The sequence below is a fragment of the Leptonotus elevatus genome, chromosome 9 (genome assembly GCF_054856555.1).
Source record: "Leptonotus elevatus isolate MCC_2025b chromosome 9, RoL_Lele_1.0, whole genome shotgun sequence".
NCBI lineage: Eukaryota > Metazoa > Chordata > Actinopteri > Syngnathiformes > Syngnathidae > Leptonotus > Leptonotus elevatus.
Window position 1 is genome coordinate 23,017,307 of NC_141247.1, and position 275,825 is coordinate 23,293,131.

The 275,825-nt window shown below is 41.2% G+C and overlaps 3 protein-coding genes across 10 annotated transcripts; 1 reads left to right on the forward strand and 2 right to left on the reverse strand.

Annotated features, from left to right (window-relative positions):
- Positions 1-827: 827 nt before the first annotated feature.
- Positions 828-5,989, reverse strand: LOC147168852 (uncharacterized). Of its 3 annotated transcripts, none has more exons than XM_086085077.1 (7): positions 5,939-5,989; positions 5,368-5,457; positions 5,007-5,108; positions 3,210-4,919; positions 2,993-3,135; positions 1,451-1,560; positions 828-1,255 (listed from the first exon to the last, which is right to left on the reverse strand). In XM_086085077.1, exons 2-7 carry the CDS (start codon positions 5,438-5,440, stop codon positions 1,120-1,122), a joined length of 2,274 nt encoding a protein of 757 aa, XP_085941203.1. In that variant the 5' UTR covers positions 5,441-5,457; positions 5,939-5,989; the 3' UTR covers positions 828-1,119. The 3 variants fall into 3 exon arrangements, with proteins under 3 accessions (XP_085941203.1, XP_085941200.1, XP_085941201.1); XM_086085074.1 differs by having other exon boundaries at positions 828-1,258; XM_086085075.1 differs by having other exon boundaries at positions 828-1,258; positions 5,882-5,941.
- A 13,755-nt stretch (positions 5,990-19,744) lies between these two features.
- Positions 19,745-127,483, forward strand: fat4 (FAT atypical cadherin 4). 2 transcript variants are annotated; one of them, XM_086085014.1, is made up of 17 exons: positions 19,745-25,193; positions 75,475-75,606; positions 83,796-84,057; positions 85,481-85,831; positions 89,673-90,595; positions 92,352-92,526; positions 105,525-105,705; positions 107,292-107,542; positions 107,965-112,314; positions 113,693-113,797; positions 113,945-114,252; positions 117,219-117,304; positions 118,761-118,940; positions 119,275-119,399; positions 121,755-121,972; positions 123,055-123,316; positions 124,544-127,483. In XM_086085014.1, exons 1-17 carry the CDS (start codon positions 20,109-20,111, stop codon positions 126,445-126,447), a joined length of 14,898 nt encoding a protein of 4,965 aa, XP_085941140.1. In that variant the 5' UTR covers positions 19,745-20,108; the 3' UTR covers positions 126,448-127,483. The 2 variants fall into 2 exon arrangements, with proteins under 2 accessions (XP_085941140.1, XP_085941141.1); XM_086085015.1 differs by lacking the exon at positions 113,693-113,797.
- Positions 127,484-163,681: 36,198 nt separating this feature from the next.
- LOC147168854 (uncharacterized) lies at positions 163,682-259,806 on the reverse strand. 5 transcript variants are annotated; one of them, XM_086085018.1, is made up of 5 exons: positions 257,965-258,092; positions 242,498-242,606; positions 218,456-218,572; positions 212,198-212,299; positions 210,102-210,178 (listed from the first exon to the last, which is right to left on the reverse strand). In XM_086085018.1, exons 2-5 carry the CDS (start codon positions 242,569-242,571, stop codon positions 210,172-210,174), a joined length of 300 nt encoding a protein of 99 aa, XP_085941144.1. In that variant the 5' UTR covers positions 242,572-242,606; positions 257,965-258,092; the 3' UTR covers positions 210,102-210,171. The 5 variants fall into 5 exon arrangements, 3 of the variants coding, with proteins under 3 accessions (XP_085941144.1, XP_085941143.1, XP_085941142.1); XM_086085017.1 differs by lacking the exons at positions 210,102-210,178; positions 212,198-212,299; positions 257,965-258,092 and adding exons at positions 215,059-215,556; positions 259,773-259,806; XM_086085016.1 differs by lacking the exons at positions 210,102-210,178; positions 212,198-212,299 and adding an exon at positions 215,059-215,556.
- Between the last annotated feature and the right edge of the window lie 16,019 nt (positions 259,807-275,825).

Sequence of the window (275,825 nt, forward strand, 5' to 3'; positions counted from 1 at the left end):
GCCCGCTTGCCCAGTAGCTTGGGATTGATGGCGGACAGAGGTCAGCATATAATCACCACTGATGAATATGGAGGAGCCTTTTTTTGCGCTTTGCACGGAGCGGTGCCAAAAAAAGAAAAGCAAAGACGAGTTGACAGATAAGGAGCCCTCTGCTGTGTCCTCGGGGGACCCACTGGCTCTCATCTCAAGGTTGGAGATAGAAGGCGGTTGTTGGGGGTGTGACGCTTAGGACTGCACTTAATGAAAAGGCTCAGTCCAATTATTGGTTGACAGCCACCACACCCGAAATGACCCTCATGGGAGAACATTTTGAACGGATCCAACCACAGTTAGAGCCCTGGTGGTGCTCAAGCAACTGCCCTTTTTGTCCTGGAAAAGAAAACTCCCCTTTCTGCTGAAGCCCATTTTTTCTTTATTAGTCAGTGTTTAAAAAAATTAATATAAATCAATAGTGTAATAAGAAGTCACCTAGTTATTATGAACAACATAAATTTTCAGCCCCCAAACTTAATATTCTAAACTAAATATTCCCACCGCCATGTTTGACAATTGCGATCTTTGGGTCTTTCTCATATATATATTTTTTCGACCTCCTAACACAGCATGTCGAGTTGATGCCAAAGAGCTCAACTTTGGTTTCATCCGACTGCAGCCTTTGACAAAGCCTTTTCTGATGTTTGCGTTTACATGTTCACTTATGCACTTAAGGTGCACCTGTACATATAGAATACAGGCTCCAACTCTAATGTTTAGGATTATTTTATAAACGATAGTATCTATGAATCAAAACTCCAATTAAAAGTAAATCATCAAAATCCAACCCTTGATTTCGTAGACTTTGTATACATTTATTTACATGCACGGTAAACAGAGTACGGTTTGCAAAGGTCAGCAAAAGCCTCTAGCGAGGGTGATTTGCGCAAACAAATCAGGTTTTAATTTTCACATAAAAAATCATTAAAATAGAACTGGGATGGGGCGGGGTGGGGGTTCAGGTCTAAGAAAGTTTCATCATTTTGCATTCAATCTGAAGGAATTCAACACAAATAGAAGATGTACCGCGTCAGCAGCTTTCCATTAAGACTAATGGGTTAGGTGGTGTAAAGCCACAAATCATCGTCAGTTCTCACAAATCCAGCGTTGTTTCATGGAACAGCTGTCGTCATTCCAGATGCCGAATGAGAGAAAGGATTTGCCCTGGATCTCACCGCAGTCCTGGTTCCGGAAGTTGTTAGGCTGCCCATTCTGCCAGTACCTGCTTCACAGAACAAACGCTCACATTTTGGCATAAACACGTACCCAGCATGAACATGTTGCATCACATTGCACTGGAGGGGATTTTTTTTTTCTTTTTACTTCTCCATCCTTCCTTCAAACTAAGTGAAGTAAAACTTGGAAGTGAGAGGACTTGTTGACTGTTCAAAAAAAGTACAAACTGTGCACGACTTACCTTGTAGTGAGAGGGGTCCCATCCACCCAAGTCCACTTTCCCTCCTCGATATGATCGCTCAGACCAATCCACGCGTGCACGCCATGCCCCAATAATCCGTTAAGGAATACCTGTTTGTGAAGACCAGAATTGAGAATGCCATTTGCCAAAATGCATATTAATAAGCCACAAAGCAGCACATTGTCATGATGGAATGTGAGTGGATGAGGGATGGTGGGTGGACCCAAATGCTGGGAAACAGGAATCAAGTGCGATGCGTGGTACTTTTATTAACCATAGGGAGAAAGGTGAGCAGACATCCATGACTGGACGTGACGTGAGTAGACTGGTCGTCATGACTGGACGGGATGTAAGTAGACTGGTCGCCTTGACTAGACGGGACGTGAGTAGACTGGTCGCCATGACCGGACGTGGCGTGAGTAGACTGGTCGCCATGACTGGACTGGCCGTCATGACTGGGCGGGACGTAAGTAGACTGGTCACCTTGACTAGACGGGACGTGAGTAGACTGGTCACCATGACCGGACATGATGTGAGTAGACTGGTCGCCATGACTGGACTGGCCGTCATGACTGGGCGGGACGTAAGTAGACTGGTCGCCATGACTGGACGGGATGTAAGTAGACTGGTCGCCTTGACTAGGCGGGACGTGAGTAGACTGGTCGCCATGACTGGACGGGACGTAAGTAGACTGGTCGCCTTGACTAGACGGGACGTGAGTAGACTGGTCGCCATGACCGGACGTGACGTGAGTAGACTGGTCGCCATGACTGGACTGGCCGTCATGACTGGACGGGACGTAAGTAGACTGGTCGCCTTGACTAGGCGGGACGTGAGTAGACTGGTCGCCATGACTGGACATGACGTGAGTAGACTGGTCGCCATGACTGGACTGGCCGTCATGACTGGGCGGGACGTAAGTAGACTGGTCGCCTTGACTAGATGGGATGTGAGTAGACTGGTCGCCATGACCGGACGTGACGCGAGTAGACTGGTCGCCATGACTGGACTGGCCGTCATGACTGGACGGGACGTAAGTAAACTGGTCGCCTTGACTAGACGGGACGTGAGTAGACTGGTCACCATGACTGGATAGGACGTGAGTAGACTGGTCGCCATTGACTGGAACGAGCGTGACAGGACCTGATTTGACTTGACTTGTTTTGACTTGGCTGTGGCGGTGACTTGGCTGTGGTAATGGCTTTGGCTGTGGCAAGGACTCGACACACGAACTTCCACACATCACATAGACAATGCACCCACACCGACTGGACAAACACAGGTGGACGTGGTTAGGCATGACGAGACAAGGGAAGAAACACAAGACAAAAGACGCCAACCATGACACTCATTTTTACTCTTGAGATTGAATTGTGCCCTGCACAGATTCATGACAACTTGTGACAGATGTAGTAAAACAGCCCCAGAACATAACCAAGCCACTTTTGTGTAACCCATGCGAGTAAAGCCCAAAACTCTGTAAAGCAGAAGATCATAGCTAGCCATTCGAACGCCTCATTTATGTTAGTCAGTCGGTCTCACCTGTTCCTCCCTGCTGTTTATGACAACCAGATCGGCTCCTCTGCTGATGCAGTCGAGTCTGCTTTCTGCCCAGGTCTTACTCAAGCTCGACAGGAAGTAGCAATTGGTGTCAAACTTCTTCCAGCCGACCCCGCAGATCATGCCTACAGAATGTCAACACAATTGAGGGATTAATAAGATCATCGTGTCACTGGGCCAGCGTCGAAAGTGGTCTTACTGCGCATCTTGAGGGTCATCTTGTCCATGGTCTTTTGCAACGTGTACATTTCTATTTCCAGGCTGCTTTGATTTCTGCGTAGTTGCTCGTGTTCGAGCCTCAGAGTGTTGCAGTTGTCATTCGAGCGGCTTTTTTGTATTTGCAGCCGATTGTACCTGTTCTGCCACATATTATTACTTATGCTTAACACTGTGCAATTTATTTCCAGCTGGTCCCTGTCAGCCTGCAGCAAGGTATAATTTTTCTGTAAATGGTCTGTGTCATTTTTCATATTGTTGTAAAGGGACTTAATCACATCTCTCTCAGCAGCCACTCTGGTCTCATTGGCTTTGAGTAGCTCTTTCTCTTGAACGAGGGATGCATAACGGCTCTGTAACTGATCTTTGTCGGTTCTCAATGAATAATAACTGTTCTGTAACTGGTCTTTCTCAGTCTTCAGATTGTTAAAGCTGGACCTCAACTGATCTCTTTCAGCCGACAAAGTAGTCTCGCTTGCCAGGAGAAGCTGCTTCTCTTGACCGAGGGAATCGTAACTAGTCTGTAACTCCTGCTTCTCCTTCACGAGGGACTTGTAGCTGGCCTGTAACTGGTCATTCTGGCTTCTCGCTGAATCGTAGTCCCCTTGTAACTGATCGTTCTCATTTTTCAGACTGTTGGAGCGGGACCTCAACCGATCCCTTTCAGCAGACAGGGTGGTTCCATTGGTCTGAAGGTGTTCTTTCTCTTCAACGAGGGAGTCATAACTGACCTGTAACAGGTCTTTGTCCTGCCTCAGTGAAGAGTAATCGCGTTGCAACTGGTCTTTCTCAGTTTTCAGACTGTTGAAGCGTGTGTTAAACTCATCCCTTTCAGCAGTAACAGAAATTCTACTGGTTAGCAGGCGTTCTTGCTCTTTAATGAGGGAATTGTAGCTGGCCTGTAACTTGCTTATATCTTTAACAAGAGACTTGTAACTTGTTTGTAACTGTTCTTTCCTGATTCTCAGTGAAGAGTAGTTGCGTTGCAATTGGTCTTTCTCAATTTTCCCACTGTTGAAGCGGGACTTAAACTCGGCGGCCGCAGTGGTTTGATTGGTTAGAAGGTGTTCTTTCTCTTTCAAGAGGGAATCGTAGCTGGTCTGTTGGTTGTCTTTCTCTTTAACAAGAGACTCGTAACTGGCCTGTAACTGGTCTTTCTCACTTTCCAGATCGTTGAGACGGGTCTTGAGCTCATCCCTCTCAGCAGCCACAGTAGTTTTACTGATTTGAAGGCGTTCTTGCTCTTTAACGAGAGAATCATAGCTAGTCTGTAACTGGTCTTTCTCTTTAACGAGGGACTCGTAACGAGCCCGTAACTGGTCTTTGTCCGTCCCCAGTGCACTATTCAGGGTTTGTAGCACATCATTCTCCCAATTTAGGAGACTGTAATTGGCCTGCAAATTGTCATTCTGCTGCTTCACACTCTGAAAGTTGGCCCTTAGCTCGTCTCTTTCGGCAGTCAAAGCCTTTTCACTGGTGAGAAGTCGATCTCTGTTCTTCACCAGAGATTCGTAGTTGGTCTGCAACTGGTCTTTGTCCCTTGTCAGGTTAGTCAACATGAACTCGAGCTGGTTTCTTTCCATGTGGTCTGTGTCTGTGCGAAAGCTGCCATTGAGGAGGTGGTGGTCTGTCTCTTGAGTCTGATGGTCGGATTTAGCCTGGTTCTCCGTTGAAAAACCGGGCAATAGCTTATCTGTGAAAATGGATTCAATGTGTTGAAATTAGTGGAAAAAAACAAAGTCCCTTCAATTCATATTTGCACATTTTGAGAGTGACGTACAGTAGACGAATTGTCCAATGTTACCGGCCAGTAGGATAGCGCACAGCAAACCGAGACAAACAGTGACACATCTGGGTGACTTTTTTCTTTGTTGAAAGTTAACTGAAATAATTAAAAGGAAAATATTGTCAGTTGACAACAATAACATGAAACCGTCATTTTTGGGGAGGGCAATTGTTGCCTCTCTAATTTAACATTATTAATTAAATAAATAATGTGAAATACTGAAATGGATTATGTATACACATTTGACATTTAAAACTTTGTATTGGTTAATGCAATAATGGTATCATTTAGCATCAACATGTTAATTCCGTCCTGTGACCTTGAGCTTAATTTGTTGATTATTATTACACATTACCTTCGGTGACGAGCCCTTGCATCGTTAAGTTTTTTTGTATATAGCCACAGTCATCAAGTTCCATGGAATCCATATTTATCTTTTTTTTCCCTAGTTTGGAAAGGAGAAATTCTTAGATTGCCTCAAAACAAAAGCAAAAAGAATGTAGTCAGTTGTAACAGTTTTCAATCTTCAGTTGGATTTTGTGATACTGCCAATTATAACATGATAGTCACATTCCGTGATTGTTCACTTTATGGCTATTGTTGAAAAAAAAAAAGGTTCCTAAACGTTAAAAAAATAAATACAAATGTTTTCATCAATTACAGTAAACACAGACAGTGACTGATGTAACAAACAATAGCAAAATCTTGGATACTCAATTTGAAAATGTGCGACATGAATATCCTCCCAAAAACTACTTTTGAAAACGTTTTTTTTTTTTAAATTAACTAATGGATTAATTTGATCTCCAATATAACTTAACAATCAAACATGATCCAACTATCCCACAAAATAAGACAACATTTCTTACATTTCTTTTCATTTTGCCTATAATAACTCCACTTTTAAAGTCGTGAAATGTCCTTACCCTGGATCCGTGACGATGGAAAACTAAAAAGTTTGAGGTGTTCCGCTTTCATATTAAATCCCCAATACATTACCCCCCCCCCCCCCCCCCTAAATACAGGAAACAGGAAGTCATCTGGGCTCTGATTGGTTGGAAATAAACACATCTATATTAACAGTTAATGATGATCCATGCAACTGCAGTTCATTGACTTCCGGTCATCATTTTTGGGGAAGCGCTTGAGTTTCTTTTTCCTTTCTTGGCTCAGTGAAGTCTTCTCCGTGCTTTCTCTTCCCCTTTTGCCTCATTTCAAATCCTCGCTCAGGTCAAGGGAGAAAAGTTCCAAAAGTCAGAAGTGCTAGCTCATTCCCACAGAAAGTGAAGGTTTTTGGTTTATCATCCGTAACCTTTTACTTATGTACATTTTTACTCTCCTTTTTTATTTATTATTTATTTATGACTGCTTTGACTGTGATTCAAGCGAGCAACTGTAGTTAGCGTTAGTAGTCAAAGTGTGCTGAGCAATCCTCGAGTAAGTAAGCAAGCAGCGAAATATGGCAGAAACTGGCATTTGAATATTTCACATCAAGTCTGTGGAAAGTCTATAGCCTATGTCAAGATATAGTGATAAAAGATGCATGCTAGTATAAAACAAAACAAAACAAGGTGCTTCTAAACAGATTTGTTACACAGTGTAAGTTCTCTAAAGCGTTTTCACAATTTGGACTTCAATTCAAGTGGCTATCTAATGCTAACCACGTGCTAGCTAATTATCTACACATTTGGCATTCTCTTCAGAAGCATTATTACATATTTGACTGAAATCCAGATGCTATCTGAAGCCTATGTACTAGCATGCTACCGTTGTGAGCAAAGTGATGAAAAAGTTACTGCGTGACTTTTGTTTCGTTCAGCCACAAATGAACTCTCAAATAGCAACGGTTAAAAAAATGATAATCAAATGAAGTAAGCTTCAAAGTAAGATTTTAATATTCCACATTAAGTTAGCAAAAGACTTAGCGCTTAAGGCTCCAAGCTAGTAAGAACTCCAATCACGAGCCACCGTGTTCATAAAATGAAGCGAGAGTGTGAAGACAAATGGAGTGCAATAAGCTTTTGGCCGTGTGGATCCTGGCAAAAAGACAAATAGGATTAATGTGCCTTAAAGTCGCAGTTCATTATCAAGCAGGGGAGGAAGCGGAATGTTTTGAACGCGGCGGGATGAGCCTCGCTCCAACAGAGTAAATCAAATGGGGATCAAGGAGGAAACGGGCGTCGCGTTCCGACACATGCTTCAATCATCCCTCGACTGGGAACAGCCAACGAGATGATTTAGTTGTCTTTTCAGGCCACAATTAGACGCACGCTCGGAGGAATATTAAGGTCTGAAGAAGGAAGGCTGACATTTAAATGTTGATTTTGTCACTGGTTTTATGCTGTTTTTATCATTATAAGAAATCATTGTGTTGATGGAGTCCACCAGGGAGTCTCCTCGTGGCCCTTATTGTGTTAATGTGCACATTTTACCCCAAAATTTGACATGTTGTATTATGGTCTTTTAAAAGTTGAATATACAGTACTTAAAATATATTTTTTATGTTCTGTTTTCAGAACTCAAAAGTAACTCTCTCTTTTTTTTTGGGGGGGGGGGGGGGGGGCGCTGATTTGTGTTTTTCTTCAGCTTTTGAGTTTTACAGTACTCTGGAAAAGATCATGTCTTAGTTTGGGTTCATTTCGATGATTGAACTACGGACACCAACGTGACAGTTCCAAAACTAAATTTCAAATGAACTAAACAAAATAAGGCTCAAGTAGATGAGGACCCGGGGGTTGGGGGGGGGGGGGGGGGGCGCTGTTACCGACTCACAAAGGCTCCGTGTGTCTTGTGATGATCATGCGACGATCATGTGACTCATGTGCCGTTAGCCCCTACACACGGAGCGGGACCACACAGGCCTTGTTTACTGCATTCCTCCACTTTGATTGGCACCTGTGGTCAGCGAGTCACGGGTACGGGCCTGGTCTTAACACCTGCAGCCTCCAACACCCCCGCTCAGATGGCGTCACAAAGAGGTTGTGACAGCTAACGATGTAGCATTATTAAGTCAGTGAATCACATCTGCTATCTAAGTCTAAGTCCGATTCAACTGAAACGTTTGCGTCAACGGTGAGTCTGCTAACTTAAGTCGGTGCACGAAACCATCTGAGTCCGCAGTGTAAGCCTTGAATCAGCCACCCGATTCAACTGGATCATTCAAATCGACTGGGTTTCCTGTGAGTGTGATTACTTGAGTCTGTCTCCTGATCGAAGTGAACCGTTTGAGTCATCCATTTTTCTGGCGTATTCGCTAAATCGATTCAGTGGATGAAATGTTCTGAGTCGTCACTGTTTCTGGTTTTCTAGCTCAAGCCAGTCTCCCGAGTCAACTGAATCATATGAGTCAGTGGTGTTACCACCGAGGCTAACTCGGGTCAGTCACATGATTCAGCTGAATCATCTGAGCCGGGCAGTGTTTACGGTGAGTCAGTTTTCTTGAATCAGTCATCCAAATCAACTCAATTTATTTGTGTATTTTGGAGTTTAAATGGGTTTCCACTAAGTTAAGTCAGTCTTCTGATTCAACTGAATCATCTTAGTCAGCAGAATTTCCTGTGAGTCCCATCAACTCTAGTCAATCACACAATTGAAGTGAATATCTGAGTTAGACTGGGTTTCAAATGACTTTGCTTACTCGGGTCAGTGAACCACGTTGGAGTCCGCCAACTTGCCTTGTGTCTCATCAAGACGGTGACTGTTTGAAGTCCATGGATTTACCTCAGGTACCAAAGGAGTCTGGTCTCTGTCTAAGGTAACTGGTTAACCAGAATTCTAAAAACTTGAATCCTGGATATAAATCTTTGAAATGCCGATCCCTTTTTTTTGATTCATGCACTTTATTACCCGCACATGCTTTGCCCAGACGTTTGTCAGCTTGGATGCCGCTGCCAAGGTAAGTGGACCAGATTTCCTCACTCCCACGCCTGGGAGAAGTACCCAGAAATGTTGATCGGACTCGGACTTGTGCGGTCCAAAACTTTGGGATTTCCAAGACAGGTCCAACAACCAGGGCATCCGTTGACTCCGCAAATACAACGGCATCATCTGTAGAAATCGGATTTGCGATGGCGAAAGTTAAAATGATCATGAGGTGCACCGACAAACTCGTCAGGAGATGGACGAGCCTGGGGGGCCCTGAGGTGTTGCGCTTGCTCTGTTCCGGCGGGGGTCGTCGGCTCCCCTCTTTGGTGGAGATTTTCATGCATGCCAGATCCACCACACCAGCATCTACCGAAACTCAGACACAATCTGTTTCCTCCTCAGGTTATTGAATCGGTGGAGGCTGGTGTCTCGGATCTCACGCGGCTTCGTCTGTCCTTCCTTCCTTTTCTCGGTCTCTCCTTTGGTCTCTTGAGGCCTCCCTGATTTTATGTTTTTTGGATTTGTTGGGGTCTGGATGTTTCTTGGGCTGGGGAGGAGTTCTGGTGGGGGGTGTCTGGTCGGTGCTGGATTTCGCCTTCCTTGGTTTTCTTCGGTCCCCTCGGGTCTCCTGGTGTTCGGTTTAGGTGAACGGTATGAGATTTTTTCTAATAGGTTTTCTGGTGAGCTAACAAATACACGCACGCACGCACGCACGCACATACACATACTCACCCACACACACACACACACACCAAAAAAAAAAAGTGTATATGTATATATGTATATATATATATATATATGTATATATATATATGTATATATATATACATATATATATATATGTATATATATATATATATATATATATTTAAAAAAAAAAAAAAAAAGAGCAATGATGATGACATTTCCGAATGAACAATACTGAGCTCTTAAGAAAAAGAAGAAAAAAAAAAAAAAAAAAAAAAAGGAGATGGACGATCCAGTTGGTCGAGTGAGACGACAGGTTGCGATGGCGGTGGGTGGCAACAGTAACCGGGGGGGGGGGGGGGGGGGCAGTCTTGCATCTCAAAGTTGCCCCACCAAGCGCTCCATCTGACGCATGATGAGAAGGCCCGGAGGAGATCAAACGCTAATCTCTCGCTCATCACGGCCGCCGTTTTCCCCCCCCCCGACTATGCGATCATGTTTTGGCCTAAACGGCCCTCCCAAAACCTCTCCTTTAATTATCCCAAAACACTCTGACAGTTACAACAGCGCATATTTCTCCGCGAGTCGTTTCATAGAGCGGCCACCGACTGTTGTTGGCTGCCGGCCTCAAGGCTTCTTTCAACGGCGGCCCTGAACTGGACTGACGCAGGAATCACGTTGCCGGTCGAGAACACGCGTTCATACACCCGTCAAGGTCGTTATTTTAGAGCTAAATAGCTTGCGGTGTATGTCCTTTGTGATGAGTGGGAGTGGAAAGGCTTGATTAGATGAAAATTGCGTGACTCATTATTGCCAGAGATTGTTGAGAAGCCAAGTTCTTCGTCGAAAGCTTTTTTTATTAATCGGTTTTCGTATGCAGTGGACGGTAGTCCCCAATTTTGTGGTACAAGCAAACCGTTGATTCTTTATTTTTTCTTTTGCTTTGTGTTGAGCTTCAGATTCTGATAATGAGGGCCAGTCACGGATGCACTTCATTTATTTAGCAGGAAAAAAGATCAAAACACAAATTCAAGTAAAAGTTAAATCAGAAATTTTACTTGATCGGAGTCTATTTTTGCACAAATATCTCTTTCTTTTAAGATGGCGTATTAGGGCCATGTTTGAATATAGATTTTTTGGAGGGTGGGGGCAACGGTCTGAGAAAAAAACTTGTAGATTTAGGTTTCCAGAATTATTTACGCATTCATACTTTTTTTTTTTTTTTTTTGTACAAGTAGCTAAATTGATCGAATGTCGGATCTGCTGTTCTCTCCGTCGTTCTCTTGCATTTACCTAAAGTATGCTAGCTTCTGATTGGTTAGTGTTTAGTCAGCTGATCGGGGATCAGGAAGTGTTGTCGCTCTTGCTGCCGTGTATGAACGAGTAAAGTTTAAATTAAGAATGAATCCGTCTCCATCCTGCCTTTTGATTTTATCAACAGTGTCGAATTAACCACCAACAAATCCTCACATTAGACCATAATAGCTACGCTACGTGTATTATTTAGTTTATAGTCGCAAATTTGAACGTTTTTTTCTCACAAATTCTCAAGAGCATTCAAACTTTGCCACCGCTGGCTGTCTTATAACACAAAGAACCATTTATTCCGAACACTCCGACCACGGGAGCACCTGCTCCATGATTGTAAAAAATCTCTGTAGCACGTCCTCGGGATGCACGTCACGTTTCTGAGGCGGCGGCGGCGGCGGCGGCGCCGGGTTATTACGAGCGTGTGAAAGTGCTGACAGCGCGCTTCCTGCGTCAGCCGAGCGTGGCGCACCAATCGGGGAAACGGTGGAAAACAAAAGATGAAACGCGATCGCGCCGTCCCGATGGCGCAGATACTGTCTGAGCAAATGCTGCGAAGGAGAGGGACACCTAATACCTCACGCTGCTCGGCAGAGGGGGACGTTCATCCCTGGGAACGCGAGAGTGATAAAAGTAGATTTATGGGGCCGTTATGGACGCTGCGGGCACACAGTGTTGAAACTTGATTTGCTTGTCATTGTTAATACATGCAATAGGTTGTCCTGTGCTTTTCTACTTTTACACACTCTACTTTTTGCGCAAGGGAGGAACTTAATCTTTACCTTAGCCATTAAGGGCACGTAATGACAGTTGCGCAACTTCATGTGTGTCATTTTTGCGGGACGACCTATAGTTACATGTGTTACAGGCCAAGCCTGACCCTTTTAAAGAGTGGGTATTATGGAGTGTAGAGTGTTGCGGTGCCGCGCTTTGGCACAGGGGGCAGTGTTGGCCCAAGGGAGTAAATGAGAATAATAATAATAATAATAATGCTTCGGATGTAATGGTGGCGCTTGCGCTGAGCAGTAACTGTACGTTGGTGAAAAAGCAGAAATAAAGTTTGTGCGAAAGCAACGGAAAGAGAACATGCCTGCTCAGTCTCTGTACCACGGTTAAGAGTTCACTGGGCAGGGGAAGTGGATTTAACACATCATCTTAATTTGAGTTTATAACAAATTTACCAACCTCATATTTTTGTGGCACCTGATCTACTAAATGATGGCAATCTTTTCCATTCATCTTGCCTCTCTTTAAAGTAACTGTGTTAAGAATTCTTCAAGTTGTTTTGTTTGCAACGTTTACTTATGTCTTATTTTGAAACGTATGCTTTTAATTTGAAAGGCCACGCCATATTTCCATTTCCTGTTTTCAGTCCTCCGCTCGTCTTTCAGCTTGTAGCGGGCAGTAAATGACGAAGTGAGTGTCCATTCTGATTCGTCCCTATTCTAATGGGCTGGGCCACGGAGGAGGAGGCGGGACTTCCGACTTCCGGGTTTTCACACATCAGCTTTGTTTCCGTCCGGTTTGCGACGAGTGGACCACGTCCCAGTACTTGCGCTTCCGCTTTTGTGCACCTCGGTTGCGCGTTCCCGTCGACGGGTGCGAGTGTGTAAGTGTGTCTGTCTAAGTTGTTTGAAGCATTTTCAGAGAGCTGAGCTCCAGCCCGATTGGCCGGACGGAGCGCGCGGTTGGGGGGCACGAGTGGTGGGGGTGCGAGTGTTGGAACGCAGTCAGCAGTCACCGGAAACGGCGCTGATGTGTGAAACTCGGAAGTCCGTTTGACTAATGGAAGTTCTTGCCACAGCGGGAAGGAAAATGGCAGAGGTGGGTGCGTCAGCGAAATTTGAGCGTCCGCCATTCGTCAAACGTTAACAAAGGTTAAAGGTTGTTTGTTATTGACGGAATGTCACCTCTGGAAAATGATACAGTTCTGTTCATTCATTCAAACACAAAAAACTCATGTTATCATTTTCTGTCATTAATTGAAGTCGGTTAGTTTGTCCGTCCCTCTCGTCTGTCTGTCTGTCTGTAGAACCGTCCAACTCTCGTCTGTCTCTATCGACGCATTGGTCAGGTGGTTGGTCGGTCACTTTGTCAGTACTGTCTGTTAGTGGGTTGTCTGTCTGTCTTTCTATCCATCTGTGTGTGGACATCCTAGTGAAGACGAGACAAAGGACGTGCAAGAGAATTTCAACATATTGTTTGGTCTACAAAGAGATGAACTGCGCAGGCCTTAAAATTCCGTGTTAAGTGTTCTTGGTGGTTTTGTCACCAAGCCGGAAAACACAAAAGGGGAACAAGTAAGGCAGCAAAGTCTCCTTAGGATTCCGTGTCGAATTAAAGACTCACAAGGATAACACGAGCTACTACGACGCTTCCAGAGTGGAAATCTCACCGCACAGCATGCATCATAGATTAGTTCAGGCTCGGAAACTGCACAATTCGCGACCTCAGCGGAATGACTTTTTTTTTTTTTTTTTTTTTCAACAATCTCCATTGCACGCTACCCAAATGGACCTGAGTGTGGAGGTTCTGTCAGAGCTTATAAGGAGATGGACGTTTTGCTTCAAAGCGAGTGTCGCCGGTAGAAGGCTTTTTTTCTAAACACAGCTCGAGGCCCGAGTCTTGAGCGCAGCTTCTGATTTATGCTTCCTTCGGGCGCTTCGCAGTCAAGGAGGGATTCGATAGCGTGAACGCAACCGATGCGGAGTTTGACTTAACGCGTGCCTCGGGGATCCCCCGGCACCTCGACTTACCGTTCGTGGCACGCGATCGCTACATTTTGCGAAAGGTCCAGTCGCGAGGTTGAAGCGTTGCCCCCGAGTCAAGAGATTTTTCTTTTACGCGTATATTTGATGGCACGGCGGTTGCACTTTCGCAGCGATTATCTTGACAAACCTGACATGGATCCCCGCGTAATTGCAGCGCCGGAGGAGCTCTTTCAAAAGTGATGGCTCAATGTAAAGAAATGATTTACACGCTTTCAAGACGGGATTTTATTCTCACCGATGCATGTTTGTGTTTCTGCCAAGTGTCCTCCCCTGAGGATCCTTGACTAGAATCTCTTAAACCTTTGAGGATTATTGTCTTGTTTCAAAGCAAGCACCCTCATGCGGGTTTATGAGCTGCACGTCCCGTCTCTGTTTGTCAATTTGTCTGACTTTTTGTACATATAGCTGCCTTTCTGTCTGTCATTTCCATTTAGCTGTCTTTCCATCAGTGAGGCTTTTATGATCATGAATCTGTCTTTCCATTGTTTGTCCATCCATTGATCTGTCTTGTCTATTGATCTATTTGTCAGTCAGTTGGTCTGTCCCACTATTTATTTCTGTCCATCCATCTGTCCATCCATCCTGTCTGCCTGACTTCCTGTTTTGATGTATCCGACCAAAGGTTGGGCTGTTCTGTCCTTTTTCGTCCATCTAACTGTTTCTAGATGTTCGTCAGTTAGTCTGTCTGTCCATCCGTCAAATACAGGCAAGTATGTTCATCCATCAATTTTTATTCGAATTTTTAAGAAACGAGAAAATAAACCTGAATGCTACGTTAGAAATTCGAAAAAGGGCCCAAAATTCGCAACAACGTTTTTACGCTTAGAGGGGGTGGATTTTGAAGCGTATCGAAAAAAGAAAAATGCAAATTTTGGCTATGGAGACGGGTGTTGCGAATAACCGCTGGCAAGACCGAATACACGTCACACGTTTTGACCGGATATTACATCACACGTACGTTTGTAATAAAACAATGTCGGACGCTAAACTAAGGTATGTTTGGGGGGGGGGGGACGAAACGGAATACTTTTTGGAATTTATGAAAGAAGCGAATATTATTGCTATTTTAGATGGAAAACAGCAAAGAAACGCTATAGTTGATCAAACGGTCCGTTTTGCGCATTTTCATTAAATTTGCTTAAACATTCTGAAACAATTAAATGGAAACTTGACTATTGAAATAAGATAAACCACACTTTGAAATCTGGTGGAGATGAATGACAATAAAGTGCCAATCGGCCGTCACCTCCTCAAAGTCAGTGTTTATTGACTCGCCTGATTGGTGAACATAATCCTCTGTGTAAGCTCCCACCATTGTTCCGCAAGCATTCAAGTCCGCTGCTAAAATCAGTTTTTATTTATTTTTTATTTATTTTTTTCTCTTTTTATAAAGAGCTCAGTATTGTTCATTCGGAAATGTCATCATCATTGCTCTTTATTTATTTATTTATTTTATATATATATATATATATATATATATATTTTTTTTTTTTTTTTTTTTTGTTTGTTTGTTTTGTTTTTTGTATGTGTATGTGCGTGCGTGCGTGCGTGCGTGCGTGCGTGTATGTATTTGTTAGCTCACCAAAAGCCTATTAGAAAAAATCCCATACCGTTCACCTAAACCGAACACCGCCGTCAGGAGACCCGAGGGGACCAAAGAAAATCAAGGAAGGTGAAATCCAGCACCGCTGCTAAAATCTTAATGCTATAAATTAGCTTCGATTAATTCAACAATAACCCACACACACACGCACAGTCCTGTGAGCGCAATCCCTGGAGGAAAACACGCTACATGATCTCTAAAGCAGACAAGATGCATTGATTTTGCTTTGAGAAGACAGGAGAGGACACTCGCTTACCAAAACGTGACTCCAACACTTTCGAGGAAAACTGAACTTTTTAAAGATAATTTCAATACTACCCAGTCACTACATTCGTTTTTTTTTATTTATTTTTTTTTATTAGTAGGGACAGTCTAAAATGCTTAACCTAAGTGTGAAAAGTTTAAGGGCGCTTCATGTCAGAAAACTACTATCAATAGTCACCATCATTTGCATAAACATGTCTACTTGCCCACTTCAACCTCTAAAAACATCTGAACAATCGCCCCAATATAATTATTTTTTATGGGCACAAAAAGCGTTTTCGTCATTAAGCTGTAATAAGCACCTATGGAGAGGAAAACATTCATGTCCATAAAATTATTTTAAAAAATTTGTTATTTTTAGAATATTTGCAGCGGTTGAAGCTGTAGATGTCTACATAATTCTGATAAAAAGATTTATCACAGTTTTCTGACAAAAAATGACATTGAGTTTTTTTGCATTCATCGTTTTAGATTGCCCATTATTACAATAACATTCAACGAATGTGCTTCTGCTGACTTCCAATTGTGCAAAGACCTTGCAAACAATCACGTGAACGATGACACTGCAAGCAGGGACGTTTAAAACAAAGCAACAGTGACACCTGTTGATCGTTGTTGGGATTACATTTTCCTTAATTGTAAAAACAAAAGAACAACTTGAAAGTCTGCACAAGTCGGATATGATTTGCTTGTAAGGAATGAATGAATTAAATGTTATATTTTAAAAACTAAAATGAATAGGTTAGATAATTACATTTAGAAATGCCACAAGAGACCACTAAATAATGAAAGTAAACAGTCTTAAATTTAGAAAATCATACATGTGAAATTATATATATATATATATATATATATGGGATGGGTAATTTTTTTTAAAGTCATGACAACTGATACGACTTTTTTAAATGGAAAAAAAAGAAAAAAATATATATAATGATGAATAATAAATATCTTTATAAAAATTTAAAAAGTTTTGAAAGTCAAACAAAAAATGTAAAAAACAAACAAACAAATATATGGGCTGGGTAAAAAAATACATTTAGAAAAATTACTAAATAAAAAAATCAAACAGTAAATAAATTGCTTAGAGGCAAATATGTTATAAAAATGAACCGTGAGAAAAAACTGAAATATGTAAAACAAGAATATAAATAGGATTTTATCTAAGAGAAAACCGACTAGTAAGGTCTGCACTCGTGTCTGGAAAAGAACTTTACAGACGGTATTTACGGACCTCGTTTGACTTCCTGGTTTGTGGTTAAAGAAAAAAAAAACATAATTAAGAGAATACACTTGTGCTAAACTCATTTTTGTTTTTAGTAGACTGAGAGGCAGGAATTGAGGGCAGCTGTGAATCAAAACGATGAGCGAGGACCCGCAGCCCATCTGAGCGCTTCGGGATTGGACCTTGGCCAACGTCCTTCAGCAAAGTCCTAAACGGTTCCCAATGTGTTGTAATGCTATCAACCACCTGGCAAGAATAGCAAAATCCAAATACAGAGAAGACCATAAAGCGTCGTAAGCATGCATCTAGCATGTACACAAATCACGAACCTATGTTATATATACGCAAAACGCATGCTAGCACATAGTGATGTGACACATAGGCAAGCAAATATGCGCACTTGCATGTTGCACTCGCAGTATAAATTGTAACATCACCAAAATTCCACCAGAGGGCGCCACAGTTATTCAGTGAAGGTCAGGTTCATTTCATCAAGGAAAGGGAACCATTTTTGATTGCTATTCCTCTTCCATCTGTTTTGGATCTGTGTTCCTGTTCCTGGGTCAACCCATTAGTGGCCTTTGTTCCAATCCATTTCTAACCTTGTTCTTTCCTGTTCCATCCATTTGAAGCTTTGCTCGTATTCATGTTCCTGTGCCATCCAAATGGATATTTGTTCCTGTTCTATCCATTTGGATATTTATTCCTGTTGCCCTTTTTCGGATCTTTGCTCCTGTTCTTGGATTACCCATTTGAATATTTGATTTTGTTTGTGGACGTCAATTTAGATATTTGTTTCTTTTCCTCCTCCTGCTCCATCCCTTTTGAATTTTTGTTACTGTTCCTGGTCTGTCCAATTGGATCTTTCTTCTGGCTCTTGGTCCATCTATGTGTATCTTTATTCCTGTTCCTAGTCCACCTATGGGATCTATGTACCTGAACTATCCATTTTGCATCTTTGTTCCTGTTCCTGATGCATACATTTTGATCATTGTTCCAGTTCATGGACCAGCTAATTGCATCACCCTTCCTGTCCCTGGATCAGCTATTTGCATATCTGGTCCTGTTCCAACTGTTTGTATCATTGATCCTGTTCCAGGTCTGTCCAATTGGATCTTTCTTCTGGCTCGTGGTCCATCCATGTGTATCCTTGTTCCTGTTCCTAGTCCGGCTATGGGTTCTATGTCCCCTGAACTATTCATTTTGCATCTTTGTTCCTGTTCACGATGCATACATTTTGATCATTGTTCCACTTAATGGCCCAGCCAGTTGCATCACCGTTCCTGTCTCTGGATCAGCTGTTTGGATATCTAGTACTGTTCCAACAGTTTGTATCATTGATCCTGTTCCTGGACCATCTATTTTTCCTGCTTCTTGATATCTATTTGGATTTTTGTTTCTGTTACAGGCCCATCAATGTGGTTGTTATTCACGTTCCTACGCCCAGCATTTTAAACTTTACACATGGTCCTGTTCCTGGACATTCCATTTGTCTTTTTTTTCCTTGTTCCTCAACTGTCCATTTGGTTCTATGGTTGGTTGGCATGTAGATGAAGGAAGGCTGTTTTATTTGTGTTGGTTGTCCTTCAGCGATGCTTATCCCCAACAAAGCAAGCGCAGTGGCTCCATCAAAAGTGTCCTGCCTGCCTGTGAGCTGGCCAGCTTAGCGTCCCGCGGGACATAATCTGTCTTGACGCTCTCTCGCCTTGTGCCAGTCCCTTCCTTAATTCAATTACTGAAATTGATTTGTGTCCTACTTTGCATCCAGACAGAAAGTGAGCTGTCTCATTGCGGCATTAACAACATCGCTAAGTAACAGCACTAACGTTTTAGTAACTTGAGGAAGGTTGTAACTGCAGTAAGTCATTTGTAATCGTTGTGATATTATATACTGTAACATAATTATGTCACATTGATCGTTGTGTCTTCAACAACGTAACGAAGAGGCAAACTCGACGGCACTCAACTAAGGCAAATCACAGACAACAGTCAAGACATATTACTCCGCACATGCACGCAGTGACGCGGTATTTGAGGAGCGAATAACAGCGCTTTGAAAAGTAGATCCATACGACATTTGTAATACTTATTCCATTTAGATTGTTGATCCTGTTCCTGGACCATCCATTTTTATCTTATTTTCCATTTAGATATCTCTTCCTGTTGTTTTGGATGATTGCACTTGCACTTTGAGGGTCAACTTTAGTAGCAATGTGGCATGAAGTTAAATGAAAAGGTCAATTCAAATTTTTAGTTATTTTTAGTTAGAAAATAATATTTTTATATTTTGGTCACTAATAAAAAAAAAAATGTTTTCACCTACATATACAACATTTTATACTGTACATTTTTCTGTGACTTGCTGTAACACCTTTTGGTCGCTAGATGGTGCTACTTACCCATCTTTAAATGTGTCCCACCACCACGTCAATTGAAACTCTGGTGTTTAATATGGATACAAGTATGGAAAATGTATTTTATAAGAAAAAAATAACTTTGACAAAGAAACAACGTTTTTTAATCAAATTTTCACTCTGAATGTATTGTATTTTCTAGCTGTTATATTAAATCATCCAACAAATCATGTTACAAATTGTAATTATAGAAAAAAAAAACATATTTTCTTACTGTATATGATTGAATATGTGATTATTACATTTTGGCGAATGTTTTTGTATTTTAATCTTTTTAAAAGTCATTGCTTTGATATTTTGGGAGTTTCACTTTACACTCACTGTGATTTACAGGCGTAATAATGACTTGTATGAGGGGTATAATTACCTGCTTTTGCAACATGATTGACAGCTCCCGTAGTAGTGGGAACAGCGTGTGTGTGTGTGTGTGTCTCTGTGTGTGTGCGCGCGCGCGCGCGCGTAACAATGGAAAGTGACGGAGGCGGTGCGAGCGCGCTCAGCCCCATCCAATGGGATCGCCGCTGGGAGGGAGCTTGCCCCGACTCCAGCTTTGTTCCAACTTTTTTGTAGTGAGACTTTGCCGAGTAGCGGGGCAAATGTTGAGCGCAAGCGCGAGTGGACCGTTATTCGTATTCCTCCGAGCCTGCGCGCCCATCCTCGCTCCTCGGACCCACTTTTACGCACGGATACTTTGAGTGACATTTCCACGCGCCTTTTTTTTGGGGAGGAGGAAAACGTGAGAGGTAAGGGGGGAAAGTTTCTTGTATGCTGCAGGAATGCTTTTCACCTTCCCGTGGATGTTGCGTTGATGAGGTTGCGCACGTCACTGCTGGAGTTAAGAGCGCGAAAGAACGCCACCGTTGCAAATTTTAAGTTTTGTCACGTCCGCCGAGTTTGGATTATAATGCGCTAGCGTGGATGCATCGAGCTGCACCGGGGGCCGGCTGACCTGACCTGACCATGGCGCGGCTTCTCTCGCTCCTGCTGCTGCTGTGGACCCTGTCGCGCTACTCCGCGTCCGCGCAAGTCCGCCAAGAGTTCCGAGTGCCGGAGGAGCAGCCCGCGGGCACGTACGTGGGTCAGATAGAGACCCGCGATGGCTTCACGTACCGCTTCAGCGAGAGCCACAGACTTTTCGCCATCAACGGCAGCACGGGGGTGATCTCCACCTCGTCGGTGCTGGACAGGGAGCTGCTGCAGAGTGACGTCATCAACGTGGTGGTGCTGTCCAGTCAGCCCACCTACCCCACCGAAGTCAGGATCCTGGTGCTGGATATTAACGACAACGCGCCCGCGTTCCCGGACGCGTCCATCGTGGTGTCGTTCAAGGAGGACGCCAGCAGCGGCCGGCAGGTCATCCTGGACACGGCCACCGACTCCGACATCGGGAGTAACGGCGTGGACCACACCACCTACAGAATCGTGAGGGGCGACCAGCAGAGGAAATTCCGCTTGGATATCACCGTCAACCCCAGCGGCGAGGGCGCATTCCTGCACCTGGTGTCGACGGGAGGCCTGGACCGGGAGCTCGCGCCCTTCTACCAGCTCCTGATCGAAGTGGAGGACAAGGGGGACCCTAAAAAGTTTGGCTACCTGCAGGTGAACGTCACCATCCAGGACATCAACGACAACCCGCCGGCGTTTGAGCGTGAACAGTACCAGGCGAGCGTGTTTGAGGACGCCGCGGTGGGCTCCAGCGTCCTGCGGATCACGGCCACCGATCGGGACGATGGGACCAACGCGGAGATCAGGTATTTCCTAGACGAGGGCACCCCCTTCCAAATCGACCCCAAAGACGGCACCGTTATCATCAAACAAAGTTTGGATTATGAAAGCAAGAAGGAGTATTCGTTGACAGTCCACGCGGCGGACAACGGGGCGCCGTCGTTGTCCGGGAGGACGGAGGCAACCGTCAAATTGTCGGACGTGAATGACAATGACCCCGTGGTGAAGTTCAGGTATTTCCCCACCACGTCCAAGTTTGCGTCTGTCGACGAAAATGCACAAATCGGCACGGTGGTAGCGCTGCTCACGGTGTCCGATTCCGACTCCGCCTCCGCCAATGGTAACATCTCAGTGTCCATCTTGGGCGGCAACGAGCAAAGACACTTCGAGGTGCACGCGTCCCCCGTGCCCAATTTAAGTTTGATCAAAGTGGCCAGCGTGTTGGACAGGGAGCGAATTTCCTCGTACAACTTAACAGTGTCGGTGTCAGACAACGGCAAGCCGGCGGCGCGCTCGTCTTTTGCCAGTCTTGTCATATTCGTCAATGACATCAATGACCACCCGCCGATTTTCCAGCAGGCGCTCTACAGGGTCGATATCGGCGAAGACGTCCCCAAAGGCAGCTACATAAAAGGCGTCTCTGCAACAGATGGCGACTCCGGGCAGAACGCCAACCTGCGCTACTCGCTGGTGTCTGGAAACGCTTTGGGCTGGTTCTCCATCAGCGAAAACAGCGGCCTGGTTACCAGCGCCGCTTTGTTGGATAGGGAGGTCGCGTCCCAGGTCGTGCTTAACATCAGCGCCAAAGACCAGGGCCTGCAGCCCAAGATGTCGTACACCAAACTCATCGTCAGCATCACTGACGTGAACGACCAAGCGCCCGCGTTCACGCAGAGCACTTATCATGTTTCCCTGTTGGAGCACGCCGCCGCCGGCACCGAGCTGCTCGTGCTCTCCGCCTCCGATGGCGACCTGGGCGAGAACGGGACGGTGCGTTTCTCATTTGAGCCCGAAACGGCGGCCGGCATTCGCAAGCTGTTTCGCCTGGACGCCGCGTCGGGCCGTTTGAGCTCAGCCGGGGAGCTCGACAGGGAGGATCGGGCCTCCTACTTGCTCCACGTCCGGGCGGCGGACGCGGGCACGCCGCCGCTGCACTCCGTTGGGAAAGTCAACATCACCCTGAGGGATATCAATGACAACAGGCCCGTCTTTTACCCCGTGCAGTATTTTGCAAACGTGAAAGAGAACGAGCCGCCGGGCACTTTTGCCACCGCCGTTTCCGCCACGGATCCCGACTCGGGTCGCAACGGCACCGTCAAATACATCGTTACGGCGGGCGACACCTCCAAATTTCACATCGACGGCGACACGGGTAAAATCACCACGCTGGCGCCGTTGGACAGAGAAGTGAAAACCGCTTATCAGCTGCAAGTGACAGCCGCAGATGGCGGCGGGCTGCGCTCGCGCACCCACGCCGTCGTCACCGTGACTGTAATAGACACGCAAGATAATCCGCCCGTCTTTAGCCAGAGAGTTTACAGCTTTGTCATGTTTGAGAACGTGGGCGCGGGAACTGTCATAGGGACGGTGTCGGCCACCACGGTCGATCTGAACTCTAATATTTCCTATCTGATCACCGCGGGGGACCAGAGAGGGTTTTTTACTGTAAACGCGGCCGGTCAAATCACGGCGTCCAATCAGATCGACCGAGAAGAGCGGAGCTTCTATCGTCTGAAGGTTGTGGCCAGAGCGGGCGAAATCACAGGCGAGGCTTTTGTCAACATCACGGTGAAGGACTTGAACGATAACGCCCCCCGCTTTATTCACGCGGTGGAGCACGTGAGCGCCGTGGAGAACTGGAGCACGGGTCACGTCATCTTCCAAGCCAAGGCGTCCGATCCCGACGAGGGCGCCAACGGCGCGGTGGTCTACAGCCTCGAGCAAAACCCCCGAGGTCTGTTCCACGTTCACGAGAAGCACGGCCTCATCACGCTGACCGGGCCGCTGGAGGTCACCGCCGCCTCCTACGAGGTCGAGGTCTCGGCGTCGGACACGGGGGTCCCCCGGCGCACCTCCGGCATGGTCCTCGTGGTCAGCGTTTACGACGTCAACGACAACTCGCCCGTGTTCGGCCAGTTTTCCTACGAGGTCGCCATCCCCGAGTCGGAGCCTGTCAACAGCCGCTTCTTCACGGTGGAGGCCGCCGACAAAGACTCGGGGCTCAACGGCGAGATCGTGTACGGCATCGGCGGCGGCAACACGGGGGACGTCTTTGGAATCTTCCCAGATGGACAACTGTACATTAAAGCAGAGCTGGACCGGGAGCTGCAGGACAGATACGACTTAGTGGTGGTGGCTACGGACCGCGCCGTGGAACCGCTAAGTGCCGCCGTCAACGTCAGCGTGATCCTCGACGACGTCAACGACAACCGTCCCCTGTTCAACAGCACCAATTATGTCTTCCACTTCGAGGAGGAGCAGACGAGGGGCTCGCCGGTGGGCTTCATCCGCGCCGAGGATAAGGACTTCGGGCCGAACGGCGACGTCAGATACGCCTTTGAGACTCAGCAGCCCAACTTCGAGCTGAACGCCGTCACGGGGGAGTTGACGAGCACGCTGCGATTGGACCGCGAGTCGCTGGTGAGACAAAGAGGCGCCGCCGCCTTCAGTTTCGTCGTCATCTCGGCCGACCGGGGTCTCCCAAGACCCCTCAGAGACCAGGCCAAAGTGCAGGTTTACATACGAGACATCAATGACAACGCGCCCAAGTTCACCAAAGACGTTTACCAGGCCTCCATCTGCGAGTCAGCGCAGAACGGGACGCAGCTGCTGCGCGTCTCCGCCTCCGACGTCGACGAGAACAACAATGGACTGGTCCATTATCGCATCGCTGAGGGCAACGAGGAGGGACAGTTCGCCATCGACAGTAGCTCAGGACAAGTCACGTTAGTCGGCAAGATGGATTACGAATCGACGGCCGCGTATTCTCTGAAAATAATCGCCGTGGACGCGGGTGCCGCGCTGTCCTTGTCCTCCTCGTGCATGCTTAGCGTTAGCGTGCTGGACGAGAACGACAACTCGCCGTCCTTCCCCAAATCTTCACTTTCCGTCGACGTGCAGGAAAACATGAGGATCGGCGAGCTGGTGGCCTCGGTGACGGCGAGCGATGCCGACTCGGGCCCGAACGCCGACATAACGTACAGCATCACCGCCACGAACAACCACGGGACGTTCGGCATCAGTCCCAACACGGGCAGCGTCTTCCTGTTCAAAAAGCTGGACTACGAAACGCAGTCGTTTTACAAGCTCAACGTCACGGCGAGGGACGACGGCCGTCCCCAGCGATCCTCTTCTATTCCTGTGATCATACACGTGAGGGATTTCAACGACAACCCCCCCGTCTTCACCTCCGGGGACATCTTCAAGTCCATCCCGGAGAATCTGCCCGTCTCGGCCTCGGTCATGACCATCACGGCGCGTGACACGGACGCAGACATCAACGGGCAGCTGGAGTACGCCATTGTTCAGCAGGTCCCCAGAGGACGCCACTTCAGCATCGAACCCAGCTCCGGTCTCATCTACACCGCCAAGGAGGTGGACAGGGAGTTTTCCAACCTGTTTGAGTTGACGGTGAAGGCCACCGACCAGGCCGTGCCCTTCGAATTCCGACGTTTTGCCCTTAAGAACGTCACCATTTGGGTCACGGACGTGAACGACAACATCCCCACTTTCGTGTCCCAGAATGCGCTTGTGGCCGAGCCTAACATCGTCATCGGCTCCATCCTGACCACGGTGGTGGCTTTCGACCCCGACGAGGGGGAAAACGGGGAAGTGGAGTACGAGCTGGTGGAGGGCGACTCGGACACGTTCATCATGGACCGCTACAGCGGCGACATCCGCCTCGCCTCGCGGCTGGTGCCGTCCCGCCTCGTGTACACGCTCACGGTGTCGGCCACCGACCACGGCAGCGAGCGCAAGACCTCCAGGACGGACATGACCATCATCCTCCAGGGCCTGGACGGCCCCGTCTTCGCACAGCCCAAGTACATCACCATCCTCAAGGAGGGCCAGCCGCCGGGCACCAACGTCATCTCGCTGGACGCTTCCAGTCCGCGAGGCTCCGGCGGGAAAGTGGAGTACTACATCGTGGCGGTGCGCAGCAGCGGAAAGGCCGCCGGACGTCTCTTCACCATTGGACGCCACACGGGCGTCATACAGACGGCGGCGGAGCTCGACAGGGAGAAGGGTTCCGACCTCTACCTGGTGGACGTGTACGCCATCGAGACGGACGCCAGCCAGCCCAGGACGCAGCGTGCTGAGGTGAGTGCATGGCAAGCTTTTTTTATCCCGGGGAGACCATTTTTTTTATTGGCTGTTTGTTTTGGGAGTTCATGAACTCACGCGTCGGCATTTGTCGAAGATATTAATGAGATCAAGATCCAGGCTGGAATTGGACGAGGGTGACACACACAGTCCAAGTCACACACACAATAGAGCCACTTAATGCATTTGTCCGCTCATTAATTCACTTTTTAAGCACAGCTCTGTGGTTTATTAAACCTTCATTTGGTTGGATGCAGAGAAAGATGGCGTCTAATATGAAATTATTACTTGCAGTATTGTCTTAAGACTCTTATCTCCAAATATGAACATACACTTTATAAGATACATGTCTTCATTTGATTGTTTATTTATAAATAATTGAATTACAAATGAAGTTCGATTAATTAATTAATTATTTAATAAGAATATAAAATACATAAAAATAAAAATATTTTTTACATTTTACTTATATTTAAAATCATTATTTACAAATAAAGAATTTATCATTTGTTAAATGAAATTAATATATATATATATATATATATATATATATATAATTAATGTAATTATAACAAATTTAAGTATAATCAACTAACCCAAAATTAAGTACAATATTTGACATTTTAAAAAAATATTTTTTTTAAACATTATTTTAATTAAGACGAGATAAATGTTTTAATTGTATTATTTATGTTAACTGAAATAAATGAAATATAATAACCAACTATTTAATCAAATAAAAAAATAAAGCAACATTTTTAATCTTTTTGTAAAATTGTAATATTTCAATTTTTTTTCATTTAATAAATAAATTAACCAGTTTTTTTTTTTTTATGACATGAGTAATGCAAACGTATCCAGAATTCTTATTTATGTATTGTAAATGCTCGGTGGGCAAGATTTGGCCCCTGGCCCGCATGTTGCCCACAACTGCTTTTGAAAGTTCATTACTCTTGATGGCTTTACGAAGTGTCTAAGAGGGAGTTATTGAAAAAGGTATGCGCCATATTTGTGTGCTTTGTGCGTGCCAGTTCTAGTTTTGAGCCCGGGGGCTGTTTTGCCACCGGGGGTGGTCCCGGCCGCTTCCATGACATGACTGAGAAGTTCTCCACAGGCAATAAGTGACCATTAAAATTGGCCGACCTCTTAAGACGATGCTGAGGGCAGAGAGGGTGAAATCGAAACGTTGGCCCCCTTGTTTTTGTTGATGACGCACCTTTTTGAGGCCATTCTTTCTCCTCCCCTCAAATGAATAGCAAATGTGTGCCCAAAACGAGGCACACCTGCGTGATGGAATGAGAGACGATATGCAAATTGTCACTTTCCTGTTGTTGCAATGCTCTGTTTTGAATCGTTGCTGATCAATCTGACAATATGTTTATTATTGCGGTTGTCGTGTGACAGCTGGTTCTAATATTTACTGTATTTAGCGATATGAGGGAGGTCAAAGTATTCGAAACAGCTGTTGGTATAATGCAGACTTACTGTCAAAACAGAACAGCTCGCTGGTAGACGAGCCCAGTGTCCCTCACCGGGCACCCGAACAGTTGTATGATGGATCTCCCATTAATATCAACTCATTCCCTCTCAGCCATCTTCACCGAAGCAACCTCCTTCGCTCCCGGCTGTTTTACTGGATTTTGACAGATTTTGCAAGGCCCACAGAATATTGTGTTCTATTGCTATAAAAAGAAAGGATAGAGTCCATTCTTTCATCAGGAAAAAAAGTATGTTTCTATCTGTTTCCGATTTGCAGCAATTAGCATTAGAATAAAGCTAAGTGTCATCATTATTAACAGTGGGGAAAAGAGCTTGTTGCAACATGGTTGATCTCTTATACTCTGCTGCCACCTGCTGGCCGTTTTTGTAATAACTACCATTGCTTCAAGCATTCTCTTCAGTTCAGAGGCTGCATCAAAGCCTTCTGTATGCTATAGCATTAAAAAAAACGTAGAATTACGTCTTTGGGAGCATGGTAATATATATTTTTAATAAAAGTATAATATAAAAGATATAAAATTTGAACTTATTTTTACGTTTTTGGGAGCAAATTAGTTAAGGAGGAATATAAATATAATATAAATTTGTGATAATAAGATATAGCTACATATACATAGGGATGGGTGTCAGGCCGATATCGGCCTTATTTTAATCCATTTGGTCCCAAAAACATATAAAAACATTCTATTTTAAATATTGCCATGGTCCCCAAAACATCTTTATACGTTTCTTATATTTTTTTATGCTAGATCATACAGAAGACTTTGATGCAGCCTCTTACCTGAAGAGGTCGCTTAAAAGCAATGGCAGTTATTACATAAATGGCCAGCAGGTGGCAGCAGAGTATAAGAGATCAACCAGGGCCATGTTGCAACAACCTCTTTTTTGACACTGTTTTCAACAGGAATGTGAATATTGATGAAATTTAGCTATATTCTAATGCTAATTGCTACAAAACGGAAACAGATACAAATATATATTTAATAAGTCTTTTTTTTTTGGGTAGTTTCCATATTTTTACAGCAATAGAACACAACATTCTGTGTGTCTTGCAAAACCAGTCAAATTCCAGTAAAACAGCCGGGAGCGAAGGGGGTTGCTTCAGTGAAAATAGCTATGAGTGAATGAGTTAATAGGTATAACTTCAAACTTATTTTGCTGAATATTTTGTTTTTCGGCCATTTTGGAATCTCAACTTTTTCTTTTTGCCTTCCCGCTTTGCACACCTAATGAGACACGTCATTCCCAGACTTTCAAACTGGAGATGCTTGAACTTCGTCACCCCCGCCCGCCGCGCCGAGTCAAGCCGAGATGACTTTACCTTACCTCGGCTCATCTGGCCGCATTACGAGAAGCGTGAGATCCAATAAAAAGTCCGAGCGGTTCACATGTGGAAATGCGCTCCGGATTTATTTTTTATTTTTTTATCGCAGTTTTTTCGCAGCGTAAACCGTCGGACTTAGACTAATGTTTTTCCAGCAGAGTGTTTACACGGCCGATACCTGGTTGCGACTAGAGAGGGCGGTGGTAGTGAGAGAGTGTGGGGGGGTCATGACCCCCGTCACATTTCCGCCCATGAGGGGAAGTTGGCTGCGCGTAAACCTGCTGTAAGAGCTTTTGTTTTCATATTGTGTGTGTGCGTTAGCGTATGTGCTTGCGGATCATGACGTCCTTTAGAGATTGAAAGAAAGTTGGACGTAATAAGCACTTGATTTACTCGCCGCATTTTTCCAAAGAATGGAAATTCCGTGTTGAATCTGAGTGTTTGTGCTGCTTCCTGGCAGGGCTGATGCCTTTTTTTGGCTGTACACGCATCCATTGTTGTGGAATGCATTGTCATACTCTTACGGTGGATGTTTTTTTTTTTTTTTTTTTTTTTTCTCTCGCTTCGATCCAAGTTGACATCCATCACATCCTGAAATGCGGTGGAAGGAATCTTGTCCTTTTCGTTTGTTTGGATATCGAAACACGTTTCCCCATAAGAAGGAATGGAAATCATCCATTGACACTCGTCATCTTTAAAACCATCAATTCACTGCACAGGCGATATTTTAAAGGGCACATAGAGTATTGTGGTAAATGGACTTTTTAATGGCTTGTAAACAATTAGATGCCCCCCCCCCCCCCCCAGAGTGCCTTTCCATCCATCAAGTGTGCAATGAAACAAGCAAATACATCTTTTGTATGCTGCCAATATCTGAAAACGATTTGATATTAGCCAGTGGTCGAGTTGTGCGAGTGCCGTTCATTTGCAGTCAGGACGTGGAGGGGCGAGCCTGTCAGAATCGACATCAGTCTCCAATGGAGTTACTTTGCAAAAAGTAAAAAAAAAAAAAAAAAAAAAAAATACATTTAAATAAATAATAGTCGATAAATAAATAAATGAATTTAGCTAAAAAGTGATTATCATTAATCGTGTCAAGTTCACTGAACTGAGATCTCGTGTGATGTCATGCATGACTTTTTGTGACGCTTTCACATTTTGATTTTTACCTTCTTCAAAAAGCAAAGCACCCAGATTGAAGTCTCACACGATGTCAAACTTTTTTTCTGCAACTTTATAGGCAACATTAATCGCCAGAATTCCAGATTCGGACTCTTGTGAAGTCGGGACGAATTCAATTTCGTTTGCTGGTATGACGTCATGAATCACCGTCGTGCAACTATTTCATGCAACTTTCGAGGTGCATGTTTTTCCCCTAAAGAAGAAGAAACTTTATTTAAAATCCGGGTTATAAAAAGAAGAAAGTAACCATAATTTGCTATTCTAAACAAAATTTGGCAAAAAAAAAGGCCTAAAAGGTCGCTTGAAAAATTTGCACAAATTTTGTGCATAAAGTCAAACGAGAACTCAATTCAGTGAGGAATTATGAATTAGGGTTATTCAATTTCCTTCTTCTTTTCCTTTCGTCTTATAAAAATAATTGAAGAAATTCTACAAAAATCTGGAGGAATTCAAATTTAAGTCCTGCAAAAAGCCAAAGAAAAAGCAATTGGTGATCTGCTCTCAATGTTTAAAATGACCTTTAAAAACTGGCGACAATGTGACTTTTCCAGGGTTCTGTGGACTTTCATATTTTGCGTTCAGGCTTTCTTTCCTGACTGCACTGCTACTGTTTTCCTTTTTTTTTTCTCCCCCAAACTGAATCCCAATCAAGTGGCACATCAGGTCGTGTCCTGCTGTTCTGCAAGTCATTGTTCGCCTCCAAAGTAAACACAGCCAGGCCTTCCTTTTTTCTTTTCTTTTTTTTTTTTTTGCGCTGCCTCTGTACATAAACAATCCAGCAGCAGCATTTTTTTTTTTTTTTTTTTTTTTTTTGCGTTTGTTATGTTTTGGTCCGTGCCAGCAGCGTCTTGACTTGGCAGATTTACGAGTAAAAAGAACATAGAGGAGATGGACGTGAACCTTTTGAATGGACGCTCGGGCCCGGGCTGGAGCTGTGAGATTGAAGAGGCAAAGAACAGACTGCTGGAGTTGTGGGTATAAAGGGGAAAGGGCGGGGGTGGGGGGGTGGGGGGGGGGGTCAGGGAGGGGCATGGAAACATTTTAGTGCCAGATGCAGGCTGTGCATCAAGAAATGATGGGAAAAAAGGTAGCTTGCCCTTTTTGTAACTTTCTGCTCATTTTAATGCCTCTTGCCTTAAGCTTTGATGCTAAAAGTGCCTTTAAAAAGTGAAACTAAATATGTCTTGAATTTGACAGGCCGCAGAGAAGATTTTTGTTAACAACCTTGCCAAATTTGAGTGATTGTAAAAAATGGCAAATGTATGAAATGTGTCTTCAAAATGTCGAAAATTGCTGTGGACGTGAACGCACTGAAAGCATGCCCCGCTGAAATGGCAGCTGTCAATCAAAAAAAACTATATTATGACCTGAAAAATTAATTTGTCCAGCCATGAAAAGATATCGCCTTAAAACAACCACTGGATGGAAGATACGATATCTGTGTGTTAGCCACAAGCTAGCTCGCTAACTAACTGGCTTGGGCACAATAACTAAGCACCTCACAGTTGCTGGAAAACCGCAGATGTGCTGAAGTTGTCATATAATGAGGGACAGTATTTTTGAGGACAGCGCAACAGCAAATGCCAGCTTATCCTGATTTCTGTGTAAGCGTAATGCGCAGGTGCCAATTTGCTCGATTGGTCTTCGTAAAGGTTGGTGGGCCGATGCAGGGCCAGGGAAGGAGCCGCTTTGAATAGCCGTGGTTTCACTCCCACCGCGGTTGCTTGCGAAATTACCAACATCAGATCTAACCTGCCTCTGGGCAGTCATGCCAAGCGCTGCACATGATTTAATCCGGTTATGAAAATACTACAGCCCTTTCTCCACATTTGAGTACTAAATAGTTTTTAGTCTTGGTTTTCAGTAATTATTACTAAGCACGTGTTGAGGTGTCAAAATGAGTGTGTTAATTTTGAGTTAATTTAAAGGAACGCCACAAATGTTTTTTTATGCACTATAAATGACCGCCACTTACTTAGTCTCTAGTCAAAATTGAGCAGCAATAAATTTGATAATAATGCATATATTTGTGGAGACTGGGGTCAAGTTGTATTTTACAATTGTAAAAATGTGTTACTTCATGTTAAAGGTTAGATAACTCTTAATATGAAAATAAAAATGCACTGAGCTGTCACCAACGGCTTGAAAAGGCAATAATGCCATCTGGTGGCAGAAAAATGACCTCAACACAAATCAATATCACACCTTTTTTTTTTTTTTACAGTACAGAACATCTTTTTCATTTTAACTCAATTTCATGAATTATTATGAAATAACTATCAATGACTAAAAGATGCAGCCATATTTCTATTAGTTTAACATTTTTCCCCACTTTATGTTAACAAGAGTATGAAAACTTAGAAAACACATTTTTTGTACATTTTATTTTACATTTAGAACAGATTTAAAAAAAAAATTGCGATTAATGTTGAGTTAACTATTGAAGTCATGCGATTAATTACGATTAAAAAATGTCATCGCCTGACACCCCCTATGTAATGAAATTGACTTTTACAAAGTCTGTTCAAGTTAATATGAACACAAACTGAAGTGCAAACAAATATACAATGCTGTACGCTAGAGGAAGCCCGAATAACACGAGTGCCACTTTCAAAATGACGGACGTAGGCAATTATGGCTCACAAATGATACAGAAACATAACAGCAACGTTTTCCTATAATGTCGGACTTTAGAAAACGGATGTCGTCATACTCGGGCAATGATTTATCCAAAATCCTACCTGCGCGTTCCTGTTCCCGACTTCTCTTAATCAAGCCGGCCGCGCTCGAGTGAAAGCGAAGCTCGGAAAACTTTAGATCACTCTTCTCGTTCTGATTGCACACATGAAAAAAAAATCTTTTCCCCTGTTTTTTTTATTATTATTATTTTTTTATCAGAGTGCAGACCGCAAGAGAAAAAGAAAGGAAAAAAAAACAAGGAACTCCCAGCGGAGATGAATTCTGTTTGCAAGAGGCAGGAACTTGCAGACTCTTTTACAGCCACTAAACGACGCGTGACAATCAAAAGTCACACAGGGAGAAAAATGCAGTGGCGAGCGTGCACGTGTGTTATTTTAACCGCCGCTTACCTCGTGTTGACTTTGCATGAGGAGCGGAAAGGCAACGAACGAACGAACGAGCGCAACGTCGCCTCGACCTCCACTGAGGGTTGCCAGCCGTGGGGAGCATTAGCTTAGCATCGGTTAGCGCAGCCAAACTTAACAGTTATGTAATGTTGCTGGAAATCTTTTTTTAATTTATTTAAAAAAAAGGGTTAAAAGGAAAGGAAAATATTTTGTAGTTTAGATTTTTGCGTAATTTTTTTTCTGTTTCATACATACAAGTATTTTTATTTTCCAATTTATAATAATCCAAATCAATTATTTTAGTCTTTTTTCTTTTTTGTAATCACGAATAGCTTGCACCTGTGACCGTTATACATAAATGTTTAATTTTACATTTGGTGGGTGGGGAGCCAACTATTTGAATAGTTGTTGTAGTTGTTGTTGTTGTCGTTTTCCCCCTCAAAATCCATATTGTGCCTCTCTCATCTCGGAGCATGGACGAGGGCCTGTTTTTCCCCTCCCCCTTCGTTATGCTTTTCTTTTTCATCTCGAAGGCCCAGCAAAGTGTCGCGGCCTTTAAAAAAGATCTAAAGACATACTTATTTCAGATGGCCTTTTACATTTCACGTGTTTCTATTTTGTTGACGGTGTTGATGGTGATACACTTTTTTTTTGCACTTTTTACTAGTATTTTTATTTATTTATTTGTATTTATTTTATTTTTATTTTGTACCTGACACTGTAGCACGTTGAGATTTCTGTGGAAATGTAAAGCGCATTACAAATACAATTTATTATTATTACTTTTATCTAAGAAAATCAGGGCGCACTCTGGCAACCCATCAGGCTTCCTGTTTTTTTTGTGTTTTTATGTCTCTTGCGACATGCGCGATGACAATTACATGTGATGAAATTCCATTCCAAGCCATTAAAAAGTCGCGTTTGCGAAATCGCTCCCTCATAATAACATGAAGTCATGTCGTCGTTTTTTTGCACAAGTTCAGCCTGTGGTCAAACGTGAGTGTCTTTTTGGCAATAGACGAGCGCGCGTGTTTATCCACATTTTACAGCCATTGTCTCATAAAAATGGACGACCAGCGCCACTCCCCTTTACCGCGTTCATCCAACGCGACCACCTAGCGGGACGCCACATGCTGCGCCTCGGCTGGGGGCGACATCCGCGTCCAGATTAACGCGTGAATTACACTCGCGCGCGAGGCACACGCTCCCAATGCTGCAATTAGACCGTGAATTACAGCGCAGTTTGTTCTGCATCAGTCCTCCTCCAGTTCGTCTTATACGAGTCTTCTGAGGGACACCGTGTTTAAATTTAAACTGCACTTCCATTGGACGAGGAACACAAAAAAACGCTCCACTTAGTTTGCCATCAGCACTTTCCTCGGAGAGGAGGTCAAAGAGTCATTCGTGAAGCTCGTAAAAAAAAAAGAAGTTATCCACAAACTCATCATCTCTGCGTCTTCAATAACTTGACTGGCTTTTTATTGGCCGCCCACAAGAGACAACGTTGGATGATTGACACCATTGCAATATTTAATCCAAAGAAATGCACCCAAAAAAGTAATAATCAATGTACAGGCACGACAATAACGTGGTCATCGGAAATCGCCATGTCCCGCCTCAAAGCGTTTTGGTCAAACTCCAAAATGTCGATTAAGTCCGCGATGCTGGTTGAAAAGTTTTGATTTTTTTTTTCTTGAAAATGTCAACTTTATTCTTGTAAAATCGAACTTTTTACTCTTTATATGATCAAAATTCATGTAAAAGTCTAATCCTTCTCTTGAAATGTTAAGTTTATTCTTGTAAAATACAAATATTGTAAAACTTTTTTCTCTGAAAATTCTAAAACATAAAAAAAGAAGTTTTTCCTCTATGAAAGCCTTACTTCTTGAAAACTTTGTTCAAACTTTTTAACTCCCCCAAAATATTTTTATAAGGAATTGTAACTTTTTCTTAAAACAAAAATAAAAATGTTATTGTAGTAAAATTGCAATTAAAAAAAATATATAGCAAGAAATAAAGCCTTATTTCCAGAACATGATAATAATAAAAAAAAAAAAGATGCATTGTACAAAACTAAAACTTTCTTCTCATAACACTACATCTTGTTTTTGTTACTTTTTTCCTCAAAGCCTCAAACTAGCAATGTTTTAATATTCAATGTTTTAATATTCCTGAAAAAGGAAAAGTCTTCAATGTAGTATTTTATAATATTTCCATATTTTGATCTAATTTTAAGATTCACATCGTTCATCTCCTCAGCCGGTGAAGGGATGATGGTGGGGGGGGGGGGGGGGGGGATTATTTAGCAGCCATTTGGGAGCTGGAAGGCCACATCGCACTAGTGAAGTTCGACTGGCACCACAAGAGTAAGAGTCCATGTTATTGTATCACCCGTTCTCCCTCCCTTGCTCTTATTTTATGAGTTTTCCAGAAGGAGCGCCCCCCAGCCCAGTCAGCCCCCCCCCCCCCCACCCCCACCCCGCCTGCTAGTACTACACACTCTATTATGATTTGCACACGTAACTTGTGCTTTGTTTTCTCCTGTGTTGTTGTCATGGTTTTACTTTTCTTCTTCTACCAGCTGTTTTCAATTGAAAATATGGGGAATACGCTATATGGGCAAAATTATTCGGACACTTAGCTACAACTAGCAAAGAAGTAGATACTCTACAATGGAAGCAAAATGTATATTATCGGACCATAAGACATTTTTCACACGCTTGGGAAATTTTGTTATGTTTTGATGAAAGTTTAAGGCTATAATTTGACTCTTCATCGTCGAGCTACCTTGTTATATGTCTGTCTGTCTGTCTGTCTGTCTGTGTGTCTGTCTGTCTGTCTGTCTGTCTCTGTCTATCTCTATCGCTCTATGCAAGGAACACAGCGAGCTAGCTAGCTTATGTAGCAAGCCTTTTTATTTGTAAGAAAATGAAATGTCTCTGAAAAAATGAAATGCGAAGTCTCATATTTGGAATACTGCAAAGAGAATTTGTAGCCGAAGCGTCTTAAATGTCACAGTCTGCTTCTTGTGCTGTCGGCACTTTGGATTGGGACGATATCGCGGCATGTTAGCGTGAGCCGGCCACTGTGGAAACTGTAGAACCATTCAAGCAGAAATCATGCCATATCAAATACACTCTTCTTTTATTGTATTATTATTATTTTTTTTTAAAACGTTGCTTCCAAGCCAGCGCGCATTGAGATCACTCAGTCCAATCAAGACATGTGTGAAACTCAAGATTCCCCTTTTTGAACCTTTCCACGCGACGCCCGCCGTCCACTTTGCACGAGGCGGCGGCCACGATGAGCCTCGGGCTTCAGCCGTGCCAGCTGTGCTCATATGGAACCAGTTTGGTCCCCCCCTCCCCCCCCTCCCCACGTCTGTCAAAACGTCCCGCAAGGCCCCCGGCACTGCGCTATCTTGCGGTCTCGCAGCACACTCGGGATCGGCGATCTCCCTGCTCGTTGCCCCCTTGAGGCGCGGGTGATTAAGGGGGCAAGCGTTGAAATATGAAGTGGGGCTGACGCTCCTCAATCGGCCACGCACATCTGCAAATGTTTGGTGGCTTCGGTGCAACAATCCCAAGAATTTTTATGCAATTGTTGACACTGTTGGAAATGCTTGCAACGTGCTCCTCTTCTCGGGGCCGGGGGAAACGGTAGCCCCTTTCACACTGCCTGTCAAGGATTTTTTGACTTGAAATGAAAGAGAAAAGTTACACTACAAAATTGAGAGGTCGTATTTGTTTTGGTATAAACTTTTAAACAAGAAAAAACTTTTACATGAACTAATTTGCTCCAAAAAACGTATAAATACGTTCTATTTTAAATATTACCATGCTCTCAAAGACTTATTTATACGTTTTGTATGTGTGTGTTTTTTTAATGCTAGAGCATATACAGAAGGCTTTGATGCAGCCTCTTAACTGAAGAGAACGCTTGAAGCAATGGTAGTCTTTACAAAAACGGCCAGCAGGTGGCAGCAGAGTATAAGAGATCAACCAGGGCCATGTTGCAATAAACTGCTTTCCCCACTGTTTTAAACAGATTAGTGAATGATGATGAAAACTTAGCTATATGCTAATTGCTGCAAAACGGAAAAAGACAGTGAAAATGGCTGCGAGTGATGTTATGAGTCAAATATTTTCTAGATAAAAATGAGTGACAATTTGACTTTGAAAAGTCATCTTGGAGAAAAAAATCACAATATTGCTAACCAATTTTCAATAAACTACTTCCAGAATTATCGTGTATTTTTTTTCATGAGGAAAAAAGTCACATTTTCACATTTCTTCTTACATGATAAAAGTTTTTGAGAATAAATAATAAAATTTGATTTTTTCATAAAGATAATTTGCTTTTATTTTTTTTCCCAAAAATGATATTCTTGAAAAAGTTTTTTGTTAAATGTGACACAAAAGGTTTCATATCTTTTCTCAAATTGTGTTTTTGCCATAAAGTGATTATATAATTACATTTTTGAAAAATTATTCAACTAGGTTTCACACAAAAAAGAGCATCTTTGAAAAAAAAAAAATGAATAAAAAAAAAACTTTAGATAAAAATGTGTATTATTATTATTTTGGGGTATATTGTTTTTTGGCTGCTTTATTTCAAAGACAGTTCAATGGGAAACTAGTACAAGAAAATCCAAGAAATATAAATATATATAAATATATATATATTTTTCTTCCCCTCATTAAAGTTGCTTATTTGGCTAAATCAGATTCATAATCATTCATTAGGCCGTTTTGGATTTTGTTGTTTGTTGTTGCTTTGCATTTCTTAATCGGAGTCGTCTTTGATTCATTCTCACAGCCAAATTAGCGGATTGGACAATTCCCTTGATGCCTCATTTGGGATGTATATGATTAGGACCCGCCTGGAAGATCAGAGGCGGCGTAGACCACCCCCTCCTGCACCCGTTACCCAACCTCATTTGCCCTCCCCCCTCAGCCCCATCCTATCATTTTTGACTGTTATTATTTCCGACCCCCCCCCCCCCCCCCCCTCGTGGACTTTGTGGAAATGAGGTCTCTCCACGTCTTTGGGGACGGATGGAGCAGAGGGAGGTGTTTGAGACCCCCACCCCCTCTCGCCAGGACTTTAGCAGAGATTACAACGTCGGTGGGTTGGCGGCTGTAAAATGTGCCGCAGAGGACTCTAAAGGGGTCTTTTCAAACCTCGCCATTGTGTGCCAGGGATTATTCTTTAGGTTGTTATCCCATTATGCCGGAATGGTGGCGATTTTCTGCTGGCGACTGCATGCCAGAAAGATTTGGAAAGGCTAGTTAATTAGCGGGATGCTAAAATAGCCATCTACGGCTTCACTCGTTTTTTCGGCTTTTTGTTTAACGACACAAACAGAGGTTGATGACTCAAATGTACAGTTAGTTAGCCAAAATTAATCCCTGGTCAATACCGACAATAAAACTTATTGTTCCAAAAGTTACTACCACATTCAGTATACTTGCTCTTCAGCACCACTTTGAAAAGCTTTAATACCATTGCATTGCTCCAACATATCGTAAAATTTACACTTCTTACACACGTAAGTTTCTTGACTAACTACACAGTCGAATCCCTGCTACTACCATCACTTTGTTTTTTGTTTTTTGAGAAAAAAAGTTATGTTTTGTAGAAAACAAAATAAAAAAATCTGCCAGAATAATGACATATTTTGAGAATAACATTGTACATTTTTAAGATAAAAAAAACGGAGATTTTCAAGAAATTTTTTTTGTATATATTTTTAAATAAACAGGTAAATATTTGAGAAAGTACATTTTCAAGAAAAAAAGAAAAAATTCACATTTTCAATTAAAAAAAACCTGTTTATTATTAATACACCTGGAAGAAAAAGTTATTTGTTAGTTGAGAACTCATATTTTTGACAGAATAAAAAAAAGAATATTACAAGAATGAAATCTTATATTTTCACACACAAATAGATGTATATATTTTTTGATTAAAAAAAAAATATTCGAGAAAGTTTTTTTCAACAAAAATTCACATTTAAAACTAAAAAAAACGGTTTATTATTCATACAACTGGCATAATAAAGTGACATATTTTCAAGAATAAAATTGTATGTTTTCAAGGAAAAACGTTTTTTAGGTAGAAAAAGTTGCATATTTGTTATTTTTGACATAATGACAAAAAGTCTGAATGTTACAAGGATAAAATCGTATATTTTCACCCAAAAAGTTCTAATCAGAATAAAGGGCTTTTTTTTCTTCCAGTTCTTGGTTCTCGTAATATGCAGGCAGGATCGAAAGCATTACTGTATTACGACACGTTTCCATAAGCACGATGCAGAATTCTTGGAATATTTCTGCTATTAATTTCTTCCCCGACGTCTCGCTCCTTTCTCGTTGTGCAACGGTGGACATCAACAAGGCTTTTCAAAGTAATGCTCTTAACAGGTCATGTCGTGTTTTTTTCTTCACTGCGCATTTTGCCCAAACACTAAGACCTTGTGTCTTTCACTTCTGATTAGTGACACTTTAATAAAGTCGTTTAAAGTTCAGTCGAGTGAATTTTCTACCTTTTCGAGTGTTTCTATGGACACGGGGGGAAACGACCCGCATTCAGGCCTGAGCGCCATCTTTTAAATGCAAATGCTTGAAAAGTAACTGTGTAATTCCGTCTATGGGGGGGGGCTCTCCCGACTTGGCGTGGAGACGGAGTGTTTTCCTTTTTCAATCTAAAAGGCGAGCGCGGCTGTTTTTCTTTTCTTGCCGTCTTGATCTGACAGCGATTGACTGAGGCAGTCCTCGAGGCGTGACAAAAGCTTGGCAAAATCTTTACATTGCCTTTCCCTTTTCCCGGACTTTTTCTTTGGATGGGCCAAGATGGACAAAGCCTGTCTTCTCTTCCACATGATTGGGTCAGAAGGCTGGAGTTAAATGTTTAGTCCCCGCATTCCCAGTGTCACCCCCCCCCCCCGCGCCCCCTCCTCTTCGTGCCGTTCAGGAAAGGCCGGAAAAGCTATGTCGAATTGACCACAATCGAATCATTGGCGATGGAATTTTAGACCAGGATGTGGTGAAATAAGTTCTCCATTACCTTCCTTCCCGTAACTGATGTCATGTCGGAGTTCTCTGAACAGCAAATTGAAACGGAGCCTCTGCTGGCTGCAACCAAGCAGTACGAATCATTTCAATCAATACGGCACAATTGACAACATTCGTAAGGCTTGGTTACCTGATTATTATGACATGCCAGGCAAGATGCCATAAAATTTGGAAGTTAAAAAAAAATCCTTTGTGTTTTTCATAATCTTCATTTAACTCATTCACTCCCAGCCATTTTCACTGAAGCAACCCCCTTCGCTCCTGGCTGTTTTACTGGATTTTGACTGCTTTTGCAAGGCCCTCAGAATATTGTGTTCTATTTTTATTTTATTTTTTAAAAAGGAACCTACCAAAAGAAAGATTAGAGTCTTTCTTTTCATCAGGAAAAAAGTACATTTCTATCTGTTTCCGTTTTGCAGCAATTAGCATTAGAATATAGCAATCCCCTTCACTCCCGGCTGTTTTACTGGATTTTGACTGATTTTGCAAGGCCCACAGATTATTGTGTTCTATTGCTATAGAAATATGGAACCTACCAAAAGAAAGATTAGTCTTTCCTTATCAGGAAAACAAAGTATATTTCTGTTTCCGTTTTGCAGCAATTAGCATTAGAAAATGGCTTAGTTTCATCATTATTCACTAATCTGTTTAAAACTGTAGGCAAAAGAGCTTTTTGCAACATGGCCCTGGTTGCTCTCTTATACTCTGCTGCCACCTGCTGGACGTTTTTGCAATAACTACCATTGCTTCAACCGTTCTCTTCAGTTCAGAGGCTGCATCAAAGCTCTCGTATTAAAAAAACATAGTATAAATATGTTTTTATACGTTTTTGGGAGCAAATGAGTTAAGTCTTGAATCTCAACCATGCAAGTCTCGAGTTACTGTGGCAAAAATCAAGAAAGGATGTGACCAAACATTTTTCCAAGTTTTAGCTGTCACGCACTTTCCATGTTCGGTGATTTGATGTTCCTGGGAAGGCTGATTGGGCCATTCAGGGTCTTGATAGGTGTTGTATTGACAGGAGGGGAGGAAGGGTGGGCTTTGCAGACCGCCTTCATTGTGCCCTGCAGTGGAAAAACAAGAGCGCTCCTGGGAGACAAAGACGTGAATGGGAACAGTAGCCCCTGTGTCCCCCTCACACCCCGACTTTACAATCACCCTGGCCACTGACTGCCGCTGTTGCTGCCGGGAGGCTTGCGTCCTCCATTGGGGACTCAAGTGCAGTTCCCACCCTCTCAAACACCCCCCGCCGCCTCCCCACAATTCTCTTGCTGCTTTTTCATTCTGTCAAGTGGCGGCGGAGGTGTTGCCGTTTCGTTCTCTGACCCCTCAAACAACCCCCCCCCCCCCCGTCCCATCACCTCTGAGTGTGGCGCTTGTGTTTGTGGTCTTCATTTGGACACGAGAGCTCTTCACTTGTGTGTCAACATCAAGAGACTCGCTAGTGACTGCCGGTGGTGGCTTTTGACTGTTCCACCACGGACAACTTGGAAGGATGTCAGTTAGTTGAGCCACCGAAGATGATCGCAGAAGTTAGCACGGTAGAGGTTTTGGATTGGAATCACAGGTTTATACTTGTGCTTGTGGTTTTCTGTCAGTACTCTGGCTTCCGCTCACATTGCAAAAACTAGAGGTGGCAAATCCAGGTCAAGAAAGTAAAATCCCTGCCATAGTTTGGCCTTAGCCCTTTGTGCTAGCTAGCTAGCTCCCTAGCAGATAAATGAGCATCCGTGGAGCTAGCTAGGAAGCTCGCTAGCTAGCACCTGGGGCTAAAGCCAAACTGTGGCAGGGTTTTTACTTTCTGGACTTGGATTTACCACCTCTGGCAAAAACATGCATGTTAGTTTCAGTGAAGACTTGAACTTGAATGTCAACGTCCAGGGTAAACTCTGCCCCTCACCAAAAGTCAGCTTTTATAGGCTCCGTAAAAACCAGGACCCTCATGAGCACAATCACTGTTTTAAATGGATGGATGGAAAACGTAATCTGGTGGGAAAGATAAAATCCACTGTGCATGTATCCAATGAACAAAACGCTATTCTCGTGCTTTTAGATATCTGTCCTATCCGACATGTCGTCTCTCTCAAAAGGTTATCCAGACACTCTTATCGAGACCTTTTCTTTGATGGGGGGGGGTTCTTGGTTCTGTTTTCCTCTTGATAAATAATTTCATGTGGGCTGCATGTGGGTAGACAAACAGGATGTGGAAGGGGCCCGTTTTTGGTTGTGTGCCATAAGTAGTGACTTATACATTGATAAGGATTGCCAAAAAATACATCCAAACCATGATTCAGCACCTCGAAAAGCAAAAGTGCAGAACAGGCAGTCAGTCAAGCGAATAATCCCAGACTATGAAGTCAATCTATGGTCTTGAGGACAGATTAACTACAAATAGAAATGATTTAGCTGGAAGTTGTGTTGAAACGTAGTCCTTTCAGACACTGTCGGTTTTGTCAGCCAACCTTTTTTTTTTTTTTTCAAATAGCCATAGTCCCTGTAGTAGATGGCAGGATGCTTATGTCCCAATCGTGTGATTCCTTTAGGAAAAAAGTAAACTCGTACCAGGTAATCGCTCCACAATGTTGTACTGCAAGCCAAAACAGCAGCACCTACCGATGCAAGTAAACAGTGTCCCTGCGCAGTAAAAAAAAAAACATCATACATAATGTGTTAGCATTAGCATTCCCATAGACTGTGACATGTGGTCTCTCCACATTGTTGTACGCATCCATGTTAACGGTTCGAGCCGGTCTTTCTCACTTCTTGTCCTTTTATCATTTTCCTTCAAACTCACTTAGAAGACGCGGGGTGGGGGGTTTCAAACTTTGTCGGTTTTACGACCAGCAAAAAGAATTACAACATCAGGGGCTGCACTTTAACCTACAGCGACTTGCCGTCTAACCTTCTGAGAGCACTTTTTTGACCCTTAACCTCTGGGCTCTTCGCTTTAACCCAGGAAATTGCCGCCTCAACTCGTCTCCGCGGCTGAGAGTCTCATAACGAGAACACAATGAGAGTCAAATGCTCTTAAATCAAGGTTGTGAATCCCTTTTAGATGAATTTTTTGGTTTTCAAGGCGCTGGTTAGCATTTAGAGTTTCTTCAAAGAGGTTCGGTTAGCGTCTCTGTTCCCTCTCGCATTCTTTCTCTTGGTGACCGCAGTAAGTTGGCTTACTTTGCAAAGGGACTCCATCTTCAGCCCGCAAACCCCCCCCCACCCCCCCCCACCCCCCCCCCCCCCCACCCCCATCCCGCCTTCCAGTCTAACGCCGCCGCCTTTTGAAGTGTGGATTTTCCGGAGAAGAAGTGCTCCTTAGCCCCTCCCCGGCGGCCCGCACCAAAATCTTCCCATTGAAGTATCAAGGTCCTTCGCTTCCATACCGAGGGGGGGGATGCGGACCCTCGATTTTGGGCCGTGAGCTCTTTTTCGTAATATACTGTATCAGGGAGTGCTTCCCTCCTGGTATGTGGGGATTGAAAGGCATGGTCATGTGCTGAACTGATTAAGAAGTTGGTGGTGACCTGAGGTTAAACCCCAACAGAGAGAGAGAGAGAGAGAGAGAAGCCAAGCGAGGTAGGGGTAAAAATACAAAAGAAAAGTGGTAAAAAATGGGTCACACAAACGTTTCTGAATAAAACCTCCCATCCCAGTTTGAGAAGAGAAAGTTCCCAGCAAGCCAGCCCAAGGATCGAGCTCAGCCGCTCCTGCCAAGGAAAGCGTATGCCCTGAGAAAGTCAAGATAACCCTATTAAAGGGAACCTCCTCTCAATTGTCACCCGGGCTGACTGGAGTGAAGACACTTAACTTTTTATCAAGTTCCATTCATCACGCATGACCTCACGCTTGTCTCCGGACTTCTCTTGTGAGCCAAAGCACTGTTTTTGTAGGCGCTTGATGAAAAACGCAACAGTTGCCTCGCAACCATAGGGGGGGAATCAAAAGTAAGGTAGTGCTTGGTAGATTTACTGTACTTTCTTAAGTAGTGGGTGCCCGCCAAATAAACGCCTACCTTTTCCCATCAGGGAAAAAAAAAAAAAAAAAAAAACAGGGCAGTAAATGTGCTTGTTCTCCACAGAGACACTACAAAAATGTTGGGCCAATTTAAACTCTTTTGCTAACCAAAAAAGTAGCACTTATCAAAGCACATAAATTGTGTGGTCTTACCACATGTTCTAAACCAGTGGTCCTCAACCCTGGTCCTCGGGGACCGGTATCCAGCCTGTTTTCCATGTCTCCTCCAGCCAACACAGGTGGGAATCGTTATCAGGCTTCTCCAGAGCTTGCTAATCAGCTGATGATGTGAATCACCTGTGTTGGCTGCGGGAGACATGGAAAACAGGCTGGACACCGGTACCCGAGGACCAGGGTTGAGGACCACATGTTCTAAACGACGCCCCAAAGATGATCTGACAGTATGTGGAGATAGCGTGATTAGCCTTCCACAATCCTGGTCCTTGCCCCCCCCCCCCCTTTGCTCATAGCCTCCAGCACAGAGCTCTGCGGGAAACTCCTGGCGCGGCGGGTCCGAGATCTTACCCTGTGGAAGGTACACTCGGGAGGCGGTGCGAGCCTCTTGAGGCAAAGGCTAAGGGAGACAACCCTGACAGAAAATCACACAGGCGGAGGAGGGCTAGCAAGCAACTCGCGTGTTTCACTTTTCGCTACACATGCGAAGATGTCTCAATGCCGCCATTGTTTGGTCGCTCTGTCAGTCAGCGCTCCCTGAAAAAAAAAAGTGTGCAAAATTGAACTAAGTCGAATTAATGAGTAAATTCTTACGCCTGGGGCGCTTTCCCCCTTTGTTTGCTAAAGGGAGTGTTTCCAATGGAGCCCTTTTGGCCTGGCACGCGGCTTGCCAAGATCACTTGGGCCCAGCTAGGTAATTCGCGGGCTTTTCCTTTTGTTTGGCTAAGGGCGAAAAAAGTAGAGCCCACCCATTCTACCCATCAACGTATGTTAAAGTCATCAGGCAGTTGGAGAAAAAATAATGGAGGCGGTTGCGTGCAACAGTCAAGTGCAAGTTCGGATTCTCTGTCTATGTTGGTTTTTCACACTTTTTCAGATGAAGTGGTAGACACATGACACCGTGACTGAAGAGTGACATGTTTACCTCCACCCTGGGAGATTTCAAGCTTTATCCCAGGTCCGATGATGTCTTCCTGTCGCGGTCTTGTGATCAGAAACGCGATACGTTAAGTTTTAAGACACGGTTGCTTCTTTGATTCCCACGAAGGGAATCCTAATATCTAGTTCTGGTTTCGGCTTTTGACTGTGTGCTTCTGGAAAACGTATGGTTTCTGACGTTTATTTTAGAGCCTGATAAGACAAATATTTGAAAACGATAGGGGCGCAACAGTACATAAAAATCGAATCTCATAAGAATTGCGATTCTCATTTAGTATGATTGAGAATCGATTTTAAATGTCCCAAAATCGATTTTATTTAAATCATTTTATACCCTTGTCTGTTTGTGTGTGGGAGCACTGTTCATGTTGTACACAATTTGGCCACTTAGGGGCAGAGGTGGCAAATCCAGGTCCAGAAAGTTAAAACCCTGCCACAGTTTGGCTTTAGCCATTGATGCTAGCTCGCTCCCTAGCAGGTAAACAAGCATCATGGGAGCTAACTGAGGAGCTAGCTAACTAGCACATAGGGCTTAAGCCAAACTGTGGCAGGGTTTTTTCTTTCTGGACCTGGATTTGTCAAGGAAAAATTCACGATCAAGTTATGCCAATAAAAGTTGTAATGTTACGATGCTTCTCTCTAAACATTCCTGAAGCGTTTTGTATGAATAGCCGTTGTTTTGAGTGATAAAGTGCCGTGAGTAGCGCGCTAATTAGCATTAGCGAGTCAGACTGGAGTAGATCAGGACTATTCTTTGCACACATTGAAGCAGAAATCATTGTCAATCAAATCATTTTGAGAAAAAAAATCGCTCCGTATCGAAAATTGATTATGAATCGAATTGCAGACCCCAAAAATCGGAATCAAATCGAATAGTAAGGCAGTAAAAGATTCTCACCCCTACTAGCCGTGAGGGTAGCTGTACACCTTATGTACCTTACATAAAATATTCCGCGTGGGAAGTCAGTAGGCCTCCATACCGTGCCGAAAGTTCCCTTCTGATAAATCTGAATCTGAATACATGTGCCATTGCAGCCCGGCTTCATATGAATTCGATATAAGTGTGTTAAGTGTGTGTGAGAGAGGTTTGTCTTTTGTGGGATTTAGTGGGGATCCTCTCTAAAGCCTTGTGTGTCACTGAGTCCAGGCCTTTTGAGGATTTCTCCAGACCCTGAAAGGCAACTGTGATAATTCAGTGGGACGAGGCAACTCCGGTGGTCTCGCCCATTGGCGTCTCGAAATAATTGTATCGGTAATTATCACACAAATTGTCCTCGCTTCAATCAACAAGAAGACATTGTCGTTCCTAATGGGATGTGAGAAGATATTTGCTAAAGCTACATTTGTTAGAGGTGTGGTTCTCAAAATGGGGTCCTCAAACCCGATCTTGGGGGCCATAAAATAATTTGCAAAAAGTTATTTTGTTGTATCGTTTTAACAAATACTTAACTCCACATGGGGATTGACGTACCAATAAAACAAACCTAGCAAACAAATGACTCCCCAGGGTTATTGTAGTTTTGGAATTTTTCATTTTAGTTTGTTTTTATTTCGTTTTGAGTTTTGTTTTTTAAAAGCATTTAAAGGCATTTTTAATTCCTGTGGCATTTAGGGCTACATGTGGAAGTTATGCGTTATTGGCCTTAGGCTTGTGAGAAGTTCTGTGAATTAATTTTTTTTTTTAAGGGATTCCTGGCATCCAAACGTTTTGCGAACCCCTGCACTGAAGCAGATCACCAAGTGGAGATAATGTCACTCGACAATATGACACCACATGTTTATTTTCCTTTTTGTGCGAGATAATAAACTTGCAGCTGGAGTTTGAGGTTTTCAGCTGGACGTTGACGTCTTCAGATACGGCAATTTACATTTCAACACCTCCGGACACGCTGAGTGATGTGATGTGAGGCCCCCGAAATCTGGCCTGGGATTCCGCGGAGCCTCTGCTCAGACGGGGCATTAATGCCATTTTAATTTGGACTAATTCACCGAGAGGTTAACGCGGCTTTGCTTCCGCAATCATAGCAGAGCATCGCACGTGCGCTCGCCTCCGAGCCTCGCTGATCTGTCAGCTTACGTCCTTATTAGGCTACCACGGCGGGCTCCTTTGCACGTCTGGCTTAAAGACCTTATTGAACAAAATACATATTTGTACAATATTGTCTGCGAGACCATAGTTGGACGCTGCGTTTTTTTTTTAACTGAATCTGTGTTTTTTGGAACACCTTCCAACAGTAAAATCTCTGTGTTGTTTGCCACTTTACTGAATTAAGCCTCAAAAGTTGGACAGAGATTCAGATTTGGAACCTGAATTATGTGAAATATCGCAAGACTCAATAATTGTTTTTGTTTTTTTGGGCGGGGGTGATTGACTACAGAAAGGTACGAATAAGGGCACAAAGTAAATGTGCGATGATAACCATAGAACCAAACATGGAAATCAGTTGTCATCTATTCAGCACAATATGATCAATGATTATTGAGTATTTCAATCTAAATTTAGGAACCTTGAGTGAAAAATTATTTTTAATATTTAGGTTATTGACATTTAATAAGTAATATGTTCTGTCCTTTTTATGAAGTATGTAATTTGTAATTTATTCATTTAATCTTTCTTTAATATACCAATTATGAAGCTTAAACAGAAATGTGATTTTTGAATAAATGTATTTATTTATTTATAAATATAAGTCAGAAAATAAATACACTCAAATTTTGAAAAATATTGAATAAAAAATGAAAATAACAAACATAAAATACATTAAATAAATAAAATAGATCATCTAAAGTACAAATCGCTCAAATTAATTATTTTATATTAAATTAATATCTTTTTTAAGTAAGTGATTTTTTTAAATGTAAAAAAAAATTAAACAAAAATTATATAATTACAAAATTATCATTTAAACTAATGCATTAAAAATCAATTATCAATTTAAAAAATCATTTTTTTAGACGTGCCTAATCCATTTGACATTTTACAATAATCTTAATACTTGATGCCTTCAAATGAATTTCTAAATCAAAACCAATCAGGGGTCAACTAGTACATGACGGAAATGCTAATTGAATACAAACCCAGTAGTGCTTTGAGGTATGCACTCGGGTCAATTAGTGAAGCCCAAGTTTTGAAGCTAACATGACGAAGCAGCATTTAGCTGTTATGCTGCATGCAAATAGCATACACAAAGTTATAAATGCGTTTAAATCCAGTCCCCCCTCCCCATTCTTTTGATTAAGGTCTTTCAAGCATTTTTAAAATCTACACGGTTTCTTTCCTTTCCTTTTCAACGCCTTTAAATCTTTTGTTTGTAAATGATGTTCCCGATGTGCCGCCTCCTTCCAGCGTCGAACAAACCCTGCCAACTTAAAAAAAGAAAAAAAAAAGTTTAGGATGTGCATACTGATGCATGAGATGAGCACCCCTCCTTCCCTTCCTATTCTGTTGGTCCCCAATAGGAAACGGGCGTCCATGATGGGGAATGTGTATGGTGGGCAGGAACCAGGGCCGACAAATAAAGGCCGAACCCATGAATGGTGAGGTTCTGCTTCCCGTGGCTCTGTTTGCAGCGCCGACCCCGGAGGCCACAGCCCCTCCGCCCGGGGGGTTGTCAGTTACTGATGGCGCTGTTGTTGTTTGCGGCGCAAAGGGTGAGGGGGGAGGGGGGGGGTGGTGGTGCGGGCGGTCAGAAACGAAGAAGGCCCACCGCAACTTGTTAAATAGCGTGAATTAATGAAGTGGCTGAGCTGGGAACTTCCTTTAAAAAAAAAAAAAAAGATGGCCACTTCCTTTGCATTTATAAGACCCCCCAACCCCAAACTTCTTTTTATCCTGTTGCCATCACCCCTCCCTCTTCGTCACTAGCCTTCAATCCCGCCAGTCGCCCAGACCCTGAAAAAGTCCTTTAATCCTTGGGATTTCGGCCGAGTAGGGAACAGCGACTGATAAACGGCCTGAATAGGCACAGAAGGAAAGTTTGAGATGTAAATGAGAGCAGCAATCACTGCAAATGGAGATGAAAGTGCGTCGGAATGTTTGTGATCTACGTCCAAAGTGCGGTATGGGGGCTCTTTTTATCGGCCTTGGCCACATTCGAAGAATAAAATGAAACAAAAGCTCAACATAACATGAACCATTTGTGTATCAGCATTTGCAAATTCGCCCAATTTGCTGGCCAAAGCAATAAAGTGTTGCTTTGGTGCCAAGGAACTTTGTTGGAGTGAGATGGGGAGCTTTATGTAGTGCTTTATCGCCATCTTGTGGTATCTATAGGTATTTGTGAACTGGGCACACTACGAACAATTCTTTACAATTCTTCATTAGGAACAATTCTTCCAACCTCACAAAATGGCTCCAACGCTTAGGCTCATAGAGTCGTAATTGGTATTAAGGAAGTATATTAACTCATGCTCCCGGCTTTTTTACTGGATTTCGACAGATTTTAAAAGACCCCCAGAATATTGTGTTATATTGCTATAAAAACATGGAACCTACCAAAAGAAAAAAAGTATATTTGTATCTGTTTTCGTTTTGTAGCAATTAGCATTAGAATGTAGCTAAGTTTAATCATTATTCACAAGTCTGTTTAGAACTGTGGGTAAAATGAGCTTTATTGCAACATGGCCCTGTTTGATCTCTTATACTCTGCTGCCACCTGCTGGCCGTTTTTGTAGTTACTACCATTGCTCCACCCATTCTCTGCAGTTCAGAGGCTGCATCAAAGCCATTTAAAACCAAAAAACAAAAAAAACGTATAAATACGTTTTTGATCAAATGAGTTAAAGCGAAAATTTGAGAACCCCTATATTAGCGTAATATTTACATACTGTCCTGGTTTTAGCGTATATTAAATGAACAAAAAGGTGGCAAATATCAAAGCATCCTTCTTTTTTTTCTCGGAAAAACACCACTTAGATCTCCTGTTTCATTGTATATCCTTGTCTTTAAATGTCTTTTCTTTTTTTTTTCTTTTTGTTTGAGTCGACAAAACTGCCTGAGCAGCAGGGCCGCGTCCCCCCACGGTGCGCCAGGCTCCATTTTTACTGCCTCTCCGTATTTATGAAAGCTTCTCAGATTTAGCGGCCGGCTTATTAGTTTTACGTTACTTACGACGTCTTGTCTCTCGGCGCAGCGCTGATTTAGAGACACGGGTGGAAGACGCGCTAACACTTTTATAGAAGCGCAAAGCGGCGCGCTGATGCTGATGGATGGCGGTGGGAGCGCCTTACGTCTGGCGTTGCACGCTGGGGGTCAAACCCGGACCCTCCATCAGCCAGCGAGTTTATCCTCCCTCGGGTGAACTTTAAAAAATGTGCTCTTGCTTGCCTTTTTTTTTTTTGTGTTGGACTTTTTTCTCAAACATTTTGAGACCCCTTGCAGGGAAGACTTCTTTCTAAGTACTTCCTGATAATTGTAACGCTAATTAAACATAACTACCACGTGTAACCCTAAAAGCCATAGTTATAAAGTGACGATAATAAATACAGTATATATTTTTTAGTGAGGTTGTAATGTTATTAAAAAAGTGGGTGTTTTTTTTTTAAATTTTAACAAATAAAGGTAGCTAGCTAGATCAGTAGCTAACTCGCTAGCTAGTTAATTAACTACGTAGGCAGGGAGGTGGATGGATGGATGATAGATAGATAGAAAGATAGATCAGTAGCGAGGTATGTTAGTAGATGGAAAGCTAGATAGTTAGCTAGTTTCCTAGCTAGCTAGCTCGATAGATAGAAAATAAAATAAAAATACAAAAATAACAAAAAAACAAGAGAATTACATTTTATCAGCATAGAAAAGACATCTTTGGTCACTGAAAATGAAGAAGATACTTTAAATGATGCCTTTTGTCATACAAAAAACGGGAATTTATTCTTGTAATTATACACCGTTTCATATATATATTTATTCATGTCAGCATGTCAAAAGATACGTCACAATCTTACCAGAGCTTATTTTAATTGGCCCAAAGCAAAAATGTGTAGTCATTGGTTCGTTATGCCTTTTAAATAATATGACGTTATTGTAAATTATTCATCTTGCAGACCAGGGACCACAGTTTGAGAACCAATTCTCTTTAAGGCCGCATTGGACCCATACTTGTTGATTTAATGCTCGTAAGTGTAGACACCCCCCCACCCCCACCCCTCCTTGTGAGAAGATTCTCATAGGTTCCCTGCTGACACTCCTGCTTTCATTTTGGGGCAAGTACGTCATTTTTATGGAGACGGATTGGCCTTTTAGGCCAGGGGGGGGAGGGGGGGGGGCTCCCTCACCTAGACCTGGCTCGTCTCAAAGACTCACGCCACCTCCCTCCCCGCACCCGCCGCCAATCACTCAGTCGCGGCCGCTTTGCAGATAACGTGGATTTGGCTTTTGAGGTGAAAGTCCCTGACGGTAGTGTGTTTATACTTGACTTTTAATCTGTTGAGAAAAGCACAAGAATTGGGATTGGAAGGAGTAAAGTGAGTGCGCACACACACACTGACGCAGGCCGGCGTTGAGCATTTTTCAACACTTCCAATCAAAGTTAGCAAAGGCTCGATTTTCAGCGATCTCTACTTGATTTCTTATTGGAACATTAAACCTTACTCCTAACAAACCTTAGCCTGAATTCTGAAGCAGATAATCGGGTCTAATTTGAGCTTTGCCTATTTAATTAATTATTAATTATTATTATTATTATTATTTAATTAATCAAAATCAACAAAGACAGACCCGATTATCGGCTCTCTGAAAATATTAACACAAATTTTAAACCTGAACCCTTTCTCAACTCAATTGAACTAACACTAAATTAAAAATACTAAAAGCTAACTCTATTCCGAGCCTGAACATCGGGCCTGATTTGAGTCTGATTGCCTCGTTCTGATCACAGTGAGCAAATACTGTACCTGATAATCGTATATCTTGAAAGATAACCCTTCCTCTACCAATGACAACAAATCATAATTCAAAACCTAAATTCTACCCTATTCCTATAGCAAACCTGAGCTTGAAGTTGAACCCTGAAACACGGCAAAGCTTGAGTCACCCATTTCGATTCTCGTCTCCAAAGATCATAATCAGAATGAAGACGATTAATTCTCTCTATCTTAAGACCATCGATAATTGACTGACCCTAATTCCAACCTGAAACCTTTCTCCACTACAAAGCCCAACTCAAACCTCAACCTTGTTCTAATCCTAAAATGTATCGATCATTTGAGCCCGATTCCTGCCTTCAGATCAGGCCCAATTGTCGGATAAACCTAAAATATCCTGATGGATTATCCAGTGGCGTGAGGCGTGCTCTGCTCGGAAAAAACAGTCATCGCTGACAAGCGTGATTTATTTATTTTTGCCCCTTCAGGGCTGCCGTAGGTCCCCAAGAATGCGAGTGGCTGGGCGCTGTTTGTATTTATGTCTTATGAGCTTTCATGCATGTCATTCCTTTAAGTGATCTTTGAAAACAAACTCTCCCTATTGGTACAGACGGAGCCTCCACCAGCAAATCTTTCATCAGCTTTTGTTCTTTCTATGCCAGTGGGCCGTAATTCATATTTCTTCAATATGAAATGGAAGCTCGCTTGGAATAACATTCGTAATAAAATGCTTTATCCAACACGTGTCCTTCCCAAGTTTCCATGAGAGATTTTTCCATATGGCGCTCCGCTCGGGCGGAGCGCTTCTTCTTCCTTTTGGAGAGGGCGCAAGATGACAATCTCCAACAAATTGAGGATAAAAAAAATAAAAATAAAGGATTTTCTTAAAGCAGAAAGTGTATGTAGAGTACGTTGCCATGCCAATTGTGGCCCTTTTTGTTACCAGCCAGATGAACTATATATTGTTATAACTTTCCTGGCTGGTTGTGCTTGTACGCGATGGAACTCCGAAAGTGGAGAAGTCCATTTCATAAGACATTAACATTTTTTTTTTTTTTTTTTTTTTTTTTTTTTTTTTTTTTTATAAAGAGCTCAGTATTGTTCATTCGGAAATGTCATCATCATTGCTCTTTATTTTTTTATATATATATATATATTTTATATATATATATATATATATATATATATATTTTTTTTTGTGCGTGCGTGCGTGTATTTATTAGCTCACCAAAAAACCTATTAGAAAAAATCTCATACCGTTCACCTAGACACCACCGAGACATTAACATTTGTAATGCCAGCACAGAGTTGTCTTCACTGGTTGAGTAGTTATTTTAGTTGATCCTTATTCGGGTTTGGGGGGAAACTTGGAGACTATCCCACCCAGCTGACATTGCGGCGAGAGAAGCGGGGGTACATCCGGGACTGGCCAATCGCAGGGCCCGTGTAGACAAACAACCACGACAGTGGTCACCCGACTATTCCACGACAGAGCTACTGCACCTTGGTCCGACATCGTAAATGCATTAAAACAGCCCTCCCATGTGCTGTAATCACACTCAAACTTCTTCTTGCAACGCGATAAAATGACATTTGACAGAAAAATCGGAGATATTGCAAATGTAATCATTCCGTCATCATCTGCATTAACATGGCTGCTTTTAAATTGGTGCAGCCAGACATAAAAAGAAATGTCTCCATCAGTTAGCGAGGACGAAAGGAGTCAGCCATACAAAAATGTTCCAAGGCAAGATGGAAACTTCTCTATCAGCTTAAGATCAGAGCTTTTCTTGTTTTCCACTCGGTGGGATCGTGTTTACTGCTCGTCCAAAGAAAAGTGGACCCGGTACGAGCGTGCGATAGTATCGGCTTGGTGCGATGCCGTCGGCCGCTTCCGCTAAACCATCGGCAACATTATCCCAGCAGTATTTAGGCAGATTTAACCGTTGTTTTTTTCCTTTAGGCCGCGGTATGTTCTGTTGTTTGCGAACAAAGCAGACTATGAGATTTTGTACAAATAATATCAGGATTTATCTGTAATGTTATAGTGTAACAAAAAACTACAAGACGCACAATATGGCAGGAAAGAATAGAAAAATAATGGGAACATTTCCACCCACCCATTTTTATTCAAATTTTCAAGAAACGCGAAAATCAAACTGAATGGAAACGTTAGAAATTCGAAAATAAATAAATTTATGCTTAGAGGGGGTGGATTTTGAAGCGTATCAAAAAAAAGGAAAATACAAATTTTAGCTATGGCAAGATACACATTGCACGTTTTGACCGGATATTACGTCACACGTACGTTTGTAGTTCCAAAGCAATGTCGGACGATAAATTAAGGTATGTTTGGTGGGGACGACGAAACTGAAATATTTTTGGAATTAATTAAAGAAGCGAATATTAATGCTGTTTTAGATGGAAAACAGCAAAGAAACGCTACAGTTTATCAAGAATTACAAAAGAAAACTCATACAACGTCATCGCACGCCGCAGTCGCTTCCTTTCTTCTTTTAAATTACTGGTGGAGTCCATCTCTATAGTGTATAGCGCCACCTACAGCGGCGGAGTCCCCTCTCAATATGCGCAAAAGAAGAACAGGGGGAAACGGGCATAAGTCGTTTTGTGCATTTTCAGTACATTTGCTTAAAAATTTTGAAAACATTTGGATGGAAACCTTACTAATGACAGTATTGATATTGGATGTTCACAAATCAATAATCTATTTATTTATATATATATATATATATATATATATATATATATATATATATATATATATATATATATATATATATATATATATTAGTATTCAGGGTTTTCCCAAGAAAACTAAAGCCTGGTGGTCAAAGACCTGACTTGGTTCCGACTGGTTCCTGTTCGAGATGAGAGTCGTGATACGGTCTGACAATATCACAATACGTTGATTGTGATATTACGAAAGTATATTTGTTTGTAAGTGAAGAAGGAAAACTTGATGTTGGATGACCTTCTTAAATCTTGGCAGTGAATTTATGCTGCAGCAAAAAACAACAACTTTTAAAATCAAACTTTTAAGACATCAAATGAGAAGTTTGTGTCACGATATCACTTCAACCTCAGAACGAAAAAAAAAAGGGTGGTAAAAACGACCAGTTCCAAGACCCGAGCCCAATTATCTGGAACAAATATGTGACAACCTGCAGATAGCGATAGCACTCAAGCGAGTCACTTGGAGATTGAGCGAGAGTGCCCGCACTAGCGCCACTTTATGAAATTAAGCAATTAGGGCTGCCAGCCTTGTGAGATAGAGACAAGAAAGAGCCTTCTCTTTTTTCCCTTCCTGTTTTCCATGCAGGCGCACAGTGCCCGCGCTCCCAAAGCCCAGCCTGGATTAATCACGGCGTCTGGCCGAATGAATGGCCGCTTCACATGGCCGAGGCCTGTTAGTCACTATTAACTAGTTAGACAATAAAACTCACGCCGCACAGTCTGCTCGCTCCCCCTCGGCCTGCCCTCGCCGCTTTGTCCTCTGGCTATTCTTGTTCATTGTTTTAGGCATTTCTTAAAGTCATTTTGCCTACTTTTTTACCTTTTGAGTTTGGTCACGAAATATGACACAAACTTGATCCTGTATGCTTCCTTCCTTGGCAACTTTTGTGTTCAAGAATGCTGATTCCGATTTTTTTTTCCACTGCACTGGATCGACGTTGCTTTCTTCAGTCAATTTGAGCCGTGCAATGGAAACTGCGGAGAGAGAAGGTGTCAGTCGGAACGAGACATGATTACTAAAAACAATGATGGGGAACGCTACAGGGGGAAAAGGGGGAAGTTATTCGAGGACTGCTTTCGGGGTAGCCAGCAAAGTAGATACCATGTAGTAGTAGTATCCAGATAAGAAACACTAACCAGGTAATAGGAATAGTACCTTAAAAAAAAACATGCCACATGCAAACTAATTTGCTCCCCCATTTTAAATATTACCATGTTCCCAAAAACGTATTTATACGTTATTTTGGGAATTTTGGGTTTTAAATGGCTTTGATGCAGCCTCTGAACTGAAGAGAACGTTTGAAGCAATGGTTGTTATTACAAAAAAATGCCAGCAGGTAGCAGCAGAGTATAAGAGATCAACCAGGGCCATGTTACAAAAAGCTATTTTCGCCAGATTTATCAATATTCATGAAATTTAGCAATATTCTAATCCTAATTGCTGCAAAACGGAAACAGATAGAAGTAACTTTTTTTTCCTGATTAAATAATAGACTCTAATCTTTATTTTGTTAGGTTCCATGTTTTTATAGCAATAGAACACAATATTCTGATCCAGTAAAACAGCTGGGAGCGGAGGGGGTTGCTTCAGTGAAATGAGTGAATGAGTTAATATGTTTGCATGCTACTGCAGACTCAACTGTCCATAGTATAACTAGCAGAAGGCTATAGTAGTAGAAATAATATCTGGTTCTGTTAATGGCAATGTGTTTTCTATCTTTCTACTTTTCATTGTTGCTATTTGTTTCGTCCACTTGAGCTGCAGAAGCAGATAATGAGCATAAGCAGAAGAAAAGTTTGCGGGTCATTAGAGCCCAATTGCACACTTGTTGTTTTTGGAGCCGCTTGAGTCGAACAGTAAACTCAAATCTGTTGCAGACACGAGAAAGAAAGCGAAAACAGCAACGCTTGTCGATGCCGAGTTGGCGTTTAAGCACATTTTATACCACTTGGTTTTGCTCCTTGGCGGTCTTGGTTCCAGCTAAAATCTGAAGTCGTTTCTATACGCAAATACTTTCTATACGGCCAGGGAAAGAACGTTTGTCTCCGTGGCAACAACATAAACAAAAGATTTAAAGTGATAAAGCTTCACGGCGTACTTTTTCACACCGTCTCTTTTCCAAGAAGGTGCAGCGGAAATAAACTAGTCCAAGTCTTGAACAGCCTTTAAAACACTTAAGCACCAGAACTTGTTATGCTTTTAACACTGTTGTCAAAATAGTTTTACCCCATTGTATCACGAATCAAGAAAATAAATCAACATTTATCACACAAAAAAAACATAGGAAACAATGGAACTAGAACTGACTAGCCATTTTTGGGGGGTGTAAAAACACTGTTCATATTGAATCAAAACAATAAACACCTGTCTAGTGTAAATGTCAAGCACAGCCTCCATGACCATGATGAGTTTAGGGGATTGTAACAAGACGAGCGAGTTCTGCTTTCGGTGGTACTGTGAAGAAAAAGAAGGAAAAAAAAACAAGTATAGACTTCACTGTAAAAATATGGCTTGCATTTTCACTCATGGATGCAGTGCTTCATCAAATTTGTCCATTAGTGTACCACATTAGTGCTGGTATCTAACACAGATCTGTGCATCCGAGAAAATAAATTGCAGCTCTGCTTACCTTACCTTAGAATTCCGAGGCTTATTTTGCCTGAAGTTTCTCCAGTAATTGTATAACCGCTGGAACATTGGACTTGAGCACTTCTGCTTTAAATGAATCTCTGCACAGTCTTTCAGCCTCAGCTGGTCTTTGTCTTTGGCCTGTTGCGCTGTTTATTCTTACTGCGGCAAGCTTTCATACGGTGCCATCCCAGAGGCTCCTCGCTTACACACGTCATGTGTTTTCTCTTTCTCTTCCAAATACTTCCCGCTAAAAGCCGCTCTGCGTCCTTTTAGCGAATATTGTTTGGAAATGGAGAATTTTAAAATCTTTGTTGGCCCCCGCTGGCTCTTGACATCATGCTATGCTGATGAGCGAGCGGCTTAATTTGTCAAGTAAAAACAGTCCTTTGAAAAAAAAAAAAAAAAACAAGCCACATGTCTTTTTCTCGAGAAAAACACTTCAGTTTATCACATTATCCATTTTCCTGGCGATGCTGCGACACTTTTCACTTCTTTCCCCCCCCCCAAAAGCGTTTAGCACAGTTTTAAAATTGGATACTTAGCCAGCTAGGCTAACGAGGCTAGTCCTCTGTTAGATTTGTTTAGATGTATTTCTCTTTTTCCTCTTTTGAATGATTGTAATAGTAGCGCTTTTACAAGTTGCTATTTAGCCAGCTAAGCTAACGAGGCTAATTCCCTTTTACATTTGTTTAGGTCTATTTCTCTTTTTCCACTTTTGAATGATTGTGATAGTAGCACTTTTAATAGTTGCTACTTAGCCTGCTAAGCTAACGAAGCCAGCTCCTGGTTAGAACATTTATTTCGGATGATTGCTTTTTCGTCGTTTGAACAACCAACAGTTAACAAAGTGCTTGTCAGCTTTACACCATAGTTAGCTTTTTCTCTGCACTAGCTTCTACGTTAGCATTCTTAGCTAAGTACAATATTCTCCATAAAGCATTGATACACTGGACACATAACCTGTATAAGAGACTATAGTTCCCAGTGTTGGGAAATGTTGACTAGCCTGTAAATCCCGTCAATGCACGGTCGTTAAAGCTGATGACTGCAGTCACTCACTTCTAAATTTGGACACCGTTACAGTTTTAATTAGTGTCAGCGGAGGTTTAATTGTCTCACTCATTCGTTTCACACATACACTGGATGTATTCAGCAAATATCGTAAAAATCGGATCAGTTTTATGCTTTAAGTCAACTTTGGAACCTCTGGTTTAAGATGAAGAATCAGTGGCGATTACTGTGCGTTTGCTTGGGAGGCGAGTAAAATGGGGCTCATTGAACGCCTCCTTTTTTCGCAACAAAGTTACGTGTTAGCTCATAGTTGCTATCGTCTTTAGAATTTGCTGCTGGGCGAATCGCATCATCTCTTCTTTTGCACATTGCGCCTTTCATATGTTCCCCTTCTCACTGACAGCCTCCCTTCATTAACTTCCAATATTTGTCAGCTGTAGCAACAGGACTCGGGAGCGTCCGGATGGTTTCCCCAGCTGTTGATGCATTAATTGCAAGAGGCCTTTCCAGCCATGGTTGATCTCACGTTTGGGGCATTGGATGCTCATAGATTATGGTTAGAAAGAAACATATATCTGCCTTGCTTTGTGATAAATGGCTCCTTTTTCCAAACACAGCTGTACTGCTAAAAGTGGGATTGTCTTTTTTTTGTGTGTGCTTGATGCTGCTATCAGTGTACGACTGCAGAGGCAATCAGTGATTGAGAAGCAAAAAGAAATGAGAAATCCAGCATCATAAAGTGCTTTAATGCAGACTCTTTCAATTTCAAGTCTTTTGACAAGGACAAACGAGCAATTTCAAACTGAATTTATCTCCTCAGAAACACAAGAGAATAGGCCACCCAGCACTATGTAGTGCTTTAATACGAACACTTTCGATTTCACTGAGATCTTGCGGTTTGACCATTTTGAACAGTGATGAGCAAGTTTCAAAGTACAAGCATATTCACCATCATGACTTATGACATACGTCATTAAAACAAACAAAACAAAGTTGGAGAAACCATCCAGCTTCAGGAAGTGCTTTAATGCAAACTCTTTCAATTTTTTTTAAACATTTTACCATTTTTTAACCAAATGAGCTATTTCAAACTGATGACATATAACTTAATACTAAACTAACTAAAATGAGAGTGAAACCATCCGGCATTAAAACTGCTTTATTGCGGACTCCTTCAATTTTCAAGTTTTACCACTTGGAGCGCCGTTGAGCAATTTCAAATTAAAGTCACCTTCAAACATATGACTTAACCCGGTCATGAAAAAAAATAAAAAGAGAGAGAGACCCACTGACTTTCATGCAGATTTTTTCTTTTTTCTATCTTTTTTATTTATTTATTTAGCTCTGGAAGTTTAACTTTTTGAACAGGAAGGAGGAATTTCAATCTAAATTCACCTTCAAATTTAATAATATAAACTACTACAAGAAAAAACCATCCATCTTCATGAAGTGCTTTAATGCAGACTTTGTCAATGTTATTCGAACGTTTTACCTTTTTTTTTCTTTTCTTTTTTAACCAAACGAGCTATTTCAAACTGATGTCATCTTCAAACATATAATACTAAACTAAATTAAATGGGAGTGAAACCATCCGGCATATAAAGTGCTAATTGCTGACTCCTTCAATTGTCAAGTTTTACCATTTGGAACAGCATTGAGCAATTTAAAATTGAAGTCACCTTCAGACATATGACTTACCCTGCCATTGAGAAAAAAAGAGAGAAAGAGAGTAAGAGCCCATCTCGCATCATCAAATGCTTTAATGCAGATTATTTATTATTTCTTTATTTATTTAACTTTTTTGAACAAAAAGGAGGCATTTCAATCTAAAGTCACCTTTAAATTTAAGAATCTAAACTACTGCAAGAGTAAACCATCCATCTTCATGAAGTGCTTTAATGTGCATTATGAATGTATTGTATGAGTCTGCCAGGTGGCTTTCATTGATTCCTGCATCCTGCTCCTCAACAAAATGGATGACAAAATGACTATAATCTGAGAAAGGAGACTTTCGCAAAATGGCTACTGAAGTCGAAATACACAACAAACAGGCCTGAAGAATATGCGCTTGTTCTTTGCAGTCAGCTCCTCATATACTTGAGCTTTACACTTATCAGTTCTCTGTGGTATGCGCTAATAGCGAGAGGAATTCGCCGCAGCTTTTGATGCCATTTGTTTGCGAGACTAATCCACATCAAAAAGCGCCTGGCGTTGGAACTCTCGCAAACCCATGCGTGATTTATGAGCTGAACTACAATAAACCCCGAGTTATTCATGTGTAAATGCTTATTAAAGTGAGTGGGATGCAATATTTTTGCTCTATATGCTATAAATATACAACATCCTATATGCTTTTGTGTTATAGGATAAAATAGCTTGTATTCCTTATTTGTTGTACGGGGATTGTAAAATGCGTATTCACTCTTTTTATGCACTTTATCAGCATTCAGGTGGAGCGAGACGCACCAAAAAAAATGTCCCGCTGTTGCATTGATGCCGTGAACTTAAATGACAAAATCTTTTCTCAGGCAGGATTGTCACCACGGCAACCTATGTACAGATTGTGAATAGGATGGTGTTTTTGGCAGCTTCCTAATCATTACCTTTCTCGTTAAAATTCCCCCCGTGGATCCCAGCCGCCGTTTCCCACACAAACAAACAGTCACAGGCACGTGATTATGACAAAAATTAGGGAGGGACAAAAGTGTCGGCCAAGGCCGGACGCGGAGCATTTGACCGGCCCATTCTGCGCCTGTCTGACCTTAATCTGGATTAGTTGATTTTTTTTTCCCCCCCTGGATTAACAGCTCGCGTTCAATTAAATATCACGCAGAGCAATTGGTTTGAATCGCACCAGTGTTACAAAAAAAAAAAAAAAGTTTTGTGTGTGGAAACTGAGGCCTCAGCGACCATTTCAGTTTAAAACCTTTTGAAAAGGACAATACCAGATGAAAAAAAATATGACGCTAACACCCAAAAAAGGATATACTGCGCTTAACAAATGTATTCAACCAGCTGTCGTCAAAGGAGATGAAGTGCTTTGTGTGTTTTCCCATTTTGAGCAGGAATGATCCATTTCAAACTCAATTCATGGTCAGCCGCTTAGAATGAACGTAGACTCTTTCCATTTCAATTGAGTGCTCTGATTGTTTTAACAGAAATGTGGAATTGTAAACAGAATTCACCTTTGACTATATAACAACCCAAAAAGAATGCTGACTATTTCACTTGCATTGATATCTGTTCATTTTGAGCAGGGCTGAGGAATTTTGAAATTGACAATTAAGCATTGTGAAATGCTTTAATGCAGACTCTTTCATTTTTATTTGTGCTCTTGACCATTTTGAAGGGGAGTGAACAATTTCTGACTATTCAACAATATGACTTATGATTAAAAATCAATGTGACCATTAAGCATAACGGAGAGCTTTAATGCAGACTCTTTCAGCCTCACTTGCGCTCAGGATGTTGTACTATTAATTGTCTAACATGAGCTATAATGTTATAGCTATAATTATACAAATTATAATAATAATATTATAAAAATTAATAAAATACAATAAAAAAATTGAAATTGACCATATTTGGGCAAACAAGGTTTCCATCTGACAGCAATCATTTGTCAAGCACTGTATGTGAAATGATTTGAGTCAGTTCTTGAGTGTTGAATTTGTTTTTCTTTCATACGAGCTCTGAGTCTGCAAAAGAAAAAGTAGCCCTCCGACGCGGTCGAACGGCCGCGAGACAATTTGTCTTCGTTCTCTATTGAGGGAGCCGATTAATTGTCAACTCTCGAATGCCCCACGGAGGCTTCCGTCAACGAGAGGTAGCAACTCTCGGACTTCCCGCTCCCTCCCTTCCGTCTTTCATTCTTTCTTTCTGTCTACAGGCTCATCCATAACACCTCCAAGCTTTCCTCCCTCCAGTGTTTGGAGGGTCAGCTCGTCAGGTCAAAAAGTTTGCATTGTGGGACGCCCGAGGGATGAAAGCCCGTTTAACACAAGGCCGCCGTTTGTTCGCTGACCTCTGCTGGGGCTCGGGCATATATTTTATGGATCATGAGAGGGAAATGAGGGGGGGGGGGGGGGGGGAGGGTAGCAGGGCGGGGGTAGCATTTGCTGACGTCTGCTCTTCATTACGATCACTTCTGCCTCAGAAATACATTTTAAAAAATGGGCAAAAAGAGGGAGGGGCTTTGTGGGCATTCAATAATTTGACAGAAAACAAATTCTTGGAAAGGATTCGTTAGAGAAAAAAGGTTAAAACGGCAATTCCAAGCGCAAAGATAATCCGTTTTAAACAGCGTTATAGCAAGAAATATCAAATGAAATATTTGGTCACAGCATTAGGTACACCTGCGAACCATCAACAAAACATTTCAATTCCCTGCAGCTACTGCAGTGTTTGTTGCTTTAATTAATAATGAAATATTCTAGCAAGGCTTCCTATGGATAGTTTTCAGTAGCAATGCACCAGTGCCCCCCCCCCCCCCCTTTCCCCGGACTGAGTATGAGTGCAATTGCTTTACTTTTTAACGAAATAAAATATTTCAAATTTCACTCCAACATAACACTAAGGAAAATTTTACACTTCAATATTTTACCTTGAAGCATGGGCGTTTCTAGGCCGTTTTTAGGGGCGCTCAAGCACCCCTAAATTGAATCCCAGACACCCTAAAATTTAAGAGATTTGCTTTATTTTCTTATTTTTTTTTCCTTTTTTTAATAGACAGTATGTCATTTTTAAATAAGCTACAGTTGTGTATTAACATGCAGTACTTTTGTTCAAACGGTGGTGATCAGAGACCGTCCTCTGTTGGAACTGTTGTGCGTGCGCATGTGCGTGCGTGTGTGTGTGTTGAAATTAAAGCTAATGTGCTATTGACAGGCTAACTGATTGAATGCCTATGACCAAAAAGCGTCATGCTTCTCATTCATAAAATAATAATGAATAAAGAATAAAATGGCATTAAAATGTACAAAACGGTTGAATTGATCTTGCCTGGCTGGGAGCTCAGCACCCCCAAACCTCTGACCCTCGAATCGCCCCTGCCTTGACTACTCCACCTGTCCAGATGTTATATGCTGTACCTTGTTGTGTGCGCTTTGACCTCCAGGGGGCAGTGTGGTGCATGCATGCAGACAGTTGTGGCTAAACTGCAGTAAATATAACACATTTTTCATTTGCCTTCGAGTATTGTTATATTCTCCCCCTGTTTATGATGCGTTAGCTTTAAGGTAACACATAGTGCGGTGTAATGTGTATTAAACAACGCAGGGCAATATCGTATTGTATATGTTAGACTGCTAACACTGTATCAGCATTGTAGAATGCAAAGTGTTGCAAATGAATAAAAGACTCGCTAAAAGCGCACACACGACTTGCTGGTTATCTTTCAAGTGTCAGAGCGAGCGAGGCCTCATTGTGTCGCGTTCCTGCTCCCACTTCCTGTTTGAACAGGAAACTCATCGCATTGAGGAAGTAATCAGTCCTCCTGTGACCTTCTAAGGAGCACCGGCACTCAAATTCTTGTCAACTGGCTTTTAGTGTGAACGCTTTGCGAAATGTTAGTTTTATGAACTCACTGTCCTTTCTGCGTTTTTTTTTTTTAATTTTCTTTTCAATTCAACCGCCACGAGCACGCCGAGGCTGCCTGCAGGTGCTTTATTTCATCAGTTTGCGGTCAGACTGCGAGCTTAAGTGCTTTTCACCGCGGTGCCTTGGTGTTATTTATTGAGGCGGAGGTGTTCACCGTCTGTTTTCCCAGCCGGGTTGACGCTCAAAACCATGGATTTCACCGCTCAAAAACAATACTGCACGAGCATGTTTTTTTGGTGTTTTTTTTTTAAAAATGTACTGTACTTTATTGGGGGAGAAAATTGCAACCAATAGGATCCTTGAGACCACCTGCGTTAAGTTGTTTATACATCAGTTATTAATGAATAGCACTTTGTTTAGAGACTTGATAAACAGCAACAGGTCATTAGTAACATAGTTATAAACTGTGAATGAACCCCTTGGCATACCTTTGATGGTTCCTAAATGGTTAATACTTAATGAGCTGGCAAGTCATTAGTTAAGTAGAAACGGTTTATAAACACACATTATTTTGTTGATGGTTCAAAAGTGGTTAATATAGTGTTTATTAATCTGTTTTCGAGGCTTAAGAAACTGTAAAGCCTTTAGTTAAGTTATGTTTAGTAAGTAATGTTTTGTAAACCACTTACAACTATAATTTTTAAAATTATTCATAACTTGTTGATACTGTATATGACATAAAGTGACTGATAATGCATTGAACTAATTTGGTCCCAAAAACGTATAAATACGTTCTATTTTAAATATTACCAGTCTCCAGATAACGTATTTATATGTTTTTAATGTTTGTTTTGTGCTAGAGCTTTGATGCAGCCTCTGAACTGCGGGTAAATCAATAGTAGTTATTACAAAAACGGCCAGCAGGTGGCAGCAGAGTATATGAGACCAACCAAGGTCATGTTGCAAACAAGCTGTTTTCCCCACAATTTAAAACTGATTTGTGAATAATGATGAAACTAAGCCATTTTCTAATGCTAATTGCTGCAAAACAGAAACGGAAATATACTTTTTTTTTCCTGATAAAGAAAGACTAATCTTTCTTTTGGTAGGTTCCATGTTTCTATAGCAATAGAACACAATAGTCTGTGGGCCTTGCAAAATCAGTCAAAATCCAGTAAAACAGCCGGGAGTGAAGGGGATTGCTTCAGTGAAAACGGCTGGGAGTGAATGAGGTAACTAAAAACAGCTTCTAAACAGAAGTAGACAATACGTCTATTTTCTTTCTTTTTTTTTATCCGCTAACTCACGGGAGTGAAATCAAAACGTTACCGAACTTGTAGTGGACTGTTACTTAACCTTTCCGCCTCAATTCTGAAGAGATGATACCAAGCCCGACAGTTGACGTCTGAGTCAGGAATCGTAATCGACTCATTTCAGTAGCCGCTGCCACGGCTAGGTTGTAAATCTCCAACAGGCTGCCCCGAATTATGTGGAACCCTAAAGGAATGTCAAGCAAGTAAGCTCTCGCTCCGGTTTGCACCCTTAAAACACAAACTGAGAATGAACAGTGGGAGATAATGAAATGTGTAGGCGACATGGGGAGCCCATTGAATTTCCTTTTTTTTTTTTTTAATCCACTAATGAAGTCTCAGAGGCCTGAGATTGTGTCTTTGGCCACGACGCTCCATCCCATGCGGCCCTGAAGGGCATACAAATGGCCGGTTAATTAAGATGGATGGCCCTTCCAAAAAGGTCCGTCTTCATGATAATGCCCTGCGCTGAACATGCAAAGCCTTGTAAGGCGTCCTTGTCGCGTTGAAGGAAGTGCGTACAAAAAGGATGCATGAGGTTGACGGGGGAGGGGGGGGGGGACGTATGAATGAGCAATGAGTGATTGGTGCACCGCTTTTGATTGATTTGAGAAGAATAACGAACAGAAACTCAATGGGAAGACATTTGATGGGTTGATTTATTCATCGCGTTGAAATTCAACATTTCCTAGTTTTTTTTTTCCATTGACTTCCTTTCAGATTTGTTAAGTTGTTTCGCACTGCAGCTTAAGATGGCAAACACAAAAAGATGTACATGAGGTCCACGAAAAAAGGGATTTTTTTTAAAAAGAAAATGTTTGGAGAAAAAAAAGCATCAGGAGTCAGTTCAGTGGGTACAGAATATTCCCTCTATTCGTGATTAGCAGAAAGTTCTAGTCACTCATTTCGACATACAGTTACATACTTGAGTTAGGTCGTTTCAACTTGACGGCGCCCGTGCCTCGTCCATAGCGCCTTCTTTTACGTTAATTTTTCACGCCATTTTTAAGTTATTTGAAGTTGTGTTGTTGTTACGTACAGCAGCGGACGTCCACAGAGCAGGTTGGCTCGCCATCGGGCGCGTCACATTTCCGTCTTTTAATTTGAATTAGCTCCGCTGAATGTCCATGCGGAAACACGGAATATTGGGTCCGGGTCGCGTAAATATGTTTTTAAAAATTACTTTACAACATTTTTTTGATGTAAATATCGACTTTAACGGTGAAATCAAACATAAGTCGAAAATCGGGTTACGTCGCCACCGTAGGAACGGAAATTGGTCATAACTCGAGGACTCCCATTAGTTTGTTGGTATCAAGATGTCACTAGATGAAGCCAAAGCTAGATTTTAAAAAAAATTCAAGGGGCTTTGGCCTCAGCTCCAAAATAGTGAATAGGTCCGATTTTCAGTGAAAAACAAATGCCAATTTTACGATAATCCAGACAAGTGATTTTGAGTTTACGAACAACGTGCAATAATGCGCAGCGGTGTTGGATGTCACGTAACAGCGGTTCGATCGCTCGATGGATCCAAACTTGGTCAAGAGCAAAGTACACAAATAGTTTTGAATTATTTTTGTCATTCATCTTGACTATCATCTTGAAACCATTCAAGGCATTTGGCCTCCTTCTTTTGTTGAGTAACTTTAACTTTAAAGTTTTTTTTTTTTGTAATAGACTTCATTTCGGTGGTATGATGTGATAATTTTTCTAATATAAAATATGATTCAGTAAAGGTTTAGGAAAAACGGATTTATCAGGTGAGGAATGAGCGGTTCAGAAAATGGATGAATGGACAGTTATGTTTTGTGCAAACCCCCAAAAAACGAACCAAAACAGTCTTATGAGTGTTCTAAGAGTAGACAAACTCATTTTGGTGACGTTTTCTCTCCTTTTTTTTATGGGCTATAAATGGGAGTAATTGCGTATAAAGTGCAGCAATGATAGCCCCTAAAAGACGGCTGACTTCACTCAACAAAGACAGAAGAAAACCCCGTAAGTGTTTTCCTCACATCTCCAACGCATTTTCAAACACAAATTGGCTAATTATATTTGTTGTTTTTACCTTTCATCTCGCAGGACGGAGGAAGTGCTTATTTTCACGTCCCTCTGACCCCGTAATGCAAACGTACGGAATGCGGCACAGTTTCAATGATACTTTTGAATAGTGCTCGAGTTTCAAAATCGTCTCTTGCTTCCATTAGCGCCAACCCCGACGTAGGGTTATTACACATTCCGTCTCCTCACCCACAAAAGTAGTGATAATTGAGAAGTGGAGAGGAGAAATTGAGAATGGATATGGCTGTTTATTGCAAAGGTGCTCAGTTAAAAGATCAAGAGAAGTCTTTAATCGCGTATATAAAATGCCTTGCAATTCAGTTCCAATTATTTTGTCATCTTCAAATATTACAAATAGCTTCTTGTTTCAAACCAAAATGTCCGACTTCCTATTCAGTTTCAGCCTTTTGCGCTTAGCAGGGTTATGATAGACATGTCCACCCAGTTTTGTGTCAGGTGAAAATGGTGTCAGAGGGAAAAATATTTTTTCGGAGGGGGGGTTCATGATTGGGACTGCTTCATCATATCCATTTTCACCAGGATACACGTACGCGCATAAAATGGGTGAATTTTGAGACGGTTCATGCGCACCACACTAGCAATCATTTAAAAAATGAATTTCTTTATAGAATGGTTTCTCCCCGTGCTTGCGTGGGTTTTCTCCGGGTACTCCGGTTTCCTCCCACATTCCAAAAACATGCATGGCAGGTGAATTGGACACTCCAAATTGTCCGTAGGTGTGATTGTGAGTATGGTTGTTCGTGCCCTGCGATTGGCTGGCAACCAGTTCAGGGTGTACCCCGCCTACTGCCCGAAGCCAGCTGGGATAGGCTCCAGCAACCCCCGCGACCCTTGTGAGGACAAGCGGTACAGAAAATGGATGGATGGATGGATGGAATGGTTTCTGGGTCCAGATCAGGGCCACAGTCCACATCTTGAGCTGGTAGCCCAGTTTTGTTTGCATTGAATCCAGAACCTTCTATGAATCAACGTTAATAGTCTACATAACCTAGTGGGTGATTTGTTGTGCCGGATTATGGCTCTGTCTCAAAATGCTCAGTTTGGCACAAGGTTTTTAGAGAGCTCGGAGGGGGGTCCTGCTATGGATAAACAATCTTTTAACAGGTGGTGAAGTGGTCCACAGAGGACAGGGATCCCCTTTATTAGAACCACTTGTCTGACATTGTCTGGACTCCCTTGGACGACCCCCCGCCCCCGCTTCGTCCTTCTCGTTGGTTACATAAGGCCAAGGTGCTTTGTGATCCGGTGCAGACTCTCCTGTTTTGTTTGTCCTTCTCCTGTTTTTTCTGCGGAAAAGTTCAGGGGGACTTGAGGAGAACGCGATCGTATATCTTGGACTTTTTGAGAGTTGCGGTTTGGCCGTCGTCCAGCTTCTCTTCTGCGTGCGCGTTCCCATCTCCGGCGTGCTCAAACCCCCCCCCCCCCCCCCCCTTCCCCCCTCTCGCCGGAGCTTGTGCACTTTAGCCCGAAGGCCCTGATGAGTGCGGTCGGAAGATGAATTACACCGCGGACTTTTGTTTGACAGAGCGAGCCGGTTTGCGATTAAATGCGCCAAAGACGGCCTTACGGAAGAGATCACTTTGACCCGTCTTGGACAATTTGTCACGATGGCACTCTTACCAGGGTATCGGCCCCGTTCTGGAGCCAACGATGAACTCGATTAAATAACATAAATGATGTTAAACGCAGCATGGCACTCTGCGGGTTCTTTGCCATACGGCGTTTAGATTTAGGAACGCAGACACGAGGCCTGGCCTTTGTTCGAGACGACCGCTCGTCTTATTTCCACACTAAAGCGCATGACATATTGTATCAGACAGCAGGGACTTTTTCAGGAAGGAATAGTTCCAACCTAAATTTGTTTTATAAGCCCTGGTAGGTTTGATGTATTGGTGAAGAAGTTGTGGGAATCAGTTTTTCAGAGTCTCTGCTGATGATGTCTGGGCGCGGTTCTTAAACAGTTGATGGTTTACAGTCAGTGGTGAGGATTAGACCAAACTGGAATATGAGAAGGCTTTGTGATATTTCTTCTTGGATCCGTTTTAAGATGACGACATCGGCTTGATTCTCGCGCTAAGGGACCCGGGACTTGTTTTAATCTATGTTGCTTCTAAATGGAGCAGAAAGAGAACTTGGTCGCGCTTCAAAGGAACTTGCAATTTGAATGTAAGAATTCTTCTTTCTGGTGGTTTTGCGTTTTGTTAATTTGTTTAAAGGGAACAATAAAATTGACTTTTTAATAGCTGATATGTAAATAGTTGAGTCTCCGCAGTGCCTGCCCACCCATCAAGTGTGAAATTACACAACCAAGTAAATGTTTGGTGAGCTGTCTCTTCCATGAGATGTTTTGAATTTTTGAATAATTTTTGCCCTGCGATTGGCTGGCAACCAGTTCAGGGTGTACCCCGCCTACTGCCCGAAGCCAGCTGGGATAGGCTCCAGCAACCCCGCGACCCTTGTGAGGACAAGCGGTACAGAAAATGGATGGCTGGATGGATGGAATAATTTGTCATAATACTCGAGAGTACGCAATCAACCACCATCATGTGGAAGCAGAGTGCTGAGCAGAGCTGCAGTGTTGTTTGATGCACAAGAATATTAACCTCGCCAGGCAGATTGATAATTGTGATTCACTCAAGGGAGTTCTTCACATCATCAATCTGGTGTACTTCACTAGGCAGACCCGTTCGGGAAAGGCGGGGCTTGCTGTACAATACTTTGAGCTGATTGGACGATGCAGCATCTTTGCACAGTTTGTTTTCTCTCGTCTTCCGTCTCATCTTGGGGGGTGGGGCGAGGGAGGGGGGGGGGGGGGTGTGTGGCAAGTACATCTTTACCAGATAAAAATGCACGAAACTGAGTAATTCTGCGAGAACATAATTAATTGCATCATCCATCCGTCTGTTAGGTTTGTTTGCCCCCCCCCCCCCCCCTCATCGGCGCTTGTTGGTTTCGCCCTGCCTAAACAACGGCTGATTGGTCCGATCGAAAAAAATATTGGCAGCAAACGTATCAGCAATTGTCCTCAACGGACACGATCATCGAAATTGTGACGGAAAGGGAGTCTGACAGGTTTGGAAGTTGGGAGTGATGAAATAAGACAGCAGGATGTGCAGGATTCCCAGAAGCAGGTGGAGCAGAAGATTTAAGAGCGTTACAGTCCCAGCTTCCTGCTTGATGATGAAGTGTTATGTTTGGAGTTCAATCTGCATTTGAAAGATGAGGTTCCGCCAATGCAAATCGCTGTTTGCAAAGTCAGCCCTTCGATGTCAAGAGGCCAAGTGCCATGAGAACTTCCTTTAAGTCTTGACTTTGACTTGTCAACAGCTTCTTACAAGAACTTTAATCATCCTGAAATCATCCCTGCTTTATCAGAGAACTTTGTTCCCATCAAGATTTCCTTTCAAAGCGTTTTACGTGGAATTGGAATTTCCAAACTTGTCACGTGGGAGATACGCGCCGTTAAAAGTGAAGCGTGTATTGGAATCGCAAACCTCGATTCGTTATGAGAAGCCATCGGGTTTTAATGTGTGGATGTTCTCAAATAAAACAGCTCCTGCTTAGCTGACGGGGGAACCAGATTGGATTTTTATCCACGTTTCGGAGAGGGCCCCGTTCAAACTGGGAATCGTATGAAAGCCTTTTGTAGCTTTGAGTAGGAAAATGACTCCAAGTGACATTTTTTTTTTGCCTCCAGCTGCAGCCAATATTCCCAAAATGTTCCTCTCGCGTGGCAGCGGTAAGACGGAACATTAATTTTGGTATATTCCGTGTTCTGTCGTTTTAAGCTTGGCGGAATGTCGAATGTCAGCATTGGAAACTCCCAACACTTTGGCAACCGAAAGGAACTTTGATTTATTGAGGTAGAAGAGGTCAAAACTCACTATATTACATTATTATTCCATTATTATCCAATTTATTTTCAGCCTTCCTGGCATAACTACCAGTCAAAGCAAGAAAAATCGCAATCTTTATAGATTCGTCGTGGTTTCTTTCTAGTAATGTAAGCAAAAAAAGATGCGTCTCGAATGATCAGGAATGACAAAATGATCTGAATGAAATGCTTACTAGATGTAACAGTTTTTGGGGTAAAATATAAAGTCCAGAGTCCAGTCCATTGTTCAGAGAAGAATGTGACGTTAGCAGACGACATAAGTATGCAAATTAGGCTTTCGTATTGATTTGACATTTCACGCTGGCATACTTCTATTTCCACAAAAATGTGAGACGGCTGGCGTGAATCTTACAGTTCATATTTTCATTCACCGTAATAGGGCACATGCCCTGCTAGCCCTGCTAACCATGAGTAATTGACACCCGCTGAAATTGTTTGTAATTGCTTATATTAACAGTTGAAACCATAAATGTCTCATAAACTCTTAATTCCAGATTTGATTTAGGAAAAAAATGACTTGTACTGCACTAATAATAAACTTTAAAAGATATTCGCGTCTCAGTTGCAGACTTCGTTGACACCAATTCAATTAAGCCAAGATTGGAGCCCTCTTTGTGTGTTTCAAAAAGAGCACAAAAAAACTAGATCAGATGATCTTTCTCAGCAAATATGATAGGTTGTACACAGAATTTTTTGATTTTTTTTTTTTTTTTTTAAATAGTGAACTCAAATCAATTTTATTGTGGGAATGCTGCACATGTAATTGTGATTTTCATTCTCCTCATTTGACATTACTTACAGTATTCACACAATTTAACATTAAATATCAACTTGTCCCCATTCATTTTCAATGGGACTGAAATTAAAAAAAAAATGTAAGTCCCACTTTCCACGCCCACTTCCATACATACAACTTATCATCATTACCGCCTGTCTGATACTGCTTAGTGGCACAGTTAGTAAAGTGCAATGTCCAGTAACTAGGAGGTCGCGGGGTCAAATCCCACCTTTAACTGTACATCGAAAATCCATTATGCTAAGTGATATACATGTACACCAACTGACTATCAGATCAGGAAATAGATGATAACTTCACTGAAATGATTAAATGCATGTTAGCTTTTAGCATCAGATGACACTTTTCAAAATAAATACTTTATTAGCCGTGATTTCAAACAAGTCAAGTTTGCTCAGTGGTTAGAGCAATTGCCTCCTACCACGTACCTGGGTTCAAACACCGCTTGGACAACATTTTAGTACTTTAGTCATTTATATTTCAATTGACTTAATAAGCACATGCATTCAAATCTTAGCATTCAGCGTTTCAGCAGTCCCTTGCAGAAATTGCACTTTGTATAGTTGCACTTTATCAAGTGCTGTGCACAAATAGAAATCAAACATAAAACATAAGACAATTGAACCTAACATCATTACAAAACAAAAATAGCAACTTAAAAAAGGGCTCAAGCATTGCGCTGTGTTGAACACCAAGGAACAAAAAAACGACTTTCCTCTTATGATTCTTATGAGTGCTCAATGTCTAAATGATCACCTTTTTGGAAAATACATAATAACACATGATGGAGAGTGTAAGGGGACCACTTGGCCCGTGAATCATTCATACAAGCGCATCAATAATACAAGTCTGGAGGCGGCATGCAATTTGAAACAGGGCTTGCGTGAAACATAATCATTTAGTGTGTAAACGAATGGCTTTTACCTGCCCTATGCTGTGCTGCTCGACAAGCGACAATGTAACTCCTACCTCTTGACCTTACTTTCTCTCTCAATCAACAAATGCTCCCCCTTAAAGCACTTTGAAATACCCCCCCCCCCCCCCCCCCCATCCACGGGCCACGGCGTGGGTAATGCAAACCGCCCAAAAAAAAAAAAGGCGTAATTATTTCCCAAAAGCGCGCTTCTAACCTAATTAGGATATTCCTCACAAGTGGGCCTTGCATTATTTACACATCAAGGCAAGGGGACACACGCATGGGGTGCTAAATAAATATTCATCGTTTGTTGACTTAGCCCCGTTCCTTCGGCGCGAGTCAAATTGTGAGTCGTCGTCGTCATTGCGGCACGTTTGCGCGACTTGTGAGCCAAGAGGCCTCTCGTTCTTCTGCAATTATCGCCACACGAACCCGTGGACGGCAGCCTTGGCCGGACACGGGCGGGATACATGGTGGGCTTGGTCACCGGTGAATCGCAGTGCACTTAGACAAACACGCTCACGTTAGCACCAGAGTCTTGATGTGTTGGTAGTTTGACTTTAGCCCCAGGTGCTAGCTTAGCTAGCTCCCATGGTTCTAGTTTACCTGCTAGGGTACGAGCTAGCTAGCATCAATGGCTTAAGTCAAACTGTGGCAGGGTTTTTACTGTCTGGACCTGGATTTGCCACCTCTGCAGATGTGCTACTAAGGAGTGCACCTTGCTGCCTAAATGGAGGAAAATGTTACTTCAGATACCGTTTTTACTGCGTAATCTTTCCTGCTCTTTCCCAAAAGGCACACTGTTCGTAATGGTTCTCTCTATTGTTGTTGCACGCGCGCGTCGTAGAATGCAGAACGAATTCCTGGCAAAATGTACAACCACGTCCTTGAAACTCATTGTGTGCTCGCCGCATGCAGCAGGAAACTGTTCATAAAAACAAAACCCATTGTTGACATTTGACGACCTCTCTATTCCCCCCATTTCCCATTTTGTATTCCCACTCCCGCATGTATGTCTTTTTTTGTGGGGAGGTGGGGAGTTGTGAAAGAATCCCCCATAATTATCGTTATCCTCCATATTCATTGAGGCAATTAAACTGGGAACGCCAAGCAAAAATGTCGGTTATGGTTCGAAAGCGTGTTGACTGACTTTGAAATGTGTGTCGGGGTTAGTGGACGAGGCGGCGGCGGGGGGGGGTTCGCAGTTTGAGTTGTGGAAATGTAATACGGCCACAAACAGACAGGGACCATATGAAAACGCAAACGTCTCACTCGTGCCGTCTCCGAGGTTTATTTTTATTATTATTATTTTTTTAGATGTTTGCTAAGCTTGAGTAACAACTCGTCCTTGCAAAACTATCGGCTGTGCTCAGGGTCAAATGGTATGCAAATGAATAAACAACACAGTAGAATAAGCCTTTTATTAATCCCGAAATGGGCAGGATTGTAGTAGCAGCAACACACAAGAATATTGTCATCATAAAATAAAAAAAAAACAAAAAACATAAATATCTATTAACATCATGTGTTTCTATTAGTGAATGTTGTAAACTGTTCGTATCAAATACGATGTATAAAGAAGTGAATGTAAATAGCAGCAATCGTCAGCGTCACTCTATGATGCAAAAACGATACTATCAGCAGTGGATTGACATCTATCATGTGCGTGACCGTCAATCACGATTACAATACATGCTTTATATAAACGTGAATGTAAACAGAAGGTATGACGAACCCGCCCTTTAGCTTAGCGCGGCTAACTGTTACAACAGAACATGTATGAATTCAAGACGACAGGGAGTCCCTTGAGTTACGTCGTTTGGACTTTACGACGCCCGCGCCTCGTCCGTAGCAACCTTCTTTTCCGGTAATTTCCCACAGTTATCGCGCCATTTTAAAGTTGAATTTAAAGTTGTGCAGTTGTTGCCTCGAGTAACGCACGTCCATCGAGCAGGTCAGCTCGCCATCAGGCGCGTCACATTTCTGTGTTTAAGTTTCCAATGTGCCGTCCGGCAGCAATGATTGTCCGTGCGGAAACACAAAATATTGGTTCTAGCGTCTTCTGAATGGCACAAATGTTGTTGTTTTTTTATTATTGTACAAAGTATTTTGATGTAAATGTCAACTACATCGCCAGCGTAGGAATGGAACTCGTTCGTAATTCGAGGTATACCGAAAGCGAAAAAAACAGCTGTTGGCCATTGTTCAGGCAAAGAATTCTGGAGGTTAAAGTAAATTATTTTAAACTAAAATGGAAAACTTTTCCATAGGCTAAGTAAGCACATTGGTGTGCACTTTCAAAAGTGAATATGAGGCTTGGTAATTGCGCTTCGGACAACATGTGGCGTCGATAAAGCAGATGTGAATGTGAACGGAATTTTACGTAGCAAAAAAAGTATCCCATCAGCAGTGCATTTATTACTAAACGTGTTGTATGTAAATAAACAGCATTCCATGCGATGCGTACTAATTGTATACATGGAGATGTAAAAAAAACAAACAAGAGTAGTCGGCAGTGTTGTATGTAGCAAAAACAAATGTAAACAGCGGCAGTAAATTGTACGTGATGAAAGCGTGCAAAGGTGCATTTCATTATATTTGCTGGAGAATGCAATGGCGGGTTTACCAAGCGCAGTCTTGCATGAAATGAGGCGTATGTTACTCTGAATTGCATCATTTCCATAAACAATGAGCAAAGCGGCCATTAAATGCCAATTAGCGCAATAAGTCTCCGCACATGGCCGCGAGTTTATCCAGCCGGGGGGGTCTGCGGTCGCCCGGGATGTGTGTTTATTTTGCTTTCTTAAGCGAAGCAGTTCTTTACTTTGGTAATGGCGTAATGCATGTTTTCTATACAGCCCTGCGGGGGTGCGTGAGGTCGAGCTGGAACCCGCATTGTGGTTCCCTAAGCACCGCTTTGAGACAAGTCGGCTGGGGTATCGTATCAGGAATGGCGCGCGCTCTAATATCGCTTGCGCAGACCGAGCGCGTCGCTCTTCATGTGGCATCAGCGGTGGATTTTCCCGTAACTGGAGGAAACATCGCAACGTTCGCAAATGATCCGCAGCTATACGGCTTTTATTTTCGCTAACCACAAAAAAAAAACTGTGTGCAATGCGTTGACTCATATCTCCTCCGGGTCCATTTTGGCTTGGCTCTAACTGAAACCTTGGTGGTCCTTTTCCCGCCCACAGGTGGAGATCACGCTGCAGGACGTCAACGACAACCCGCCTGTTTTCCCCAACGACATCCTGGACGTAAGCATCGAGGAGAACGTGGGGGACGGCTTCAGGATAATGCAGCTAACAGCCACGGATGCGGACGAGGTAACGGCTCCCCAAGTTTCTGTTGGGCCGCGCAGTGTTTTTGCACCTGTTGCACTGCGCCCCGACGAGCCACCGCGGGAGACATTTGGATTCGGAATGGCCTCTGAATTTTTGTTTCGCACCGTAGAAACAGCAATATACAAGATGCTAACACGGTTTGGAAGCTTTGTGAGTTACGGTGATGTTCTGCTGCGGTATGAGACCATCGTGGATGGGAAGAAATCATGGAAAATAGACTTTTTAATTGCTTGTAAAGGACAAGTTAGATCTCCTTCAGGAGATCTAACTTGTCCTTTACCCCAGCAAATATAAATAAAGCTCTCATTATCTACTGATTTCTTCCCATCCACGATGGATCTCATACCGCAGCTGGAAGGGAGTCTCCAGTCTCCAATAAAACCCTCGAAAGTTGTTAGATTTGTCACTAGTCATCAAGAAGGGTCTGAATACTGACTAAATATAGCAACAGTCGCTAAGTTTGCTTTTAAAGTAGCACTAAAGAACTTTTCAACCTTAATAAAATATTTTCATAACTCTTCTGATGAAACATCAACTTACAACTAGTTGAATAGTACCTTTGGTACCATGGCCTGAGGGTGTCGGCATTATTTTTATTGGCACTAAACAACTTTGAGGAGGATGGTAGGAAGGAACACTGTCACACAAAAAGCTACAAATGTGCTGACTTTTTTATGGCATATGTCACTTCCTTTACCCATTCGTTACAAAGACGGAAGTCAATTTGAATGTTATGAGCTCAAAAATGACGCAATGAGCTTGTCCTCATGAGAAACGGGGTCTTTGCTTCAGGCATAACGTTACCGGCTTTGTCCATATGGCGGCGCCAAAAACAACGTAAACTGAAAGTTCCTTAGTGTTGCTTTAAGGCTTGCTTTGCACAAAGTTTATCGAGATGAGATGCTGTGCGAGTGATTCAAATTTGAAACTGAACTAACCAACAAAGTTTTCTATAATTTTCCAAAAAGCTTTTATTTATACATTATTTACAAAAGGTGTTCATATAGGCTATCAGTAAAAGGGACATAATATGTCAAATTCACTTATTTTTAGAGCTGTCAAAATTAATCGATTAATCGACAAGTATTCAATTACCAAATTATTCGATAACTATATTAATAATTGAGTAATCATTTGGAGCCATTTTTATAATTTAAAATTGTCCAAATCCTCTGATTTAGCACATCAGCAGTAATTGTAATTGATTTCTGTAGTCCTTCTTGAAAGAAGAAATTTGCAAACATCTGTTTTTACTTTAGAAAACAATGACTAAACCAGTAACATAGTAAGTACATCAATGCCCCCCCCCCCCGTTTTTTTTTTTTTAATGACTATACGAATGCGAAGTACAAAATAAACACCAATCAATAGTTAATAAACAGTGATCAGGGGGAAAAAATGCTTTTGTAAAACACTTCAATGAAAAATTTAAATGAATCTGATTAGTAGATTAATCGATTGAATAATCGGTAGATTAATTGATTCTAAAAATATTCGATAGTGATAGGCACTACTTATTTAAATTTCTTAAATGCAAATTGTTGTTTTTTTAGAGTGTCAGGAGGGAAATTACACGACAAAGTAAATCTTTTGTTAGCTTCCCATTTCCGAAAATGTGCCTGAAAGCGAATCGTTCAGATTTTTGCTGGACTGTGATGTCATAAAATGGTTAATGCGCATAATACAGAGTTTCTTTAGGTCTCTGTTTGAGGGATTAAACATTTCTGCTCTGACTGAAGCTTAAGTGTAACAAATGAAACCCGTAAAAGTTGCTCGGTTTGCAAATAGTCGCGTTTTGGAAGAATGCGTACGTGAGTGTGGGTGTTTTGATGAGAATCTGTCACAGAGAGCGGAGAACTGTATTCAATTATGAAGAAAACGGTGCATTACATTAAACAACCATGGCTCTTTGATAAGGAAAGTCGGTCGTGCAAGTCTCACACCAGAAATCTAACAATGTTTTGATTAAACATTTACATTTGTAGTTTTAACGTGACAAAATGTTGAATTTAGCTCTCTCAAACTTTGGCTTGTAAAATCTACTGTAGGCTACTTGTGAAATAACGTTGCGCTTTTGTTAGCTCGTTAGCTAAACTACCAACATGAGAATTATGTCACTTGAACCTGGTGGTGCAAATCCAGCCTTATCGTATCGACATGAGTGGCTTCTTCACACCACCGCAACCCTCTCGTGCCACTCAAGCGACAAAGAGGGATTACCGGCCGTGACAGACGCTAGCTCGGCACGGTTAAAATTAGCCCCTGACTTTTTTTGCACCTGACCGAGGCAGATTAGCAACTCTCGTTTGCTCGAGCATACCAACACGTTGACCCACTCACGCATAATCCCCCAAGACACAGCGTCGACATGTGGACTTGGAAATTGTTCCCATGTCTCGCAGGTTTTTTTAACGTTATCTGAGATGTCCCACAGGAGTGTCCTGCCCTGCCGCTAATCCCCTCGGCATTACATCACTGGCTTTGAAAAAACACTATACTAATAAACTGCTGCTTACTTTTTTCTTCCTCAACATTTAAATGACATTTTAAAAACATGCCATACTAAAAAAAGAAAAGATAATAAAAAATATATATATAATTTTTTTTTTAACTCATTACAGGAAAACTTAGTAAAGTCATATTAATATGAGACCAAAATAATGTCATAAAAACACTACATTAATAAAATGTTGGCATTTTTTTTAACATTTAAAAGTACAATTTTCTTTCAACAGTTAAAGGAAATTTTTTAAAACTGTTATAACATTTTTTTATTTGATCTCATTACAAAGAAACATTTCAGTAAGAGACCAAAATGTCATATAAATACTACATTGATAAATTGGGAGTCTTTACTTTTACATTTAAAAGTAAAAATTAACATATTTTTTTTTTTATCAGATAATTTGCCTTTTGAGACTGAGACCAAAATAATTAATTAGTCTTTGTTAACAAAAATAATTTCCCAGTGCCTGAGGTGATCGTAGCTAAATGAAGTCCTCTAATTCTAATAGTACTCCTTTTGACAATTGTTTAAAACTAATTTACAGGGCCTTTTCAAATCAGATAAATTAAATAATTTGATTCTGGAACCAAAATAATTAGCCTTTGTCAGCAAATGCAGTCCAAACCTCAAAATTATCTTTGCATCTTTAAAAACTAAAAGTTTGTCTTTATATTTCTCAAGATGCGCCTCCCCAGAATACCTTTCAATTAAACTATATATTTTTTTCGAATTTATTGGCTAACTCGCCATTAATGACAATATTTGTGCATTAAAGTCAATCACTTTACTAGCCCTGCTGAAACAATGTCATTTTGACAGCTAATTGAAAACCATTCATGGTGTTTGTGATTTTTTTTCTGGACCAAAAATAATTCCTCAACCTTACTTATATATATATATATATATAAATAAAAAAATAAATCTAATGTCGTTGTTGTTAGCTGAAGATGATTAAAACCAAAATGTTTTTCTTCATTGTTCTCAAGCTGCCGTGGCTCCCCAGAAGGGAATTCCTCACAAGTCAACTTTCAGTGTGAACGCATTGGTTTTGGATGACATCATTGGTCTCCCCCTTCCACGAGCGACACGTTTCCCGTCGTTCGGCTGCTTAGTCACAATATGAACATTAAATCCAGGGGCAAAAGCCGGGCCATCGAGATTACAAAGAGCGAGAATGGTCTCGAGTTGAAATGACGAGGCCACACAACTTTGAATGTGCAGCTGTTGGCCTCGCCCCCGCGTCGTGTGAGGAAAGTCATAAAGACGCACTTATATAGGCTTTTCTTTTTTTTTCTTTTAAATATATATCAACTGTAAATCTCATAGCCTGAGGCCGGTTTGAGAGTTGGTTTGGAATGCTGGATTTTAGGGACATCATTTGGCCTTTCATCTCAGCAGGCATGTGGAATTGAAATTATGCTCACTTTTTCCTTACGCAGATTTAAGTCGGAGCTGTGGCCCACAAACTATTTTTGTCATTAGTGAAAAAAAAAAATCCATTTACTAAGAGATGTATTGAAGAAAAAAACTGGAGATGTTTCTTAAAAAAAAAAAGAAGGTTGCTAAGAAGTAAAAGTTTTGCTCCAGCCAAGTCGGTTGCCCACATCCTCGCACAGGAAACCCAAGTTGCACTGACACCGGCGGGAACAGATCGAAAGATTCCCCTTGGAGGCCAAGCTGTTGACCAGCTGACAGGCTGAACGCAGACATCATATCCCAGAGTCGTAAAATTCTGTCTGGCTGGGCCCGTTTTCACCCCCGAAAGGTTGAATTTAAATCAGTGTTGAAGCCCTTGGAGCATCACAGGTTCAAGCTCTTTTGAAAACCTTTGTCACCTCATTTGACTGACGCTTTTTTTATTAGATTTCTTAACTCCCGTGGAAACGTTCACATGTGCATTTTTAATGAGGACAAATTGCAACAGCAGGTGCTCCAGGAGGGCTTTCTGCAACTGAGCGTTGAAACGAACATCACCTACTGGGAGCTTATGAAGCCGCCTTTGAGCTGACGAGAAAGCATTGAAAAGACCAACAGCTGCTTTGTCCATTTATACTTTTCAAGGCTTTCCTTGACTCGCTGCCCAAGGAAGTGTGCCACAAGTATTATGCAAATGCCAGGTCAGTGCAGATGTGCAGTCAAGGGGCTTTGGTTATGCTCAAACCAACACTCGGAAATGTATGATTTCCGACGAAGGAAAAAAGTCACAATTCCTACGCAAATTGATGTTTTGTACCCCAACTTCACAGAATCGAGCAAATACAGACGTTCCGTTCCGTTCCGTCTTCAATTCCGCTTATCCGGGGTCGGGTCGCGGGGGCAGCAGCTTTAGCAGGGAAGCCCAGACTTCCCTCTCCCTAGCCACTTCAGCCAGCCCCTCCGACGGGATCCCAAGGCGTTCCCAGGCCAGCCGTGAGACGTAGTCTCTCCAGCGTGTCCTGGGTCGTCCCCGGGGCCTCCTGCCGGTAGGACATGCCCGGAACACCTCCCCAGGGAGGCGCCCAGGAGGCATCCGAACCAGATGCCCCAGCCACCTCAACTGGTTCCTCTCAACGTGGAGGAGTAGCGGCTCGACGCTGAGTCCCTCCCGAATGACCGAGCTTCTCACCCTATCTCTAAGGGAGAGCCCGGCTACCCTGCGGAGGAAACTCATTTCGGCCGCTTGTATCCCGGGATCTCGTTCTTTCGGTCACGACCCACAGCTCGTGACCATAGGTGAGGACAGGAACGTAGATCGACCGGTAAATCGAGAGCTTTGCCTTTCGGCTCAGTTCCTTCTTCACCACAACTACACAAATACAGACGCAATCACTTAAAAAACTTAAAAACACTGTGTTATATTCCATTGCTTTCCACATAAACTGGCAGGTCTGTGCAGGAAAGGCGGGACATTCTGTACATCTTGTGTACGTTTGTTTTTGACTAATCACGGCAACGAATGAAAATGTCGTCTTCGGTCTTGCCTTAGGGAGAAAAAAAAAAAAAAAGTACAAACATCTTTATCAGCTAAAAATGCACAACGCGGCCTCTCGCTGTTCAACATTCAGCAAGGAAAGGGTGAGTAATTCTGCGAGGACAGAATTAATTTCAGCATCTGTTCGTCTGTTAGGTTTGTTTGTTTGTTTCCCCTTGCCATTTGGCGCTTCCTGGTTTCGTCCCGCTCGAAACAAGGCCTGATTGGTCCGACCTAAAAAAAGGTCAGCTGCCAACGTTTCAGCGGGAGCGGTACAAGATGTATCCTCGTAGTAAATACCGCAAGAATTCAGCTTGCTGGCAAGGTTACTTTGAATAAACTTTGAGTATAATTTTAGTACCTCAAGGCCGGGCCGAGTGTCCTCTTTTTTGGACATCAAATTAAAGGTATGCCCACCCTAAATATAGGGAATGTTGAATATTTTTCGAGGGGTCGGGGGTTCACTGTACTGTATCCTTCCTCAGTTTTTCTGAACGCATGGTTCCTTTCGCCTTCCTGATACTGTCAACATCACTGCCATCTTGGCTGGATTACGAAAGGCCTGGAAAGCAATTCAAGTCGAAGCTGTGGCTACCTCTTTTTTTCCTGGATGGCCACCGCGTCAAATAGAAACAGGTGACGGGTGTCAGCACATAGTTTTTCAAACGTCTGCCTTGCCCAGTTTGTCCTGAAGCATTCGGTCTGCTAAATGAGTTTCCTTCTGTTCCTACTGGACGGCTGCTGTTTAATTGGTTAACCCCCCCCCCCCCCCCCCCCCGCGCTCTCGCCTCCCCTTCCCAACGATGTGTCTATCGAGGGCCGTAAAGTAGGCTTGAGTCAAGGTCAAGAATAAGAGTGCTGTTAGTGTGTAAGATCTTAATCACATACTTTGCTAAAAAGATTACTTAGAGGAATTGATGCAATTTTTTTTCAGCTTGTTTTGTCAAATCTTTGTGGCCCGCCTGCCACGAATATTAATTGGCAAACCCATGAGCGTTAGTTTCCGGCTTGCAGACCAGGTGGCTGATGGGATTGCCAGAGCGAGAGACACTGATTGATGACAGCGGGGGTTTTAGATGACTACAGCCTCACGCCGGTTTGCCTTCTTACTTTTTTGGTTTTATTGCGCCCGGACCGCAGAAGGGGTCTCTGCTAATGCAATGAGACAAGGTCAAGTATTAGAGAAAAAAGTCAAGATAAGAACTCATCGTGAATTGCGATTGTAGTAACTTTTGAAGACCGGTTGGCATGTTTGACTTTTAGGGTTTATTATTATGTCAAAGGGACATAATAATACGTTGAGAGGAACCAGTTGAGGTGGCTGGGGCATCTGGTTCGGATGCCTCCTGGGCGCCTCCCTGGGGAGGTGTTCCGGGCATGTCCTACCGGCAGGAGGCCCCGGGGACGACCCAGGACACGCTGGAGAGACTACGTCTCACGGCTGGCCTGGGAACGCCTTGGGATCCCATCGGAGGAGCTGGCTGAAGTGGCTAGGGAGAGGGAAGTCTGGGCTTCCCTGCTAAAGCTGCTGCCCCCGCGACCCGACCCCGGATAAGCGGAATTGAAGACGGAACGGAACGGAATTATGTCAAAGGGCAGCAAGATTCTGTCTTCACTTAGTTGGCGCTCCATTTTCTTGCTGCCGTCAGTATCTTCTTGTATAAAATCAACCTGTGCTAAGCTTTCAAAGCACATACTACTGACAACCACTGGTATACGTACCAAAAGAACAAGCCACAGGGCCACCATGTCTTGTGAATACAATTGTCATCAAGCAACAGCCACTAAATATTCTAATAGACTTATCTCCACATAAGCCCTGCTATTGTCCGGGCAGGATCAAAAAGCGCCCCGCAAAACCTACTGAAAGAGAGTCTTCTCGCTTGGCTTTTTAAGCAGCTGTAACCAGACCCCCTTTGCCTCAATCCGCTGAATGGCAGCCGCTTTTTGATGTCGCTTTTTTATTTAACGCATAAGAAAAACCACAAGGCGAGAGACAGTCGTCTGATCTCCTATTGTCGCTGGCACAAACCTGAATGTCAGGCCTCCGTCGTCGGGCGCTTTCACGCGACATATCGCATTCAGGGCCTCCTCTCCGGTTCCAAAAGCCCCATGTCACGCGCTGTGCAGCTTGTACCGGAGGATCTCTCTGCTGCTTTTTAAAAGAGCAACTCGGCGAACCTTCAAACACGGAAAGTTCCTTCTGAAAGGGTGGATTTTGCTGAGGCTTTAATTGTATAAGGCAGCAACATGGAGTTCTCTCGATCATGGGCAGGTACATGAGTCAGTCAACGGTCACACTTTGATCTGGAAGTGGCCCCATGCTAACATGAGTGGCAAAATAATCCGATTTCCTGCGAGATAGAGACACTTTCATCACCAATCAATCAGTGGAAATGTTTAACCTCTCAGTGGACATTTGAAGTCACACTTTGAGACCAAGTTCAGCAAAGTTCAACACTGCGAAAGTCAAGTGACATTTTTTTTTCCATTTGGGTCTTCCTCCTGATTCAAAAAGAAGCACTGAAAAATCACTTTTTTTTTTCTCTCGCCATAAACACAGTTGATTGGCGACCAAATCAGATTGCAGTCTGCCTTTTACGACCACAGTCAATTGAGATAGACTTAAGTTTCTTTGCTGCTCTCGACAGGATAATCGATGAAAATAGACAACTCAAAATTTATCACCTGTTTTTTTTTTCCTCTTTCCCAAAGGGCCCAAACGCTCTCGTGACATACACCATCATCAGCGGTGCAGACGACAGTTTCCGGATTGACCCCGAGTCCGGTGACCTGATCGCCACCAAGAAGCTGGACCGGGAACGCCGCTCCAGTTACTCCCTGCTGGTGCGTGCCGACGACGGGAAGCAGTCGTCCGATATGAGGCTCAACATCACCGTCGAGGACGTCAACGACCACACACCAAAGTTCTCGCGGCCGACGTACTCCTTCGACATCCCCGAAGATACGGCATCAGGTAGGGACTTTTTATGGCATCTGGTACTTGGGGTGGCGGCTGAAGTGCGTCATCAGTAGATGAGTGGTTGGCTCTCAAATGAAAAGTTGCAGGTTAGATCCTTCACACTTCTGAGACAAAGTCTCCTTGAGCAAATACTGTACCAAGTTGCTAGTTGTCTGGCAACTGAGGTCGCAGTCTTGATCTGCAGTACCCGTGATTAAGTATCCTTGATGTAGCAGCATGGTGACCTAGCGTTCAGCAAGTTTATCAGTTCCAAGGCCAGTGGTTTCAATTTCGGCTACTGGAGTTTGTATGGTCTCCCTGTGCTTGTGTGGGCTTTTCCTTGAGGACTCTGGATTCCTCCCTCATCCCTAAAACATGCATGTTAGGTAGGTTCACTGAAAACTCCTCCTTGTGGACGGTAGTTTGTGTATATGTGCCTTGCGATTGACTGGTGGTGACCAATCCAGAGTTTACTCCAAAGAGAGCTGTCATAAATTGGATTTCCATCCACCCTTTTATATTTGAATTTTCAAGAAATGGGAAAATAAAACTGAATGGAAATGCTAGAAATTCGAAAAAGGGCCCAATTTGCAAAAAAAAAACGCTTAGCGTATCGAAAAAAGGAAAATGCGAATTTTGGCTATGAAAACATGTTTCGCAAATAATCGCTGACAAGACCGGTTACATGTCGCACATTTTGACCGGATATTACGTCACACGAACGTTTGTAGTCCCAAAGCAATGGCTGACGATAAAGTAAGGTATGTTTGGGGGGAAGACAAAACAAAAATCATTTTGGAATTAATTAAAGAAGTGAATATTAATAAAATGTTTGATGCAAAACAGCAAAGAAACGCTACGGCTTATTAAGAATTACAAAAGCAAACTCATACGACGTCATGGCATGGCGCAGTTGCTTCCTGTTTTTCTTCTTTTAAATTGCTGGTGGATCACATCTCTCTGCTGTATAGCGCCACCTCCAGCGGCGGAATCCCCTCTCAATATTTGCAAAAGAAGAAAAGATGGAAACGGCAATAAGTCGCATGTCCGTTTTGCGCATTTTCAGTAAATTTGCTTAAAATTTTCTAAACAATTGGATGGAAATCTGTCTGTAGGTTGCAGCACTTCCTATGATAACAAGTTGTTCAGAAAATTTGGAAATGGATGATATTCAGGAAGTGGAAGCCATCTTGATCAAAGTATTCAGCAGCTAGCTTGGTAGCGTACCATGATAAAGACTACATTGTATTTATCAATGTCATGAATGACTGGCAGCCTGCCAGGGCTTTTTATTTGAAAAACTGTCCATTTGTGATTGAGTGAGTGCGTCATATTTACAAAAAAACCTTGCAGTGAAAACTCCCCCGCTGAGTTTTTCATTTAATCGCATTGGCAATTTTTTTTTTTTTTTTTTTTTGTGTCATCGACTGTCTTACAGGCTCCATTGTGGCGGCGATCCTCGCCAGCGACTCTGACTCAGGGGTGAACGGCGAGGTCACGTACTCGCTGGAGGACGAGGACGAGGATGAGACCTTCCTGCTCAATCCGGTCACCGGTGTCTTCAACGTGACGCGGCCGCTGGACTACGAGAATCAGCAGTACTACATCCTGACGGCCAAGGCGCAGGACGGCGGGGGGCAGGCCAGCGCGGTTAGGGTCTACTTCAACATCCTGGACGTGAACGACAACACGCCGACGTTTAACAACACCGTGTACAGCACATCGGTTTTGGAAAGCCTGCCTGCTGGATCCAGCATCGTTGCTGTCAGTGCCAGTGATGCAGATGATGGTATGTACATGGAAGATAATGAACAGATGTACACTACAGAACACACCGTATATACACTTAGTCACTCATCTGAAATACTGAACACAACATTAGGTACTTGCCTTTCTACTTGATTCATTCATTCATTCCCAGCCGTTTTCGCTGAAGCAACCCCCTTCGCGCCCGGCTGTTTTACTGGATTTTGACCAATTTTGCAGGGTCCACAGAATATTCTGTTCTATTGCTATAAAAACATGGAACCTGCCAAAAGAAAGATTAGAGTCTCTTCTTTCATCAGGAAAAAAAAAGTCTATTTGCATCTGTTTCCATTTTGCAACAATTAGCATTATAATATAGCTAAGTTTTATCATTATTCACATTCTTATTGAAAACACTAGCAAAAAGAGCTTGATGCAACATGGCCCTTCCTGAGGACATTTTCTTTTGTAATAACTACCATTGCTTTAAGCAACCTCTTTATGTCAGGAGCTTTGTGTCAAAGCCTTCTGTATGCTCTAGCATAAAAAAAAAAATAAAAAAACTTATAAATACGTTTTGGGAAGTGAAGGGCAAAGTATAAAAAACGTATTTAGACGTTTTTGGGTTTAAATAAGTTACTGGCACAGCATACACACCGATTCATAATATATTATACTGAAAGGAGTTTAACATTTGACAGCATTATGAAACGTCAAAATACATCTAAAGTAATGAAATATAATGAAAATAATGTAAAAATATAATGAAATAAAAGTCAGTGTAGGTTAAATTCCCACGGTGACGGTGTGCATGTGCGTGTGGTGATGCATCCAGAGTTGCCTTTTGCCTGACGACACGGATAGACTACAGTAAAACGCTAGGGACCAAATACAATAAAATACTAAAATGTTTGATATTGGATTTCACAAGTTGTTGTTGGTGTACCATTTGGAATGTCTGGTTAGTATTTTGGTATGAGCCAAATGGCTTTCCCTTCCTTTCTTGATTTCTTTATCTGGCCTGTTCGAAGTTGACCCGCGGTTTGGACCATTTGTCTTATGGAGGGATGACGGGTTGCAGGAATTTCTGTGTTTGCGGTATGTTTAAAAAAAAAATGCCTACTTGGTGCCCAAACAAACACCGCAGCACATCCAGCCACTCTTTGGTAATGGTCAATGTGGTATTCATGACTAATGTACCAAGGAGAAATGGGAAATATGACTGAAATGACAAACATGAACGTGCACAAATCAGATCAACAACGAAGTTCTGGAAACTTTGTCCTGCTTCTACCCTCCCTTTGAAGTCATCTTCTGGCTGTATACAACCTCATATTTCATCTCATGCATGCATGATATATCAAACCTCACGTCACGCATCAAATGACCTCTCAAATACAACATGCTCACCATGTGATTCACAGTGAGATCAGGTAGTGGCTTTTGCCAAGCCCGCAGTAATTACCGCTACACGCGGGCCTTAATGCGTTGGTTGTGACCTACATTCCCAGGGAAAAATACAGCGTCCAGTCCTCCTCGCCGCAATCTCATAAACATATAGCTGCCCGTTCCCACTGTCCAAATAAAACACCGCCATTGTTAGCACTTCCTAAGCCCTGCCCTTTGACCCGGCCCCCCCTTTGTCTGTAGACAGCGCGGTCTGAACTCGGATGGAGCTGGCACTCATGTCTTTGATAAGGGATTACTTGTGTACTGTAAATACGCTCTCCCCGGGTGTGGGAAGGTGCGGATGCTTTCCACATGACTTTCCCGTTGAGTTGAATCACTGATGCTCGATTTAAGATCATTTCAACCCCTCGAGTTCCACTAATGCTTTTGGATCGAACCGGATGTCAAGTTTAGATCAGAACTGTTTGGATCCTTGGAAACCTCCTAATCCTAACTGCAATGCAATGCAACTACCATGTTTAACCCTAAATTCTTTTTTTTTTTTTTTAATTAGTTGGTTCTTTTTCTTTTCTTTTTTTGAAAAAAAGTCACACATTTTTGCCATCAAATGCATCTTTTTAGAGAAAAAAAAAGCTTTTTAATGTGAAAATAGAGAGAAGATATCTATCTATATATATATATATATATATATATATATATATATATATATATATATATATATATATATATATATATATATATATATACAACATAATTTATTGCAAATATATTTGCCAATCCCAAACTATGGCTCACAGAATCAATCCGTTAAAGCTTTGTGTAGCGGCATAACTAATGCGTCTATTGTGAAAAGTGCATTCAGAAGCGCTTTGACATGTTTGTCTTTCGATAGCCGACTGACATGGACCCAAGATTTAATATTCCATTTTACAAAGACAAGAGCGGGGGATTCCAGCTGTTGTGCGTCCACAATTTGTGGAAAAGGATGCCAGATAATGCATTTAAGAACGCTTAGCATATCTAGCAATGTCATCTGGAACAATGGATGCCAAATGTTGGACCTTTCACTATCCTGCACAATGTATTTGTTATCAAGCTAATTTGTCATTTTACTTTTCTTTATGGCGACTGCGAATGTCATCGTTTTTTAGCACTTAATTCACCCAAACAGTTCTAATCAAAATAGAATACGAATGCTCATTCTAATCTTCTTGAATCTGCGTTGCTTTCCTCTAAATGAAATCTCCCGGCCAGGTTTAGTTATTTTTTCCAAATTTAGGCCTGGGAGCTAAGTACAAACTCAATTTAACATAGCAGGCAGTAAGCACTTATGACCAGATGTTACATGTCCATATTCTTTTACATTGGACCATTAGGTCCATTAGGACTGAAGGTCGTGTGTGGTTACAGTTCAACAGGTGGTTTTACAGTCAGAACTTTTATTTTCATGTCGTGTAGTATTACCTATCTTGGCTCATTAAGAAACAGCTGAATGACAAGGGGTTGACCTGAGAGTAGTTGCTGTTGAAAAAGTGAAACTTTTTGTTTGCAAACAGGAAAAAACAGCATGTCAAAAACAACCTTGGCCCATGTCTGGACACCAAAAACAATCGGTGGTTTCCTGGTTTCCGCTATATTTACGGGACGCAGACATCCACTTCCCATTCCAGCCATTGCGAGCTATTTTTTGTCACGTATGCTCTTTGTGTGAGACATGGAAATTGCCATGTCAACACAATTGACTGAAAAATGATCCAACATTAGATCTGCCATAGACAGAAGTAATATTTCTGTGAAATACTTTTAATCAAACTACCCCAAGCATCGGAAAAAAAAATAATCCACCCTATTTTTGACCTCGCTGAATTAACTGCGCTTGGTTCTGCCACCCCTCCAGTTCGGGGCCAACACTGAGTACTGCTTTCAATGCCATGAAAACCGTGGGCAGTCTTAGGGGTTTGTGAATATGCTAGCTGCTACAACTAGCGCAGAAAACAAAACTAATCTCATGCGGGCAGCAAAAGACTCATTTCTATTTCCACTCTTGACGGCGGCACCTTAGCACCCAGCAATGACACTGCATTTCAGAAAGCGTAGTCTGGCCAGCACTTCAAAGAGGTGGTCATTGGCCCGGCAAAGCTGCCAAGTCATGTGCGCCAAATCCTGGTATGAGGGCAGTTTTATGTAAACAGGTAAATCAGAGTAGCGTAAATATTTCTTATTGACATTTTTGGAAATCGACAGGGAACAAAAGATTTACTGGGTTGTCTAATTTCACACTTGATGGGTGGGCAGGCACTTCAGAGAAGAAAAGTAAATTTTCTAAAGTAGCCGCACTATATTTTCATCGTATCCCTGTCAAGACTTGAGGTTAAAGTTTGCATAAAGAATATCGGACAGGAATGATCGATATTAGACCCTTATATGATTACAATCAATATTTTGTCACATCTAATCTTCTGTTTGGTCTACAGGTCCCAATGCCCAACTTCTCTTCAAAATCGCATCAGGGGATCCACAGGACTACTTTGCTATAAACAAAGATGGGGTTTTACAATCCAAGAAAGTCTTGGACAGGGAGACTCAGTCCTTCTACAACCTGGTGATCACAGTTAACGACCTGGCTCCACCTCCGATGACCCGCTTCACCAGCACCGCCCAAGTGTCCATCATCCTCCTGGATGTCAACGACTGCCCACCGACGTTCATCTCCCAAAAGATGACGTACATCCAAGAGAACACGCCAGTGGACACATCAGTGTTCACCGCTCAGGCTATGGACGCCGACAGCGGGCCCAACAGCTATGTCGAGTATTCTCTCAAAGGACCCTTCGGTAACAAGTTCAGCATCGGGACCATAGATGGGGATGTTAGGTTGATTGGAGAACTGGACCGAGAGGAGCTCGCGAACTACACTCTGACGGTGGTCGCCACTGATAAAGGCGAACCACCACTGTCGTCAACCATGGATGTGACCATGTTGGTTCTGGACGTTAATGACAACACGCCGAGCTTCTCCCAAAATATCTACGACATTGAAATCAAGGAGAACACCTTGACCGGGACAGACATCATCCAGGTGTTTGCCACCGACGCAGACGAAGGCACAAACGGGCAAATCCGCTTCTCCATCTCAGAGGGAAATACCAACGGAGACTTCAGGATGGATTCGGTTACAGGGATGGTCTCGGTGGCCAAGCAGCTGGATCGCGAAGTCCAGTCTTCCTATTCGCTGGTTGTCCAAGCGTCTGACCGTGGGAGCAGTCCAAGAGTGGACCGCGCGACGGTCAACATCGTGTTGCTGGATGTCAACGATTGTGCGCCTGTTTTTGAGCTCTCGCCTTACGCCGTCAATGTTCAGGAGAACCTTGAGGAGCTACCGAGAAACATCCTGCAGGTGACTAGATTTACTTTGGTCTTTTGTCAAGCGGTTGACTTATTTAACATGCTGGAAAGTCAATAACATTCACAGACTGAGTGTCTGAGTGAGCAAATTGTATTTTTGAATGACAGAAAAGACTTCAAATGGGATAATAAGGTACCTAAAGTGATTTCTTGTAACTAACTCAATAAGTGCAGGTATTGGGAGTTGTATCGCTAGCACTGGCGTGGTGGCGTTTCTTCAAACCGCATGTCATGAGAAAAACATGAGTGAACCGATGATTTAATGATGGAAGACTACAATTTGTCCCGCGCAATTTAGGCTCCGCAGGATTTCACCAAAATATGCGGCTTGGCTTAAATGCTCCACAGAAGTCATTACGCTCATGACCACCATGGTGATTTAAATGAGGCGCGTAGAAAAATGAAGGAGAAAAACTAATTTCCAGAGTCTGCCTTCTCTCGACTCAGTTGCGAGTATGTTTTTCTCCCCCTTTTTGCTGATTCCCAGAGGAAATCTGATTGGGCAAATTGAATAAGTAATGAACTTCCTGCCCTCAACAATTACCTTCATGGTACCACTGTGATGACATTAACCCTGTGGCGGAAGGTTACTCTCAAGTAGTCAACATGGCACATTGTTGTTCACAGCTAACTATCATTTTAATGCCATCACAAGCTAGGATGGAGTCATTCTCATCCTGAATATGGGTGTATGGCGATATAGAAAATGGATGGATGCATGAATGGGTAATTTAACAAATCCTTTCTGATATTAGAGAACTTTGATCCAAAACAAGTCACAATCACATGTTTTTGGGCCTAGCAGACATTTAGTTGGAAGTTGCAGCAAAATTAGCCCCAGACAAGTCCACAGTGGAGTCTAGAGAACCTTTGATAGCATCCAGTCTTGGCCCGAATTGTGGAAAATGGATAGACTTCTCTAGTAGCAAATAGTGAAGACATTCAAGCACTTTGCAAGATCTTTCTTACTGGTGTTTTATACTTCTATTCAGAGGTGGGCCATTTACAAAATTGTGCTTGTCTGTCATTTGTCAGCGCCCTGCGCACCCTTTCATCATCGTCGGTCTGTTATTTTTCTAAGCTAAATTGTCATCGTCAGTCCGTCATTTTATTTTAACCACATCATCACTTCGTCGCCACTATTTTAGGACTGGCAGACAGAGGTCACTCCGTCAGTCCGTCAATCGTCAACAAAACGGGCGTCCGTCACTGATAGACTGAGAGGTCCGTCGGTACTTGACCGGGTTAGTGACATTTACACTGATGGACGAAAATCCACTTCCATCAGTGCTTATTACAGCATAAAAAAATATATTTTGTATGTTTCTCGTCATTCGTCAGCAAAACAGCCATCCACCAGTGACGGACTGATATCCGTACTGCTGCTATTGTTCTCTGTTGCTATTTTCTATACCCTGTTCTCTCTTCTCAAACCTTGTTCTGTCCAATCTTAACCCAAATAAATATTGACCGGAGGTGGCAAATCCAGGTCCAGAAAGTAAAAACCCTGGTACAGTTTGGCTTTAGCCCCAAGTACTAGTTAGCAAGCTCACTAGCTAGCTCCCCGGGTGCAAGCACAAGGGGCTAAAGCCAAACTGTGGCAGGGTTTTTAAATTTCTGGATCTGGATTTTCCACCTGTGCACAATACAAATAACCAAAGCGAGAGTATATCAAAGTTCTTTGTTGCAGAAAAAAATCTGTTCAGGCATACAGATACAAACGAAAGGTCCTTCTCCGTTTGTTTCAGGTTGTTGCCAGGGACGACGACCAAGGCGCCAACGGTCAACTCAGCTACATGCTGAGCGGAGGCAACGACGAAGGCGCCTTCAGCTTGTCGTCCAGCGGTCAACTGAGTCTGACTCACACTGTGGACCGCGAGGCTCAAGGGAAATACGTCCTGCTGATCACAGCCACCGACTCGGGTAAGGCAGAATTCCGAGGTTCTTAGCTACGAGGGCTGGCGTGAAGGCTGATTTTCTTTTGCTTTTGTGAGATTTTATTTCAGTTCCAGAATAGATTACTCATTTCTGCAATTGTGCCACATTTTTTGATGCGTGATTGGGTTTATTTGGTTCGCGCTGTCCCTAAATGGTCACTGTTGGAGTTGAGTAAACTACTTCCAGATCACCCAAGAAAGAATATAATAAACGTGTGTGCTGTCAACAAATATTTTGATTTCATGGTGTACGCAGCTCTCGTTTTTTTGTGGCCCGATAAGATAAACATTGGAGAGTTTTTAGCTTGAAAACTAGCTGGTGTTTTTTACGATCTGGTCCCTAGAAATCCATTGAGCGGCTTTGACCAAACAGCATCTCGGGTTTATTTGGATACGGCGGTAGGGCTTGTTTTAGTCAGATAAAAGCTTAACGTGTTATTGCTCGGAGACCAGTTAATGTGCAGTTAAATGAGTACATGCGTTGCCTTGTTGCAGCCAAATCACATGGTGTCCCCGCTAAGTATATGTTTCGGCCCCCCCCTTCCCCCAAAGCCACTCTGGCATAGTTGTCATGATCTATGGGTGGTTCTGTATCATTCCTGGACTTGTGCTGTATTTTGGACTGTGCAGAGGCGTCAGTGAGAATTGTTTCAAAGATTTGCATTCAATGGTCCCCGGAGAGTTAAATGAAGGACTGGAGGGGAGTCCTCTCTGTGTTTGGCTCGTGATCAAAGTCTTTGGTATGGCTGTTGATGGACAGTTGCTGGGGTCTAAATTTGAACGACCTTGCCGCGACACTACAAATATAAAAGAACAAAAGATGGAATTGTATTTTTGCTCCTCGAAGTGGCTGTTTTTAATCATGTCTTACTGTTAGCGAAACCCGTTTTATCACATTTATTCTCTCTGTTCGATGCTTCAAATTGGTGACAGGCCATAAATAGAAGATTTTAGCCGAGAAGGGAAATGGATAAAACCTGTTCCAGGATCCAACTGTCGCCATCATAAAACCCTTGTAAAGAGTACAGTCAATGTTTTGAATTAACATTTTAAAGTTATTCATGGCCATACAAGAATCACAACTCTTAATATTAAGATGGAAAAACAATAAAACAGTTCCGTTATCTTTAAAGGAGACATATTATGCTCTCCCCCCTCCCCTAATTTTGAAACAGTTCTTTGGTGTCTTTATAAAAAATATTTGGCATTCCAAGGTCAAAATACACAAAAGCTGAAGAATTATAGTACACTTAACATTTCGCTGGCGTCTGGATGAAAACTTGTAGGTCAAAATTTGGCAAATGTCGTATTTTTTTTCTCTCCAAAAATCTACGACTAGACTAGACTAGACTTTTGGTCAGTCCTTACGTGGGCATAATTTTTTACGAATTATTGAGCAATCTAAAGCTCTCTTTGATAATACAATGTTAATTAATAACATGTCGTTTTGGGGATCTCCTGAAAAGTACCAATTTTGGAGTTACCAGGTTTTGGCCCTACACTGGCAATTTATTATTATTGGGTATGTCTTTCGTTGCCATGTCAACCAGGGGTAGGTGGAGCAAGTTCAAACAGAATCGAAAGAGAAAATTGAGCCACAAGTCACTAAAAGAAGCATTCTAATTTTATTCATTATTGAGCCATTGAAGTAAACTTTGTCAATTAGTGTAGCAAATATTTCTCGAACAAATTTCAACAACTTCGCAAAACTTGTATGTCACTTATAAGAGTTTCTGAATCACAATACTTTTTGGTTTTTGACATGACGTTGCTTTTGTGCATAAAAATGGCAGGTGTTACCCCTCCTAACTTCCAAGTCATTGTTGGAAAAACTCTGGAAAAATACAGACCTGTTTACGTTAACTTGATGCAAGAGTTTTAGTCCGTTTACTTCACTTGATAACTTATTTTATTTAGGCTGGCCCGTCTTTTAGAATACATTATGTAAAAAAAAAAAAAAAAAAAAAAGCAAAACACTATTTAATCCTTCTGGACTGAAGTTTCTTGGTTACCTTTAGAATTGTACGATCCAATAATTCATTAACCAAACGTCGTTCAATGACCATCAACTGGTTCTGCACGCCTGTATAGCTTTTTTCCTTGGCTTTTTGTAGCTGTTATAAACAATGGCAGAAAATCGATTCTAAAATTCCTTAACAAAGCTACATCCCGACAATGCAACAGTGCGAGGAGTTCTGGCCCGGTGCAATCTGATTTATACATTTGTCTATCCATAATTAATATTGTTTCTACACCTTTCTATTAATTTTTCTCTCGTTACATTGACTTAGGTGGACGTCTGTGCCCCAATGGTTTCTTCATGTTATATTTAGAGGTTTGCTCGCTTGAAAATTGTGTTTAGAAGTTTGTGCCACATGGACAGAGCTGCCCGACGAGTGAACATACTAATTTAGTGCTGGATGGCTTTTTTGCACTGTTCACATGGAGTCCATATTTAGAGCCCTTGACAGCACTTCCAAAATATTTTGACAAGGCATTTTCAGTACAATGTTGGTGAGAGGCAGCGAGAGCGACAGAGAGAGAGAGAGAAAGGATTTGGGTTAGAATATCAAAATATCAAAAAACCCATAATCAAGAGCCCAGTCTAAATTATCCAGTAGTGTTTTTCTCACATTTTTGAGGCCTGGGCCCCGAGACGACGGAGGCAAATGCTTCTCCCAGGCACCATTTGGCGCGACGGGCTGAAAAGGTGGATGCTAAAGACGTGTCTCTGCGTCTGCAGTCTAGCGCGGCTCATTCCATGACCGCATTTGACATTTCAAAGGTCGCCTTTATCTTCCTCCGTGGTGCCAGATCTTCGCCCCAAAAAAACAAAACATGCGGTGGAAAGACAAATGAGCCTGTCGGACAAGATATCAGCCCTGAGACTACGATTAGATGGAACTTCCAGGCCAGAGTTGCAAAGTCAAAATCGTCATGGCATATCACAGCTGCAATTGCAGGAAAAGTCAAACCACAGGTGTGTGAAATTTAACACCTGGCAACCACTTCTCCCGCCATTTAACTGTATGATTATGGGATGCCGTGTTGCTGTGTGGAATTGCAAACATTTGCAGTCATTTACCTATACCACTGATTTTGCCAATTATGCGGGATCTCTGCGTAAAAAAGCCAAACGTCATCACTGAGCAACTGAAATGTGGCCTTCACTCAGTCCTGTAAACAGGGTTGCTCACACTTTTAGGTACAGGTATACTTTTACTGCAATTAATTTTGCGGGCCCCCACAGCTACGACTCGTGGACCCCCTGGGGTTTACCGGACGTCAGTTTGAGAACCGCTGGACTTTAGACAAATTACAAGCGTAGCATTTTGCCGCCTTTGTTTACGGGAAAAGCTGTTCGCAGCATTCCTGAGTAAACAACTTCATTTTATTGCCAAGATCTGGCAACATCTGCAGGCAAAATGCAAAAAATACTGGAAAATTAGGAATATACCTGGATCCCACGGCTACAAAAATAACATTACAGTACACAGGGAGTACGTAAAAGCCATAAAAACGTATGGAAAGGAGTTAAATGAGCTGAGTTACTTGTGAGAGTTTTTGTCAAGAGTCTGTGTGTGGTGGTGAGAACGCCTTCAGGGCACACTGACATGCCCCGACCGCATTCGGGCACATTTATTAAAGAGAAGCTTGAGTAAATCTTTAAACCCATGCCCATTATGGTGGATATGGTTGCACAAAAAAGCCCATGTTTTCATATTCTCAGTGTTGGTATACGCGCATTGCATTTTTAAAGTGGTGGCTGAGATACTTGGGCATCTCTCAGAAACAAAGTGCATGTTTTTAAGACATTCCATGATCTTTATTGTGGAATCAATTGTCTTTGAAGAAACAAGTCAATGTTTTACGTCCGTGATAAATGAGAACAAGAAAACACAACCGCAAACTCATTAAGTAGCAAACCAATGACAATGGCATAAATTGTCTCATCGGTCATTATTTGCCTAAATAAATCGGCTACAGTATTAATCAATAATGTCTCGACTGGAAACCACTAATTACAGCTTCCACAAACCACTCAAAGCCATCCAACAATAACTTCATAGGCATTACAATAGTCATTGAAGCGTGTTTGTTTAAAAAAAAAAAAATTTTTTTAACGTCATTCTATTTCTGTCACAAACAATTATTGTCACTTGCTAACAGTTACGCTAGAAAGAAGCTAACTAGCGCGCAGGTCATTTGTAGTCAGATATGCGCTATAGTTACTCCTCTGTATGTGTTGTTTTTATGGAAATAGCTTTGGGCAGTGTACAAAAAAAAAGAAGGTTTAAAAGGTGGTTTGTGTGAATCGGCCTTGGCTAGCTGCACCTTTTACGATGTTTGCTCTCCCGGCTAGCACATCACGTGCTTCCTATGCTAATTTTGTCACAGCTAGTATTTACCGTACGCTTATCCGCAAACGACTTTTGATGGCTATCCAAAAGTTACAAGACACGTTTATTTGTACGGGAATGGGTATTTTGAGCAGTTTAGCTCAAGTGCATGTGATCTTGTGGTGCTGCTGAATATTAAAATGCTAAAAAGGGACTGACTGCATGGCCACTATTTCTACTACTTCTAGATAGTAACGTTGCCTTTGTCAAAAGAACACAAAAGTAAAATCACTTCATTAAACTTTATTGCAAGCCTTAACATTTTGGGACTTTCCTTGCTAGCATCCAAACCACAAAATCTGCGTAGCATATGGAGAAGAAGTTAAAGCAAAGGCAATCACTCAAAAATTAAATACCAGGTCTAATTTTTTATTTAATATTTTTGATTCAATACGTTGCAGAATCGTTTTTCTTTGCTGAGCTTGTGAGAAAACTTAACGATTGTGGTGTTTGGCACCGGGAAGATCTCTCAGCCTGAACCCAGCTGAGGCCATTCACCGGAGGTTGCTGTGGACAGGGTCACATTAAAAGAAGCTTTGTCGCAAGGCAACAGGTTCTCAGAGGCAGAAAAATTTCTATTTTGCCTCGTCCGCGGCCAATGTTCTCCTCTCGACTCATTTTATTTACGCCGGCCCTTAACAGCACAATCGCGCCGCAGTCCATAAAGCGTAATTAACCGTTTAGCCTTAAGCTTCAGTCCACAGATGGGCCATCTCGTAAAATTTACACATACATCCATCTCTCTTCAGTCAGCTTGTTCTCCATTTAATGAATCCGGTTGTTTGAACATCTCAGCCTTCCTGTGTGCGTCTCAGCTTAACTTTTTTTTTTTGTGTGTGTGAAAAACATCAGTGGGCCGCATATTGAAGGCACAGATTATCTCTTGTGCCAGCAGAGACACCCAAACCTCCATCTTAGCGCAGCTTAGGCTGGCCAACTCGGGGCAACTCGCAGCCTTTCCCAGGAGGTGGGAGCCTCCGTTTCTTCCGAATCAACACCCCCGCACACCCCCCCCCCCCCCCCCCTCGTCAACATGCTCGGTCATAGCAGCTGCAGCATCAGAAAACTGATCGCTTAATCAACATTAACGCGTGTATTTGTACCCCCTCCTGTTCACAAAGTATGGCCATGGCACCTTCTTGATGGTTAATGTGATTTGTCCAGTGGAAATGTACACTAATAAGGTGCTTAGACCTTGCCATATGTTTACATAAGACAATGCTTTTTGAGCTGAGAGGCTTACAAGGGGAGGGGGCAGGGGGAGGGGGTCTGTCTGCGTCTCTTTAGGGTGGAAGAGGAAGCAACAGATGGTCACATGGTCTCGTTTAGTCTCATAGCCCTGAAAGCTTGTTATTTTAGACACCAAGTGCTTGAAGTTGCTCTGGGTTTTTCCATATGATGCTGCTCAGATATGGTTTAGCAATTAACGGACCACAAGAAGTTAAACAAACAGCCTAATTGGTTCTGGATTATTGTCAAATATCCAGCAGAGGTTGGAGTTTGGACATCCTTGTCCCTGAAGGTATATCACCAAAAGTTTGGGAAATTGATTGGGAATGTGTCTGAATGGAAAGCGAGGCATTAGTTGATGAAGACATTTCACCTAAAACCCAAAACATCAGTACAAAATAATATTTTTGGAATAAAGGTGTAAATGTCTTGAACAACCAACGACATGAGTTTTTAAGGCCTAAATACACCAATCCGACGCCGGGCCAAATGTGACCGACGCTTACCACCTGTGGCGTCGCGTATAAAAATGACATAAATACACACCGCACCGACCCCCGTCTCTTACGTATCTTATGTATATTTACTAATTACAAACAGTTGCTCTACTTCTCAAGTATCAAATTAAATCCTGCCTGCTATATCCAGTCGCGTCCCCATGTCATGCCATAGTTTGGCTTTCATACCTTTGTCGGCATACCCTTTAACGGTATTATCATACAATGCCGGTCTTTCTTGAACCAAAAGAGACACAATCACCTTCCAGATCTTCTCTCCAGACAAACATTGTACGTTCAAATGCGGAGGGTACAGCAGGGTGACGATGCGCAAAATGAGTGGCGGGAAAAAAATGGTCCAGGCTTTCCATCAGTAGTGTTCATCCGTGTTCGTCACTTCCTCTTCTTGCCCCGTGCGCTGATTCGCTAGCTGACAGCCAATCACGGTGATCAAATGCCCCGACGCCAATTCAAGATGTCGAATTTGCTGAAAACGCCCCCCCCCCCCCCCCCACATATTCCAACTCGATCTGACTTTACGACAGTCATTTAGACACTGATCGGACCGCGCATGCCGTCGGCCTAACGCTGTCCGACTCCCGACGTCGGATTGGTGTATCTAGGCCTTTAAATTCCACTGAGACGAAGCTTTTGATCCTTGAGATCATCAAACTCATGCATCTCATAGCATTTCATCCCCGAGAACTCAGTTACTACGGGGAAAACTACTCATACAAACCTGTCTGTTTAAGGTCTCGGCCATTTTGGTTATGATTGACGGAAGCTACTCGATTTTTTTTTTTTTTTTTTTGTGGATGAAGATGCAGTTGACACATTTGATCTATTCCCTTTGATTAAATTGTGTGATCTAGATCAGTAGTTCTCAACCGTTGTCACTCTGGGACCAACATTTTATTTTCATCACTCATAATTCACGAACCACATTTGTATGAATCTAGAACAAAAAGAAAATGTATTGTTAAAAAAATGGCCTGTTAAAATATTTGTAACTTATTTTAAAGTTACAGACTTAACACAGGAGTCTAGTGATCATGAATCCGCGACCCACTTTTGGGTTCCGACCCACTCGTTGAGAATTTCTGACCGAGATCATTGTTTCCGTGAGTTGTTTGATCATAAGTTTGGGATGATGTCTGTAATCAAAAGAAGTAACCAAATCATGTGCGTTTTCTCATAAACACATTTTTTAATCAAATTTGACTCTTGTCTTCATAAATGGTATTATCGTTTACATTTAGAACTTTCATACTTAACCCTTAAAATCAGAACTGAATAAAAACGTTTGGATTAAATGAGGAAATGTCTGGAAACTTGGTGTGTCTGATGAACAAAAGCGTGTCAGGTCAAAGCAGTTTGCTTTCCTAGAAGACTCCCAGATTAACCCCCGTGAAATAAGATTACGAACAGAGGTGAGGTATTGTGTTGATTGCCTTATCACTTGTGTCCGATGGGCAATCTACAAATTAGTGGATGGATGACGGGAATGCAAACATTCGAGTTTGTCACGCATTTCATACATAATCCTATGATGTTTAATCTGGACTTGCTTTATAAAGGGATTCAATTCAGAGGTCACTTGATACGCTGATGATGATGTCAGTAGTTCGTGAGGATCCAAGGAATGAGGGGATCCAAATCAAAAAGGCGACTTTTGCAACATGAGCAAACGTTGGAACCCTGTTTCCAAACTCTTCTGTTTGTTGTTAGGTGCTCGCAAACCGCAATTTTTCGTTTTCAAACAGCGAGCCGAGAGTGTCATTTCAAGACCACAACAGTAATAACACTTTTAACCCAAAACATGCTCTTTCCCTCAACCCATATCCGCCTGTCTTGCGCCTCTGAACCGAAGCGTTGACATACCCCAAAGACGTCAATCATCGCATCATCATCAAAAAGATGCTTCACATTAATGTAATTGGTGATAAAAAAAAAAAATGACGATAAAACCAGCTTTGTGTTGGGAATGTGATTTGGATTGTCGACAGGCTTGAATTAGCGCACTGAGGCCGTAAAGTGTCAATTGAACGCAACTACTGCACAAAGACGAAGAACAAAAGGCTCGGGGTGGCGGGAATCGCCTACGGAAAAATAGTTTTGCAACCACCGAGACAGCTGGCATTCCTGCTGCCAAATTTCCAACAGCTCTCTTTCCGTGACAAAAAAACATGATGTCATGATGCTTGATGCCGGGACTCGGGCCGCCGAGCTGGCACCTGCCTGGACTGCAGTCTTAACGATCAATGACCCCGACGGTCTTTGGCGGATTCCAGCAAAGACTGGATGTGACGCTGGCTCATTCGACTGCTGTCCAGTCCGTGGCGGAATAAAAAGGAGATGTTTTTTTTTTTTTTTCAAAAGCATCCCAGGATTCTTTTACTTACAATAACAGGGATGGGCAAAGTATGGCTCGCGGGCCACATATTGCCATTCTCCTTTCTTTATGACGGCCCACAGAACATTGATTTATCAGCAGTCCTGTAATTTCCCCCAAAATTTGCTTCATTATCAAATATTTATTAATTTGTATTTAGCGTTAACTGTCACCATATTGCTCGCTGTTTAAGAGCATTTTGACGAATCTTTCAAGACCCGAATAGTAGGGTTCTGTATTAAAAAACAAGATTGTCAAAAAGGGCTTTCGATGGCAAAATAAAAATGTATACACAGATAGACAGATATTTTTTTTAAAATATATACAACTTCCTCTTTATATTTGGTTAATTAATTACTATTGAATGAAGTCTCAATAATACAATCTCTCTTCATCCATTTTTTTGTAGCACCCATAGCTGATTTTGTGGCGGGGTGCACCCTGGACTGGTCACCAGCCGATCACAAAACACATATAGACAAGAGAACCAGTCACTGACCCTTATGAGGACAAGTACTGGTTAATTCAATCTAATTTGCATTTTTATGATCAAGAATTAATGTTGTCCTCCCATATTCCAAATTCACAGAAAATTCATTGAGGACTCAAACGTGTCCATAACTTTGAATGTGAATGTTTGTTTGTTTGTTTGTGTGCCCTGTGATTAACCGGTGACCAATCCAGGCTGTAGTCAGCATCTCGCTCAAACCCTCTGAAGATATAATAGGCTCAAAAAGAAATAGATGATTGGACTTTTTTTTTTTTTATACCTGATGTGGAAACTGTGTTTTTAAAAGTCAAAGGTGGGGCCCCCCCCCACCCACCCACGTGTTTGTTCTTGTGGAGTAATTGAAGAATGGGAAACGGATCATATACTGCTGCTGCGGTGTTGATGTTGATTTATCAAGCATGTTTAGAGCGTCTCACCTTAAACATAACAATCATAATGTCCATTAACACGCATTCGCATACGTGCCAAAGTATCCGGTTCCGAGACGGCTAATTCTGTCGGCCCACGCCATGTAACAGGATCGATGTGAACTATTGCTACGTTGGACAGCAGGCCCGGCGGAGACAGCTGCCAGGCGGTTATGTGATATCGGCGGGCTCCGAGGGGCTAAGACGGCACGTCTCTTGGCTTTGACCCAGCGGCGAGAAGCGATACAGCCGAGAGAGATGTGAGAAATGCTTCCCATCTGATCCTCGCGCCTGTCGACAACGCCGGGGGTCGGCGCGGGGTCATGGCTGATCGGGGGGAGTGTTTGAGTGTGCTTTTAGGCGGGGGCGAGTGCGCGCGCCGCGCTTACCGAGGATTAGCTTCAGCAACGTCCCCGCGCTTGCGGCGGACCAGGCATTTGCGGGGTCAAAGGTGGCGCAAGTGCTTGGCCGAGGAGGCTGACTGTTTTCTCCCCAGTCGGTAAACAGGTTGTGACATCACATCCTGCGCCCGGGGGAGTCGAAAGCATTCAGCGTGTATGCAAACACACACGGCTTGTGTGTGTTTCCGATCTAAATATGGGAACAATGCTATCGAAGGTATTTTGAGGCCTGCGGATTTGATATCCATCATTCTTTTTCTACTCTAGATGATCAAATTCTGGCTTACACGGATATTGTGTTTTAGTAGCGGTGGGAAGTAACAAAATGCAAATACTTTGGTACCGTACATTTTTAAGGTACAGTGGTATATATATGCAGGGACAGGCAGAATATTTAGTGTATAATATCGTTAATAATATGCACCTGTGTATAATATGCCCCTCCAAAATCATCCTTAACTCATTTGCTCCCAAAAACGTATAAAAACGTTCTATTTTGAAGCGGCTATAGTATTTGAAGCATATTGAGTCACTATAAATCAGTGATTCTATTTTATTTTATCATACAGCCTAGGGACTGCTAAAGAAATAAAGTTGTTTTATAAAGTGTAATTACTGTAGTATTTGTGAGTTGGTCACGTGCCTTTAAGGGGCGTGGCCATGTGAGTGACATCAATCATGAGCTCGAGTTGGCCAGCCTATCTGTGAGCGTCTGGGTGTGTGATGTGGCCTACAGCAGCTTCTTGCAAGAGTTCTCATTGTGTATTTACGTGTTTGACTGTTGTGGCTCTCCTTGCCCACATGTGAGGGCATAACACTGCTTTAATTGCTCTATTTTTTTGTCCACGTCATTGGATCTGGAGCTTGCTCAGAACAAACATTTTCTTTCAACCTAAAGCAAATAATCAACCAACCTCATTACTTTTGACTTTTGTCACAAAGTAATCTGAGTACTTTTTCCCACCTTGGTCTTCACGTTTCCAAAAACAAGAAGATTTTTCTGCAGCTGAGCCCTTGTAAGCACTAAACGGCTCATCTTTGATCAACAACAGCCTGACTGACTGCCAAACACACTTTGGCTGCCAGCAGCAGTGCTAAAGTGATACAGACATTGGGATCAATTCAAGAGGATCAGTTCTAATCTGTTGCCAGGGCAACCACAAAAAAAAAAGTAAGACACAAAATAGGCACACTGACTGTGTGGGCAAATGTGCAATAATTTAATAAAGTCATGACTATGCCAAACATTTTTTGCAGCACATTTGTCGGCGGACTTCCCTGTTTAAATCTGCAATCATTTTGGAATTACACGTCTTTCCGTATTCTTCTAAATATTTGTCAAGGTGGCAACAAGCCATCACCTAAAAGTCAACATTGTCCATATTTAGTAAGAAATGGAGATCCTGCAGTGGAACTGCAAGGGACGTGACTCATTTTTTGGTAACGACTCAATAAAAGATGTCTTTCTTTTATGGTTTCAGGGCCGTTTTGGGGAAGCGGGTGAAAAATGTTTACCGTTAGTTTGTATTTTCCCCTCTGGGACTCAGCTCTGTATAGTCTAATTACTGCTTATGTTCTGAGCAGAAAAGCCAGGTAGATTTAAGGATGAATGTCTGTTTATTAAATCAGGTCCAGCGGTGTAGCAATGTTGTCAGCAAAGCAAAGCCCAGTAATGCCCAATAATGTTGCATTTGATTACTTTAATTGGCTTTTAGATTTCAGCATCCGCAACCTAATATCCTTCATTTTGCATTTGAACACTCAGTGGAACCCAACTATTGATAGTTTGCTTGGTTTTTATGATCCATTTTGTTATAACATTGCCAGTCGTCAGCTAATAGTGTTGTTATAATGAACATGTTAAAATAGCAATTTAGCTTTTTCCCCGTAAATAGTGCCTCGGGACAGTAACACAACCGCATTGTGCTGCTGGTACAATTTGTCATGTGAAAGTAAGTCAAATCAAAATGACTATTAGGCAGAAATGTCAAGAAGCAAGGCCGACTGGGGGAGAGCGCTAAGCATCCAAATGACGTTGATGAGGTTGTTTTTAAGAACAATTTTCACATCATTCATCAGAGAATCTGTCTTTTGTGCTTTGGTGCTGCTGTTTTGGCTGGATAATGTCGCGATTATATCCATTATTTTCTTGAGGGAGGCCTTTATTTGAGAAAAAACAGTGTATGTCAAATGAATATCGTAGTTCAGGTCTGTGCTTTTTAGCTCTCGCCAAGAAAAACAAGTTCGGGTCAAAATCAGTCATTCTGTTTATAATCTCAAGAAAATCAGACGGGGACTTGAAAATGAAGAATTGGCACATAATGAAAACAAATAGAGGGAATGAATCAACGAATGCATCGGATGATTTTTAGTTATTTATTTTACCAGTGATCATTGAACATCCTTGCCAAATAAGCCTCCCAGTAAGATTTCTTCTTCTTTTACCTTTTAAAATCCAAACCGTCAGCACATTTGAGTTCTGGGATCTCCACGGACACACAAAATGTCAAGCTCAGAACTGTGAATGCTTTTATTCAACATTCAATGGACTCGTTGGCCTAATTTCCAGTACATTGTTGTGTGCTCAACCTGGCACTGTTATATTTAAATGTGATATCAACAGAATGCAGTCTTACGCCAAGACGAAACTTTTTAACATATGAATTAGTGTACCAGCTTTATCCAGATCCTCCGATTATTATTATTTTTTGTGCATAGTCTAACTAACTGTATGCCTCTTTGCTTTTACACGATACCGTGCCCACAATATCATTTTATTGCATCCGACTGTTGCTCCTTTCCAAGCCGTTTGAAACTGATCTACCGAGTGTTCCATTTCAGGAAGGATTAGAAAGTTCGAGCAACGCAGACGTCGGAATCTTTTCCCCCAAGTTGTTACGGCATTTTTTTGTTGATTTTCATGGGCCCAGACGGGCACTGCTTTCGTCACCCACGCTGTTTCTTTTTTTTCCCCGAAAATAGCTTTTCTCCCATCTCAAATTCCACAGACGACTTAGTCCGTGCCACGCACCTTCACATAAGAGACCCCGTCAAAGACATTGGAAAGATTTGATTTCAAGTTTGAAGTTTTTTTTTTCGTGAGACGCAAATCCAAAACTAATGGCTTTCTCATCTTATATCCTCAGGTTCTCCTTCGCTGAGCGGAACAGGGACAGTGACCGTTTTGGTGGATGACATCAATGACAACGTGCCAGTTTTCTCCTCATCCGCATTCCACACCACCATCATGGAGGACGCACCCACCGGGACCGACGTGCTGCTGGTGAACAGTTCTGACTCAGACGTGGGCCTCAATGGTGTCATAAGGTACTTACCTACTATTAATTTGCCGTGAGAGATCATCAGGTGTATCCAGTACACTGGACTGGTTGCCAGTCAAAGCCAAAACGCCTGAGGAGAAAAAAATGGAAATCAAAGCTAAGATTCGAATTCAGAACTTTAGAACTGTGAGGCAGAAACACAAACCACTTGAGTATACCACTGTTTCATTAGTCTAAAACGCCAACGCAGAGTTTTAGTCAGCCCAAAATCCTTGTTATGGTTTTTGATTGTCAGTTTTTCCACATTCACATCTCTGTCCCTAAGAGCCCCCCTGGCCCACCCCAACCCCCAGTCCCTCAAGCAGGACGTTTACTCAAGTCCGTCCCCTCCTTTCTCTCGCAGAACCCTATTGGGTACCCGCTGGGGGGTACCGCAGTGTGCTCCTGTTTTCCAAAACATTGTAATGAGGATGTTAATTGTCTGTGACAGTACGAGGTGTACCCATCGGGGGGTTCCAGTGGCCTTTAATGGAGACCAGAGCTGGTTACCGTCAGTTATTAGTTGGGATTCTCACAGTCCATTAAGATGGGAGTAAAGGTTTGGGACTTTTAAACATCCTTTGAGCTTCCGTCTTGCTTTTATACTTTCCTGTAGTGTTTTTGGACAGAAGGGTGGGGGGTTGCTTTCTCAAGAAACATTTCAAAGTACGTGACGTCATGTACATTCATGTGCCGGCTTATATTTGTGTCTGGGTCCGGTCTGGGTTTGAGACGGCTGTTGTGACTTGGTGAGGATTTTTTATAAAAAGAAGATGCATCTGCATATGATTCTACCATGTGCTGTAGAACACAATGTAGAAAAATTATCATCTCACTCACTCGAGACATACACACTTTTGCATACGCACACAATTAGGGTGTCAGACAGATTCAACACATCAAATTTACTGTTTACTGTACATTTACAGTCTCATGAATATAAGGGAGCTAATTCACCTCTACATTTAAAATTTGAAATCAATTCACACAAAAAATGATTTGAAAAAAGAGGTAATATATTGGAGGTTAGGGTTGGATATAATTCAACTATGTTTTAATTTACTTGTTTTTATTATTTATTTGTTTGTTTGTTTATTTAGTAGGTGCATTTTAATGTCATTGTTTTAATGATTTTTATTTTTATCAATTCATTAATAAATTCACAATTTATGCAGATATGCAAATTAAGTAGTTTAATGTACTTATTAAATCAATTAAATTCATTAATAATTCATTTTGCAGTTTTAATTTATTGATGTATTTTAACGAATTATTCATGGCTTCATTAATGTATGTACTTCAAACTAACCAAACATAAATATCGATGCGACAATGTTTGGATAGGCCATTGAAAATAAGTTTGTAAATAAAAACAACAAAAGCGCTCAAAGGAAGTCAGATGCTGTTAATTTGAAAATTCTTCATTTTGAATGGTATGTGTCTGAAAAGGTATGTGATAAGTAGAGAAGTGCGGGCCTTTAATAATTTGTTAAATTATGGGATTTACACACACTTTTATTAATGCTCTTATCATGTTCCTCAGTTTGTGCCCAATGTTAATTCCTCCTCAAACGTCTCCCCTTATCCAAACAGCTACAGTTTAACTGGAGGCCACGGACAGTTCTCCATCAACCCGGCTACCGGACAGATTATCACCAGCTCCCTGCTGGACCGAGAGGAGCGAGCCAATTACCAGCTGCTCGTAGTGGCGACAGATGGAGGGCAGCCGCAGGGCCTGTCCAGCTCGGCCACCGTGTCCGTGACGGTGGCTGACATCAATGACAACCCGCCGCGCTTCCACCACCACCCTTACGTCACCCATATTCCCGCCTCCACAGCGGCAGGTAAACATTTAAAACGAGTCTGTCTTTTACTTTTGAGTCAAGTTTTCCCCTTATTATCCCAATGCCAATTCAATTAATAAGCATATGTGCCCATGAAGGTCATAGGATTTAGAAATCTGCATATCTTTTTGTGGAAAAAGAGTTGAAAAAAAAAACATTTTTAGAGGAAAAACTTAATTTGCTAAAAGCTAAGGTACGGCAGAGTAATATGTGTCCGTATGTAGTTGTGTATTTTTAAAATTATATGACATCATCATTTAGTGGGATGGGCTCATTCAACTGTTTAAAGAATTAATCCTTAGAGGAAAGACTCTGAGACTCCAGTCTGAACCAATTCCTACTAACCACAATATCTAATAAATTAGCAAAATTCAATTGAATGTTTCTATCTTGTAATGAGGACTTGCCATCTGTGTGTCCAGGGTCCTTGGTCTTTGCTGTTACTGTCACCGACGAAGACTCTGGATCCAACGCCCAGTTACACTACTCCCTGATGGGACGCAACTCAGACAAATTCAAGATCGACCCCGTCCGAGGTGCCATCACCGCCAACGAGAAGCTGACGGGGACATCGGAGGTTACACTCACGGTTCGGGTCAAAGACGGCGGAGCTAACCCTAAAACTGACACGACCACAGTGACGGTACGCTTCGTCAACGGAGGCAACTTCCCAGTCATCAAGTTGAAGGAGCATGCCTTCACTTTCCCCGAGAGTCAACCGACCAATCACCTCGTCACAACCGTGACAGGGTCATCCAGAAGGGGCGGGCCTTTGTCATACTACATCGCCAGTGGTAACCTGGACAACGCTTTTCACATTGACCAGCTTTCCGGCGACTTAATCATCAGGCATCCGCTGGATTATGAACACATTCAGAAATACGTTCTCTGGATTGAGGCCAGAGATCAAGGCTTTCCACCGTATTCGTCGTATGAAAGAGTGGACATTACTGTGCTGGATGTGAATGACAATCACCCGGCGTTTGACAAGGACCCCTTCCAAGCGGTGATACTAGAGAACTTGTCACCTCAGCGGGTGCTAGTGGTCTCTGCCGTCGATCTGGATAACGGACCCAACGGGCAGCTAGAATATGCCATCATTGACGGCAACAAGGAGAACAGCTTCAGCATCAGTCGAGCCACCGGTGAGATACGAACCACTAGGCCGCTCGACCGCGAGAAGGTGGCCCAGTACCTATTGAAAGTCAAAGCCACGGACCGGGGGTTGCCGTCTAAAAACTCTGCAGTGAAAGTAAAAATCAGTGTGCTGGATGTAAATGACAACGCTCCTCGCTTTTCCAAGATCTTTAGCGCCACTGTGGCTGAGAATGCGCCCGTAGGGTACACGGTCACTAGAGTTACCACCACAGATGAGGACGCTGGAGCTAACGCTATCAGTCGCTATTCTATTACAGACACCAGCCTTCCATTTAGCATTAATCCAAACACAGGGGACATAACAATTAGTAGGCCACTCAACAGGGAGGACACAGACCATTACATTGTCAAAGTTTCTGCCCACGACTCTGGATGGACAGTTAGCACAGATGTCACCATATTCATAACAGATATCAACGACAACGCCCCCAGATTTAGTCGCCCATCGTATTACCTTGACTACCCTGAACTGACTGACGTGGGCTCCTTGGTGACGCAGGTGTCAGCCACCGATCCCGATGAGGGTTTTAATGGCAAAATATTTTATTTTATTCGGTCCCAGTCTGAGTATTTCCGAATTAACGCCAGCTCTGGAGAGATATTTGTGAAGCAACAGTTGAGATATCTGAATTCCACAGGCGCCAGCAGTTTGAACATCAATCGCCACAGTTTCATCGTCACGGCCTCAGATCGTGGTCTTAAACCTTTGATGAGCGAGACGACAGTCATCGTGAATATCGTTGACAGCAACGATAATCCTCCCGAGTTTGATTCACCAAGCTACTTTACTCCTGTTACAAAGAGCGTCAAAGTTGGTACGAGACTAATAAGAATCGTAGCTCATGACAAGAAAGACTTTGGCCTAAACTCTGAAATTCAGTACTTGATTACAGGAGGAAACAGCTCTAGTAAATTCAAATTAGATCAAATGAACGGGTGGGTCACTGTTGCGTCACCCCTCACATCTGACATAAATAAGCTTTTCCTCATGGACGTTACAGCCAGCGACAGAGGAAATCCCCCTTTGTCCACACAAACGGCACTACGAATCGCCGTCACGGAGGAAAACCACCACACACCTGAGTTCTCGCAAAGCCAAATCTCAGCTACAGTGCCCGAAAGCCTTGTTGTGGGAACAGCAATAAGAACTCTGTCAGCGAGAGACAAAGATAAAGAAATGAATGGCCTTATCAAGTATAATATCACATCAGGCAATAATAAAGGATTCTTTGCACTTAATAGTAAAACAGGGGTGTTGTCCCTAGCGCAGCCTCTGGATTTTGAAGAAAACCAACAACTCGAGCTGAGAGTTTCAGCCACAGATGGCGGTTGGATTGCAAAATCCAGCTATGTCACTGTCATAATTCACGTAACGGATGTGAATGACAACCCTCCAGTGTTTGATCCAGACGAGTACTACCCTATTGTACAGGAGAATGTTCCAAGTGGCACCACAGTGGTGAAAATAAATGCCATCGACCTCGATTCAGGAGCTAACGCAGTCATGGCCTTTGTCATACAATCATCAGACAGTGACCTCTTCGTAATTGATCCCAACACAGGCACCATCACCACACAGGGCTTCTTAGATTATGAGGCTAAACAGGTCTACCATTTGACTGTGAAGGCATTCAACGTCCCAGACGAGGAGCGCTGCAGCTTCGCCAATGTCAACATTCAGCTAAAGGGAGCCAATGAATACGTACCCCGGTTTGTCTCCAAAGAGTACTACTTTGAAATCTCTGAAGCTGCTCCAAAAGGCACAGTGGTTGGGGAAGTTTTTGCAAGTGATCGTGACCAAGGTGACGACGGAGTAGTCTACTACCTCATTTTTGGGAAAAGCAGGAGGAAAGGCTTTGGCATCAACAAGAGAACTGGACAGATTTATGTCACAGGTGTGCTGGACCGCGAGAAAGAGGAAAAGATTTCACTTCGAGTGTTGGCCAAAAACGCTGGGGCTATCCGCGGCGCAGATATTGATGAGGTTTTTGTGAACATCACAATACTGGATGCCAATGATCCTCCTGTCTTCTCTCAAGAGTTGTATGATGTGCAAGTTAGTGAAGGTCTCTCACCTGGTGGTCTGGTTACTTTTGTGGGTGCAGAGGACTCGGACTCTGTCCCAAGCTGGAGCCGATTTTCCTATTCCATTGCACCAGAGTTTGATAAAAAGGTTTTCACTATTAACCCCAAAACTGGCCAAGTGTCTGTTGCAGCTGCACTAGACAGAGAAACAACGCCTGCGTATAATCTCACCATTCTCGCTGTGGATACTGGCACACCTCCTTCTACTGGAAGCGCCACGCTGATTGTGAACCTGGAAGATATCAATGATAATGGTCCAAGTCTGACAACCACGTACGCTGAAGCAATGGAGAACCAAAAATCTGGCACTGCGGTCACTGCGTTAACAGCTTCCGACCCAGATTTACCACCCAATCAAGGACCTTACATATACAGTCTTCTCAGCTCTGGCTCCGCCAACAGCTATTTCAATCTAAGTCCAACTGGAATGCTAACCACAAGTCGTGAGATTGACAGAGAACAGATTAGTGACTTTTATCTCTCCATCGTGATCAAGGACTCTGGTGTACCTCAAATGTCGTCCACAGGAACCATACACGTCAAAATAAATGATCAAAATGACAACCCTTCAGAGCCGAGGTCAATGGAAATCTTTGTTCACTACTTCGGAAACATATTTCCTGGAGGTTCTTTGGGAGATGTTAAACCCCAAGACCCTGACATTCAAGACAGGTTCCACTGCTCCCTCATTCCACCTTCCTCCGCGCTGTTTAATATTCCTACTGGAACATGCAACCTAAACTCAAAAGCACGGTCAACAGATGGAAACTTTGAATTAACCATCCGAAGCAGTGATGGTGTCCACGGTCCAGTCAGCAACACAGCGCGGGTCCTTTTCATGGGCTTCACAAATGCCACAGTAGATAACAGCATTCTAATCCGTCTCCAGTCGAACGGAGTCAGAAACTTTCTCACTGACCACTACCTCAGCTTTTTACGCATTGCCAACTCTCAGCTGGCGGGACTAGGCACCGGGGTCCTGCTTTATGGCGTGTTTGAGCTCAACAACCAGACTTTCGTGATGGCAGCTATCAAACGAGGACATGGACAATATGTGAACCCCAGTGGTGTGGCCACATTCTTCCAAAGTATTAAAGACATTCTGAATAGACAGAGTGGCGTGCAAATAGATGCAGTGGACCATGACCCATGCACACGTAACCCGTGCCAGAACGGAGGCAGCTGCAAGAGGCGTCTCACTGTTGGGCCTGATATGAAAACAGTTGAAAGTGTCCCGGTGATCCTCGTATCCAACCACCCCCTGCAGCCTTACGCTTGCAGCTGCAGGCCGGGATACACTGGAGCCGTCTGCGAGACCGACGTCGACGAGTGCCAACCTTCGCCTTGTCACAATGGCGGCACTTGCCACAATCTTGTGGGGGGTTTCTCCTGCACCTGTTCTGAAGGTTTCACTGGCATGGCGTGTGAGAGGGACATCAACGAATGCCATTCCAATCCCTGCAAGAATGGGGCACTATGCCAGAACTTCCCCGGCGGCTTCAACTGCCTCTGCAAATCTGGATTTGCAGGTACTACATACACGCACACACACACACAGCAGTAACATTTTATATCTGACCACTCCTTTACTGAGACTGATACAAGGACAGCCGGGACACAGGATACACTCTCATACAATATTTTACCAGCTGACATCTCTCACTCCCAAAACAATATTTGCTTTTGAGTCTGAGGTGTTGCAGTCAGTTGCCAGAAACACTTTCAGATTGCTGGTTGGGGGGTAGGGGTATCGACTGGATATCAGGCAGCCATGTTTGCTTTAATAAAATGGATGCTGTGAAGCTGACCCTGCTCCAGAGTGTAGGCTTTGAGTCTGTATCACATTGCATCATGTGCCTACACGGCGCTGACCACACACACAGTTGCAATTACCCAACTGTATGATCTACTGATCACAGAATCCGGGCGCTTGACAAATTGGCAGCTTTATACAAGATCCAATCAGGCCTTTATGTTGGGAAATTAATGACCACTCAGACTTGTTAGCTTGGCTAAAAAGTGGAGTTGATTTTAATTGGAGTTACTTAGAACACTCATTTTGATAGGGGTTCATTGTCCAGTCTGAAAACATCTGAAAGACATTTTCAAAGCAAGGCAATTTCCCCCCGTTCAAGTCATTACTGTCCATTTTTATTATGACAATAAAAAATGAGCACGTCTTTAGGTTTCATCAAGACAAACGACCCTCCTGAGGAAATGCACCTATTGACTTACAGTAGTTTACATGCCCGCGCCATGAACTTTTGTCTTCCTGTTTTCTCGGGCTGGTTTTTGGCAGCCGAGTCGCTCTCCGTGAAACACGTTTTGGTCAGGATTTATCGTCGCAACACTTTATCGTCCGCCGTGTGCCTTGCGCCGTTCCTGCATGTGTCTTGTCCATTACCGTGATTATAAATGTCACTTGTCTGAGTCCCATCAATGTCACATTGCTCGTATTTTGATGTTCATTACGCGTTCCCGGCCCGTTTCATTTCAGCAACTCGTGCTCATTTTAGATGTTTGTCTTTCAGCACTGCAGCAAATTCCCTTTGTCCAAGAGTAATTTGATCTTTCATTGGGCCTTACAATATGTTTAGTGAGAAGAGTCTGCCAATTATGTAGACTTTTCCTCCTATGAATATTTCAAGATGCTTTGGACCAAATTGGACCTAAAATGGTGATTTTAAAGGGGGGAAAAAAATATACTTCAGCGGGTAGAATTTCACTTTTCTGTCACATACTGTATATAAAGAGGCTTTTAAGAAATGCAAGATTATTTGTTTGACTCCGAATCAGGCAATGCAAGCTTTGTGCAACTCGGTCCGCAGGGAATGTGTTCCCCATGGTTGTTTTCCAGTATTTTCCATCACTCCATCCGTGTTAATGTGTGTTGTCTTGTGAACCCAGGCAAAACATGTGATTCCATCGTCAATCACTGTGAGTGTAACCCATGTTTTAATGGCGGCTCCTGTCAGAACCGGGTGGATGGATATTACTGTCATTGTCCATTTGGTGAGTAACACTGGAGGCAATTTGCAAATGTAGTGACACCCCCATTCCATTCATAACATTTTTCATAGCTCAAATACAGGATTCTGTTTAGTCAACATGACTTCAAGCCATCCATCATTTTCTTGTTTGTTCTGTTTTTGACCTCAGGGGTCTTCGGTAAACACTGCGAATTGAACAGCTATGGCTTCGAGGAGCTCTCCTATATGGAGTTCCCGTCATTGGACCCAAACAACAACTACATTTACATGAAGTTTGCCACCCTGAAGAACAACGCCTTGCTCATGTACAACCACGATAACCAGACCGGAGACAAGGCAGAGTTCCTGGCCCTGGAGATCTTCGAGGGACGGATGCGCTTCTCCTTCAATTTGGGAAGCGGAACATACAAACTGATGACCATGATAAAAGTGTCCGATGGGCAATTCCACACAGTCATCGCCAGACGGGCTGGGATGGTAAGACTGGCCGCTTTTACGGGACGTGTTTGAGGTTTAAAGCAACAGCTTAATTGCGTAAAAGGAAGAGGGACGCAGAATAGAACACAGTTTATGTCCTGAGGTTTCCTGGCTAAACAGCAGCCAGCTTGTTTGCACCATCAGATAATTGCAGTCTCCCAGACCACTAGTAGCTTGGCTTACAGAATCCACGGTTTGTAATTACAATTCTATTGCTCGTTTGTGATTTACCATACAGGGATCTAAAACGGACTAAAAGATTGAAATTGTGTCTCTTGAATGAGAGACTTCACCCTGCCAGACAAGCAGCGGCAAGGAAAGTGGGAGGGGAATCCTTCCAAGCCATGTCAAAGCTTTTATAAAATAGGTCTGCAAATGTCTCCCACAGAGCATTGGGAATTTCACAGGGGGACCTGTTAGAACGGTTAATTTGTTGGTTTGTCGATAGAGCAGTGTAATAGCTTGTAAAGTAATATAGGAATCGTGGAGGTGGACGGAAAGAATCAGTCTTCAAATCACAAGTGACAAGCGTATGGCAGCGAGCAAGTCGGACATTAGCATGAGAAGCTAACGTACCACTCTACATCCTAACTCAAATATGCGCCACCATTCAAATTCCACAAATTGAAAGAAGGGCCGGAATCCACGTTTGATTTACTTGGGTTCACGTTGCCCGATTTCTCTTAGTCAAAACTGAAAGTGCAATCGAGATCCTGACTTCACATGACTTCCAACGTCAGGACCTCTATTGCAACCATACAAATATTTGGAGAAACATTCAAACAAACAGGTCCGAAATTACTGAATGAAGACCAGTAAAAATGGTCCAAAAATCAGTAGCAACAACAAATCCCTGAGTGAGCAAGTATCTTCAAAAAAGTTTGACAAATTAGCTCTCGGTGTGGTTGATTAGGACCAACAAATCCTCACTGAACTCTTGATTGGTCGAACCATTAGAGCCAGGTTCAAACAAATAAGAAGCAGCACGTAATGCAGCTCCGCCGCAGCGGAGATCGGTTCCACGGGTTCTTCCAAAAACAATGGGCCGCATTGGTGCTCCCCTCATGTTCCCTCAGCCGCACACAAAAGCACTGCGGACGATCTTTCAAAGGCTTTGCGGAAAGAGAAAAAACAAATCTTCCAGACCGCAGCAAGGCTCAGGATAGCGCGCAGCGTTTAGAAGGCTTTACGGCCTTTGATTGCTCGAGCTTCGTAAAATGTTCACGCGGTTCTGACATTTTTTATGGTGCTTCAAAAGGGTCATGTTGTTGTACGTGAGCCTCATGTGTGGCGAGGCGAGAAACACGTTTGGGTCTGCGGATGATTTGTGTTCCGCGATCCCAGGTCCGTGTGGCCCGTGTTTACTCAACATTCAGCAGGGGCACAGCGCCGTCGCCTCCATTTTTCGGTTTTTCGGAACTTTCACACAGTTTTGGGAGCTCACTTTTTAGTAATCATCGAGTGACTTTCTCACCGTAGCACGGAGCCGTGACCGGATCTGTTTGACAGACGAAGAAAGGTTTACTGTAATATAGAGCATTTTAACGACACCCTCCTACACACATTTGCTGGGTAATCACTTAACACAACTGTAAACTCCTCAATAGGTGGCTTCGGAATAAATCGTCAGAAATACACACAGCAAATACATGCATGCATGTTGGCCAGTCAAATGGTTTCTTTGTAAGTTTAACGAGTGTGTGTGTGTGTGTGTTTGAGAGAGAAATAAGAGGATGATGTACTTTGGATCTAACTTTATAACAAGAAAGCACCGAATGTGGTGAAATTTTGAGACTAAATTACAAAGTCACAGAAGGATTATTATGCGGTTTGACTAAGTTTGAATATGTTTCTTTGTGTATAATTTTGTTTAATGGGTGTAAAGGGTATGCCAAAAAATCAGTTTGCTACGTGCCTTTGTTTTAAGGACACAGTTAAATTCACATTGTATACAGTAAGGGAAGAAAATGCCCAAAAAAATTTGTGTGTGTGAACAGGAGCACAATTAGCTCGCAGCGATTCCCCCAATAAGCAATGGATTCTCAAACAAAATAATGTACAATTATTATAACAATTATATTTCTCTATAACTTAAAACAATTATTTTAAAGAAAGTGTCAATGGCATTTGATTGTTTAAAAAAAAACAAAAAAAAAACGTTTGCTTTATTTAAACGCTTAAATATCAGCGTTTAAACTAACAGTGTTAGGTAACTCTGTTTGTTTTTTTTCATAAATGGACTAATCTAACTAATTATTCCCATATTTGCACTGGCAATTTTATATATATATATATATATATATATATATATATGTGTATATATATATATATATATATATATATATATATATATATATATATATATATATATATATATATATATGTTAGGTAACTCTGTTTTTTTTTCCATAAATGGACTAATCTAACTAATTATTCCCATATTTGCACTGGCAATTTTATATATATATATATATATATATATATATATATATATATATATATATATATATATATATATATATATATATATATATATATATATATATATATATATATATATATATATAAAAATAAATAAATACAATGCACCCCTTATTATTGTATGAAACAAAATATTGCGTACCGAAGTTGTTTCAACCTCAAAAAGTCACCTTCATTAGTTGCTTTCCATAAATATTCTTCAATCCAAACTCAAGTTCAACTGAGCTGCATGTGGAATGCGGCGAAAGTGCTGCCTGAGCCTAATTATCGCGAAGTGACAAACCTGCTGACAGCCTGTTTGTACTTTTGACGGAGCAACAACTGCTGCCTGCACACAAGGGCCGATTGTGCGATTTGGATCCTTTGCAACTTCCAAGACTGTTGGCACCTGCACAAAGCGGACACTTTGGTTTATTGGATTTGTATGGGAAAGATCCCTCCCACCTTCCCCCTGCTCACGTGACTCTCGCCGCGTTGCCCCGCAGGCCGCCTCGTTGACCGTGGACCTGTGCGGGGACAACCAGGAACCAGGCTACTGTGCCGTGAGCAACGTGGCCGTTCACACCGACTGGTAAGAAAATCGCAAACACGTGCGAGCAGTTTTTTTTTTTTCTTTCTCCATCTTCTCTCCAGTTCAGCTGTATACACTAAAATTGGCTTGACACATCCAATTCCTAAGGCCTGGAAAAGTCCACAAGTAATTATGGCGGAATCCAAATGTTTGCGTCCACCTGTTATGATGTTTCTTCTGCTGTGTAGCATAGTAACTAACCCAAAAAAAAAAAGAACAAATAATTCAACGCACATTTCCCACCAGCGCATGCTAGCCGAGCATTTGCCAAAGTTTTGTCAGGAGTTGCGTGTCTGCCGCTCGTCACCGTTTAACCAAAAACGTTTTTGGCCTTTATTAGGGGGGCGTAAAATTATCCCACCAATAAAGGTGGGAAAATTGCCGAGTACTTTAAGGAAAGACTTAGCAGTGTAATTTTTGTGCGGTGTTAATGAGTTTTCCTTCATCCCATTGTCTCGCAACTGCTCATAGTCGCCGTGCCGAACGCCACGTTGGGAACAAGTGAGGTAACTGGAGAAGCTGACTTGGCTGACTTGACTGGGGTCGACCATGTCCAAGTTGTCCTCAAATAAAATTAAGACAACTTTTTTTTCTTCTTCTCAACAATATGTTTGTTCCAGTGAGATCATTTTTTTTTCATTCTGAAGGAACCTAACCCCTGAGAAATTTTGGGAGAGACTTTCTTTGTGATGGCAACTTTGATTATAATCACACTTGCCATTTTTTCAAGTAATACAAGTTGTGATTCAATGCAGAAAAACTATCAATGTTTGATTTGCAGCTTGTATTGGATCTTAATAGAGTGTACATGGGGTTTATCAGGGTAAAATTACATATTTCTGAAATGCTAACAAGTAGAGACACACTTTTCCCTTTGAGGAAGACCAAGACTTTGAGGACTTTTCAATCATCGCTCGTTTTCAAAATAAAGCAAATGGGGAAGAAGTGGTTTGAATTAAGGGTGTTAGGCGATTAAAAGTTTTAATCGTAATTAATCGCGTGACTTAAAAGTTAACTCATGATTAATGTCAATTTTTATATGTTTTAAATGTAAAATAAAATGTATAATACATGTTCGTACTCTTGTTAACATCCATCCATCCATTTTCTTCACCGCTTATTTATTTATTTCTTCACATTTTAAAAATTGTAAGATACAACTTGACCCCAGTCTCCTTAAATATATGCATTATTACTAAATTTATTACTGCAAAATTTTGACGTGGATGTGTCTGCTGCGTTGCGACTGGAATTCCCCCAGTACAGGTTTTCCAAGGGAGGGCTGGTCATTAATCGCACGTTAAAAAAATGTGTGCCGTTAAAGGAACTTTAAATTAACTCCAAATTAACACACCAATTTTGACACCCCTCGTCTTCATTTTTGAAGAACAGTTCTGCTGGGTTTTTATTGCACAACATGGCAAAATTTGATTGTGTGTCTCCTTTGTGTGTGCAGGATCCTGGACGTGGAGCCCAACCGGCTCTCAGTGGGGGGCGTCAGGTCAATGGAGTCCGTCCTCCACCGCCGCGGTCAGGTCGCCACCCACGACTTTGTGGGCTGCATCATGGAGTTGGCCGTCAACGGCCGCCCGCTGGAGCCCAGTCAGGCGCTGGCATCGCACGGCATCCTTGACAGGTCGGCAACCCCCGCTCCCCCCCCCCCCCCCTCACCCAAACCCGCTTCCCCGACTCCCTTCAGTCCTAATTTCATCCTCTCGCCATCTTGTCCCGCTCCCATCTGTCTGTCTTCCCTCTCGCTGTGGGACATCTGCTCGGCTTTTGCAGACATTCTTAAAAGCTGAGCGATACCAGAATTCGGTTGTAGACATTTTTTTTGTTGAAGTGATGGCAAATCTTTTAATATGTTAATCGTGCAGTACTTCTTTTCCAGAGAGCCCATCTGCCTCTTTTCCTGGAGATTTTGTTCGGCCTGTCAAACTGACAGATCTGATTGTCCTTTTTTTTCATAGATGCCCTCGACTGGAGGCAGCCTGCACCGCCAGCCCCTGCAGACACGGGGGCACCTGTTTGGACCACTGGTCTTGGCAGCAGTGCCAGTGCGTGGACGGCTTCACTGGCAAATACTGTGAAAAATGTAAGTCCTTGTGCCTTTGAGGTGTCTTCAGAGCACACTTAATTATGCTTTCAAGATTATTAATGATCCCCCCTTCGTGTGAGTCATGGTATTGGTCGTAACGCCAGCTGCCTCAGTCTCAGCTTTGTGTCTTTAATTATCAAAATATTCAGAGTGACGACTTACAATTGCAATGCCAGTGACTTTTTCAAGTGTCAGCTTGGCAATTTTCCGGCTTGGGCTGTCGTAGCAGTGGCGGGACACGGCTGTGACATTGCACACTGGAAACACACTTCTGTATTTTAGGCCATCAAATGCAAAAAAAAAAAAAAGAAATGCATGCAATTTTTAAGGATGATATCTTTATGTGAAAGCAAGAAATTGTTTTAAATGATGGCCTAGATAGACGGGATCATTCATGACATTGCTTTAAACTTTGACTGGCTGTTTCGGGACACTAAAGCACACAAAAAAACACGTGGGGAATGACTAACTCATTGTTGATCCAAAAATAGTCCGTTGTTAGATTAGGTCTCTTAATAATTTGATAAGTGACTTGAGCTAGGCCGTTATCGCTTGTAAAGTTCAGATGGGAACTTTCACCGGTTCTTTTTTCTTGAATGCTCGCTATACTAATAATAAGGAGACTGCATATTCTCAATTGAACTATTTACTGGATGCCAGAAAGATCGAGTACACAGCTGCGGAGTCTTTTCTGATGGATGCGGAAGAAGATCTGATCTATTCAAAATGGTCTCTACTCTTATACTGCCCACACGGGGGGCTCAGTCGAGCTGATATGAAAATGTGTGACCTGATGGTCTTAACTGGTTTCAACTGGATAAGTGCGCCAGAGTGCAGATAGATAGGAAGACGCCAAGTCAGGACAGGTCACAGCGACAACGGCCTTGCTCAAGTCACCTATCAAATCATTAAGAGACCTAATCTAACACCGTTCAACAATACTGTGTCCGATATACGATCAACCCAAACATGTTGCCAAGAGTAAAGTACACGATGCGAGCAAAAATGCCTGCTGTTCCAGAACCAGGAAGTTTCAACTTTTTTTTTTTTTTTTTTTTTTTTTTTTTTTTACAAATTGGGGCTGCAATTACCCGGTGACCAGTTCAGGGTGCACTCTACCTCTCTATCTACAGTAAGTCATCTGGGATAGGCTGCAGCTCAGCAGTGTTTCTAATAGAAAATCGCTAAAGAACATGGATGGATCAACATTTAGAAGATGATGGGATAGTCCACGATCAAGCATTTGTGGATAAACTGGAGATTAGTAGGGTATACAATTTTGATGTATCGGCGGCACCACTACCAAACGCTGCTCAAACTTCAAGGGGCTTCAAAAAGAACCCTGCTGATTTCAAATATTCCTCACACGCAATTCACATCGAGATAACCAAGACGAGGTTTACTGAACAGTGTGTTTGACGGCTGTTTGTCTTACTCTTCCCTTCTTCATAAAAAGACCCGGAAGAAAAATGTGTGGTGCAGCTGTGCATCTCTCAGCGCCTCGAAAAGGCGAAGACAGAGTGATGGTGTTGACGCAGCTGGTGGGAGCGAGCCCGCCTGGCATTGCTGCGTAGACAGCGTTATCGCAGTGTCGTCGGTGTAGATCTTACTGTCGTTGGCAAGGATGGCAGGTTTCACCTCAACCAGTACTTTCGAGTGGAATAGATTGAGGATATTTCTTTCCTTGGAGTCATTACTCTGTTCTAGCTAAAAATGTATATTATGTTAACAGTGTAAACAGAAGTGAAACAAATCAGAGGTGGGAAATCAAGGTCCAGAAAGTAAAAAAAACCCTGCCACAGTTTGGCATTTGTCCCAGGTGCTAGCTAGCGAGTTCCCTAGCTAGCTTCCCGGGTGCTCATTTACTTGCAATGGAGCAGCTAGCTAGCACAAGGGGCTAAAGCCAAATTGAGGCAGGGTTACTTTCTGGACCTGGATTTGCCACCTCTGGAAACAACGTCATGTAAGCTAACTGATAAGTCGTTGATGCAGTGACGATAAAACTTTGAGACAAGTTAAGGATTCAACGTTTACAAATTAAAATTGAAGGTAAATTCCGAATATTACAACATTTCATGTTCCACTCTAGACAAGTGCACTGTTACTAATATTCATCTCAATGACACATGGGACCCTCTTATTGGCCTGCAAACTTCACTTTGGCTTTGCTATCTGTAATTACGAGTGGGAAATGAAAGCCCAATTTGTGGTTCTGGCTGTCGAATAAGGAAAATAACTGACATGCGTGTGCAGCAGCTGCAGAGCGAGCGAGGATTCAAAGCCGCCGGAGAACTTTAAAGAATGAAACAAGATGATGGAGATTCTCTGTATTCGTACCCGTCTGTTGCGCAGATATCACGGCTGACACGGCGCTGTCCCTGGATGGCACTGGTCGCCTGGACTATGCCCTCAAGCAGGGCCCCAAACGTGACATCCTGCTGAGGCGGTCGCTGCAGGGCGCGACCCCCGACCCCGTCGTTCCCAGCCGTCTGGAGGTCAAGTTCAGGACGCGTGGCAAGAGTGGCACGTTGCTGCACGTGCAAGAGAGCAGCAACTACACCACTGTTAAGGTAGGACCGCGGACATGTCATCATTTCAGTAAATAAACTCGACTCCGACCTCCCACTTGTCCAACACTGTTGATGTATCACTAGCCATTTTCACGCATCGCTTCCATGGGAGCAGCAAACAGGCTGCTGCTTCAGTTAAACAGCATTGGATTGATCCGACTTAAAAATAATGAAACGCGGCAGCGCTGGAATAAAATGTTTTCCATGGGAAGTTAATGCCCCTGAAGTATTGAAAATGATCTCGGGAGGAAGTCTGGAGTTTGACTTATCAGCGCCAAGGAACAAAAGCAATTATTAAGAGGGACGGCCCAGTCGGCAATATGTGAAAATAAACATCTTCAACATTATACTGGTGTTTTTCAGGAAGATTATTAAGTCCAAAGACTAGTAGAAGACCCACTTTTCCACTTCAGGTGTTAAGACCAAGACTTAGAAATGTTAAGACCAAGACTGTTTTCTAGAAGTTTGAGGCGTTGAGACCAAGTTAAGGCAAACACTTTGAGGAGTTGAGGGGTGCAACAACACCACAGGTTCCTGAACACTTTGAGGAGGTGAGACCCAAGAGCAGTAAAGAGTTAGACTTCAAGGATTTATGACCAAGTCTGTGAAGGGTTCAGATGGAAACAGTACTTAACATTTGTTAAGACTACATCCAGGCCAAGATTTTGTTATGCCCAATTCAAGAACAAGACTTGGATGAGCTAAGGCTAAGTCAAGACTAAGACTTGAGGAGTTAAAACCAAACCAAGACTTTGAGGCCAAGTTAAAAGCAAGACTTTAAAGAGTTATAACCAAGCTGAGACCAAGATTTCAGCAGTTTAGACTAACACAAGACATTGAGGAGTTCAATGAGGCACTGACACAATGAACACAACTTTGAGGAGTTGAAACAGGTAAGTAGGTCGGTTTGTAATCCTCTGATAAGTTAATACCCAGTCAAACTGAGTTTGTGAGGAGTAGAGACCAAGTCAAAATATGCGTTAACGTTTTGTGCTGTACGGGTGGAGTGTGCCAATTCTGTCAGGATGTTGAAGGGCAGTGGATGAAATGATGATGACCAAAACTTTGTCACCCTCCCTCAGCTGAGGAACGGCAACGTTCACTACATCTCGGACGCGGGCGTGGGCGGCAAAGTGGAGCGAACCATGGGGGATGTGGTGCTGGCGGACGGTCTGTGGCATACCCTCTTGCTGATTAAGAACGGCTCCACCACCTTGATGCAAGTGGACAACAGCCATTCCCGCGTAATCCAGCTCCCCACCCAGGACTTTGGAGGTCTTGGCGTCCTCACCATTTCCCTTGGAGGGATCCCACCTGGTCCAGTACAGCAGAAAATTGCGGCAGGTGAGCTCCTAGAGAGTTTGGTTAACTGCTGCTATTGAACGGGCAGACAATTAAATATGGTCTTAATGTGCTATAGCTGGCCTATCAAAAAAATTAATAAAAATCAGGTCTATCTATCAAATCAGAATTGGGCACTTGGAACTGCAGTTTCAATTTAGCCTTATTGTGTTTGTGTGTGTGTATTATGTGAGTTTTGGTAGTCCAGTGGAACTTGATGCCCTCCTTGCACAAGCACACGTAAGAACATCCAGTTCTTGCATGTTCGGCAGCAAAGAAATGAATTAATCATCTGTTTTTCCGATTGCCGATCATACTTGGTGGCCAACCAACATGTTTATTTCAGTTTGACGCTGCTGAGATTTACCTGCTTTGAATTTCCAGTAGTTGAACAAATGGGACTTTATCAAATATCAATCACAGAGACGAGGGGAAAAAAACGAACTAATCATGATTTAATCTGACTTCTCCTTGGAGTGCTTTGCCTTTGAGGACATTTGGTGTTTTTGACTTTTTTTCCCTGTGTTTCACAAATCACGGACCAGACATCCTCAAGGTTGTGTTGAGGACACTTTGGAAAAGGTGAAACGACGCGTTTCCACTTTACAGACAGACGGAACGCGGCATAGTAAATTTCCCCTTTTTCAGGGGACGGAAAATGAATGGAATGCCTCAGACTAATATGGTCAAAATCCTGATTTGTTGAAGGAGGACATATTTCCGAGCATGCAGACTCACAGTCAACCGACTCTGACCTCAAGCGATGCAGGGCATCTTCAGTGTTTAACGATCAAACATAAAATAGCCTGAATGTGCACTGCTATGAATTTAATAAAAAAAAAAAAGTTATGTTGACATCACTGAGGCAGTGTTATTTGACAATACACAAAGCCAGAGATTAAATTACATACAGACACACTCATCGAACACAGATGTTTGTCTGGAAGCTACAACAGCTCAGACGATGGACTCTCTGTTTTGGATAAAACACTTTCCATTTTTCTTTATGTAAATCTGCAAGTTAAGCATGTATTTGTTTTCGACCAATTAGCTGTCCAAACAGTATTCCTTTTGTTGTGATTAGAGCTCCCAGTTCCTGTTTGTTTGAGAGGAAGTGAGCAAGCACCAGCCCCAACAAATCACTTAATCAGCACTGATCTCACTCCAGCAAAGTCTCGTGTCCTCCTAGCTTCTAACGGTTGTTTGTTTTCTCCCATTTTTTGTTCGCAGGTTTTGATGGGTGCCTGGCCTACGTGAAATATAATGGCGAGAACCTGCCATTCACCGGCGAACACGGCCTTGTTGCGTTAACAAAGACCAGTCCATCTGTCAAGATTGGTTGCAGAGGTCCGAACTTATGCGAGAGCAGCCCGTGCTGGGACGGCCTGATGTGCATCAACCAGTGGTACACGTACCAGTGCGTCCCACCTGGCGACTGCGCCTCCGGTCCCTGTCAGAACCACGGAAGCTGTGTGCCAGATCCCCGTTTTGGGTTCACCTGCGTCTGCTCCGAGTTCTACACCGGAAAGACGTGTGAGACCCAGGTGGCCTGCCTGGGTGTCCAGTGCCCTCAAGGGACCATCTGCAAGACGGCCAACAACGGCGGCTTTGTCTGCAGTCCAAACCCTGCGACGGAAGCCATGGTTCTCCCTATTTGGGCAGTCCCCGCTATTGTCGGCAGCTGTGCCACGGTGCTCGCCATGGTTGTGCTCAGTCTCATCCTGTGCAACCACTGCAAGGGCCGCAATAAAACCAAAGTGCCAAAGGATTCCAAGGAGAAGAAACCCAAGGAGAAGAAGAAAAAGAAGAAGGGCAGTGAGAACGTGGCCTTCGATGACCCAGACAACATCCCGCCGTACGGAGATGACATGACGGTCCGCAAGCAACCAGAAGGGAATCCCAAACCGGATATCATCGAAAGGGAAAATCCGTATCTGATCTACGATGAATCTGACATCCCTCACAACAATGAGGCCGTCCCAAGCGCTCCATGCGCCCCTTGCAATGGTCCGGAGGCTGAGATCGAACACTACGACATTGACAACGCCAGCAGCATCGCACCGTCTGACGCGGACATCATTCAGCACTACAAGCAGTTCCGAAGCCACACTCCCAAATTCTCTATCCAGAGGCACAGCCCGCTTGGCTTTGCAAGGCAGTCCCCCTTGCCCTTGGGTGCCACCAGTTACTCCTACCAACCTCAGTACACTCAAGCACTACGATCCACCCCGCTCAGCCACGCCCACTCGGCTTGCCCCACACCGAACCATCTTTCCAGACACTCCCCGGCCCCGTTCACCAAGCCCTCCTCCTTTTACAGAAACACCCCGACCAGGGAGCTTAACCTGGCTCGCCGCGAGGGCAGCCCCCTGGACCTGCACAATGACATGTGCCAGCCACCGCCCATGTTCAACTACGCCACTCGGCTGGGGAGGCGCAGCAAGAGTCCACAGACCATGGCCGGCCACGGCCACACGTCCCGCCCGGGGAGTCGGCTCAAGCAGCCCATTGAGCAGATCCCCTTGGAGACGGGACCCCCCGTGGGGCTCTCCATCGAGGAAGTGGAGCGGCTGAACAATCCACGCCCTCGCAACCCCAGCATCTGCAGCGCCGACCACGGGCGCTCCAGCTCCGAAGAGGACTGCCGCCGGCCTCTCTCTCGGGTCCGCAACCCCGCTGACGGCATCCCCGCCCCAGAGTCCTCTTCGGAGAGCGACTCACATGACTCCTTCACCTGCTCGGAGATGGAGTACGACCGAGAAAAACCCGTTTCTTACGGCTCGCGGGTCCCCAAGCTCTCGCAAGTCAACGAGTCCGACGCGGACGATGAGGACTACGGCGGGAGGCTGAAGCAGAGGCGGTATTCGAGCCGCCGTGCGGAAGGGGGTCCTGGCATGGCCCAGTTGCCCCCCGCTGAGCAGCACAACACCCTGCCTCACAAACTGGGCCCGCCGGCTGGGGCATTCAACTGGGACAATCTTTTGAGCTGGGGCCCCGGTTTTGGACATTACGTCGACGTGTTCAAGGACTTAGCGATGCTTCCTGAAAACGCATCTGCAAAGGACATTGAAATGAACAGTGGCGACGGCTCGGTCACCATTCTAAATGAAGGGGAAGCGGAACAATACGTATGAGACTATTTATTGTCACGTTGTAGATTTTGGTGACGTTCTCCGAAAAAGAACGTCGGACTATGTTCTGTGTTTTTGAATGGAAAAATAATAATGACGACTTTCAATGCAGTAAGGCAGAACCAACGGCACCCGAATCCACCTTGGAAAGGTTTTACCAGTCTCCGTCCAGCTGTCCCGTCATGTGTTGTTTGCACCCTTTGAAGAAGCCCGCGTCTGAATTCAATTGACCCCCATACGTGTTATCTGGGTCAAACGTTTCTCTTCCTTATTACCGCCATTGCCTCTCCCTCGCAGCCCGAAAGATAAGACGGCAGATTCAATTAACACTCACAGCTGTAGAACGAAACAAAACTCCTGTTCGTACCTTGTCGGTCAAATAAAAATTCCACGGCAAAGGAAGCACGTGCGTTTTGAAGGGAGCGCACCTGCAGACGCGGCGCGAAAGTAAGCACTCCCATGTAAATCACACCCATTCGCCTCGGGTTTTGTTTTCTCACAGAAGGCTGGCCAATTGCTCCAAGAGTGACTAGGAATCAAGTCGGCTGCCTTACGCACATTTGAGGATTGCAGCATGGGGACAAATGTGTTTTTTGTTTTTGTTTTGGGTGGCATTTCAAATGCTCTGCCATTTTGTTTTTCAATCAACATGATGACAACTTGTGGATCTTCTTTTCTTACATGACCCAAACAGACAAACAAAGACTGTGTATATTGTTGTTGACACGTGTCAAACGTGGAGTCATTTGTCATTGGTGTCTTTGTCCATTATGTTGACATTATGTTGTACGGTTGCTTTTGGTTGTTTTTTTTTGTACGGTTTATTAACTTAATATACTTAAGCTGTGTTTTTATGGATATTTTTTCATAAGCCGAAATGTATGTTCTTACTTTCGGGGAAAGTAAGGGTTAAAGACCTATTTTTTACATCTGTTACATATGTAACGTGAGTATTTTCCACTTTTTATAAAACTATAACATGCTGTATGCTTTGTACTTGTAAAAAGCCAATAACAGAATAAAAAAATATTTATTTAAATATGATTGTTGATATATTGTTGCGAACTATTTAGATGAAGTCAGTGCAGTAAGTCAATACTAAGTGGGAAGTTTCCCTATTGGTAGTTTTTTTGTATGTGCCCCCCCCCCAACAACCCCCCCAGAATTTGACAATGAAACCTAATTTTCCTGTTAGTTTTTTTCAATTTGACAAAGTTGTATTATTTGAAAAAAAAGGCTGATTATTTTACGAACGATGATTTTTTTCAATCAAATTAATCACATCTTAGAATTTTGATTAATCATGATTAATCGCTTCATTAAAAACGCTATTTTATCAGCATTTTTTGCCCGCCAAATTTAAAGAGCACTTATGTGCTATATTTTTTTTTACATATGTTATGAGGACGTCTTCCACTGCACACGCTCATCAGTTAATTACTTGCATAAATTTAAAATGGGTAAAAAAAAATTACCCAATAGTTTTGACATGAACAAATATACTGAATGTCCAAAAAATGGAAAAAGCACAACTTTACAATTTGTTTCTCATTTATTTATTTTTGTTAAAAGTGACAACTTTTTTATGAAATATAAATTCCGATTTTTCTTGATCTAACTCATAACTGACTTTAGAATGATGCTGTTGAGTCTCTGCAAATGTTTAACTTGCTCAAAAGTGCAGCTAGCGCATTTTCGGCACATGTTGAGATCTCAACCTCATTTCCGAACTCACCAAATTTGAACATGATCCGAAAAGCAATGCGCTCTGCGTTCCGAACACACACACACACAAAAAATATTTTACGACGTCTGAAAAGTACGCAGCTGACGTTTCCCACACTGTGCGACGATCCCGGCCGCTGATGCGCTTTGCAGATTTTACAACCTGCGATTGAAGGTGCGAACGAGGCGCCCTTCAACTTCCCATGGAGCTCCCGTGGCGTTTCCCCACGCAACCGCAAAATGTCATCAAACATCTAATCCCCGTTCAAATCATTTCCATGTTGACGTTCGGAGTATTTATGAAAGGATGTGGCACGGAGCTGCTGATATTGGCCCCTCAGAATAAATAGTTCCACCGCCACCCCCTCCAGAAAAATGCTTATGAAGATTGATGATTATGAGTTGCAGCCATAGTCCGCATTCATTTATCCGTCCTTTAATGTAACTGACTGAGAAGCAATGTGGTGCATTTGACTATATAAGTGCAAGCACAGCGCGTAAACAAACCTTTATTTAAACTCTCCAGAGGAATGACGAGTAAATCAAAAGCAGTCAGTTTTGTCTGCCGTTGTACGGATTTACAATCTAATTGCGTCAAATCAAAGCTTGGATGCAGCTCTGAAAAACGACCGCATTATATATTGCTTCATCCTCCTCAGTGTAGTATAGTATAGCATAGCATAGCGTGCAACGACTGTATTTTCATCTGTCTGCCTATTGAGTGTGGTAGCAAACAAACATGAAAATTAAATTAAATTAAAAATTAATAATTAGTAATTAGATTTATTACTTATTTAATTTATACATAAATACTTGTAATTATATTTGTATAATTTATTGTAATTTTTTTATTGATTTTATTATTTAGACTTAATTAAATTACAAATAAATAAACCCATTCAAAGTCATCAAATAATATTATTTAGTTGAATAAATAACCCCTAAATGAAAAAAAAAACCCACAAAGTAGCACATTAACTGACATTTTACATAAATACTCATCTTTCATGTTTATTATACTGCCAATAAGTATTTTTTTTAAATTGCACAATAAACCTAATATTTAATAGCAGTGGCGTAGCAACATCCCCCCCCCAAAAAAACAAAAGAAAAAGAAACACATGCCGTATGGTCGGTAAAAAAAACAACTAATTATAAATAAATAATAATAATATATTAATTATTCATATTAAATTATATTATTATTATTATTTATATTTAACTTTTATAAATAAACTATTAATTAATTAACTCATTCACTGCCATTGACGGCTATAGACGTCAAAAATTCATTTGAACTATTTCTATTAGTTTCATAAGTTTCCAGTTATGCGGTTTGTGTCAAATCTGTTAGCCCTTGGCAATTGCCTGCTTTGCCTAATGGCAACCTGCACCTCTGCATAGAAAGATAAAAGCCTGACCCCCAACAGAAGCCTGTTATGCTGTTGAATACATGGCTAATACATAAAAACTCAAATTAAAATTAAATTCTGCATGAATACTTATTTATTGTCACTCTATTATTATATTTATTGTTTATTACATAATATGCATTTAAGAAAATATAATTATATAATGATATAGTCAAAATTAAATAATAATACCAACAACAAATCATACCACCTATAATATACGAACGGTATAATAATTTCATTTGACCATGTTGTGAATGTCAATCAAAGTCACTTGTGCTTGAAAACCTTTAAACGTCAGCTTTGCAGATGCCACATCTGCGCTACAGGCTGGTTGCGTGTGTTGTGGTGAGGATGTGAACCGCAACACATGGGCACTATTAGGCAGAAGAAAAGTATTCATACTGCCCTGGCTATTTATTGGGGCATGGTGTATATAAGAGCGGAGGCAATTATTTGAGGAAATGCCATATTTACACTTTAAAGTCTTCTTATTTTTTTTTTTTAAAGTCTTCTTATTATAGTAAAAAGAAAGCATCCAAAAAGTATTTCACTTGCTTTTTTCATACCAGAATTGTAATGCAAAATTTCAATGAAATTATGTTGAAGCGTTTGTAACATCCGTCCCCTGTGAACGCATCACCAGAAAACTACGAGCCGAATTAGCAACATCTGCTGCGAGCTTTGCACTTTCCAAAGAGTTCTGGAAAGAAATAGCAAACCAATGATGACTAATTTGTCCTTGAAAGTTGCTTAATGTTGAAATTATCCGACTAAATTAAATTAGGGCACAGCCGTGAAACACTGCTAATTGAGACCCCGGAGGAGTCCAGCCCCCCCCCCCCCCCCCCATAATAACGCATAATAAGACACGTGCCGCTTGCATTTCTTCTTTTTATGTGGGTCAACATGTAAACAATAACAGCCACTTGCTCCCTTGGACTTCTCACTCACCGCTTGCCTGCCTCAGAAACATCCACTCAATTGACTCGAGATGCATGTGATTTATTATTACTGGGGGGAGGGGTGGGGAGGGGGAGCTGCTTAATATGATTAGAATAGTCATATTTTCAAGAGCTTCTTTTTTTTTTTTATAACCAAGTTACATACTATTACTAGAGTTGCAACTAACCAATTAGGCCTCCTTGGCAGTAGTTGGCGCTATACTGTGGCAGTTCGGTCTTTCATCAAATGTTTTCGTCGTATTGTTAAATGATATTTTATCAATCAAGAGTTCTACAGGTATCAGAACTCAAGTGAATACTCGTACTGGTATTGGTCTGCCGCGTCTGCGATCATTGTTTTCCAAAGTAAAATATGCACGTCTTATTTTGAAAAAACTTGTGTGAGTGTCAGGCGATTTAAACATTTTAATCGTAATTAATCGCATGACTTCAATAGTTAACTCACAATTAATCGCAAATTTTATATCTGTTGTAAATAAAAAATGAAATAAAATAAATATATAAAATAAAATATATAAAGTTTTCATACTCTTGTTAACATAAAAGTGGAAAAAATGTTAAACTAATAGAAATATAGCTGCAACTTTTAGTCATCGATACAGTAATTTCCCTAATGATTCATAAAATTGAGTTAAAAATGAAAAGATGTGCTGTAATGTAAAAGACGACCGTGATATTGATTTGTGTTGAGGTCATTTTTCCGCATAATTGCATTTGTAAGATGCTGGCGACAGCTCAGTGCATTTTTCTTTTCACATTAAGAGCTATCTAATCTTTAACATGAAATAACTTGTGAAATTCTGCACATTTTAAAAATTGTAAAAATACAACCACAAATATATGCATTATTATTAAATTGATTACTGCAAAATTTGGACTTGGACGTGTCTGCTGCATTGCGACTGGTATTCCCCCAGTACAGACTTTCCAAGTAAGGAGCGGACATTAATCACGCGTTAAAACAATTTAGTGGTGTTAAAGGAATTTTACATGAACTCAAAATTAACGCACTAATTTTGACACCCCTAGAAAAAACACACACAAAGAAAATCAGTCTGCTTCTAAAGACTACAGAAATCTGAGAATATTTTCTATTGAGAGGCGTAATTCTTAAATTAAACATGGTATCCAAACGATTAATTTCATAATTGGTAATTGTCGATTAATCATTGCAAGTCTATTACAAAATAAAGTTGTAAATTTGTCAAGACAAAAGCAATATAAGAAAGTGTAAAAATGTATTTTCTAAATATATTTAAATAAAAAATGTTATTAAACAAAAAGCCGATCACTTATTTAAAGCTCCCTGTTTACTCGTACCGTGCACTTTATGATTATCAAAAAAAAAAAAAAAGTTATCCAAAAGTACTAACCACCGCTGGAACACCAAAATGAGCATACTGAGTCGAAGATTTATACCCACGTGTGTGTGTGTGAATGCTTCTAAACCTTGTCATCCAAAAAAAACAAGCCGCTCTCATTGTGTGACATCGAGGCGGCGTCCGTGAACGTCAGCGCGAGACGCCCCGCATGCCAGTGTAAACCCGCTTCGCGTCCACACAGGATGCGCTTAGCTTGCGCGGGCTCCAAAAGCAGCCGCGCGCCGCCCTTGTGTCAACGTTCCGGAACCGGCGCATGTGCACCGCTTGACTTGGGAGCCTTTAAATCAAGACTTGCTGTCAACGCTAATCAGGCTACACCAACGTACGGGCGGGGCGGCGCAGGAACGACAGTTTGCAGACCAAATTTACTTCAGTGTTTATTAAGGGTGAGGCCTTTATTTTTTTGTACAATGGGTTTTCAATAAAAATATTCCCATGAACGAATAACGATGCTTGATTAAAATGATGTAACGTGCCTAACAAATGTAACGCAAGGTTTATGCCACAGCATTTAAATTTGACAAAACTGAGAACATACTAAAAGCATTCATTTTGAATAATAATAATAATGATTGGTATTTACTTGTGCTTGAATGTTATGCTTGTTTAAGGCAAAATTGTTATTCAAAAATGTTCATTGCAATAATCTAATCTTGTGTCCCTACGAGTCAAAATGTGATTTTCTGATTAATATTGTGTTTGTAATAGTAATAATAAAAAACAAAATAATATCATGTAATAAACAATAATCAGGAAGATTAATCCATCCGTTCTTATCCGTCAGGGCGCTGCCATTTTGTTCTTTACCGCCCTCTACTGTCAACCGAAATTGATGTCAAAGTGCCCTCGGGCTGGCATTGCAAATGTGACGGCATTTGCTGGAAAAAAATATTGTACTTTACAATAATAATAATAACAAATAGAATTATAAAGAATAAAATGATTAATATATTGTGACTCTTTGTGTGTGTGACAGTCATGACAAATAAAGAAGAGTTACACAACTATTGTAGGTGACTCATTCAACTGCAGTAATATTCTTTTTTTTTGCAGCGGTAAAGAAAATATGCCTGAGTATTGTTATATTTTCTGTCTAATCCGTTGCTTAAAAAACTTCCACATAGATGCTATTGGTTAGCTTGTCAATCACTTTTCTTATTATGCATTAGCATTAAGCTAGCAAACTTTAAGGCAAAATTGAGTGGTTTTGAGTAGTTTGACAAGTTCAAAGGTCAAATTGTCCAAAAGATTCATTTGTGACCGGCAAGAAACAGTTTGAAGAGTCTTTTTTTTGAACAATTTGTTCACTATATGCAAACGACAAAGCGTTTGACTGTTTTGACATCTTTGCAACTGAGTTAAGCCCAAAACAGTTTTTGTGCTAAATTGCTGGCGCAGCAGTTTTCACCACACTTGTCGAACATCATTAAGCCATGTTCTGGTGAGCGAGCGGTGGCAGATGATGACTGATTTGTTTGCCGGACATGCGGTCCGACGCGGGCTAAAAGCGGCGCTTGCCCACGTCAGCAACGGCGACCGTGGCAGCGGCGGACTTTTCAAACGGGCTGACCGGCGCGAACACTAAATCAGCGGCTTCTAATTAGAGCGCAAAATATCGCTGAGGTAGCAAAATGTGACGGGGCGTCACAAACGCTTGGCGCGGCGCGGCGAGTCTGCGGCGTGAGCTCGTGACGACAACGTTTGCACATCCCGAGCCTCAAGATTGAAATTAGGAGTTGAAGAGAGGCCAAATAAGACGGGACGGCGGACGCGACGCGACGAGCAAGGCTCTTCCGACAGCTCCGGAGGATCGCTTTCATGTGTGTTGAAAGGCTTGGCGCTGGCCGCACTACACACATGCTCACACAAAGCTCCGCAGCTTCCACACACATGTTAGCAACAAAAAAAAGCGGCTGCTGATCATGTGTGGAACATTAAGTGCCTTTTCCTCTCGGGCGCTTACAGGGGTGAATGTATGCTAATGTGATCGTTGAACTTACTTGAAATTTTTAGGGGCGCGAGCTGAAAATCTTGCAAATCAACTTGTAAAGTTTGACTTCACTTTTGACTTTTTGACTTCACTTAAGACCCTTTTATCACAAAGACACTGTATTTTGTCACAAATGACAAAACTCCTTCAAAAATCCACAAATTTACTATTTGGCGTAACACTCTAGAGTTGAGTACTCGTACTGATATCGGTCTGTAAAAAGTGGCATCGACCACCATTTTTACGCTGACCAATAGAATTGCATCTTACATTTTGTCAAACAACCACAAAGCGTAGTCTTTAGTACACTAGCTTCATGCTAATGCTAACACACTTAACTCATTTGCTCCCAAAAACGTATTTATACAGTTTTTTTTAATGCTAGAGCATACAGAAGGCTTTGGTGCAGCCTCTGACCTGAAGAGGTCGCTTAAAGCAATGGTAGTTATTACAACAAAATGACCAGCAGGTGGCAGCAGAGTATAAGAGATCAACCAGGGCCATGTTGCAAAAAGCTTTACACAAATTTGTGAATGATGATAAAACTTAGCTATATTCTAATGCTAATTGCTGCAAAACGGAAACAGATACAATTGTACTTTTTTTCTTATGAAAGAAGAGACTCTAATCTTTCTTTTGGTAAGTTTTTATAGCAATAGAACACAATATTTTGTGGACCTTGCCAAATCAGTCAAACTCCAGTAAAATAGCCGGGAGTGAAGGGGGTTGCTTCAGTGAAAATGGCTGGGACTGAATGAGTTAATGAGAAAGGCCACAGGCTAGCCATTAGCATGTATGTTCTTTAAGCAACACATATTTGAACAGAACCGACGCAGTGACAAGTTAAACAGATAATATAACAGTACTCACAGGCATATATTCTTTATCCTCTGCGACAAGCTAAAGATATAACTGTAGCTCACTTGCTGGCTTATGGCATTTATGAAAATCTTTGTCTTCATGCCAAGTTATTACCTATACATAGAGCTCTATTTTCCTTATATATAAAAAACCCGTTGCAATTTATTTTTCAGAGGCTGAAACGAATCCAATATGTTTCATTGCAGTATAAACTGCAAGCCGACTCACCAACAAATTCCTTATTGGCAGAAGTACACAGATTTGCAAAGCGGCATGGGCTGCCGGGATGTTTACAAAAGTCAAGAGCATCTTCCTGCTTGGATGTGACTAAAATATGCAGACTGACACTCAGGTGTCCACTCCTGCTGAAATCACACTCTCCACTTGAGAAGAATTTCCATCCAATCACAGAGCTCCTTTTCGTGACACCTGTTGGAATTTGGCGCTGTGCAAAGAGGCCTCGGGAAACAAAAGTCACATCCAGAGAAAGAAAGAAAGAAAGAAAGAAACGGGCGGGAATGCGCTCCTAAGTGGCAGATGAGCGTGAAGCACATTCATTTGGCAGTTCATAACATTTGAAATAAATCAAAAACAAGCTGTCATGACTTGATTGTGCTTCCTTTTGCTCATTGGTCCGCTCGAGTGTTGGATTTTCCCATGCCCCGCTATCTGTTGTCAAGTCTTAATCTTTTCACTCCGTCCTTCCAAAAGGTTCGGAGGGGGCTTCATGCTAATTGTCTCTCAATGGCCGCGTTACCTCCCACCTACATAATGCACCTTGTTTCCTTCTCGGACTCATTCGCATTCAACCGAAGGCCGAGCGGGGACTGTAAACGCCTCGGGCGACGGCCGCGCAAAGTCAACTCAAATCAAAAAGAAAGCTTTTCAATCAGAGGGTGAAATGGGAGGCTTGCCGACAAAGACAAGTTGCAAAAAAAATCAAAAAATAATAATCTTGTGATACGTTTGAAGTTTAAATGCGGCTAAATTTGGGTTTGACGAGCATTTCTCTGAAAAAAATGTGCCTCAATTTACAATCTTTGGAGTTTGAATTGTCTGACATGTTTCAGCCAGAATCAGAAATTTAATTCACATTTTACAAAAAAAAAAAAAGGCTTGTCACAATTAAAAATATATATCTTACAGGGAAAAAAACAACGTTTGTAGTTATATACAAAAAAGTCATAATATTCCAAGGGTTAAATGTATTTTTTATTATTAAACAAGTTTTTGGAGTTTTAATTACGTGACATAATTTTAGACATTAAGATTGAGACTTTTTGTTCACTGTGATATCACAACAACAAAAAAATTTGAAGAAAAAAAAATGGCAAAAATGTTTTGTATTTCACTTTCATTAATATGGACAAAAGTAAAATTCCTTTAGATGATCACCTCAGAATAATACAAGATTAAAGTCGTTTTTCTGAGAAAAAATACTCTAAAAATTGTCAATTTTTGAGATTTTTATGTTGAGGAAAAATGTTGTAATTTTATAAATCAGGCTATTTTATATCAGTTTGACAATCCCGATTAAAAAAAGAAAATACAAAATCCATGCGAATATTTTTGCCAGAAATAGTAAATCCTTCAAAAGTTGTGTTCAACCACCTGAAAAATATTCTTTAAAAGTCTATTGGAGTTTAGTTTTTTTCCTCCCCCAAAATAGGATGTTAGTACTTGTTGTCTCGTGTTTTGTGCTAATTGAGGTTTACCACTGTGACTGGTTGGTCGGATTTTCCCTCCTGTTTTTGGTTTGGGCCTTCCGCCATCTCGCAGCATTTTATGGTTAAAACACTTTTTGATTTGGATCCGTCCGAAGACAAAAAAAATTGACATCTTTACAACATGAATGCCAAAATATAAGTTATGTTAAGTGTCATGTTTACCCACAAAAATGTTCTTATTGTGCCTCCATTGTGTCTTAGATAGGAAAATGTCGCGCTTTTCTTGAAGCCCTCAACTGCGGAAACAACAGCGGCTGCTCGCCATCGACATCAAGGCGACGCTTTCATCGTCCGTAGCGGGAAAAAATACAGAAACAACAATTCAAATTGGAGCGCAAATGAGCAGGAATTGTTTCCACGTTGCAGCTATTTTTACATCCTCTGAGCGATGACGTCGACGATTCCCAAATCCCAAAATATAAAAGGGGAGTTGGGGGTGTTAAATATTTGCGTATTTCGTCTCACTCAAGTCCAATTTTTTTTTAATCCAGTCATCGGCTGTGTCATGTCCAACCATTAATAACTGGACCGTAATTCATCGTGTTTATTTATGTAGTTTTGTTTGAATTGAAATTAAATTGAAGATCAGTTGATTTTGTTTACTTTTTATTTACTCTTATTACTATTCGTCAGAAAAGTGTCAATAAAACACAACTTTTGACCTCACTGTGTCAAAAAGTGATACACTAGCAATACATAACGTCCAAATTTGTTGGTGGTTTTAAAGACAGGATTGGTAGTATTTTTTTTTCTACAGTTTCTTCTACAAATATAAAATTGTTCGCAATCCTGCAATGTTATCTTTTTTTCTTCAGAAAGCTAAATTTTTGTAATAGTAAGATTATTGTTTCAGAAAAATTTACTTCCTAAGCTTTTTTTTTGAAAAAATAAAAAATTAAATACTAAATTATAAAGATTTAAGAAATATGTTGTTTTTTTCTTGGGAAAAATCTGATTCTAGTCTTGTCAAATGATGGCTTTTTGCTTAAATAACTATTTTAATCCAACAAAAATAAACTATATTGAAAAAAGTAAGACTTCTTCCTTTCTTAAAAAAAATATATATACCAGTATATCAGACTTGAATATCTGTCTTAAGATCTTGACTTTTTCTACAAAAATACTACTTCAATCCACTAATATTATGAGTTTTCCAATAACATTTCCCAATGTAATGTTATATTGTAATTTACAGTATAACATTAAAAGATGTAAAAATTAAAAATAAATATACCATGGAGATAAAAAGTCTACACAAATGTTGAGTTTTTTCACAAAAGCAAAACAAAAAACAAAACTAGACCAAGAGAAATCATTTCAATTTTTTCCCCACCACTGTGACCTACAACCTGTACTACTCAATAAAAAAAAATGTAAAAATAAACTGAAAACTGTTTGCACAGGTGCACCCCCCCGCTTAATTGGGTCTGTGGCTGTCTTCAGAATTAACAAATCAGATTCAAATGTTAAAGGGAAATCATCACACATCTGCCATATATTTAAAGTGTGTTTGATTTACCTCAAATAAAGTTCATTTGTTCTAGTCGGCTTTTCCTACCGCCATTTTATTGCGTTCCAGCATCATCTTGAGGGGTTTTTGTGCTCATTTTGGCTCCTATTTCGAACTGTTCATAATTCACTTGCATGATGCTGCCACCAGGCACACTTAAACCACAAAGGTTAATCTTGGTTTCATGGGATCAAAACATTTTGTGTTTGGGAGACTACGTTATGTTAGGAATGCCATTATTTCAACTTGCTAATGTAGCATGAAGCATTGATGTTAATTTTACGACAATGTACAGTATACTATGTCAGTATAATACTCTGCAACGGCAACTATAAAACTGCACAAACTTGCATTATTTGGGATAGTTTGCTTCTAGTCTGGATGCCATTTGAGGGCTCTTTCCACTTTAGCATTCCCAGCTGGTGATATGACGTCCCGAGACCCAGAAGGACCCGCGTTCATTGGGCCAAATTTGCTGTGTTCAAAAAAAGCCTGTGGGCTCAGCACGCCGCCTTGCAAAAACCCGGGTGGGTGGTTCCTCCGCGAATGAGGAGAAGAGCCCCGATTGTTTTGCACAAATTCCATTTAGTGTTGACTCTTCACTATCGCATGCGGCCTCGCATTCTGGCCGAACGCATAAATAAGAGACTGACAGCGAGGCATCTGCTTACGTTGGCCGCCAGTGTGAAATCTCAAAGTTCAGCCGAGGGTCAGCCGTTGATGGGAGCGTTGGAAAAAGAAGCTTCCACGACACTGTATCTCTGAGGCATTTTCTTCCCCGTCGTCGTTGCTTCAGTGACGGGAGAGGCCTTGTTTGGTGTTGTTGTGCATCTTTATGATAATGACCTTGGACTCGCCTCCATACAGACTCCGCCTTCGCGACAGATGAGATGAAGTGGCCTGAGGAGGAGTTGGTTGACTACAAAAAAATTGCTTTAGATCTTCTTCTTTGACATCTTTTCAGATATGACGCAATGACAGTTTGATGCCTTCCATGCAGTAAAGACTTGAGTTACGGATTGGTGGGTTGCAGGTTCAACATTAGCAGATCAAAATTACAGTCGCTGTCCAATGAAAAGCATTGGTTTTCCCCTCAAAAGCAACTCTGGCTCATATAATTTGGATACTTTGCGGAATGTAACCCTAACCCAAATCCTAACCCCTAACACTTTATTTTTACTAAGCTATTTTTAGATATGACATGATGACAGCTTGATGCCTTCCTTACGCTAACAACTTGAGTTAGGAACTAGAAAAAAAGGGAAATGAAAAGCATATATCTCCATGTATTTTCCCCAAAAGCAACCTTAAAGGTGCTTTTGCCCAACTCTTGTTTGGAACGGCTGGATAGGGGCGTAGGGACGACGACCATATTTATCACAGGTTGCTAAGCGACCGAACAGGAAGTGGCCCAGTGCCTTTTCCCTTCTCAGGCTGCAGTTCAGCAACATGTATTTGTCACCTAAACAACAAAAAGCCCAGGATTTATTTTTACTGAGAAGGAGGAGACGAGCGGCAGCCAGAAAAAGCCATTGAGTTTTTCTGATTATCAAAGCACGGCAGGATCTCCGGGAATTCAGGCTTCAGGTTCAGGCGACCACTTCAAGGTGTACTCTTCAAGTTTCTCTGTGCTTTTGTTCACTGAAGCCTACGATTTGCAATTGCCTGGCATCCGAGCTGAAGGGGGGCCCAAAGAGACAGCGGATGTTGGTCCAAGCAACTATGGAGGACCAAAACTAAAAATAAATAAATGACTAAAAGTGAAAATAAAACTGGATATAAAAAATTTAATAAAAATATGTAATACAAAAAATAAATATAAATGGAAATACAAACAACAAATATATAGATCCCTCACTAAAAAAATATAAATTAATTAGTTAATTAAAAACGAGATGCAAAAAAAAAAAAAAAAAATGTTGAAATAAATACAAATATATATATATATATATATATATATATATATATAAATATAATTAAATATTAATCAATAAATAAAAACACTGCTCTCATATTTATTTATTTCATGCTGCAGACGCTCTGTCAGGTCGAAATGTTATTCAAATGAGGGGGCGGTCCTAAGCGTGTCTTGGGTTTTAATTAAAAACATTCACAAAACCGGCACGAACACTGGATATAAATGCTTCAGCGGAAAACAATGAAATGGAAATTGGGACTAATTGTTTGCTCCTTGAACCCTTGTGCAAGGCAGAAGACTGAATGTGTTATGCATGTTTTCCAGAAACAAACAAAAAAGTATATTACTTCATAAAACATCACTAAAAGTCTGGCTTTCGCAATTGGAACAAAACCTTCTAACATGGTTGTGGTGAAAAGATAATCGTAAACTGCGCTTGCATAACGACAGCCTTGACTCTATGGTGGCGTTAATAGACAACCTTGTCACAAAGAATTGCCAACAAAAGCATCAGAAACGTCTCACCACATGCACGCCTCAGCGACGTCCACTCGGACGGTGGAGATGACAATCGAGTCATTTCTGGACACGGAGGCAAGCGAGTGACATTGACCAAGTAAAACAGGACCTTCTTATTTTTGTAACCTTCTTCGCCCGGCTGACAACAATACGCTGGAAGGCCATGAATCGGTAGAAAAACGAAGGGGAAAACCGCAAGAGAACAAAGGATGCCTTGAGGCCTGGATGTCCGAGTGTGGGAAAAGTCGAGAAGGACATTATTAGACGAAGGTCTCGGTGTCTGTAGTCCGTAAAAATCGATTAATTCGCTCTCAAGTGGCACAATTTGGTGGCACAAGGTACAATTAACTCATTCATTCCCAGCAATTTTCTCTGAAGCAACCCCCTTTGCTCCCGACTGTTTTACTGGATTAGCAAGGCCCACAGAATATTGTGTTCTATTGCTATAAAAACATGAAACCTACCAAAAGAAAGATTAGAAAATTAGAGTCTCTTCTTTCATCAGGAAAAAAATAATATTTCTACCGGTTTCCATTTTGTAGCAATTAGCATTAGAATAGAGCTAAGTTTCATCATTATTCACAAATCTGATTAAAACAGTGGGGAAAAGAGCTTTTTTTCAACATGGCCCTGGCTGATCTCGTATACTCTGTTGCTACTTGCTGGCCGTTTTTGTAATAACTACAATTGCTTCATGCATTGTATTCTGTTCAGAGGCTGCATCAAAGCCTTCTGTATGCTATAGCATAAAAAAAAACAAAAAACATACGAAACGTGTAAATATATATTTGGGAGCATGGTCATATTTAAAATAGCGTTTCCCAATCAAGACCTCCAATTTATTGGAATGTAATCACTCAAACAGATATTGTGTTATTAAGTTAGTCATGAAATGTATCAAGTGAAATGTGCTTCCCCCTCCCTAATCCAACTCTCCCCAAAATGTGTTTTTTGGGTCGAACATAATGTTTTTATCATCCTGAACTGAGAAGCCTCTGTAACCAGTTCAAATTTGGTGGCGATCAGGAGAATTTCTGAGGCGTTGAAGTCTAATCCCAGGAAATGTCCAAAATTTCAGAAAAACAGCAGCTTTAAAACCAAAATGTCAATTATTAGGTTCTTCTATCCGTGCTATCGAGGTTATCTGAGAGCTCGCAGGTCAGAGACGTCGTCCTCTCCTGAATATTTCCGTGCGATCAAATCCAGTGGCCTCGGAAAGTCTTCTGAAGACCCTCCAAACACTGCACCTGGTTCGTATTCCACCCTCGCAATCTGCTTTCTTTGGACGCCGCATCTTCCTCTTCTTGGGTTTCACCTTCTCAAGATCTCAAATACGCTCCGATATTTAGGGGGGGGGGGGTAAGATGGCCTTTGGAGGGTGGGGGGGGTGAACCTCCAGTCCATTTGGAAAAGAGATTTATTGGGATTTGGCAGCAGGTTCTGTCCTGTCAAGAAGAAGTTCAGCAGCTGTGAAGGAAAAGGAAAGCAGCCGCGTCTATAAAGGAGCAATTATGGGACCTATTAATGCTTTTGTTGTACCCAACCACTTCAACAAGTCAATCTTGGATCACTTTCAAGTATTTTTATGAGGCTTCTTCAAAGGAGAAGCACGTTCCCTCCACGTCTTTAGCGAACAGTGTCAGCGAACACGTCGTCTGAACACGGGCGCGGGCGCGCACTCCCATCCAGGCTGCATTTACTTTTTACTACTTAGCAAACAGAGGCTGCTTCGAGGTTAGCCGTAAATTCCTGCGCCGGCTATTATTTTGAGCGAGGTGCACATACAATGAAGCGTGATGAGTTCACTTGTCCTCCCAAACGTTCCTCTGACGACGGCGGGATGGAACACTCCCGTCCGTCTCTGGCAAAAACAACATCATTCATCAGCGCCGTGGACATTGTCAACGTTGTTGGGGTTTAAAAGTCGGACATGACAATGACTGGACTGACAAAACTTTGCATCCAGACTACGGTAGGCTTCAAATTTATGTTAATGTTCAACGTTGGGATGAACATGAATGAACGAGAAATACATCAAAAATGTCTTCTTGAGTTTCAGCTCACTCCACACTTTTAACTTTCTACAGTATTTATGTCACTCTCCTCGCTAAATAAAACAGTTGGTTTACTCTTTGTCCTAAAGTATGGTTCAAAAAGTCAAAAACAAAATGACAACAAAAAAAAGACCTATAAATATAGCAATTTACGTTTAAATTGCATGAAATTAATGCTAATTCTCTAGTTCTTAATCGCAAGATTAGCACAAGCCACCTGGTACCGGTTCGGGCCCGACCGATGAATGCATTCCCCTAAAACGTTATAATGAAATAAAAATTACGTTTCGGACGCTGTGAAAGTACCCTGAATACACCATTTTGCTTGCGTAGCATTAGCAGCTAGCAAGTGTGTTCTGGTTATTCTGTTGTGCCCCAAGCGTTCTTTAACTAAACACGCGACAATAAGAATAACATCCACTGGATATTTAAATACAAAACATGTCGTTGCTGTACTACAAAGACCGAGATTCCTTGCGAATAGAAATAAGTGAAGAAGGAAAAGAAGAATAGAGCGCGTGCAGAATGAAAACAAATGCTTTGTTCAATCAAGGTATTCCAAATGTCAAGACAAGAATTTCCGGTTAAGAAAAGGGTAACTTATTTGGGTTTTTAAGTTTTAGCGCACATTGACGCGGCCTTTCAAAAAACTGCATATTGCCAATTGATCCGCGTCGCAAATCGCCTTCATGTAAACGTACTCGGTGTCGCCTGCGGTGCGTCCTATTTCGGATCGATCAAAGCGGCCCCAAAACACGTTTCATGGTCGGGAGGCGACACTGTTCTTTCTGTAAACACAGAGTTAATGTGACATTCCAAAAGAACCAGCATTGTCTCATCTGTCAAGCTTTGTGGCTTTTGGCAAATTCCAATCTCGTCGCTGTCAAGTTATTTCAGTCGACCGCTGCGGGTTTCTCTTTCTCTAGCGGAAGGTGCACCAACAACTTGCATGACGCAGCATTTGTCAACGAAAATATGAAGGATGGTCAAAAAATGATGTACTAGACACTTGACTCAACCGTTCACACTCTGTTGGATTCAAGCACAATGCGACTAACAAGAAGAATGCATTTGGACCGAGTATGCTCGTCAATTTGGGGATCATTTTCATGTGATGATAGGACGGCAGTCGTGCGGGTCACACCCCCATCTGCGAACGATGTGAGAAAGTTATTAGATCTTGTACAAAAGCACGTTTTTTTTAAACTGCAAAGGCTCCGCCTTCTGCCATGTTAAAAGACATGTAACAGTTGGAGGTCAACCACCACGCTGGTCCGCAAAGACGCAACAGTCCGCTACATGAAAATACCTTGGCCACCGAGATGATTTAAGGGCGGTTTCCCCACAAATCCCAAAGCTTTGGCGCCGGGCACGGAAGGAAGTCTGCGCTCCCCCGTTTGCTGACATGGATCAGACGTGTAAAAATAAATAAATAAATACATCAAAATTTAGCCCCGTAATGAGGTGATGAAATGTTTCCTTTATGGAGGTTCCATTTTTTTCAATTCTCAGCCAAAGCTGAAAACCTTTCAATTATGCGCTAGTCAAGTAGGTGGTTGAGTTTCTTTTTGAGAGAGTTGTGACAAATCAAGAGATTTTTTTTTTTTTTTGCTAACCTGGTCAGCGGTTTGAGGCACTTGACCAGAAACTCAATGTGTTTGTGGTCGGACTGCTCCATTATTTTCTTTTTTCTTCTTTTTTTTTTTTGAAGTGTGTGAAGTTTGAGCGCTGCATAAAGCGGGTCATTAGAGAGCAGCCAAGAAGGCCTGGCTTTTCCTGGCACACAATGTCAGGAAGTGCCGCCACACTATGGATGGAAGCTGGAATAGTTTTCAACTGCAATAATGAAAAAACATGAATAAAAAAAAAAATACCAGCACTAATGTCCATTGGGTTAATCGTGTTTTATGCAATATCTTTTTAAAGCAACATTTAATATATTGAAATTTGAAAATGCGGTGGCATGCCGAGGATGGCTAACCCCCTAATCCTAGTTCTCTTCCCTAACCACCTCGTACTTTCTTAACCGTAATTTGGGTAAACCAAAACTGTTAGTTGCAAAGCCTAACCTTTACGGTTCTAATTTAGCCATCACCGTAAAAAAAAAATAAAAAAATAAAAAATAAAATTCAAGACTAACCATTTACCCTGAGCAAACCCTAATTTGAACCTTAACTCATGGGGATCACCCTAACACACTCCAACTAAACTGGTCCGGTCCATTCACACTGTTTTTCACCATCCTTTTGAGTTTCCACACTTCCCGATTTTTTTTTCCTCAGCAATGATTAGGCCCAAAAATAATAACTGGACTTGGTTAGTGTACTGAGTGTTGTAGCCTTGGAATATATGAATATTCAACATTCTCATCCTGGTATGCACACCACTTTAATTATCTCTGAGCGGGGGAAACTGGGTCATCTCCTCTTATAGAAAACCACAAATTGAAAAGATAAAAGAGAGTACTGTGATGATGATGATGATGATGATGATGATGATGATGATGCAACAAGTATCACAATTATTTGTACTTTTTGGAATCTCTTTAAAGTGCACAAGTGACCCTTGTGGTGACCTTGCTGTCCATGGCTGCCGCCATACACCCACAATGCTACAAAAACTATCAAGTGGAGCCTCGAGCTTCACTTATTCAGAAATGTTTGAAATGAAAGCTAATTCTGGATTATAATTTAAAAAACAGCTTCAAGTCCATACAAACAGACTTTCTTTTCTTCTTATCTTATCACATATTCCATATTTCCTCTAATGGTGGCCAATTAGATTTATTTTGTTGAATTGATATATATCATTTCAATCAACACAATATTCCAAAAGTATGCTGGTTAAATTAAAAGCCTCACTACAAACCATGTGTAGCTAAGTAAATACTTTTTTTTGTGTGAGTATTTTTGGTCTATCTATTCATGCCAGCAACGGCTCACACATCAACACACAGATATTCATCCATGTTTATTTCTTCGCATTCTCTTTTATATTTGACAATATGGTAGCCCTCTATCTTTATGACTTGGTCACGGGATGAAATTTCCTTTCATTCCATTTCATTCCACTGAAGTCAACGGTTCTGCTGTAATTGACCAGGATATCCACTTTGGTGACGCTGGTGTGCCGTTAAGATTTTCCAAATGTAAAAAAAAACAAAAAAAAAAAAAATTGTTGAGAATCGCTGAGTTAACTTTCAGTGTTGGCATTCCTGAGTGTGTCACAATCCAGACGACAACATTAAGGCGGACCACAGCGCTTATAACACTTCTACGGCTAATTTACTTCACCGCTACTGCGGCCAGCGGAGTCGCATTACCAACCTGCAACGGTTTTCAAACCCACACGCACACGCTGACGCGCGGTATTCAGAAGCAGCTTCGGAAAAAATACCCAAAACGTGACTGTATAATATGCATTGAGTTGAGTTAGGGTTCAAGGGATGGGTTTATGGTTAGCGTTGGGTTTGTATCAGGGATCGGGATGGAAGGTTTGAGTGGTGTTAAGGGTTAGAGCTATTTTTCTGGGTTCAGGGTAGGACTCAGATTGAACGGAAACCGATGTTGAGTCCTTGTTTAAACTTCTATTTACATAAAATTAGAATACAAGACAGAATAACCAGAATTTTTTTTAAAGATTATGTTCATGTTAGCCACCAAATTAACATCAACAAACGTAAAATGCTGTCAGCTAGCATCTGAAATTTGAAACTTACCGGCAACTGATGTGGACAAATTTGATCCAATGATACGACTCACGTCATTTAGCAAAGTTTTTGATACATTTTTAAGCAATCTTTTGTAAAATGCAGTGGTTTTGTTTTGGCGCTAGACGGAGCGGTAAAAAATTGGACGGGATCAGTCGATGCAAATCTGTTTCATATAAGTAATTAGTGTTGTGGTAACAGAGCAGTTTTATGCTAAGGTCAGGGTACATTAAATTAGGGTTAGCATTTGGTTGGGTTTGTGTTGGGGTTAGGTTTATGGGAGAGAATTACGATTAATGTCAGGTGGTTAGAGGGTAGGTTTTAGGGTTAGGGTTCGATTTTTTGAGGTTTTAAAATATGGTTGATGTAATAGTACAAGGAGTGTCAGGTGGGGTGACTGTCCTCTCTCATTTGGTCAAGTTGGTTCCCTTATCTGGTCTTATCGATCCACACTAACTTTCTTTCTCATAATCAATCAGTTTTCTCTCTTTTTTCCCCCCCGACCGTGTGTGATTGTTGATCAGTCCGAGCGTATGCAGTTTTAAAACACACGGTGGGACAAATTAGCCTCTAAAAACTAAATTGGATCCCGCAAGTTTAAACAGTCACAGTGGTATGAAGCTAATTTATCAAAGCAAGTGAGAACTTGGGAAAGTCTACAGTAACCTTCTCCCAACAAGTGTGTTTGTCCAGATGGACCTGTTTAATGGCCGGGCTCTAACCCTTGCACATAAGAAAGATTTATGAATTAGCCTTTAACATGCAAACAGGTGCACATTAGCCAGAAAGCTAATGATTGAGTGAGTCACACCGTAATAATAACAATCATCATTCCAAGATTCACACACTCAATTTGTATCATGCCTTCAAGATATGTCCCAAAATAGACAAAAGCTGATTTGAGCATTTTTTTTGTTTGTGCGCATGAAGCAATGCCCAAGCATGGTTCTTAATCGAAACCAGTTTCATTCAATAAAAACACATTCCAGGTCGTGTGTGTGCATTGTTGTGTTTAAAATTAAACTTTATTTAAACAGCGGCCTGTGCCAGAGTGAAAATCAAAGCCATCTTCTGCAAAAACTGCAGATTTGTTTTCTCTTTTTTTCTCCTCCGGCTGCACTACGCTCAACTTTATTAAACTAACAATGCCAGTTTCATTCTATTGGCAACCCCTCCGCATTGTCATTTATCTTCATCGAGTCCGAGTGGGCCGCCAAATGGTCTTTCGCAAAGCAGACGGCTCACATTTAAGGTACTTAAAACAGGCCCTCGCATATTTGCTCACGAAAGACTCGTTTGTCTGAGTGGTGGCGACATCGCAGGATGGGTTATATTTAACAGATGACGTTAACGTGGCGTCATGACGACTCATCAACCACTGATGCGTGGCCAGCGGTGGCCATTTCCGCTCTAAATAAAGTCCATCTTTTGGTCTTTAAATATAATTACGGAGGAGGTCTGCTAGCTTTTGGAACACTAGAAAAACATTGGCTTTGTCGAAAGTCTACAGTTATTTTAAATGTCCGCTGCAACTGCGGCTACAAGCACAACTTGGACAGCTGCCCCTATTTTAGTGCTTGGACGTCCCAATCACCACCTTCGCCGACCTCCCAGCGTGGACTTACGTTCTATTTATACATCATTGCAAACATTTGCGCATACAGTGGAACCATAAAGAACACTGAAGAGTCATAAAAGTGAATCATCTCTATGAATGTTAAACAAATAAAACACTGGAAACAATTGGCCTTAAAAACACAAATTACCGGCGAGTTAAATAGCAAAATTTAGCTAAATTTGCTGGACCCAACTACCCGAGAGTATAATTTTGTTGATGTTTTGGTGACAGAAACTCTCCATGCTTTGCTTCTTATTTACAGGTAAATATTAAATAATGACGAGTTAACTATTATTGTAAAAACATTTTTTTTTTAACCAGACCCAGCACATTTAATTTATTATAAAATCACTACAAAATATTCCTTCTTTATTATTTACTATTATCTATAGTTTTACTATTATCTAAAATTGACGGCATTTTATAATTTAGGTTAGAAATCTATCATGGAAAACGTTCTACAATGGTCGCACCAGATGATGGTTGGTTGCAACACATAATATTTTCAATTAAAGTTATTAAGTTAACAACAACAAAACAAACTAGCTAGCCACACAAATAAAATGATAATGAAAAAAGGTATTTTGTTGAGGGAAAAATAATTTTAATAATTAAAATATATATATTATTATTAAAAAAATTATTAGTATTATTAAAAAAAATTAAAACATTTTTTTTCAGGTTATCCCACAAGATATCCAAATATGACTACTATATACCAGTTGCTAAAATGTTTTTCTTTTGCATAATTGTGTGACAATACAAACCTTTTAGTTGCTCCCATAGGTTCCGAACTGTCTTGTGGATGATACAAACTCCTGTCTTTAAATGTATTTCAAAATAAAAGTTCCAAATGATTTCTTTCTTTTTGGGCATCATCGGATAAACTTATCCACCAATGACCCATATAAGGACCTGTGAATATCTGTTTTTGTTTTGATAGATTTTGAATGACGTGATCTTTTTTGGTTGCTCGTTAACATCCACAACATTGCAATACATTTTGAAATAATAAATAAATAAAAATGAGATGCCGACAGTTCCGTCAGGTGTTTAGCGACAACTCATATACGGTGGGCGTAGAAGTCTAATGAGGCTTATGACAGTCCTTACACACATTTTTTTAGGTTGGTGCCATTGGAGCAAAACTAAAATGAGGAATTTGTGATATTTGATAATAACAGCTACACTAAGCTAGTAAAAAGTGAGAAAAAAGCAAGTTTGATGGATCTTGGTGGATTTTGTGGAACTTTAGAGGCCTATTTATCCTAAAACTTAAATTCCACTGTACTATTGTATTCCTCCTTATCGTTCTACTCGAAGTTCCACTCAAACCCAAACCTCTGACTGATGTCCAAAAGATGCCTATCTGTATGTGTCGTTCCAAACAAGAGAGCTTTTAAAAATGTTACCAAAAAAAAACATCAAAAAGTTTGCGTTTGCGGCCAAGGCAGCAGAGCGCGTTCCAAACATAACGCCTGAGTCTATCTATTGGAAGGCAAAGATAGAGGCGGCCATGTGGCGTATTTATTTTTGACCTTATCTGTCATTCCGACAGCTTCATCCACCTCTGCACAGCTGCTGCACAATGTTTTTATTCCACATTATACCTGCTCAAATATCACTCGTACATTTGAAGTTTAGATTTGGTTTTCTTATATATATATATATATATATATAGCAGCACTACTCTGGAAACGTTATCGTGTTGTTTTAAAGATTTAGAAATCACAAATGGTCTACTGGCCCGCATAGGACAAAAGCAGAAAGTTATAAAATGTCACTTGTGACTCATCGAAACAAATGAAATGAATCAGAGCTGTTATAAACACAAATGAGAAGGATCATCCATGTCCTGCTGGCTTATAATTACTATTCTCAGCAGGTAAATCAATATCATGCTGGAAATGGGAAAATTTTTTCTCCCATTTGTTTCCCTCCTGCTTTGAACATGATTTAAGTTCAATCAAAAGCGCTCATTATTTTGGAATCAGTGAAACAATTGGTACGAAATGTTTTTTTGAAATGATAACAACTATATTTGAGTACACGAGCACAGCAGGTTACCCACTATCAAATGAAAATGCTGTTCAAAAAGCACCTCGACCCTTTTTTTTTTTTTATCCTGCCCTCAAATCAACAGTTCCCATCGCAAAAAGTAAAGCCGTCATCACGCAGCATTACAGCATCGTAGCACGCGGCTGCCAGTTCATTATTGCGAAAGTATACCGGCACTTATTTTCACAGATGACTGAACTTGTCATGGTGACGCTTTTCACTGGCTTCAATCCGCCCGCCGCCATGAATGGCGACACAAAGCGCCGTCCCAGCTCAATGACGTCGAATCGGGCCTCAAAAACAAGCTCCAAGCGACGGTTCTCACACACACGGCGGCCCCAGAGGTGACATTTGTGAAGTGATCTATAGATTGAGAGCCCAAATTCCCCCTCGCATGCCCGTTTGGCCCGGAAGAAAGCGGCAATTAGCTCAAATGTCCGTGGAAATGCACAGTCGGATGCTCGCCAAGAGACGAGGACGCTGGGTTTCATTTCCAATTAGCTATGTTCAACCGAATTAAAAAGTGCGTTACGTGAGTGGTTCTCAAACTGAGGTCTGGAGCTCGGGGTCCACAAAATGATTATGTGGTTTCATTTCAAGAAGTGCGTACTTATTATGGGAACTGGCATATGCCAGTAAAAAAAAAAAAAATACTTTAGCCTCAGCCCAAATGAAAGCTCGAATTGTGACGTGTCATTACATATTTGTGATTTTTATTCTCCACACTTTTTTTGCCGTTTAACTCCCCCCATTATGCTTCCAATTTACTTGCTTCAAAAATTCACGCCTCCAGGGGTATTTACCGTCTGATTCCACATTACTTAGAGACATTGAACTTTTTTTAAGTATCCCTTTGCACGCTCACTTCCGTACAAACAACTGATCGTCATTGCCAGGTGTCTGATACTGCTCAGTGGCGCAGCTGGTAAAGTGCATTGTCCAGGAACCAGGAGGTTGCTGAACATTGTAAATATATCCAATGCCGTTATGCTAAGTGATATACATGCATACCAACTGACTATCATATCAGGAAATGGATTATAATGACACTGAAATGATGAAATGTACGTTAGCTTTCAGCATCAGATGACACTTTTCAAAATAAACAGGCCATTAGCCATGGTTTCAAACAAGCCAAGTTAGCTCAGTTGCTAGAGCCTACCGCCACGGAGTACCTGGGTTCAAACCCCGCTTGGACCACGTTTAGTACATTCGATGGTTCCATACCAACTGTCTATCATATCAGGAAATGGATGATCATTTCTTTCTTTTTATTCATTTGTCATTTAAGTACAATTAAAAATGTGTAATTTTCACATCCATCCATCCATCCATCCATTTTCTGTACCGCTTGTCCTCACAAGGGTCGCGGGGGTTGCTGGAGCCTATCCCAGCTGGCTTCGGGCAGTAGGCGGGGTACACCCTGAACTGGTTGCCAGCCAATCGCAGGGCACACAGAGACGAACAACCATACTCACAATCACACCTATGGACAATTTGGAGTGTCCAATTCACCTGCCATGCATGTTTTTGGAATGTGGGAGGAAACCGGAGTACCCGGAGAAAACCCACGCAAGCACGGGGAGAACCTTTGCACTGGGAGGCGGTCGTGCTAACCAGTCAGCCACCGTGCCCGCCTAATTTTCACATCATTTATCTTTTAATTTACTTCATAAGCACATGCATTAAAATCTTAGCATTCAGCTTTTCAGCATTCCCACGCAATTTTTGCAGAAATTGCACTTTGTCTAGTCCAAGAATTCTTCCCTTGCTATAGTTTTACTTTAATATCAAAATTTGACATCTTTATCTTGGAAAAATCTGACTATATTCTCGTAAGATTATAACTTTTTATCCTGACAAATTCATTTTTCTTCTTTGGAAAGATTACAACATTTTTTGTACCCAAAAAGTTTGACCACTCCAATGACATCGCACGCATATTTCCTTTCTTAACCTGTTTTGAGGCAAATGAGGGAACCTCTGCTTCCATTGCAAAACTGAAGCGACCCAGAAGCCTGTGTTCCTGGAACGGACCGGACGCCGCGGGACCCCCTCTCGCAAAGTTGAATTTGATTGCGCTGATCAAACGAATCACCGCGTGTCGACGTTGCCAGAATCACAGAGCGCCGTACTTCAAAGGCTTCGCACTAATCCTATTTGGATTATTTCATTAGCAAACTCTTGGAATATCGGAGACTAAAACAAGACCTGAGTTGTCATGTCGCCGGACGACCTTCGTATCACATGCCAGGAAATGACCAAGGGATTCCTTCATCCAGACTGCGTCCCACAGGATGTAAACACAAGCGTTGTTAACGGTGCATAAAATGCTGCGGCGATGGCTTTGCAAGTTCATTGCACAGGTTGTTCTTTGCTCGTTTAATAGTCCTTCCCAGGGAACATCCCCCAGTATGCTCGGAATTGATAACGGGAAGATACGATCATAACTGGGACCGCTGCCACGTTTTTACGTTAGAAGTGGAAGTGATCAAGCCGGGCTAGTATTAGATGTGTTTTTCAGGAAACTGCTTCTTGATGGTCGGGTGACAGTTTCTCCCAAAAATCGGCTGCATTTGGCAGAATAAAGTGAGGAAAGCAGATGTTTTGTATGGGCAAAATATAAACAAAACCACAAACAAAAGATTGAATGGGTGTTTTTACACTAGCACCCTTTAGTCAGTTTTAATCAAACTATAGTTGATTTTACCCTTTGGTGGTGATGCGAAATGCCCGAAATGAAGCAAAAACCGAAACCTGAACCACCAACTCTGCCATAATCATAACCTTGTCCTATGATTTTACTAACCCTAACTGCGCATCCTACAACAAAGCCTAACTCTACCCCTTTCAAAGTTGAGCACCTTAACGCCAATTGCAATTGAAGTCTAGTTTTTTAAGTCAATTATGAACCGCATCAACTTGTAAAAAGTACAGTTCCTAATGCGATACTGTAGGATTGTGGTGAAAACACAAAACCTACACAACCTAAACTTTTACACCCTAATCCTAATCCAACACTAACCCTAAATTAATAGATCCCCGAGTTCAAAGCAACAGGGTGAAGCAGCATTTAGCTGTTATGCTGCACACAAATGTCAACAGAAGTGAAGTCGGCAGTGTGAATGGAATGCTTTTAAATCCACGTTAAAAACTACAGTGTAGGTGTGTATATGTTTATTTGAAATGATTGTAATGACTTTGAAAAGACCCGAGGAAGATTAGCTCCTGAGATGCTAATGGGGCTCTTGATAAACAAAACAAAACAAAAATGTTATGTTCATACTTGTAGTAATGGTCTTTTAAAGCATTTTTAGAAATAAACTTGAATTAGCAGGTCAAAACGCAAATGTAATAAATAAATACATTCCCGCTAAAGAGTATAAAGTTCTGAATGAGATACTGTAGGATTGGGGTGAAAACACAAAATCTAAACCACCGCAAATTAAATAAGAATGCTTTTAAATCCACATTAAAAACTATATGTTGTTTCCATACCTATAATAAAGGTTTTTAGAAATAAATATATAGTGTTCAAACACAACCAAAATAAACTTGAATTAGCAGATAAAAGAGCAAATGTAAAAAAAAAAAAAAAAAAATGTCAACGTTTGTTGATATCAGGGATTGAAAAGTCCCCCCACACACACTGCCCCCCCCCCCCCCCCCATCTTTAAATTGCAGTTGAACGAACATCACTCAAGTCCTTGTTTTTCTTTGGTCACTACCAGTAGCACTTTGAAAACACACAATACAATCTAACAAGTGCTACGTCCAACCTACATTCCACATGAAATGTAAACACGATAAAGTGCTGGAAATATTGCTTATATAAGTGTAGACAGTCGCGACAATAAATCAATAATGTACCCCATTAAAGCCCAACAGGATATTTATACAGCGTAAAACATTGAGATAAAAAGCATTCTTAGCATATTACAACGCCGACATTTCATCTAAAGGCTGCCGGTTTATAACCTGAAGCGCTGCTAACTTTAACAATACGCCGCGCAGCTTTGATGAGAAGTTTTTTTGCCTGCTTAATCATTAATCATGCCCTTGAAGCAGCAAACTTTCGCTAACGAAATGCAGAAATAGTCCGAGGATGTCGACTCATGTAGGCCAAACGCCTTCTGGGATTTCACCCCCCCCCCCCAAAAAAAAAGAAAGAAAGAAAGACAAGGATTGCAGTACGGAGGACTTGACGATAAACAAAGAGGTTGGATTTTAAAGAAGTGTGACGAAATTTTTATGCTGCTTTGATTTTTTTTCCCCTCTGCAAAACAGCTGTTCACTTTTTAACACTCACAGCTAATTCATCAAAAAAAAGTTCAAATGGATGTTTGACAAAGTGGCCATTTATAACCAGTGTAAGGTAAGATCCTTCCAAAAATCGTGTTGACTTACTGAGTGGCATCCAACCAATCCATTCTGCTGCTGCTATAATAGTAGACAGTAACTTGTGTCCAATGATGCATCAACATTTGCTAACCATCAAATGTTCAGGAAGGAAGGACTTCCAGTACGGAAATCCAGGTCACAAAAACTGAAGACATGCAGACAGTATTTTTTTGTTTTTTTCCCCCCTAGGATGAATTTTAAGTCTCAGAGAGATGCATTTGGTAACATTTATTACATTTATTAGTTTTTAAACGTTGAACATGGTATATAACTATGTAATAAATGAGTAATTATTTAGTTATTACCTTGTTTGTGAATGGACTTTCATTTTTTGACCCACATTGCAGTTTCAATAAGTGTTCTTGAATGTGAATGGAGCTGAAGGCCATGAAAACAATCCAGGTCACAAAAACTGAAGACGTGCAGTGATTTTTATTTTTTTTTCTGGGAAGATTTTCAAGTCCCGGAGAGATGCATGTGTAACATTTACAAAACATATATTACTGCATTGCAGCCAAAGGGTTTTTGAACTCTCAACATGTTTTTTAACTATGTAATAAATGAGTAATTATTTAGTTATAATAACTTGTTTGTGAATGGACTCTTTTTGACCCACATTGCAGTTTCCATAAGTGTTCTTAAATGTGAATGGAGCTGAAGGCCATGAAAACACATAAAAAAATATTTATCCTATCTACTTCTTTGTTATCTTTGGGGTCATTGTGTTTTTACCAAGAGATGAATCAGCTTTCCCCTCAGGACAATAATATAACATTTCATAAAGCCACGGATACATTTGGAATCATCCCCCAATGGTAATGTGATTAAAACTCCCGCTTTTGTATCAAGTCTGTGCAAATGAGGAATCAATTAGCAAGCGCACAGAGATTCATTTGCCTCATTTGCACTCTGGGAGTGTGAAGTCACCACACACACACGCACACACACACACACACACACACACAAATCATTCCTCGGCCAATCAAGGAGAACCTGCCAACTACGGTTAATGTTTCCACCTGTTCACATGAGAACAAACATGGCCCCCTCCTGTTTCCGCTGCGTGATGTTCAATGTTTCAAGCCGACAAAAATATTGAAACAAAGGAGCAGTGTCTCAATTCCTTCAAGATTGTGAAATCAGCTTTACTGGATAAATGTTATCTTTTCCGTCACCAAGCATCCAGACAACCAAGAAACAAAAGTGTATTTACTCCAACGCCAGCAACATTCAATTCTGAATTTGAGCAAAATGTTTACGATAAAGAAAATTGTAAGGTTGCAGAAAAATGCAAGCCTTCCATCACGATGGGGGGAAAAAAATGCTTGATGTATTGAAGTAGAACGAGCAACGCAAAACCTACGAAGGCAAACCAAGTTTCTCGAAAAATATGCTACTTTTTTTTAGATCCTAAAAAATGTGAATCTGAAAGAATTTTCTCACAAAAAAATGCATGTAAAGCTTCACAAGAAGAGTTTGAACACCTCTCAGATTGTACAATGTGGGATTTGAGCAAAACTTTCATGAAAAATACAAATTTGAAGCTCCCAAAAACGTATGAATATGTTTTTTATGTGTTTTTTTATGCTAGAGCATACAGAAGGCTTTGATACAGCTTCTGACATGAAGAGGTTGCTTAAAGCAATGTTAGTTATTACAAAAAATGCCCTGCAGGTGGCAGCAGAAAATAAGAGATCAACCAGGGCCATGTTGCAAAAAGCTCTTTCCCCAATAATATTGAAACTTAGCTATATTCTAATGCTAATTGCTGCAAAACATAAAAATAAACTTTTTTTCCTGATGAAAGAAGACACTCTAATCTTTCTTTTGGTAGGTTCCATGTTTTTATAGGAATAGAAAACAATATTCTGTGGGCCTTGCAAAATCAGTCAAAATCCAGTAAAACAGCCAAGAGCGAAGGGGGTTGCTTCACTGAAAATGGCTGGGAGTGAATGAGTTAATTGTGTCCCAGCATACTAGAGCAAAAAGCTTCTTTTTTTTCTCCCGGAAGGGTCGTTTGTGTCATTGTTGTCAGAGTATTGTTGATAAAAAGAAGAATGTCTGTAGGCAGCAACAGATGAGGTCAAAGGTTGAGAGGGAGCGACCTGTAATTGACTGTGAACCTCGTATTGTTTTGGTTCACCCATTAACCGCCGGCCCCCCGAAGACAACCCTCCTCTCCCCAATCTCACATGCACACACAAACAACAAAAGACCAAAGCAACATTAATCCTCCGATTGGACAATGGGATTACGGCGTTACGGCGTTACGGCGCGAGACATTGGCATCACTATCCCGCTTCCCCCGGACTCTTTGGAAAAGTCTTTGAAATGTCGGACTCCATTGTGGCGGCAGCTCTCCCACTGGGCTCGTCCTCTGAACTGTGCGCTGACGACTAACTCGAGCCGACGGGTCAACTTGGGCAAAAAAAAACTAATGCGGGAACTGCGGGGCCTGGTAAACAACTTTGGTTTGACTGCTTTGGTTTTCTAACTGCTTGCGGTGGGACGAAGTTGATTTTTAACCTAGAACTTTAACCCCCCCCCCCCCCCCCAAACAATAAAGAAATAAAAAGGTCTTGACAATAGTATGTACTATGCAGCCCTATTAGTCTAAATATGGTATTTTGATTAATATTACATTTTTGGAATATGAATTATGCAGCAAAATCCAGCCATTTTTATCCATCTCAGGGGGCGGCCATTTTACCACTAGCTGTTGACTGAAGATGACATCACAGTTGCTCGGGGCTCAGCAAACAATCAATCACAGCTCAGCTTTAAATAACAGGTGAGCTGTGATTGGTCATTGCCTGATCCTTGAGCAACTGTGATGTCATCTTTAGTTGACAGAAAGTGGCAAAATGGCCGCCCCCCGATATGGATAAAAATAACTGTATTTTGCTGCATAACTCATATTCCACAAATGTAATATTAATCAGAATGTCACGAGTTGACTAGTGAGGTCACATGTAACATATTATTGTCAAGAAATGATTAAGGTTGACTTAAATATTTGGGTCTGAAAATGAAAAGTTATGTTTAGCGTCCAGACAAAGACTCTTGTGTGTTCTTCCGTCATGCTGACCGCAAGTCACAAAATATAATATATGATGTCCAGTTACATGATGACCAATAACTTGCCAACCAATGACTTAATGACCACTGAAATAATGACCAATCACAAGATGACAAAAGACTTGATGACGTCAAAGCAATGCCTCGATGACTTAGTCGAATTGCTAAAAACAAATCTTGTCCTACGAGTAGTACGCATTTCCACCAAAACGCGTCCCGATATGATCAGCGTAACAGGATCGGAAAGGCCCGTTACTGCCGTGCGACCAGTCAATTTGCCGCAAATGTTTTAACATTTGTCTTTGTTGTATTGGCGACTGGATTGTGTTGTCTTAATCCCCGAGAGCAGCGCAGAGACGTCTGCGGATCCGTGGAAAGTGGAAGGAATGGAAAAGCAAATGGGGAACATGTTCTTTAAGTTTGCACTTGAAGGATCAAGCGAATGTGACAGCGGCACTTTTTCTTTTTTTTATCACAAATGAAAATACAGTGACTAATGTGGAGGTGGTCGGGGGAGGGGGGGGGGACACATTTAGAAGTTATTTCGGGCTACAGACAAAAGCTAGAGTGTGTTCTAAACATAGCGTGCAGACAGCAAGTCACCATACATATAATCTTGATGTCAACTTTTCTTTTGTGCCCGTGAATGTCGATTCCACGACTAAATAGAAGAAAATTAAGGCTTTAAGACGACACTGAAACCAAAACCAAAGATGGCGTGTGGGATTTTCTGAAAATAATAGCCGCTTTCAGCATTTCCAATGTTTGTGTATATTAGAATGACCAGTGTGTTGCCTTCACGGCTTTTTCAATAGAAATTAATTAATTGCTTTAAATAATAATGTTTAAAATATGTCTATGTTATTAACGAAGGTTTGTTAATCGTTTGGACGGTAATTCACCTCAGTTTTGTTTTGATTTAGCTGAAGGAAATTTTGGTTCATCCAGTTGTTCATTTGCTCGAGACAGAACTGCTGTCATCTTGAGAAAATGGAGGAAAACGTTTTAAGCGGCGACTTGATGACCACTGACGAATATCTTGATGACCAAAGATTAGACGACTTGACGACAAATGACTTGACGAGCAATGACGTAATGCCACTGGCTCGCACAAATATTTGTATTGCCGTTCTACAAAGTTCAAAGTTGAGACCCCGACCGCCACTCATCAAAGTTGATTGCAGCGACAACACTCGACGGGCCCAACCGTTCTATTTTCGATCGACGCGAGATGTCCAGCGTGAAACAAGAGCAGCACGCCTGCGACATGCGTGTCAGTGAGATATGCATCCAGAGAGCCAGGCGTCATTTATCAGTCTAGGATGGAGGCCTCTGGGAGAAGGAAACTGGAGCTTAATCCACACAGGTGTTTACGTGTAAACCAACCAGCTGCTCCTCCATTGAGAAACTTTTGGGGACTGTGTTGTTTGCAGTATCCCAACGTCAAAAATCGTAATGTTAAGGCATATTTTTACAGTTCAGAAAATTCTGTAATGAAAAACGGATACGTCAAGTACTTCAATAACAAATATCAGCTTTTTTCATTACTCAGAATTATAATTATTTATAACAGTAAATTATTATTATTTTTTTAAATGGCTGGGTTGTAATAATATTTTACTTTATTTTTTTTTTTTTTTTTTTTTATATAGCCTCCCTGTTAGCGGCACCTATAGAACCCCTGCACACCGCTGCCAGCAATCACACTGATCATGTTTAATTATATCAAAACAAAGATGTTAAACATCCTCTCATCCTCTAAGTTTTTGTTTGTCTATATTTTTAGCAATTGCATTAAAAAAAAATTGTGCAACAATTATTATCTATTTAGACCTATTCTTGATTTTAGTATACTGGTGGCAATTTTTTAATAATTTTTTTGTATTGTAATTATGTGATGTATCAGCATTTTTTAAATAACATATTTAATTTTTTTTTAATTATGTACAACTATTTATAAAAAAAAATAAAAATAAAATATATGTATATATATATATATATTATTTTTTTTTTTTTTTACAATACCAGATAACAACCTGATGAATCACTTACAAAAACAGACCAAAAAACAACAACTTTAAAAGCAGTGACATCTTTTCCATTTGTTTTGCAACGGGCCCATTTCCGCCAATGCTCTGCGGTGACCTCCCCTGACCCCCCCCCCTTCAAGGCTGCTTTGCTCTATTAACAGCAGGCCGGCCCACCCTAGTCGGCCGCTAGCGGAAATCCATTGAAATGGTGGAATGGCAGCAAGCCAGCGTCCTCATCAGCTGCTTCCAACTTCATTTGTCCCACCAAACCTTTCAGCAAATGTCATTTGAGCGATTGATCTGTTCCAACTGGTCCCAAGCTCTGAATGGAAGCGGAAGAAAACAAACAAAAAGCAAGAGAATAAAAAAAAAAAAGCCCGGGAAATGATCGATGTGTTCATGTATGTGCAGGAAATATGTACATCAGGTTTGGCCTCTCGATTACATGGGACAAGCAGGCTGAAACCAAGCCGGACAACCCAGAACTGGAAATGGTAACGTAAACAAGACATCATTGACCACAATGTCAACGCTTCTCATGTTTTGTCTCATGAAAACTAAACAACACGGGAAAGCATGCCAAGCATGTCCAAACTTAAGTCAGTGGTTTCCTCCAACAATTTAAATTTGTTTTACTTTTTAAATCTATTGCTGATTACAATGGGAATGCATTGGCATCTGTTAACAACTGATTAAAAAAGAAAAACTTGAATTGGGCACGAATGAGCACAAAAGCTTCAATGTCATTGTTGAAATAAAATCCTTTTAATATTCCTGAATTTGAAACATCACTTTTAAATCTCAAAATTGTACTGGATTTACCGGTACTTTGTTTATGGGTTGATTTCTTATAATAGTCCACAGTATTTGGTTACGTTGTGAGCTTGGTTTTCAGTGATACAAAGAATTCACTTTAATAATAATAATAATAATAATAATAATAATAATAATAATAATAATAATAATAATAATAATAATAATAATAATAAAGTCACTACATGTATTGTAAAACATATACCAGAAGTAGAAATCAGTAGTTCTACATGATGAAAAATTGTAGGTATATATTTCTGTCTCTTTCTAGAACAATGAACTTTTTATGTTACATTTATTTATTTGGTGACATATCCACTGTATGTGCCACATGGGAATGCGTACACCGACTGAACAGAGGTGGCAAATCCAAGTCCAGAAAGGAAAAACGTTGCCACATTTTGGCTTTAGCTCTCGGTGCCAGGGAGCTAAGCTAGCAAGCTCCAGGGGCTAAAGAAAAAAACTGTGGCAGGGTTTTTACTTTCAAGTTCTAGCTAGCCAGCTCCCTATTTTAGTTCCCATGGCGCTCGTTTACCTGCTGGGGCGCAACAGGGGTGAAAGCCAAAAGGTGGCAGGGGTTTTACTTTCTGGGCCTGGATTTTCCACCTCTGCAACTGAAGTGCTGCCTGCATGAGTGAAAACACACTTTGACTTCATCTTCAAGAGGGCTGGCTTTTTATCTTCTGACTACTGGTTTGCCCAAGCCCCGCCCACGGCCATCACGGTAAATAAACGCAGTATTTTTTATTATTTTTTTCGACACCTTCGCCTCCTGACTTGAAATTGTGAAAAGAAAATGCATGATATTTAAGGAATGAAGAGCTTAATTGTCTTTCAACACAATTGACATAAATTCATCAAAATTGTTAAAAGTGCAACAATTTGTAGCCCATGTTGCTCTTGGACACTATTTATAGTTTCTACTGTTTTAATTGACTATAAAAGTAAAATAAAAGCAAATGAGTTTCCCTGCCATTGAGCCTTCTTGCACAAGCATGTGTTTCAAATCGTTTTGCTGTTCTTTTTTCCATCCTCTGGAAAACGTCTCATTTCAAACTAAGCCAGTAAGTGTGCCACAGCTACTTTTGTTCTACTTTAATTACATTAAACGCAGTCGTGACAAAGACTGGAGCGGACAGTATGTATGACTTTCAAAAGGATTGCTGCAGTCTCAAATAACAGCGTCGCAGGCCAATTATGCAAAAAAGGGTCAACACAAGCAGTGGGGGTAATGATGATAGGAAAAATGTGCTTTTCCTCGACTTGAAATAACAAACATCGCTCATCGAAAGAACAAAAAGAATTACGAGTGTGGCGTATTATTATGTGCGTGAATAATGTCACTTGTTCATTTGTTTGTCCTTTTTCCCTTTCTTTTTTTTTTTTAGAAAAACAAAAGTCCTATTGCTTTTGAGAAAAACTTCTTATAGATAATTTTTATTTGTTCATTTATTTATTTATTTATACAACATTGTGATGTATTTTCCAGAAATAAAGATGCAATATTTATAAAAAATAAAGTTGTGTTTTTTAATTCACTTGTTAAATAAATTTTGACTTGTAACATTGTGAATTTAACTTGGAAAAATATGACATTATTCTTGTAAAATTAGCAAGTTTTTTTTTAATCATAACAAAATACCTTTTTTTGCTTTAAAAGATCTTTGTGGAGTTTTGCCACTTTTTTTTTTTTTTTACTCACGACTGCCACTTCTGGTCCAAAGTGTAACTGCAGCATCTGTGACAAACGAAGACATGACTTCAGATGAGGTGGGAAAAACTCCGTCCCTCCCCTCCCCAACAAAACTGGGTCCGCACACTCTACTATAAAGGGAAGATAAAAGCTGACAGGTACAGCCAGAATAAAACAGGGCCCTTCGTACTCACCTGGGCATTGTGGAGCCTGCATGATTTAGAAAAAGCTTTAATATTACCTTTTAAGAAAAAAAAATACTTCACTTCATCTTAAAAACATTGAACTTTATACTTTATCATTGTAACATTACAACTTTGTGTTTCTTTCAAAATAAATTTGTCGTTTGACGTTTTCTCAAAAAATAAGCAACATTTGAACTCCTACGGCATTTTGGGTGCACGGGGTAGTTATGTGTAATTAGCGTCAGGATTATGAGAGGGTCCTTGGAAAATTTTCTCCCATGTGGGACAAAACAAAAAGCCAAGAAGTGGACTTCCCTCCCGACAGCCTTGAAGCAAATTGTTCAGGAAAGGCTGCCAAGAGGCCTCCAGCTGCACATTGTGTCACAAAGACACAATCACATCCTGCGATGAGCGATTGTAATGAATTGTTCAAGCCACATTTGAGAAGCTTTTCATTATTAGTTCACACCGGGACGACTTTTCACACAGTCGCTGAACACGCGCTATGATAAGAACATAAGGAAGCACGGAGGGAGCGGGTGGGGGGGGGGGGGGGGGGGGTTGCGGGGGCCGCGAATTGATGGCGTTTGTTTGAAAAGCTGTTAGCATATCGGCTTGAAACTGAAGATGACTAACATGCGCAACGTCAGAAGGACGTTGCCGGTCCGAGAGCTGTAAATCAGATGCACGTGTGCGCCGGAGGGTTCAGCCAAACGTCGCCTGGCACTCGGTACCAGTAATGAACACAACAATCACAGGGCTACGCAACACACAGGAATGCACAACACACACAACGCAACTAACGTACACAGGCAACACGTCCAAGCAGCCAGAGGTGGCAAAGGCACTTATAGGTACTTAAGTAGACGTATAGATACTTGTTTATACGATCAAGGTTTTGTAGCCGATCACAGAGTAAGAAAAAGGAAAAGAAAAGATAACCAATCACCAATCCGAATTGACCCAATCTATTTAAACTAGGGGTGTCAAAATGAGTGCGTTACTTTTGAGTTATTTTAAAGTTCCTTTAGCGCCACTTTTTTTTTTACGTGCGATTAATGACCGCCCCTTATTTGGAAAGCCTGTACTGGGTGAAGTCCAGTCGCAACGGAGCAGACACGCCCACGTCAACTTAGCAATAATAATCATTCATATATTTGTGGAGAAATGTGCACACACACTCACAATTTACATGTGAAATATTAGCTCAGTCACCAATGTCTTACAAATACAATTATGCCATCTAGTGGCAGATAATTTACCTCAACACAAACCAATATCACACACGTTTTTTTTTTTTACAGTACAGTACATCTTTTTAATTTCAACTAAATGTTATGAATTATTATGAGATTGCTGTATCAATGACTAAAAGATGCAACCATATTTTTATTAGTTAAGCATTTCCCACTTTTATGCTAAGAGTATTTAGATCAGCTATAAAATGTGTGATTAATCGTGAGTTAAGCCATGCAATTAATTCCGGTTAAAAATGTTAATCGCCTAACACCCTAATTTAAACAACTTGTTTACTTACTGTGCAGTCGACCTCTGCTATTTGCCGGGTATCGGCCCAAGCCGGGCTCACAAAGAGCCACAATTTGTGCAAAATTGACGCCCATTGATTTTTACCTGCAAAAAAATAATAACAATTAAAACCTAAACAATCTCCCAAATATGCTATAAACATTTAATGCACGGGAAATGGAACGGAAAATACAATAACAAAGTATTTATATAGTCGTTTGCTACTTTCCACCACTGAAAGCAGCAAACGACTATTGTGCCATTTTTAATTTTCTTTCCAGTAAACCCCGTGGCTGCTTCCTGCCATCGCCGTTTGTAATGAACCACATTGAGTGTGTCCCCAATCACTGCATGAATCACTACATCAGTGAATATTAAAACCACATTGGCCCACCAACCCTCCGCCCCCCCCCCCCCCCCTCGTTTCTTTCATGAAGACGGCAGCTTGTGCTCGGTCTGGTTTCAAGCAAAGGGATGAATTGTACACATTCAAGCGCAGACCCGAAGTCAAGGCCACCGTGGACGCTTCCAAGTGGATCCCGAGACGGGGCTCGCAAAAAAAAAAAGGGACGGCGGCCAATTACGAGAGCAGAAACAGAATGAAGCCAAACTGTAGGAAATCAAATGATCCCCTTCAACTTCAAATCTTATCAGGGACGAAACGTGGACCGCGACAGTGCCATGTTTCTGTTATCTGGCTGCGTGAATGCTTTGTGTTTTTGTTTTTCCCGGTTGCCTGGGTTGGCGTGGACACACCGAATTATGAAGACAATAAGCCAGGTACTTAAGCGCCGGCCGGAGAAGCAAAGGAGCAATGGCAGATTTATTGCTCGCTCATTGACATTGCCTCATTCAGCTTTTTTGTTCGTCGGTTCAACAAACACCATCATATCTGTTTAGTACTTCTTTCTTGGTTCTGTGAGTTTTCTTTCAAGTTCATATTTTTGTCTCATTTTGCGCAATTCCTTCGTGTGTATTGAAGTTTCTGTTGCTTCCAAACTATTAGTTATGATTCAGTTCTTTGTTTTAGTTGATCTCTTTAGTTAGTTTTCCACACTAACCTTATTAGTTACATCAATGGTTTGTGCACCTCTGGTGTTTAAAAAAACGTTTGTCTGCCTCATAACAAATGAGATGTTAGAAAAACCAGATTTTGTCACCTCAAAGCGGTCAACATGTCCGCATCCGTTTCAGTCTACCAATTAATTACACGTGACTAACGTAAAAAAGCAACAACCCTTAATATTTTGAAAGGGACGCGAGTTGCACTCTACCAGTTGCACTTGCAGATTGACCTTCAGAGTTCCACAGAATATTGCCTTCATGCCAACGTGAACCATTAAAAATTTGAACGAGATCCAAGCGGCTAGTTAGCATGCTAACTGTTGTTACCACAAAACAATCGCAATAAACAGGATATAACACTAAACCATCATGTCAGAATTTGTTGCGCTCCACCAGTTGCAATTCTCGAATGAGCGTCAAATGCCCACTAAGTGCTGGATTTCACCTTCCTTGGTTTTCTTTGGTCCCCTCGGGTCTCCTGGTGTTCGGTTTAGGTGAACGGTATGAGATTTTTTCTAATAGGTTTTCTGGTGAGCTAACAAATACACGCACGCACGCACGCACGCACATACACATACTCACCCACACACACACACACACACACACACAAAAAAAAAAAAATATATATATATATATATATAAAAAAAAAATAATAATAATAATAATAAAAGACCAATGATGATGACATTTCCGAATGAACAATACTGAGCTCTTAAAAAAAAAGAAAAGAAAAAAAAAAAAGAAAAAAAAATGCCCACTAATAATTTCCCTAATCAACAACCCTTAAGAAATTGACACGCTAGTTGTTGTTGCAAATCAATTCATCCAAACAGAGCCTTTTGTCGCACTTTGCCAGTTTCAGTGTTCCTTTGTACCAATCCGAGCATTAAAACGCAGTTCTGCTAACTTTTTGCATCATCTCCATTAGCACATAATGTGCGCCCTGCTCAAACACGTCGGACTCTTACGTAGATTTATGACGCACATCTGGTTCTTTCATCCCGATCTTAATGCCTTCGTGTCAAGAGATATGAGCAGCTTGCTTCCTCGTGAATACTTTTAGCAGCAATCCTCCCACCGATTTAAGTGTGCATACGTTGAGTTCCGACACCTGTTTTCCCAGGAAGATGGACTGGCTTTCGTACGCTCAGCGCGCTGATGTATTTCAGTTATAACGCGCCGTACGGGAGACGGGTGCGGTTCTTGGACAGGCGGAAGTCTCGGCGAAGGCAAGGTCAGCTGTCAGAATCCAAAGTACTGCGTCCTACTGCGTCCGGCAAGACAACACGTGCGCAACCCTTCCGGCTCACACAAGCTGTTCCCATCACTACGGGTAGAAAACGGGTCGAAACCTTGGCTCCCAACACCAAAAGGCGTTTAAGCGTGACAGTTGCGGAAAGACATCACAATAATGCCTTTCATGTTTGGTCTGCGGACCGCAACAATTACGCATAGAAAAAAAAAAACACAACCATGCGATGTAATTTAAATGTTTTCAGACCACAACAAAATGCAAAGATGATGAGAAAGTTCCCTTTAATCCCGGTTGGAACGTCAAAGCTCGCTCCTCTTGACTTAAAAGCTCGAGAGTTGCCAGCGCAACCAGCTGCATTTCAAACCCCCAAAAACCTGAACTGACCAATTTTCCTCGGGATTGGATGGAGGGGGTGTAAAGCGTGAGCCGAGGGGAGAAACTTTTCCGACTTGGCACAGAACCTCGGATTGTGGGGTAAGATCTGTTTCGCATCTGAGAAAGCCCAAAAAAAAAAAAAAAAGCCCGGCTTATACGCTCGTCAGTGTGCGCTTACACGAGAATGAAGATGTGTCACGGGGAAGTCAAAGTGTCATGTCGAGGAAATGCGACCAGAGGCGACACCACATTTGTCCTTTCACCAGCTCGGCCCAAAATTGTCAAAATGGGGAATAAAGACATTCCTTTTTCCATAGCATGCCATTCACCCACTCGATTAATTCTGTCTTGAAGCAATTGGGGTGCGCATACTTGGCCACAATGAGCAGAAGCGCTGTTGATTCTACTTGCAACTAGTTTGTGGTCTGGAGAAGAACCACAACTAAGACTTTCTTCCATCCAGACCTCCACACTGGCACGACTCCTTTAGGCAGCATTAATATTGATGGGGAAATAGGAGTTCAGAACATTCCAGTCTCCATTCAATAAAATCTAACCTTAAACGACGATGGAACGTATCATCTCCCCAACATTCTATTTTCCAACAACTTTCTTACTGAAAAATGTTCCTTCCATTTTCTCTCGGCATCTCAAATGCTTGTCTTCAATGGTTGTCAGGTTGGTTACAGCTCGAGCTGTGAATAAACGACAACCGTAGTTCAACAGTTAAAAAAACATCCATCCAGCCGTCTATTTTCTATAGCGCTATGTTGTCAGTCCCAGCTGACTTTGGTTGAGAGATGAGGGGGGGGGGGGGGTCAACCTGGGCTAGCTGGAAGTCTATCACAGGCCACAAACAAGAATTCACACGATGGACGATTAAGAGCCTTCGATGAACTTGGCATGTATTCATTTGGGAGGCGGGAAGAAGCCACATGATCTAGTCCACTGGTTCTCAGCCCCGATCCTCGAGTACCCCTATACAGCCAGTTTTCCATGTCTCCACAGCCAACACAGCTGAGGATCGTTATCAGGCTTCATGCAGAGCTTGCTGATTAGCTGATCATTTGAAATACCCGTGTTGCTTGTGGGAGGAATGGAAAACAGGCTGGATCAGGGTACTCGAAGGACCGCGGTTGAGAACCACTGATCTAGTCCATTGGTTTTTAACCTGGGACCCGCATTTTCCTATAGTTGTAACCTACTTTTACAAATGTAAATTTTAATAAAAGAACATGTTCAAAATAGCTTTTAAAACATCACGTGTATCATATTTTTAAACATAACTCGACATTGCTTACATATAAAACAGCTCCGCAACCCACTTTTGGATCTCAACCACCCACTTGAGAATCCCCGATTTTAGTCCATCCATGCTTTACGCTTTTTGCTCCTCAGTCAACTGCGGAGCATAAACAAGCATTCAAACTCCAATTCCCACCCATGGACTTCATTGAGAGTTTTCACTTAAGATAAATGTTTTTGGCATGTGTGAAGAAGCTGACGTACGTGGAGACAACATACAAATGCCACACAGAAGTCTGTAGCCAGGGTCCGAAAAACCGTACCACAGACCTGACCTTTGCTTGACAGGGTTCCACCGTTTCCAGTATGACACGACCTTTTGCGTGTTGGTTAGCACCAGCCACATTTCACAGCCACAAGTTCATCTGCCAATCATGACTTCTCGTGACCTTTGTGAAGGTCACACCTAAAGCAGCTCGCGCTCCAAAAACCAAGCTGCACAAAATCAGGCGTTCAAAAGTGCGGTTTTAACATTATCCCTTTGCGTCCTACGCTTGAAGCCCCCCTTGGCAGCCCCCTTGGCAACACCATGGCGCGGATGTGCAGTTTAATGGCGGGCACCCGATCCGCCCCGTTCAACAGTTGCGGTGCTGCGAAACCTCACTGTGGCAATCAAGAGGTGCATTGGACCCGATTGTGCACACGAAAAGATTGTTGCCAGCGCTTTGAACTGCAAAAATAAATAGTGAACAGGGTTTACGTTCTACATTTTTCGAGCCGGGATTAGACACCCCAAGTCATCCGTCTCGGCATGTGCGCCGGTGAGTGTTTGCCTTGGAGGGAAGCCACACCTCATGCGGTAGCTGCAAAATTTTCACCCCCACCTATTGACCCCTGATTTTTTTTTTTTTTGGAAGTGCGCATTTGATCAAATTCGTTTTGCACACGCAGCCTGTCCTTGTCAAGGATGAGGCCTGTGCAAACATTCGGATTGTCTCAGCGTCTGCTAGAGACGTTTGCGTGCAGGCTGAAAGAGTGATCACAAAGTTGGGGGTGAGGGGGGGGGACGGGGGGTTTAGAGGATGTTGAGGCCACTTAAAGGAAGGAGGCAAACGGAGCACCTGGGACAGGTTGATTTGGATGATTTGGACGTAGACAGAGGGGGGGAACTTGTCGGCCGGCCAACATTCTGCTTCTTCACACAGATGACAAGATCTGACAGCGGCGCACAGTAGTAGTAAGACGAGAGCGAGAGCGCGAGATGGGATGTCAGCGTAAACACTCGCGGAGCATTTCGGAGGATTACCTTCCCTGTTGTGCGTGTGCTTCATCCGCTGCAGCTTGGAGCCGCTCCAACAATCATAAGAGTATTTAATAACAGCATGAGTGAGGAGATTAAAATCGTTCAAAAAAAAAAAAAAAAAAAAAAAAAAAAAAGGAGCCTCCGAGTGTTTGGTTTAACGGGTTGCAGGAAGGATTCAAAAACAGGATGGTGAGGAAAATCTGTTTGAAAGGGCACTAGAACGAGCACTCAATCAGGAACCCTTGTTCAGAAAATACACCATCATAAGAAACATCAATTATTAATTGGGGTGGCGTGGCTCAGTGGTAGAGCGGTCGTCTCTCAACCCAGAGGTTGTGGTTCGATCCCATGCCACAGACCGAGTCGAAGTATCCATTTTCAACCCAACAGTTTTAAGAGTGTAATTCAACAACAAATTCAGTGTTATTCGGTGCTATGGAAGCAGATAGTGGAAATAACGTGTCTCTTGTGAGTGATTCCCTCAAAGAAGCGTGGAGATGGAAAGTATGTACATATGGCCAAGTGGAAAAACATTTAACGTAAGTATTGGCTGGAGATAATATGCAACACGCTCGGCTCACAAGGGTGCCATCACAAACGCCGGTCATCTAATTGCATTTTTCCGCCGTGCGCACATGCATATGGTTTGTTGTATTGTTCAACATTGCGCCATTCAATGATCCAAATCAATCACGATCAGTGACAAGTTCAGCCTGGCTCTTATTTTGGTGTAAATAATGCGTTGTATTTTTGACGGCAGAAAAATTGATAAATGGCGTTTTTTGTTGAGTAATAATGCCACAATGCAGTATGGTGAAATTCTATCTCCAGTTTAAAGGACTATGAATGGCCAAAGTGTGGATGGCAGTCATTAAAGTCGCATCAGCCGGCTAAATTAGCTTTCGGGAAAATGAAACCCCCTCCAAGCCCCTTGCAATTATTGTTCCAGCTTCCAACTCCTTTTAGGCATTTTGTAGTTTCTGAACAAACACGGAATTCTTCGCTTGGCTGAGGTGACCCCCAGAGAGCCTTTCAGTGGCGTGCATTGGATGCGAGGCCAAATAAGTTTGGCCAATGCACACACATGAGCTTTAACTGCCTGGATTCTCGCAGAGCGCTAGTCGCTAATCGTAACCTTCACCCTTGTCGTATGCTGAAGGTGAGGACTGTAATTCATTACAAGAACATCAATTTTCAAAAAGGCTCCACCAGGATCTTGCGTTTTGTCCAAGCCGGCTGCGTAAAGAATTATTGTCCCATGACGACCCATGAACATGGTTCCACATGCAAAAAAAAAAAGAACTGTGGAAACAACCAGATAAATTTATCTAAAATCGTGTTTTTTACCCCAAAAATCAAACGCAGCTGTGGACCGTCGTGTCAAGAAAAATATGCACGAGCGACAAGAAGCCGACGACTGATTGTTGTGTACGTGTCTGCGGTACGGAGCCAAGCTGCCATTTTTTAATGCTAAAATATCATAGTCATCGTGTTGTTACATTTCCAGAGCGGTCCGGTAACTAGCTTTAAAAGCTCAGACTCAGTGAAATATTTTGACATGCTATCTGCTTCCAAAACACACAGTTTGTCTCTGAAATGTAGCAGTGGAGCGTTAAAAGTGATTAATCCCCACCAGAATCTGCAGTTTTACCTCAACTATTTTATTTGCAGGTTTCTCTCAGAACTGCCACCAAATGTCATTTTGATGTAACGCTCGCGGAGCACATGTTCAATTACGATAGCCGTCGACGGCTGAATTTATGAAGCGGTATTAGCTTCGCTGATGTCGTAAATCACGCCCGTACTTTCCACTGAAGTGACGAGTTCTATGTGGACGCTCTTGAAATAGGGAGGGGGGGGGGGGGGGGTCATATTTCACCTCTCACAAAGGTCAGGTTGCCTAGCTCTACCAATGTTATGCTAGGATTTAAAAGACAATTATTTCCAAACTAAACCAGATAAATACTTTTCATTTGAAAAAGCACACGGCGCACCACCAAACAAAACTGGCACAAAAAGTGAAAACAGTATCGTGAAATAATGATGATCTTGTCTCAATTTTGTCACCAAATGTACTTCATGTGAAATACGGGCCTGTTGGGTTTAACGCAACACACTCGCAAGCTAATTTAGCCAACCTAGCATTGCTAGCTATGTGCTCATGGTTGCAACGTTTATCCCCCCCCCCCCCACACACCTTTTTTTTATTATTATTATATTTTTACTTTGAGTAAATAGAGAGCTTAAAGACAAAGTTATTAAATTGCACACTTATTACAGTATGGACTCTATGCCACGGAGGAGGCGGGACGTCCGACTTTCGGGTTTTCACCCATCAACTTTGTTTCCGTTTCCGTTTTGCAACGTGTGGGCCAGTGCTTGCGCTTCCGCCTTTGTGCCCCTCGGTTGCGCGTTCCCATCCACGGGTGCGAGGCTGCGAGTGTGTAGTTTCTGTTTCAGTGTCCGAAGCATTTCAGATAGCCGATAGCGGTTGGGGGGGGGGGGGGGGGGTTGTGCGAGTGTTGGAACGGAAACGACGATGATGTGTAAAACTCGGAAGTCGGAAGTCCGTGGCATCTACTCCATTACCGATCAGATCTTGTCTTGTGATTCTTTGTCAATTTTTGCCTCCTCTAAAACCAAGTCTCTTTGGTCCCTATCTAAATTTACACTACATAATTGACTGTGTATTAAAAAAAAAAAACGTTTTCAGTTGGTCAACTGTATGTAAACAAAACATGGAGAGTATTGAGAATGTATCCACAGTATTGTAACCCTGAGAGGTAACAATGAGTTTTTCCACCTGATATTTTGTCCCACGCCTACGCAGTAATGCAGTACTGTTGCATTCTTCTTGATTTTTTCCGCATGAATTAAAAAAAAAAAAGGTTCTCCCAGGGATGCATGCCGTCAGATCCATCTCCATGGAGCTCATTCCACTGACATGGTTGACAGCTGGAAGTCAGGGTTGATATGTAGAGCCTTACATGAAGGTCGTCCTGCTCTTATTATGTTCATGTCAACAACATGCCTGCCTGCACTTTGATAATTTCCCCATAAATGATTGCAGTATGTGGCCTTCATCACGACATGCAGTGCTTCTCCGTCTGTAATCTTGGCTTGAATGACTTCATTCTTTTTGCTATTGTGCGTCAATCCCCCGATTGACGAGCCATTACTATTGTCCTCCACGCGAGTCCCAGCAGATCGCTGAGGTCTTGGTGTTCACCCTTCAACGCGGCAAGACTCAAATCTACAGGATTAGTCGGCCATCAAAATGGTGATGGAATAATCCTGTCGGGCAATCCCCTTTCACGAAATGGAAAGTCGCGTTTCCCAGCACTAAGTGTCAAAAGTAATCACGATGGTCCTTAGGCACGTTGGTTGGGTCTCTTTTTAATAAGACGCAGGCGCCGCATACGCTTTGTTTGGTGCTTTAAGAGGGCGTGGGCGCAGCGATGACTCACGATCAGTTTTTATCAGCGGTACAGCGGAAAACGGGTCAAGACTGCCGAGTCACAAGAGGATTAGTCGCTAATTGGTTTTAAGTACAATAACATTTGGAATAATGTTATCTGTCACATTGGCGAAAAGCCTTTGGAACTATGTTTCACAAAAAAGGAAATCAATCTAACATCTACAACCTTTAATCAGAAGCCCGAGGAAAAATAATTTCCGGAATAGGCACAGCAAGGTCTGAAATAACGTGTACCGAGGACACGGACGAAAAGATATTCCTCGATATCAAATTGAAACTCAAATTTTGGCAACAGCCTTTGAATTTTGTTTTGCAGTTCTGATTCCTAACTTTAAGACAGTTAGAAACTTTTTTCAGTAAGAGACACATCAAAAACAACACCAACTGTATGTGTAAACCCGCAATATGATGAGACGTCAAGCCTGATTATCATATTGGAACTCAAGTTTGAGTAATTTTGCTCTGTTTTGCGGTAGTAAAATAAACATTAAACGTCTGTAGATGCACATTCCCTGTGTGAATATCATACTGCATTTCAACATAAATTTAACAAAGCACAAAATCCCTTTTTCCATCAACATATAAATGAAACGGAATGAAATGAAACCTGAGACTTGGAAAATCTTTACCCTGGACCAAGTTTTCCTAAGAAAAAGTTATTAGTGACCTTAGCATGTGGACAAAAAAAAAACAATCCCCGAGAAAAATGCATGGACAGTTTTAAGCACAGCATTGTCCAGCCACGGAGGTTTCAACTTTTGCACCCAATATTTTTGTCGTCACAGTAAAAAACATCTAAGCCAAGGGTTCCAATTAGGAGCTCTGGCAACAAGAAGTGGTTCAACACTGCCAAAGTAGCCAATAAGCTCTTTGTTTGAGGTCCACCCTGAGCTCCAGCTGTGCATGGCGATGCTCGTCACTTACTTGAGGCCACCGGCCCACCCAAGAAAAGAAATCACGGCGTCCAGAAGTTGTCCTCGTTTCTCCATAAAAATTTATTGTTGTCGGGTTTGAGGAAGCCTCCAGATGGAGAAATCAGACAGTGTGTGCTTTGTGTAAAAGTCATACTGTGGCAGTTTATCGGAGGTTACGTGTGCTGTGTGAAATGTACAGAAGTGGAATGGTCAGTTTCAAGTGGGGAGAGCATCAATCGCCCTTGTGCCTCTAAACAAAATGGCTTACTATGTTTTATTTCACAACCTACAACCATTTATTAACCTAATTCATCGTTAAGTTGTCCTGACTTAACTTAAATTTAACAAAAAAATAATAATTCTACCACTTCTATAGCCTATGGCTTTGTATACTGTTAACGTCTGCTATAAAAAAACACATTTTTTTTCTTCTCTTTTTTTAAAGAGCTCAGTATTAAAGAGTAAAAAACGCATTTCTAAAGGATTCATCAAACATTTTCCATGTTGATACGATAAACTATTGCTAACCTGCACTCAATGTCTTATGGCACACATTTGGCCTCAGAAACACTGAACTCATTTTGGAGTTATGTACAGTATCTGCAGCACTTCTGCCATCAGTTTTTGACTCTACTAACCAACTAACTAGCTAATGCTAGCTAACTTTTAAAAAAAAAACATTCCCGAATTTGATAAAAATGTTCATGAATAGCGCTGCAAATGTGTCCCTGCAGCTACTTAAACATATTTTCGTTACTCAAATTTGACATCCGCAGCATTTGTGTCGCCATTGCTTAACTCTACTTACTAACTAGTTAATGCAAGCTAACTTCCCAAATTTGATCAAATTTTTTCCATGAATAGCGCTGCAAATGTGCCCCTGCAGCTACTTATTTTCTTTTATAAAATTTGACATCTACAGCACTTGTGTTGTCAGTGTTTGACTCTAGTAAATAACTAACTAGCTAATGCTAGCTAACTTTAATAAAGAAATGCCGAATTTGATCGAATTTTTCCATCGCGCTGCAAATGCGTCCCCACTAAAATTTGACATGTATTCCACAATCTAAAACTGACATGACAAACATTAGAATTTAGTGTATCATTAACAAAATGTTTGTTATTTACCGCAAGTTAATAAACTCATATCAACATTTTTAAAAACCTAAACATTTTCTCAAGGAGAGTTTGAAAGACTGAAGGGATCAACGTGACTCTACTGAAGGTTTTCAACCTCACTTGAATGTCTCGCCACATAAAAGCAGAGTGAGCGTTTCCGATCACACATTTGAGGGGCTCTCTTGCGAGTAAATGAAGCCGGCGACACCATCACAGACAAGGGTTGCCGCGGGTCGTAAAAAGCCGGCGAAATATGCGCCCTGCCACACCAGAGCGCTTGCTGCTCCCACGCACGCTTCCTCGTCATTACTGTCGGGCTGTGGCGCTTCCTCTCCTGGTGCCTCGTGGGTACATCTGGAGAACTACTGGACCAAGTGTGCAAATACAGAGGACATGGAGGTGGGGGATTTGCTGACAGGTTCAGGAGTTCAGTTCAAGGGAAACAGGGAATGAATTATGACGGGAGCTGAGAGTCGCACTTTGAGAATCTCTGTGAGGAAATAAAACGCTAAGTGCTACATGCTATGGATGGACTGGACAATGATTGTCGTTACTAAGAAGTACACAGACAAAATAATTGTTTTCTTTTTATTGCCAAGTAATTCACTAACTGAATAAACTGGCCAGCTACATCACTATGACACTAGCTAGCTTGATTAATAGTTAGCTATAAATCAGTGACTAACACATTCACTATCTTGCTAATTAAGTAGCTACCTAGTTTGCTAGCCATCACTAACTACATGGCAAACTAAGTTGCTATTCAATTAGTTCCGGCTAATTAGCTAGCTACCACAAAGTGACAACTTTGCGAGAGTACTAAAAGTTATATATCTACAACTATCTTGCAAGTTGTTAGTAGCCAAGTAACTGACTAGCTCGATTGCTAGCTAACTGTCCACCTTGCACATACGCTGGTGTACAAAATGTTTCAATATTAGTACTGTGATCAACAGTAAAGGAAATGTGACTATCTCCAACTAGTTAGCTCGCTACCACAAACTGACAAGCGAGAGTGGTAGTTAATTACAAGAAATAAAAACTACTTAATTAGCTATCTCAAAGTGACAATGTATATGGCTAACATACTGACAGTAATTATCTGGCTACACCGTATGACTAAATAGCAAGCCACTAACTAATCAACTAACCTACCATTTTTTATATGACACTAACTTGATATAGCTCTATTTATCACTATATAGCTATATAGGACTGGCTCACTATGCTGGACAGAAATGACCTTTTAAAGGAAAACCTTTTTGAATATCAGCATGAATATCACAAACACAATTTCATCCAACAAGTTTCCACATTGTTTTTGATAACTAATAACATGTGAACGTTTTTTTTTCTTTCTCTCTCTTCTTCTTGGTCTAGTTGGCTTCCAACGAGGATGCCTGGTACTCATAAATGTCTTCCAGCTGTGTGTACCCTATGCCCCCCCCCCTTTCTTATCTTTGCATGAGGTGAAGTTTCCACTGGAGGGAAGGAGCACCAAGAAAAGTGTGGAGTGGAAATTCCTTCATTTGGATTTGGTCCGCGGGAGCCATCCGGCACATTAGAGAATCATTTATCAAGATTCCTGTATCGAACCCTGACATGTGCCCTTGGATCTTTGTCTCCCCAGTTCCGGATATCCCAAATATGAAGACGTGGCCCACTTAATGCATGCACTGATCCTCCATAAATAATTGGTCAACGAGGTCCGTAAAGACACGAACCAGCTGCTTTTGACAAGCTCTCCATCTTGGAGGCATGCAAGCTGTAGCCTGTGTCAACTTCATGTGTTTCACTAAAACTAATGTTGATGTTTTATGGTCAGCCAGCGAAATGGTAATAACTAACTAGTTAGCTCGTTAGCCACTAGCGACCACAACCGCCCTTGCTATGCTATGTTGCTAGTTATCTATGTATCGCTAACATGACTGAACTACTTTTGACTGTATATAATGGTATATATTACTAATTACAGTATCCATCGATCTGTCGATCTACTGTCTATATGCCGTATCAGTGTTTCAACTGTCAACCTCTTCAGTAAATTGAGGGTGACATTTTGATGGTGGCCTCAACTTCCAGTGAGCTGACAAGTCTTTGTGATTCACGCCACAAAATCAGCGTCAACAGCCTGGACTCGGCCAAGTTCTATCCTAAATGGATGAGTGAACAAATTGTGCCGAAATGCGTGCGGCCCAATAGAGCACGCTTGAGCGCTGCGACCAGTCCAAGGGAAGGGAACTCCACAGCACCCACCCGGCCTCCAAACCACAACATTGCACCAAATTATCCTTTCTTTTCCACGCTGCTGTGACGTTTGCCATCAGTCTTTTCCAACAGCGAGTTCTTCATGCTGTCAAACGCTCGCGACGGATAAGAATTCATGAACGGCGACTGACAAGTATCGCAGAAAGGTCGGGTTCAAGGCCTCCTATAGCGAGATGATAAAATATGCGTTGCATTTTTGTGTGATGAAAATATACCATCAAAAGACACATCGCCGGGAAAGTTGCATCAATCACATGAGCGAATGGATGGCGCTGATCTTTTCACCTTTCCGTCAACACGCTTTACGTGGGCTTTTGTTGTGGATTATATAGGCCTGCAGATGTTGAGCTATACGTAGTGTACATGGGCACAAGAAAGAGAAACTGAAGCCAATGACTTATTGCAATGATAACTTAGTGACTCACTATATGGGTTTCCATCCAATTGTTTAGAATTTTTTAAGCAAATTTGCTGAAAATGCGCAAAACGGATTATGCAACTCATGCCCGTTTCCATCTGTTCTTCTTTTGCCAATATTGAGAGGGGACTCCGCCGCTGTAGGTGGCGCTATACACCATAGAGATGTGATCCATCAGTAATTTAAAAGAAGAAGAAGAAGAAGAAGATTGTGTCGTATGAGTTTTCTTTTGTAATTCTTGATAAACCGTAGCGTTTCTTTGCTGTTTTCAATCTAGAATTGCATTAATATTCGCTTTAATTAATTCCAAAAAGATTTCAGTTTCGTCCCCCCCCACAAACATACCGTACTTTATCCTCGGACATTGCTTTGGGACTACAAACGTATGTGTGATGTGATATCCGGTCAAAACGTGCGACATGTAGCCAGTCTTGCCAGCGGTTATTGGTTTCCATAGCCAAAATTTGCATTTTCCTTTTTTCAATACGCTTTAAAAACCACCCCCTAAGCGTAAAAACTTTATTGCGAATTTTGGGCCTTTTTCGAATTTCTAGCATTTCCATTCAGTTTTATTTTTGCATTTCTTGAAAAGTCAAATAAAAATGGGTGGATGGAAACCCAACTATTGACATCTACTTAGCAACCTATCTACCTGCTGTATCTATCCTTAATGCTAACTGATTAGCTAGCTTGCCACAGAAAGTCAAAGCAAATTAAAGCTAGTTGTCACACTGTACAAACAAATAAACCACTTAATAATAATAATAATAATGATAATAAAAAGTTGCACTAACTGTAGTCACTTAGAGAATTTATTAGCCACTAGCAGCCACAGCCCACTTCCCATCATCAACTATCCGTTTCTATCACACTTTTTTTTTTTTTTTTGGTACGATCTTCTAAGGTATAGTGTCCCACGTGTAAAGATGATAACAAGCAGTTCAGACGGGATCTTTCCACTGCTCATAGGAGTACACGCAGAGGAATATTCCAAATTAAATATATGAACGTCGCCATTTGCCAGAACGTCTGCGAAAAATGCGTGCGTAACAACAAAGGCTTTCCACACAGCGCATCACGGTGCCACGGAGGAGTCACTAAGCCAAAGGCAGGCCGTGGCCTCACGTCTGGCACAGGGTCGGCGGCATTGGGGGGGGGGGGGGGGGGGATAGAGACACAGATGTAGGAGTCATGCGCCGCTGTGATGTGGCGGACAAATGCGCTGACTCCCGTGTCTGCTTTGGCAACAGTCGTCGCAAAAAAAAAAAGTATAGATATTTTTTTTATCATATGCATTCCATACTTTGAAATATGACACTTTATGTTTGCAGTAAGATAAGTGGACGTCAATGATTGGTCCAAGCCACAGCATCCCGTTAATCTATCAAGCTATGTGATGAAATAAATCTTAAGAACACCCAACAAGAATGTGAGTATAAATCATGTTCTTCTCATCTAAACCCAGAAATAGTGGTTTGTCCTGTTTTCAAGTTTTTTTTGTTTTTCTCTATATATTATGTACAATATACTGTCATGTTTCTAACCCAACTTGCCAAAGAACCAAAATACATTTAGTTCTAGCTACCTAAATATTATGCTACCTAGCTAGTTAGCTACCTACAGTTAGCTAGTTACTGCTTGCCACTAACGACTTTGCTGTCTATCATTAAGTAATTGACTCACTACAGTAATTCAGGACAATAATGTGGTTTTTTTTTATGTTTTTTGTTTGTTTGTTTTCAAGAGTGGACCCTGAATCTGGAATAAAATTGAATTGGAAATGATCACCCGGTCAGTATGCTAAGCGAAGTCAAGCATTACCTGGTGATTTACCATTGACCTACTATTGTCTGCTTCCTGATCATTTTTCAATAAATCCTCTTCTGTCAGCCAATAGAACCAAATATTACGAATACGCTAGTTTGCTACCATCTAAAAAGCCGCTAGTTTTCAAAAAAATCCCCAACAAATTAACTTGCTAGTCACTAAGCAATTTGCTACCTATCTACAACTAAGTGACTTCAGTAATTACTGCATTTACTACTAGCTAGCTAGTTGACATTCACAAGCCTATCGTGATTTTAATATTAGCCATCAAACAGGTGCTAATATGGGAAAAAGTTGTAATATGGCATTCATATCACATTTACCACTGTATATTTTAATGCAAAAAAAAAAAAAAAAAAAAAACATTAATATAAAAACTAAATTAACTAAAAACTGCGACAAAACAGAAAAATGCAGCCAAAAAAATGCAACAAAAGTGTTCTCAATGACACCAAATACTCATGAGGCAATGGTGGCAATTCATCAAGACGGCGGGGTGCTGATGTGGTCACGTTCCACACATGTTGCTCGACGGGGGGAGAAAAGAAAGAGAACAGGCAGTTGGCTGTTTATTTTGCTGGCACGGAGACGAATGGCCGATCGATTGATCACGTCCAAGTGGGACCCGGACAAGCCGCCTCCTTGACATTTGCTTCTCGTTACAAAAGACGAGCAGCCGACAGTGGTCCGATGTATCCGAGTCACAAGAAAGCGGTACAAAGAAACAACACAGCTTGGTTGATGTCAACGCCAGAGCCGGAATCGAACCTTGAACATGAAAACTGTGAGGCAGACATGCCAACCACTATGGCCAAGTGCTGCCGTATTATTATTATATTATGCATTTTGAATGCAAATTTCGATGGCAGGCTTCATATATCCCGTTTGCTTTTCAAGTTTGAACAAGCCCGTTTTATAGGAAGACAAGGGGGGGGGGGGGGGCTGATGAACCTACAGCTTGAATGATGTAATCGTCGTTAGCGACAAGGTTCCGTCCTGGTAGTTTTTGGGAAAACGGGCCAACACCTCAGATGGAAAAAAATATTGTTAGCAGACTCAGCTGCGAGACCCCCGCTGAGAATCGCTGCAATAAAAGCAGAGCGACTCCTGTTATCTCATGACCTCAACTCTCGTTGACTGGCTTATAATCACCTTCTGGTTTGCTTGATTTTCTTTATTTGAAGTCATTTGGACAAACGCTGCGAGGCACTGACACGTCGCACATCCGACAACATTTGCCAGTCATGTCAGTTAGTAACTGCATGTTGCTAACAATTCAACCCACAGACCAAATTCCTCTTGTCACAAATCTCCAACAATAATTACTTATTGCTTGCTTTTCATTTGGAACATTTCTTACTGTGAAAACAATTCAAGTGAAAAAAAATTACATTTCTATTCATTCATGAACACTGCTTTATAGTTTTTTCCAGAAAAATAACTTCACTCCAACGACCTCACTTTTTGGTCAATTTTTATTTTATTTTCCTTTTTTCTTTTTGCATTTTTTGTAGCAGATGTGTCATTTACTACTACTATTATTATTATTTTATTTATTTATTTACATCCAATTACTTTCTTTTTGGTCTTATTTATTTTCACATTTCACATACATATATATATATATATATATATATATATATATATATATATATATATATATATATATATATATATATATATATATATATACACATTTGTTTAATTTTGTTGCATTTTTCTTTTTGGTCATAACTTTATTTTCACATTTTTTGTTGTCATTATTGGATTATTTTATTTTTTTAATTGCATTGGTTGTTGTTTATTGGTAATAAAATAATTTTAGTATTGCTTACAAAAACACAATTAAGGAAGACAAGAAATTATTATTTTTTATTATCATCAATAAACAAAACAAAAATCAATTTAATATTAATGTTTAAAATTCTGGTAGTTGATTTGTAAGATCATATTTGTTGTAAAAAAAAAAAAAAAAAAAAGAACGTTACATTCTATTAAGTTCAAATAAAAACTCTTTGTTAACGGAGCGTATCAGCATGTATTGAAACATCAGGAGACTCCAAAGAGCAGCTTTTAGATAAGCAGGCATCCCACAGAAGCAAAACTTTTGACTTGAATCTTAAAAAGTCGGCAACTCGTGAGCTTTTTTTTTTTTTTTTTTTAAGATCTCCATTTCTTTTACCTGGCGAGCTTTTAGAAAAGCAGGCCAGACCGTCGCCCATCTATCAAAGGCACTCTTCAACCGTCTGCACTGAGGAGATATATGAGTGACACACTTTCATATAAAAGTCTGGATTTGGATTTACACCTGGCAATTTGCAGATGTGACGGGGGGGGGGGAAAGGCGAATTAACTCTTTTGATGAAATGTCCGTTTTTTTCCTCACATAATCTCATCTGACTGTCAAATTATGCAAAGCCTCCACGAGAAATGGAATGTGCACATGAAAAAAAAAAAACAGAATAGTGACTTGTCCCTGAGTACATTTCACTATTTCAGTAGTCCTGTTTAGTGCGCTGCAAAATGTTGGGAAATAAACATTGTTTGTGCTTACAGGCCAAAACTGCAAATAAAACCAAAAAGCAATGAAAACAGGTTTACCGTTTGAGGACCTGCTAAATACAAACATACGCAAACGATTGTTATGTGTGTGATTGTGTGGCTTTTGTGTGTTACTGCTTTGTTTATCTTAAGGGGAAGAAATGTTGAGATGACGGCATCAGGAACTGGAAACGATTGTCACTGTTGCACAAAAACATTGTTAATGAAGAATGGGAAATAAACAGAATGGCTCAATACAAGGAAAAGTTCTGAAATATTCACGTTTTTAATTGAATGTTTGTTTCATGTTTCAAAGGAATGTGAGGTTAGCTTAATGCTAACAAACAGGGCAAAAAGCCATAAGACGGTATTGTGGTATTTGCATCCACATTGCCTACCCCCCCGGTTGACAACAAATTTCAATGATAGTCCGTCAGCGGGGATAGATTTCAACTTCCAGAAGAATCGGCTATTCGCCCCCGGGCATCGAGCGAACGTCGCGCTACTGTGGCCCACTAACAAAAAGCAGGATTAGTTGAGCTAAAATGGAGCCGCTGAAGTCGCACTCGGCTCGTGCTAACGCGATGCGCAGCCCAAGGAGGTCTGGCAACAAAACCTCACTCAAGACTGTTTCTTCACTTTCTCGTCAGTAAACGCGACGCAACCTGTTTGAATCAGAGCCCACGTCAACTGCGATGGCGAGGCCGCGAGAAGATTTCCCCGAGGGAGACGATTGGGTTACCACGAGGTGGAGTGTTTTGCTCTCACGATGCTGACTGAGCTCCTCCGGGAAGTGCTGCTTGCTATCCGGCAGAAAAACCCAATACACAACAAATTGGACATTTCCTTTTCAACAAAATTCAATTTCAAAACACTTTTTTTTTTAATTTACTGGCTTTTTATTTTGTTGCCTTATTTTTTCCTTTTTGAGGGATTTTTTTGCGGTCATTGCATTTTTTTGTTGTCACTGATTTTTTTTCCCATTTGTTGCATTTTTTGTTACAGGTTTCCTTTTTTAATCATACTTTGTTTATTGTATTCTTTTTCCATTTTTGTTGAAATGTATTCTTTATTTGTTGGCATTCTTTTCAATAGATTTTTTTGTACAATTTTCTTTATTGTGAATTTTTGTCCAGAATGATTTAATTTGTGCTATAATTTTGATCTTATGTCACTTTTTTGAGACATTTTATTTAGGTAATTATGGGAGATTGTATGTGTTGTTATTTTTTTTCTTTTGTTTTTTTCGTAACTTTTTCTTTTATATTTTTCTGGGGTGGTGGGTCATTTTTGTCAGAATGTATTCTTTTCTTTCGAAATATTTGTCTCGGTTTTCATGGGTGTCATATTTTGTTGTTTTTTATTTTATATTGGACTTTTTTAGAAAATTATTTGAGCAGAAAAATATTCTTTTTGTTGCATTTTTCCCCCTTTTGTCATATTTTATGTTTGTGGTTTTTGTTTTCTGCAAACTGTTTTCGGTTTTGAATTTTTAAATTGTTTGCATTTTGCACTTTTGAGGTTTTCACGGTTATTTTGGGTACAAATGTTTTCTCACTTTAAAAAATGTGTCACATTTAAAGCCGTTTGGATGACAACATTGGTAAAAGCAAAATGCTGCATTTGGATTTTTGCATAAAAAAACAATAAATCTTAAAAACAAGTACAAACATGATTACTTAATTTAAAGAAATATATAGAAAAAAAATATGAATTTAAAATGGATCTCCTTGTAAGTTGACATTTTTTCCATCTTTGAAAAAAAAAAGCTGAAAATATATCCCTTTTGTTGTGGCTCCTTTGCATTCAACTAGCGAGGGTTGACTTGATGAGAAACAGCTCTCCGTATGACGCAGCGGCGTTCTATGCAATCCCAACGCTCAACATATTTCTACGTTACAGCGCTCCTCATCGCAGGAGACGCGTCGAACAGGATCCTCACATTCACGGCCAAAGAGGTGCCGAGCGGCCTTGGAGCCGTGACACGCATCCGACACATAATCAAGCAAGGATGTTCCAGGCGGAAAAGACGTGTTTCTCTTAACGTGATCAGTGACAGAAAAAAAAAAAGAAGATGTTGCTTGCTTCTGCAGGTGTTTTTTATTTTGCATGTGCTCATACATTAGGCCCCCTTAGCTTCACGAGTTAAATCCCGCCACTGCATCGCCTCTCAGGAAGTAAGTGGAGAGATTTCTCAAAACTATTAAAATGCAGGTGCAAAAAGCAAAATGGCGCGATCCAGACAGATTGACCTCTCTGCAAGGGAGGTTGAGAGCGACAGCTTGTTTTTGGATTAACATGCGTGTGAGTGTTTGCGTGTGTGTGAAAACAGCTCATGTTTATCCCATTATGACACATCATTTACCGGCAGACATACGGACATGTTCACAATGTCATTCTTGCCTTCCTTTTTACTGCTGCCATTTATTGGATTTTATGACACGGCCTGCGTGTGCAGATTGCATTCTTATTATCATTAAAGGATGTTAACATGACAATAGCGGGTTTTCCATCCAATTGTTTAAAAATTTGTAAGCAAATTTACTGAAAATGTGCGAAACGGACATGCAACTCTTCTTCTTTTGCAAATATTGAGAGGGGACTCCGCCGCTGTAGGTGGCGCTTTACACCACAGAGATGTGATCCACCAGTAATTTAAAAGAAGAAGAAGAAGAAGAAGAAATGACTGCGCCGCGCGATGACGTCGTATGAGTTTTCTAATTCTTAATAAACCGTCGCGTTTCTTTGTTTTTCATCTAAAATTGCATTAACATTCGCTTCTTTAATTAATTCCAAAAAGATTTCTGTTTCGTCGTCCCCCCAAACAAACCTTACTTTATCGTCCGACGTCGCTTTGTGAATACAAACGTACGTGTGAAATAATATCCGGTCAAAACGTTTTTGATACGCTTCAAAATCCACCCCCTCTAAGTGTAAAAACTTTTTTTTGCAAATTTTGGGTTCTTTGTTTGAATTTCTAGCGTTTTTTTATTTTCGCATTTCTTGAAAATTCAAATAAAAACGGGTGGATGGAAACCCCACTAGTGACACGCGGTGGCGTTACTAATACGGGGAACTCATACATCTGCTAATTTTTCAGTCTTTTTTTTTTCTTTTAGCATTTTCCTCGACTTCGCACAGGTAGAATTGGATGTAAGGGGGCATTTGAGCTATTGAGCGCCATTGTGGGATGGAACGCAGCTGACTCCCTGCCAATTGAAGCAGTTCCCCTTACCCGCATTAAAATCAGGGCGGTGAAAGCGCACACATGCTTGACATAAACGAAAATGATTCGCTGGAGTGCAAAAGATGAGATTGTGACAAATCTGTCCAATTGCACCGCCATCAAATCGCATGACAGCACCTGCACTACCATTTAGACCTGATTTTGGTGCGTCTATAATGGGGGCAATGCAGTAAAAACAAACAGTAGACTAGACTTGCCCCAGCACAAAAATGACGATGAGCACCATTTTTACGAAAATAGACTCATGGCTCACCTGTTTTTTCTGGGATTGATCCCGTGACATTCGCAATGCGAGCCCGAGGGCATTTTCACATCAATTTCAACAACAGATTAATCTATTTAATTATTATTCCACTAATGCAATATTCATCAGAATACTGACGAGTGAGGCACAAATTGTTCCCCTTGAAGTGTGACTTGAGTCCAGTCATGTGACTGGAGTCCCCCCAGCAGAGTGAAATCTGAATAATGTCAACTTCAGAGCAAACACAGGAAAGCAAGATCATCATCAGCAAATGATTGAACATGTGCTGCTGCTGTAAACAGGTTGTCAGCAAGGCAAGGGAAAGCGATCCTCACGGAGCGCCGCGTGTATCCAAATCCAGTGGTGTCGCTTTCAAATTGGATTGGCTTTCTGGCATGTGACGCTATGATGTTGTGATGGAAGTAACATGCGGCGGCGTGTCAGCTTCTCACAGCGTGTCGTGGACGCGACTGGCAATTTTCTATCCGGTAATTGAATTGGAAATTAATGACAAAAAAGTATTTGGGGGTCATTAACATTAACTTTATTTGGATGATGAGTTTGACAAGATTTCCTGATTCAACATCTGTTTTCAAATCAAATGTCAGCATGTGGTCAAAGTTTTCGTCTGCCACCAAGAATAGGCCTTCTTTGGATTTGACGCAAAAAAGTCAATAGGTGTAACATTTGATTTTTCTTTTCAGAAAGTTACCACAAGATTGACAAATATCAGAGATATTTGTGTTCAATTGTTCTTTTTGTTCCATTTATTCTTATTTGTTGTAATTTGTTCCATTCTTCCTTTCATTTGGTTGCATTTATTTATTTTTTGGTCAAATCGTGCGTGTTTTTTTCTTTTGTTCTCCTTTATATATTGGGTAGTTTCTTTGTTTTCTTTATTTTTATTCAGTTTTATCTTGGTTGCATTTTGATCCTTTTTTGTTCATTCTGGTTGCACTTTTGACATTTTTGTTTTTTGTGTTATTTTTGGTTTGTCATTTTTTTAGAACTTTATTTTGCCAAATTATGTCTTATTTGTTCAGTTTTCATTTTTGTGGCATTGTAGCATTTGGACTGAATTTGTATTATTATTACAATTTATTTATTACACTTTTGGTGGATTTTTAAATTATTGCTGTTATTATTGTTATTATTTTGTTTTTCTTTATGGCGGACATTTTTATTTTAGGCATTTTTTGCTAATGATTTCATTCACTTTAACTGCATTTTTTTCTTTTTAAATTATTTTTTATTTTGATGCACTTTTTTGCCTTTTTTTTGTGCTTCTTGTTGCATTTTTTCTCTCTTATTTTTTTTTCTCTCATTTTTTTGTGGTCACATTTTGTCTTTTCAGCCAAGCTAAAAAGCCAAAAATACTTAGATGGCACTTTCACTTACTGTAGGTTCAAACTTCCCATCTTTCTTGACAAGGTGGCTTTTTTGTGTGTGTTTGGTGCCAGATTTTTAATGTCACACTGTATTTGTGCGACGCACAACATGAATCCTCAGAACTGCAAAGGAAAAATCAAGAAGCGACACGCAAGAAGGGATGAAGTACTCCTGATCGACTCGATGAGCTCACTGCCTGCCATCTTTCCTGCGTTGGCAATTGAAATGTAAAACATTTGAATATTTACATAAAAAACCCCGCATGTGCTACAAATTGCCCGGCAGCTGCTATCGATTGAGGGAGAGGGGAAAAATGCACTTTGAAAATGAATTTTGAATGGCTGAAAGAATGTGATGTGTCAAAACTTCAAGCCAGTTGTTGTGATGGTTCAGTTTAAAATAAATAAATACATTTAAAAAAAAGAATGTTTTACCAGAAAATGATGCAAGAAAGTTGCAAAATTTTGCAAGCAACATCGTGCTAAGTGATATTCATATATAATATAGAACACGTGTGGAGAGTGGAGACTATTTGGTAGTTGTATGTTACTGTATGTAACATAAAGTGTATCACGTTCCTTCCCGCTTGAAACATATTGTAAGTGTAAATTGTCTGCATTGTCCTTTCCTAAAACTAAAAGATATCATGTGTTTACATTTTTTTTGACTATACATCATTTAAATAAAAACTTTTCATACGCTGATCCTATTACTATGGATGAGAATTAGGGCCAGTGAAAAGAAGAAGAAGAAAAAAAAGAGTTGGCAGGATTCTCACTTTATTCTCAGAATTCTGACTTTAAAGTAAGAATTATTACTTTGTGACATCAAGCTATGAATTGTGGGGGGAAGTCATAATTGTGAGATCAAAGTCAGAATTCTCACTTTAAAGTCATAATTGTGAGATCAAAGTCAGAATTCTGAGCTCAAAGTCATAATTCTGAGCTCAAAGTCAGAATTCTGAGTTCAAAGTCAGAATTCTCACTTTAAAGTCATAATTCTGAGATCAAAGTCAGAATTCTGAGTTCAAAGTCAGAATTCTCACTTTAAAGTCATAATTCTGAGATCAAAGTCAGAATTCTGAGTTCAAAGTCAGAATTCTGAGCTCAAGTCAGAATTCTGACTTAAGTCATAATTCTGAGAATAAAGTCAGAATCCTGCCAACTTTTTTTTTTTTGTCTCACAAAAGACACAAGTTGTATCTTTGTTGATTTTTTTTTTTTACACCCTTTATATGTACATAATGCATCTAGCCAACGTAATGACTAATCATCAAATAAAAGGTAAATGGACAGTGTGTTCCTCAGTGTATCGTACAATGAAGCATGAACATCCATGTTGCATGTTTGTAGCAAATGCTGTCAGCTGTTGCACATATTTCACATTTGACATGAAAGCCGGGCAGACTTCAGGTGTTGCCGAAACACATGTGCGACACACTCGCTGCGCGCTTTGGTGCCGTCCTTTGACCGAGCATCTTTTGAATGATGTGCTGCGGACGGGTTGAAGCCCAAAGGTGTTTTTATTTCAAAGCCGACACTTGACGGGGTTTAATGCTAGGCCGTGTGCACTTGACACCTGCTTAATGCAATTTTTATTCCCTACGTGGTCTCTCTTGGCATTTGTCAACAGCTCGGAAAGACGAACAAAAGCAGCGGTCGAAATCCCGGCGCAGTAAACTGATAAGACACATCAAGATAGAGTTTTAAAAATTCTGCACTAAAGCCAGTTTTACATGAAATTTGGTGGGCATGAGTAGACCCGCAAAAATGGCTCAAGAAGCGATGCCAGAAAAGACACAGAACGTCTGCCATTTTGTAGACAAAAGTAGGCCGAGCCATTAAAGGCTTACTTTGGGAATTTCCAGGGGAACTTCAAAAAAAAAAAAGTCAACTCCCAAAGTCAGTTTAACTTAGCAACATGAAATTTGGTAGGCATGTCTATCATGAGCTGACCCACAAAAAAAGTCCATGCCAGACATGAAGTCTATCATTTTAGTTTGAAGCGGCCATCTGAGGGTCATTTTTGGCTGTTTCCAAGAGACCTTAGAAAAAATTCAGCTCCTGAAGGCAGTTTTACATAAAATAAACATAAAACATAACATTTGGTAGGCACGTCTATCGTGAGCTGACCCACAAAAAAATTCCATGTCAGAAAAGATACATGAAGTCTTCTATTTATGTTTGAAGCATCTGAGGGTCATTTTTGATTGTTTCCAGAAGACCTTGGGGAAAAAATTCAGCCCCCGAAGGCAGTTTTACTTAGCAACATAACATTTGGTAAGCATGAGCAGACCCACAAAAAAGTCTCAAGAAGCCAGGCCATAAAATGCATAGGAAGTCTTCCATTTTGGTTTAAAGTGGCCATCCGAGGGTCATTTTTGGTTGTTTCCAGAAGATCTTAGGGAGAGAGAAAAATCAGTCCCCAAAGGTCGTTTTACTTAGCAAAATTAAATTTGGTAGACATGTCTATCATGAGCAGACCCATACAAAAGTCTCAAGAAGCCAGGCCATAAAATGCATAGGAAGTCTTCCATTTTGTTTTGAGTGGCCATCAGAGTAATTTTTGGCTATTTTCAGGAGACCTTAGAAAAAAATTCAACCCCCGAAAACAGTTTTACTTAGCAACTAAAAATTGGGTGGGCATGTCTATGACCCACAAAAAAAGTCTATGCCAGAAAAGATACATGAAGTCTACCATTTTAGTTTGAAGCATCTGAGGGCCATTTATGACTGTTTCCAGGAAACCTTAGAAAAAAAATTCAGCCCCCAAAGGTAGTTTTACTTAGCAACATAAAATTTGGTAGGCATGAGCAGACCCACAAAAAAAATTCTCAAGAAGCCACGCCATAAAATGCATAGGAAGTCTCCTATTTTGGTGTGAAGTGGCCACTTCAGGGTCCTTTTGTCCATTTCAAATTTGAACACTTCTTAGAGATGATGAAACCTCTATGCTAGACTAAATTGAAGTCATTGCATGATCATACATTTGTTTGCATCAATTTTTCCCGATCACTATTCAGTAGATGACAAAACAAGCCTGCCAGTAATTGAAAGAGCAGATGGTGTTTGATTGATAATGAATGCATCATCAGGGACTATTGGCGCTCTCAATGAAAGCTGTTTGATTTGCTGGCCGCCCGACAGTATAAACATATTCCTTTTATCTGCGTGCGTGCCAAGAGTTGTGGCCGCTTCCACAACACAGGCCCGCGCGCGCGTAGCGCAGAATTTATTTCTGTTTACGGAGCAGCCCGGAGACACTCCATCACGCGGTTCGTATCTGCGGGCCGACGTTTGAGGCCAGGCTGGTTTTTCGCTAAGGCGCACGTCATCCCGCATGTTGGTTTAGCGCATGACGTCTTAAGAAATGGAACGCAGACCAGTCTTCCGAATGCGCTGTGGCGTTGGGTGCGAGACAAACGAAATCAATAGCAGAAGTGTGTGTAGCTGGTAAGGTCATTCTGTTTTTGTGTGACAGACAAAAACGGAATGAAATCGGTAAATCGGAAACTTTTGTGCTTTTGTTCATGAGATATTCCCAAGGTGTTATTCCGGTCCAGACATACAGTGCTACATAAAGAAAAGAGAGGGAAAAAAAAGACATGGCCAGTTTCCAGGAAGCACACACTGAGCCTTTTCATTTTACATTCAGAAAAAAACACACACATAGCTAAGCATGTAATTAACAAATGTCTCTGCATTTAAACCATAATTGAATAGCATCCGCTTTAATTAATAGGACAAAACAGGAGGGTTAAAAGTTGAAACCGCTCAAAAAGGGCATCATGTACATGAATTATTTACATTCGTGCTCGGCGTACGACACAATAAACAGGCAGTTGGAGCGCATCTGCTCACTTTTACCCACCCTGAACCCTTGCATGGACGCCTGTGTAAATGGAAAACATGTGATTTCGTGTTCTTGCAGTATTTCAAAAGTTTGAGACACTCGAACCATTTACTACAAGGAAATGTGGGCAAACTTGTAACAAAGAAACACAGCCTAAAATTGTATTGTTCAACATTTGACATTTAAACTCTGTTGCTAACCAACTCAACAGCAGTCAGTATAAATGTGGTAAATGGTTCACCGTACCGTAAAGTGCGTTCCCAGACGATAATGTGTGGCATCAGCGGATTCAATAAGACAACCAGTCAATTTAATCAAAGGCCTAATGATAATGGAGGGCACCTGCTTCTGACCATTGCTCATTTGGGATGACTTTCCTTCTCAGGAGTTCATCCAAATGTCTGCTTTCAAACCAAAATGTCTGACATCCTGTCTGACATCCCAATCTTCATGTGTTCTTCTTCGTTTCTTATTAACGTGCTAAACTGTGGGTACAGATTAGTAAACTGTGGGTAGAGATTAGTAAACTGTGGGAAGAGATTACTAAACTGTGGGTAGAGATTAGTAAACTGTGGGAAGAGCATACTAAACTGTGGGAAGAGATTACTAAACTGTGGGAACAGATTAATAAACTGTGGGAACATATTAGTAAACTTTGGGTACAGATTAGTAAACTGAGGGAACAGATTCGTAAACTGTGGGAACATATTAGTAAACTTTGGGTACAGATTAGTAAACTGAGGGAACAGATTAGTAAACTGTGGGAACATATTAGCAAACTTTGGGTACAGATTAGTAAACTGAGGGAACAGATTAGTAAACTGTGGGAACATATTAGTAAACTTTGGGTACAGATTAGTAAACTGAGGGAACAGATTAGTAAACTGTGGGAACATATTAGTAAACTTTGGGTACAGATTAGTAAACTGAGGGAACAGATTCGTAAACTGTGGGAACATATTAGTAAACTTTGGGTACAGATTAGTAAATTGAGGGAACAGATTAGTAAACTGTGGGAACATATTAGTAAACTTTGGGTACAGATTAGTAAACTGAGGGAACACATTAGTAAACTGTGGGAACATATTAGTAAACTTTGGGTACAGATTAGTAAATTGAGGGAACAGATTAGTAAACTGTGGGAACAGATTAATAAACTGTGGGTACAGACGGCTAAACTGTGGGTACAGATCAGCAAAAAAAATAGAGGGGCTCCGTAAATATCGGCTATGGCTCCTTGGGACTTGTTTGTGCGTCCATTTTGTGACCATTTATCAAACTGGTGTTGGGGTCTTATTTCTTTTCCAACTTTCCAAGGGGCGCTATTGAGTGAGCTTTTTTGGGGAGGGTCATGTTCAGTAGCCCTAAAATACATGCACTCCCACCAGGATGCAAGCACTTGCCAAAATTGGTGAGTTTCCAGCAATGATGAGGCCCCCAGAAGGCGAAAGAATCATTCTAAACAACCGTTGTAAGAGGGCCTTGACATATACACACATTATTACAAACTTTTTTCAAAGTTTCAGCGCATGAAGTTCACACAGACTGATGAAGCAGATGTCTCACTGAAGATTACCGCGGTTTGAAAAATAAGCCAATTAACAATCCCCCCACTGGCTTATCTGGATTCATTTTATATAAAGTGTTACTCTTATATGTTTACTACATCATCAAAAGAAGCTGACGGGTCTGCGGAAGTCTTTGAATAACAATCCCGCTCTTTCTTCTCTCCTTCCAACAAGGAAGGCTGATTGGAAACTTCCTCAGAAATCCTAAAGTTTTTTTTTTTTTTGCTACATCCAAAATGATCTTGTGCTAAAGTGACCCGCTTTAGGTTTGTTTGTTAAATTGAATAATGTGTATAAAAAATACAATATAAATTCTAAAACGCTTTTTAGAAATACAAAAGAAGAAACAAAGAAGGCAAGCAGTTTTCACTTTTTTTTTCATTGAAAACTTAATAATAATCTGTAATATGATTTACGTACGATATTATTTGTGTGACAGGGCACTTAATAGCACCATTTTTTTTCTCCTCTATTTTACGCAAAAGACAGCTCAACATTTAAAGACAATTTGGGGTGCTACTAGATTTGTCTTAACATTTTTTTTACATTTAAACATTTTCCTGTTTTGCACCAAAATACAAATGATTGTCCTCATCGTGATTGCAATTATTACCAAATTAATCGTGATGAATATTTTCTTAATAATCAAGGTACCACAGGCGCTACTACTGCGCCTTTGAACAGAGGTGGCAAATCCAGGTCCAAAAAGTCAAAACGTTTGGCTTTAGCCCCAGGTGCTAGCTAGCTATCTGCCTAGCTAGCTCCCATGGTGCTCGTTTACCTGCTAGGGAGCTAGCTAGCTAGCTAGCATCAGGGGCTAAAGACAAACAGTGGCAGGGTTTCTTACGTTCTGGACCTAAATTTGCCACCTCTGCCTTTGAATTGCTGAATTGCTTCAAGACCCGATTACTCAACAGTCAACTCCACGCGATTGAACTCCGATGAATGAATTCTCATGGCCATCAGTAGGATAAAAGCGGCTTTTATCACTGAGAATCAGATGTGCCCACAACAAGGTTTTCCCAGAAAGGCTTTCATCCTGTTACAAGTTTGGCCCGCGTTGACGCTGGCAGCAGCAGGTGAGGGTTATCAACGTTCTTTGCTGGCAACATGAGGATGTGTTTATTCTCCGCTGCATCTGGGGAAACAAAATGTCTGCCCCTTCTTGTTCCTGTCGGCTCTCACGTAATGGGCTCGCTAACATTTGGCAGCGCTTGAAAGTGGAGCGAGGGGAACGCACCTGTTTGTTTCATTAAGTGGCGGGCCTTTTAATAAGCTTTAGTGCTTCATTTGACTTTTTTTTCTCCCCCGTTCAAACTGTCCACTCGCTTACTGCCAGCTGTGTATTATGTAATGTGCACTCACGAGACACTTCATTAGGTATACCTGCACAATCGAATGACATCTGATACAAGAAATTTTGCCTCTACACTGCAAAAAATATCTTGCAAAATAAGAACAAAAGAACGCAAATGGGCAATATATTCTTGAAGAAAATGCATCCTCCAATTTAAGAGGAAAATTCGACTTATGAATGTGTGTGTGTGTGTGGGGGGGGGGGGGGGGTTACACAGCTAACTTCAAAACCACTGACATCTTAAAACAAGTGTATTTTTTACGACCTACGTCTATGGAATTATAATATACAGAAGAGGATTAGGGCCTGCAGTGAAGAGACAAAAAAGGGTTGGCAGGACTCTCACTTTGTTCTCAGAATTCTGACTTTAAAAGTAAGAATTCTGACTTTAAAATTTGATTTCTCACTTTAATCACAGAATTCTGACGTTAATCTCACAATTCTGACTTTAAAGTGAGAATTCTGACTTTGTGACGTTGAGCTATGAATTGTGGGGGGAATTCAAAAAGTCTGAATTTTCACTTCTCACTTTAAAGTCTGAATTTTCACTTCTGACTTTAAAGTCAGAATTCTGACTTTAAAGTCAGAATTCTGAGAATAAAGTCAGAATCCTGCCCACCTTCTTTTTTTTCTTCACAGGCCCTAATCCTCTTCCGCAATAATATATCGTATTTTAAGCTAAAAATATTCATCATAACTAGTAATTAGATCTAAAAAACACTACTTAAAATTTGCACGGGGAAAAAAGACACTTAAAGTCAAATTAAATGTTCTTACAAAAAAGTGCCTGGTAAGAAGAAATATCTTGGCAGACACAGAACAAATGTTTTTTTTCTCTCTCGATTTAAACAATTCAATTTGGGTTAGATTTAGCATACACACGTGAACAAAATGGTTGCTATCTTTCTGTTGATTAAAGGAAAAACACACAATATTCATTTCAATCATTTGAAACTGTACCGACTGTGAAACTTGGAGGAGGCCGTCTTACGTCCTGGGGCAGCTTTGCTCCTTCCAGCACGGATGTCTTTTATCTAAGCGGGCTCCAGTGAAATCAAATGACAAACAAGTCATCCTGGACTACAAAACTGACAATCTTTCTGCAGCACATTTCACTCCAGAATGCCTTTAAAGGCTTGCGATTTCACTTTCAAGCTTGGCAGAGGTAATAACGCTTGTGACAAATGCGACATTGATTAATTTCAGGTCAAGAGAGCATCAAAGTCCACATGGTTCCGATCGGTCATGTTTGCCGTTAGCCCAGTTAGCGTTGGAGCGTGCTACCATGACTCATCACTGGGAAAAGATGGATACAACGGTTCATTTGCGCAGACATTTACTGACTCCGTAGGATACCTCATAGTGGACGCTCGTAAACTTTTAAGAGCCTGACCCGTATCACACGGACATACCTCAGGAGTGCGCTCAGTGGACTCAATGATCACAGGATGAGTCAAGGCTTCTTTATCATCTATTAATCACGGGCGAGTTTAGCTATAAATGCGCAGTCGGATGAAATATGGTACAAGGAATGTTGTGTTCAAGTGTGCCTCTGTGAAGGAAAGCAGAAAAAGTACGGATGCTTGTGGATCATTCCCCGACAATTTATACACTGATAGTGTAGTGGTTCACACAGCCATTTAAAATCATGAAAACATGCGCTACCACAAGTTTTTCACGCGTAGATAGTTGATTTTACGTTTGATTTACGTCGTACATTTCGGTTTCAAATAATTGTGTTCTTTTTTTTTTATGTTTCTAAGTAGTAGAAGAACAACCTACTTGGGACGGCAACTAATTAATGACCTGCTTGAGTAAGTATTTCACTTTATCAAAGTGCATGACACTTTGGTGAAATTGGGTGGGGTGGGGGGGGGGGGGGGGGATAACAATCGTAAATGGAAATTATGCAATAAAATACTAACTGCTCAATCAAAGTGGTCTGATAGGTATTTATATATCTTTAAGATTGTTAAATGTTGCTCTTGGATTAGCAGTGAAATAATAAAATTGGATACGTTTGGCACACAGGTGTCAAACTAGAGGCCCGGGTGCCGGATCCGGCCCGCCGCATCAATTTATGTGTCCCACGAAAACAAATAATGTGTGTTCACTTGCATGTTTCTTGCTAAAATATGTACCAAAAAAAAATTGTCATGTGTAATAAATAACATTTAGATTTTACAGTAATGGGAACAATAATTGAACAAACTATTATCTTTGACTTTTGATTTCAAAACTAGCAATCCATTGAACTTGTATATAAACTGTCACTGTCAGAACGACACTCTGAGGGAAGCCGTAAATACAAAAAAATTGTTTGACACTCGAGGGTGTACAAAATTTAAATGAGACAATAAAAATAAATGAATTCCACGTTAAAATAATCCGAAATGAATTCAAATAAAACACAACAAGAAAATGATTTATTGTGTTAACTTCTGCTCATGTGTATCAAACATTGTTGCCGGTGAAGTAAAATTTGTATTTGAGATTTGGCAAGTGGCATGGCACAAAAATTTCCAACCGAAATGTAACCGTATAATGTTGTCAAAACGTCTGTGCATTTGTTAAAGCGGCGGCGCCTGAGCTTGTTCGTGTAAAGTAAATATACAACGCTCGTTATTAAAGATAAGCAAACGCGACACGTTTAAGGTCACGTATCAGCGTCGGCCGTCTGGCACGTTCGCCTTCAGACGGCGATTAGCGACTTTAAACTCGAGAGGAGAGGTCACCTCTGTCAAAGGCGAGGTCGTGATTAATGGACGAGGCCTCGGCGGGTTCCCTCTGGCGGCCCATGTGGCGCTTGCCGCAAATACTCGGCTTGATCTGCCCGGGTCTGACCTGCCCTGGAGGTTGCGAGGTCAACGGCGGCGTGAAATATAGCCAAAGCCTCGACCAATGGCGGCGAAAGACAAGAAAGCGGGGCCTGCGTCGGCCGCGCCGCAGTAAATTATTTCACTTTTGACACTGTAATCACGACTGAGTTGTAAAAAGATCTTTATGCAACGGCGTGAGGACTCGTTTTTGAATTACTTGAATCCCTCGTTTTGTTTTGTTTTGTGTTTTTAACCTTAGATATACTGCAAACTTAAGCCTATCTATTATGTATGGAGGACCAAAAGTGCCAAAATTAAATATAAATAAATGACTAAAAGTGAACAGATATAAAAAATATAATTAAAAAAGTTAATTAAAAATTGAAATAAAAATAACAATATCCATAAATAAATAAATACAAGTAAAAATAATTACAAAAATAAATATATAATTAGAATTAAATATCAATCAATAAATAAAAATGTTCTGCTCTCACTTTTATTCATTTCATGCTGCAGACGCTCATTCAAATGAGGGGCGGTCCTAAGCGTGTCTTAGGTTGGACTCCGCCAGTGCGAACCGCCTTTCATTGGCTGAGTGAGCGGCTCGGCGAACAAGGACGTCTCGCCGCCTTGGATTGGAGAAATCTTGTCCACTGTCACCTCGACTTGTTGTCAAGCAACTCAAGTCAAGTTTAATTCTATTTATATATTCATTTTTACCTGTATTTGGACATTTATTTTAAATTTTTTGAATCTTATTTTTTATGTGTCGTTTCTTTTATTTAATTATATATATATATATATATATATATATATATATATATATATATATATATATATATATATATATAGTTGTTTTATATTTATTTTTGGGGATTTAACTTTTTTATTATATTTTTTATATCCATTTTTATTTTCAGTTTTAGTCTTTCATTTTTCAGTTTTTCATGACGTTGGTAAAAACGTCTCCTGCATGTTCTCCACTACTTTGGCGAGGTCATCTTCTGGGGCAGAATTTACGAGCGCTTTAAAGTGTGCAAGTCATCATATTATTTTTTTCCCCCCCCGCCCCTTAGCGTCCCGCCGCCTTGTGTAAAAAGCCACTCAGGCTCAAATCGGACGGGCTCCCTCTCCGACTGATGAAAGCCAGACAGAAGGCGACGTCCCGCCTTATCTCTCTGCTTGTTTCCACTCCAAACATGTAAAACGATAGACACTAACCATCGCTCTCATCGTTTCTTTCGCCAGGATGTGAGTCACGTCACAAAAAGTTGCCGTCCGGCAGGTAGAATTTTTCTCACACGGCTGGAGCCAAGAAACTTTTAATTGCTTTACCTTTTCTCTTTATTAGTGTTTGAGCTCATTTTTCATGCAGCTGGAGGCGGCTCCACTGTGGCTGAGTGCTGAGTGTGCGCTACTGCCACCTGCTGGTCTACTGGCAAATATTGGAAAGGAAATCCCACTTTCCCTTGAGTGATCTTCATCATCATACGTCAACACAAAATCAACACTCTCGATGTGTTAGATTTGTTGTGATAGCAAAGCTGACATATTTGATTATAATTCATTGAAACTGCGTGTAGACTGATGACAAGATGTGGGCGTTTTCACACATTTGACCCTCACATAAATGGCGATTGACAGCTGAATTACGTCCTTGACGGAAGACTTTGATTTACTTCCATACTTGAGCAGGAGCCAAATTGTGAATGAACTGGAAAAATGTGCCTAAAATTACACAAAACTGCAACGTTTGAACTGCGATTATGCAATTAAATGGGGTGTCAGTAAAGTTCCAGGATTGTTTTCACAAAAGCTAAATTTGAAAGACAAACTACGAGTTTTCCACAGATAAACAATTAGCACGCTTGCAAAAAGATTCTGCGGCGTTTTGCTTGGTTCTGCATGAGCATCTGACACATCCTTGCCATGCCGCAGCACTTGTCACTCAATCTAGCTCCAGTTTAATCAAAATAAGACACCTTGGATAACATCAGTTTTTACTTTGGAAAACAATGACCGAACCGGTAACATATTACATCAATCCCCCCTTCTTTAAAAATAAATAAATAAATAAATTATATACGAATATTAAGCATGAAATAACCACCAATTGGTTAATAATCAGTAACCAGGGGGGGATTTTTTTAATACACTATAATGCAAAATTAAATTGAATCTGATTAGTCGATTAATCGATAAAATTATCGATAGATCAATAGATTCTAAAACTATTCGATGGCGACAGTTGGGTCAAAAGTAACCCAATTATGGTTCAGAAATGGACTGATCCACTTTATGGGTCAATTTGACCCAACTTTAGGGGTTATTTTATACAATATGACCAAATTTTTTGACCCAAGTAAAAGATCTGACCAATATTTATGGGTTGTTTTACACTAAAAGACCAAATTTCTGGACTCAAAGTTGGGTCAAATTGACCCAAGCAGAGGATTGGTCCATTTTTCACCCAACTGTTTTTAGAGTGTAACTCGGGTGAGTTTTATAAAGCGGGGTTCGGATTCCAAAAATGATTTAGGGTTTCAAACTCATGTTAGAGTTTTAAACCAGGTTTAGGGTCTAAAATTACGTTTTCAAAGTAACTAATTAACTAAACACCATCTCGCACTTACTTCCTGTTGTCGCTTGTGTCACAACTGGTGTTAAAGTGGCGTAATCGCCCCGCAAATTCTTCTCCTCTGGTGTTGTTTTCAATGCAAAGTAAGAGGATGACCACAGAGTTGTTTCTGTTTGACTAACCCTTGTTTTCCAGCCTTGTTTATTTTTCCTGAGGGTTGGCGACCAAAAGCAAGGCGCTGCACTGCGTCGACCGACCAACCCCGGAGGCCTCCGCGGTCTCTGGACGGACGCTTGCGGTCGGACGCTTGGACCCCGAACGAGCAGGGAGGAGGACACCAAGTGCGATAACCTTGGACGGAGCCGGCTGGAATCCCAGACCGCGTTTATTTGTTTGTGGCCGGCGATAAAATGCTTATCATTAGAGTTCGCCGATAGGTTTGACGTGAGCGCTGGAGCCGGAAAACGGGGGATTTTTGGAAGGGCAATAAGAAACAGATTGCAAAACTGGCAGATAATGACGAGCCGCTATTTGAGTTATTGCTAATAGCTGATGACATTTGGATTTTTTTCCCCATCAGTGTGAAGTTAAGGGAGTGGGACAGAAGGGGTCAAACGTGTTTGCAATGAGGGGCCAAATCACTGCTAAGGTTGAATCGCTGTGTACAGTGGTCGCCATTAAAATGAAGCCTCCCGCTAAAAACACTTTCTTTTTTTTTAACAAAAATAGCACCGAAATATTGTTCTGTAATAATACTAGACAAAGTGCAATTGCTACAGAAATGACTTAAATCACTTCAGAGAAATTATAATCCATTTCCTGATATGATAGTCAGTTGGTAAATATGTATGTCACTTAGCTTAATGCCCATGGATATATTCGCAATGAAGATTCTGAGGAGGGATTTGAACCTGCGACCTCCTGGTTACCGGACAATGCACTTTACCAACTGCGTGTGACTTGGAAAACTTAGTAAAGTTGATATTTAACGTTAAATTGTGCCTAATACTGTAAGTAATGTGAGATCAGAAGATATAAACTCCGGGAGGCGTGAGTTTTTGAAGCAAGTTGAAATTGGGTAAATCGGAAGTATTAGCAAAAAAAAAAGTGTGGAGAATGCTTCAGCATTCCCACAATAAATGGAAAAGAAATCATTTAACAGCTTTATCCTTAACATGACCACTGAACAGCTTCTACGAATTGCAGTCATGCATGTCGAGTTTTGTTAGCCTGTCTATGGTGTTTCCCCAATTGTTGCTAGGTTAACAGCTAATTATTAGCTAAAGCTAATCGCTATTGTCATTATTAAAAAAAAAAAAGAAGAATAATTAACTCATTTGCCTGAAGACGGCCGACCTCCACGCTACTCCCTCCTTAAAAAAAAAAAAAAAAAAAAACATCCCAGCGCACAACCCTGACCATTGAACCCGTGGTAGTAAATTCTCTGCTTGCTCAGGTACCTCGGCGCCACGTTCCCAGAGGACCCCAGCTATGCCTCTAATTGCTTATCCTTCTTTAAGAAGCAGTCTTTGCATCGTATAAATTTGTGGGCTTAAAGGGGGGTGGGGGGGGGATATTTTGGGGGGTCTCTGTGGTCCCTTTGTCGCATGCTGTCGAAGGAGGGAGGTCTAACTGTAGTGGTGTCTTGTTTTTTTTTTTAATGGATGGGCAACATTTTAGGTTGGTATTTCCCCCCCCCAAAAAAAAGTTGCTAACAAAAACAGCAGCACCTACTGGGCCGTGTTTAAAGTCACTCCGATGAATTAGCACTCCAATAGCCTCCACCTTTGTTCATTTATTCATCTCAAGTTGTTTGATTGATTTGGGGGTGGCATTTATTTATCATAAGATGATTATTCGAGGGAGGGGTTTATATGTCCGAAGTTGATAGTTGTTTGATGGAGATTGTTGTTTGTCTCTAAGAAATTATTGGAGGGAGGTGTTTTTGTCTACAGTTGATTATTTGAGGGAGGCAACAGTTGAACGATTCGTCAAGGCGGGTGTTTATTTGTCGTGAGGTAATTTGGGGGGAGGTGTTTGTCTGAAACTGATTATTTCAGTTGGTTTTAAATTGATTATCAGAGGGAGGTGTTTATTTGCGTGAAGTTGTTTTTTCAATTGTTTTGTTCTTTTATTGTTCTTAAGTTTGATTTCGTAAGGGAGGCATGTGTTTGTCCAAAGTTGATGATTTTTTTGAGGGAAGTGCTTGTCTTAAAGGGATTTGAGGGAGGAGTTTATTTGTCAGAAGTTGATAGTTGTTTGGTGGAGGTTTTTGTTTGTCTCCAAGGGATTATTGGAGGGAGGTGTTTTTTTCTCAAGTTGATTATTTGAGGGAGGCATTTATTTAAACAGATAAGTTGAGCGGATGCTTGAAGTGGGTGTTTCCCGTCAGGTGACTTGAGGAAGGTGTTTGTTTGAAGCTGATTATTTGAGGGAGGTGTTTGTCTTAAATGTATTATTTTAGGGAAGTGTTTATCGCAAGCTATTATTCAAGGAAGTGTCTGATTTTGTTGTTGTCTGAGATTGATATTTGCTTGAGAGAGGAGTTTGTCTAAAGTTGATTGTTTGAGGGAGGTGTTTATTTTTTTCTAAAATGGAGGCATTTAACTGCTTTTAAGTGATGATTATCTGAGAGAAGTGTTTCTTTGAGTTGATGATTGCTTGTAGGAGAAATTTATTTATCATCTAATTGTGGTACTGCACCTTTTAGAGGGGCTGCCATAGTCCAGGTTGAACAGTTTGCTGGTCAAATTATAATTCAGAATATGGACATGGACGTGAATACACAATAAAATAAAAGGATCTTAACATGACGTAGCTATTCATGTGATACTCATCACTGCTGCATTTGCCTGCAATATGAACTCTAGTGGGATGTTGAACGCGAGCTACCGGTGTGGCCTCATCCGATAATCAAAATGGCCGAGCTCCACCAACGGCTGCCTTCATGAAGCCAAAGTCGTTTAAACGTCATCTTTATCCTGCCTGACTCTGGTTGGAATTTAGGGTGTTTGTTTCCACTCCCAAACACCATAAAACAATTGTAGGCTGGCAAAGATAAAACATGTTATCGCTGGGAAAATAAGAAGAAATATGGCCGCGGCGGGGATCAGGAAGGAACACAAACAATACATCAAATGTGTCAGCAAGGTTTTAAAAGAAATTATACTTTTTCTTCCAGGACTGAAAACAGTTCCCAGTTGTCTTAATAACATGTCCGTCAAACTTAAAGATTGATTGGAAGAAAATGGTTGACCGTGTCACCAGTAGAACAGAGGTCAGAGAGCAGCATTTTCATTCTTAGAGGCAGCACTTCATACACTCGTGTAAAGACTTGTTTGGCATTCAAGTATGTACCCGTTTATTAGAAGCTAACTACTAACAATCTCAGTGCAGCTCTGCTTACCTATTGGTTTTGACAGAGTAGTTTTTCAGACATTGTAGTCCAAATTAGGACCCGACCAATTAATCGGCCAACGATTATAATTTATAATTGGCCCAAATGGCCGATTATTTTCCCCTTAAAAAGTTATAAGTAATGAAAACTGAAGTTTCCGAAGTGAAAGTTCCCTAAATGCACCATTTTGCTTGCGTAGCATTAGCAGCTGGCTAGTGTGTAGCATATGTTATTCTGGTTATTTTGTTGTCTCCTAAGCGTCCTTTAATGACATCCCAGTTGGAGTTAACTGTAAAACTAAACACACGACAATAAGAATAACATCCACTGTTATTTAAATACAAAACATGCTTCATCTTTAAAATATCGCTTGTCTAGCGCTAATGCAAAAAGCAAAGGGAGGATCCCATTCAAATGCTAACCGGAAGTTAGCATCGACTTCAGGAGTGTTTTTCCTTCAAATAACGAATATACACACAAACTCTGTGGGAACACATCGACTAATCGGTGTTTTTTTCTGCCAAAAATCGGTATCGGCATCAGCCTTAAAAAATACATATCGGTCGGGCCCTAGTCCAAATGCATCTTATCAGAAGCTAGCACTGTTAGCTAATGCTAATCTGTGCATCCAACCAAAGTCAGTGCAGCTCTGCTTAGCTTTAGGCTTTGACATGACTGGACTTTCACACAGCCTACCTTCGTGTGGGGGTGCTATGATGTAAATTAACTAAATATTATGTAAATTACCCACTGTTACATTACTGTGTGATGGAAATTCAGCTTGCTTATTCACACTTAATGAGTTTGCAGGCACTCCAGAGACCCAACTATAAGAATACAAGAGGTTAAAAATGACATTTTAAGTAACGTTTTTTTTTGTCCTAATGCTCACTTGACTGCTTTCTGCAGTAGCGCATGTGACCGCCGCCGCCCAACTCTGGACGCGGAATATTCCCATCGCGGTGTTTGCGTTGGACACGCTTGGTCTTCTCGCAGGTTTGCTTGACACCTTTTTGACTGATGAACCTGGCGAGCACTTTTGGAGTGTGCGGTCAAATCTGCGGGCTGCGCCGCACCACTGGAAAATAGTCTGTGTTGATTTTGGTTTGTCTCCTGTCAGGATACAAGAGCAATTAAAAGTGTGTCTTAAGGAGACTTCCCATGAGAAGCGGCGCAGTGAAATGGGGATCAATGCAGCAAACACTCAGGGTAAAGGAAATGCAGGCGAATTTGATTTGGACTTCGTAATAATCCGTGAAATCAAATTTAGCAAGCTCGCAGGCACTGGAATGTGGATCAACAGAATTGCTCATATGTTGTCACACCGAGGGAATTGCTCCAACCAAACATATTTATTTCTGCCAGTTCATTTTGCAATAAAAATAACACTCTGAGAAGCTTACTATGCTGTTTCTGTGGCAACCTGGGGCTGTAAATTACAGCAGAAGAAAAGACAGGGAGACCCACACTAGGAAAATGATTTTAAAACATATTTTTGCTGTTAGGCGGGAACCACATACAGGGTATGTCCAAATATGGTCAATTTCATATCTTGATACTATTGGTCTGTCCCCACGATTAGCTAATTTTAAGAATTGAAAAGTGTTGTAAGACTTCACCTTTTCATTAATCTGCGGAATCCGTGCAGCATTATGTCACCTCAAGATTGAAATGCCCCAAAATGTCCGTTATGCTCTGTACCCCCTCTGTGAAGTCAGTCAGACCATGAATCGGTCCTTGGTGGAAAAAAAGGTTGGGGACCACTGGTTTGCAATAACAAGTGAAAATGTTACATCTAAGTATGTTTTATGACTGTCATGTATTATTTATCCTCTGCAAAGAATACTGTCTTCATGTCGAGTATTTACCCAATCATTTGCCACTTGAACTATTCCTCGGAAGCAGCGCCACCTGCTGTATGTTGAAATGCAAAATCCCCACTGACTCAGCTCAGAAACTGGTGACAATGTGCTCCACCCAAGTTGTAAGCCGCAGTCCAAAGTGCAAACTTCAACATGCCGGGTGGGGAATCAAAACCAGTCCAACCATGTGTTCCGCATCAGATGATGGAATTAAACGGCTAGCGGTTTAATTAACCCTGGTGGTAAGCTAAAAGTCATGGTGAATATTTTGAAATGAATCCACGACCCCCCCCCAACCCCCCCCCAAAAAAAAATCAAAAAAAAATCCGACGTGGTCCCTTCAAAGGCTCATTTCACGGCTGTTATAACACATCAGCACCTGGAGAGAAGACGTGGGAGTGTGCACGCATTTGGATGCCAGTCCATTTTCCTATCCGCATCGACGCCCAAATAAGGAATGTCAATTTAGCCGGGATTTTGCCGCCTTCGCTGGCTGACTGACTGTACAGTCGTAAAGGAATTTTGAGGACTAAAAGTGGCAAAACCCAGAAGAAAAATAAAGACTCGGTCTTTCAGCTCAGCCTAAACACGGCCGAGCACATAAATAATGTGAAGTTGGAGCAATGGAGCGCATTTAAATTTGGCCCTGGTAGCCAAAACATAAATGTAAAACCTTCCAGGAACCGCAGCTGGGCTTCCACTGTACTGTAATGCAGCCAACTGCACTTTACTGTATAACCAATGGCAACGTTAATTAAGACACAATCAAATAATATCAAATAGAAGAGCTGTCAAGATACAGTACAATGCTTAGTAATATTTCTCACTGAATTTGACTTGAAGGTGCTGCTAATATTTTGTCCCGCTATATTAAGTAGCAAACATACTAAAACCATACCAACCACAATCTACATCAAGCCATTGGAGAATAATATATATATATTTTTAAACTTAAAAAAAATAACACTAACATAAATAATTACATTTAAAAAGGAACCTTAAACTTCATCAGTAAGAATAACTGCCTGATGTTGGCATCTTTGTAAATCTTCCTACATGGGTACAAATACATCAAAACATAAAATATATATATTTTTTTTTTTTAAACAAACAAAACTTAAAATAGCCTACAAAGTAATGAAAATAATTAGTAAAATATAGTAGAGCAGTAGTAAAAATAAATAATAAGTAATAAGTAAATAATGAATTAAAAAATAATAATAATAAGCTGATGACTGGGCTGATGACAAGAAAAGCATTGCCGGGCACTCACGTTACACTGTTGGCATCATTTTAAGTGTAAGAGCAGCAAGTGAACATACATCACAAACAAAATTCTTCTCCTTGTGGTCTTTCGCTGTTGAAAAGGCTGTGCCCGTTCGAGCCCATTCATTTCCTGCCATTGACCGCCGCGCTGTTGTTTTCACCCGCTCAAACAATAACTTGGCACCACAACATATAAATGGCGGCCACTGGCGTGTGCAAACAAAGAAGTCCGAGTAAGATTTTGGTTTACGTGCACTTACTGGGGCTCCACCCATGCAGTTAAGTCAACAACTGCCAAACACATCTGATCATTTTCTTTATTAAACATTTGGCTAAATTAAATAACTGGTTAGTTTATTGTAAATGACCAAATACAAAATAGAAGTAAAACACACAGTGATATAGTCCTGCACATTGAAAGATGATTAATAATATTAACTTATTCACTCCCGGCCATTTTCACTGAAGCAACCCCCTTCGCTCCCGGCTATTTTACTGGATTTTGACTGACTTTGCAAAGCCCCAGAATATTGTGTTCTATTGCTATAAAAACATGGAACCTAAAAAAGTACATTTCAATCTGTTTCCGTTTTGCATAAATTTGCATTAAATATAACCAAGTTTCATCATTATTCACAATTATTTTTGAATGGCCCGGGTTGATATCTTGTACTCTGCTGCCACCTGCTGGCCACTTTTGTAATAACTACCATTGCTTCAACCGTTCGGTTCAGTTTAGTGGCTCCATCAAAGCCTTCGGTATGCTCTAGCATATAAAAAAAAGAAAGGGGAAAAAAAGAATGTTAACGTATAAATACGTCTTTGGGACATTGGTAAAATTTAAAATAGAATGTATTTGTTTGTTTTTGGGAGCCAATGAGTTAATTATGATTGTATTATTGCTATTAAAAAGATTAGAAATGGTAATTAATGAATTATTACGTTTTAAATTTTTACCTGAAATACAGTAGAGATAAAAATGTCTACGCAGCTGTTCAGGCATGCTTTTCATGTTCAAAAACATATAGGGGTGTGTAGACTTTTTATAGTCACTATAGATTTACTAGTTTTAAAAATGATTTGAGGACAAGTTTGCCTACCCCTGATCTTAAGGATTAGCTGTGCTGTATTTTTTGTGTGCGTTTAATTTTATCTTGGGTGAGTAACTTTATTTTGGTTTCATTTAACTTTCATTCACTTTAAATTATTTCCTACGGGGAAAACATATTTTGACATGATAACAGCTAGCACTTTGAATGGATTGTCTTCCACTTTGGAGGTTGCACGGTTTTACTAACCGGCCGTGACAACTTTGCATGGTAAGAGCTCCAGTTTCTTGCCACAGTTTGTTTTAGTGCACAACTTGTCTGCAATAACAAACATTAGTGTGCAATCTTGGCCACGATATGACTTGAAAAATGCAACTCAAGGGATTTCTGTCTAAATACAGTGAATTAAATTTGCGTATTAATGTCCTCTTTGCTTACAAGAGACAGAGACCCGTGCCAATGAGAACTCCACAAACCGAAGAGAGCCTCAAAGATGAGTAGAATTGATTAGACTTTGTATTGGGTTCATCTCCTTGTGAACAAAAGCAAATACTGTAAGTGGAAGTGACCTCTGCCAACGTGAATGTGATATTTCCTGAGATATTAAGCAAAAACATCCCAATCGACCCGTGAGAGGGTTCTGCCTTGGCTCACGCTCCATATATAAACATAAAAAAATTAAATACATTTAAAAACCTTCACGGAGTTATGATTGTGTTTGTTATTGACCAGAACTGTGCCAACAGAACCAACTACCCTTACATTCTATTGAAATGTGAGGTTAAAAATTTAAACGCAAACAAATAATGGACCGGTACTGAGCAGCCTATATAGGGGTTAAGGTACTCATACTACCAGTGCACCCGAGACAAAACTCCTTGAAGGTTTTCAGTCCACAAAGCAAACAGTTGCTTGCCAAGCACAGTCTATAACAGTGGTCCTCAAATGGGGATACGTGAAGGCACTCCAGGGGGTACGTGAGATTTTCAAATATATTTTAAAAAGTACATGTAAATATTTCAGAAAAATAGAAGTTCATAAAATGAATTTAATATTCAGTAGGCTATTCAGTTTCAGTGCCCTAAAAACCCAGCATCTCCCCCATACTAGAATGGTTCGACCCAACTTGCAATATCACCTTGTCAATCACTTGAAAACTTTATTTAAAATGCAGTTAATTATTTATTTTTGAGAACAGAGCTTTAGTATGATCTGCCTCAAGAATGCAGATGTGTACTGTCCCTGATACAATAATAGTAGTAGTAATAATAATAATTATTATTATTATTATTATTATTATTATTATAAAAGATGGAAAAAATGTGCACATATCTTTATCTATAATTAAATTATTTTTTTACTTTTTTGATGCATCTTTTTATTTCCAAATAGTTTAAGAGACCACATAAATACAAATAGAGTTCCAAAGTTGCTAAGTGTTAATTGCCACCCACCCCCCCCATCAGAAATGCTTTGCGCTGGTTAAGGGGTACTTGGCTGAAAACATTTTTTAACAGGGGGTACACATCACTGAAAAAAGGTTGAGAACCACTGGTCTATACTATGTTGACGCTAATTAAAATAATGAATTTAAACACATTTATAACTTATGTGTTGGCCTTACTGCAACTCAAAAACAACATTAAATTAATGATCCATAAATTACAGAGTTTGTATGTACAGTAGTCAAAAGGGAAAATAAAGGTATAACATTGTGTATTTCTTTGTGGAGAACATTTACTATAAATCATCACTTTAATTTTTATTGCACTTTATTTAGTTGCACACGGTCTAACAGCCGTGGGGGTCTTTATTGTGAAGGGTTTGCGGCAATTACACATGGCACTCAGGTTTTATTTATGGGCAAAACAAAACCACAAGAGAACCACAGTGATAAGTAAGAAACACATTTGTAGCCTTTTTTTTTTTTAATATCTTGGAAATAATGGCCTGCCGTTTAAAAAAAGCTGGCAACCGTCTGTCGTTTTAATAACCCTTATGTGCGCTTAATTTGAAAATAAGAACCATTTATGAGTCTTGTTGCATTGCAGCTGGACAATTTGCGGTCCCAGCTGAACTGTTTAGGACCATTTGCACGCTAATTCTCAACATTGCTCGATTTGATCACGTCACAAAAGTGAAGTCATTTATAGTGGCGTCATTTATAATGCAGCAAGGACAGTAAATGAGCAGAAGTGAGTTTAAAACATGACCAGCAAGGATTATTCACTTGAATTGGGGCTGTATTTTGTCATATATTAGATACATGCTAAAAGAAAAAAAACATCCAGCACGTCTGGGATGAGATTATCTGATTATAATTATTCGTAAATGGAGTCAGTTGCCTGATCTGAACCCAGTAGAGCTTACTTTTCATTTACTGAAGACAAATGTGAAGGCAGCGAGAACCACAAAAAGAGCAAAGATGTTTTGATAGAAAGCATATAGAATATTCTCATAGGCCAAGGCAGTACCCTGATTTGAAACAAATAGAGCATTCTTTTAATAACTGAAGACAAAAATGAAGTCAGCAGGACCCAAAGAGATTTTCATTTGAATAGTGGAGTTTTTTCACTTACTGAGGAAAAAAGTGAAGGCAGCGAGAACCACAAAAGCACTGAAGCAATGAAGATGTTTTGAAGGAAAGCATATAGAATATTCTAATAGGCCACGGCCATTGCCTGATTTGAACCAAATACAGCATTATTTTAATAACTGAAGACAAAAATGAAGTTAGCAAGACCCAAAGAGACGTTTTGAAGGCAAACACAGTAAAATAAATATATATATATATATATATATAAATGTCCAAGTTGCCTGTTTTCATTTGAATAGTGGAGTTTTTTCACTTACTGAAGACAAAAGGCAGCAAGAACCACAAAAGCAGCAATGAAGATGTTTTAAAGGCAGGCATATGGAATATTCTAATAGGCCAAAGCAGTTGCTTGATTTGAACCAAAAGAACATTATTTTAATAGCTGAAGACAGAAATGAAGGCAAAAAGACCCAAAGAGAAGCAGCAGAAGACTTTTTGAAGGCAAACACGGTAAATCTTTTTAATATATGGCCAAGTTGCCTGTTTGCATTTGAATAGTGGAGTGAAGGTGGCGAGAACCACAAAAGCAGCAATGAAGATGTTTTAAAGGCAAGCATATGAAATATTCTAATAGACCAAGTTTGAAGCCTGATTTTAACAAAATAACACATTCTTTTCAATTACTGAAGACATAAATGAAGGCAGCAAGACCCAAAGAGAAGCAGCAGCAGACCTTTTGAAGGCAAAGATTGTTTATCTTCAAATATACAGCCAAGTTGCCTGTTTTCATTCCAATAGTGGATTTTTTTTTCCGATTTACTAAAAAATTTAAAATAAAGGATGAGAAGACTTTCTGAAGGGGAAAGTGAATATTCAAAGGCCAAGTTTCCTGTTTTCAATCGAATTGTGGAGTGCCCCCCCCCCCCCCCACACACACACGTACACTTAAACAGCAATGGCAGCAATAACCACAGACAAGAAGCAAATTAAGACTTTTTAAAGGCAAGGAATGGAATGCGAGCAGCAACTGAAGATGCCTCAACATACCGATCCCAAAAGGAAATTTGGGATTCAAGCACGCGTTGACTACGAAGAATTTCCAATCAATGAGTTGTTGATGGCTCAGTTTCACCAGCAGTGGGTTTGCCAATTTTTCATGTAAAAAAAACAAAACAAAACAAATAAAAACTGTCAAGGCAAAGATAATCAGCTAGCAGCAGGGGAGGGGGGTGACTTTGGTCAAGTGCACTTGAAGGTTGCATGAGAGCCGTTTTTCTTTTCCTTCTTTTTATTCAGTGCTTCTTTATACAAGTTGCCCCCCTCCACCTCATATTCAAACAGACAACCATGAGAGCACAAGGTCACGACCCCCCCCTCCCCCCTCCCATATTCAAACAGACAACCATGAGAGCACAAGGTCAGCCCCCCCCCCCCCCCCCCGCATCCCCCTGCCCGCCCCCCACCCGGCCAGGCCTGCGTGCCACATGGTCAAGTAGTCGACGGGCGAGCCAAATGTAAATACAGCTCTTGTTAGTTTTTGACTTTAACAGGAAGTCAAGCTGGGCTACCTTCGTCCATTAGGTCCTGGCAAATGAAAAGACATAATTCACATTATTAAGACGGTCGGGACAGAGGTGAGGGAAGGGACGGGGGGGGGGGGGGTCTGGAATTGTCACGCACTGCAAATATTGCAAAACTCTCACCCTGCCTCCTAATTGAATGTGTCAGTATGTTCTCATCTGGCTATTACAACAATGTTTAAGTCTTTGTCGAAGGCAAAAATAAAGAAAATAAAAGAGTCAGACGTGAACTTTAGCTGCTTATTTTTGCAGATAAATGTTTGCTTTCATTTCACTGTCATAAAGACCTGCTATTTTTCATTGTACGGCCTTGAAATGTGGAGAATTGCATCCAGGGTTCATGGACTTTTTCCAAGGTGGAATTGCTGAGCCCAGTTGAACTGTCGTGCTAACCAAAACTCCGGCACGTACGTAAACAGTCTCTCAGATGAGTTCAAGTGTGAAGACTTGCAGAATGATGTAAACAAGTTCCGGTATGAAAGATGATCGTATGCTCAAATAGGTGGTGGCGTAAGTCTCTAGAATTGGCTCAGTAGCACAACACAGGATTTTTATGACAATTCAACTCCCAAAGCCAGTTAGCATCGTCATTTTGGCTATTTCCAGGGGGCCTTTTGCAGAAAATTTAGCCCCCCCCAAAGCTAGTTTCATTTAGCAACATGGAATTCAGTAGGATTGCTTATCTTGAGTACACCTACAAAAAAAAAAGTTTCAAAAGACTAGGCCAGAAAAGACAAAGGAAGTCTGCTCTTTTGGTTTTAAATATCCATTTTTGGCTTTTTCTCAGCAATCCAGGGGTCCATAAATGAAAATTCCTCCTAAGGCTTAGTGGCCACATACGTGGACAGCACTTTGCATGTAAAAAAACAGCTTGGGCCTTCGGAGGTTAAAGGCAGTCGACTTTATTTAGCAACATGACATTTGATAGGCATGTCTATCATGAGTAGAACCACAAATAAGTCTGAAGGACCCAAAAGGACTCAGGAAGGGGAAGCCATTTTAGGGGCACGTGTCCCAGAGATTTAGTTTGGTTGCTATAAAATGTCTACGAGACAGACGGACCACAAAAAAATTGCAACAATTTAGGTTTCATCATTGTGTGTATATGTTTGACTCTCTATCAAATCTAAATTCCACTAAATACTGTATTTGCAAAAAAAAAATTACTCTCATAGAGGTGTGAGGCCACGTTAAGAAAAGTACAGTGTAATAATTGAGGATTCATTTTTCAAACATTTGAGTAAGTAATTATTTCTCGTAAAAGGCCCTTTACCCAAAAAGAAGACACTTTCAAGAATTTCTGACACCAGTTGGAACCCATTCATGTTTTCTTTCCGACAGTCACTGACACACAAATCGGCAATTTTCCATTACGCAGAGCTACAACATCGGGACATTTCATCCCCGATTATGCTCATAAATTTCACGGCTGCGAGCAATACTAAATAACGCCGTGCTGTTCGAGGCGCACAGGTGTGGTCGACGTCTGTCGGGAGTTAGCCGTCGGTAGTCAAGACTTGGAGCTTTGCCAAAGCATGTTAAACTTTAGCCCATTTCACAGACCTAAATTATATGGCCAGCGTGGAAAAACACGGGCGAGACATGGAGTAAAAGTAGAGTTGAGAGGAGTTGAGGATTGTCTTGAGACGTGAGAAATGCGATATGTGGACAAACAGCTGAATAGGAGAGACTGCTAAACAAATGAAACATGAATGATAAATCGGTTTAACAAATGACAACTTGTGAGGATTGGATTTCAGGAATTGGGAACATCCTGGGGAGCTTCTTAAATTTGAAATCCGCCTGATCTGCCTTCCCGCTGGTGGATCCAAAGCCAAATTAAAGTCACTTGGGATCCACGACACCTTGGAGCATGGAGTTGTCCAGGGGGTCTCGGTTTTCCAAGAAAGTTCCGTTCCCAGAGCAGCAGATTTGTACGCAAGTTGGAATGTGGGGCAAGTCCATTATGAACATACATGAACACGGTCTCATTACAGTCAAATATTTAAATAAAAACACGTACCGGGGATTCAGTATCTTGATCAAGGACAGGTCAACATGGTTGGTTGAAACCCAAACCTCCAGATTGAGGGTTGACCAGTCTACCACCTGAGTCATGCCATCCCTATAAGGGGGCCAATAAGAAGCTGAATGGCAAAAAAAACAAGCATAAGGAATTCTACCCAGGATCAGAGGTGCCAAATCCAGAGCCAGAAAGTAAAAATCCTGCCACAGTTTGGCTTTAGCCTCAGGTGCTAGTTAGCTAGCTCTCTAGCTAGCGCCCATGGTGCTCGTTTACCTGTTAGGGAGCTAGCTAGCTAGCTAGCTAGCACTAGGGGATAAAGCCAAACTGTGGCAGGGTTTTTACTTTCTGAACCTGGATTTGCCACCTCTGCCCAGGATTTGTTTTCCAAAAGACTCCACCTGGACATCAAGCAATAGCATGGACTTTACTTTTTTTTTTAGACACACATGCTAACCATTTCCAGAAAATGGTTTCGATATAGGACACTGACTGAATGCACATCTTTATTTGCTCCCATCTCATTATATATTAGTGGACTGGACCCCTCCCTTAAGTCCCTCCCTCCTTCCCCAATGTTGCACTTCACCTTCAACCCCAATCTAAGACGGTTATGTCTAATTGAGAAGCATGGAAACGGTTCTTTTGGATTGGGGGGGGGGGGGTGGCATGTACGAGTTTGGATGAGGAATTAAGATTAAGAAGTAACGCAGACGAGAGGAGAGGAGTGAGAGTAAATGGCCGCAAAGTGGAACCAGCGTCATCCCGAAATGGTGGAACATCTGTTGGGGTGTCAAGTTGCGTTTGTTAGGTTAACCTCCTCTTCGAACGGTTTTTTTGCTGCCTTCGGGGTGTCTGATGATGTACAAATGGGCTCAAGAGTGGAGAATAGAGTTTCACATTTTGCAATTTCCATCATTATATCGCCTTTGGCCAGTGAATATTTCAGACTTGACTCGTTTCACCCTGCTACCAATCATTGCAAGGTGGAAGGAGTGTGGTGAGAAGGTCCACTTGTTTATTATTACTACGACGGTTTTGGGGGGCTCTTGACAGCCTCCAACACGCACCAGCTTTTCACGTGCATGTATCCCAGTTTAAAATCGACTAATTGTAGGGATCCGATTCCAGAAGGTGACCCTTCAAAAAAAGTCCCTGAGTCGCACCTACAGGAGAGTCAGACCCTGGCACAAGTTTCACAACAGGGCAAAACGTTTCAAGGACCCGTGCCAGGAACTGAACAGGAATTTGTGAATAAGTCCGATTGAGCCCTAATCAGAAGCAGGAATCCTAAACAAATGGATGGTGCTAAATTGCCAATTCCTTTCTACACTCCTACTGACCCCGGCCAATAAATCGTAATTGGTATTGTCAGTGCTAGAACAGATGTAATTTGAATCGGGACAGAAACCCAAAAAATTCTGAAGACCATACAGCTGCTTTTCATTGCCTGTTTAGCAAACACACAAATCAGAAATGTGGTTCCTCCCAACACTTAAATTTAAGAACTTCTAAACCCAACAGCTATCAATCAGTCAATCACAAAATAAGACAATATAAATAATGAATTTTAACACGAGTTGCGTTTCCATCCACCCATTTCTATTCGAATTTTCAAGAAATGTGAAAATAAAACTGAATGGAAAGGCTAGAAATTCGAAAAAGGGCCAAAAATTCGCAAAACAGTTTTATACTTAGAGGGGGTGGATTTTGAAGCGTATTGAAAAAAAAGGAAAATGCTCATTTTGGCTATGGAAACAGGTTTTGCGAATAAACGCTGGCAAGACCGTATACATGTCGCACGTACGTTTGTAGTCACAAAGCAATGACGGACGATAAAGTAAGGTATGTTTGGGGGGGACGACGAAACGGAAATCTCTGGAATTAATTAAAGAAGCGAATATTAATGCTATTTTAGATGGAAAACAGCAAAGAAACGCTACGGTTTATCAAGAATTACAAGAGATCAATCAACGCATACGTCACTTCCTGTTTTTCTTCTTCTTTTAAATTACTGGTGGATCACATCTCTATGGTGTGTACCGCCACCTACAGCGGTGGAGTCCCCTTCTCAATATGCGCAAAAGAAGAACAGAGGGAAACGGGCATAAGTCGCATCTCCGTTTTGCGCATTTCCTGTAAATTCGCTTAAAAAATTCGAAACAATTGGATGGAAACCCGACTTGTGGCTACAGGTGACATATCTGTTCTACACAAGTCGGGACTTTCGTGACCAAGGCAAGGAACATTTTGTCTATGGAAAAACTTTGAAAAGAACCTACAGTCAGTCTGTCACTGTCATCGCCCTCAAATGAGACAGACGATAGGATTTTTAGTCTTAGCGCACATGTCCCTTCTGCTTCGTGGCAGTTTTCACATCTACTTTGATTAAAGATTCCTTTCCCATGGAAAAACGACCCATCTGTCTTCCAGGTATTTGTTATACCCTGCATGAAGCAGACATTATAGAGCATCAATCATGTTAAATGTCTGAAAACAGCATCAAAGTATCAGTCAGCTCTACCAACGCACACGCGCCAGTATATCACCCTTTCTGCCTATATTGTCTGCACCGTACATGAATTCGAGTCAGAATTTGTCACATTACGGGAGCGATTTCCTTTGACGTCCATGTTTTATTTGGCTTAAGAGCCGTTCAGGGGCGGACTCGGCCCAAACGAGATGGAGGCTTTATTGGGAGACAGCTCAGAAATCACCGCAGCCTTTACGTTCATATCGCACCATGTTGGCTCCGTTGAAATAAGTGGACCATGCGAGCATATTTCTGATGACAGATGGGCCTTCAGAAATATGTGTTTAGACTGCTATGAAACGCTACTGTCCCTTGGACATTTTTTTTTTTTTAAAGCAATAAGAGCACTAAGCTCTAGGAGGAGGAGAAGGGGGTGAAGTTTATCTCTCACCGCCTTACAAAAATGGCTCCCCTGGGAGTCAATCTGTCCGTCTCTCTTGATCAAGTTTACTCCTGGTAACCTCCCTGCGGACCATTTGACTGTTTACTCCTTTTCTTGTCTTATGCCTCTCTGCTAAAGCTGCTTCTTTGCACTCAGCTATGTTGGCCAAACTGCCTGCACGTAGCCTTTTTGATTTGAGCGCAGTACATGTGGTTGAAATCTGAGGCGGGCGGCCACACTGCCAAGCCACAGGCCTCGTAATGGAGAACTGGCGCAGGAGAATAAGCCATTGTTCTTGATGCTAGTCGCTGGATGAAGGGGTTGGGAAGGATGTAGGGAGGGGAGTCCATTTGCAAGTAGACTCTTGGCCTAATGCAGAGCCCAGGGTCAAAGGAGAGCCCCGTAATCTTGTTGTAAATCCAGCGACGGGGAGGAAAGCGCTGCCTGGAAATCATTTGCAAGAACAGGATGCAAAGATGTTAGCGGGGCAATCGCGAGGGGTTGATGGCTGCTTTCAGACAGACTTCAGGCTAAAGTAACTGGAACCGGAATCATCCTGATTCAAGATAGACCCGTTTAATGCGGGGTGTGGATTATTTTATGCCAATGAACTCATTCAATCCGCAAAACCTATGAATGAGTTTTTTAATACTTTGTCCTGCACTCCCAAAAATGTATTTATATTGGGGAGGGAGGGGGGGTGGGGGTTATGCTAGAGCAAACAGAAGGCTTTGATGCAGCAGCTGACCTGAAGAGGTGGCTTAAAGCAATGGTACTTATTACAGAAAATGGCCAGCAGGTGGCAGCAGAGTATAAGAGATCAGCCAGGGCCACGTTGCAACAAGCTCTTTTTCCGAGTGTTTTCAACAGGTTTGTGAATACTGTAATGATGAAACTTAGCTATATTCTAATGCTATTTGCTGCAAAACAGAAACAGATACAAATATACTTTTTTCTCCCTGATGAAAGAAGAGACTCAAATCTTTCTTTTGGGGGGGGTTCCATGTTTCTATAGCAATAGAACACAATATTCTGTGGGCCTTGCAAAATCAGTCAAAATCTAGTAAAACAGCCGGGAGCTTCAGTGAAAATGGCTGGGAGTGAATGAGTTAATCCTGAGTTAATCTTAATCTCCACCAACACATTTTAACAAAAAAAACAACCACCACAAATTTCCTTTTTCATGCGACGCACTCGTCGCGTCGCCTTTTAGTGCTTGAGTACTTCATTGTTTGGATTCCCTCCACTAACTTTCATCTGGACTATTGTCCTGTGCATCAGACAGATGCTTTCAGTTCTCCTAAAGAGCAACTGTGAACTCTCTGCCAGCACCACACAGCCGACCAAGTTTGTTCACTCACGGGCGAAGACGGTGGAGATGTTTCTCGGAAGTCCTGGCGTACCAAAGCAAGAAGAAACGAGCGGATGGGCCACACTCGACAGCTGGTCCGGGGTACTGATGGAACGCCAACGTCTGGATAAGCAACTGTTTGTGCCTAACGGAATCCACATGTCAAGCATGTTTGCTTGTTGTGGAATGAACAGTAACGGTAGATTCCACATCGTCATTATCTGTAAAGCGATTGTTTTATAGACTGTCTAATAAAAGGAGAAACGATTGAGTCTCGATGGGCTTCCATACGAGCGATTATAAATACATCTGGTTCCGATTGACCCTTCTCTGTACAAACCACAATCCGTTTTCAAGTTAATTACAAAGTCTGACGGGTGCAAATTCTTGTTAAGTCACACCAGAAGCAACTAAACACACTCCAGAGTTAATTACCCACTGGCCACGCCTACCTAGATTCTGACAATTACAGGCTTTCAATTTGTCTTTACCTCACACAGTGGCGTCAGAAAATTGCAATAACGACAATACCTTGTAAAAGGTTATTGCAGACCAGTATGGAGACACTGCTAGCCTGCTGAGAGCCCAGATTAACCTCATGTCCAGATGGATGCATTTTTCTTTCTTTCTTTTTTTTTTTTTTTGCAGTTTCCCCATCATTTTACAACAGAGCCTTCAAGCAGACAAACACTATCAAATAACAAGTAGAACGCAATAAATACAAGACTATAGTGGATGTGATTGTGAGCGCTAAACTCCATTTGTTTTACAGGTTGTTGTTTTTTTTTTGTCCCTTGTGAAACTGCCACAAAATTGCACTTCATGGTTTCTCATAATGTTGATGCGTAGTCACCCAGTCTAAGTTACTTTTTATTAGTCGGATGCCTCCACCCTAAACATCCAAAAATCAGCCAAGATGTATCACAACACCTTGGCGGCATCTTGTGGCATTGTTACAGAAGAGCATAAAAATACGCTGATAGCCACAAATATTTTTCAGCGACTAGCGAACCATAAAATGGCAGATGTTCACTCTATGTTAAAATATTGGTATGCGTGTACCCCACTTTAATGTCTAAAATAAATATTTCCAAATCTTACATTCTCACTCTCAGCCAACATACTGTTTTTTTAATTTAATAAATCAACTGTAACAGACACTGAACAAAATATGTGAACTTTTTGGCAGGGTGGACAATGACAGGGTGGACTTTTTTTTTTTTGCTAATGTTAGCAATTTATGAGCACATGTGGATATTTACTTTCAGTAGATTCAGTTAGCATGCTGAATGTATACTGTTCAACAAATATATTTGAAATGTGTTTATATCAAGTGATGTTTCACTAAGACAGAGTAGAATTGTTAAACTTGACAGCTTCCAAAGAGACAAAAAAATTTAACTAAACATAAGTTTAAATATTCACTTTGTGACTAGTTGCTGTTTGGGTCTCCATTTAGAGACGACAAAATGTTAGTCGTAATGCCTCAACGTATTGGAGGGCTTCTTAAAGGGGCAGTTACCCTATTATGACAGGGTGGACAGCTTTTTTAGGAACAATAAAAATGTTCACTATGATTATGAAAAATAATACATGATCAAAATTGTCCCGAATAACTTGCGGACAATGAAAAAAAAATCATCATGTATATCCAATGGAGCAAAATTGTACAAAAGAATAAGGAAGGAAAAGGTGAACAATTTGGTGAGAACCCTAACTAGAACTGTTTGGCCTTGGAGGAGAGTCAGGCTCTCTAATAGCTGTTAAACAATTCCCCATACGGGAACCCCAGTGGTACAAAATCCCATCTGTTTGTATGGGACCTCTGCTTTGTTGTTTCTTCCAACGGGCACCAAGTCTCAAGGCTAGAGTAACACCCGGAGAAAGAGAGGAGCTCGGTTTCCATGTTGTCATAGCTGACGGTGGATAAATGAGCTGTTCTAACATCAGAGCAGAAAGCAGCCGCTGTCTGATAGGCCAGCTGTTTCCTACCTCTGCATTTCCTCGGAAGCTGACGCTTGAAGTCGACCTGAAGTAGCGTCATCCAACTCGACGAGCGCGAAGAGCCAGAAAACACTGGCACGGAACACAGAAGCTTCTCGTTGCGCTCTGCAAAAATACAAGCCGAAAATAAGTCATTGTTGCAATTTTGTTCTTTCTTTCCTTAACTTTATTTTGATTCCAACAGTGGTGCTAGCTTGCAACCTAAGGCTAACTTTTGAATAGGGGTGGATGATATGGCCTAAAAATTATATCACGACATTTCAAAAGAAATTTGCGGTGAGGATATTTTTAAAGATATTAGTAATAATTACTGAACAATAGATTTGTGATTGGTGCTTTGGAATAATAGCACTTTTATTGCAGCACATTATTTAAGCCACCTTTTTACCACAATTGAAATGTAAACAAAGTGCAAATATAGCAACCGTAATGAAATGAAATGGAAATAAAAACAGGCCAGGTAGTGTTTACCCTGCGAGGTCTAATTGTAACATAACTGCTTAATGCACATTAAGCATATTTACTTAGCAAACACAATGAGAAAACAAACCTTCAGATGTCAGTGGCAAATTCCATGAGTCAAAAAAATCCATTATTTTCTCCTGTGTGGTTGATCCTCGTGTTGTAGAAGCAAAACAAATTATAAGATAGCAGCCAGTCTGCGGCGCCAAGCTCTGTACATCGCAAGCAAGTGTAATGTTGAAAAATGTTTTCCCCTGCGATTGTTTTTATCCAGTACGTATTTTTGCCGTAACCGGCAACCCTCCTGTGGGCGTTATTTTGCCGTGAATGTCTCTGATTGGTCAATAATAGCAGCGAGGAAAATGCCGTGATTGCTTGTAGACATTACTAGCGGGTATGAATAACGCAAATTTACGAGTTTACGTCGTTGCGCAACGGCAAGGCGCACGCCGTCTCGTCGAAGGCACGTTAGCATAGCGGTCGGTTAGCATCACAAAGTCACGTCAACCACCGGGGATTGTTTATCTTGGCCAAACAATACGCGACCGCTTCAGTATTATCCAACCACCGTCTGTGTTTTGTTTTGCTTTGTTTTGTTTTGTTTTCATAACTGCCACTTTGCCGACAGAACTGGCTGCAGCTCGCAGCCTCACACGCTGCGACATCGTTTTTTTTTTATGCAGCAGCGAGCAACGCACGTACGTCCAAATAGACACGAAGACGTACGATGCTACGCGTCTAGTATAAGCGAAGTGCGCATTCAGTTTGCGCATGCGTGAAAATCAAGTAAAAACGAAAAAAAACAACAACTACCAAACGCTGGAGAAAACGGAAGTGTACGCTTGTAAACCTCTATTCACTCTTCCCAATTTCCAGACAGAAAAGAAAGATCCGAACGGACGTATAAGAGGCTAATATATATATATATATATATATATATATATATATATATATATATTTTTTTTTTTTTTTTTTTTTTTAAACAAATTTATTTTGTCAATATCCTGAAAGCAAGGGAGCAGACGGAAGCATCACGAAGCTTGCTAGCGGACGTACGTAATGGAGTGACAGTAATTTTAAGAACCTGCTTCAACCTTCAGTGAAGAAATCTCCTACCCGTCTCGGTGTTGTGTCCTCGGTCCATCTCCCGGTAAAGTGCACACATTCAATCAAATAATAAACACTTAAATAGGCTTAACTGTCGTGTCCCGGCAGAGGGCAGTCAGTAACGACATGCTATGCGTGTTTAAAATAGATTCAATAAAAAACATTCTTTCCAACGGTTGAAATGGTCCAAATCAGCGCTTTCCCCCGTTAGACTCCATACGTTTTCAATGACAAGTTGGTAGCAGGCGACCAGCCGGCCTACCCATAATGCACCACGCTGCCGAGATGTGCACTTCGCTTTTTGAGCCTGAGCATGTTGGCAAGAGTGACCCTCAAGTTGTATTTACTGCCACCTGTTGCCTTACTTTTGTAAGCGCATGCACGCTCCAGCAGACGGATGAAGCCGCTCTTTCAGAATCTCAGACTGCTCTTAAGTTTTTTGGCCACCTCTGACATGCACTGCAGCTACGAACCTGAGAAGGTTTCCCCCAAGAGATTTGAAATGTGCTTGGTCACAGTAGCCGCCGCCGCCGCCGCCGGGGTTGGCTGGCCCCCCCCCCCGTTCGTACCGCAAGCTCCACATGTGCGCACAATTAGGGCGGCGTGGCAGATAATCCATAAAGTTCAGAAAACATTTGATGTGATGGATGCCGCCGCGCTGCCCTCTGCGCTCACATCATCATCAGTAGTCGCGCTGGTGCGGGTGATCCATCCCCATTGCAAGTGGACGTGTCAGCCGGTAGAAGGCGGGTTTCCCTTCTCGCTGAGGTGGGAGGTTAACAGGGTACAAATACTTTTTTTCACTTTTTGTATTAGGGGGCTGATTGATAAAATGCTGCATTTTTATGTGCCTGTTGTAGCAGCAGTACAAACTTCATAAAATGGGGTACTTTGGGGCATTTTTGTAGATGTAACAATAAGCGTGAACCCACATTTTTATGTAACTATATTAGCAATTTAATAATAAAAAGAATAATGAAAGTCCATGGCTATCCCGCCATAATGCTAAATCAAGAGCCGCTCGCAGGTGTTGTGAAGAACGGGATTCATGCGTGGGAATCATTTGACGCTGTAAATCCATATTTCAAGTAGGTCCCTTACAATTGTCTTTAAATGCACCTTTCTTTTTACTTGACCAAATGTATGTTTTGTACTCATTTTGCTAGCTTGTTTATTTAGCATCAGCGCTATGTGAGCGAGCCAATTAGCATATTCAGATGCGTCAAGAGTCCGTCATAGACAGTTGTAACAGAGAGAATCCCGTTATTTTTCAAAATAAAATCAATTTTTAGCCTAGGATAATAAATAAACCGGAATTACAGTACGTTTTAATATTATTATTATTATTTCAACTGTGCAGTGGTTGGGGTTTTCATTGTGTGTTAGCATTGAGCTAGCAGACTGTGGTAAAGTTATGTGGTTTGGTTAAATACACAATGAGTAATTCTCAGTTTTAGCTTCAGTTTGACAGTAAATTTGAATTGTGACTCGCCATAAACAGCTTGAAGCCTCATTTTGGAAGAATTGTTGCGCCAAACTGCTGCTGCAACAGATCTGGAGAAGCAAGATGGTCCCCCCATTCTTGGCCTTGTTTAAGAGACTTGTTCCATGGTGCCGATGAGAATAATTTGTGGTGAACGTGTTGTCTTGCGCCAGCCTAAAGATCTCCAACTTCTGGCTTTAAAAATCCTGTTTAATCTGAATTTATTTCAGCTATCATTCTCTCATTAATCACTTTGTGTTACACACTTCTGGGAAGACAATTTGATAAAAAGTCAAACAAATGTTAGCACACAGTATTTCGTGTGCAGAGGAAGTATCGGTACTTCGAGTTAAGTACACGGTCTAAGCCCTTTTAACACCTCTTTGGACGTCTCGGCAAAAGTATAGCATGTCTGGGTTGCAAGGAGACACTTGACTGATGAGGCCGTGAGGAATGGTTTCAGTTTACCGCAGGGCCAGAGGGAATCCCACCCGATTGGGAAAGAACACCACATGGGCCCGGTTGGATGCTAAGTGTCTGCTTTTGGGGGTTCGTGACTGGCACAATGGTGCTGTTAAGTGTTCTCTAAAAACTCGGGATCGATGTTGGCACTGATATCGATATATGCAATTATTTGCCGACTTCTATGCAGCCTCCCACGCTTGGTGAGTTCTGATTAGCAGAGCTTTGTTGTCTTCCCCTCATGGCATGCAAGCTGCGGTAGGATTTTTGGGGAAAACAAGTTTTTGTTGTTGTTGTTGTTTTTAACAACCCCAATCCGATCAAGATTTTGCATCAAATGCTGGCTCAAACCAAACCAGATTCTTGTTTGTTTTCAATTGATCATATGTTGCTTTCATGTAACAATGCGGCTATGTTTGACATAATATATCGAGCGCAAAGCCACGCATTCCGCGGTCGATCCCGGCGAGAGAGCTGGTTTGATTTTGTGAAGATTATCCGAGGGGTTCATCCTTTTTGTTCCTGACACAATTTGTCAAGAAGAGAGCCTTTTGCTCAACTCATTCATCAAGTGCTGGATTGGCTTTGTCGGGTCAGCGCATTCCAGCCTTTCCGTCAGCATTGGCGGAACCGCCACCAACCGGATTATTAACGACAATTACTGATTTCCTTCAAAACCTGCCGAGACGTTTAAAAGCTCCCTGCAAACTTCCCACTGGCACCTTCTACCGTCCAAATCCCATTCACCTCATTATGAGAACAAATCGGCCTATTGAAGGGCGTTATAAAACACATATGGGTATGTTATGTTATAATAATGTCGGTTTCAATTTGATGGAACTGTTTTTGCTTTTTTTGTGTCTATGTGAGAAGAAAAATGCAGCACGTCGCGACTCGCTAATCAGTTACATATAGAGAGAGACAATCATTCATACATTCGCAACCGCATTGAAATGAATCGAATGCACTGCTGCGCCGACAGTTACTGCTTTGAATTCATTTAAATATTAGCACAAAAATGGGAAAACTAATTCTCATTATTACAAAACAATTATTAAGGTCCCAAAATGTATTTGTGATGGCTAAAGTCACATCTCCTTGTTAGCAAGATCTGATTGTTAGCACACCCAAAGGACAATGGGGAAAAACACACATATTTGCAATCTAGTCCAAAAAGAATATGCTAATTAACTCATTAATTTACCGGTACCAATTTTGCCCCCATTACAGTCGGTATGTGGTACTTCCATGGATCCAGTCAGCTTGGTTTGGTTTGGACACTTTTTGTCTGGTAAGGTGCAAAAAAAAAACAAAAAAAAAAACTAATTGAGGGAACAAGGCATGAACGAACACGCAACAAAAATAGAAAGAAGCGCATTTATCCAATTAGAGACTGAGGGCATCAAGAAAACAGAGGGCAGCAGCAAAGTGGAGACTGCGGCATATAATACCGCCACATCCAGAACTGTCACTCTGTATTTACTTCTCCACGGTAAAGAGACTAATTTCATCCAAGAGGAGACTGAGGGCAGCGAGAACATGGAGCACTGCAGCAAAATGGAGATTGCGGAGTATAGTACGACAACATCGTATAATATACCCACATCCAGATCTTTTACTCTGTATTTACCTCTCCACGGTAAAGAGACTAATTTCACCCAAGAGGAGACTAAGTAAATGGGGAGATTATGGAGCATAATACTTAAGCATATAGCTGTCAAAATGTACGTCATACTTCTCCACAGTAATCAGACCAACTTTATCCGAGAGGAGAGTGTGGACATCAAGAGAATTGTGGAGTTAAATCATACATCATCCAGGCTTGTCAAACTTACTCTCCACAGTATTGCGAAAATATATCCAAGAGGAGACTAAGAGCAGGGAGAAAACAGAGTGCTGCGCTATAGTGGAACGAACGACATTTTCACTATTAGTTTTATAAAGGTAAGATGTTTTTTTTCCTTAACCCAAATGTTTTTTTCCAGTTTTACTTTTAGCGTTTCGTTAGTTTTCGTTAACTTTGCTCGATATTAGAATAGCTGGAAAAGAGCAGCCCTCTTGTCTGTGGCTTTTTTCGCCCTAATACTTCCCATAAAAAATAATAATAAAAAATTCACTGGCATGACACCGAGCAGTCGCCGCCGAGCGCCCCGTCGGATCGGTTTACGCTGAGAAAAACCGCCGCTGCTTCCCAAAGATCCAAAAATGACATCTGATGGCAAATGGAGACGTTGGCTTGCAAGTTGACCCCGATGAAGACGCACCCACGGGGACCGGCTACCGCACCGCTGGAAAAACAACTATTAAAGAAATAATTGGACTTAATCCATTGGTGATTTGCGATGACTTTTCATTGGAAGTGACATCTCAGCAGTACAATTTAAATTAATTACCGACGCATAACGACGTGTGGTTTCAACTTTGTCGAGGTTGTGCAGTACATGGCGGGGGTCTCGAGTTCATTGTGGGAAAGAACACGTTTGGATGCAAACTGCAACCTGTTACTATTGATACGACGTGAGGACTGATTGATGTTCTCGTTTTTTTAGAAAATAGGAAGCCTCTCTGGTCGGTGGGAATTGTGGGGGCAGGTGGACCCCAGAACACAAAAAAAAGGCAGCCTTGGTTGAACTTAAGAAGCTTCCGGAGAGAAAAAAAATAAAAACCTCCAGAGACTGAAGGGAACCAGTAAAGTGAAAAGGAAGCCGTTCTCACACACAAATTGCATTACAGCCATAACAACAGTCATCCATATTTTTTATTATGATTTTGAAGGGTAATCGGAATCCGGGAGACGTGGGCCGGATTCCTTTAATTTGGTGTCACTTCAGAGTTATGTTTCGCCCAAAACTCTATGAGTCTGCACTATGGTAGCCCGTAAATAATCAAAAAATAAATAAGTAAAAAAAAAAAACGCCTAAGCCACCGACACAGCAGCGGACATTAAACTTTGATGTCAAGTAGAGGCCAGAGGGCCGCAAAATATCAAGCTGTGGTCCGCAAAAGGCCCCCGGGCCTCCAGTTTGAGACCCCTGCTCTATAGCATCACAGCGATACAGCATTCCACTGTACAAATGAAGTTTGGTGTGACGTATAAAATACGGTACTCAACAATGACCAATGCATTCAACCAAGATGGTGGAAAAGTGAGCGTATCGTGTTTAAATTCAGACCAGCTCTGTTCCAGCTCCGATTATTCCTCGACGAGAGAACAAGGAAAAAGCCAGAAATGTCCAGACTTAAACTGGATGTGTTAAAGGGACAGTTTGTGCTGAGATTAGCTTAGCCTCTTTCACATGCCAACATATATTCATCCATTTATGCCAATAAACAGTCACAGATTTCACGCCAAGTAAATTTGCAAGTAAATTGAGACGTGATTATCATTTCGCCGTAAATTCTTCGTTTGGTGGTGTGCCGTCAGATTATGTGAAATATGTGCCTTGGCTCTACAAACGTTAAAAAAACACTGCGCTCGTCTTTTGTATTTCATGGTGTATTTTTGCTAGTTTCTAATTATTCGCTGTGACATCACGCCAGATGTAAAAAAAAATAATAATAATAATTATGATGCCATTTCCTCCAACCATCTTCTCAGGTAGTTCTGAATTAATCTGGTTCCAGACACGTTAATCCGAGTGATGTGGGCCGGATTCCAAGAAGCCCAAATCAATCAGAGGCTCCGGATTACTGAACTGCGAGCGGAGCCGTTGGGAAAACAGAGGGGCACCGCAACTCAGCACATCATTTATTCGAATGTGTCAGCACCAGGAAATACCCTCTCACTTAAAAAAAATATATACAAAAATCGAAAGTTAATCACTTTCACAGCTCCAAAGAGACCCTGCGTCTGGAGACATGGAAAAATCAGGAATGTCGCAGTTGTTCGAGTACATGGGAACAAAATGTCATGTCATTTAAATCAAAACACATTTCATTCAATTCCTTATCAACATAACATGGAGTTAAGATATTAATGTGGAAAAGAAAATCTTCGTGCATTTTTTTTCTTTTTTTAACATGCATTTAAATGATTTTCTGTGGTTGTCTGAGCTTTTGAGCTTTTTATGACAGAAGACATTTGCGGCAAACCGACTTTAATGAACATTAAGTCCTTTTCTCACCAAGAACCATAAACTCAATTAATGGCAAACCCACCCAACCCCCAACCCTTACATTTATTGACACATATAGTAGTGGGGTTTCCATTTCCATCCACCCATTTTTATTAAAATTTTCAAGAAATGCAAAAAAAAACTGAATGGAAACACTAGAAATTCAAAAAAGGGCCCAAAAAAAAAAATTTACGCTTGAAGGGAGTGGATTTTGTAGCATATTGAAAAAAGGAAAAGGAAACGGGTTTTTGCAAATAAACGTTGACAAGACCGGATATTATGTCACACGTACATTTGTAGTCACAAAGCAATGGCGGACGATAAAGTAAGGTAGCCTATGTTTGGGGGGACAACGAAACAGAAATCTTTTTGAAATTAATTAAAGAAGCGAATATTCATGCAATTTTAGATGGAAAATAGAAAAGAAACGCTACGGTTTGTCAAGAATTACAAAAGCAAACTCATACGACGCCATTGCACGGCGCAGTCGCTTCCTGTTTTTCTTCTTCTTCTTTTAAATTACTGGTGGATCCCATCTCTATGGTGTATAGCGCCACCTACAGCGGCGGAGTCCCCTCTCAATATTCGCAAAAGAAGAACAGATGGAATCGGGCATAAGTCGCATGTCCCTTTTGCACATTTTTAGTAAATTCGTTTAAAAAATTTGTTTAAAAAATTTGTTTAAAAAATTTGTTTAAAAAATTTGTTTAAAAAATTTGTTAAATTTTTTTTTTTTAATTTGTTTAAAAAAATTGTTTAAAAAATTTGTTTAAAAAATTCGAAACAATGGGATGGAAACCTGACTATTGAGATGATACACTAAATAGCATAAAATTCTTGACATTTTACATTTTTAAAAGACAATATTTTGTGAGATCCTGGATGATTAAAAAAAAATGTATCTCTGGAAATAATAAATTCTTGATTTAATTCCCATTAACAAAAGTTGACACGAGGATCAGAAATAACACATTTATAAATGTTGGCAGTTATCCGAGTAAATCTGGGCGGAAAATCACTCTAACACACCCCACACCATCTGATAATTGCTCAGGATAATCTTTTAGAGAACTCTGACAATTGATGACTTTGATCGTAAAAATCACTTGTAAATCCATCCGCACCCAAGACTAATCTCTCACGATAATTTTTAGAGGCATCAGATCAGGCCTTTGCTGATTTATATTGGGAGAATCACTCTTGACATAGAACACACCCGACAATAATCACTCAGGAGAATCTCTCAGACACATCCAATAATCAAACCTTAACTGATTTTTATCAGGACAAACACTCAGGACAATCTTTTGGTAATGTATTGCTGATTTGGGAAAAAAAAAAAAAACACTACACCACAAAATAATCTGAGAGATCCGCTAATCACAGATTGTTGCTATGTGTGTACCCCAATTTAGGGAATTTGAAGGTTTGCACCCTAACAAAACGAAACGCCGTCGTTCCTTCTAACTCTCGTCTTCATGTTTATGAACGTGACCGCTATTGTTTCTCAACCACTCGTCCTCACTGAAGGCTAATTAATTCTGGTCACGCACGCCGTTAACTTTGTAATTCAAGCAAGACGCGTCCCACCCGTCCTCCGTTTCTGTCTTTGCCGTTTGACATTTGGAATGTGTTGACAAGACAAGAGTCGTACCAACTGCGATCACAATGTGTGGTGGCACGCCAGAACGAAGAATGCGCGAGGATGAAAAAAGCAGAACGATTGTTTGTATGCAGTAAACAAACAATCGGTGCTTAGTGATCGATAATGAAAGTATCATTCCGTTTGATGGATTTTGGTTGGAGTTCAATATCCAGCATTTGTTGGATTTTGGCCGCACGCAAGATGGTTGGCCTTTTGGAAACTTTTGAACGCACATGTCAAACTTCAGGACTTTTTTGCTGTTCTCTAACAAGAAGCTGAACGGCAAAATTCACAACACGTGTTTGATCCATGAGAATATCCAAAGCTATCCACTTCTATGCCTCTCTGTGACTCTACCAGTCTATCTGTATCTCTGTTAAAGTGGAAGTCAACCTTAAACATTTCTTGACAACAATATGTTAAATATGACCTCACTAGTCTAAACATGACATTCTGATTAATATTACATTTTTGGACTATGAGTTAAGCAGCAAAATCCAGCCGTTGTTGTCAATATCAGAAGGCGGCCATTTTGCCACTTGCTGTCCACTGAAGATGACATCACAGTTGCTCAGAGCTCACCTGTTTTCTGAAGCTGCACTGTGATTGGTTGTTACCTGAGACCTGAGCAACCTTGATGTCATTTTCAGTCGACATCGAGTGGCAAAATGGCCGTCTCCTGAGATGGATAAAAACACAATATGAACCAGAATGCCATATTTAGACCAGTGGGGCTGCATAGAACATATCGCCAAAATTAATTTGGGCTGAATTCCCTTTTAAGTCCTGTTTGTTACCCCACAGCAATAATGTACTGTTGTTTAGTTGTTTAGCGCCGTCTCAATCGAAATCGAAATGTGAACAGCATAATTTGGAGGATTATGAAAACACTGATTGTAATTGAACCAGAATATGGCGATGTTTTGCTACTCCGCTCTTTGTTACAGAACAAAAAGTTGTGCAAAAAAGGACTGACAAATTGGACAGTTGGACACGTTCTAGCCAACCGATGATTGACTGGACAGACAGAAACCCAAGTCAAGTGGGTGGAGTAATACATGCCAACTGATCGAGTAACACGACCGCGTAATAGAACATAAACATTCCGCCTGGACATTTTTTTGTATACGTCACAAAAATGGGTATAACGATACCAGAATCCGGTCCCGATTTAGTTCATGCGAGGTTACATATGTATGATCTATACCTTATGAGGGAGAACACGGGTTCCAAAAGAACAGGTATGAATCTTTATAGGATTTGCTATATCACGGACAATTTCAAGGTGTTATATCGAAACCCACGCTGCACCAAATTGCCCCCCAGGGGGTCGTATCATAAATAATCTCAGCAAGCGCTTTCAGCGCTCTGGAAATAGTTTGGAAAGAAAGAAACGATGCGTGAGGTCCGATCTCCAATGATATGTCAGTCCGCTGATAAGTGAGGACGATACTCAACTGCGGAGTTATGAGATTTTTGTCAATGGAATAGACGAGACGTGTCACGTATGGTGGTCTCATAAATGTTCTCGCGGAAATTTTATGGACCCACCAGAAAGGCGTCTGATCAATCCCAAATTTCATCACCATCCAAAGCATACAAGTGGCTGCCACAAGGCTCCGTTTCCACCAAAGGAATAACAAGCCAGTCACGGAACACATGCTTTGAACCCTGACCAGACCGGATCTCAAAATGATGGAGTCCACAGAAATGCGACCGCATTAGGGTTGGTTGGAACGTCTTCAAGGCTCGGAACAATCGCACCAAGGTAAATTGGTGCTGAGCAGATCTCTTTTACGCCCTGTATATTATTATTTTTTATTATTATTAGATTCCTTCGGGATGTATTGGATTTACAGGCGTTCATCCCGTGAATCCGTTGGCAGAGAGATTTTCTGGTGTCACAGTTTTAATATGGAACATGTCAACATGGCGTGCCTTCAAAACATCCATCTATTTTCTGTAGTGCTTGTCGTCATTAGGGTCACGAGTGAGCTGGAGGCTGTCAGCTGACCGAGGGGGGGGGGGGGGGGGGGCTGGGGGGGGGACACACACTGGACTGGTTGCCAGCCCATTGCAGGCCTTCGCAACAGTACATTTGAAGATTGCTTGTCTGGATTCGCAGCCATTGAGATTCTCGGTCATCCGGGTCACAGTCATTTGCAAAAAACGGAGGCAACTGGACTCTTTTCGTTTCAACTTGAATCAAAATGGCGTCTACAGTCCCAGCATATCCAGAATTTGGACTTCACTGTCCTCCAAAGGAATGTCCCCCCTTTTTTTTTTTTACATGCCAATGAACTGTTGATTCTGTTTGGTAATGATTACTACTTAAAGAGCGAGCTTGCCTCGCCTCACTTTGCCTTCCTGCATTTGGGTCCACTATCCCGGGTTACATCATAGTCCCTCCAGTGTGTCCTGGGTCGTCCCGGGGGCCTCCCGTCGGTTGGACATGTTGGCATGGAACACCTCGCCAGAGAGGCGTCAGGAAGGCATCAACTGGCTCCTCTCCACACGGAGGAGTAGCGTCTCGAACCCGAGTCCCTGCCGGATGACCGAGCTTCTCGCCCTATCTCTCAGGGAGAGCCCGGACACCCCGGGGAGGAAACTCAATTCGGCCGCTTATATCCGGGATCTTGTTCTTCCGGTCACGACCCGCAGCTCGTGCCCATCGGCGAGGGTAGGAACGTAGATCGACCGGTAAATCGAGAGCTTCGCCTTTTGGCGTGACCAGCGCCGCGATGGAAACACAGACCAGGTCAAGTATTAGCGCTCTGAATTGTACCTTGGCAAAGCAAACTGAACAGCACCGCTTGGTGGAAACACGGACGGCTACGCTCTCTTATAACGACCCTTTTGTCTCCCGAAAGTATATTTCAGATGACTAAATGGGCAATGAAGGTTTTATTGTGCGCGTTAGGCCGCGCCGTCGCCGAGCCAACAAGCGCAGAAAACCCCTTAAAAGTGTCTCGTCCATCATCGCACGCTAACGACGACATCCCAAAAAGCTTTGCAAAACACGCGAGTGACAGCGGAGACAGACACGTCTCAGTGCCTTTCGACCGACAAGTTGCGGTCTTATCTGCGCTGAAAATGAAACACATGTACATTCTTTCAGCGTCGCCAGTGCAAACAGATTTAAGGCCTCTCGCTATTGGCAAGCCATAAAGAAATTGCAGAAACGGCAAAGGAGTTTGAAGGGGGAGCCAAAACACTCACAGAGCGTTCTGCCTTGTGTCGAGGCGAGGAGGAGGAGGAGGAGGAGGAGGAGGAATTTGAACCTCGTAGGTATTCCTCATGGTGGCCGGAGAGGGGTTTTGCTCGGCGAAGGATTAAGGGATTCATATGGATCTTATCGTGCTTTAGTGGGTCCTTTATGCCGGTCACGCAACTCGTGCAGATGACCACATCCTCGAACAGCGTCTTGACGCTCTCTCACCGCCAAACGGAGTGTGAGGCCGTCTTACATTTCACGGACTAGCACCGACAACAGACTGGCTTCGCTATACCTGTAAAGTTTATAGTAGTGTTCTTCAAATGTTATTCAGCCAAGGAACTTAGTTTATGTTTGAAAAAAAGCTCATGTAACACCGCCATTTCTTTTTTTTCTTTTTCTTTTTACAAAAGGTCATCAGAGGTGGCAAATCCAGGTCCAGAAAGTAAAAACTCTGTTAGCTATTGATGCTAGCTAACTAGCTAGCTCCGTAGCAGGTAAACGAGCACCATGGGAGCTAGTTAGGGAGCTAGCTAGCTAGCTAGCACCTGGGGCTAAAGCCAAACTGTGGCAGGGTTTTTACTTTCTGGACCTGGATTTGCCACCTCTGATGTTCATCAATAAAACACTCATTGGCAAGACCCCTCACTATTTTTGCTCTCTGCTCACCAGGCATACCACCACCCGCACTTTTCAACCAAGTTGTTTTATCGTGATTTTTTGTGTGTGTTTTTTTTTTTCAAAGTCCACACAACCTGGTTGATATTTTTTCAATGTTATTGCCACAGACAACTGGAACACTGCAACAAATAATAAAATTCCAATATCAAGTCATGTAACTTATTATTCTCTATATTATATCAAGTTTGAGAGGAATACTGTAGCTCGTCACCCTCAGGATGTTGGATTTGCTCTGAATCCTGAAATTCAAAGGGAGCTAGTGCAAAGATGACACAATGGAAAGGATGTGACTGACCCATTGATTAAAAAATGTATTAGTTATTATGCGGTGTGCTTTTATTTTGAAAGTCTTACTTGACAGGATGTATACAACTTGCTGTCTGTTGAATGTTTTACACGAGGAAATGCACATTGTTTTTTTTCTGTTTACATTTTAAAATTTAAAAATAAATGATCATTTATCAGTCTTCACTTATCCTCAAAAATGCCATTTTTGTCATTTCATCAGAAAACCAAATATCCCCAATTTTGCGGGACTTTGTCTCAGTTTCACGTTTACGTCTCACCCTATGATGGACTGGCAAGCAGTCTCGGGTGTGGACCACCTGCCGTGACCAAGAACAGGATCAACCGCACTGAAAATCATCAGTGCAAATGCATGCGCTTGAAAGTTTGGCCAATTTTACTGCACATTCTTTTGCTTGGAAGAAAATCCGTGCAATAAATTGACACTTTTGGCGCTGGTGTCAGCTCGTTCTTCAACATGTCAACCTTGCCTAAAAGTGTTAAGTCGGCCTCTTTTGATGGAAGCTGACAGCGTAACAGGAACCATTTTATCATTTTCCACCTACAAGCCCGAGACCAATTTAAAAACAATTTTATGACATGCAATCCAATCGGGGTCTGCCATGCTGACGTGATTATGAAATGTGGACGGTTGAGCCGCAGGTGTTGCTTGCACAGTACGTGCGGAAAACTTGCAGGAGTTTTGATGTTTTCAGAAGGTTCAAATGGTCGCTGTGGTTCTCTTTTGGGGATGCTGACAGGCAGAAAAGCAGAATGTTTTTACTTTGAAATGACTGCTTTTTGTATTTTGTTATTACAACTTTAATTTTCAGCCCCCCGCCCGTCCCCCCCATCCCCCCCTCATGTTACGATCTAATTCTATTTTCCACTTACAAGTATGACTTCATGAGTAAAATTATTATTCTCATTTGTGGCTTCAGTCCCGAAAAATTATGACTATTTTGATAACTCTTCTCATAATATTTCAACTTTTCTCATAAAATCAAGACTTTGTTCTTGTAAATTTATTTCAATTTTTTTGTAATATGTTGACATTGGTTTTTAATTACTGAATTTTGTAATTATTTCGTAAATTTATTTTATCCCTGCATACTATGATTTTATTAGTCTGAAATGATGATGTTACTTTCGTTGAAATTTGGGGGGGTTGGGGATCCTCGCAAGATTAACTTTTTCCCCACAGAAAAATAAGGACTTTGTTTGTAAAACTAAGAGCTTTTTATTTTCAATTACAGCGTTGTTCTTACAAATTCAGAACTACTCCTTTTAAATTTAAAATATTTTTTAGAAAAATATAAAAACTTGTCACATACAATTTTTAAATTATTCTATTGTCATTTTTGGGGGGTCCATTTCTTGCTTAATTTGCCCCAAACAAACAATATATAGTTTATATTTTCATATGATTAGTAGGACATTGTCAAATTATGACTCTCATAAAATTACAACTTTTTAAAAAAAAATACAATTCTGAATTTATTCCTGTAATATTGCAACTGTATCCTCGAAAAAGCATGACTATGCATGTAAAATAGCTTTTTTTCTTGTATTCTTGTAACTTCATGCTGGAAAACGAATCTTGACCTAGCCTAGCCACCAAGTCGTGGGAGTCGGTATGTGTGCGGTATTGTTTCAACTGAAACCGTGATGTCACTGTTCAGCAAAATTCAGAACAGCTCTGTTAAAGATGCATTTTCAGAAATTTTAATGGGTACAAACAATTATTAGTATACATTTCTTGATACCTCCCCCTTTAACGTTCATCAGCAGCTTTTCTTGACCACTTGTGTGGCAAACCCAAGTGGTCTGGCCAGACTGCACGGACCATATCCTCCTTTTCCTGCGCTTGTAAACGTTAAAAAAAAAAAAAAAAAAAAACGGGCGCAGACGCTTCCAGTGTTTTCTCACTGCGGCCCAACTGCAGCTGTTACATGTCATTGACTTTTCCCAAAAATAACCAATTAATACGCTCAGATGGAGCTGAGGTTTTTACACCAGCCCGGGAAATCTCGCGGCGCGCCATTCGATATTTCCTGCACGTGCGTAATTTGTAGTGTCGTTGTTTGTTTTAGCTCAAATTGCTGCATGCGCGGATGATGTTTTTGCCGAGATTACGCACTGTTGCGTTTAATTGTTATGTCGTTCGGTAACATGCGCCAGTGAAATTGGCGGACATCTGTGTGTGCCTGTGTGTGTGCGTGCGTGCGTGCGTGAGTGAGAGCAAGAGAGAGAGAGAAAGAGAGAGAGAGAGAGAGAGAGAAGATACCACCAACGTTAACGTTGTTCTCAAAAAATGGGAGGAAACATTGGAAGCCATTTAAGGAAATGTCAACAAATTCTGCCCATCTGGAGAAATCATAACTTTTTATCAGTCGCTATGTTACATGACTTACATTAACAAAAAATTTAAAATAAGGAATTTTGTCAAATTAAATTGCTTTTTTGTAATATTTACCTTTATTTTGATTAAATTACAACTTTATGTATGTACAATTCTGGTTGTATACTTTAGTGTACATTGTCATTAAATTTCGACTTTATTCCCGTGAAACTTTTTTTCTGGTCACCAGAGGTGGCCAATCCAGGTCCAGAAAGTAAAAACCCTGCCACAGTTTGACTTTAGCCCCAGGTGCTAGCTAGCTAGCTAGCTATCTCCCTAGCAGCTAGCTAGCTATCTCCCTAGCAGCTAGCTAGCTAGCTAGCTATCTCCCTAGCAGCTAGCTAGCTAGCTAGCTATCTCCCTAGCAGCTAGCTAGCTAGCTAGCTATCTCCCTAGCAGCTAGCTAGCTAGCTAGCTATCTCCCTAGCAGCTAGCTAGGGTTTTTTTTTTCAGCTGTTAGGGAGCTAGCTGGCTAGCATCAGGGGCTAAAGTCAAACTGGCAGGGTTTTTACTTTCTGGGCCTGGGTTTGCCACCTCTGCTGGTAACTTTATTCTGAGTCAGTGTTTTTTTGGGGGGTGTTATTTATTGTTATTCTCTCATCATGGCAACTTCAAATGTTGTCATGGCAACTTCAAATCTCATCATGGTGACAGCAAATGTCGTCATGACGACTTAAAATCTTTTTCTTTTGCTCGCTAGATGACCCAAATACGCCGTCTCCTAAGACTTGAACAAAATATGATTATATCCTCATGTTGAAAATATTACCAAATTTCTTTACAGTACATCACAAAAGTTTTTATGTAGCTGAATTTTCTGTGACGCTAATAATTCTTTCCAAATTTCTGCATGAAATAACATCATGCTAATAGTCACATTCATTCAAGATAAAAAGCGCACATTCTTTTGTTTACCCATCGACCCCGAAAACGATGCAACATCTACTTCCTGACAATACTCGACCACAATTGGCCAATTGTCATGTGACAACTCCCTCGCCCGGTCTTGCAAGCGTTTCCACAAATTTGAGTGTCAACTTGCCCTATTTACGCCTTTTCTTCCCACGTTTGCCGGGAAAAGTGTCTTTTTGGGAAGGGTCGAGGTCTTAGTGAGTTTAACGCAATTAGGCAGTCATCTGTACAAACACGCTCGGGGGCAAAAAACCACACAGGCGGAGGAACGGGGGGGGGGGGGGAGGGGTTAAAAAACGCTGGACTCTGGCTAACGTGAGAGCGGCCCAGCGGCCGAGCGGCCCAGCGGACGAGCGGCCCAGCGGCCGGCCCGCCACACGACTGACGCTGTCAAGACTCGAACGCTCGAGCCTGATTGTCGCCAGATGTGCTTCCTCTGCTTCCTGTCATGTGATGACGGCGCACCGTGAACGTATTACACTCGGATAGGTGATTTGGTAATGATGATGGAAATTAGGACACTTCCTGTCTCGGAGACACATCTGATCAATGCCCTATTGTGAAATGTATATAAGTGGGCGGGATAGATGTGCATGTGATGTTATCAACATGGCGTGTTCTGCTATGTTATACAAAAAGTGCGCTCCAAATCTGCAATAACTCCTATGACGCGACAGATGGATTATGTCATGAAAAACTTTGTTTGACAAATCAGCGAGGGCCAAGAAGTTGATTGGATGGATCCACTTGGGACCGAAATGTGGGACGCTGGTTATGATAAAACTGCTGACATGGCAGGAATGCAAAGTCCTGCAATCGGGAATTTGAGTTTAGGGCAGTTTTGGATTGTTGATTATGGTTTGCTTTTATTTTGTTTTGACTTTTGATCTTTTTTCTTTTTTTTTTTATTCAGTTATTTATAATTAGTTTAAAGAACGGGATTGTTGGTTTTGTATTAGTTTTAATTTTTTTTCGAAAATGCTTTGTTTTATAGTTTACTTTTATATTAGGTTTAGCATTAGTTTTAGTTTAGTTTTTTGTTTTTTAACTTATTTACTCCCAGCCATTTTCACTGAAGCAACCCCCTTCGCTCCCGGCCGGTTTACTGGATTTTGACAGATTTTGCAAGGCCCACCAAATATTGTGATCTATTGCTATAAAACATGGAACCTATCAAAAGAAAGATTAGAGTATCTAAGAAGAAGTATATTTGTATCTGTTTTGCAGCAATTAGCATTAGAGCATAGCTAAGTTTCGTCAATATTCACATTCTTGGAGAAAACACTGGCCAAAAGAGCTTGTTGCAACATGGCCTTGGCTGATCTCTTATACTCTGCTGCCACCTGCTTGCTGTTTTTTTTTTTTTGGTAATAACTACCATTGTTTTAAGCAATCTCTTCATGTCAGAAACTGCATCAAATCCTTCTGTATGCTGATGCATAAAAAATACATGAAAAAAAACTGAAACATATTAACAACATATAAACACGGGAAGCATGGACTAAATATTTAAAACGTTTTTTTGGGTGTTTTTTTTTACACATTTTGGGGATTGAATGAGTTAATATTTGGCATATTTGTAGAATGCAAGATAACAAAAAAGGGGTCACTAAATATTGTGCTTCCAAATTACTCTTCAACCTTTCTTCTGTATTCATGCCGACTCCAAATTGCGTCATGCGGTAGAATATTTCCCACGCCCAAAAAATAACATTAATAATAAATAAATCATTTGGAAAACTGAAATGGTGAAAACCAGGTTTACACACAAATAAGTCCCACACACCTTTATCTTCAAACATGTACAATGCATTCAGATACAAATCTCTGAATTGATGTTACAGGTAATATATAATGACATTTTCTTTTTGCAGTTTTTCGTGTGGTTTTTTTTTCCATTAAATCTGTTCCTGTTCACACAAAAAAAAGCACTTGCATGTTTCGCATTTTTGTCTCCTTACTAAACCAAATGTGAACCAAACCGTAACCTAAAATCAAAATGTGCGATCAAACACAGATTTTTGGTAAATGACTTGATTACTTTTTCGAGACATAATAATTACACTTTGGTGTCACTTTTAATCACTTTTGAAAAATATTGTGTATGTTTGTATTGTGCCAATAATCAAGCACATTTTTTCTAGAAAGATGTCAAAACAAAACAAATCTCCCAAAGTTGGACGTTTGCTTTTGAAACTGACGACTGAAGAATCTCGTCCAACGGTTCGTACGAGGCCTTCTACCAAGTAAATATTATGTTTGGCCCGAGAAGAAAACAAGTGTATTATTTGCTGAGCGCATTTATTAAAACCATTCTGCGGCTCTCTGGGTGGCTCGTCCCTAATCTCCGTCCATGAGTCCTCCACGTGGAGCCGGTCCAACACAAACTTTGCTCTCAGACAGCGGAGCGTAATGTCTTTTTTTTTGACAATCCTGCAAACAAAACTCCCCTGACGTGATCGTTTTATGACAAAGGTGCTGAAAATCCAACAATAACCAAAGGGGGCAAGAGTACTTGCACTCTGTACTCAAGTAGAAGTACCGATACTTGATTTTAAAAAAACAGACTCTGGGAAGCTCTGAGTCCGAGTCTGGGTCACATTTCTCCATGTCTGTGTTGTCAGTTTTTTAGGTTTTTTAACTCCTTAAGATTTCAATCAATACGAGCAGTTAACCTTGCCAGCAAGCTGAATTCTCACGCTATACGTGAATCCATCTTGTACTGCTCCCGCCGATACATTCGCAACCGACCAATCAGGCGTTGTTTAGGGCGGGACATGCAGCTGTGACGAAACCAGGAAGCGCCGACGCCGAGGGAAACAAACTCACCAAACATAAGTTGGGTTTCCATCCCCACATTTGTATTCAAATTTTCAAGAAATGCGAAAATAAAACTCAATGGAAACGCTAAAAATTCGAAAAAAAGGGCCCAATATTCGTAAAAAATAAAAATAAAAATTACACTTAGAGGGGGTGGATTTTGAAAAAGTGGGAAATTACAAATGTTGGCTATGGAAACAGGTTTTGCGAATAAACGCTGACAAGACCGATTACACGTCGCACGTTTTGACTGGATATTATGTCGCACGTACGTTTGTAGTCACAAAGCGATGGCGGACGTTAAATTAAGGTATGCCAAAACAGAAATCGTTTTGGAATTAATTAAAGAGGCTTAATTAATACTATTATAGATGGAAAACAGCAAAGAAACACTACCGTTTAGCAAGAATTACAAAAGAAAACTCATACGACGTCATCGCACGGCGCAGTCACTTCCTGATCTTCTTTTTCTTCTCTTAGTTAGTTTAGTGTCAGATGTGACGTGTGACAGAAGAATTTTCAGCTCAAATGAAAGGAAAGGTTTATAAAAATGTGGTGAGGAGGCAGGAGGTCTAGAGGAAGACCAAAGAGGAGGTTTATGGATGTGTTTAAAGAGGACATGAGGGTAGTTGGTGTGAGACCAGAGGGTGCAGAGGACAGGGTTCGATGGAGGCAACTGATTGGCTGTGGCGACCCCTGAAGGGAAACGCCAAAAGCAAAAGAAGAAGTGGAGTAGTACAACCACTGGTTGAAAACAAATACCCGAGACTCCAGTTTCCAGAGAAGGCGAAGCAGGGAATATTGAGAGGGGACTCCGCTGCTGTAGGTGGCGCTATACACCATAGAGATGTGACCCACCAGTAATTTTAAAGAAGAAGACCAGGAAGCGACTGCGCCGAGTTTGCTTTTGTAATTCTTGATAAACCGTAGCGTTTCTTTGCTGTTTTCCATCTAAAATGGCATTCATATTCGCTTCTTTAATTAATTCCAAAAAGATTTCAGTTTCGTCTTCCCTCCAAACATACCTTACTTTATCGTCCGACTTGCTTTGGGACTACAAACGTACGTGTGACGTAATATCCGGTCAAAACGTGCGACGTGTATCCGGTCTCGTCAGCGTTTATTCACAAAACCCGTTTACATAGCCACATTTCGTATTTTTCGTTTTCGATACGCTTCAAAATCCACCCCCTCTAAGCGTAAAACTTTTTGGGTGAATTTTGGGCCCATTTTCGAATTTCTAACGTTTCCATTCAGTTTTTTTTTTCCGCATTTCTTGAAAATTTGAATAAAAATGGGTAGATGAAAACCCCACTAGTGACAAACTATAGGGGCTTTTCCACCGCCGGAACCTTTGGCGAACTTTTCAATGTACCTACTATCTTGCTGAGCCAGGCTGGAACTTTGAGGGGGCGGGCTGCACTGACAAGGCTGATTGGTTGGTCAAATTTGGGGGGGGGGGGGGGTGTTTACATCGGCTGGGCTCATCAAACTAATTTGAATAAATTACCAAGAACTCTAAGACGCTGTGGAAACGCAATAACAAAATCCCTACGGAACTTTTACAACCAAGAACCCAGAACTCAAAGATCCTGGGCTTGTTGGTGGAAAAGCAGCTTATTTGTTGTTTGTCACAACAACGACCTCACTGCAGCTTCTGATTGGTCCTGCTGTTGTTGATGACAAGATGCTATAAAAATACTTATGGTGCCTCATTACGTAAGTGGAATTACCCTAAACTAATTTCAAGGGGAGGGCGAGCTGCGTTCCCAGGGTTCATATCAGGGTTGGTGAAAAGAGGGAGGGGGGGTCCTTCTAATTGAACTCCCTGAGGGTGGGAGCGAGAATGGAGGTCTGTTTTGGGAACGCCGCACCACACCATGTGTGCGCGCGCTCCGTCTTAATGCCGCCTGACAGGTCATGGCTGCCGCTCAGCTGCTGGCGTCGGCGTGCGGGGGTCTCGGCTTACAGGCGGCGACGCGCGAGAGGTGGAGCGCCAAAGTTCACCAGAACGGTAGCGCCGATGTCGCGTTTCACCACCTAATTAACCTTTTTTCGTTAAGACCCTCGAGGCTAATCTGGGGGGATGATCACAACATTTTGACGACACACGTCGTTTTTTTCCCAACAGCGACGTTTGGAAAGACAATCAGTTTCTTCTATGACAATCGTGCCACTCAATTGAAATCTGGTCGTTTCGTTTTGCTGTTGTTTAAATGGCAACGACAATTAGGCGAACTAATAATTTTTAGACCAATAAAGTAACATTGGATTAATGAATTTAAAATTTAAAAATTAGGTCAATCAGGATAATTATTTATTTTTATGTCGAGAAGATTTTTTTTTTTTTTTTTTTTACGGCATCCTTTGAATGAGAAACAATCTCATACGTCAAAAATAATAATAATGTAAAGGCAGTTCAAATCTAAGCTAGCTAGCTAAGTAGCTAGTAGTAGATAGATAGATAGATGCATGGTGACCTCCCCGAGTCAGTCGGCACAATGGCTTCCAGCTGTCCACTTCGGTGGGACGCCGCCGGGGGAATATTTTGGAGCCCGTGTCACTTTGGCAAAGGATTTACACTTGATTAGTAAGGCTTCGTTCCACACGTGAAAGAAAGAGTGGAAGAAAATTGTCTCCACGTTGCGAGGCCTCTGATGAACGTGGCCAGCGTTTGCCGCCAGAAGGTTTAGTCCGGTTGATGACGGAATGGATGCAGGCGCGATAATCAACACAAAAATGTGCTGGGAGTGGCAATGTCAGGTCAAGCAAATGCTTAAGATAATAGTTTTTTTCTGGATTGGGCTTCTGAGAGCCATTTTGTCCTTGTCGTTCCAAAAAAAAATTGATGGTTATTTTGGATGTGATTACATTTAACAGTTTGTCAGAGTTACTGAAAAAATATATACAATTTGTATATTATTTCAACATTTTATTTTGGTGCCTTTTTTATTTGTTTTAGTTTCAGAGTGATTTTTGCCCGCCCATTTATTTAGTTTTTTTAATTTAATATTTTTCCATATGCCATCAATTATATTTATTATATTTGTATTTACTTTTAGTAGCTCTTTCTTTGTCATCATTATATCCCAATTTTTTTTTATTATATATACAGTATACCTGTATTTCTAAAATATTTTTAAACTTATTTTATTTTATTGTTACTTTTTAAAAGTATTTTATTTATTTGTTTGTGAGTTTACTTATTTTATAATTTGTAGACCTTGTTTTGTCCTTCTCAGCATTATTGACTTTTGTCATTTTTATTATTTACAGTATTATTTACTAGTATTTTTAGACAATTTTTATATATTTTTTTAGTTTGTTTGTGATTAAGAAAATGTGATTTTGCTTTATTTTTTCCATTTCATTTTTATTTATTATTTATTTATTTTAAATAAAATGAGACAATACAGTTCAATAAATATGCTTCAGAGACCGTGTCAATCAAAACTGAGCATTATTATCTTCATGAAAGACGCGTTTTGGATGTCTCTCTTGTACTGGCTCTGCTGCAGGTGTACCTATTAAAGTGGACAATACAAATTTTCTTATGCAAATTGACAGATGCATATTGGATCAATCACATCTGGAATCAAGATTTGCAATATTTAAAAAAAAAAAAAAAAAAAGAGGATGATTTGCTCCATAAATCAAGAAATATCCATAACTATAAAAAAGTTGACCTCTTGGCCTCTTCTTCTGCAGTGACCAATAGCGTGTGCTCGTGCGTGTGGCCCCCGCCGAGCTCAAAAGCGCATGCAGCGCCGCGCATACCTGCAGGCTGCACGCAGCTGCTGCTAAATCTTCCCAGCTAACGTGCACCTTCTGTGCAAACAAGCCGCGGTACGCCAGTCACGTGAACGCCTCGCTTACTCCAAAACTGTGTGGTCTTTTTTTTTTTTTTTTCTTTCACTGTGTGTGTGTGTCAGATCGCTCTTGGTGCGTTTTGTAAGCAGATTATTTCAGATCAAGACGTTGGCGTGTGTAGAAAGTCCATTTAATTCCCTTTTGTACCCGAGTCCCCTAAAAGGAATGTGACTGTGTAATAACCCTATTAATGTTGAATATAGCCAAGAGATGACAGACAGAAACTTCATATTGTGTTTCTTGTCGCAAATTTTAGAAGCATTTTCTCCACCAGTGTTACAATTACTTGCGGTTTACGGAACAGCGGGGGTTTACGACAACACCTGGGGGGAAAAAAAACAGCCACCCACAAGTAAAACAAATAGGAGTCCTGCTGCTGACGTATTCAGGCACCCGGCGAGCTGTCGACAACACGTGAAACTCTACGCAACCGTGAACTCGCCCCAGTACCTCCACGTCGCCCCATTTGCTGCCCGGCTACCGTATCCAGTTGCCGCCGCTGGGACTTGACCCCGGCGGCATCATTCGCGAAGGGGTGAAGGGGGGGGGGGGGGGGGGTGGGGGGGTTCTTACCTTGACGTGGGCGGCTGGAGGTGCAGAGCGGCGCTCATGCAGACAAGCCAGAAGGGTTCGAGTTTCCATTCCATCAGCTGTGAGCCACCTGTCTGGCTGGAAAATATACCTGTGTGGAATAAGGCACTTTGTCACAATGAATAGAGGCTGCTGAGTGAACGATTGCTGAGTACGGGGCTGATTTTCACATTTATGTTTGGGTTTCTCTACCAAGGGACATTTTCAGGCCATTTTTAATGGAATTAAATGAGGAAAGTCGCTGTCTGTAGAGATTGCATTAAAACTGCATTCATAAGAGGCCACTAATGGCACTCGTCCAGATTGAAATGTTTATGTTTAGGCAAAACATTTATTCAACAACAAAGCTATCAGTTCATTCATATGTAAAATGTGCTGCATATTTTGAATGGAGGGGGAAAAAAAAGTCATCTGGTGGGCAAATAAAACTTGAACAATAAATCAAATTGTAAACATAAGTAATTATCCAACTTCAGTGCACCTCTTAAATTCCATAGCAAGGCAAAAAAAAAAAAAAAGTAGGACATTTTACTACATGCTTTGAAAAAGAAATAAGAAAAACTGAAATCTTAGCTAGCGATTTAGCTAGCTGGCTAGCTAGGTAAGTAAGTAAGTAGCTACTTAGATACATACCGTAGCTACTGTAGAGATTGATGGATGGATGGATGGATGGATGGCTAGATAGATAGATAAAATAAATATCGCCAACGTTCTGATTAATTTAAATCGTGGCAGCCAAAATTATGATCTCGATCCAAATTTAATTATATTAATTGTGCTGCCCTAGTAGCTTGCTAGGTATATACATATAACTAGCGAAATAGGTAGTTGGGTAAGAAGGTAGCTAACTAAATACAGTAAAGGGGTAGCTAGTGAGCTTAACAGTTAGGTAGTTATCGCTAACCTTTGTGTGAATATTGCATCAAGCTACATCTCTTGTAGCTAGCTAGCTAGCCAGCTAGTTATGAGTTATGAGCGCACACTAAAAGCCAGAGTGTTGTATTCTATTTTTGTGCGTGGAAAGTAATGACATAACTGGCCCTTTCAAACCACTTTATTTCCTATGTGAAAAGGACATTTAAATGAAGCAGGGACATCTACTTGCATAGCAGTACTGTGTCGTCATTTTAAGGGTGTTATTTTAGCACAATTGTAGCTTGTTGGTGTCGATGAGCGCAGCGATCGTAGGCGAGAGAAAGCAAAGGAAGTGAGCTGTGATTGCCACTGACTGAGGCTTAATTTCCACCGCAAACCACGAGCGTGAATCATATCTCTGAGGCTAAAGCCACCGCCTCAGGGAGCCTTTGTTTTTTTTTTATTGTCGTTGCTAATCAGCGCAGGCGACACGGCCTATCTGTGAATTCCAAAGGCAACAGGAAGTCTTGATTAGGTCTCGCGAGGAAGCCGGTGGAAATCTGTGGTCACCGACAACAATGTACAGGCTTTGAGCACAAACTGTGACATTTACAATACACGCAAAATGTCTATTGGATGTACTGGTGTTTAGCTTGGAAAATGTCTTTAAACAGTAAAAGATGGTGGGTGGTTCCTCAAACGATAGCAAGTGTTTGTACTGGATGGAAAAAGTGCTTAAATTTTTATTGTATCAAAAATATTGTAGTGTTTTGTTTTACTGTCTGTACTGTGGATGCACTGTGATACGATGTATTATGTGCTTGTCCCTGAAGGCCCCATATGTCTGGGAGAGAGCAATTGGTGGAGAACCAGGAAGCGAATGGTGCGCAGAACGACTTCAGCCCAAATAATGTATTGAGCTAACCATCAACTATTTAATATTGAATTGTTTTGGGACTTTGGATTTTGGGAGAAAATATGTAATATTTCAGTAGCAAAACACTCTTTCAGAAAAAAAAGGTGTAATATTTTTGCTGCATGCTTTGAATGGGAAGGACGACCTGTTAGACAAATTAAAAAACTAATAGTCCAAAATTGAAATCTTAAAGTAATTCATACCTGTTAAGACAGAACATAAGCTACCAAGAAGGCCTTGTACAAAAAAAATGTGTGACATTTTGCTGCATGCTTTGAGTATTTAGGCTCGTTTAAAAGAAACAAGATTGACAATTCAATTCTTTCTTTTTCTCGACGATGGCATAAAATGTCGATTGGATTTTTAAAGGTTAAGAATGTCAACGGTACTTGCACCCTTGCAGTACTTTTTCATATTTGCTCATGTGAAAAAAAAAATCTGAAGAAAATGGTTCCACAGGTCATAGATTTGTATTCTCCCCAATCCAGTTGCCCAAATGATGCCGTTTAAAAGCAGCTACACATACAGTAAGTTACATAAAGCCTCTAATGTTCATTATGAAGTCTCCCAAGTATGTTTTTCTTGACGGGACCACTGAAACCGAATACAAATATGTGACATATTTTAATAAACTTTTTCTTCCCACAGTCCACTGAGTCCCATGTCATTTAAAACCTCACAGAAGCCATAATAAGTACATATAGCTAAAAAACCTTGTCTTATCTTGAGGAGCGAATATTAAAAACTTGACCTGTAATAACATGACGGAACGGAGGAGGGAGGATTTACCTGCACGGAAAAGGAAATGAAACGGTCGTGACCACGCGGGGGGAACGAGAAGCCAACGTTGACAGCTCAGACGACCTCCTGGCTTAAGCGTTCTTTTTTCTCTCTTTTTTTTTTATAGCATTCATCTGTCAGCGAGTGTATAATGAGGATCATTACACGGTGCGAGGCTCACGCTGCAGACATCCCGGCATTCCCGGGTTTTATCTGACTTAAGGATCGTGCTAGCGCGTACCTGTGGCTCACGTGAAGAGTAAAAAAAACAACAACGACGACAGTTTCCTTCAGGCTAAAGTGTTGAAAGGATTTTTTATTTTATTTTTATTATTCCTCTCGTCGTGCGTAATGGCAGGATACACTATGCTGATTCACAAAAACACAAAAACCAGGGCGGGGACCTGTCACGTTCCCCGAGCCAAATTGTCCGACGTGATTTTCTTGGCGCGAATACGGTGTTTTCCACGGCAAATAAATACCAACGACAAGAAAACCGAGCCTGTATCAAACCATCAGCGGCTGAAGGAAGAAGTGAGGAAACATTGGACATGGTTTACATTCGTACCAAGTGTGTAAAGGAAAGTAGCATTTTCACATTCATAACTGTTAAAGAAGCGCAAAGGAATTAACAGCCATGAGTCGCGTGCAAACACACACGAAGTGAAAAGCTGCTATGCAGACAATGCTAATTTTTTTGAATTAGTCTTACCACTCACTGAAAACACACTTAAAACTATTAAAACTCACTTAAAGATCTATCCATCTATCTATCCATCTAGCTAGCTAACTAGCTAGTTACGTAGCTACGAGCTACTTAGCTAACTAGCTAAGATTTAAACTGCCTTTACATTTTTTATTCTTAGACTTATCAGATTTTTTTCTCATTCAAACCATGTCGTAAAATTTCAACAATTTTTTTTTTCTCTTGACATAAAAATAAAGAATTATCCCGTTTGACTTGATTGTTAATTTTTTTAATTCAGTAAACCTTTGCTAGTCACAAAAAAAAGAGACGGAGCCAGGCTGTAAAAATAGTAAAATAAACGCTAATAATTGACGCCTTCCCCCTAAAAATATTTATAATTGCTTGCATTTTAAGATGTATTTAAAGTTTAAACCATTGATAACAATTGTAAGTAATTTTAGGGGCCTGGACTGCACATAACAGGAAAAGCAAATATTCCCGGGATGCTGGTTGATGAAGTGCACGAACGAGCCTCATGCCTTTGTTAGCTTCTTGGAGATGAAGTGTTGTCTTTGAGTTGGCCAATGTAAATATTTCTATCCCACTGTTGTCTTATAAAAAATGCAGTGCACGTACTCCATCACTCAAGTCCGGCGAAATAGAGTCTTTGCTTGTTTTTCTTCTTTTTGGCTATGATTGTTTGTGCGCTTTGTTCTCTCTCTCTCTCTCTCTGGTTGAGGTTGTTTCCATTTCTTTTGGCCACCGTCCACCAAGAACCGCACGGCCGGCAACGACCCCCGCCCCCTAAAAACGCCGTCCGTCGAAGACAGTCGAGGGCCGAGGCGTCCACCGCATGACAAATATGCACACCTATCAAAGTTCAAACGCGACGGCAACAATTTCAATTCCGGGACTGCCCGTTGGGATGATTTACGCCCGCCTTCGGGTCTTTGTTGTTTTTCAGACCTAATAGGGAGTTCAGGATTCAAGAAAAACACTTTCGCTTCACATTAGGAGGTGGACTGACGTTTTATCTCTGGCGCGCCTCTGATAAAACATGCCTCCTTTCAAGTGCGATACACGCTGAGAACGGGTGGTCCGAGGCGGAGGCACGGCTCGGTGATTTGTGGCTCTTGTGGAGAGACTCCAAAATCAGAAAGGATAAGAAAAGAGCGGATTGCTTCTTCTTCTTTTTTTTTTCTTCTTCTTCTTCGCGGCCTGGAAGTCGTACGGCGCTGCCCCTGACAACAAAATCGGAATCTTTGTTGGATTTTGAAAATAGCCAAATTTTAACGTCTTATGTAACTGCTTGAATTTTGAAGGTTAGCTTGGTCAGATCGGTCGCTAGCTCAACTCTCCTTACTCTCACGCCGACTCGGCGTCGTCGTGTTTGCTCGCTGCAGACGAGTGGAGAACGTGCGAACAATGCACGCTATTTTCATACTTGAAATCAAATCTTCCGGGACACCCCCATTGTCAATCTTTGATGTGGTTTTTTTTCCAGTTTCATTTTCGGCAAACATAATGCCTTCGTTACTGTCGATATCATCAGCTTTGTTTTGATGGGCCTTTAAAAGGGTGCGTGAGTGGGAATCCGTCAACATGTTCAAGGGGTGCATTGTGGTGAAAAGATGGCCACAAATGGATGCGGGAAGCCCGCTGGGGAAACTTCCCATGGATGGACCACGGTTGTCTTGACCACCGGTGACACAATAAAGATGAATGACAATTTCATCTTTTCAGCAATATTGCCATGACATGCAATGAAGTAACAGCAAAAAAATCCCCCTAACAAAAATAAATAATTGAATCCAAGATCTGTAAAACCTTTGAGCTGTAACTTGTCGTCCTGTTTCCTGTTAAATGACAAGCTTTCACCTCAAGAAACTGAAAAGTCAGGTCATTTGTATCTCAAGGCACCGCTGTATTGATTTTTCTGCCAACTGCCCAAAAAAATATATAAAATAAAAAAAAAATTATGTCTTTATTGATTGTTAAAGGGTTTAAGTCCTTCTTCTTAAAATGTCTCAGAATTAAGAAATAGGGTGAACGAGTGAGCAGAGCTGTCGAAATGAAATCGACAAGTAATCAATTGTCAAATTAATTAGCAACTATTTTAATAATTAAGTCATCATTTGGAGTCATTTCCTTAACATGAAATCGTCTAAATGCTCCGATTTTAGCCTCTCAAATAATTATTCAATCATTTCTGAGGTCCTTCTTGAAAGCAGACTGATTATCTTGATTCAAATCAAAATAAGACATTACAACATCAATCCCCCTTTTTTTTAAATCACTTAAAAAAAATACGAGACCGAAGTGCAATATCTGGAGAAATTGCGTGGGAATGCTGTGGAAAGTCAATTGAGAGCTAAATGATGAAATGATGACCTCCTGGTTACTGGACTGGAAAGTGATACTTTTTAAGTTGAATGTCTGTCCCATTAAAAAGGAATAGGCAAAAGTTGATATTGTATTTAGTTACACTTTCATGCAAAATAAAATGAATCGATTGAATAACCAATAGAATCGATAGTAACAGCACTCCTCCGTCAGCGTCCTGCCCCGACCTTACTGAGGTCAAACCTTTCACATCATTGGTCGCCCCGACCAGGCGAGACGGTGCCAGATCCCGTCCGCGAGTTGGCCTCGCATGAAGCTGAAGTAACCGCGAAGAAGTCCGCCTCTCCGGACTTTTGACATTTAAGGCTGTGGCCGCCCACTCGAAAACTCACCCCCCACCCCCCCCCCCCCCGCTGACCAAAAGACTTGCACTGCATGTCTGGAGGAGCCATTTGAATGCAGACCTTTTGGTCTTGAGTTTTATGAATGTACGGCGCCACCATGTTTTGACTTCCAGTCTTGAGACCGGCTGAATGCCAAGAACCGTACCCGAGCACGAGCACGAGCTCGAAATCCATGTTGCGTCGTACTGCACCTCATTGTTGGCACGACAGACGCAAGCTTGTTATTTGTAGGACTCTTTGTTTTAATATGTTAAAGATTCCCACCGTAATAGACTTTAATTTATGGCCCATTACAATACATTATTATTGCTTATTTCAACGGCACCATTTTAGAAATATTCCCATCGTGGTCATATGGTTTCCTTCCAGGATGTATTATTAGCTAATTTTAAATACTTCTGCTATTTCGCAATTCGCATACATATATGATGCCAGAAGATGGCTCTGTCTAAATAGGAAAGTAGTACATTTGGTCCATGGAAGGATATGGAAGTGATACACCTTGACTAAGAGACAAACTGTGTTTCGGGGGAGGAGCTAATCTAAATCTTGGTTGTTAGAGTCAGTCTTTGTCACGTGTGGAATTGTTTACAAAATCAAATCATGTACAGTATAAAACATTTATTTTTAAAGCAAAAAAATTAATGATAGTAAAGCGGCTGTATTCCACTGAAGTGAGAACATTTACGACGATTAAGACTGTTAAGAGAATGTTTAGGAAAGACTATTAACTCATTTAAACCCCAAAACGTGTAAATAAAGGTTTTAATACTTTGTCCTTCACTCCCAAAATCGTATTTATATGCTTTTGTATGCACGAGCATACAGAAGGCTTTCATGCAGCTTCTGACATGAAGAGGTGGCTTAAAGCAATGGTAAACGGCCAGGTGGCAGCAGAGTATAAGAGATCAGCCAGGGCTGTGTTGCAACAAGCTCTTTTTGACAGTGTTTTCACCAGGAATGTGAATATTGCTGAAAGTTAGCGACGTTCTAATGCTAATTGCTGCAAAAAGGAAACAGATACAAATATACTTTTTTTTCCCTGATGAAAGAAGAGACTAAAATCTTTCTTCTAGGGGTTCCATGTTTTTATAGCAATAGAACACAATATTCTGTGGGACTTGCAAAATCTGTTAAAATCCAGTAAAACACCCGGGAGCAAAGGGGGTTGCTTCAGTGAAAATGGCTGGAAGTGAAGGAGTCAATTATCTTTCTTGTCGCAATGACATTTTGAACATGTTCCAAAATACAAAAGCGCGTGAACATGAACTCATGCACTAACTTCAATAAAATGCTGAGCTTTTACTACAATGATGCGGCGGTTGACTCGTAAAGTAATAAATCATTCGTAACGCAATGCATTTAGCGTACAATAACGGTGTTTCAAGTACGGGAAAAATAATTTCTTACATTACTCCTAAATGACAAAAAAAAGAAGAAAAAAAAAAGAATTGCTTAATGCCGTTTATTCCCAACATTTCAAGTCAGGCCTTCAAAATAAAAGCACACCACTATAATAATAAACCACACTTTCCTGGGCAACATGGCGCGTTCGCATAACTACTTTTGTGCTAATTACTGATTATTAAGTGCAAGTGTTAAGCCATCATGTATCACAAGAAAGTGTGCCGTAGCTTTATTATTATATTACATGCTTTTACTTTGAAGGTCTGCAGTTTGGCGAATTGTTACGCCAACATTGCCCCTTTTACACAATTTAGGAAATCTCCGGGAAACTCCAATTTCATTTTTTTTCGTACGAAAACTGATCAGCAATGGAAGCGGACAATTCGACTGACGTCAGGTTCTTGAACGGGTGTCACAGGACTTGAACCATGCGCTGGCCTCCACCCACTCAAACCTCAGACTCCACACACACACACACTGCTGTCATTCACACACAAATACATTTTGACTTGTCTGAAGGACTTTTTTGTGGAGGAAGTCGATCGTTTCCGTGCCAAACTGCGCCCCGGCGAGACGAGAACAGATGTTTGGACCCGAAAAGCAAACGGACGTCAAGCGGCGGAGTTGCGTCATTAGCCGAGCGAGTCTGATGAAGGTTAAACGTCAGTGGGGAGGTTGAGCCCCCGCGGCGCTCCTCCTAATTATCACATAAAATGTCAAACATCGCCGAGGAAATCTCCATTGAAGAATTTGTTACCAAAATACGCTTTGTCTGTTTTGGAAACACGCAAAGCCGACGTGCCGTTCCTCTTTTGAGACGTGTGAGGTTTTGTCAAACAAGAATCTTAAGTTACCCACAATCTATTTGTACCATTTGAGTCTCTATTGTTTGCACTTTTTTTTTGTGGCGGTTATTAGCGGATGTGCATGCGGTTGCAACTCATGAGGCTGATTAGGAGCCTTTTGTTCAGTTGCGACATTTGCGCGCTTTGAATTCCCGTGCAAATTGCTGAGACTTTTGAGAAATTCGCAAAACAATGGCACACGTTGTACAATAACGTGGTACATTCACCAGCCAAAGTACAATTAAATGAGTACACGTCAGTCCTAAAGGTAACATACGGCGGTGCTTTCGCAGTATGCTTTGGTGGAATAACAATTAACTCATTCACTCCCAGACATTTTCACTGAAGCAACCCACTTCGCTCCCGGCTGGTTTACTGGATTTTGACTGATTTTGCAAGGCCCACAAAATATTGTGTTCTATTGCTATAACAACATGGACCCTACCAAAAGAAAGATTAGAGTCTCTTCTTTTATCAGGAAAAAAATGTATATTTTTAATCTGTTTACGTTTTGCAGCAATTAGCATTAGAATATAGTTAAGTTGCATCATTATTCACAAATCTGTTTAAAACAGAGGGAGCTTTTTGCAACATGGCCCTGGTTGATCTCTTATACTCTGCTGCCACCTGCTGACCGTTTTTGCAATGACTACTATTGCTTCAAGAATTCTCTTTAGTTCAGAGGCTGCATCAAAGCTTGGGAGTTTAGGACAAAGTATTACAAAACTTAATTATACATTTTTGGGTTTGAATGAGTTAAACATTTGTTAATTTTTTTACTTATAAATACGTCTTTGTATTTATAAGATTTTAGGAGCAAATGAGTTAAAGGAAAAGTCATTATTCAATATTCATTAAGCCCAGCAGTCTTTATCGATATCAGAAGGCGGCCATTTTGCCACTTGCTGTCGGGTGAAAATGATATCACATTTGCTCAGGTCTCAGGTAACAGCCTTGGGTTCGGTCATGCAAGGTGCTGCCACCACGCACGCCCGTATCTTCAAAACATACACAAACCAGACACGTTTCTGATGTCACTTAACAGGCCACGCCCCTTTAAGGCTCACATCCAAAACTACTGTTCTTATCAAGAAAAATGTTGCTTTGAAATTGTATTTTAATCATATTTTTTCTATTGTTTTGTTCCTGTTCTCTCAATTTAAATATAGGTTTAAATAGAATAATTTAGTGATTTGAAAATGAAGTGAAACTACAACCAAACCTTACTGTCTTTATTGGCACATTTTTGTGAAAACCTTCTCTTTTTTTTTTGTAATCCTGCTAAGTAAAAAGTCCCTCCGTCTCTAAAGCGTCACTAATGTACCCAATGGGACTTATTATTGGCTTGTTCCATTTCCAGGACCAAAGGGTACAGGTGTGGTCCGAGGCTGTAAAAGTCAAGCGTCGAGGGTGTAAAACTTGAACCACTGAGAGTACCCACATGACAAGATTTTTGGACGGCCATTAGCATGTGTTAGCATGAGGTAATTTATGTGTGTATGTGTGTGTGTGTGTGTGTGGTCAGGCAAACGTCAATAAAACCTTCACATCGAGTTCTAAAAAAAAAATAATGAAAAAAAGTGGGACTCTACTTGAAAGATGATAAAACAAATGGAAGCAGACACTAGGAGGAGTGACACAAGACAAAGTAATGAAAGCCAGACAGCAAAAATTGAACCTGAATGTCTCACTGAGACGATGCAGGGACACTGATGAAAACATTGCAAGATTTTATTTATTTTTATAGTTGAGGGAATGCATGCCTAGGTGGCGCTATTGAGTGAATTTTGTTGTTGCTTCTTTCAATTGGATATCATTATTTCTACTTTTCCATCTAAATGAATGGAGGGTACTGCATGCCTAGGTGGCGCTATTGAGTGATTTTATGTTTTTTTTGCATTTCCATCCATCTAAATGAATGGAGGGTACTTTCAAACTTTTCTATATAAATTTAGACTTGCTTCAAAAATTCACGCCTCCATGGTTCAAGTGTTCTTTTTATTCATTTAATAATAATACTTTGTCATTTTCACATAATTTATCTTTCAATTTACTTCATAAGCATTCAGCTTCCTGCATTCCCACGCAATTTCTGCAAAAATTTGTTTTCCTGGACGTGAATTGTCATATAGATATGGAGGTAGTAGAGCAGAGTGAAATTCCAGCCACTTTTGTTAGGAATTGCACTTAATTAAGTCATTTTAAAATCAGTACATATTTAGTAGAAATACTTAAATAGTATTTCAAAAGTAATGGCCAGCACCGATCATCACTTCTCAGCAACGAACATTCACAATATTTTGTCAGGAATATTTAGATTTTTTTTTTTTCAGGGACATTTGCGTCTCAACCAAAAACAACTCAAAAAAGACTCTAAACAACACGAATATTTAGTCAAGGTCCTGGCACTATACGATTTTTTTTAATTTTTTTGCTTGCAATTGATTTCAAAAGTATTGCAATAGAGAAAAATAAACGTCATCTATTGTGTCACGTTTCCTTTTGTGTGGTAAAACGACATTCCAAAACGAGCACGTTGATGTCATTCGCCATCCACGCCAAAGCCACCCAAGCCCATCATTGGCCACTATATTAGGGGGAATATCCAGAAGCGGCCGTTTTCAATTTCTTGGGACTTTTTCCGCCCTTAAAAACTTCATCAAAGTATTCAAAACCTACTTTGGCCACATTTTTGTCTACGTCGCTGGACAGACACATAACATCACATATTCCTAATCCGATTTTTTTGTGTAATTGCTTCTTTATTCTGCCTGGGTATAATTCCGCTTTCAGTCATGGTGGCACACTGTTGTTTCAAACTGCGTACAATTGAAAGAAGAGTGAAAACAGGAAGTATTTCAAGTTTAGCCTAATTTTTGCTAAAGATAAATTCAATGTTAAATCCACTCATTATGACTTTTACACCTACAGAAAAGTGACAGCTGTCGGTTCATTTTATAATGTACATCTTTGGGCATAATAATTCATGTATATTGTGAGATTATAAATGTGAAAAACGGGATTTGTTTGTATCTGTGTTATTTTTTTCCATCCATTATTTTGTAATTTAACTATGTGGATGACCACATAGCTTTATCCAAAACCAACATATTTCTGGACTACTTTTTTTCGCGGCATCAACTGACGCTGCATGCAACCGCATAGCTTGATCCAGAGACGACTTTCATCAGGTTTAACTTGTCGTTTTGTAAACAGAAATAAAAACATAACACAAAAACGTAATTACAGTTGAAAAGAGCAAAGCGATATGATACTATCACTGAATTGGACGGAGTGCCAGCAGAATATTGCCGGGCTGGTGTTCAGTGCTGCCCTGTGATTGGCCAATCTGCATTCCTGGGGTGTGGCTTATTCCCTTTGGTGCTAATCCAAAATCAGGTCTGCTTTCTACGGGGTAACTCTCAAAATGTTTTGAGGTTTTGCTTCTATTAAAACCGCCGGTCGGATCCACCTGTCACGACGCGAGGGGGGCCCCCACTTGAAATCTCATTCGTCCGCCGCTAGGCGACGAGGATGACGTCGGCGTTCGAACACGCGGCCCGCTTTGCGACGACGTCAGTTTGGATGGCAAACAAAGCAAACTATCAAGAGGTCAGACGGAGCAATAAATTAAACCAAAACGGAACCGAGAGGAAAGCGTTCATCCCCATCCAATAACTCTTTACGCTCTCCCCGTCTATTATATTTTATGTCTAAGCGAGATTCGGCCTGATTGCATTAACAGGCCCGCACGAGGCCTTGGAAGAACAAACCGGCCTGGGGAGGTTGGGAGGGACCGACGAAGTCTGGACAGGAACGCCGAGCTTGAAAATGAGGGGGAAAGTACATTCATCAACGTATATTTGCATCTTCTGGCAACTCTTAAGAAAAATCTCTCGGGTAGGAAGCGGCTCGGGTTGGAAGGCAAAGTGTTTGGGAGCGAAAGTGAAATTCCCTCTTTGTGGCAGATAGCAATAAATCCAAAGAGGAGAACACCCACTTTCTGAAAACGTCGCGGTGGTCTGTCCTCCATTCGGGACTGCCAACAGTGAGAAATAATCCACAACAAGCAAAGCACGACGTGAGCTTGTCGGGACAGAATTCATTTACCAAGGTTATTATAGTTCACACAAAAAATAACCGAAAGAACTCAAACTAAAATTGAAAATGCATTTTCGTTAATGAAATAAAATTTGGAGGATATGCAGATTAAATGTGCTTGCAATATTTTTTTTTTCCTGAAAATGTATTAATTTTTTTACTTCATTAGAACCAAAAAATAATAATAATAAAACCCAATAATTTCACCAATAATGTAATTTAAAAAAAAATCATACGACGACACTAAAACTCTGATGTAACAGTGAATTTAAGACATCTTTACGTAATTAACAATAAAACATGAAACATAACTCATTTACTCTCAAAAACGTACAAAACGTTCAATTTTAAATAATGGCATGGTCCCAAAATCGTATTTATATGTTTTTTTATGTTTTTGTTTTTTTAATGCTGGAGCATATAGAAGGCTTTGATACAGCCTCTGAACTGAAGAGAATGCTTAAAGCAATGGTAGTTATTACAAAAAACGGCCAGCAGGTGGAAGCAGAGTATAAGAGATCAACCAGGGCCATGTTGCAACAAGCTCTTTTCCCCAAATGTTTTCAACAGGTTTGTGAAAAATGATAAAACTTAGCTAGATCTTAATGCTAATTGCTGCAAAACTGAATCAGATACAAATGTACTTCTTTTTTTTCCCTGATGAAAGAAGAGACTCTAATCTTTCTTTTGGTAGGTTCCATGTTTTTATAGCACAATATTCTGTGGGCCTTGCAAAAATCTGTCAAAATCCAGTAAACCAGTCGGGAGCGAAGGAGGTTGCTTCAGTGAAAATGGCTGGGAGTGAATGAGTTAAAAAAATCATTTTCAGGAAATAACTACAACAATAAAACTTGACACTAAAACGCTGATGTAACACTGAACTCAAGACGCCTTTGTGTGTTTAACAATAGAACATGAAATATAACATGATAAAAAAAAAGAAGTGGTACATTTAACACTTAGCAATCCCAGAAGTCTTTGCAGTAGAGCGGCTCGAATCGAGTGGGCGGAGCTTACTTAGCTGAACTCTGCAGAGTTCTCTTCAAAAATACACATTGGGCGTTGACGTCAACTCTAAAAAATTTAACACCAACATTTTAACACTCAAATTTTTGCTGTGAATGTATATAAGAGTCTTAGATTTTCAAAACACAAAAAGGAATTGGTGAAATTATGACATTATTGGGTTTTATTATAATGTAATATTGTATTTTTAGGCATTATTACATTTTCAGGAAATGATTACATGCTGCTACATGCTTGTCACTATACGTCACTGGCATGGATGGATGAACGAATGATACATTATTTGTAGTCAATACAAATCATTTCTGGACCAATTAGGTGAAACTCGATCGTTTACAGTACAGAAGTGCGTCTCGATTGACTGCTGCGATGGCCGCCATACGTCACGCGTGGCTTTGAAGTCTTAACCACAGTATGCTGCTGGCATGTCAGGTTTCTGCAAGCCATTACCAATAATGTATCCTCGGGCCTGATTCAAGCCATATTGATAATTCCCTCTTGTGGAAATGAGCGCGAGGAGCAACAACACGGGTTGAAAGGTTATAAACATGAAGAGGATCCGGCCCAGAGATAATTGACGCAATTTTCCATGATTCATTCATGCCGGAGTGCTGATAGTGGCCGTGAACTCGGCGACATGATGACGACACGGGGGGGGGGGCGGGGGTATCGGGGCTAATCAAATAAAGTGCAGAACATGATATCAGGGTTGGGCAAAGTCCGGCCTATGGGCTCCGTTTATTAAGAGGCATGGAATATTGGTTGTAATTATTATTTTTTTTAATTGGATGATTCTAATTTACACGATCATTCAAAAGCTCAGGGTCACTTAGAAATGTCTTCATTGTCAAAAGAAAACTCATTTGCTCCCCAAAAACATAAAAATACGTTCTATTTTAAATATGACCATGCTCCCCAAAAACGTATTTATACGTTTTAATGCTAGAGCATACAGAAGGCTTTGATGCGGCCTCTGAACTGAAGAGAATGCTTAAAGCGATGGTAGTTTTTACAAAAACGGCCAGCAGGTGGCAGCAAAGTATAAGAGATCAGCCACGGCCATGTTGCAAAAAAGCTCTATTTCCCCACAGTTTTAAACAGGTTTGTAAATAATGATGAAAATTAGCTATTTGGTAGATTCCATGTTTTTATAACAATACAACACTGTGAGCCTTGCAAAATTAGTCAAAATCCAGTAAAACAGCCGGGAGCGAAGGGGGTTGCTTCAGTGAAAATGGGTGGGAATCAATCAAAATAATTCAACCGAAATATAGTCTCGATAATGAAAGACTTAATGTGGTTTAAAAAAGAAAAAAAGACCCCCAAGAGATCAAAGTTGTCCAGCCATCCATTTTCTGAACCGCTTATTCCTCACAAGGGTCGTGGGGGTGCTGGAGCCTATCCATTTTTCCAAAATAAAATCACAATATGACATTAAAGTCAAAGTTTAATAAGGAAATAGTTAATTTAATAATTATATGCATTCAATAATAATAATTTCATAACAGTTAATTTCAAAATAAAACTTATTATTACTTTTATTCAGAAAATACACCTTTATTCTCACCCCCAAAAAAAGTCATGCAGCGATGTCATAATTGGCCCTAAATTGAGGTAGGGAGAAATAATTGGCGTAGTATGTTTGTTTTATTGGAACATTGGTGCCCTGTTCGTAGTTAATAAGTATATGCCCTTTTGCAAATGATACCACATATGAATTGAAGAGAAATACATCTTGAGAACCTGCCTTAAACACAAAAACATGACGGGATAAAGCAACAACCTCAGTGTGGTTGGTGAACAATTTGTTTTTTTTTCCTGAATGAAGATATCACAATACAGCTGCTATAGGTTACAAATACAGACAAAAATCTGTTTTTAAAACAAATATAAATAAATCTCCGCCCTAAACTCCAAGACAGTAAGCGTGTGTATCTTTCTGTCAGTTGCACTCGCAACACGGCCATGAAATCCATTTTCCACCGCGGCCGTATTGTCATTGAGCCACACCGTAAAGGCTGTAATCGACTTATTACACAATAAACCGTGGCAGCGAACCATAAAATACACACGCACGCACGTACCGTATCCGCCGTATTTCAAACGGAGACCACACGGAATGGCGTTCCAGGGAGCCGCGGGACGTCATCTGTAATTAAAGTTATATAGAGACGTACGCTATGAATGAGATAAAGAAGAATGCGGCTTCATATATATCACGGGAAGAAGGCGAAGAAGAAGAAGAAGAAGAAGAAGAAGAAGGTTTGGCTTTATGAAGCATTTTTATTGGAGATGCTAAATTAGCTTGAGGGTTATTTGTCCAAATTATACAGTAGTTCTATTTTTTTTGGTATCGTTTAAAACTAAATTGTATTTATGAAATTCAATCGTCTTCTCATTAAAATGTAACTTCAATATCATATTGCGCCATAATATAGTCGTAATGATTATGGCTTAAAAAAGCATCAGTATGACTTTTTTAAAGTGTGTCTAATGCTTACTACTTATTTCTCATAACTTGAATATTCCTCTAAAAAATAGATATAAAATTGCAAAAAAATTTCCTTGAAAATAGGACACTTTTCAATTATGACATTCAGTGGTACACATGGTTGTTAACTTTAATTGATATGAGAATTAATGAAGGCGTCCTTATACACGCACCTGAAAAAAATTTAGGCTTGAAAAATAAGGGGGAAAAAGTACTGGTAATGGAATGAGATGCATATTACTTCGTTAAAACGAAATTTTAGAATAATAAAACAGGAAAATTGGACTTTAGCAAGATTTCTTAAAACAAGTAAACATACAGTAGCTAACCTAAATAAATAAAAATAACTACCAGTGTATTAAAACTATAGGAATGTTTTCCATGATGATTATTTGACAGTGTAGCGCCCCCTACTAGTGAGGAGGACTTAATGTCAGAATTGATTGCCTTACGCAAGTGGCTGGTATTGGCAGTATTAATAACCCGATATTGTCCTGAGATCGAAACTCGACCGTCACGGCTTAAAATATATGTATTTATATGACTAACACCCCTAAGGTATTATGGTATTACATATTCCAAGCCTAACTTACTCGTAAATTATAATACGCTCTAAAGAGTGTTAAGAAAAACAAATACTTGACTCAAATGAAATTCTCTCCTCCAAAAAGTGCCTGGTAAGAACAAAAATATCTTTGCATTTGTAAAACAAGCAGATTTTGCTTTGTTTTGAGATCATCAATCTTTGTTGGATTTTTGTTGTTTTTTTTTGCTATAAAACAAGATGAATGCTTAAGTAAATGTGTTCCAAATCGCAAAATAAAAACGTTTAATGTAATGCTTTCCAAATTAAAAACCAATGGAGAGTTGATGTAATTTATGTCTGAAGGTTGGAGGGCTCTTAATTCAATTTTCACTGCCCAGATGCCTCGCAATGGCAACGTTTCCTTTTTGGATTCGAAAGTCGCTAACGTTGCAGAACACGGAGCTCTTGGACGGCGAAGGCGTTTTCTCTTCCAGACCTCATGTTTATGTACGCGGCGCTCTCGACGCCACCTTGCGCCGGCCGTCGTCGACGTGAGGAAGTCATGCCAACGCCGACCTGAAAATTGGATGCGGTTTCATTAGGCGCACATCTGGCAAGTGTGGTTTCAAAATCATGTTTGACCCGAGCTTAGCGATAACATAAGAGTATGCAAATTTGTCCACAATTCAAAACCCTGCTTTGATTTTATTACCATGGTGGATGTAAGCAGTACAAGCAAAGATCCACTGTATCTTCATTTATGCATGCAGCACTTCATCAGCTCACTGTCGGCAACCTCGCTGCACATTTGAATAAGTGGCGCTAATCAGAAGCTAATGCTAATAAGCATCCAACAACACTGCAGCTCTGCTTACCTTCTGGCACTGCCTGTAGTCACTTGAAAATGGTGGTTATTTGCCCACCCCAGCCTTTAAGTCATGACTGGAGAAACCTGGTTGGAGAGAGGCAATTATGTCAATATGTAAAATTTTGAACTAACGAATCAGATTGATTTACTTGGTGTTGAATTTCGCACATTATGGGTGGACAGGCAACCCACAGACCCAACCGTTTTGTATACAAACTAATAAAAAGTCCCTTTCCCCTAACGTAGTGATGACTTGAGATACAAGTCAAAGCTATTCTTCACAGAGGATAAATAACATATGCCTGTAAGAATTGTTACATTAGCATGTTACGTGTATTGCATGGTTATCCATAAATGGTCTAAATGAGCGATGCTAACGTGTTGCATACGCATCGCAGACTTGGCTCGTCGTCCAGTCCAGGACTTTAATGCCGTTCTTTGCCATGTATTTGACATAAGATGCTTTCTGTCGGTCACTATCCAATGCTCGCTTGTCCAGAAACACTCAACAACAGTCTGGAAAGTCTCTGGAAGAAAAAAAACAAAAAACAAAACTTTGACCTTGTGAATGATTATAAGCGTGTATTTTTTTTTGTGTGGCTCGGTTTAAGTCATCCTGACGGTATGCCAGCAGATTGTTCTTTGATTGTAAAATGTTTGGATGGCTTTAAACTCAGATACACACACACACACACACACACACACACACACGGTATGAGTCATGAACTTTGCATTCATGTCTCCAGTAAGTAACATTTGCATGTTGTCAGTGGCATCACTCAATGGCATCCATGTGTGAATGAGGTCATAACAACGTGTCAGAAATGGTTGAAATACTGTCGAGTACAGTAAACCCCGGACTATTCACAGTACACGAGTCATAAATTCACCAATTAGGAGAAATGAGGTTGTAATTTGTGTCAAGGAAACATTATTTTTCATGCACAATTAACACATTACCTTTCGAAAGGCATTTTGCCACTTACTGTCGACTGAAGATGACATCATAGCTCACCTGTTGTCTGGGTTTGGTCATGTGACATGAGCTCACTGAGCCGTGATTGCTCGTTAACCTGAGCTCTGAGAACCTGTGATGTGAAAAAGAATGAAGCTATGCTGTATTTTTTTTAGGGATGTAACGATATCCAAACATCACCATACGATAATTATCACAATATTGTGGGAAGGTTGGCGATATGAAAAAAAGCCCACGATAATGTGTAAAAACTCACAATATTGTAAATTAAGAAAAAAAAATACAATTAATTTAAAAAAAATTGGGGTCATATTGTTGTGTTTGGCATGAAGCAGGCCAAAAGTAATTTTTTTTTTTTATTGAGATATTGAAAAATATTTGCTGGTATGACATACCAAATGACAAAACATTCCTGTTTAAAATTCAACTGCACTAATGAACTAACCACCAGAGGGTGCTAGAACTGCACAAATGAAATACAACCTCGCGTTTTTAACGGATGTGCTGCTTTTCATATCGTGACATCACGACGACCATATTGTGGCACTCTTAATATCCCGCGATTGCCGTTATCGTTACATCCCTAGTCATTTTGTTGTTAAAGTATTACGTTTTAACAAAGTACTGTATGCTAATTAATTTCAAGCTTCTTTTTTTTTAAAGTTATATATATATATATATATATATATATGGGGATGCTGTGATTCAATTTAGCCCAAAAATGGGCTTCAACAACAACAACAACAAAAAACGGATAAAAGCAGTGACATCACCCGACATTATTTTTTGTTCCCATTTTTGAGCGCTGACTAACATAGCTTGGATGCCAGGGACACAACCACTGCTGAACTCATCCCTGGAGCTTTATCTCATATGGGACAGATTGAGTGGTGACCGCATCCCCCAGTCTCATCCTGAATGGGCGCTGCCCCCCCCCCCCCCTTTTTCGGGCCTTCCTGAGCCCACACAACACGAGGGGAAGGCACTGATTCTCGCCATGCACGGCTGACGTCGGATCTAAATACGCCCGGAGTTGGCCGTTCGGCATTTGTTGTAATTATTCGACACATAACAGTGGTGGGAAATAAGTAGATTAAGTACATTGTCAAATTAGGCTTGTTCATTTTTTTTCCAACCCTAAAACGTACAGTACAAATACAAAGATGGAAAAATCCATGTCCAGAAAGTAAAATCATTGCCACAGTTTGGCTTTAGCCCCTCGTGCTAGCTAGCTAGCTCCCTAGCAGGTAAACAAGCACCCGGGGAGCTAGCTAGCTAGCTAGCACGAGGGGCTAAAGCCAAACTGTGGCTGTGTTTTTACTTTCTGGACCTGGATTTGCCACATCTGGACAAGTACATACTTTTACTTAAATACAGAGTACTTTTTGCCAAAATTCTACATGTCATTACTGGCAGCCATCTTGGACAGGAAGTGGCGGTGAATTGAAGTGAGGAAGTTCGGTCATCAAGACCTCACACAAGCTCCGCCGCCAATCCCTCTTCACCGTGTCACTCCCGACAAGAAGCAGCTGCGTCTCATCTTCTCCGCCGCTTATTGCAAATTTTCACACTTGCGTCAACAACCCCACGGCTTAACTTCTTCTCCACTTTTTTGTTCAACTGAGAATTTTTATTAAGAGGCATCACTTGGCTTCCCATCCTTAGATCCCATTCTGCGAGCGGAGCCAAAGAGACATTAAGCGTAATCACCGTAATCCGATCCAAGTGTTGCACGTCGGCAATACTGGGGTTCGGAAAAGGCGCTTCCTCGTTTGTCTCTATGAGGCAATATTTAACTGTGTCGGACATTTTTACATTTTTTTTTCTAAATGAAATCCCTCCTGTGGTGTGACCCGTTCATCCATTTTCTGTAGCGCGCGTCTGTAGCCTACGCCAGTTGAGTGAAGAAATGTCAAACAACTGGCCTAATATGTCTTCTTCAAATGTGTCTTCGGGGTTGGGGGCAGTGACACTGTTGTTGCTTCTGTAGGTTTCAAGTGGCTGACCGACATGACCTCACGTGAACTCCCCATGGTGGGGGGGGTCGGTCGGAGGCAAATAAGTGAAACCAAAGCTCAGCCCTCCCGATGCTGAGCGGCGTTAACCTTTGGTGCCGCTGCGAGCCGCGTGTTTCTAAAGAATGCCGACCTTGATCTGTTTGTTTAGAGCCGATCTGGACCCACCTTATTACTGGAGCCAAATTGTAACGCTGCCCCTCTTCCCTGGGGGTCTTGAGAGGGTGTAAATCCATTCCAAACCTTGCTTAAAATTTGTTTCGTTTGGCATTTATTAATAGCGCCGTAGTGACGCCATGATCGTAGAAACCATTACAAACAAATTTACATGTGGATTTTTGGGGTAGAACCTCTCCTCACTTATTTTGCCCAGGCCAAAGGGATAAAAGTGTTAATTTGGCGCCACCTTGTGGCATTTTAGTGCCAAGGAACTATGTTGAAATGATTTTGAGGAGCTTCTGCTTTTCAAAGATAGTGCTTTGCCGCCATCTTTGTGTCAAGGAACTATGTTGAAGTTAGGTGAGATGTTTCATTTCAGTTTAAAACAAATGTTTTGCTGCCATCTCATGGAATATTGGTGCCAAAGGAAGTTTAAAGAAGTGATTTGAGAAGCTGCATTTGGAAATAAATAGTGCTTTGCCCCATTTTTGCCTTAAATTGATAACAGCCAACAACTGCAGGAATGTAGGTGACGGTGATAAACTCCGATAGCACCTTTCTTCTTTATAATTTATTTGAAATTGAGGCCTCGCAATCAGGTTGAAAACATTGAAAGAAAAAAAATATTGCCATCGGTACACACAAGCTTAGATTATTAGTTATTATTAGTTCATAAACATAAATTAAGTAACAAAATAACCCATATGACAGAAGCAGAAGCTAAGCTAGACTAGCATGGCTCAAGGTAATCACATTTGGAGGCCATGTAGTATTTAGCATTGATAGCATTTAATGCGAGTGTTAGCATGACATGCTAATTGCTATTATGAGAGCTAATAGGTAGGGGAGAATTAAACAAAAATTTGCTAAATCTCGTGTTTAGCATGTTAGTATCAGCAAACGGCTAAGCTAATAGCTCGGTTACCATTCAGCTAGCACTTTTTTTTTAAATCATTATTTTTAATTGACGTGTATTATTGAACATTGCACTAAGATGCTAAGCTACGGCTAGAAACATTTGAGGTAAAGCATTGCAAGTTAGCATAATATGAGCAAATTGTAGACTATTAGCAAAAGTAAATTAGTGAATCCGACAGCAGTTTGTTTCATTTCCTTTTGCGTTTGCCACTTCCTCTTCCTTTGTCGCCTCCCAAAGTAGTTTTCAAAGTAAGAGCTCAAACCTGTTGAGCAGATGATAGAAGTGAGTACTTGAACACACGGCAACTCGTGGCATCTTGGTGCCAAGAAGCTTCATTGAAGTCATTTGAGGAGCTTCGTTAAGACAAAAAAATAGTGCTTTGTTGCCATCTTGTGACATCTTGGAACTCTGTTGAAGTCAGGTGAGGAGTTTCATTTTGACACCTAAATATGCTTTGCTGCCATCTGTGGTACTGTTTACTAATAACGTAAATGTATAAGTTTTGTTTTAATCATCCAATCAGAAGACGTAAAATAATGCTGAGCTCACTGAATTCCACTCAGAATTTGAAATCTGATTAGCTAGCTAAAGAAACAGTCACATTGCTAATCAGGGTTGGGGAATCCAGGTCCAGAAAGTAAAAACCCTGCTTTTACATTTACCCCGCACTCGTGATTCTGAAGGCCCAGGGCAGATTAGATTGTCATGGCAACACAAAAAGAGGCTGAAATCTGACTGGACCTAAAACAATACATTTGGATGCAGCGCAGCCAAGAGAAACACAACGGAATGAAGAATGAATGACTGCTAGACATAGTGGGCAATAAATAGTCAGGTATAAAGTTATGATCCTTGCAGTATGTCTGAAATCATCTACGACACGGGGGAACGTTTGATAAATTATCCGACGTGGCGTGCCTCCATAAACCACTCGTACTCTAATCTATTTGTAGAAGCAACATTCAAAAGGCGGTTTTGGAGTCGGAATCCCTTCGCCGTAATTTGCCCAGCGGATGATATTATACTTTCAAAAATACACACTGGCAATTGATACGTGCGGCTGGCTATTTTTTGAACATGTGCAGAGCGGAGACGAGCTGGCATTTTTTGGCACAGCAAAGCGAAAGTGCCCATATAAAAAAAAGAATGAGAGTTAAATGTGTGTTTGGAAGATAATGACCACAACCGGACAAGCAAGCATAAATCATCGCAGCATGAATTCATGCACAGGCGGAGCTAAATGCTAACATGCCTGTTAGCAACACTTTGTAGATACAGTGGCTCTGTATTAAACTACTGAATTGACAGCAGAGATGGGAAAACCAGGTCCAGAAAGTAAAAAACCCTGACAGAGTTTGGCTTTAGCCACGGTTGTTTCTCGTAATGATCTCGTTCGTGTACCTGCCGGTTGAGTACAAGCACGTGTAGCTAAAGCCAAACCGTGGCAGGTTTTTTGACTTTCTGGCCCCTGGATTTCCAATCTCTGATTGACAGTAGCTGAGCTTTTTAATCTTGACTAAAAATGCTGTAATGTGCACTCCAAGCCAGTAGTTGGCGATAAGCGATTGCTTCTAAATATGTCTCATAAATACCCAATGTCGGCATAGCATTTGACAAAATCCTCATTAAATGTTTAGCATAACTCCAACAGTCAGTATTTGTTGAATACATCAAAATAATATAACTGTATACTTGTAAAAAGTTGGACGCTCAAGCGAGCTTGTTTTTTCTCTAAAACGTAGCCAAAAGTTTCTTTATATTGTTTTTGTGTTTTTACATTTCTGGCACCAAACTGTAGCTGAAGATGCTATCTATGTAGCGCTAGCTCACTTACGTAAGGTAGCTAGTAGCCAGTAAACTTGGTTTTAATTCACAAGCATTAGCCTAGCGTCACCGTAGCTAACTTGAAGCTAGCTGAGGCGAACAGCACCAAGAAGGCAAAATAACTAAACAGCCGACGACACATTAGCAAAATATACAGTACGAGAATCTGATTGCTATATGTTAGCTTTGCAAATCATCTCACCCAAATAACTACTACTGGATAATTCCCGATTTACGGCCGTCTTTGTGAATTCTTTCCGGTAGCGAGTTAAAAAATAAACGTGACAAATTCTTCGGCGAGCAGAACTCCTTAGGCTTAAACGCGTAAAAAAATTCCCTCCTTCGTTTGTTTGAAAAAGACAAGGATCTGTTTTGCGCCGTCACGCCCGTGGCGGGGCCTCCGCGGGTGTCTCATTTCATAGCAAATCGTCCGAAAAAGCATATTGATCTAATTCCCATATTATTAGCGAGCCAGCCACATCTTAGATAAACTGCCTTCGAAAAGCTTTTACCCACATTGCCGCTGTTTTTCTTGACTAATCAATTTCCCGGGATTACTCCCAAGGCCGATCCACGCCACTGCGAACGGCATCCGTGCTTATTTTGCTATAGCTCCGTTTGTTGATTTTGGTCGCACCGCTCTGGGTTCGACTTGGGCCAAGGCTCGGGGACGACGGGACGAGCCCTGGACACAAATGCATCGAAGGCGTCAAATCAGAATTTGGGAAACCTTCCTTGGCTCCTTTCCTCTCTGCAAAAAAAGTGAAGAGGAAACAGCGCGCCAACTTTTATTTTTCCAGCAACTTCCGATAGAACAGGAGGCATTCCAAAACCCTGATTCACAACCGCAGGGGTCGCTTTAACTAAACACATGCAAAGAAAGGGTCAGATGAATGACTGCTGGTGAATAATTTCCTCAACAGGAAAAGGAGAAAAAAAAATCAACGACTGCTATGCATTCTACGAGAGTGGTGCCTTGACTTGTGAATTTAATCCATTCCATTAACTTTGTAACACGATCACTTTTCTCAATTTTGATTTAAAGAGGTAGAGACACTAGCAAGATAACGCTAGCTTAAGCATAGTTGCCCAAGTCTTGTTTAACTCATTCACTCGCAGCCATTTTCACTGAAGCAACCCCCTTTCGCTCCCGGCTGTTTTGACTGGATTTTGACTGATTTTGCAAGGTCCACAGAATATTATGTTCTATTGCTATAAGAACATAGAAACTACCAAACAAAAACAAAAAAGATTAGAGTGTCTTCTTCCATCAGGAAAAAAAGTATATTTCTATTTCTATCTATCCAACACTGGCAAAAAGAGCTTGTTGCAATATTTCCCTGGTTGATCTCTTATACTCTGCTGCCACCTGCTGGCCGTTAATCCGTTAATGCTCAACTCATTCAAACCCAAAAACTTATAAATACGTTTTGTAATACTTTGTCCTAAACTCCCAAACACGTATTTATACGTTTATTATGTGTGGATTTTTTTTTAATGTTAGTGCTTACAGAAGGCTTTGATGCAGCTTCTGACATGAAAAGGTCGCTTAAAGCAACAAGCTCTTTTTGCCAGTGTTTTCAACAGGTTTGTGAATAATGATGAACCTTAACTATATTATAATTGCTGCAAAACTGAAACAGATAGATAGATAGACAGAAATAGAAATATACTTTTTTTTCCTGATGGAAGAAGAGACTCTAATCTTTTTTTTTGGTAGGTTCTATGTTCTTATAGCAATCGAACACAATATTTTGTGGACCTTGCAAAATCAGTCAAAATCCAGTAAACCAGCCGGGAGCGAAGTGGGTTGCTTCAGTGAAAATGGCTGCGAGTGAATGAGTTAAGTGAAATTAGCATTCGTATTTGACCCACGGCATGAGCGTGTTCAAAGTAAAGCATAAGCTCACTTGTTTATTTTTAATTGAGCGTAGCCTCCTAACCGTACGCTTGGACACCCACATTGTGGACAGATTTTGAATTACGTCACCAAAGCAGTCTTGTCGTAATTACGCACCCGCTCTCCAGCGTTTGGCGCAGAAACCGTGCGGTGCGTTCCGTGGGAACATTTTCGGCAGCTGCTCATTTTTTCTGCTCGGCGCGAAGCGTCTGGAAAAGTAAATCACCTCATTGTTTATGCCTGTATTGGTTTTGCCAGCGAAAGAACAATCAAAAAAATGTGCTTGCTGGATTTAATTTGCGGTTAGTAAATGCCAGCTCCTCCAAAACTTGTCATAATAACTTCATACATCAGCTGACAGTAAATTCAAACTCGCTGGGCCTTGAGCAGAAACGGATTTTGTGCCGTTATTAGTCATAACGTGTGCGGTGTGGACCGAGCGTCCGAAAACTGATCTCGGCGCAGATTGAGTGACACGTTCTTTATGGAGGTCACATCATATTTTCTTTGATTTCATATTAGGCCGCCTTTCAAGCCGTGTTTCAGTCCTCACTTGCACCTCGCATATTCACTTGATATTCGCTGGCCTCGCCTCAAAAGCCGCCACAGCGTACCCCCGAAGCTTTTGCGGAGATGAGCTGTTGTTTGGAAACACTTTTTGTTCCTTGGGCATCAAACGAACACATGTGCAGCAGTTCAGCAAGCAGGGAGTGACGTTTGTAACGTGTGGACCCTAAAAAAAAGTTCTGGATTGATTGATTACATGGCAAGAAAACACAAAAAAAGTGAAATTTTCGGATGACTTGCTGTTCTCAAACAAGGAGCTGAGCATCCAAATTAACAACACGTGTTTGAACCATGAAGGGACCGTTTCATTCCCTGGTTCAATTAGAATTAGTATTTAAACAGTCCTCTTCAATATCCTGTTCACATTTCAACATCATCAGACCAAGACGGCAGCTAACAACGATCAACCGTTCCTCGCTATCAAGCAGGAAGTGGTCACTAAGCGTAGTACAGCGGGGTTCAAACTGCGGCCCAGGGCCATTTGGGGCCCGTCATCCATTTTTCTTTTGTAGATTTTTACATTTTATTGTTGTTTCATGTTTTATGTGAAAAACACATCCCAAAAACGTAAAATCTAAATAAATAAATAAATAATAAAAAATTTACATAAATATATTGTTTTCGGGTTGTTGTTTTTTTATAGATTTTTACGTTTTGTGTTATTTAACGTTTTACATAAAAAAAAACAATAAATAAATAAATAATAAAAAATTGACATAAATGTTTGTTTTTTCCTTCTTTTTTTTTTAGATTGTTACATTTTTGGGATGTCTGTATTCAGTTTCATCCAAAAAACATAAAAATGAGAAAAAAGGACACTTTTTCACATAGCAGCGACGATTAAAAAAAACAAAAAACTTTTGTTTTGCGTCCATCCATCCATTTTCTTAACCGCTTGTCCTCACAAGGGTCGCTAGGGTGCTGGAACCTATCCCAGCTGGCTTCGTGTAATAAAATAAATACATTTGACTTTTCTAGCTTTTTGTAGCGACGCAAAAGGTAACATTTCTTTTTCTAATGTTTCGTGATTCAAGAATGTCATCAGCAGGTTGCATCTGAGATACAAAGAGACTGAAAGAGTCACAGAAAGGCACAGAAATGGGCAGAAATGGGACCAACAAAGAAAAACTTATTTTGGGGAGCACAGAGGCCCTTTAGTTTCAGTTCTTCCTAAATACATATTATTGCACTCAGACAGGGCAACTCGTTGAGATGGTGTCAGAAGTGGGATTGGCTCTTATGTCAACACTGCAAGACAAAGTATTTTTGGGGGTGACAGTCTATCAAAACATGACGTTGGACCAAAGCGAAGAAAATATAGAAATTGCAACTAGTCTTCCGCTCTAGTAGGACACATTGGTGTCAGAAGTGGGATCGACACTCGCTTAGACTCAGCTTTTTCTTGGTCAGATTCACGGAGTCCCACAGGGCAACTCTCTACATGCTGGCATGGTGCAATAGTTTATCAGGACATGACTTTGGTCAGAGGTTGGTTCTACACATTTGGGGGACACCGAAGCCCTCCCTAGACTCAGCTCTTTCTTGGACGGAATCATTAACAGTCAAACAGGGCCAATCAGAACACTGGTGTCAGAAGTGGGACTGGCTTGAGGTGACAAGTCTATCGGAACAGGACATTGGGCCAAAGCAACTACGGTTTTAACAAAGAAAATGTAAAATTTTTGTTAGAGAGAAATGTCTCCATTCTAAATGGGCCACTGACCTCCATTGGTGTCTGAAGTGGGGTTCACTGCTATGTCAGCACTTTGAGACATCATGAACCAGCTGTCCTCTGATCCTTAAGCCGAGGTCTTTCAGCGATTGCAGCCGACGCCCATTTTTTGCGACTAAATGAAGACATTGAACCATCCGTGACACGGCATACCTCCGTAGAAGGATCCCATATTAGATACTGTGGAAAAAAAACACCAGAACCCACATCTCCCATCTGCTTCCCCACAGGACTCGTCCTGTCTTTCACAGCCAGACATTCTCCAAAAACCCGTCTGCGGTCCAGGGCTCAACCGCATGCCGTTGACACCGAGCCATCCGGGTTAATTGACACTCAAAGTACCTGCATTTGCCCGTGCCGGGTAGTTTTCAAACAGCAGTGGAAAGACGGTCACATGAATAGATGCTCTTTATTCCACCTGAATAAATTGTTTTTCTTCAGGGAGCTTGCGGTCCTAAAGTGCTTTTGGCACGCCGCCTTTCGTCAATTTAATGCAGAAAATAGTGCAGGGTGGGAGGGAATTTTTTTTTTTGCGCTTGTTTTTGGATACGGTAATCATCCGCGTTCAGCGTAAAGCGGCGGTGTTTAACCTGCTTGCCACTGCGACTTACAAGGGCGGCGTGTTCTTGGCCTCGGGCCCCCAGGAACGAGGTCCAAGGCAGCACTTGCCCTGGCAATTTTCTGCAAATCGCCGAGAAGCCTTTCTGTAGCCAGGAAACATAACGGCAGATTTATGACGTTTGAAGCTGAACCAGATGCTGACTACTGTATGTTCTTACCCGAGAAAATAAGTTGAAAAAGTGCGTCGTTAAATAAAGAAACCCCAAAATGAAAGAGATGCTACAACATAGAATTTGGTTTGCCTTGTCCGTACAAATTTATGGTCAGCACTGTACCAGAATAACTCTGCTAAAATAAGCCTCTTCAAACCTTTTGTTTCACACAATATCAAAACAAAAACAATAGAAATATGTTAACTTTGATATAAAGTGCCGACATTCACCGAAAAAAGCTGCACTAAAGTAGTGGAACATTATTAAAAATAAAAGTATTCTCGTTTCGTGTGAATAACAGTCACCCAAAAATATATATATATAAATAAGATATCCAAACACGCAAAATGAAATCCTCATGCGTGACGTTTCTTTTAGAGGCATAATTTTCTCTCAAATGATGGTCAAATTCTGCATTGTTTGCCATTAGCGGTTCCACTGTACTGCAAAATTATCTAAACATTTCTAAATGATCGTGAAATGTTTCTGACAGTTCTGGCGTGAAGGTATGAAAGAGAGGCCTGCTTAAGCCTCCACTGTGGTTTGACCAGGAATTAGGGATCGAAACGTGAGCTTTTCTTTGACCAACTGACTCATTTGAAGAGACTCATAACGGAGAATAGAGAAGTAATGCGTGCTTAACTCCAAGTAAAAGTATTTACAGGGCATCCAGTAACGAAATGCCATAAAATAATGTCATCTAATGAAAAATGTATGTAATAAAACAACGTAATATTACCTAAAGTAACCCAAATCTGCTTCAGCATTTACATCTACATCTAGTAATAAAGTAACAATGCAAAATGCCTAAAACAATGTAATCTAATGAAACAGAAGGACGTAACAAAACATTTATCAACTGTCATCATCATGTAACTGACGGTAACCTAACAAAATGTAATGTAGCATAACCTAAAATATTGTAAATGAGAGCAAACTGGCTATTTCTGTTTAACACACATCTAGTGTCTAGCACACTTTAGCACTCAAAATGAGGCAGCAGCAAACAATAACAATAAAACTAGCAATACAAGCTAAACTGATGCTCAATTTAGGGCTAAAACAGAAATGAGCGCTAACGATGCTAAATGACTGAAGCTTGCCAATTCACAGCTAATACACTTCTAAGATACGTTTTTACTTCTTCCTACTTCCTAGCCAAATGCTAAGCCACCCGATACAAGTTTTCAGAGTAAACTAGTGACGAGAGCAAAAGTTAGTAACATTTTCTGTCGCTTACCTAATATTTCATGTGGGAACTTGGTACATATTGAACAAGAATAAATAAATAAATAAATAAAACAAATACATGTAATTGTTTGGCTAGCCGTCTGAAACCAACCTCGAATGGGTACGTGACCCACCAATTGCGAATCACTGATTATAACCTAGCATGATATAGAACGCTGTGTAACATAACCTAGCGTAGCATAATGTATCATAACGTAACGTAGCATTATTTTGTGTAACTTTCTGTCACCCCACGACACTACCGTCGTGAACTTGAAAAACAGTATTTTCGGCCGCCTGCTTGACATTCCAAGTGATTCTCTCCAGTACGAAGTGCTAACTCAAAGAAGAGCCCCTGACACAGCCCTGACTTTTCCCACCGTCTTTCATTGTTTTATACGGCCATTTGTCGGGGAGCATCCCTGGACCTTCTTTTCCCATCGGGAGCGAGGCAGCTGGAGCAAGTTACTGACCGGCGGCGGAGCAGCATGAGGAGATTCAGATGGTTCGGTTCCCATGTCACCCGCGTCTTCTTGGCCCGGACATCAGCCAGCCAGTGGAGAAGGATTTACTCTCACACAGAACATGTGTACATATACAAAAAAGGTACACGCTAATAAGATCTCCTTCATACTAAGTCACGCACATCACGTGTGGAATGTTTTCACACACGTTGTTTCCATTTGCAGCGTACCGTGTACGCGGGAACATGGAAGGCGCCGCAAACGTGCAACCGTGGAAATATTCGCCACTGGGGCCACTTTTAGAGCCAATAGAAACTGGGGACAGGCACAATTATTTGGTAGATGTATGATTAAGATGAAGTTAACTATTTAAATTATATATATATATATATATATATATATATATATATATATATATAGATAGATAGATAGAGAGAGAGAGAATATAAATCAGATATAATGATATATGATTTATAATATATATAAATCAGAAGTAGCATAGAGTTGTTACATGGCAAAAAAAGTGTGGAGAATAAAAATCACAATATCATATGTTACTATATAATTATAATTAATTATATTATAATTAATGCTGTAATTCAATTGAAATGCATATGTTAGGGGTGCAACAAAAAACAAAAAAAAGTTTGTCATGTATCAAATCGTCATTTATTGGAGAATTATACCGGTATCTTTAAAGCAGATGCAACATTTAGTTTTATTGTATATTATTATGACTATTATTGTTATTTATTTTTATGCCTAGGTGGCCATTAGTGATAGCGCTCGAGGGTGGTTTAGATCCTACTTGGCATGCGGGAGCTTTTGTTTTCCTTGGCCCCACTCTGCCTCACTGTCGTATGGTGTTCCACAAGGTTCGATTTCAGGGCCCCTGTATTTTAATTTTACATTGCATTTACTGAAAATGTTGTCTTTGCAGTTTGATTTTAATAAATGTGTTTTCAACCGACCTAGATCCTGAAGTTCATTTAATCGCGATAAACAAATGAGATATTCACTGTTGGTTCCAACCCATCGGCCGTGTTCCCACAGTGGCGCTACCAAGCAACGTGCACAAAGCCCATGACAACATCAGCACGCAACACTGACTCACCCGTGCATTAATATTTCCTTAATTGCAAACATATTCCTCGCTTTTAGCGGCCGTCGCGAGTGTGCCACGCACCGTTTTGGAGCTTTATTGAAAGCATACTTTTGGATGAGCCGAGGCGGCATGGGAGCGGGATTTGGAAAAGCCTGGAAATGACTTTGGAGACAAAAAGGAAAAAAAAAAAGGGCTGAGGGGAAAGGGGGGTTGGTTTTGCTTGAGGGATTCTGTTTTATTGTGTTATAGTGCCATGCCAAAGTTCGAGGAAAGGTTGATAAGTTGGACGAAGAACGTGACCTCGACCCCACACTGAGGAGATGTGCGCGTGCGCGTGTGCGTGCGCGTGTGCACGCACATGTTGCAGAAAATGCTGCTGACAGCCGCAGACAGGTGGAAGACCTTAAAACACACTCAGTAGTTTTGGGACTACGGTACTACTGGTTTTGATTGATCACCCAAGTAAGCAGAGTATAACGGAACGTAGCATAACATAGGCTACTGCTAAGTGTAACCTAACATAACATTGCATCCTGTAGCGTAATATACCATAAAGTAACATAACATAATGCATCATGTGGCATCACAAAATAATGTAACTGACGGTAACCGGACAAAATGGAATGAAGCATAATGTAACATAACCGATAATATTGAAAATGAGAGAAAACTGGCTATTTCAGTTAACACACAGAGGCGAGCTTGAGCTAGCAAAAACAATATAACTAATATAGATGCTAACAAATTCCTAAAACCGGCCACACACTGACCCTCCCCCTTACTCTCATGTTTGAAATAAAACATTCATTTATATCTATAGGCTAGTGCACTATTGCACACAGCAAACTAATAAGGCTAAGGTGCCGCAAAACAGACACAAAATTTGTAAATTTGATAACATAGCGCACTAATATAAGTGCTAGCAAACTGCTAACACTCCAAGAGACTAAAACGCCGCAAACACCACAAACAGAGGTCGTCGTCGAAAGCAGACAGATAGCCAAGGCTAACGCTTTATTGACGCACAGCCACAAGAAAAGCTAATACATTGAAAGTGCACACGGCAAACAGAAGTTGACAGCGAGCAAACACACATTAAGCGGCGGCTAACACACTGCAAACACGTAGATAACGGAGGAACACACAAGCACTGCTGATTTAAAGCTAAAAGATCTCGGTCAAGACAAAACAAACTAATTCAGGTGGATTGGAATCAGGTTTCTCTCCTTTCTTTTTTTAACCTCTGTTGAAAGGATCCCAAGCTATTCACGGTGTGGAAAAATCACCTACTTGTAACCTTTGCGCATATTTTTGTCGTCTTTTAGTCATGCCCTAAGATGCCACCAAATTGTATTCAAGCCCTGACTCGTGTGAAAATAATAATTGGTGTCAAGGGTTTTCAGTATTAGCTTTGGGGTCAACTCAAATGTGCATTCATCTTTTAGCCTCAACCATGTGTTAGCGCGAGTTGGGCAGTGATATTTTGGACATAAATGGATCATCTGTTTTGCCTTTACTTTTATTATTAGCCACCGTTAACTGAATGTTAACAGCGTATTAGCCTCAATTTGCCATGTGCTACCATATGTTAGCCTCTAGGTGTGTGTTAAGTGGCTAGTGCTAGCACTTTTACTAGTGTTCTCTGCTCTTTTAGACACAGTAAATTGTTTGTTTTGCTTTTCTTTTCAGTTTTATTTATATTCTTAGCCACTGCTAGCCTGTACGATAGCAGTAGGTTGCCCTCGGGATGTACAGTAGCTGCTATCCTCAGTTTGGTGTGTGTTTGGGCCTTTAGACATGTGTTAGCAGTGAACTGGCAAGAGTTAGCAGTGCACCCCGTGCTTTTTTAGACTTAAATGTGTCATCTGTTTTGCTTTACTTTATGTTTTATTGTTATCGTTCGCTGCTGTTTGCTTTCATTAACCTCTGTTTTCTGTATGCTACAATGTCTTAGCCTCTGGATGTGCATTCATGTGAAGTGGCCACAGTTAGCAGTTTATTAGCATTTACATTAGTGCTCTGTTCTGTTTTAGACATAAATTGTCCATCTGTTTTGCTTTTATTGTTAGTTTTTGTTGCGTTAGGACAAAAGGATGGAAAGGGAAACATAAATGAAAAAAAAGTTGCTATCAATTCAAAGTGTGTGGAAAGAAAACGTAGCTGTTGTCGTTATCTCCTCGAGTTCCTTAGTGGGAGCTTAAGTGTGAGATAAAAGAAAGCTTAGACGTTTATCTTAAAACCGGGTTGACATTCCAATTGAGACAATGCTGTTGACTGGGTTGCTAATTGAACACACATTTTGGTCTCAGCGTCTTACAGCACATGCCAAGTTGATTGCCCAAATTGTGGTGCAAGAGCGACATCAAGAGGACAGTTGAGGCATAACCACTGTTTCT

What these genes read in the sequence shown, in the direction of transcription:
- LOC147168852 (XM_086085074.1), bottom strand. Translation starts at nt 5,440, where the DNA reads ATGGATTCCATGGAACTTGATGACTGTGGCTATATACAAAAAAACTTA. An exon ending in CATTGGACAATTCGTCTACT is followed by an intron (nt 4,920 to 5,006) that starts GTACGTCACTCT and finishes CCATTTTCACAG; the next exon opens with ATAAGCTATTGCCCGGTTTT. An exon ending in TAAACAGCAGGGAGGAACAG is followed by an intron (nt 1,561 to 2,992) that starts GTGAGACCGACT and finishes CTTCACAAACAG; the next exon opens with GTATTCCTTAACGGATTATT.
- fat4 (XM_086085014.1), top strand. Translation starts at nt 20,109, where the DNA reads ATGGCGCGGCTTCTCTCGCTCCTGCTGCTGCTGTGGACCCTGTCGCGC. An exon ending in TGCCAGTGATGCAGATGATG is followed by an intron (nt 85,832 to 89,672) that starts GTATGTACATGG and finishes TTTGGTCTACAG; the next exon opens with GTCCCAATGCCCAACTTCTC. An exon ending in GTGGCCGTTCACACCGACTG is followed by an intron (nt 117,305 to 118,760) that starts GTAAGAAAATCG and finishes TTGTGTGTGCAG; the next exon opens with GATCCTGGACGTGGAGCCCA.
- LOC147168854 (XM_086085017.1), bottom strand. Translation starts at nt 242,571, where the DNA reads ATGGAATGGAAACTCGAACCCTTCTGGCTTGTCTGCATGAGCGCCGCT. An exon ending in CTCCAGCCGCCCACGTCAAG is followed by an intron (nt 218,573 to 242,497) that starts GTAAGAACCCCC and finishes GTATTTTTGCAG; the next exon opens with AGCGCAACGAGAAGCTTCTG. An exon ending in GCTTCCGAGGAAATGCAGAG is followed by an intron (nt 215,557 to 218,455) that starts GTAGGAAACAGC and finishes AATGATTTCCAG; the next exon opens with GCAGCGCTTTCCTCCCCGTC.